The sequence below is a fragment of the Battus philenor genome, unplaced genomic scaffold, assembly GCF_028537555.1.
Source record: "Battus philenor isolate CCGP_79_NKW_IND1 unplaced genomic scaffold, ilBatPhil1.0.hap1 SCAF_28, whole genome shotgun sequence".
Lineage (NCBI taxonomy): Eukaryota > Metazoa > Arthropoda > Insecta > Lepidoptera > Papilionidae > Battus > Battus philenor.
This window is the reverse complement of record NW_027181691.1, coordinates 2,455,073-2,741,688: the sequence shown is the minus strand read 5'-3', so window position 1 is coordinate 2,741,688 and position 286,616 is coordinate 2,455,073. Positions and strand designations below refer to the sequence as shown.

Genomic DNA, 286,616 nt, shown 5'->3' with positions numbered 1-286,616 from the left:
TTTTCAAATAATCATGTCTATTCGTCTATTTATATTAATATTTAATGTGAAAGTTTATTGCGTTCCTATTTCTTGTAGCCGATGTCATCTTATATTATTATGATGATGAACTTATACGCCATATACACTTAATTTTAAATTCAAATGATTTTATGCATAAACGATAAATGTTTTATTGATAAATTATTAAATATGATATATATTAAATTTTTCAAAATATATATTTAGTCTTTTAAATTTATTCAATAACTTGTAAAGATAGATTATGTAAAGAAAACTTTTCGAAACAAAAACATTTATTATCTGTGACTGTTATTTTTTATTCATCGCAATTGTACTACCTAATATTACTTATTATTGTATACACAGCAATTGGTTATATATTAAAAGTTTTAAAAGGATTGAATATATAATTCGATTTATTGTTTTGTTTTACATCTTTAAATAATCGCCTCTTTAAATAAGACGAAGAACGCTAAAGATATGTTTCATTCATTTAATTTTCAATCTTGAATTATTTTATATATAAACTTATAACGTTTGATTTAATAATTAATAAATAGGATATTTTAAGCATTTCAGCATACTGTAATGGTGTCTGTTCAAAGTTTTTTTTTAATATTAATTTGAAAATGAAGGTTAATTAAATAAGTTAAATTTGAAAGAAAAGCATATATTATCTGTTATTCTTATATATTTTATTGATCTCAATCATAACAGATAAGGTTTGTCGTTAAATCTATTTAAAATAAAATACTAACAACATTATTCATCATCGAAAACATTTTTAATATTTGTATTAGCTAGCATAAGAGTTTTAAAAAAAAAACTTCCTCGCCTTATATCTTATATAAATAGCCCTTACTTACAGTCGCCTTACGTCATATCGTATCATTAGTGGAATGGAAGAGGAAATTACCTTTTACACTGCAATTAATTATTGTCGATGTATACATTAAAAAAACCTTGGTTATAAATTGGATACGGGTCATTGTTTTTCACATAAATCGTATGGTCGTGCAGAATGCATCTTTCATTGATAACAAACGATAATAAGGCTTCTGAATTACTTTTGCAGGCTCCATTTTGCCTGGGTATGTCTAATTTTACAGATGCAAAGATTCCTAATCTTTGTATCTGTAGGATGAGTATGATCTAATGAAACTAATGTAAATAAATGTTAAGACCGTTATATCAATCATATACGTCAGTGATTCCCAAAGTGATCTATGTCGACCACTAGGGGTCTATGGCAACCTGCGAGTAGTCTACGTCTGCGAAAAAAAAATTGGGGGTCCATGATATGAAAATGGGGGTTCAACAATAGTGAATCTCAACACATACACTGATAGTACCTATTTACTTACATCATACTATCTTATAATATCAAAACATTTACATTATTTATAAAAGTACCTATGAAGTATATATTTTACGTTATTTTATTTATAGTTTATTTTATGTTTATTTAATGTTATGTAAATTTTACATAACAGATACAAAATTTCATTTTCGGTAGTTTTAATTTAAATTCAATTAATAAATGTATAAATTAACATGTGTTTTTATTTTAAGTTTTTAACACTAAACTTCACTACAGATAGAAATCAATATCAGGTAAGTAAGGGGTCTACTCAACACAGAAAAACATGGCAAGGGGTCTACGACACAAAAAAGTTTGTGGAACTCTGATATACGTGCTACAGAAATAACCATGTATTTTTTTACACTATGATAAGCTGTTTGCAGATAATAATGATGATAAATATATATTTTGTTACATTATAATTTACAATCAGATGTAGAACTAATAATATGTGTTATGTGGACGTGAGTTTATTAGTGCAGTAGAGTGGTTCATTGTCTAGTCGAATCACGTGGTTTCTCTTTAATCTTTTCAATCACATTGGTGCCGTCGTGTTCCAGAAGCGGGCGACTTGGGATGATCAATGACATGTTTCTTACGCAGTAAATGACTATATCTACTTTAAAAAAAGAATATATTCATTTAAAATTAGAATTAAGAATATACAGAGTATAACTTATGATTTAGAGCTACTGATTTAAAACTAACTTATTACTAATATTTAACAATTTTTTATATCCTATTTTGGTGTCGTTTATGACATGGGTACTGTAAAAAGAAATTTTCTTCTTTTCAGCTGATAGGCGCCCAAGACAGGCATTTCCTAAAGATCGCTACAGCGACCATCTAGCGGTAATTTCCCACGGCGCGTTTACCGGCTTGTGATCGCCTCTCCAGAACCTTTCGGCTCCAACGGCCATTACACGAGCGATGTGCCCAGCATACTGCCACTTTAGACAAAAGATTCTAGAACTTTACTGCCGTGGTTCTCCAGCGGATCTTCTCGGATACCTTCAGCTCTCTCTATTAAACAAAGCATTAGATATTTGAGTATATATGCATCTTGTTATATATGATTCTTGAATATATGACTTTCAGATAATTTATATAAAGTTGTATACGTTATTGTTGATAGCGTTCGAAGTTTGAATTCTGTTGTTGTTTTCAAGTTTTATATTTTGTTGTTACTCACAAATCCAACAGCGTATGTAATAGTCCTGATTATATTATTTAAATTTCTTCTGCTGGCGACATCTCATACCAGGATGTCGAAGTTCATTCAAGTTAAGGGTGGTATTTTATAAAAGCCTATTGTATACAGATAGAAATGAATTTCTACTAATCAGATAATAATAATAATTTAAAAATAAATTATAATTTTTAATTTATAACCTATAAATGTAAGTAAATTTACTGTCTTGATTTACTTTAGATGTGCAAAATCAATTATATTATATTTACTGTATCAACTATTCATCTAATATTGAAATGCTGTTTATATCTATAAATTAGTAGTATCTATATAAGAAAATGTCAAAAACTATGTTTATTTTTGTATAAATGAATTTCACGAATAATAATAAATGTTACGTTATTAAATATAATAAGTAGTTTAATAATATTGTTAATAAATTTAATGATTGTTATTATTTCATTATACACTAATACCTCGCTTTGCGTCGTTTCGTTTTGCGTTTTTTTTCGAAGTAGCGTAGCTGCTTAATTAGTACTAATTGAAATTTCGTTTTTTTTTTTCTAAAATTCTAATTGCGCCATGCCATCAAAACTCGGGGATTCCTTTTCTAACTAAAATCAACTCAATTTGAACACAGTTTTATTTTCACTTTGTTTTGGTAATTTTAGAGTTCAGTTTCAATTACGTTGTGTGTTGTGCTCTTTTTAAAAGAGAAGAATAAATTTACATTTTTACGTGTTGTTTCTGGTTACAAAAAGGGTAATTATTATTTCAATTTATTTATTGGCAGTATTTATATTAGTAGTATTTTTGTCTTTTAAATGTTTACTTTGTTCAATTTTCTTTTTAAAAAGTAGTATTTTCGTAACCCTGGAACCTATCTTCGATCTTTACATGGCTTGCTATAGAAAATCTTAATTTTTTGGTTATGTTCCAAAAAAACACGACGCAAAGTGAGGTATTGGTGTAATACGTAATTTTAAACATTCGCTGCGATAACATATTAGAAATGAAGGGATCCGCATAATTACCAATTAAGAAAAGGACCAAAATTTAGCCACTTCCGCACATGCAGTGGTAGTCGTGCAACAAAGTGCACCGCCCGCCAGCCCGTTGATAAATGCGTATGCGGCAAACAATGCGAATTACACAACCGCCAGCGCCAAATTACTCAACACGTGTTTCATCCCTCCACGGGGCATCTTCAGGAGTTATGTTACACCGATTAGTGCCAAACACAGAATGAGATGACTCTTTAATATTGGTCCTTTTCTTACTTAGGATGGACTTCCGCAAGGTAACGCCTGATTCCGTTAAATACATGATAATTTAAACTTTTTCCTCTCTGGCCGGTTCTTCTCAACATATCAGCGTTCAGCCGGTGGTAGCTTGTTACTCAACACGTGTTTCACCCCTCCACGGGGCATCTTCAGGAGTTATGTTACACCGATTAGTACCAAACACAGAGAAGACTCTGTGTTTGGTACTATTTATAGCGAGGTATCATCTGAGGTAGTAGTGGGCGGAACGCAAGATCCTCGACCGGCGGCTACGAGTCGGTAGATATGACGCGGGTAGCCGTCCCACTTGGTAGACCGATGACGTCATCAAGGTAGCGAGTCGCTGGATGCCGGCAGCGCAGGATCGGTCATCGTGGCAATCTTTAAAGTAGACCTATGCCTTCCAGTCGTCTACCAGCTATGTGTTGTTTTAAGTAATATAATATTACATAGTTTAATAAACATTAAAATAGCTCGAAAACGCACATGCTATTCCCAAGGTGTGGTATCTTCTATGAAATCATTTACAGCCGAATTCTCCAAACTTTTTTGTGTAGACCCCTTGCCATGTTTTTCCGTGTAGGGGTCTATCCACCCCCTACTTACCTGATATTGATTTCCTGTAAATTTCTAACTGTAGTGAAGTTTAGCGTTAAAAACTTAAAGTAAAAACACGTGTTAATTTATTTATACATTTACTAATTGAATTAAAATTAAAACTACTCAAAATAAAATTTTGTATCTACTATACCAACTAAACCAATCTATTATACCAACATCCTACAACTTACACAATTTTATAAACATATATAATAATTTTTTTACTTCATAGGTACTTTTATAAATAATATAAATGTTTTGATATTATAAGATAGTATGATGTAAGTAAATAGGTACTTTCAGTGTATGTATTGAGATCCACTATCGTGGACCCCCATTTTCATTTCATGGACCCCCAAATTTTTTTCCACTGACGTAGACCCCTTGCAGGTTGTCATAGACGCCTAGGAGTCGATATAGACCACTTTGGGAATCACTGATTTACAGTGTATTAACCTTCAAGACAATAGTTTTTGAACCATTTTTTAGATCTCTACAGAGCCATAGCGAATTGGCAAATTGAAACGACAGTGAGCGGCCCATACAGCACGCGGACAAGATGGCCGCTGGAGACATAAGGTTCTGGAATGGAACCATAGACCGACAGATGCAGCGTAAGTAGCAGCACAAGATGGACAGACAATCCTGTCCAAAGGATCCATCACATCCAAAGGACACTGGTCGCTGCCTCCAACAGGTGCTACTGGAAAACTATAGAGAAAACCTATGTCCAGTTGTGGGCGTCTTACGGCTGAATTAATGATAATGGATATATATTAATGATAGTAACCACTACTGATGGTCATAATAAAATAAATAAATATATCTCGTCGCGACTAAATGTAACGAGTGAACCCTTTTAATTTTAAATCTGTAAACTGCAATCACAGTTGAAGTTAAACGCCGTGAAAATTATACAAATAACTATGTAGAGAGAGGAGGTCGCCCGTAAATAAAGCGATCCCCTTGCCGGCTTCCTACAAGGGCAATTACGGGGCAAATTAGTCATTAGGGCGCTCCCAGGCGCGGAAGGGCCCGCGGCTACCACACTAATTTCAGACGCGCCATTGTAACAGCCTCACTCCATCCGATCGTCTGGACTATGTGAGTTTTAAAAGCTTTTTTTAGATTTAATTATTCGTATTTTCAAGCGCTACGTAGCTATCCAAGCAGTATAGTTTGAAATCTTTCAATAAACTTTGTTATTCACTTCTTTAGATCTTAAAAGTTGTTTTGATTAGAAAAAAACACAACAATAAATATAAAGCATTATTAGCGTTAAAACAAACAGATGAGACGTTAACAATTACTTAAATAATTATGTTTCTTGTTTTTTTCTTTACTTATTTCCATCAAATATGTAAGAGTTGTATAAATAAAAAAATAATCCATATTTACCATTATCGCTTTAACTGAACCACAACTTTTCATTTTTCTTTATACATAATAAACATCTGTGTATATAACTAGATGTAAAAGGACAATTTTTAATTTTAATACTACTCCTTAATAAAACGAAACAATATTAAAAAAATTTCACTGAAAAACTATTCCATCTTCTCAATTATATTTCTTATTTATCTTATGAACGTTTACTTTTCCTGGTTACGACATAAGTTAAGTTAAAGGGAACAACATCTACCGTCGGGGAAAGCCTTTTTCTGTAAGACCGTCATGGCCTAGTAGGCGGCTGAGCGAGATCGGCAGAGGACACATCCAGCTCGAGGACAACACCGTCAGCGCAGGGACAGGCACAATGGACTATGAACTAATGGAGATAACGCGGTCCCTAGCAAAGAGCAGAGGGCGATAAACGGTGGGATTTTAATAGCAAGACATCCCACATAACCATGTCCTCCCCCCAGAGGAACCTATCTTGAACATTATGAAGATCATTCCTCTGCCCCTCGATATAAAAAAGACAATGTTTACCCGGTCTGCTAATTAATGATGTTACAAAAATATTTATGACAATTCAATTATATTACTCTTAGCTATGTATACATTCAAACCGCATAAGATTTGCCCCGTAAACAAAGAGAACATTTTAACTTTTAAAAAAAATTAACTGAAAAAAATATCTAATCAAGCCAAAAAAGCAAATCATTTTGTTTTTATAAATTCTTGATAAAGCAAAATGTGAATCGTCTTCTAAATAAATAATATGAAACAGCAGGATTAATATCCAAATGTTAAAACTTTAAATTTGACAATGTTAATCATGTTTAGTTTTTAATGCACAGACATTTAAGATTGTTGTTAAAGTTTCGAATTTTAAATTTGTTTCGAATTAAAGACTGCCATTAAATGATTACGTAAAACATCTCAAAAAATATTTAAATGATTAATAATGGTGTCGTTTATAAACCTTAATTAACAATCTCAACGTTATCCGACAAGACTAACTTAACCAGAATCGCGAATGCGTATCTCGTTTTGACGTCATAGAAATAAACGATTTTTATTTTTAAGTATTTTGGGAAAACTCTGGTTTGGGCACGTATAAATACACATTACATACGTTATACGACATATTATATTGTATAAATGTACATTCATTATTACAGCATATTCATATTCATTATTAGCTATTATTACATTTTTTTTAATTCTTTGGCTCTTATTATGTCTATTTTCTTATTATTTTCATTATTGTTTTTAAAGTTAAAATTAATTATAATGTATTTTTTACGATGACTTATTCGATCCATCTCAATTTCCAAAAATCGACAAAACCAAAGCTTCCTTAATTTAACATTGGAACATGGATGACATCTGCAATTTGACCAAATAATGCAACTTTGTTAACACCGCCATCTAGTGAGCATTTCAAAGAGTTTAGAAACTGTGTATTGAACTATGTACTAACCTACATGATAGTTAAGGTATTTTACAATAGATGGCATTAAATTAAAACTACATAAATTCATCAAATGCTTATACAACTATTATCTATTTTGATTTTGAGAGCAATAATATCAATTTAAAAAGCAGTAAATACCAACTTTAATTACAAAAAGGAGTGTCAATTTTTTCAACTAATTTTATAAAATAGGTACTTTTGAAGTATTAATTACTTTTGAAGATATCATGTTTGGAGATAAATAAATACCACAACCAACTATTTAATTTTGCCAAACATTAATGATTTTTTAATTATATTAATTATATAGTAATGCTTTTTAAGGAATATGGAACTTAAGAAATACAGAGGTCCTCTATTGAGTCTCTCTGATTGTGATTATGTAAAATCTTGGGACCAACAAGATCACACGTTGATTCAGCTATAAACTCTTTTATGGAATGTCCAGCTGTGGACTTTCTTCATTTGAAATAAAGATAATAGTTTGAGTTGTAAAAAGATTTTGTTAATACTTTTTGTCCCATTATTATTTCTGTCTTGTAATGGTAACGTAGAATTTTTAGGTGCTGTATGGTAGTCAAAGCTAGTCATCACTTTTTCTTCGAGGCTGTAAGTCAGCCTAGTCTTAAAGGTGATATGAAGAGTGATAAATCTATCCATAGAACGCATAACAGACTTATTTCTTGTCATAATAAAAAATGTCAGGTATACAAACAATAAAACAACTAAATCTGTTCAAAATACTTTATTTCTCAACAACATTACGTATAAAATGTTTTCCAATCGAACGGTAAGAAAAATTGGACTTCTTAAAGTGTACATATACCCCGTATCGATCACACTGATTCATTCCAAGTTACAAGTTTACACAAGAGCATAAGGTAGAAATTCCAATAACTAGCCAAGTTCATATTTACAACAAAATAACACTAATACCAAATCACATATTCTGTCATTCAATTCCAAATTCGAATTATTCATTAGTAACAAATGTAACATGCGAATTTGAACCTTACGCTATGGCGTTAAGACATCACGAGAGCTCTGCAATATAGTAAATGTCATCCATCAACAAAATGAGGTAAAGTGTAATATAAACTTTAGTACAATAGCATTAAGTATATATTCACAAAATAGCATCCCACTAGTACAAAGGAAAGCCGTTAAACTTTCAGTATTCCTACAAAAGAATAATTCGCTAACTAAAACAAATTACTACATTCGCCTGACAGAGATAACATAGCGTTCTTTCAACCACATCTTCGTGAGTGAAAGGGACAGAAATTAAAATGTGTTTACACTTGGCAACCTATTATAGGTCAGCAAATCTACTCATCACTGACAATTTATCGATTTAATACGACAATATTAATATTTTCAATTAGTTCGTATGAAAAACATGACGTCTATTCACGCCAAATGTCTACTGACATTTTGCTCAAGTGTAAACTCATCTTTACCTGGTTATTACTATACAAGTTGTGTGATTAACTTTGTCAGGCGAATACAGTATAAAGATACTATAGCCATCCTTTAGACTTGAGTATTATAACTGAATAGAAATTCACAAACTATTTCTATTCCAAGCTGCAAAAGAGATTACATTAAATCTGGAATATTCCACTGAAGGTAGCCTTTTATCTGGTCATCGAGCATTAAATCTGTCCATAAATACTGTTACAATTTTAGAAACAAAAACATTTGAATTTGGAATTTCTTTACCTTAAATGTGGGAAGGCATACCTCCTACTTCTGAAATAATATTGATAATGATTAAATGATTATTTGCGATTTTTCTCATATTCGCGGCTACCTTTTTTAAATATTTTAATGATACAACAAGTGTATATTAAAAGTTACAGTAAAACCTCTATTTGCGTCAGCAAAGACCAAAAGTGGTGGATTTTTAGTAAGTACTGTATTACACCCAATATTGATCATTTGAAAAGACAAGCATATATTTAATGTCTAATAATATTATTATATATAACTACCAACAATACGGTAATAAATGTTTTATGTTAGACAAAAATTCCTTGTAACAATATTTATGGCTAGACTAAGTATAGATCTACTCTACGCCTTAAGCGCTCAACCGCCTCGGTGACTCAATGCCTCTTAAAGGCAAATAGTGATTCTTTAGAATGATTAGATTGATTCTTCACAAAAGAAAATAATTTGGAAGACATCTATTGAAAGTGTTGACAGTATAAGGAACATACATACATACCAAATTCGTTAAAATAATTTCATTATGGTGTTTTAGATTCGATTTGTCTAAATAATATATGACGTTAATATTGTAAAAGCCTAGAAATATTATCTGTAATATTAAAGATCAGATGACTTTAATATCAAGGTGGCTAACCTTCAGTCGAATTAAAAAGGACTAACCGTTCTCAGCTTATTCCAACTAAAAAAATAAAACCTAGTTTAATTAAAATAAATATCATCACAACGAAAATGAAACAATATCATCCAGTAACATTGACTAGTTATTTAGCATTCAACTAAGTAAATAAAGAGTTCATCCAAGAATACATAAAGATACGGTTCATTAGACTGGCAACATTTCGGATGTATGTTAAACAGATCGGATATTCGGCTGTATTATTATGTAAAGCACTTTAAATCTATCAGTAACTGTGCGAAGCCTTCTCCATAGTTTTGTAGCCCTACATAGGATAAACATACATTCGAATTTCCGATCTCTGATGCTAAGTTACCTTTCAAAATAAGAACAATACGGGAGTTCTAAGCACACAAGTGTCAATTATACAATTCCTACCAAATTTGGTAGTTTTTTAAATTCAAATGCTGGCGATTAGTCATTCGATTATTAAAATTTTATTAGTTAAGCATTCTACCCGCCTATTTAGGAATACCTCCTAAAATCACTACGTTTTTAAGTGGACGTCGAACATTTAATATAAGTATTTAGGTACAATTGTAAATAAATTTCTAATGCGCGTTATTTATTTTAGATTAAATAAAAATATTTACATCTTAACATCCCTGTATCGAGATTAAGGGTTTCTAAACCCATACTGTAGACAAAGGCCCCGAAAGTACAACACAGAGCGTTATAATTAAAAATAGCTTTTAAGACGTGGGCCATAAAGTTGAAATTTGTATACATTACATTATATTAGGTGGTTATAAGACCCTTTAGGCATCACTAGTGCAAACGTCGAGGTGATTAAAAGAAAATTGTTCATTTTCAATAAGGCTTTGTTATATTGTCATAAATATTACAAATCGACTATGACATATTAATATTTTCAATAATATAACAGTCTTTATTTCATTAATCCTAATGATAGTCGAAATTAATAGCAACTTCAATAATACAGTAGGTTTTGTAGAATAAAAACTTGATATTTTATATTTATGAACAGAATACTGTATGACACAGATAAAATATATAATTGCATCTTTATTTTCAATTCACGAACCAACCTGTGTGCTTACATTCCCATACAATACATACGTTTTACACTTATTTTACAGCAAGTCTAAATTCTAGGAACATGCTTCCTTTAATTTTCAACACTTAGTTAAACATGTATAAATTTACTCATTACACTTATAGCCAAGACTTTATTTATGTATCAAGCTTGTGAATAATTTTAGATTTCTCGTATAAACAGAATGCCCTATAAATCAACGTCATGCAAAATCCAGTGATGGATTAATAGTGGAATCGTCATTGCATCCATAGAAAGTCCACTTTGATGTACGCTACTTAAAATTATTTATTTATTTTATTTTTCAACAAATATACAGAAATGTGCTATCACTCGACTTCTGACTGTCATCGTTTTATTGGACACTCTGTTTATATTGGTATGAAGAATTGTTATGTTAACATGATAAATGCTGAATCAAAACAACCATTGCGCAATATAAAAAATAAATCTCATAATATTTGGCACATAACATGGAAGTTATTTTAAGCAAAACTCATTATATGGTTCATTCTACATTCATGTGTTCATCTGATTAATATATCTTATATATCCACACGCAAAGGAAATAGAACTAACATAACAAAAATAGTTTTATTATTAATAGGTAACATTGAATCCTGTGGTATCCTTAAAGTATATACATTTTACAACAATGAACTCATGACCAGAGATCAGAATTTACGATACAAATTTACCTAAACATGTGTTGTATTATTAAAGAAAGTGCTTTTGCATTAAAGAATCCCAGAATGGTAGAGCGAGACGGATAAATAGACTGGTTTGTGCACTGGCAGATAAGTAATCCATTGAAGCCAGTTCCATTATTTCTAATAAGATTGGATAAAAGCCTTAAAATATTCGATCTCTGCCCACGAAGGTTTCAAAACGCAAATATATTACATCAAAAATGACTCATGTAAAAGGTGTTTGATTCCTACACTTTGTTCGTTAAAACTGAAACCTGAACTGTCATCTATTCAATAAAACCATTTTAAAATTTCTATTAAAACAGCATTTAAATGTAACTTAGAGGTAGATATAAAAAATCGTACACATGCACGATGTTTGAGTAATGACATAATAAAATATATACACAAGTGTACAAATTAATATTTACAAAAGATTAAAACTATGGACAAATAATGTACTAAAAAAACAATTTAACTAAGGAAATAGGTACATTGTGAGCAAAATTATCTCCGGGATATTTATGAAGTCTTTATCATCACAACTACAAACGACAGCTTGACATATGTCACTGACATTGCACTCGCCCTAGACGCCCGCGCGCTATCGAACTGTCAATTTGACAAACGACACCGCAGACGACATCACTTTTCTTAATTGGGCAAAGGTAAAGTAAATGTCAAGCCACTGGGTCGTCGTGACGTTTTTTGACGTCTTTCCGTTGAATAAGTTTCTTTTTTACATCCAACAGCATTTGCTCGAAGGACATGTCGTCGTTTCGGCGTACCGGCAGCGCGGCTTGGCCGTGAAATGCGCTTTCTGTGTATTTAGCCTCCAAGCCATCTGTAGAAATTTTAATCATTTACAATTTTGTATTTATAAATATACAAATACATCTCATCAGCTTCATCATAGTTTATCTAAAATCATCATGGAATATTTTAGACTAGTATATACTGGAATAAAAATAACACTAAATAAAATGTTTGCCTTTTAAAATTTTACTCTAAACTTCAGGGCTACCCTTATAGCCAACTAAAAAAATTTTTGTTTTTAACATAACAATGGAAACAATACAGATATTTTTTATCAATACATATGTTTATGAATAATGAATAAATATTAACATTCAATGATGATTTCCTTTTTAACATGTGTATATCTCTCTCTATTAATATGAAAATATGTTCTTTTCACTGAAATCTCTTTAAGTGCGAAGAGTTTAATGTAAACACTGTAGTTACCATACAGCGACTTCCTGACTTTAACTAATCTATTTATATTATATCTATAAGACAAACATAGGATGATGGAAGCTGGTACCTAATTTATAACTAGTATACTGCTGATCATAAACTAAAATTAATAACCCTGTAATTTGAAATAAATAATAGAAATAATGTTTTGGGTGAGACCAAATTTAATAATAATTTATGTTACAACATGTTGGATGAGTCTGCAAGACAAGATATTTTTAGCTATTTTCCTGCAATTTAGGTTTTTTTTTTTTTAATAAAGATTAATTTTTTTATTTTACATTACATATGGGTTTATTATGATGAGCATGAATTTTTTTTAAAAATAACCCAGTAAACTGACCCAAATCTGCATAGCTCTGTCTACAGAATGCCCGGCGTCCACCAAAGCCTACGTCGTACTGTGGAAAGGAACTAGCTGCTTCCACCGCCGTCCACGCATCTCTGGACTTTCGGTATGTGACGAAACCATATCTAGACCTGTTAAAATTGTTGTATAATAATTAAATCACTTGAATAGATTTTATTTATACACGTTAAAATACACTTTGGATCCATTATAGTGACCACTTACATATGCCTAAAGAAAAATCCCAAAAAAGCTTAACTAAACACTAATAACAGTTGAGGTCTCCTATAAAACAAGGTCTTAAAAACTTAGGCAGACATTCTATGATCTCTGCGGTGTCTACACTTGAACTGTTACTCGAAGCACATTTAGCCTTTTAATAGGAGAATGCCTGAAGTCTAATGTAACACAAGGTTCATCAAGAAATATTGCCCAGAGTCCAAGTGACCTTATATCATGTTTATCTTATAATTCTAGATTCTATTATTCTAAGATTTAAGATATAATCATGGAGGTCCTTGTAGCTAATTTTCTAACATCAAGTCCCCGTATAATGCAATCATTCTCATAAAATAAAATAACTTGAGATAGTAGCAAAAAGTTTAAACATACCCGTCGTCCTTGGTGTGCAAACGCACTTCAGTGACTGGACCAAACTTCGAGAACATCCCCCTTAGGGTCAACTTGTTGATGTCCTTTTCCAGCTTGCCCACAAACACTATCCGTCTTTCTTCTACGGGAGTGTTGCTCTCTCTGAAAGTCATTTTAAGTTTGAGTTTAAAATTTTATAATATAAATTAGCATTATAATTATATAGAACAGGATACTTCTACTTGCATTGCTTCATTAAAGACAATGTAAAGGAATATCTTAGTACTGCTCCATTACATCAATTAAAAGCTGTGTATAATTGTCACAATTTACAGAAACAATATGAAAAGATTACTCTCTAATTATGAATAAATTGATCAATAAACTATTATATAAACAAACAGTACAAACACAAAACATAAACGTTAAAAACTACCCATGTGTAGTAAAATATATATTTTTGATATTAGCCAGAAATCTTTGAATCTGTTATTAAAAAACAAGGATGGATCCTGGGCCTCTAGGCAAAAGATCATGTAAAATCAAAAATGGGATCAACTAGTCTATCAGTTCTTTTATTATTATACTGTGATGTGGCACAGAATTTTATATTCTGAAAACTGGCAATACCATATTGGAATAGATACGAAGAAACGCCTTGCCCTCTTTACTCAAGAAACTGACTAAAATAAATAAAAAAAATTATGAAGGAAAATGAACAAAATTAAATTTGAAATAATCAATTGAAAGTTTACTTATATATAGAAATATAAATGGAAAATAATAATGATTGAAATACAGATCTAACTAGATCTGTAAACAAAAAAGTAATTAGTAATATTTTCGGAAAATGCTGGATGCAGTGGGTCTTATTGGAAATATTTAGAGGAAACCTGTGTCCAGCAGTGGGAGTCATACAGCTGAAATGATGACGAAATAAAGCTAAACTATAATAGAAGAATACAAAACATGTAATACTAACCGGTCTTCCGAGCTATAAGAACTTCTGAAATTGTTCTTTTTGAAGCTTTCTTCTTTCCGGTATGAACTGCTGGAGCGCCTGGACTTCACAGACTCCTCTGATGAACTACTCGATGACGATGACGACGATGAACTACTGCTTGAATAAATTTTTTCCATTAAAATTCACAGCAGTTACAATTGAAACTGGTAGTATGGTATGATTAAAAACGTTAGTTTTGAAATTTGTAAATTATTTATAAGTATGTCTGCGATAGACTGGTCATATCACAACCGAAGGCCGTTGGGGTCAAAGGGTTCTCGAGTGCTGACCACGGTAATGTAGAAGTGGCGTGGGTAGACCCCACTATATCGACAATGTAAGTTAGATCGCGGAAAGTCGCTGGATACGGGCAGTGCAACACTGGCGTTGTTCAGGGAAGGCCCATACCTTGCAATGGGACCGACAAGATAATGATTTACATAAGAAGATGTTTCATTAGTCATTAGTTCCACAAAAAAATTACAAATAACATATATCTTGTCAATTACATTCAGTCCTCTATGTATACATACCTAGTGGATGAATCCGAGCTTTCTGAAACAGTGGGCTTTCGAACTAAAGGCGGCGTCATTGACAACGTAATTTTCTTATCAATAACGTTACTATCATACTGTGGGCTGGGTTTAGTTTTTTTAATCGGTGGAGTTTTAGACTTCGTTGGCTCCGTGTGTTTGGATCGCGAACGGGACCTGTTACGATATTCTCGACGTAGCGGAGACGGTGACCGACGTTTGCGATACGGTGAGCGCGTGTGCGACCGTCTTTTCCTCCGATACGGTGAGTCAGAACGCCTGTATCGTCTGTACCTGCTTCTAGATCTAGATCTGTTCCGACTGGGTGATCGTTTCCTCCTATGTCCTCTTGAAGGTGATCTTGACCGCCTGTATTTACATTCGTAACGATCCCGCGAGTTTGACCTTTTATCTTTAATTTGACTTGCGCTTACATCCCGTTTATCCACTTTAGGTTTGATTATAGATTTCTCCTGAATTTTGAAAGGTTTGAGATCTTTGTCTGCACGTTCTGGACTACTGTCGCTGGACATTGACATATCGCTTTCATTTCTCTTTCTGTTTGAGGATGGTTCATCTTTGATAGTGGGTATCTTTTCCGGTGTTGAATTTACCGGTTTCTTTACGAATTTTAAAATTGTTTCGGTCTGAATGGCTACACTAGTCATATGGGGTTTACTCCTATTTTTTTCTAGATGTAAAATAATTTTGTCTTCCCCATGTTCGGCCTGCGTGTCGTATTCACGAACTATTATCGTCTTAGGACATTTGAGAGGTTTTAGTTTGTAATCTCCATTAGTAAATCTGTGACTGGAGGCTTCTGGGGCTTTCTTCATGACCACATCTTGTATACTGGCAAATAAAGAGTTACTTGAAATTTTTGTCTCCACTTGTTTTTCTACACTCTTCAATGTAGCTGTTATGTCTTTAAATCTTGCCTTGTCTATTTTAGTGTCTGGTGGCTTCTTTTCTTCAATTGAGCTCTTTTCTTTATGCATATCAAACACATTATGTTTAAGAACATGGTCAGACTTTTTAATTTTAAAATTGATCGTAGACTTGTTGTCAGCGGGAGGCGTTTGTAATTTCCTCTTAACTTGTTCACTATTTTGTATTTTTTGGAACACCTCCTCATCAATATTTGTTCCTATACTAACTACAACTAATTCATCATAGTCACTGAGTGGTGGTGGTTTTTCAGCAACTACTGGCTTAAGTATCTCTGAACTCATGCCGACAATTTTCATCATTTCAGCTTCACTGATCAGTGGTTGCAATTGCAAATTTTGGACCTTCGGTATTTTACTCATTACAATGTCTTCATCTCTTTTCCTCATAGCCTCCGCTTTTTGCTTTTTAGTATTCATAAGAATCTTCCTTGAAGCCTCTCTGATTGGATCAAAAATTTTCTTTGGAACCTCTAAATCAGTTTTATGTGTCTGGCTTAGTCCATTTGGAGGAGTTAGTTTTACTGTTGCCTTCGGCATTTTTGTAATGCCATCTGGAATTAGTGTGTCAGGAAATATCGACTCTGGGCTTACAGCTGCAGAACTGTTATTAGAACTAACTCCTTTCCTTAACTTATATTCCTGTAGATTTAGTTTCTTTTTCTTTTGTGGTTGTTCTATGTCGATCTTCGCAAATATATCGCTGGATGAGTTAGATTGTTCTTCCGGAGATCGCTTCTTTGATTTAACTTTGATTGCATTAGACACTTTAACATCTTGTTTGTTGGTAAATAATGCCGTATAAAAATGTTCCGGTTTTGAATTAGCTTTTTGCTTTGCACTTACACTAGTATTATGTACGTCATTAGTATTTACAATTTTATTTTTACTTTGATTACTATCTAACAATCCTATGCTTTTAACAGAGTTTGTTTTAACATTACTGGTTGATTTGTCACTTACACTACTTGATCTACTTTTATCCAATTTCTTTTCTTTTTTATAGTCTTCAATAACATCACAGTTTTTAATGATTACTTCAGATTTATTTTTAATAGTTAACTTAATGCTACCATTAGAACTTTGACTACTAGGTTTATCACTTGCTTTACAAGCACTATTGACCATCACAGAATTGTTGCCTTTATCAAAGCACACATCGTTCGTAGCACTATGCACTGGCGACGTTTTTTTACGGCAAGTTGATGGTACTGTAGCCTTCACAGGTTGTTTTAAAACGGATTTTTTTGCTTTGACATCATTGTCTTCATCAGAGCGTTGACTTGCCCCTTTTTTAACTTTCGAATTGTTACATTTATCACTTTCATCATCACTACTGAGGTGATAAACTACTTTTTTGTTTTTGCAAGACCTATGTCTAGAGTTAAGAATCCTATTGTTACTGGATAAGACTTCTGGTTTTAACAAGCTTTGCCCGTGTTTCAGGTTAGAAAGGCTGTGTCGTTTTTTCGATGAACAGTAGTCGTGATCAGAATGAACAGGACTTGTTGATCGCCTGATTGCAGTGTTAACTGTAGACGGCATCTGTAATAATGTTAACGTAGAATAACAATTTCTAAACTAGCCTGAACTTGTAAGTAATTACAGTAGCCACAATACTCACCATGATTTGTCGCATTTTGTTCTTATTTAACTGTACTCCGGCGTCTTGTAGTCGCATGCCATTTGTCAATGTATTGAATGTTTTCCCTTTATGTTCATTCAACTTTATCACAGGCCTTTTAGGTTTTTTATTGAATGTTTCAGTTGCTTCAAACTGCTCCAAGAGTGAATTTAAATTGTTTGCTTCCAAAACTGGAATAACAGTCTCGTTACAGGATTCAACATCTACGAAATCATCCAATTCTACTTTGCCATCCTTTTCTTTTTTTGAAGCTGATTTTTCTATGCAGAATTCTAGGACAGTTGGCTTAGGATTAGGAATAGGAGTAGATAAACAAGTATTGTTGACTTTCATTGGCGATATATTATCAATATTGTGTATTGCTGTTTCATCTAATTCCATGTCTTGTGGATTTAAGTCATCATCTATTTTGGTATTTGTTGGTTGTGTTTTATTGGTTATTAAAAAACTATTAACATCTTCGTCTGTTAATGTACGTGGAATGTCATCACTTTTAGAGCTGTTGGCCGATTTTTCTTTATCATTGTCAAAGTTAAGATCTGATAGATCGAGGTTCAGATCTTCAAAACTTAAACATGTTTTAGCATCAAGATCCATGCAAATGCTATGCATGGGAGAATGTGGTACAGAGCAAGATTTTTGCACGTGTTTCAATTTCATATAAGGAATATCTTCCAATAGATATTTTTTAATTTCTTCGATATTCGGAAGTACATCGAGGTCGGATTCGTTGATAGATACATCAGCGGGTGGATCTTGTTCTGCTGTCGTAGGAGGCAACTCCCCTGTAATGGTATTTGGGACATCGTAAATATCCGTCACATTTGGAACATGAGGTATGTGAAATCCTGTAGCTGCTTGCTGGGGCACTTCATTTTTAATGAAAAACTCGTCTACGTTGTGAATATTAGAAATATTTTGTTCATTTTCATTTACTTCTGGTACAGTGTCTTTAGGTTTGACTTCTTTAATAAAATATTCATCTACGTCATTGACGACTGGCCTATCTTTAACCTCCAATATGTGTTTTTCATTGTGGTCTTTAATGAAGTATTCATCGACATTTGAAACTACTGGAGTGTCTAGATTGATACCTAAGCCGTCTGGACTCGCCTCAGATTCGTTTGTGTTATATACATGATTCGTATGAACATTGTCAATTAAGTTATCTTGTTCTGATACCACAGCATCATCTCTTATACAATAATCAGTTTGTTCATCTTCATCAGATGATACCTCCAGATCAAAGTCTGGATGAACAGCATAAACTTGAATAACATCATAATCTTGACCTTCTAGCAGTGAGTCGTTACTCATATTCTCAATATCTAATTGCTCCATATGATTAACACAGAAGGCATTCTCATGATTTACTTCTTGAATTTGTATATCATTTTCTTCTTCCTCAGAGCTTGAGTCTTGACTTGATTGCTCCATTACATGCTGTAAGAAAACATTTAATATTAATTACGTTGCAACTCCATCTTTAGTTAAAAAAAATTATAATATAACTTACATTTTCATTTTGCCTTTGATTCCAAATTTGACCCTGATTTACCGTTGACTCCCAATCACCTTCTGTGCTTTCTTCTTCATATTGATTTGATTGCTGGTCTTGATTATATTCTGGGCTGTTCTGTTGACAACTGCCTTCCGAGGAGACTGACTCACTTGTAGAGCGCAGTATTTTATGACCAATGGGTCGAAAACGTTGCTGATGGTACATATTCAAAACATGAGACTCCATATCTGGAAAAAAAAGACTCTTTGAGAAACATTTTTTTAATTTTATATAAAATTCCTCAATAATACAAAAACAAAACAATGAACTGGTTGAAAACAATTTTTTTTTAAAAAATATGTATACATTTCAATACCATCTGACATCACTTGACACAAAGGTGTTTAGTGTCAAAACACGAAATGTTATAATGAATGAAAATCAAAAAAAATTGCAAATATAGAAACACAAAAAAATAAGGTATGTATGTGTAGGCTTTTTTGTGAAATACCATAACAGTTTCTTGATGTTGAGTTAGTCAAAATTTAATTATTTATCACCAAAACATTCCACTGAGCCACTGCCTAGTCACCACCAATGTTTTTCATTATAACTAGAGTTTTCAATACATGATCAATAAAATCTACTGTTTCATTATGTGCTGTTCAAGTATAATTTAATGTTTATAATGCACTGCCCAAACTAAAATATGTTAAATAAATGAGAGGTGTAAATATATATAGCTTTGAAATATTAACACAGTATTTTTGGATGCTTATATAAGTTGTGTAAATTTTAGTAGTATGTGCAGCATTGTGAATTTAAGATATGTGAGTGGGGTGATACAGGGTGCAATTGTCAAAACGCACAAAAGATATTAAAATACAGACAGAATGATAACAGTACTTCTAGTCAATTATTGATCCATATTAAACTACCAGATGCATTAATTATAAATTAATATCATTTGTGAAATTCCACTGTAATTGTAGCAAAACAAAATACCAGGTGAGGTAAATGTCTTTCTCTCAAATTATCTATTTTCAAAAGGGGTTATTAACATTTATCACATAACAAATATATACAAAATGCATCCAGAGTTTAATTTATTATATTCCTTGATTTTTTGTTGACAATAGGCCTCAAAAAATTAGACAAATGTTAGCTGTAGTTAAATTTTTTGCAGTTACATTAACAAAAAAAATTGCTTCAGACACCTTGACACTAATATTTGTTTTTAAAGTAATTTGATTTAATTTTTTTTGCATAGCATGAATGAAAGTAATTTTGCTAAAATACTTGACAAAACAGTCAAAACACTTAGTTTTTTTACTGATTACATGTGTCATTAAAATATTTACTTGTTACTACTAATAGTAACTTTACTTTTAAATGAATTGTAAGTCTTTGTCTATCACTATTTAAGTCCTATTTAAGTATGCAACACAAAAAGTTTGTCTTAATTATTAATAATACAAAAATAAATATTCAGTTCTTTTGTTATGAAATGTTAGGAAATTTGCTTATTGCAATTGATTAAGTTAATTCTCCTTGCAATTACTCAGGTCAAGGATCTTTCACAAACCTTGGCTCAGACTCTTGAATTATTTCATCCAATAGGATTAAGTTAATTATTGATGCATTAATACACATTCAGCTGAGATATCTGAAGTGTTATGATCTTTGAAATATACATATGAGGTCTATAGTTGTAGTGTTGACAACTTTAGTGTAGATGATGTCATCACTTATGAGGAAGTAAGAAAAAAAAACATTAAGATCAAATCAACATATCTTAATTATAAATAGGTTTTAGTTAATTATGTTTGTACACTTTATTAAAAAAGTATATGAAGCTAGGCCAACAGCATTCAATATAAAAACAGAATGATTGATTAATATAAACTGTCTGATAAGTGAAATTCAGAGCTACTACAAATTTCTTAGGTAAGAAGCAACCAAATATAGATAAGCAACCCATTTCTCAACAAACATTAAATATTTTGTGCGATCAGAAGAGATATTATGGGTTATGCTCATTATTTTTTGGGTTTAAAATACTATCAAGACCATTTGAATGAGTTATTAACAAATTATAACATAAATAATTATATGATACATATAAAATACACAACATAAAAATTAAATTAAAATCTCAAGATCACAATAGCCAAACTAGGACATTATTAAAAAAGAGGATGGATTAAGTTCCTCATATATATAGTCTTTTTGCTAAACTAAACAAATTTTAAGGATCCCACTACTGCTGCTTTAGGTTCATTCCAGAAATTATACAGGTAATTACAATGCTCAAACATTATATTTAACAATTCTGAAATCTATAGATTTTTTGTTTATGAAAAAGCTTTTTGCAACATTTGATAAATGTGCACCCAAATATCTGATTTGTGATTAAATTATGCAGAACTCAAAACTTATATGATAAGTGTGCAATTTATTAAAAACTCATTAATGTTGAATTTATTTTGAATATGATTCAATAGTCATAAATCTTTTTGGCACAAAATCTCAGTTGGTGTTATTGACACCTATGTGTATGTGTAGCTATAGAAATGGTGTGTGGAGTTAATGGGGACTCGACCAGGATCTATTTTGGCATGCCAAAAAATGGAGATTCACTATTTATGAGTGGGGCTCCACAAAAGTATTTCCCTACAACTACTTCTATACAGACAGATTACATTTTAAGAAAAAGAAATCTTTTTTAATTAGCCAATTTTACTTCCTCAACAACCCCTTACAACATTCAAAGATAATACAAGCAGTCAAATACAAAATTTAAATGGAAATAGATAATATATATTAGTCTGATGAAAGCAGTTTGAGTCACTGTAAATTAATAGAGCAAGTAGAAAGTAAGAAAACTAGTAATAATATTAATTGCATTGTAAACGTAAGAAAAATATAGATAGGAATTAGTATAAATATAATAATAAGCAATATCACATAAGCATAAACTAAGCAAAATACAATGTAAATAGCATAGGAGATAACTAGTGTAGTACAAATAAGAATAACACTAACAATAATACATATACATAAAATAACCATTGATATATTAGAAAGTAAGAAAATGTACAACTATAAAAAAATTTATTGTAACAGAGCCGACCGGGGAGTTTTAGTCAGTAAGAGTCTGACATTGCCTAGGCCCTCCATTCCCAGGCGTCCTATGTAGGATTAATCCCCTCTGTCTAGAAATTGTAATATAGAAATATAGGCTCTGACTATGTTAGAGGAAAATTTTGTAAAATTAATTTATGAAAAAAAAACTCGAACATGAAATTGAAATCGAATGAATGAAAGATCATAGGAGGAACAATAGAAGAGTGTGAAAAAATATTAAATAAAAACAAAGTCCCTGTCCCACAATAGATAGGGAAGCACGTGAGGTACCCATAGAAGAGGCCTTTATTAAAAGAAAAAAGACCCTTACAACACAATTAATTAATTAACCAGTCAATACTCACATTTATCTAAAAAATTATTGCATTGCTTTTTGTGAATTCAGCCACAATACAAACTTCTATAGTAAATCTAACCTACACAATTTTGTTGAGTATTTTAAATTTAAAAATAATGTAGAAATGTAGGTGCATGGGCATTTACAAAAAAAAAATTAAGTGGTTTATGAAAAAATAAGTCTATGAACCTCTGTACCAGAGCAATGATTGCACAGGTTTTAGGCATTGAAACTTCTAGTAACATCATGATGTAATTAACAAGCAGAGTGATCAGCACTTACCATCAGGTGAACTTCGTGTTTGCCTCATCACTTTACGGCATTAAAATATTCTTTACACTCATGACTTGTTTCTAGAAAAAAAAAGAGAAAACAAAACTGAATATCTTAACATAACTCTTTGGTCATGTAAAATGCAATGTTTGCAGCACATGACCAAAGTGTTTTAAAGAAAATGTAAATAACCCATATACTATTACTTATTATTTGGAAATATTTTACATACTAAAACCTTTATGGTGTTAAATATAGCTGAGCGAATAATACCGGAATATAACTTTTGGTTTATGACTAAATTTATCCAAAATAACTTTTAAGTTCTTGCTATAATTATTTTCTATTTCATTAACCATATACATAACTTAGGAGCATACATGATTTAAAGGCTTATAGCAGCCTTCCATCATAATGGTTTACTGTGTAGCATTGGAATCCCCTCTATTATAATGTTAAAGTCTGATCAGAACCACTGAATTCCCATAAGGTATTTTTCTGCATTTCAGGTATAGCTAACATACACAACAGGAATAATTTTATTATCCTAAATTAGTTTTTAATGCAAAGGTAACATAAAAAGAATGCATGTAATAATATAATCAGAAACAAATTTCTGGGTGCATTTTCAACTAAAATTATAAAAGCAGATTATTATGGAAAAACATTAATTGAATGAGTGAGTGAGATGAATAACCAAATCTGCGTTTGTACAGGTAGTAACAACAAAAAAATGTAAAAAATTCAGAAGCAAAAACTTTTTTTATCTCTATCTATTATTCTATTTTTAAATTTTATACTAATATCATTATTCAACATTTCATATATTTAATATAAATATACATCTATGTAAACTTCCTGACAATTTTACACTTTTAGATATTAACATTCATACATATTAACTATTGATGCTATTTACATTAACACTAGGAGCATGTAAAAAAGCAATTTCAGGTACATTGCACTATATATTTAGATGGTGTGAAATAATTAATGGCATTATATGTATTTTTATTAAAAGTTTTTTACTTTTTTTAAATTAAGAACTTAAATGAAAATTGGTAAGGAAATGAAATGTGAATAATGAAATAGTATAAAAATATCTTTAAATGTAAGTGTACAAAAAATATCTTATCAGTTTTAAGAGCCTAGGTTTGAAAACAAATGTTGACATTATTCTTTCTGACCTATACCAACATGTTATCAGTTCACAAAATAAAATGTTGCTTATGTGTGACAAATGTTGCAGAATTATTAATCTACTGACAGTCCCAAATATCATGTTTTTAGGTTAAATTTAAGATAAATCATGATTTTATTTAAATTATTCATATTTAAATGTTATAATACAAATCTACCACTGGTTAAATGATCGAAAATAAAAATACATAGATCAATATTCAAACTATGCAATACCATATGCTATAATTCTGAACTAAAGTTCTAAACACATGCAGATATAAATATTATTGTTTTTATAATTAATATTCAGTTGTTTTCATAACTATTTCACATAAAATTTATCTGCTGACACCACATTTTACGATCATTTTTATACTTATTTTTCTTAAAAGCTGTCACTACACCCCAAGGGTTCATAATATTTCGCCATCTGTCAAAATTGAATAACAACCCCCATCCGCCATATGATTACAATGAATTATTAACTTTTAAAGCTTAATGAACAGGTTTTAAAGCTTCTAGTCGAACGCGCTCTACTAAAGATAACGGTTATTTGATCCAATGTAGAGTGCACAACAAAAAAAGTGCAAATGCTTATAGGTTATGTCTGCCGACTTTGATCAATATTGTACAGAGAAAAACATGTCCAAAGACGAAAACATATTGAAATAAACGTTGTGAATAACTTAATATGGGTAATTAATTATTTACAAGTAATTACATAAAACAAAATAAACATTGGGTTAGTGACAAAACGCGCGCTCTCGAACCTAACCTTGATAACACAAAAACGCACACAAAAGTTTCTAGTTCAAGGCCCCGTGAAAAAACTGAAAAGTCACATGAAGGCGTTACACAAACAAATCTGAAATATCATTGCAACCCGCACTGAAATCTATTTTTAAACAAACAACAGACGAAAAAAGCACTAACCTTTTACAACCTCAAGTGACGGCTTTATCCATATAATTTGTATTTAATAATTTTCTCGCATATATCACAAACGCACCACTTAATGTACACACTGTAAATATTTATTAACACTTTCAGGCACAGTTCAGTCCAATTTTTCAATACTTTCTTCGTTAAAAAAATTAACACTTCATGAAACATCACATGCTACAAACTTCACGCACGACAGCAAATTCGAAGTCTCATTGTTGCCATTGCCATTTTAAACGGCATAAATATAAACTACTAAGCAATAATTCAATTCATTTAATGAAATTTAAATGACTAAAATGATTTATAAAGTAACAAATATTGTTTACTTCGCAAAAAATCCTTTGTTGTTTGACACGTGCAAATGACTTAGATATTTTAGAGCTAACAACACCATCAATATATTTTATCAGACTTTAATAGCACTTATTTTTATATTTACTTCTTTAAAACACTTAAGAAATATTTTACTTAAAATTAAATTAATTTCTTTGGTTATGGAAAAAAAGTCGAGTTCAGACTAGTAAACTTTAACTATTTCTCCACAAGACGCTGACGACTAGACCTTATAAGGACGAAGGACAACTAACACTGATATCTTTTAGTTCAGATACAAAGTAAAGAAATCTTTTCATCCCCACCAAAACGGGTCGTTGGGTTCGGACCCGTCGTTGCGGCAGGACACAAATACACCCGAACTACTTTTGTCTCTTGCATTGTCTGCATAATACTTAATCTAGCTAATAAACTTACTTTCGTGGAACTGTGATAACACTAAAGAATTAAAAATAAGTCATAAACAGAGATCGAATTCTGGCTGTAAATCTACTTTGTAACTAAAATCAATGTTTATCTAGTTAGAAAAGAAATAATGTAATGAAAAAAATATTTTAGTTTAAACATATCATTTATTACACTTTAAATAAAATATATTGTATCTTATGTGCTCAAGGCGTCCACTAGGCACGGTATTTTTACATTCTTTATAGCTAATTTAGTCACTCAAGGTGATGCAAATATAGAAACCACATATTTAAAATTTATTAGTTTTCGTATGTATTGTAATACTCGATCCCGTTCAATTTTATTAATTGTTTTTAATATTACCGGCCTATTTATAGGTTATGTAACATTAATAGTTTTAATATCCTAAGAGATAAGCGTTAGGTTCTGCCTAGAATATTAGTGAATTAAATTAATTCTAAATAATTTGATTCCGTCGTACTTAATTTGGAAAGTAATTAGTTTAATATACAGCAACTAATTAAAATTATAATAAAATTTCCTATACCAATTTAACAGTATTATTGTAAACAATTTCAATCAATTAATGAATCACATTTATTATCCCTAGAATTTTGATAATTATATAAAATTATTTAACAAATTAATAACATTAATTAACCATATTGAGTTGTTAAAAATAGGTTGTTAAAATTTTTTAAGTTAATTTATTTGGTCAAATACAGATAAATAAATAAATAATTATACAATTCAAATGTATTCAGTGTTGAAATAAATAAGTGTAATTTGTTTAAGCTTGGTTCAATAAATAAAATACCATTACATAAATATTCTGTGTATTTATAAATATCTGTGTTGACGGAAGGATTTTATTTACCTTTTGCTTTTATCTGTAATCTGTTTAAAATAAAGCCTATTATTAATACTTTGTACTTACTAACTTAGCGTTTTCCTAGAAATTGCTGCAAATGATTACATTCATATATTTATTTATTTCAAAATATAGACAAGCCAATAGCTTAACTCATGTCTAAATTTCAATAACTAAATAACAAAGAATAATGTAAAACGACTTTCTAATCAACAATCAATCTCTTGCATTTTAAATAAAGTCAAGATTTTACATTCATCGTTACAATTATATAAAAAATAAGAGAAGTAATATTAATTATTTACGAAAAGTGTTTAGGATTTTATTTCTAAAGTACCGCCAGAATTCCAAAAACCATACACCGATTTTTCCACTTTAAATTGATTGTCAATCACATATAACTTGTATTTTAATATATAAAGTGTACGGATGTATACTTTTGTATTTTCTTTGTTTTTAAAGAATTCGTTACACAGAGTAATTAGTTTTCGGTGTAAAAGTGTCGTCTATTGCTCATTTTCTGGCAATTAGTATATGGTACACCTTATCGAAAACTCAATGGTTTCATATATAATAAAAAACGTAATGATAATATACCAAAAAAGTGTTTTCAAATAACTAAATATTTAAATTAATAATAGCTCTCTGTCCCTGCAGACATACTACTGCCAGAAGTTACTGGCCGGCGGCCGCATTCCAATAGAAAAAAAACAAATTAATGTAACATATTTCAAAATAATCAATAAGATGCGCTAAATCGCTGTCAACATTTTAAAAAAATGGTAAAAGAGCACTTCCTTCGCCTTTAAAATAAAATATTGTGTAGCATTTATTAATTATTCGTATTTATGTAGTACCTTTCCTACGTAAATATTTATGTATGTGTATATGTGTTTTTGAAAGTATTCTTGTATGTACGTGTATAGTAATGCATGTATTTGTATGAACGTACATCCTAAACTTACCTCTCCTTCAAGCCATCTCCGTCCAAAGGTTGCCTGGTAGAGATCGCCTAGAGCAATAAGACCGCTTCTTGTACCATATGAATTGTTTCTTTTCTTTTTCTCTATTCAGTCCATGGTGTACAGAAAAGTATTAATAAATAAATTAGGTGTGAAAGCTTCAGTTATTTGTAAACAACTTAACTAATTACGCTTTCGCTCGTTTAAAACGTTAACATCTATAAGCAATTAGGCTATTTATCAAAGCAAAAAGAGGTATTTTAGTATGAAGACAGAATTTAGCTTTACACTAAAATTTAAAAATATAAATAGAATGTTATTACTTTTTTTTTAGACGAGATTAAAAGTTGCTACATTTTGCCGCGTAATACTTGAATACAGATAAAATTTTATTATAACCATAATATTAATTTTTAAAATAATTATACACAAAATAAACAAGAAAAAATTAAATTAAAGTAACAAAATCTTTTACTACATCTCATAGGAATTTTAATTTAATAATGCGAACAATCAAAAGTAAAAATTTTTTCATTGACAATGGGAGTACCAGGTAGTCTGCTTTGCCCAAAATCACTCTTTTTTGACCAAATGATCATTAAAGGCGTGATAAAAAATAATTCTTAGCGCATTGTTCATTTTTAGTGTTAAAATTGAAAACAAAGACGCATCTTGGAAAATAAGACACAGGTTTTATATTTGTGCTTTTATTATATTTTTGCAAAATAAGAAATATTTTTGTTTATGTGCTGTAAACTTTATATTGCCATTGTAATATTAGTAAGCGAATTTAAATTAGGCGATAACAAAAATAAGATTTAAGATTTTATAAAAACCTAGAAAAATGTAAATATGCAATGACGAGGTTAAATTATTTTTAAAAATAAAATTACTTATTTATTCCCATAGTCAAACTTAGTCATTTTATGAAGTTACTTATCTAAACTCGGCCTTCCAATCTAGTATAATATGATTATATAATGTAAGTTTGAGTAGAGATTATAAGAAAGGTCTAATCGCTAAGCCCTTCGCGCCTAACGGTAAACGCTTAATGACTTCCTGACATTAAAAAAAATGTCAGCCCTTATTTTCTCTCAGAATAGTGAGTAAGCATTACTACGTGCCAGTATATAATACAGATTATTTAATTACTGGACCATAGAAACGCGGACATACGTTTTAAGATGGCGACTGTAATGGCGGGCCTTCTTAAATTATTATTACAAAATCTTGCATTACTTTTAATATTATGTGTGAAGTATATCTTAGATTATTTTACCAAAGCTCTGTTTCGTTGTGTCTTTCAAATTTATTCAATAGTGATTGTTTTTACAAGGCAGCATTATATTATTCAGAAATTAGGTATTTAGTTAGGTAATTTTAGGTTAAATATTATTGTCTAATTTTTTTTTCTTATTGACATCATTCTTATTGACTCACTTATTATTACGTATTTGTCATCAATAATGTATTTAAGGTTTTGTTAATGACTCACCTTTGTACTTAATTGCATTACGTAATTAACAAACTTGTTTATTATTTTTAAACGTTTTGTTTGTAAAGCCTAGTACTGTATTAAATATTGATAATACACAATCTTGTATCATAGAATGTGTAGATATCTCAATTTTTTTTTCTTCGTTTTTGTTATAATACCTATATATTTTTATTTATTAATTTATGCCCATTTTATCGATTACTAATTCGCTTTAATTTTATTCAAATGAAATTATACTTATCTCTTGTATACGTCCAATGAAGACTATGAGGTTTATTTTAGTAATTAAACTAGGATTTTCTACTTTTAAAATTAATAATGATCATTTCTATACGTCAAGAGGATAATACCAAATAGTTCAATAGGATCTTTGGCGGAAGCCTCACAAGTCCTCGTTAGAACTGAAGTCACCTTCATCCGTAGTTCTTCATGTTGCCAACTTGTATTGTTAAATATGAGCTCCCATGACATTAGATGTTGATACAATTCTTAATAATGCTTACTCAATATGTTTACATCGAAGAAAGGCGCGTGATCTGTTATCTGGTCTCTGTGCTAACAACCGATCTGTTGTACTTACAACTACGTTCATTTTTTTTGCATATAACAAAGACATTACTTTTTTAAGTCAGTCAATGTTGCTTTATTAGCATTAACAGATTCCGCGGGTGTGAGGAGGCAGGGCGCAATAAGCGTGTGGACTCAAGTTTGTTTTGATAGCAAAGCTGAAGGGGTCTTTCAAAGGATCCTCGGCTTCAGTCGTTATATATATCTTTATTATCGGATTGAAAGATAACCAGCTTCTTAGATTGTTGATTGACAACACTACCACTAGGAAAAGAAGTGGCGGAAGAAACACCATCAACGCTTCTGCCAATAGTGTTGATCAAGTGTTTTTAAGTGCTTAGATAAAAGAGCCGACTTCATTTCAGATAAGAGCGGTTGGTTTTCGAATGTCTGCGACTTGTTTTTTCGTACCTGATCTTAATGTCGTCGCATCGTCTATAGATTCGAGCTTCGCAGCTTTATTATAGACTTTTGAGACCACCAAACTGTTAGATTGCTTGCGAAGTGACTTCAAGGGTCTTCGATAGGGGCCTTCGGCTTTTGCAGACGCATTCCGTTTCATTTAGCATAACGTCTCAAGGGCATTCAATTACTTTGTTTCGGTTGAAGTTAGCTCGGGGGCTTTTAAAGCTTCATCGGAACTTAGTTTACGGAGCGGAAGGGTCTGTGAACTTTAAAATAAAACAAAAGCTGCACAGACGCCATCCAACTGTACGAAGTCGTTCGCAAGTAGAAAACCGCTCTACCCGTGTAGAGCTGTGTAGTGCTGATGTTGTGTATATGCGGCTTGGGATGGCAGCGTGGACTACAGTCGAGCCAAGGAGAGATCTGGATCCAACCTCGGTTTGCTCACGCCATTAGCTGTTAGGGAGCGAGCGCCGGCTCCCTAAAAACGAGAGTTGTGTTGTCGTGAGTAGCTTTTTGTTCTGTTATGAATAACGGGATGCCCTGTGCGGAGTATCATAGGTGCAGTGGTGGGCATTCTGGAGGACCTTGGCATGGACGATTTTGTGGCTAACATAGAAATTTATTACAGATGTCGCGAAATCAAAGTAACGAAGTACTTGCAGTGATAAGAGAGGAACAGAATTCACCTACTGCGTCATCAGTGAAGATGGAGTCCAGGAAACCAGTTATAGACATGACGCCACCCAAGCCCAAGTGTTACTGTCTTGCTTACCCTATAGGGAAGACGGGTGCGAGGACCAAAGAAAGCGTCGAAAAGCTCCTTCAGGAGAAAGAGGAGAGCCTTATGTCACAGTTTAATGTTAAATTAGAACAAGAGGTTAAACTTCTGAAAGAGAGGTTTGACTTTATTTTGGAGTGAGTATTTTTATCTATCTATATACATGATGATAGGTTATAGATTTAAAAAGTTGAATATATAGCTAATTTGATGTTAATTATTGTATGGTACATCCGTTACAAAAATAATAAATAACTTAATGATAATATAGTAACAAAAAGGCTTTTCAATATTCCTAATATTTCATATCAAAATTAATTATTTATTTATTAAATGTCCTTGACGATATTGTACTGCGCAATTAAAAGTTCAATAGTTTCAGAAATAATAAATAACATAATGATAATATAGTAATAAAAACGTTACCAAAATTCGGACAACTATTTATTAAAATTAATTATTGTTTATCCTGTCCCTGCAGACTGTACGGATTAAAGTTGGCCTATCGCATTAAAATAGAAAAAAAAGTACGTAACGTATTTAAAAAAAAAACACATTATGCAGTGTATTCTATAAGCTTTTTATTGACAAATGAACTGTACATTCACATATTTAATGCTTTTACTCCTCTAAAAAATCATACTGTGTAATAGATTTCAACCTATGTACTGATTCATTCTAATATCTCTGGAACCATTAGTTTTTGATACTTATTTTTGATAAGAATATTCATATCGCCGAAGAGCGTGTTTCACGAAATTCCGCATGGAGGTTAAGTTACTATATAAGTTGGAATCTCTTACATATATATACAGACTTAATATAAACAGTACAATAAAGTTTTTATTCAAACGTATGTTTTGTTTAGAAATGAACAAATTCGAACCTCATACATGTTGTCCGAGGCACATAGGGAGAGAAAGGAGAAGATTAGCGCATTGCAGACACAACTGGAGTGCAAGAACCTGGCAGGACTCATGTACGTTCTATGCTCCGAAAAGAGAAAGAGTAAGCTGGAGAAGTTACATATGGCTCAAGGCAAGTTTCTTCTCATTTTATACGTCAATTTACACTAGACACATCTTAACCTATTTCGGTATTCCATTTCTTTATAAATTATTTATACTTATATTTCATAGCCATAAGCACCGCTGGACAAGTTTCCGCCGTAGATTTCTAATAGGGGCGCTTATAAAGTATATACAAAAAGAAATAAATTTATTATTAAAATAATATCGACGTAATATTGTAAAAATGTAAAAGTATTGTTGCTTCATACAATGCAATCACTAAATATATATCACTGGCACTATTTCTTTGCTCATCTATCACTCGTATGATATCTCTTTTTTTTTCTCTTACGTTCTACAATTTTTCTAGTATTTCATACCATCATACCATACTGATTTTCATTTCATGCATCGACTCACTTCCATCACCTTGTTCAACTATTAGAGATACAGGTATATATTACTTTTAATACAATTGGCCTTCATTTTTGCTTTGTTATTCAATATCTCTAATTAATTTATCTATTTTATTTACTTTCTCTTTATTTATTTCACATTAGTGCTTTACTTTTTATATTACTACTACTTCGTAAAGAGTTGTTATTGGTGGAAGAATAAACTCCAGCAATGATTTTACAGTACCTGGCGGTAAATATTGCACATCGACTTTTGGAAAGAGACAATCGGCTAATTTCGGCTTTTGTCGCACGACTGACAAAACGTCACATAGATAGTCGTACGACGGTCAAAACGTCACATAGTATTGGATAGAGATAACGGTTTACGAAGCCCAAATTAGCTGATTGTCTCTTTCCAAAGGTCGATGTGCAATATTTATCGCCGGCTACTGCATCTAGAATGTTCGGTTCCGACAAGACTGGTTTGCTAATTAATATCTATCTTTCAAAGGAATGTACCGCCAGTCAAATGGGATCGTGCTAACAATAAAATACAATATTTTAAAAAAAATTGCTCGCGGCATTTCCCAGTACCTTATAGTTAACTAAACAAAGGGTCACAACAATTGTTTTACGACATAATCTGAATTTGTAGATGTAACACAAATATGGGACCACTTTCATTGTTCGCATTGTTGTAAAAAGGCTGTACCTAAATGGGGATTAGGGTAGGTAATTTACGGGCGAATTCCGAGTTCATTTTTTATGGTTTACTTGTTAATTTAGTTATGCTTGTTAGATTATTAATCTTTATTCATTTATTAGAAGGGCACAGAGCTTCTCTATCGATTTCAAATAGGACCGGATAGAAGCCGCCTGATTTCAGCGTTTTGAGGTCATTTACCTTGTGGTTAGACGTACTAGGTCCCTGGTTTCTACTCCAGATCCTGGTCCAAAAAGCTATCAGGGGGACAGGAAAGTAATGTTGTTTCTGCGTATGTCGATATTTGATTGTTATTTGGTAGCTCATTACGTACAAGACGTTGTATACTAGAATGCAAAAGGTTATTCCTTTAGTAGTAAAGTTGCTTTCATTCTGTTTGTTAATATTCTCAAAAACACCGGTCGCGGCGAAAGCGGCCATTCCAGTCTTCGGCAATATCTTTAACAACATGCTCTAGGCAAAGTAATATTTATGTGTATTTTATTTTTTATAAGTCCATTTGAAAGCATTTGCAAAGGAGTTTGGATAGGATAGCTATTGGAATCCTTTTATTATTACGTATGTACTCATTAGATCCGCGAATGAAGAAATTGGGTCGCATTTTTTAATCCACGAATAGTGAAACCGCGAATAAAAGAATTGGGTCGCATTTTTTTATTCCGTGGATAGTGAAACTGCGAATGAAAGAATTGGGTCGAATTTTTTTAATCCGCGAATGAAGGAATTGGGTCGCATTTTTTAATCCGCGAATAGTAAAACCGCGAATGAAGGAATTGGGTCGCATTTTTTAATCCGCGAATAGTGAAATCGCGAATGAAGGAATTAAGTAACATTTTTTGAATCCGCGAGTAGTAAAACCGCGAATGAAGGAAATGGGTCGCACTTTTTAATCCGCGAATAGTGAAACCGTGAATGAAAGAATTGGATCGCATTTTTTAATTCGCGAATAGTGAAACCGCGAATGAAAGAAGCACGAGAGCTTTTGTTCGTCTAATTTCTGATTCTATTTCGTTGAGAAATCCCGAGCATAGCTGTGGTCATAGTTCGTTGAGCGAACAGTCGCAGGTTTACGGGAGCTTGCTAATGAGTCTCTAAGAGAGACACTGGTAAAATTACATTAATCGTAGTTTCGTCTTAACCACATCGGCACGAGCGTTGACTGTATTCGACGGTTACAGGTGAATGCGCACTGCTCTTACCAGCCCCGGACTGAGCCCGTCTTGCTCTTTAAGACATTTTTAATGAGTGTTTTATATTACAAACGGATATTACTTGTAATGTAATTTAGACAGCGTTAGTTTTATTTCTGTGTTTAAATGTGTTAAGTTTTAATTTTATAAATGAAAGACGGACGAATGGAAAAAGATGGACGGTGTCAGTATCTTTTCACGCATCTGGCGTAGACGAGGTACGGTGGCAATAAAACCTTTCGGTTTCTTGGCCGGTAGCGCTTTCTAGAAATTACTTACAGTTTTACCTGTCCGACACATCTCATTGTATCCACAGCTGCAAGTAATTGGGTATGTTTTGGTTAATTATTAAAACTGACGAACAATGACCGTGGAGCTTTCCTCGAAATTTGATTAACAAAGGTTTTTTTTTCCTTTAGATAAAAAGAGTGCTGTCTACGTCGAAAGAATAGCACTAATTCTGAATAAATATATACAGAATATTAACATGATATAACTGATTATGTTCACCTAATGTAAATAAATAATATATTTAAAAATGTATACCTTAGATAGATCAAAAATGTGATATAAAATAAAAACAAACAAATTGTAATATGTAGTTAAGGTATGAGATGAAGAAAGAATAGTATCAAGTAAAAGAAAAAAATGGATAAGAGAAAGAAAGAAGAATTGTTGAAAGAAAGAAAATAAAGGAACGTGACATCATAGGAGGAACGATAGAAGAGCGCGAAAATAATTTTTTTAAATAAAAACAGTCTCTGTCCCACCATAGATAGGGGTACGAAAGGTCCCCATAGCGAGGGCCATTAAATAAATGTAATTCTAATAAACTGTAATTGCACAGATAGATATAAATTTCTTGGTTGATGACTACGTACAGCCGTACGTGTTCATATTACGGCTGTCGACGCTCGTCTAGGGATAAGGTTTTGTAGCCAACTAGCACTAAGATGGTTTACTGTGACCGCCATCGTACGGAATGCCGGGGGAATCCAATTTGATATAAATTATAGTCATATCGAACTCCCTTATAATAGCATAGAGATTCAGCCCTCCAGTTGAGGTTCCTTGAGTTGAAATGCTAAAACGGACCTTTGCACCAGGTCACTTCATAGAACTCCCGCTTAAACAATATAAAAGGCCGGCGGTTTCTCAAATTCGGTGATAAAGTAGTGTGTAATGCCTCATGCCGATATGGGGAACACTTGTGTTGGAATACTAAACAGGTGTTACCGATGAGTACTGCATAGATCGTTCGCTACAGCGGCAATTTTTAGCGCCCCAAGCCTAGGCTCCTCCGGGAGTCTTCTTAGCTACCTTAAAAGAGACATTAGACTAGGCACTCTCTGCTCCTTGCCTCACGAGACTTCGGTCAAAAGAAATATGAAGGTAGTAACAACATTTATTACTTACAGAATATACAAAATACATAGAGGTTCTACAGGAGACGCTCGCTGATGCACAGAGTTTGATTCTACGTCTAGTCAAAGGATACAAAACAAGCACGAACCTTGATGAGATTTGGCAAAACAAAATGAGGGCGGTGGTCAAAGAGGTTAGTTGGTATAATTTTTGAATATAAAGAAGTCAATGACGTATTTTCTTTTATTTTTATAGAATTAAATAATTAATAATGATATCTCACTACGAACCTCATTGGTAAGTTCATAGTAAATCAACTAGATATGTAAAGATCTTTGCTCGGAATATCTCAACGAGATCGAATCAAGAGCGAGAAGATCCGTAAATGAACGAAAGCCTTCGATATAGTCCAGAACGTTGTCAAGTTACACTGCCAGTGGACAGTCCACGTAGAGTTCTGAGTAGATCGCCACTGGTGGCTTTAAGGTCCTGGAGCGGAGACTATAGACCAGCTAACACATCGTCCGACACCCTTGTACAATGTGGACAGGTAGACTTGTTCAGGTCGTCGGAAGATACTGGATGCCGCCACTTTCAACGGGTCTTATTCAAAAAGATAGATATCGTGAAGAACAGAAGAAAATTGTAAGGAGATTATGAAGAATCAAAGAAGAAAGTGGAGAAAAATTAAAATGAAAGGAAATATTTACCCGAATTGTAGCGTCCTTGCTATACGGTAAGGGAGAACGGGATAAACGGTCTTATTGGAAAAATGTGAAGGATTAGCTTTTTTTTAAAAAAAGGCCGCCTTCACTACACTGCTGCCTGAATGGCATTGGCACATTCCGAGGCTTTGAGGTTTAAAGACGCAGAAAGCGCCTAGCCTAATATCCTTTTTAAGGTAGCGAAACACGAGAGCGCCCGGGAGAGCCTCGATTCGGGACACTACGTATCACTATTTTACCGAATTGGACCCCATAACACTTGAAATATGAAGTTGAATAAGCATATTCTTTCGTCTAATAGAGGTCAACTAAGATTTTACGAATTTCCATCTGCAAAGGGGGCTGGTAGGTAACTGCTGGTAAGTAATATATGAAACCTGCAGATGTGTGCATATTTTTGAAGATCAAAACTTTCTTACATTCATTAATACACAGGCATTTAAAAACGCGTAACATTTTTTTTAAATGGACAAGAAAAGATCTACCAGAAATTGTTATCTTTTGAAAAACTTTCAATACCGTTTAACTTACACATGCACGTATGCAACAAGCTTAAAAAGAGGTATATACCTTTCATAATGGAAACATCGAATGTCTCTTTCTTCCAAGTATCTTCGAAGAACTTTGCCACAATAACAATACAAAGGGATTGGATATAGTTGTAAAAATTTTGAAAGCTCTACCCCTTACAACATTTGTCAGCAGAAAGCTTTGAAGGTTTTGCACCTATTTCCAATTACCATAAAGTGATTACTCCTATTGGTTTGCGACATGCTTGTAAATTTTAGCAACACAGTCTTCCGGGATAGATAATAAATTATAATTAATTTTAATATGTACTAATTCGAACTTTTATAATTTTTATGAGCTTTTTATGAGCCTATACGCATCCAAATAAAATAAATTTGAATAAAATACATTACACAAATATTATTTTATTAATTTCGTTCATTTCTAAAAAAAAAGTGACATTATAGTGTTTCATTTCAATTCGAATCGCACCACTGGCAAACCGTTACATAGGTAGTGTGCGATAGAGATAACGCTCTACGAAGCGGCAATTAGCCGACTGTGTCTTTCGAAAAGTCGATGTGCAATATTAATCGCCGGGTATTGCATCTGGAATGTTCGGTTCCAACAAGGCTGGTTTGATTATTAATATCTATCCTTAAAAGGTATGTACCGCCATCCAAATGGGATCGTGCTAACAATATAATACAATATTTAAAAAAAAATTCTCGCGGCATTTCCCAGTACCTCATAGTTAACTAAACAAAAGTACACAACAATTGTTTTAGGATCTGATGTGTAAACGAAATAAATCAGAAGGTTTAACCACATCATGCCACAGCATAAACACACGTCGCGTGTGGGATCTGTGGATCTGTCCATGTGAGAATTCTCCAAATTTGATGCACGCGTATTTATTGTTACACAAATCATTTATATTTTTAATAGGGTTACAAGCTATACCTTCACCCTTTAAAGTTTTTAGATCTATAACTAATGATTCAATATGCTATTCATAATCAAAACATTGCATGTCTCTTTCTCCTAAATATCTTCAAATACCTTTGACAGTGTCTATATAAAAAGTATAACACAGAACACATTTTAAACACATAGACTTAGGTACACTTGAATGATTTAATACTTTATGAAAGCTTTCGTTTATGTGTGGGTGTAACGTGTTGTGGCCAGTGTCATATGCAGAAAGATTACATTAGTGTGGGTGCGAAATAAGGGTATCTTCACACTATGTAGTTTTCACGTTTGCTATATAAATGACTTTGGCTACAGTGCTATAGAAGATTTTAATTAATTTCTTTATTCTTATATTATACTCATATACGCGTTACTCGAACTTCTTTCTTATTAAAATACCGAAAAAAATATTCTGGCCATGTTTCATAGTTCTAAGTGATATGGTTTGAAAATAGGCCTTTACTTAATTAATACTTAAACCTCCCTTCAGTGAAAAATTTCGCTATATCTCTGGTACTCCATGTAAAATATAATTAAAAAAACTCTCCGTGTGTTATCACCCTAAGGCGTTTCATATTTTTTTGTTACCGTGCTTTTGTTTTTAGATTTTGAGCGGCTGACCATTTTTTTGCACACAAGCGTTCATTGTTACATCTGCGGGTTGTAAATATTCTGTAGCTAACCTCGACGCTTCAGCCTTTTGAAGGTTTTGTCAATCGGTTTTGTAAATGCAATACATCGGACCCGAGATTTCGATAAACAATTACATAGTTTGATATGCTTTATGAAGGAAATAAAGTTTTTATTTATTGCTATCAATTATTTTCAGAAAATTTACAGATAAAATATAATAATAAACGTCAAACAATAAATATATTAAAATACTGGGATCTATGTATTGCGAACGTATTCTAGTATAAAACTGAACACACCTCTTAATATATACAATGTACAATCCACGGTAACATAAAAAACATAAAAATATATATTATAAAAACGATCCTTGTATTTTAAATGATAATACTTGAATAGAGTTCAAAAGTAAGCTATTTTTGTTTTTGTTGTAACGAAAGCTTTTGTTATGTAAAATATATTAAACAATTTTCTTTACAACATACCATGCAATTGCGTAGCCATTTTTCGATTCAACCTTACCAGGATGTAGTCCACTTACTAGATGGATGGATACCATACTTAAGGTCGCCGGAAGTAGACGCATGTGGGCAACACAAGACCTGTCATCATGGTGAAGTTTGGGTGAGGTCCATGCTTTCTATCGTCTGATATGAAGGTGGTGATGATGACCTGATCTCGCTCTGTCCTCGTGGTTAATTTTATTTGTTTTAAACTAACTGTGCTCCGCGACTTCGACTTTACGAATTTAACAAAAAAATAAATTAATTTTTTTTTCAATTTTTATTTTGTGTGACCCGGACTTAAAATTTACAAATTAAATAAATTCTTATGTCACCCACAACTCAAAACGTCATAATTTGTTTGCTGTTTTTGGTACCGTGATCTAGAAATGTAGATGAAGAAAGTAAGGAGAATCTAGAAAGATCTGCAAGCGAAGAATGACAGACATATAAAGCGTTAAAAGATTGAATAAAGGGTAATGTCAAGGAAATATGAATAAAAATTGAAACACTCATTATACACGAATTTGTAACGCCCCTGCACAAGATCAAAGCTCCAAAACACAGGAGTTATTAAACAAAAAAGAGAACTTTAATTTAAAATGTACTCTTATATAATGCCTCTAAATAATCATGTAATAAAAGTTGTAAACATATCATATTGCAATGTAATGAATTTTTAAGTCATTACAAAACTTAAGAATAAATTGCTCAACTATTATAGTATGTACATTGTGAAAGTAATCACAAAAAAACTAAATTTGTGATAGGTTTTTTTAGATCAAAGTCATTTCTTTTATAACCATTTCTTTTCATTCAGAGATCATTTTTTTTAATGTTTGGCTTCGTTTGTGGGGCTTATCGTACCTTTATATTATTCTATGATAGGTATTTTTCTTCAAAAATATTTTTTCATAACTTTTTTTATATATTAAATCTCTATCACCTTCACCTTATCTATCATTCTTATGACTTGTATTTATATAACATTAACGTGTCGCCTGCCATCCTTCGTCATATTTAAACGAAATTTACAATTTTTTTTTTCTATTTTCATTCAAAATATTTCTCCATTATTTAAAATTTTAATAGATACTGGCTTTGATTTACAACTAAAATCTTATGTTATTGTTGCAGTCTATTTATTATCTGTATTTTCTTCTTACACGAACTAAGTTGATTACATTTTTTTAACTTTCATAAGGGAAGCGATGCTGCCGCGATTATAGTGATTTTTTTTCCGAACTCTACCTCACAAACCTCTTCCTCTCTCTCCTCCGTATACAGAACTAAATGACATCTCAATCAAGTTTCTATCATATTAACCTACTCAGGAATTCTTTTCATGAGGTACAAATGGTCACTGTAAATTATTTAATATAGATTCGAATATGGACAAATAAATAGGGACGCCTCTATCTTAATAACAAAGTAAACCTGGTTAGTTTGATGTTTTTATTTATTACTAGCTGATCCCGCAAACGTTGTTTTGCAAAAAAAATTGAAGTTTTTAATTAATTAAGAATTTTATATATTAGATTATGTTTATAAAATGTGTTTTAGCTACATATATATACTATACACATATGTATGTGTTTATATATGTATATTTTGTAAACGTTAAATACCCGTTATTTATACTTCTACTGTTTCCATGCTATGATTGTCAGGAAGAAATTGCCTCGTCTGATAAGACCGCCCTTTGTACTTTTTTCTTAATTATTACGAATCTTTGTACATATTTTTAAGCGTTTACAATAAATATTATTAAATTAATCATATTCGAACACAATTATAACATATTGTTTCCATTCTTCTCGAAAGTTCCAAACCTTTGTGAGCAATTTCGTCGGTGAGACGCCAGAGACAAATCAGTATTTCTTCAATCTGTTCAAACTGACCGAATCTGAGCTGCCCGAAGTTGAATCTTCAGTCGAGTCGAGTCATACACTTTCTACTGAAGAGATGAGCGACGACGAAGGTGTGTTTTATCTGTCAATTAATAAGTAAGATAATATTAAAGTTTAAATAGAGAATAGCCAATCAGCAACATCAGTGGTAACCAGTATCTTCAGGGTGATTGGTTATAGATATACAAATCAATGGTTGAATATATCTTATTGTATATTAATTTATGGTACATCCTATCAATATAGAAATGATAAATAACGTAATGACTATTTCGACAGAAAAAGCGTTTGAAAAATTCGGATTACTACATATTAAATTTAATTATTGCTGGCTATCTGTGCCTGCAGAGTTTGTACGTATTTGATTAAAAAAAATTAATGTAACATATTGCTGAGTGATTACTTTATACATGATGATTGGAAATAGGTGTAAAATCTTTGTAGTTTTATGCTGACTAATGAGCTATATATTCAACCATTTAAAGTTTTTGTACCTATAACCAATCACCCTGTATGTGATTTTCGTTGATCATTCCATTTCTGTCCGCTCTGTATTGATTCTTGTTAATTACTTCAATTAATAGATGATTCTTACTTAGCCAAGCAGTGCTTTCTCAGCGCCATCTATCAGCGCTATCTTCCGTATTAAATATTTTTGTTAAGATCTAGAAGATATAGAAGCTCAGGCCTGGTGGGACAGGCTGGAAGGTGACAATGTGCCGTTCGTGGTGTTTGGAGATATGGCTGACTTCAAACCGAATGTACGTCGCAATGTCCTGAAAGCTTTGAAGAAGCCCAGATCCGAAGACAAAGAAAATGAGTACTACGGTAAGTGGTAATGTGTAATATGTGTATAACTTTTAGCTGTATTTACCCATAAGAGAAAATTGCATTAAAAAATTGTAAATATTGATAAAACGCTGTCGTGCCTCGCAGATGGGAGAAGAAAGATCCGTATCAAATAGCGGCAATCCTATCCCAGTTGTCTGCGTTTAGTAAAAGCGAAAAAAATATTGTAAAAAAAACTCTTTTTAATGCTATAGTACAGTTATAAAAATTCCAAATGATGATACTTTGTTCAAATAGTCATTTACGTGCACTTTTGAATCGTCGATTATTTTAACATTATAAGAAGTCAGCTACCACCGGCTGAACGCTGATCTGTTGATTAGAACCGGACAGAAACTCAACAGTTGCTCTTTTAAATGAAATTCAACAACTTTTCATGAGTACATATATAGCAAATCATATTAAAGAGCCAACAAACCAAGTTTTACACGTTTTAATCAACTAGAAACTTTATAGATTTATTTAGTAATATACTTGGAATTTTAGTTATGTAGAAGAAAATGGAGGTCTAAGGTAAATAGTGGAACATTATTATATATGCGTACACTTAGATTCTTGAGGGAATTCTTAACTTTTTATGGACAAAACTTACAGTTTTGTTACGAGTTACGAGTACATATTAATTTCAATAAGGCAACAGTGTAGAAATAATACACAGTTTATATATATATATAGTATATATATGCCAATCGTGTGAAATTTTAATATGTAGCGGCATAAGCCCAGACTGGGCGAGCGGCGATAGACCAGTACCGAGATTTGTGATCGCAGTTCGCGAGTTCGATTCTGGAGATACTTATGTAATTATATAGGACTGCTACCGCTCACAAGTTTCCTGAGGATGGGCAGCAGCGTCCTCTGTGTAACATAATTCCTGCCACGCGATTCCTTGATCCTCCCCCATTTCCTTGAGGGAGGCCTATACCTTGCATGGGCTGAGACAACAAACCGAGGCTCCGCAGGAGCGAAACGCCCCCGGCGTCTTGTTCCCTCGCAACGCAATTGGGCAGCAATGTAAACCAGTTAAAACAAACTTAAAAAACTTTAAAATAGACAAAGGTTATTCTATCATTGCATCTATTGTTGTTTAATTATAGCCATTTAAATACTACTTTTTAACAAGTTTAAAGGAAAAGTAAAATCAGTACCGTTACAACCCGCATAAATTTACGATATTAACGACCATTTGTTCAAGAATGTTCCTTTTTATTATCCAAAGGTTTTAATCTTACCCATTGTTTAATACACCTTACAATATACTTACGTATCGAACAATAGAAAAAAAAGTTGTGTTCGAATTTCAAAAAGATTGTTTTTATTTGCGAAAGACAATGTTACCGGTGTAGATTAGACAAAAAAAATAGAGTAGTCCAATTTAAAACTATTAAAAGGTTGATCATTCTGTAAAGTTATAAATTTATATAGGCGAATGAAAATAGATGTAAAAGCTTCAAAGGGGTAAAAATAGCCCATTTTCTGTCAATTAATACACGGGATATTTTATGCAAAAATAATTATTTCAGAAATAAAGATTATAGTAATGATGACGTAGTAAGAAAAAGCGTTTTCAAAATTCGAATTACTAAATATTAAAATTTATTATTGTTAACTATCTGTTTTTACTATAATTTAAATTTAAAGTTTACTTTTTCAACATTGGAAATTCATCTTTTCATTAATTTCTTTGAAAATAATATAATTTCACTTATATCTTTCCGATTATAATTGTCAAATCGTCTCTGTATAATTCTTGCTCCAAATAATTAATAAAATTTGAAGATGTCGTCCAACTCCATTCATTGATATTATGATGAAAATAAATATGTAATTGCAGCAATGAACGATAAATTTATAAAGTCCGACTGCCCTAATGCGAACATCATCAAAGAAGATTATTTGAAGCTTCTACCAAAGCCAGGAAAATGGGAGTGTGCCACTATACAGACGGAGAGAGAGGTAAGCATTACAGCACTTCATTGATATGCACATAGGGCTTACAATACCGAACTAAAATCTTATTACCGATATTTGATATTTGAAATACCGGAATACCGGTATTCTCTTCTTCTTCCTTCCCTTTTCCCTTTATTTGCGGTCGGGTCTCCTTATCAATTTGCGCCAGGCCACTCTATCCTGGGTTGTCTCTGCATCAAGTTGAAGGGTTTCCAGTTCCTTTCTGATATTAGACCACCACGTAGCTTTTGGACGCCCTCTTCCTCTAGGGAATTCTGGGAGGCTTAAGGCAGTTTTTACCACGTGGTCGTCTGGTTTTCGTTGAATGTGGCCATACCATCGCAATCTATTTTCCTGTAATTTGCTGGGGATCGGAGCTACCCTAAACGAACCTTTGATATATTCGTTCCGTATTTTTTCCATTCTAGTGATGCCATTCGACCATCTAAGCATCTTCATCTCATTGACATGAAGTGTTTGTGACCGGAATACCGGTATTATTAATAAAAAATTTACTAGTTATATATTTTACTTACCTCAGTTGCCATATTGACTTGTTAACAAATAATAAATAAAATCCAATATTAAATTCTATGTTACATTTTACATGTAATATGCTCGTATGACATTATACAATTATAGAAGCAAAAAATATTATTAAATTGAAATTATTTATGAAATAATATTAATAACTTGCGTTTTGTTTATAATGTATGGTCTTGAAAAACATAAAGAATCAATCGTTCAACTTTTACTTGTAAACACTACAGCTGATTTGCAAAATGAAACAATGTAATCTAAACTATTTAATAATTTTCGTGTTACATACTTTATGTATTTGTATAAATGTGTTCGTTGGGCAGTAGACGTAAAATATAAACAATCGCTTTATATTGCCGACACCGCCGCTTCTCAATAATGCCATACTCGACTCCGTTTGTGTAATAAATGTGCCTGATATAGAATGAATACAATGAAATTGTTTGTATATCTTAAAAAATTCTTATAGTTAATTAATATTATTTTTAATTGGAGATCTATTGTGCATAAATTCAATTTTCATCAACTAATGTAATACCGAAATACCGGTATTTTTACATAAATATCGGTTTTTAATAACGGACTAAAATCGTCCGGGATTCCGGTATTCGAGATCCCGGTTGTAAGAGAGATGACGGTGATATATATATATATATATATATATATATATATATATATAATATATTTTTTTACATCCTTCTATTTAAGTACGTTAAGATTATTAAGTATAACAAGTATAGTAATCATATATGTTCGTATATAACATTTGGGAGCGTTAAGTCAACCATATGATACAACTAAATCATTAAGGAAACAGTAATTTTGGTACAATTAGATTCTAACAGATGTATGTGTGTTATTTATAACTCTAATGTTTTGAAATTCACAGAACAGTTCCACACATCGATTAACGCAGGCCAGTGTCGATATACGAGGGAACATGGGTTCTATATTGAAGATAATGTAAGTTATATAAAAAGCTAACATGCTGTTCAGATTTTAAAAAAAGAAGATTATTTTTTTTTATTATAGAGCGTCCTGTGGTTACAACCAGCATCCACCCAAGGCTACGATACTCGGCGCTAGAGACTCCATGGAGATTGCATCTACCACAAAAATGGTACGTCTTTATGTATTAAACAAAATACAAATGAAAGTGATTTGTGGTAAATATATAGGGTGGGCCATAAATTTTTGCACTTTTTAAATATGTGTGGAAATAAAAGTACAAATGCTATTTTGTTTATGATTTATTTACCGTATTTATCATTTATTAAAATTTATTTTTTAAAAATTACACCCTTACTCTGCCTTAATTGCGCCCCTTACTCTGACGGTTTTGGAGAAATCAAGTGTTGCTATTTGCAAAAATTTTTGGCCCAACCTATAGATGTGAAAGCTTTAAAGAATTGAATGTATAGGTCATTTATTAGCTTATACACCTATTTCCATTCATTGGTTGTAAAATAATGACTTTAAATTATATTACATTCCTTTTTTATTTGAATGCCCAATGGCACCAGCATCTGGCAGTACGAACTGCAGGGACAGATAGTAAACAATAATTTATTTTAGCATGTATTAGCAAATAATGCTTATTTTGAATGTTTTTTTTAATTAATTATATCTGAAACCGTTGATTTTATATGTATAGCTAAACATTTACCACTTTAAATGTTGTATGTAATGGCGTATTCATAGTATGACTCAATTAATGCACACAGACCGCTTGAAGCTGTTCCTAACCTCTAAATTTTTTTTTATATTTTCGTTCACGTATCTAAAATCTTTGACGGAATTTTGTTTAAAATAATTTTTATCACATTTTTAATTTGCGTTCTCTTCTGACAAGCTTGACAAATTCTTCTACTATATCTTCTTTCATTCAACCTTTCATCTGAATATACTTTTTTTTTTGACAGCGCGAAAGAATCAGAAATTCTGCAAGCAACAAAGTTATTCTCAACATTGGCAGCAAACGGGTAATATTAAAATATAAATAATATTAAAAGTAAAATTTAAATTTATGTGTTATGTTCTATATTTTTGTATTTTTTTCTTTAATTTGTTGATTCGTAAGTGTACCTGGCACAATCGGACAAACATGCAAGACTGACTTATCATATTGACTTTTTAGTGACCCTCGCGTTTAATATAAACATGATTTAGTGCGCTTTGCTACTACCGCAGAAAATGCCGTATAGTGAACAGTGATTTTCCGTAACATAACCCTCGGAGCGCTTTCTCTGTATTGCGGAGCACTCGTTTCTTCTTGCCGCCCTTAAAGCGGAGTTTAAATAATATCCGCTCCCCCATCCCAATGTCAAGATATACACCTCACATCGAACCCCTGCGGTCTCAATGCACAACTCATGCACCAGTTACTTACACATGACACGGCGGTTGCGTCCGCCTAACCCGCATTCAAAGGAGGGCAGTCCGGAGAGACTCGTGTCTCTCCCTACCGCTGAGTAGTCCTCGCTTCGTGTTGCATACTCTACACCCCACTCACCACACTATACACCTACACGGGTATAGTTCTCCGCGTGTGTACGTCTGGGGTACGATCGCCAGCGTTAATTTTTTTAGTCCGTGGATCTCTGTTTCCACGAGCTCAATTTCGATGACGCTGCACAAAACCTGGATCGGCTAGCAGCATAACTTCACATTAAATCTGAAATAATAACAAACTTCTAAAAAGAGGTTTCTAAGTAGGTAAGAATTGGTAGACGTTTTATATAAAAAGTGTGTTGTTTTTCAGGGTTCTTTTTTATTCTTATAACCCCCTTTTGTTTTTGAGGATTCTCTTAATAATTTAATCTATGACAGGAACTTGGCTTACGAATTTTTTTTTTTTGAGTATTTTCTTCTTCCTTCACAATATCTTTCACTCGATTACTTTTATTTACATTCTGTTCACACATTGTCTTGTACCCGTCCCTACATTTGTCACAATATTACATTAGTTTCAATTTGTTTACTTATTCGATATCACAGCTATTTATCACTATTACTCGATCTTAGGTTTTATTCCTAGTTATAACTCTATAACCAACCACCGCATATTGTGAGAATCTGTAGCGGCATCCTTCAACCCTTATCAGGGAGGCGATGGTGCCACTTTCTATCTTCCTTCCTAGCTTGATTTGTATATGTTTCTCAGGGTTCCAAGTTCGATGCGTACAAGGACCTGCAAGGAAATGCGTCTGAAGAAGTGGCGACGGTGCCAAGGTATTGCTTTGATTATAGGGATTGGTTTACATTGAACACAGTGCTTCGCTAATTGTCGTAGACTTCATATTTACCTTCAACAGTTAAATAAGCACCGTCCAACATCTAGCTTATTATGTCAAATTGTAATACTTTTCTAAATATATAGATTGCTTGATAACATTATAAATTGTCAGGGATTAAATATCTGGTATTAAGATTAGAAAAAAGGTTTAGATTTTATTAAAAAAAATTATTTCTTTTTAAGGTTTTTGACTAAACTCAGCTTTCTAGCTTACACAGTTAAGTAATTAGAAACAAAATACTACTGTGATTAAAAAGTAAGGTGAAATTGTTGTTGAAAATCGACGAAGGCTACGTCTAAATAATCGAAGATTTGGTGTTTAAAAATCGAACGAAAAGAGACCTCGCTAAATGTTGGAATATCATTTGGTTAAGCCCAAATTATTTTGAAGGATGTTTTGTAAACTCAAACACATCAGGGTCCGATTGGTTGATATCATACTGCATTGGTTCCTCGCGACTTTTTTTGCCAAAAACTCGACTAATATCTTTCCACAACCATTGTATTCGCTTGATTTGGCTCCGTGCGATTTCTGGCCATTTAGCAAGCTTGAAATGCCAATACAAGGGCTCTGTTTTAATCCGATTGACGAGAAAAAAACCGAATCGAAGATAATCTTGAAGGTTATAACCGGAAAAAATTATTCCGAAAGTTACGAGGATTAAAAAAAAGCGATGGGCTAATTGTTTTTTATCATGCGTAAATTACTTTGAAGGAAATGAAATTGATTTGGAAAAATAAATAAAGGACTTTACTTTTTGATCACGGTACATGTATGTATGAGTGTTATACATTTTATTTAATGGCCCTCGCTATTGGAGGCCTCTCGTACCCCTTATTAGTTGGGATCAGGGTTTTAGTTTACAAATAAGTTTTTCAGATTTTTCATCTTTATTCTTCACTCACTGTCATACTTCTCAATTTCTTTTATTCTTACCTTATTTCCATCACAATAACTTTCATTTTGTTCTTTCATTCCTTCTTGCTTTCATCGCCTTCCTTCCATCATCTTATTACTCTTAGGTGGCTAGGTACATTTTTTTATTCTTTATTTTATTATTTACATATTCTTTTTTTTAACACAGTTTTCTTCGGGTTGTGCTTTCTTAATACATTACTACACTTTTCTTATTCTATTTTTCCTATTAGTTATACATTTATAGAAATATATAGCTGAACTTACATGTTTAATCTATGTAATACACATGTAGGCTTGGCCTTATCGTCACGCTTGGTAGGCGGGTTGGCGATCGCAGTGTGATAAAGTATACAGAGGACGTTGCTTTTCATCCTCTGAAAATTTATTTGTGAGCAGTTGCAATCCTATATATAAATACACAAAATGTGAATTATGTAACTTTGTATCGCGGGAATCGAATTCGTGACCATCTATTGTAGGTCTCAATCCTTACCGCTGCGCCACCAGGGCTACAAGTACGAAGTAATTGAACAAATTAATATATAAATTAACATATGTAAATGTAAAGTAACTATTAATAATGAATTTGTGTTTAGGATACAAAAAACGTTATCCTGACTAATATATTATTTGAATTTATAAATACAGAAGGAGTGGATATAACGATGAAAATGATGATATAGTAGACGAGTCATTTTCTGCTTTGGGGTAAGTTTTTCTGGAAATTATAGCTTAGAGATAAAATCAGAAAGTGGATTTATAAAATTCAGAGAAGAGTGGAAAGAGAAAAGTATATTTCTCTCTGTGAAGTGTTGTTCTATGGGAGACTAATTAAACGAAGGAGGTATGAATTACACCGTGCTGAATAGGGTGTTAATATATAACGCACTCTCTCTCAACAGACCAGTAGTAATCTATATATAAGTACTATAAACTAAAGTACACGTCCTTCGTGTTTTCTTAATAGACCAGCGCGGATATCGGAAGTCTAATATATTATTAATGCACGTATTTACCTATCTCATGTATTTATATACTATTTATAAATACCGGGTGAATGTTTATAACTATATAAGCAGTAAAGGAGTGGATGTATATCTCATTTATCACCTAAAAGCTTTAAAGCCTTCACACCAATTTCCAATCATTTGTACAAAGTGATCATTCTCTATATATATATTATGCATTATACTAGTTATTAATAAAGATCTCAAAGTTGGTATTTAAGTTCTATTTTTGTTCTATTCAACTGTTAACCCTTAATTGCATGACTTTTATTTATATTTTCAAATATTTATATCTCGCAGATAAGTACCATTACACAGGAAAATATAAAAAAAATCATTAATTTTTTTTAAACTTATTTATTAAAAATTTATTTTGCATAAATTATGTTGCAGACGTACTATTACTTATGCATTTACTGTACACTATTGTATTCAAAGTGGTGTGTTGCAATTTTTCATCATTATGCATTTAAGGGTTAAATATTAAACAGAGTACAATAAATATTTATAAATAAATTTAAATGAAATTTAAATTCGTTTATTGTACTAGGAGCATTCACAACGACAGCCTCCAAGTGATTCCGAGCCACGTGCCCGACCGCGACGCAAAAATCAATTACGAAAAGGTTAATTATTTTTAACTTTTATTACATAAAATTATTGCATCGTCATCATATAAGCAGATAGACATCAACTGCACAGCATAACGCTCCCAAAAAGTACGACAGTACGACTTCACTGTCACTCTGTGTTTGGCACTAATCGGTGTAACATAACTCCTGAAGATGCCCCGTGAAGGGGTGAAACACGTGTTGAGTAATTTGGTGGTGACGGTTGTGTAATTCGCATTGTTTGCCGCATACGCATTTATCATGCATCAGTGCATCAGTGCATGTGCGGAAATGGCTAAATATTGGTCCTTTTCTTACTTAGGATGGACTTCCGCAAGGTAACGCCTGATTCCATTAAATATCCAGTTTGTGGTCACCACTGGAGAACCTTTCATTCCCATCGGCAATTATTGTGCAATTTTAACCAATTTATTCGAATTGTACCCTTACAAGTACTGGCCACTACAGCAACAAAACTTTTTAGAGTTAAATTATTTTTGCGTGTTCGATTTCAAATCCAAACGCCGAATTCGAACGCCATCGGTGAGATAATCGCTGTCATTGTGTTTAGGTGAAAATTGTAAATAGAACACGATTGCAAATAGTATCTATATATTTGTAATAATCAATCACACCTGGCTTTAATTATTCTCGTCATCGAAGTAGGAACAAATACGGAATGTTTTCTCATCACCACCTGCACTAACGCGTATAGAATAAATTAATAGATCACCATCAACCAATAAGTACTCAGCTCACGTACTGAATTACGGCATACCTTTTATACTAAAGCTTAATCAGGTTTTTTTTAAATGTAAGGGACTTGGTTTACAGAGGAATAAAAATTTTTCAGGTTAGAATTTTTTATTATTTTTCTTCTTCTATGCTTCATAATTTTTTCTTCTATTCTGCATATTTCTGTCTTCACAAATTCTGATTATTTACATATTTTACATCTCCATTCATTCACCATCACTATCCTTTCTGAGCTTAATCAGGCCTGAGGTGGCAGCGTATAAAAGAACCTTAGCTTGGACTTTTTACAGTAAATAAGCTCGAAGGCTCCTTGGGGAACCTCAAGTTAATTTCACAAGATTGAAAATCCGTCAAACTCTTAGATCATTTAAACGGATGCCCCATGATGTATGATTCCAGGGCACCTGAGAGAAAACCTCGGCTTAAGATATTACTTGGATCTAGTCTTAGGAGTATACAAGATGATTTATTACAGATGTAAATACTTCAAAGCAGTGAATGTATAGCGTATAGTTAATAACAATCGCCCTGTAAAATGTCCACTCTGCAATATGTTACATAACATTATCTTCTCTATAGGAATTCGACAGATCAATAAATTCTGTCAGTACAAAGTCTGCAAGGACAGAGAGTAAACAAGAATTAATTATAACATGTACTAATCTAATTATTAACACGTTCACTGCGGGCCCAATTTTGAAGAACTTTCAGCTGGTGCGGCTGAGGTCGAATCAGCCTCAAGCTGAACTTCCTAGTAGTGCGGTTGAGGCCTTTTCTGCCTCATGTTCATCAATATTTTTTTACAATATTGAGTCAATGCTTCGCAGACATAAAGAAAGCTATATTTGTCTTTGTCATACCTCATACGGTTGAGTGTAAACAGCCCCCGCACTAGAGAGAAAACACGAGTTTTACGCGCCGCACCAGTGCAAAGTTTACCATGATGCTGAATCGACCTCAAGCCGCAGTGAACGTGTTAAAACGCTTTTTCTTACTTTTACTATCATTAAATTATTTCTTATTTCTCAAACCATTGATTTTACGACAGGGTGTACATTAATTTACATTAATGTACTACACATTTAAACATTTAAAGCTGTTATAACTATACCTAATCATCCTGTAGTTTAAGTTAATTTTCGTTAGATTTTGTCTTAAATAACTTTTACCCTAGCGAAATATGTTATATAATATTAATAAAAATATGTTAATTAAACTTGTTTTCACTTATGCGGTTTTCACCAAGTCTAATTGCAATAAAATCTTGAAATACGATTTAGGTTTGTCCAATGGATGAGTGTCAGAAGATGCAAGTGGACTCATTTATAAGGAGTCTTCCACCTTACATGCAAGCCAGCCCTTACATGCACTTCGAGAATACCTTCGAAGAGTATGAGCCATGCACTACAGGTCAGTTATTTTTATTTTACCATTCGTTTCCATACTTATTACCGACATTAATTATATAAGAAATCCACAGCTGATAAACAAGATTCGAAATGGAACTCGATTATGGTCTATCCCCCCATAAATATATTTGGGGGAGGCCTTATAGTGGGCGTCTATGGTCTGAAACAAGTATGTTATTTATTATCTCTGAAACCATTGATTTTTGAAAAAAGTGTACCCTACATTATTACAATAAGGAGTATGTATGCTTACTGAATAACAACACTAATGTGTGAAGTAAACTGGATAACTGTTCCATATGGAATGCTTGTGTTGTTATGTAACTATTTATAAACGCTCGTGAATAATAGCAAGCGTTTTGTTGTGGGATGTGTGACAATGCGGTGTCCAGTTGCGGCGTAGTTCTTGAAGTCGACTCGTATGTCACAGTTGTTCAAAGTAATGGGACACCACGAGAAGTTTGATATATTACTATCAGTCATAGTCCATAAGAGCTCTACCTGATGCCATATCAACGTCTAGATACATTTTTCTACAAAATTAGCGTCAAACAAATGTCGCTTTAAAACGTAATCGCCTTCGCTCAAAGCGTGAGGTCGATCGAGTCCCACATTTTATCAGTTGTATAACTTCTAGTATAGGAACACACATTTTTTAATTAACACATAACTAGAATTTTTTAATTAATTTTTAATTACATAATAAAATTATTCCTGCAAAAATAAAATAGCAATATTTTGATTCAACGTAAAATTCATTAATTGCTATTTGTTAATAAGTTGACAACTATAATTTAGAATTTAGAAAAAAACTATAATTTAGATTTTTTTTTTGTTTTTTTTTTTTTAATTTTCTGGCTAAAAATGGCGGAGATATGCAGTTATCTTTATATTCTCTAAATGAACAAGGTAAAGTACAGATCGGAATAAAAAGGTTATAGGCAAAGCTCTCTTTCAAATATAATAAATATTAGCTTTGAAAATATACCAGATTATAATTTTAAATTTTTTATCAATTTTTATCATTCAATTTATCAAAGTTTATCAATTTTTAAAATTTAAACCTATATTAAGGTAAGGACACTAGTAGTTGACAATGTACTAGTAGTTGACCATTTTGTATGAAATTTTAAATAATAAGCGTTGTGTTTATCGTATCTAATTAAAAAATTAATTTGTAAGTAGCTGCTCTCATCTATTTACAACTGCGGAAAGCACAGAACTAAAGCGCATTGTGTGTAGCAGGAGCCGATAGTTGTTTTTGACAGGGTTCAACTGTGAGGCACGTTTCTTGATTTTATTATCTGATTTAACTAGCGAACGAGTGTTTTTGTGGAGCTATAGAAATCTCATAAATATTTTTTTTTGATAAGATTTACATTTAAAATAATTCTTAAAGTATTTTCTTTTATGTTCAAGAGTTTCTAACAATATAACTTAACGTTTCGTGTTATTGTTTGGGGTGGTCATCTACTGAATGGTTTATTCAGAAAGTATCAATTTTTGACCGTGGTGGTTAACTGTTGATTCAATTGACTTAACTTCGATTTCAAAAAGAGTTTCTCAAAACTTAACTGTCTCACGGGCAGCAACGTTGCAGGCCCTTCACAAGAGGAAATACCAAGTCCATTTAAGGGGCATTTCTTTTATCTTGCTTTTCAAGAAAACAAGAAAAAAAGAATAATGAGGGAAAGCATGCCAACGATTGTTTCCCGAGAATTGTGCCAAAAAAATTTTGAAACCAAAAAGAAGAAGAAAGAGGATCTTGAGCAATTGAAGATAGAAAGAGCCACTGAAAGACAACGAAAGAAGGAAGAGAATGAAAGACTAAAGAAAAATAGGGTTAAAGTGGGAAAAAATAAACACATCAAAAGTGTATCAAAGATTTTTTCAGATAGCTCTGACTCGAGTGTCGATGTTTCTTTTTGAGATAGCGTGGTTTCAGGATGCTCAGATGATGAAAACTTAAGGAACTTTAAACCTTCTGGGAAACCGTTATTAAAACAAATGAATGAATATGTTAATTTCACATATGATAATAAGTATTATCCTGGCAAAATAATTAATGTTACTAAACACACTGCAACAATTTCATTAATCAATACAGTGTGGTCGCTTATGAAAAAGGCCCTAGAGACCTGATGTCCTTGAATACCAATGGAAAAATGTGACAACCCACATAAATGAACCCAAAAAGACCAGTAAAACACGTAATGTTTACTCTGTTCCTGAGTTAGATTTCATGTGGAATTAAGTTTCCTGAAGATATGTGTGCCATTTCATTTCTTGATTTCGTGACTGAATATTATATTTTTTCTATGTGAAAATTAAAATTTTAAGTTTTGACATATGTGTGGTCTTATTAACCATAAAAGTAGGTTTTTATTCATATGGTCAACTATTGATGCTAAATACGGTCAATTACTAATTTTTTTCAGATTTTGATTGGTCAACTACTGAATCAAAAACTTAATATGAATCAAAAAAAAATTTAAGTGTTTACGATTTGATAAATTGAAAGACTTCTTAGCAAAACTTAATCTAAAGGGTATAAGAATTTCCTTTAAGCATCCACTGATATTATAAAATTTGAATGTATGCAGTCAATAAAAAAAACATTTTAGCAGCGCTCTTAAGTGGTCAACTACTGGTGCCGTTACCTTAAATTTTTCGTCTCTCATAAAATGTTGCATTTTTCGATTTATCATTTTATTCGATCGGAGCAGACATAATTGACAATAATAAATAAAAAGAAAAATCCCTTATTATCTTAAAAAAATTAACTATATTCGGGTGATTGAGTCTTACAATTATAACAAGATAATAGAGTAGAAATTTCCAATTGGGATATGACGTCGTCAGTAACGTTAATGATTTCAAAAAGTAATTTTAGGAAAAGACAATAACTATTTTTAAAAAAACCAGTCCTTAAATCAATTTGCGTTGATAAAGACTTAATTTGATGAAATTAATGACTTCTTGCTGACCGGTTTGAAACTGCCAGCATCTAGCGTCATTATAGATCTGTGGTCTCTGCTTCAGAACCTTAAAAGCCCAAGGGCTGTCTTTTCTGTGCGTTTTATGACCTTCGCACGACCATTTCAACTACCCAATCCGCTGGGCTATGCCGATTAGTTTCATATTGGAAATTTCCACGTACCTGATTCAATCTCGAAGAGAAACTTAGCTTGTTTTCTAATTTTCAAATGTAAATATAATTGCAGAACAATTAGAAATCCTCAAAGAACGCATAGATAGTAGAAAGAGAAAGTCGAAATTCGACCTGGAGAAAACTGAAGAACTTCTCGATGAATGGGACGAGGAATCTAACACCATTGCTGTGCAGACTTCAGAGCAGACCCTCGATATTCCTCCATGCACCTGCCCGCCGAAGCAGACAGCAGATGATACCCTATATAATAGTAAGTCTTTCATTCATTGTCCTGCCATAACTAGAAGAGAAAGTAAACATTTTACAATATTATGCATTTATTTCAGCCTGCAGATGTATTTTGTATTGTAAGCCGAGTTTTCCAAAGGTTTAGGCAATGCTTCTTCCGCTGTCTGCACCCTTAAACCCGCTGAAACTGTTTTTGCCAATAAAGCTCCAGGAAACAGCCTAGACCGAAAAAACCTACTTTTTATACCTTTAATTTTATTACTGTGAAGTATAACAAAAAGTACGTTATTTATTTCATGTTATTAATATTGTCACGTCAACGTTTTCAGATAAGTTTGTACGTTTCATTGGTAATAGCCTATTAATCCATTGCTCTTCTTGTAGATATTACAACTAGTTCGCTTTTAAATCTAACTGCCTATGTAATGTTTTATCAGTTGAAGATCTTGCGCCGGTGAAGTTGGCGATAGATGAGATCAACAAGAAGTTCTTCTTCGACGACAGGATCCAGTTCAACAGGTTCGAAGTGGTTGGACTAACGGGCGACAATTGCGGGTAAACGAAACAATATTTTAATTCATCTTAGTAGTGTTTGTGTCATCCCGATCCTATGTTAGCTTCTAATACTTACGTATATCTATTAATTTCCTTGTATTTACCTCCTATTTAAGTGTTGGTTTAGTTAGTAGAAAACACATATTAATTTGCCTAAAATTTTAGGCAAGAAAGCCAGCCTCTATAAGAAAGATCATTGAAATAATTATCAAAGAACGCTATAGACTTTACAATATTGTAAATGAACACCTTAAGAAAGATGTATCCGCCTTCAAGGATACTTCAATGTTCAATTATTTTGTATTAATGCATATAGAACATAAAAGAATATTTTGGATCGAAATAAAACTTATAATAAACTAAGGCTTCTTTACACTACACGAACGTCTTTTCCGTCGTGAAAATCGTCAGTTTATTCGTTGCCGTGGAAATAAAAATAACAGCGAAACTTCCTGACGTTGGCATCGCATACGCTGTGCCTTCTTTTTGAGCTTTTTTTTTATATACATAACATGCAAGGATAATTTTTCTTATAAGGATTCATATTGAGCAGGTTTCTAGATTAGTGCAGAAAGATCTCAACCGAACGGCTCTGGTGGTCGTCTCCATACCATATATAAGTTTTCATCTTTTCATATACCTACACCTAATACGTCATAATTAAGAAAACGTACTGTGGACATGAGGCCTTATTGTATAACCATCACCTTCCGCATTTCTCTAACAAAACACTTTGTATGTAATCAAATATGTATGTGCATTTTGAAATACTTCATTTTAAAGCTAGTCTAAAATGATTTTAACAGGAGCTTTGTACCACCGAAAAGGAAAGACCAGAGAATGAACAACTTAAACGAAATCCTTCGCAACCGCCCGAGCTTATGCGACCTGTTCCAAGGAAATGCCCGTTGAGTGACCCATTGAAAGTGAATAAAGAAAAACGTCGTCACGAATTCAAATATCTTTATTTTTAATGTTATAAACAATATTAAAAACTACTACAAACACTGAAAACGTCTTATTGTTAATCTATAAATTCGGATGGAACCATTCAATTTTTTTGCCCTTGCTTAGTTTTTACCTTCATTATGGACGTTCACAAACATGATTTCAATCTTGTATCTTACAAATTCATATTTTGGTTATTAACAAAAAGAACTGATAAGTCAAACATTTAATTTACATCAATAAATTCAATTATCTCCTCTTCCGTATTACGATCTTTATTTAGATTAATTGAAATATCCGAGCACGTAATTATGTCACCTAAACTATCCTTGAATTCTTCTATTTCCTGAACTTCTCCCCGATCCCTTCCCGTCATTTCAATTATTTCTATTTCTTTACAATCGTCCAATTTTATTTTATCAATTCTTAAATTTGGTTCCATTGATGTTTCTTCTGTATCTATATTAATTATTTGTCGTGATATAGGTTTCACTAAATCAAGCTTGGGCACTGGTATTTTGGAGTCTTCAAGTCTTGGTATCTTGGAGATGTCAACGACTTTGGTGGGTGGGAATTGGGCTTTGACTGGGCATATAATCACTTCATCATTCACGTTAGGGGACATTGGTATTGGAACGTCGTACGATAAACTTGTATGTAGTGCCTCTACTTCCTTACGTCTGGACTGTTTTCTTTCCAGTTGCTTTTGCAGTTCATCTATTCTTTCGTCTTTTAGCTTCAGTAAATTATCCAGGTGATCGACCTTTTTCAAATAATATTATAATGTTATTAAGAATAAGTTTTAAATAAAATTAGAACAGTCGTCGACTAATACATATATATACGCTTAAAAATATGTAAATGTGCAATACATATTCAAGAAAAGAAAATGAACTCGTGTTTAACTTACCGAGTTAAGGATAAAAGATTAAGATAAAATTCATTTGTAACTTTTTTATTTTTGACTACTCTGCTCGTAAGGTTTTATAGTTGTGGAGAAGAAGCAGGAAAAAACTTCACAACAACATATCTTTTAAACGAAGGCTAACAATACAGATTTACATATATTTTCTGTCAGATAAAGATTAAATAAAAACAAAATAATCAAGCGACATCAAACATTATCAAGGATCTTAGACATTTAAATACTAGTTTATTTAATAATATGCATATTCTATAATTTATTTTAAATAAGCGTTTTGAATTTAATTAATGGCAGTTTAACAATATTTTGCAGAAAAGTTCAGTAAAAATTAGACTTGAACGAAAAAAATTAACAATTAAAACTATAATTAAAATTTTAGTGCATAGCATAAAACAGGATGGTAGATGGTGCATATTTTATAAGTTTTAAATAAAATGTCAGACAATAATATTTTTTAAACATTTTCAATCTGTCAATAACACAAGATAAAAGATATTTTGTGAGCTAATGTTACTAAAAGCGTAGGTCGTGTGTTCGTTTCCCGGGATAAAATCTTATATAAATCCCACTTTAAGGTAAAAATTATAGGATGACCACTGCACACAAACTAGTTTAATACACCACGGGGATTATGGTATAATCTCCCGTAGATATCTTTAAGGTAGACCTTTGCCTTGCAGTGGACATTTATGGTCTTAAACGACGACGAATCTTTCTAAAATAATTAACAAAGAAAAGGGAATATCATTAACATCGGACTAGACTAACTATTTACTGTAGACTATTTCTACTGTGATTTAAGATTATATAATTTTATACTAATAACGAAATCAAAAAGTATGGTGAAAGTGTAAATTCTTAGTTTATTCTTCAATTTCATCCCTCCAAAGTAAACCCTATCCGATAAAACACACTTTTGTTTACGCTTTTTCTAGTGCTCGAAACAGTCGGAACATTCTTTTTCCAGTATAATTTTTAAGACCCTCAATCCGGTATTTACCTCCACAATCATGTCAAAACGGCGTCCCTGCATTAGCTTTTTGAGATTGCTGAACAGCCAGAAGTCGTACGGAGCTAAATCAAGAGAATACGGTTGTTGCGGAACAATATGAGTGTAGTTTTTGGCAAAAAAAGTCTCGAAGAAACTTCAGTATGACATCAACCAATCGAGACTTGACGCTTTTGAGACAAAAAAAATATTCTTCAAAATGGTTTGGGCTAAGCCAAACGATATTCCATTTTAGACAATGAGATGCTTGGCAAATGTTATAGATAATCCTAACAATCTAGGTAAAAAATTACCCGCCTTCCTAAAGCGCAAGAATTTTAAATAACAATTTCACTTTACTTTTTGATCACAGTAGTGTGTGCGCATCCTAAGAGATCGACCCATAAGATGTACAGACGACCTTATTAAGCCGCTTTCAATTGGTTATACTGAAAATCTGTAGAAGGGAAGCCTACGTTCACCTGTGGATCTTCTACAGCTAAAATTATGATTATAATGAATGTTATATTGAAGCCATCACCTTTTGCTTGAGAACTTCAATAACCTCTTTGGCATCTTTGAGCTCCTCTTTCAGCGTGAGGTAGGTCTCGTGGCTGACTACTTTCTGTTGTATGGTTTCCAGAATACCGTTCACCCTCATTTTCAGCGGCACGACCAATACGTTTTCTGTATAATCAAATCTTGAGTCATTAAACTAAAGTCTCCCAAAGGAACCTCTGCTCAGACTCCTACATTACTAATTACGTGGGAAAAAAAATGAAAGTTTTTAGATGCAACTAGGCATGAATGTCACGCGAAGAATAAAAAAAAAACAATTTCAACCCACTGACCAAACTAATGTTCTTTTTTCAAATTTATTTCAAACTGCTTTCCAAGAAGGACTCTAGTAGAAGCAGTAACGACGTTATAGTATATATAGCTCATTGTTTGATCGCTAATTATGGTTCGTAATTACTGTGTTTAGATAAAATAAATCTGTTGCCAGTAAGGCGACACTGATTATTCTAGGCGACAACAAATATAGCCTTGTCTTCCTAGAGTTTTGTATAAAGGTGGTACAGTGGACGTTAAACAAAAATAAGACGGCGATTAAACTACATACTGCATGCAAACAGAAACAGATACAACAATTTGCATTATTACAGATATTAAATCTACAAGTAATAAGAAACGTAAAGGAAATACTTTGTTAAGTTTCACTTTTGAATATATATATTATGCGTAAAAGTAATGTATTTAATACATATGCTGTGTTTGTATTTATGTGTATGTGAATATATTTTGAAATAATGCCTTGTGATGACTTGTCATGCTATATGATGTAGTCGGCTAAAATGAAGATGATGAAATGAACAGTACCGTCATCACCGCACGCCTCGTAGTAACTACCACCGCTCGACAAGTTCGGTTCCGAATCACGCAAACTCCTGTTTACTTCTTCATCACGACGAATCTTCTCCCGCACTGAATAGAAATAAAGTTAACACCACAATAACTAATACAAGAAAGTATCTAATGGATTCAGGCGTTATTTTGCGGAAGTCCACCCTAAGTAAGAAAAAGACCAATATATAGCTACTTCCGCCAATGCAGTAGTAGTCGTGCAATAAATTGCACCGCCCGCCAGACCGCTGATAAATGCGTCTCAACACGTGTTTCACCCCTCCATAGGGCATCTTCAGGAGTAATGTTACATCGATTAGTGCCAAACACAGAGTTTCTGTGCGTGTCGAGTGATTTAACGGTGGTAGTTGTGTAATTCGCATTGTTTGCCGCATGCGCATTTATCAGCGGGCTGGCGGGCGGTGCACTTTATTGCACGACTACTACTGCATTGGCGGAAGTAACTATATATTAGTCCTTTTCTTACTCAATACAAAAAAAACTTAAAGAATGGCACATAAAAGTACGTTCTTGCTTCTTTAAAATCAACGTTGATAATTATAATCATGTTTCTTCTACCTCCCCAGACAAATTCTTTGGTACTTACCGCCCCTTTACCGGTTTAATAAATTATTTGTTTAACTCTAAGCTTCATTTGAAATAAAATTATATTTTTCTACTGGACTGCGATAGATGAATAACTAGTTGCCTTTGTCGGGACATATAGCATATTAATTTATAGTGCTACTAAAACCGCTGCAACGCCATTAGGGTTAAATATTCAATACATAATACTCTGCCATCAGACTGGGAAGCACGGGGATCGTGGGATTTCGAGTCGCTAAAATCCTAAAATTCTAAAGGATCTTATCCTCAGGAGTTCCTCACTCTGAAAGGATAAAATCCTAGAGTTCCTCCTTTAGCAAAGACTGAATATTCGTATAGATAAGGGTAAATTTTTTACTTAACCCATATATATATAATTTGTGTAGACAATTTTTTCCTCTTTTAACCATTAATTCTACTTCTTTACTCCTCTTTTATTATTTTATATTCTTTGCATATTTAATATAACAGTAAATGGCTGAGTCTTTACCAAATGAATAATTAAAAAGTAAAATATTTTATTTTTGGGCTAATAAATATGTATACCGCTTTAATAAGTTACTAAAGTGTTACTGAAATCGCTATTTATATATATGTATGTATAATATGCGAACAGGAAGCGGATATTGGTCGCTTCATCGCTTCAATCTAACTATTTTTTCTCGACCCCCGCCTTGCCAAGCTTTTTAACCACGTGGTGCAGCTGTTTTACTAGACCTATAATGAATAAGTGCTATGCAAGGTCGACCACATGGTTAAAGATCGAAGATTATTTTTAATGCACTATTCAACAAAGCTATTATTTATATTATTTAAACAAAAGATTCTCTAATGACGACCACGAGTAAAGGAAAGGTCGCCGGAAGTAGCTGGATGCGTGTAGCGCAAGTTATGCATTGTGGTGAGGAAGTCTAAAATTTTGCAGTGGAGGTCTGTATACAGATTTGATGATGAAGGTCCATTACCCATTAGAAGCACCTTTTCGATAACACCAGTCATGTTGTTAGCTAGCTGTTCCATGGTGCTGGTGCACAGGTTAAGTTTCAGCCTCTTCAGAACCTTACGGTTTAACGTCATCCAGTTGTTCAGTTTCAGCGCGTGGCTGTTCCGAGGTGGGTAGTTGTGCATTTCCACCAGCTTCGGGTAATGAACGCTTAGTATTTCAGCGAGGAGTACTGCAAACAAATGTACAGCTATAAAATACACAATGTTTTTTGTTTGGACAGTATCAAGATTGCTAACATTTTCATATGCGTATCGAGAAGCAATTTTGCATTTGCAGATTTATTAAAAAAAGGTGGAAGGAATTCCGAGTGCACCTAGCCACCTCAAAGTTTAGTAACTAGTGCACACATTCCATTGTTTTATAACAATTAATTATTTACTAAGTCGATTGACCCACATCAATAATGTATTACTTTTCTTTACAAAACTATTGACATTGTTTTTGGTTGGAATATACAGCTGCCTAACTTGCCTGTCCCAATTTCTGGTTGCATTATAATTTCTGAACGCACATACTAGCCGTCTCCCCCCCTTTTGTTTTGGATCTAGCTGCCGCCCAAACGTCATCCTCTTTTAAAGTAGCAAAGCTGGAAGGCTTCTCTGCACGAGCAGCCACATGCTACTATATTACCAGGTCGGAAGACCACCGAACTCTTGGATCGCTTTGGTAACGCTCTATGGAGTGACTAAACTCAAGGATCCCCACTGAGAGGTCTCGGCATGGGCGGTCTCTCGTCGATAACACACAAAGGCGCCCGAGAGAGTCACACCTTGGCTTGGCTGGTTGCTATTGCCTAACTAATGTCACTCCGGGAAGCGTTAGCGCTGAAACTCCAGAGAAGCAAACAAAACAGCAGAGTAGGTCGCCAGTTCGATTCCATATTTATTCAATAATTTATTTAAACACTTCTTATACAATGTACGTGTAACCATTACTACAGTTAATACAATCTATTATATAAATTCACACTGTTCATTAATCATACAGGATTGCCATTGCTCATAAATAAGTTTTCTTATCGTATATCCCCCCTCCCCCCTACAGAGATCTTTGGGGGAGGTCAGTGCATTACAGTGGACGTCTATGGGCTGAAAGGATTCAATAGAAAGATGCAACGGTGATTATTTTTATGATCCTGGGTTATACCGGTTTTCTTGTGATGTTTTCATAATGTGTTTTTGGCGAAAATCAAACCTGTTATCTACACTCTTCAAGTCTCAATCGGATTGATTATAGTAAAAGATTTAAATGTGTGAATTAATCATATGTCAGAAAAATGCTTTAAAATTATTACACCCATTTTGTAGCACTGAGACCACTTCATACAGGATAAAGTGATGATTCTTAATATATATTTCTTTGTTTTGTATTTTTTTTAGAATGCGACTAATACTTTTCTAATAACGCAGTACAAAGTCTGCAGAAACAGATAGAAATCAATAATTAATTTTAATATGTAGTAATTTAAATTTTGAAAACATTTTTCCTTATATATTATCATTACGCCATTATTATTTTAGTAAACTTTTATACGTATAACTAATCATCCTGTTTAAATTAATATACATAAAATATTTACCCGCATCAGAGAAATCTCTGCTGATCTTTTTCGTAGGCCTGGACAGCTTGTATGTGTCAACCCACGCCAACACCGACTCGATCTCCGACAGTGGGACGGGCGATGTGAAACTTCCCATGGCCGTATTGTAAATAACAGTGTTTATAGCAAAAGTTATATTAAATAAAAATATTTATTGTATTTATGTTTATAAACGTATGACAAAATTAATTTACCCTGTACTTGACGTTACGTCATCCGAAATATTTTTTTTTATTAATGCGCATCTGACATTATTATGGCCAGGACTTTTTAGTTTATAATTCGTTAACGTTTTTTTTTCATAACACAGCCATTAAACGTTATTCTGTCTTAGCTGTGAACAAGCGAATCTAACCTTGCCTAAATCATTTCAAAAACATATTTATTATTGTACTGTCTCTTGGTATGTAGCATTATTATTTGTATCAATTATATGGCTTGTGAAAAATAATTTTGATGCTTTTTGAATTGGCTATGTGAATAAAATGGATTTTCAAGATCGAATTCACAAATACTCAACTAATATCCTTAACATCTATTTATAGATCTTGCAAATGTTAGACAATAATATTTTTATTTCCATAAGAACCGTCTTAAAAGTATTAAAAAAGCTATAGATAAAAGTTGAATAGTATCCTTTAAGTTGTTATGAAATTAGGGTTCGTTCAGACGTAAGAGTTGTTTTGTTATTTCCACAACTTTTTTTGTGCGTGGGATACCCCTCCACAGCGGGAACAACGATAATGACACCATCTTCCTTGTTACTATTTGTTGAATCTATGGAAACGCCTTCGCATATTACCGTAGTTTCAACGGCCTAGTGCCTTAACTATGTAGAATAGAGCTGCAACGCCTTACCCATTATTATAAACACACGAGAGCTCGTGCATCACCGCAGGGTCAAACATACATACGGCAGATCACCCTTAATCCGTCGCCAAGGGTTCGTTGTGAATCCAGGTCTAAAGCAGTGGTAGAGGAACTCAAATGTACTGTCCCCCTTTTTCTTCGCAACCTCCTTCTGCAACATTTTTTTTGCAGAAGAATATACCAGCGCTCACTTACCGAAACCTTTTTAACAGAAAGCTAATTTTTCACAGTAAACCAAAATAAACAATCAATAGTCAAGTATAATGTAAGATGGTTTACTAGAGATGAATGCGCTAGCTAATCAAGACATAAACTTTATTTCTCAGACTTCGGTTGAGAGAGGAGCTTCCTCTGGAAGTCTGGAAGATTGTGTAAACATTCGACGTTCCCTTTAAGAACAATAAGTTAACAACTCGAAAGACACCGGATGATGAATGCTTTAGTTCTAACTCATCAGGGTTTTAGCTTTAACACAAGTGGAGATAGAGTCCCAAAATCAACTCTTAATAAGTTTAACATACATTTTAAAATATCAATTATGAAACTTGACTAGCTTATAAATTTTATTTCGTAATCAACATGTCTGTGATTTTTTTAACTAGAATACGATAGTGTACTTTACTATACAATCGCATGTTATGTACAAAATCATTACACAAAGGTTGTAGAAAGCTTCTTTCGATCAACCTCCTAATGGGATGTAACACTTAGTAATAATACATACATTTCTCCGATGGACATTGTATGCTTTGATGCGACGTGCAATGGACACAGAGCAGCTAATCTTTCCAGTGGTCTCATTAATTATTTTCCTTACAGTGCGATAGACGCTCACTGAGGACATGGATCGCCTTCTAAAATCACCAAGAATATATTTATGATAATATCTTGTACATTCAAAATAATAAATTCAAAAAATAGAGGTTTACAGTGTATTTACAAGGCAACGTGAAAATTTAGTTGTACCAAAGTTTCGACTGCAAAGTCTCTTATTCATATGTAATAAACGGAATCGGATCATTTAAATAAAATAATACAAAACATAATTGCACCTAACAAAATTCAAAAAGCATATTAAAGATAAGTTAAAAGAAAAGACCACTACAAAGGACACTCGCGCCACGTCTGCAAACTTGTGGCCGCCATACCAGAACCGAAGTAGGTATTTTTTATTTCGGATCCACGAGGTATATTAAAAAAAAACCTGAAATCGAAAAAGCTGTAAAAGCTAGAAAGCCCAGCACCAATCGAATATAGTTTCTCGAGAACATTTCCAACGTTGCGCGGCGCTCCCTAATAAAGAATGAATAAAAGAGATCAATATTCCACGAACTTTACAGAAAAATTAGAGAAAAAGCAAGCGGTAGAAATAAAAGTTAAAAATAAGAATAAGTGTAAACAGGAAAATAGCAAATAAAGCAAAATAAAAATGAAATGTATATAGAACAAAATGTATAAAATGAAATAGAGAAATGTGAAGGAATGAGGCGAGGAATGAATGATATCGAATAAAAGAGAAAGGCAGAAGATATGGGGAAAGAAAGATAAAGTACGAAAGATTATAAGAAGAATGCAAGAAGAGCGCGCAAATAAAAGTACTGTTAAATAATTATTAAATAAAATAAAACGACCATGTCTTTTCCAAAGATAGGGATACGAGGGTCCCCTAGTAGCGGAGACCATATAATATAAAAAACGTCGCGCGGCGTATGAATGGTTCGTTGTTTTTGCCAAGATGGGCGTCCCGTTGCATTCTAGACCAGGGGTGGTCAAACACCTTCATTGTCCAATCCATTTTTAAAAATTTGACTGTTTGACGCGTGCTGCAAATGAATACATATTTAAAAGTTTTTCTTTTACCAAAATACAAAACATTTATTGAAATTGAATGGCAATTATATACAGTAATTGAAAATTAAACAAAACACATAAGGAACGATGTCATTTTTTAAAATATACATAACACAAAAATCAAAAGTGAACTCTGTTATATTTATCGCGGGCCACTGATATTCTTCTAAAGAGCATATGGCTGTCGCGGGGGACAACTCCCACCACTCTAATATTTACATTTATAGTGTATCGTTGAGACTCGTCTGTTACGTATTGGGCGATTGAGCTACATACATAATGAAAATTTAAAATATTAAAATAAAAATTTTAAAATATATCTGTACTGGTAGTTTATACACTGTGGCATCGGCACACGTTATAGGCACTGTCATGTAAGGGCAAGTCAACAACGCTATAACATTTGTTTATTCACTTCTTGAAAAGACACTTTCTATATAAATATGCTACGAAAAATCGAAATGTAATTTATTAAAGAATTACCTTTCTGTGGTGTATGTACATTTACTGGTAAACAGTTACAAATGTAAAACCCTTAAATGAGTGAATTTAAAGTACATTTTTTATAAACGCTACGCCCTGTTCAAAATTCAATGGTTTAAGAAATTATAATTAACGTAATGATAATACAGTAGGTAAAAACGTTTCTAACATACGATAACAAACATATTTCATAGTTGTCACTTTATGCAGTATGATTGGAATTACGTAGGTAGCTATCACAATATATTATCTAGATTTCAGTATAAAATTAAATACATTGCTAGATTCATTTTATGTTACGTATTTAATTATGTTTTTTAAACTTGGCGCAGATATATCGGTGTCTTTTATTCAAATTGAATGCCATCGAATATGCAACGATGAATGCTCATTTTTTATTACTAATTTAAATTCGTATGCAAATTAAATTACATGAATGTTATTTTATTTATTTAGTTTAGTATATTTAAGCAGTTAATTAAGAGCATAAAAGCCGAGTTATAAAGCATTTATTATAATGAAAATCTTTATTTACATTATTAGTCCTTTAGTATACGAAATAGAAAGTTTAACTATTTTTTTTTATTAAGACTTTAAACCAATAAAATAAAATGCTTACTCTGAAAATAGTATTTTATTTGTAAACAATTGATCGTTTAAAAAGCAATGGTAGCTCAGCGATAGAAGTCTGAGACTTGCAATATAGTCCGCAGGTTTGATTCTCGGAAAGCAATCTTATATAAGTCACACTTCGTGCGTTAATTATGTAAGATTGCCACTGCTCACAAACCAGTTTCCTAATGAGCGTGGCGATTATGGTATATCGCCACTAGATATCTTTGGGAAAGGCCTATGTCTAGTAATGGGCGTTTATCGGCAAAAAAGAAAAATACCTGATCGTTAAAATATAATAATAAATAAATAAATAACAACGCATCGACGGCACAAAGCGAGATTTGTCACTTGAACCGCCAGACATTTCGAAACCCTTAAAACATTGTTACTCTGATAGTCGAATATATCAACGAGGATATAAGTAAGTCATCTGTCTCCCCCTAGATTCAAGTCTGTGGCAATATTTAGTTAAGTTAGGAACCGGGGTGTGACAACCGTAAAGAAGAATAAATGACAGATGTCATACAAGAATGTCGAACATATAAAACTCTAAAACAAAAAGAAGAAATAAATAACAATTGTACACAGTAAAAAGCTTATATCATTTCACTAAGAGTGACGCTGATAAGTTTAATTTGAAGTGGCCTGCATGAAGTGTTTTCCGACTTTAGCTATCTGTCCAAGTTGTGGTTTAATGTACTACCTTGTCCGTCTGTGGTCTCCACTCCAGGACCTAAAATCTACCTTAGGCCTGACCTCTGCCACTTTGAATTATTAATCTACTAGGTTATGTCAGTTAATTGTGTAAGAAAAGGACCGCCACCGCCAATGCAGTAGTAGTCGTGTAGTAGGTAAGTACTTTTGAATTTTTTCACGTGGTCATTAACACCTTTATACGTCTATGATGTCCACAGCATTCTTCTATATTTCGAAGGCTTCAACTTCCATCGATTCTGTAAGGGTCCGCATTTCAACGCTGTGAAGTGGAACAGTATTCATAGCTCGATGAAATAAAAATAGCAAATAAAAGGTAGCTTACTACATGTAATTTTAAAATAATCAACGACTCAAAAGCCCTCAAAAACTTGAGAAAATTGAAATTTGAAATTTCAGATATATATATCTATATCTCAATTTTAGTGACTAATATGTTATTTTATATAATATGAAAATACAGTAAGTAATATTTATTCCTTAACTTATTATCTATTTATCTGACATCTAACATTTTAAAATCTAGTTGGTGAAATTATTCTAGCATATTATTATTTAGAAAAAAGTAACTTTCAATGCCATTTGTACTATAATATAATATTAAAATTTTAGTCGTCTTCGTTCATTATACAGAGGTAATTATACATATGGTTTCTTAAGTTTCCATTAATTTACTAACTTAAAATCTATGTACAGTGCAAATATTTTTAATCATTATTCGTCTTGTGCAATTGCTGCAGTGGTTGGGCCAAGGACCATCCTACTTCCGTTCCTCCCCAGTGCATTTTTTGCTACCACTTCGCAGGAGACAAGAATCTTCTGTAGTCTATTTTACCGCGGAGGTCTATCTTTGTCCGCTTTATTGGAGAGATGTCTTTATAAACTCTGGAAGTTTTGGTAAGTTCCCAATCTAGTGAAATATATAGTATGTAGCGACCCGAGGCGATACTCCTTTGGCAACCCTCGATCATCGCTAACTTAAAAGAGGTTTTAGCCTAGGCGCCTTCTTGGTCCTGTCGTCTCGAACCTGCGGAATTTGCGAATGCCATTTAGTCAGCACTGAAAGTCGAAACAAAAAAAAACGTTTTAGGATGATCAAGATTTATCAATAAAAAATTTTGTTTTGCTTCATATAATTTAATAAGCTACTGTTTCATTTTTATTATTTTTATATATCATAATCTCCATTTTTTTAAATTATATATTTATGTTATTATTTGTATTTTTGTGACGCTGCACAAATATAAAAAAAAACATAAAATAAACAAACAGATCAAATGACGATCAACGACCTTAATGGTCGTCATGGTGTTCTAATGCAAAAAGTCCATTTGCTTAATGCAAGCGTGATATAATAATGTAAAAGACGTGCCGAACGCGCAGAAGTCTGCTATATCACACCAGCGTCAGTCGCCGGACATACACTGTGTGGACAACACGTGCGCCAAATAAAGCCAGGTGAGGTCAAAAGTGAAAATAGCCGAGCGGATATTCGTCACATAACTTAAGGTGAGGCCGCATATGTGTGTCGTCTTTGCCTATTTTTTTTTTATTAAGCAATGTCATTTTACAAATGGCGGGTAATTTTTATTCAAATAACGCTAAAATAGTCGCAGTGATATATTCGTTGCACTTAGAAAAATAAGTATTATTTATTTTACCTACTTATTTATTCTTTTTTGTTTCATATACATATGCATCGAAATTATTTCGAAATTTATTTTTGTTTTAATCATTTGTGTAGACGTAATATCGGCGTAATATCGTAATAAACATTTTAGCAATGTGCCTAAATGTCATAATTTTTAAAAGAAAGTTGAGTTGAGATAAGTAATTTTGTTGCCTTTTTTTGGGTCCCGTTTTTGGGGCCTCGTTCAACATTTGTTATGGGTGGGCAGGGTCATTATTTACTTTTTAACTTTTCAAATTACTTTGATTCCATTCTATACTCATCTTTCGTTCTTTTCAATGTCTTTCATTCTTTCCTTTTATTTCTTTTACAATATCTTTCATTCCTTTTTATACTTTCCTTTCGTACATCGCCTCACTTCCTTCACCTACCGTTAAGAGTTCTACAATTTCTACGCTTAATATGTTTACCATTTCTTTAACAATTTATTTATTCTTCATTTCTGTTTATTTTCGTACTACCTGAGATCAGTAACATTACAACATTATTTTTTTATTACGATGATGTAAGGTAATACGTTTTACAATTTCATTAATATCGTATCGATTATAAAGAGAAAGTTTTAATTTAATACAATTTAAACTTTCTTACTTCAATGTTGTGTAAGCTATCCATAAAACATTACGCTTGTTTTCGAATGTAAATAAGTATTAACTTAATTATATTTTTACTGTTTACACATAGGTAGCGAAATTTTATTTTTTTCCTGTTTTTTACAATAACGACAGTGGTACGAGAGTGATATGATTCAAGCAAAACTTTGCTTAAAATTTTCTATAGCCCAAAATTACGCAGAATTATTTAGACTGGCCAAATGGAAACAAGTGATGACATAAGGTTATTTATTTTTCTACTTACTATGTAACGCCCTAAATCTTCGTCTTTTCAGCCAATAGATTCCCACTATAAGCATAGGCTTCCACCAAAGATATCTATGGGGCGATATATCATAATCAGTATACTTGGTAGGCGCGATTTATACGTATACTACTGTGATCTAATTGTAAGGGGACTTTGTCATTTAAAACTCTCGAACATAAGTCAGGTATTTTTTTTCTAAGTTGGTAGGACTGTTTATAACATTTGTCAAGGTTCAGCCCAAACAATTTTGAAATAAATTTTCTTGTCTTACACGCGTCAAGACTTAATAGTATCAAAATCGATTATTTTTTTCGAAATATTTGACTCATATCGTTTTGCAATAACCGTATTCGCTTAATTTGGCTCCACGCGACCAGTGGTTATTTAATAGAATCATAAAGCCAAGGAAGGACGCGATTGACATAATTTAGGACATAAAAACCGAAATGAAGGTATGGAAGGCTTTACCGGAAAAAGACTTTTCTGATTGTTTTGTGAACTGTGCTGGATTGGAACGGGGATTACTTTGTTACATCTCGAATCCGTATATCAGTGTATTAGGAGGGCCAGACTATGTCATCACAACTAACACATTGGACGTTAATGTGAAATAAATATTGATCTGAAATATCTGAGGGATTCCCTCTAAAGAGGTCTTGGATAAGCGCCTGTAGACCTGCATCCTCCAACCTAGTAAATTTAAAAGCCAAACGACATTTTACTGCGGCAAAATGACAAAAATGAATATAGAGCTAGAAAATGAATTAGTTTGCTATATTAAAAATATTTTAAAAGTATTTAAAAGTTTGTTGTAGACACTTCCTAAATCAAGGTGCGTTTGAAATCCTCGTATTTATTAAGTACGGTGCCTTATAAGGACTTTAATCTGATTCTAGTTTCTATCGAATAAGGCTCTTATGTCATTCTTCTCAAGTACAAAAGATCTCAACGCATACAGACCATACATCGGACCCAACATTATTATACAAGACACCGGCCCGCGCCCGCGTTCAAACAGTCCTTGCTTCGCAACACTTAGTAACACTACATTCACCTATAAACCTACACGGATATAGTCACTCTTCATGCAAACATCTTCGTTGTAACTTGAATACGATCGACGGAATCCTCTTAAATTGACGCTGCAAAGTCTAAGCAGACTAGCAGCATAATCTCTATCACATGACTTGCTTGCAAAAGTCCAGATTAAAAGTGGTCACTTTAAGTGTTCCTATATACATAATAATATAAATAAATCACTTTATAAATCTAGTGAAAATTCACCGGTTTACTTAGAATGATATTCCAGGAAACAAATTAAAATAGTTAACTACCATGTTATGTGTATGTCGGTCATAACATATCCAAGCAATAATGATAGGCATTACGTTATAACTTAAAGATAGTCACCATGTTCGCGCGACAACTTTCTCCATGTTACATTTCTCGCCAATTACAAATTCTAAGGTATATTCCGCCATTTTAAATAATTACCCGATTCAACATGGTAACATACACGTGTCCCATAAATCAACGCCAATGCTAAGTAACAGGTTACTTAGTAACATTTTTGGAGTTTAACTCATACAATTTGTCGCCCGTCTCTTTCGTTTATTCATATTTATGGATTTATTTAGACTCAAAAGCTTATGTAATAAGAAACTAATGCACTGTCGCCGTCACTACAAGGTGTAGTACCACAAATATATCTGAAGGAGACTATATCATAATCGCCACGCTAGGCAGGCGGGTTGACGGTAGTATTGTAGTATTATTATACACAGAGGACACTACTTTCAATCCACTGAAAAGTTATTTGTGAGTAGTGGCAATCATATACAATTAGTGCTCAAAATGTGAAATATAAGATTACTTTTCGGAAATCAAACTCAAGACTTTGTTTATTGTATATCATTCCTCTACCGCTGGGCTCCAACTGATTCACCTAACCAACGAATCTACTGTTGGTAAATAAACATCCGAGAATCCGATCTTTGACTTTTATGTACATCTCTATATACAAGATGATTGGTCACAGATAAAAAAGGTCGAAAGTGATGAATGTATAATTTTGTCAGCAAAAATCTTTATACCTTTTACAGCTATTCCCAATCATCCTGTATAAAGTGCAATAGGTCAATAACCTCTCGCAGCACTAAGACTGCAGGGAAAGACGATGAAAAATAATTAATTTTAACATGTAATAAGAATTTTGAAAATGCTTTTTATTACTTTTTTGACCTTATTAAGATGGTTGGAAAGCGCTTGACTAAGCTCGCTTCCGACGATGATGTTAGAAAGCTACGGGTGAGACTTCTGTGCAGCTGTGTACGTTCTAAAGTTGATACGATGATATATTAATAAGATAAACTTAAAACAATAATATAATATCCTAATATTGTAACCATTACATAAGAGATTACAAATTGTTTGACATTGACAAATGTCACTATTCTTCCGTTACGAGGTTACGTATCGGTTTACACATTAACAGCTAATTGACAATGGAACGCGCGAAGTCTCCCCAAATATCTCTCAATGCATAATGCAATAACTTTCCTTTTATACGTTTTACATTAATAAGCTTCTCAAACTTTACAATTCTGTGGTATTAATACGCCTCCAATAAAGATCGCCAAAATGACCGGCCTTGCGCTGCCTACACCCAGCGACCTCTCGCGACGTTTGTGAATGAAGAGTTAGAAATAAAAAAGATGACCGGAGTTCGGCTGCGAGATCAAATCTGAAATGAGGAGATTTGTCTGAAATGACAGTAGGTGAGGCACATCATTCGTGAAACTGATGGCCGTTAAAAGATTCTCGAGTGGCGACCACGAGCCAGTAGACACGGCGTGTCCCCCACTAGTGGGACCTAAGATGGAGGAAGTCACTGAATGCGGGTAGCGCAGACCGCGCATCATGGCTATCTTTGGGATGAGGCATATGCCTTGCAGTGGGTGTCCATCAGCTGAAAAGAAGGAGTAATAAAATTGAATAAAAATGTTTCTTACTTCGCCATCAAAAAAGACAATAAAAGCGTTTTAAAATTTCTTTACAAATTGCCATCAAAAATCAAATCAAAATTGCAGTGGAGAGTTGTTTATTTTAACTCATTCCGGCGGATACAATCCAAAACTGCTTTACAGAAATCGACTTGAAATTTTCGAACCATCTATACCTTTCTTTATTAAAAAAAAGAAATGTATTCATGTTCTTAATGTGTGTGTATTAAATATTTTCGTGCCAGTTTGACAAGCGCTGACTTGCCATGTCAGTGGTAACGTCATTTACAGCTGACCAGGATGTTATTGCATAAACGTGACAAGAATTAAAACTTTTACCATTACAATACTAAATCTATATAAATCATTCGTTGCGCTATCAATATTTGCGTAATCACACTCATTTTTATGTGCTGCTATATGTACGCCTTACTTATGTTACTTACATATATCTTTTTGTAACATATGACAATCAAGAAAGGTTTAGGATAGAGAACTTACAATTATTCATATAGTCTTCCACTTCTAAATGAATGTATAAACATAATAATTATCCTCATAAATTAAACAATAATCATATATTAAATATAGTTTAGTTAACATCACCGGGGAATACCAAAACACCGGCATATTTACCTATCCAGAATATAAAGATGCGATGTATTGCGTGATACTTGATTACCGACAAAGCATTAGTAATCTTAACATATGCGAACTCGGAGAACAATAGGAAGCGATTGTTATACATTGTTAAATGTCATAAATTATTTTATGCCTTGTACACACTTATTAACACGCTATAAATAGCTTTGAATACAACAGTTAACAATAATATAGCAGTTTGTTAGTAAATAGCGATATTAACTAGTTATGTTATAAATAAATCGATTCCACATCATCATTATTTTAGCTTCATGACTTCAACTGCTGGCAATAGACCTCCGCAATAGATTTTAAATAGGTTGCAAGAGGCGTGGATATCCTACATCTGTCAGTTTGTTGGCACTGAGAGATATTTTTTTATAGCTGTAATGGAATAGGCGTTTGTCTTCCATCTCACCTGATGTAAAATGTAAATGAAGACGAAGGTGGTACACGCCGATCAAAAATAAACCTGTTCACTCTACTCTTAAAGGCTTCGTCACATTATCGTTCATTCTCTCTACTGCCACCCATCACAATATCTTCCACTCTTTATCATTTATTACATTCCTTTCTTTCATCTTCTCTCATTCTTCACCTCAGTTCTTAATATTACAGCTATGCTAAGTTGCATTTGGCGTTCATTCGTTGTGAAGAAAAAATCTTGAATGTTTTGCCCAACTCGAGTCACTAATTTCATGAATCGTGCCTATCTATTGATAAATCTGATTATATACTCATCATTTACATAGTAAATAGTGTATCTGTGGTGGTTTTCCACCTTATCATTTCTTGTAAGATATTCTAAATCTTATTTACATAACCTTACGGTTCAAGTTCGATAAAATATAACAAACCTCCCGTAAAGATGGTGTATTACATTAGTGTTATGTTATTGGTATTAATTTAATTTGTTTGTTCATTTATTCACGTCCTTATCCACTTGGGATCATTTATAGTGATCACCTAAGTACGTCATGAGAAGAATGGCTGATGAACCGGATTTGATATAAACTAGAATTAGATTGAGCTCCTGTCAAATGACGTCTTTCAACTTAAAGCAAAGAAAGTTACAAAGCCCCCTATCCAAAATATCAATTAACACATCTTTACACTGTTATAGCAGTTTCTACAAAAACAGTGTAAAAGTTTTGTTAAATAAACATTTCATTTTTCTCCGAAGAAAGATTAGACAAGAAATAATTACAAGTTTACATTGAAAATACAGTAGAAAACAACGAGTATCAAAAAATTAAGGGGACACAGGCTCACGCTCTCTGCAAGGTATAGCCCCCCCCCCCTCCTCCAAATATTTTTGAGGGATATACTATAATTGCAACGCTTGGCAGACAGGCTGGCGATCGCAGTACTGTCTCGTGGCACGCAGCGGACTCTATCTTCAAGAAACTAGTTTTTTATAATTATAACACACAGTAGGAATTATAAAATTTAATTTCGGGAATCGAACCCTGAATCTACGACCTCAAGTCTCAATCCTTACCGCTGCGCTACCACTACTCAATTTTTAAATATATTACATGACAATTCAGAGATATTTAATGGAATTAGGCGTTACCTTGCGGAAGTCCATCCTAAGTAAGAAAAGGACCAATATTTAGCCACACAAGCATGTGCGGGAGTGGCTAAATATTGGTCCTTTTCTTAATTCAGAGTTATTACACCGGTTTACATTTTCTTATTGTTATTTAGATTCGTACACAGTTGTCTACAAAATAGTGACTAGTTTTATAAAATCTAGAGAAAGATATAACAAACTTTTTCCAAATTTATGTACATTGCTATTTTTCTTATATAACAATGCCAGCCTATACGAACTTCGTACAAAACAACAGTAAAGGAAACATAGATAAATAACTTATTCTCTTCAAAGGCCGCACTAAAAAAAGTTAATTTGACCGCACACGGATCGACGTGGAAACAAAAACTAATATCTTTTGTATGAGACAGTAATTGGACAAATCTATGAAAACGGATTTGATGAATTGAACTTGGAAATACCAATATATTGTTGATTAAAGAAGATATCCTGTTGTACCACGGATGTCTTTTTATAACGTTTTAATTGAAGCATAATAAAGCATATGCCATAATAAAGTTAAGAAATCAGTGTGAAATAAATATTTATAATTATTTTACATATATTTTCATTTTTTTTCTTAAAGTTAGAAAAGTAATTTATTTGTGAGTAATTTGTTTAAATAGATGATTTTTGGCAACGTTCATGACACACAAGGTTTTTAAAAACACGCCTGCAACTAAAACTTACGGAATTCTTTGTAGGGCCAGTAAAGTCTTGGACTTAGGTAATACCAACACAGAGTCCGAAGTAGAAGTGTGTACATTCAACAATGTTACGTTAGATGTAATTACTGTTACCCCGGGAGCTTTTACAGCATCATTAATTCTCAGTTCACGGAACGGAAGGGTCCGTGGATATTTCATGTATATTCATCAAGCTTATCCCATATTTATATCGATTTAAAACTATAAAAACAATGTTTGATCATAAAAATTGACAGCTAAGTGGGTTACTGTAGTGCTCTCTCGCCCGATGTAAATAAAGAATTACAATTCTGTGGGATTCCCCTTTTTCGATGCGTCGCTGACGATGACGTAATGTACTTCTACAATCTGTTAGAACCGCCGCCATTTTTTCTTAAATATTTTGCTTTAATTCAGCAAGTGTTTTAGAAGAGCAACATAGAGTCTGTAGCTTTTGAGATGTCTCCATAAAAAATCACAAAGCATTAGTCTTTGTGGTGGTCAATACCATACCACTATGATATAACTTTTTTTTTAAACATTCCTCGTACAACGTCCAAGCTAGCATCATATATGTGACCAGTGACCTCGTCCTTCTGGAACCGAGACATGAGACTGGACATGGACTCATTGAGCTTTTGTAACTTTGGCTGCATGAAGTTATTTAAGAAACAAAAGTTTTATTATGGCAGCTTTATTATGGCTCACATATTACACCTCATATGTTTAAGTACTTAACTAAATCTGAACAATATTCAAATGCCAAAATTATAGTTTTAACAACGTAAAATGCCACATGCCATAAACCTTTTAATCAACGGAAAATGTTATGTGACAAAATCGACCCTATAACGGTCTACAAATTGATGTCTATTAATACAATGGAGAGGATTGTGTTTAGAGCTCCGCAACGGGATGCGGCAGTAACGGCCGTACGGGCCATAAGATTCTCGCGTGGCGATCACAAGTAAACGTGGCGTGTGTTCCACCCAAGGTTGGCCGACAGGGGCGGCTTAACCTGTATTGCAGGGTGTGCTATGCACACAGGCGCCCCCTAAGATAGCTAAGAGCATCGTCTTAGGCCATCATGGTACAACAATAATATGACAGAAGCGGCCAGCCAGCGCGGGGGCGGCAGTTATCAAACGAGCGCCCTTTGGGCGGCTTTTTTTTCGAACGTTTTGTTTCAACTCGAAATAAACCTTATATCACATATCGCTTTCAGTTCGCCGCTTAGTTTAGCAACAGTGATGTGCTACAGGCATAAAAACAATGAGTGTTATTCTGCCGTCATAGGAAGAAAGGCCGTAAATAATACCATACTGTAAGCTATACCTACTTATAAAATAAGCTATTTGGTTGGAATATTAAAAAACTTTCTTGTTACGACGGCAAAGTTAATAGTTATAGCCGCGACGGGCGGGGGGTCAGGCCTAGGCGCCAGGGTTTCATTGCACACGGGTGCTACACGAACAACAGCCGCCCCTGTTGGCCGACGACATAATTAAGATCTCAGGAAGTCTTTGGATGCGAGCAGCGCAAGATCACCCATCGTGACGATATTTAGGAGCCGCCCATGACTTGCAATGTAAATGTAATTTACATCTGTTCACCCCATTTAGGATAAATAGTACGCGATCAATTCAAAACGATGTCATGGCTATCATTATTATACTAATAAGTGATTGGTCGACAAGATACATTAGCACAATGAACCTTACGAAACACCAAATTGAGTTTACACACCCAATTGTTTTAAAACAATTAATTATTTATACAAGACGGTTGACTCACATGTAAACAATGTATTTTTTTTTCTTTAAAAACTATTGACATTGTTTTTAATTGGAATATACCGCTGTCTAGCTGGCCAGTCCCAATTTCTAGTTTCATTTTAATTTCTATACGTTACTGTACTAACTAAACTTAATAAACGTAATTTTAATCGGCGTTGCGAGTGGAATTTCAAAAAATCTTTTCTACTTACCTAATCTTTACTCGGCGGAAGGGATATTTCTACTAATTTCAAATTTATAAGTGTTATGGTTACAGGTATGTCGTGATAAGTACAAACATCCGTATCATATCTGAACATATATATGTATATATTATCTGAATTCGTGACTCAAGACTGTTGATGTAAATAATTGTAAATCGGCTGGCTAACTAGTTTTGGTCTCATTTAAAAACGGGTGTCCCACAGGGTTCTATTCTTGACCTCTTTTTGTTTCTACTTTGGTAATATAAAATAAAACAAAGGCTAATGTAAAAAATTACATCATATTCTTACGTATTATATATATCTTTATCATACTACGCATGATTTTATTACATATATAATAATTAATGTTTTTACAAAAGTGGAAAAGCACGGATTAAAGTTGTGAAAATATTTTTAGCAATACTTATTTATATATTTACAATAGCGTGCTAGATTTTATCATGCTATAAGAAGATTGCTATAATTCGCTGTATTCAGAAAAGAATGTGGCGCGTTATAAATTGTTTCCATTTAATGTGAAAATTCATGACAGATCTGTCTGCCACTGAAAAGATAGAAAACAAATAAGAAAAAGAAAAAAAATATGTTATTCTATTCAAGAATACTACATCTAATGTGTGGAATTTAATTTTGTTGATCCTCTCTTAGGAATCTAAATATTGTCATCGACTCATTGTAAAACTACATTTGTAAAGAGCAATTGTTGAGTTTCTTGCCGGCTCTTTTCAGCAGAATTGCCTTCCGGGCTGGTGGTAGCTTCCTGGAAGACTGACAATACTAACAGTTTATGTTCATCGACAAATCGAAGTGCTTGTAACTGCCTATTTAAGTGATGTTTCGATTTTGATGTTGTCGAGTAATGCGACCTGGATACACGTCTGGTGTTTTTTTTTTTATTATATTATAACATTATATATAATTTGTCAAAGAAATAAATATGTAACATCAATCGAAAAAAGCTATTTTTAATAGCTATTATTTTCTGTTTCAGCCATGGCTGTCGTAGAATATTGGAAAGCTGACTACGTTTATTGGATTATTCCTTTAATCGCTGCTTTTGGGCTGCTACTCGCTCTAGCGTTCATCGCTGTAATATTCGTCATACGACTGTATGCCCAGTATACTTGTGGCATATATAAAGGAAAAGCAAAGATGGACGGGAAGACCGTCATTGTAACTGGATGCACAAGCGGTATAGGCAAGGAGACGGCTAAAGAACTGGCGAAGAGGGGAGCAAAAGTCATTATGGCGTGCAGGAATGTCGACGCTGCGGAGAAGATTAAAGGTATGTCATCATCAGGCAGCCGCAAGAAGTCTACTGTACGCAGGCGTCTCTCATGTATTCCCAACAGATTATAAAATATTTAATTGCTAAAGAAAAACCTCCTTTGTGACAAAAAACTGACATTCACTAACTTAAACTAACCTAAAAATTTCTTGCCTTTTTTGAAAGTTACTTTTTGTTTTGAATCATTATAAAATGTTAATAATTTATCTATCTATAATCAATAATAAAAATTAAATAAGTTGCGTTACATGGTTTAAAGCCAGAGAATAAAAAAAATTATTATACTTGTATATGTATTTATATACGTATATATGGCTAGAGATCGAATAATCCATGTTTCCCAAAAAAATTGAGTAGTCAGGCATCAACGAGTTACTAATAGATAAAATAACAAAACTAAGTATTTTCAGTCGCTATATGCGCACAAGCAAGTGTACTTAATCATTTAAATAGCAAGCACTGTCCGCCACACTCGCTCATTCCCAAAATTGTATTTAATATGACTTCTAAAATAAGTAACTTCAAGTTTATAAAAATATATAATACATTTAGCGAAGGAATTTAAGTTTATGGCCTGCTAATATTCCTTAACGATTTTCAATAACGGCAGCGATTTAAGAAATACGTTCATTGTGTTGGTAAAGGCTTTTAATGATATGAGATAAGATATTACAACCCCGTGACAACAATAAAAACATATAACGGCGCATTAATCGCTGCTTTAGCTTCCCTTAGGGGTGGAATATATATATATATATATTGCAGTATTGAAATGTTCAGCTTGATAACATATATTTTAAACTTAAAATTATTCTATCCCTTTAGTGCCTCTTTTTTATTTTATTTTTTAATTGTGTCTATACAGGGTGATGGGTTATATAAGCTATAAAGGAGTTCAGTTTATGGCTCATTTGTCACCCAAAAGATTTAAACCTTTAGCAGATAGTAAAAATGTGATAGACTAATAACTTATGGCTGTACAAAGTCAAAAGGGTAAAAAAGTTACTCTAATTTTTAAAACAATGATTTTTGGAAACAATGTACTATATATTGATAGTAAATGAGCCATGCGTTCCCCTCTTTAAAGCTTGTACACCAATAACCGCTCACCCTGTATATAAAGAACAGATTTAAAGGAAGTTTCTTGTGTCCAGGCGAGATCATCGAGTCAACAAAGAATACAAAAGTAGAAGTCAAGAAATTAGACCTGAGCTCCTTTGCATCGATTCGCGAGTTCGCCGAAGAAATTAAAAAAACTGAATCCCACCTGGAGGTTCTTGTCCACAACGCGGGCTATGCGAATATTTTTAAAAAACGAAAATCAGATGATGGCATCGAACTCACTATGGCGACTAATCACTACGGTCCGTTTCTACTCACGCATCTGCTGATAGACTTGTTGAAGAAATCCTCACCGTCTCGTATCGTAGTCGTCGCGTCCTCGTTGTATCGTATTGGTTCATTTGATGAGAAGAACTCAAACCCAATTGACACGTTCCCCGCATACTTATATTACGCATCAAAGGAAGCTAACATACTCTTCACTAGAGAATTAGCAAGACGTTTAGAAGGCACTGGAGTTACGGCTAATTGCCTGCATCCTGGTCTGATTGACACGGGCATATGGCGTTCAGTTCCATGGCCATTGAACTGGGCCTGGAATTTAGTGATAAAAGGATTCTTTAAAACACCTGAGCAAGGATGTCAGACGACAGTGATGCTAGCAGTTGACGAGAATCTTCTAGAAACAACCGGAAAATACTTCTCCGATTGCCAAGAGAGCTATGTTTCGAGTGCTGCTAGCGATATAAAGAGAGCGAGAAAGCTGTGGGAGATATCCGAAAAAATGGTCAAATTGGACGAAAACGATCCCAGGATCTGAGCGTTTCATCTTAATATAATAAAATAATTATTGTTCTAATGTAAATTTTCTTTAAGATATTTTTATGATTAATAAACATTTTATAACTTTATATTTAAAAAATTGTGCATTTCTTTACCTATTTTTAGTGCGGGATCCAGGAAAATTAGAAAAAAAAGTATTAAACACAAACTGTATTGCATCTCATGTCGTAGTCGTCACCGCCTGTCCAGATGTAATGCCATTATATCTAAAAATATTTATTAAATGCTGCTCTCTGCTACCCAAATGGCATTTGCAAATTCCGCAGGTATGAGGTGGCAGGGTGCACCTATGTCTTTTAAAGTAGTGAAGCTGAAAGGTTCCCGAAGGAGACTCGTTTTGTGCCGCTACATTTTACCATTTTACCGGATTGGGGGGCATTTTACGCCCTGCCTGTACAAACACGCGAAATCTACAAATGCCATTATTATTAATTATTCATTAAGCATAGAGAACCTTTCTAATCCCTAGGTTTTTTTACTCCTAAACATACAAGCACACAAAGCCTTACGCAAAGATGAGTTGAGTTATCAATACTGGTGTTACTAAAATGGCATTGGTATATTCCGGAATCATATTATTTACATTTAATTTTAACACAAATTTACACAGATTAGTATAACAATGTTATTATCAAATCAAATAAAAATAACCGATATAACTCAGCGGATTTAAGTAGGAAGTGTTGGTTGGCAAGCCATATATCTCGTAGATGGTGGCCGTTAGAACATCCGGCAACTATTTAGACAGACAACCATGTTAGTGTAGACTTAGGAGAGGTGCACGCCGCTTTAAATCGGTACTATTGTAAATCTATGATAGGTTATGTGCAAAACTGTACCTTATATCTGTAAATATGTTTACATTCAATTATTGTGTCATTTAAGATTCATCAAATCCTTACCATTTAAATGGTAAAGATATTATTGGTTTAAAATATGATATCTGTGCCGTATTTCTTCTGCTTTATAATTTGTGAAAATATCTGTGATGCAACAAACGCGCGGGTAGTCAAAGAAAACACTTGTCTTAAACAATGTGTTTAAAAAGATTTAATAAATCCAATTTAAACTAATCATTGACATTATATTAAATTATAGCAATAACAAGTTGCAAACTAAGGTGTTCTAATCACCATGTATTCATGATGATTGGTTATAGATGTAAAAACTTCAAAAGTCGAGCAATTAGCTCATTTACTGTCAATTGATGTATGGTAGTTACCAAAAAATCAATGGTTACAGAAATAATAGATAACATGAAAAAATTAGGATTACTACATATTTAAAAATTAATTATTGTTTACTATATGTCCCTGCAGACTGTACTACCAGAAGCAGTGGCCTGTCGCATTGTAATAAAAAATATTAATGTAACATATTTTAGAGAAAGAACTTTTTACAGGCGATTGGAAATAGGTATTTTTCTTCAAGATGAATCTATTCATTTTTAATTTAGTCTTAACACCTTCAAATATAAATAAAAAATAATTAGGAAACATATAATTTAATTTTATTTAAGACATCCTAATAGTTTATAATCATAATGGTGAAATTATAAATATATTACTTTTAAACATTTTCACAGGTGATGTTCATTTACAAAATTTTTCCTAAATTATTAATTTATGGATCACCCCCTTAATGTCTAGGTCATAGCATCTCTTCATAAGGACTATATGTAGTATGTAACTAAAATAAATAATAATTAGTCACTTAATTCAAACTGATCTAAGAATGTGGCATCAACTCCTAAAACAGTACCTAGACTCTCTCTCGGCTTTCTAGGCCTGTTATCCTCTACATCTGAATCAAAGTCTTCAAAAGATTTAACATTTGTATTGAAACTTGGATGTATCACATCAGGCAACGACGATCTATTTGCATTGGACACATCAATATTTTCTTCATGTCTCTTCTCATCAGCATTTGTGTTTGTTTCAGGTGATTTAAGTGTTTGTGAATGTTCCATATTAGCACGGAGTCTCTTAAAACGATTAATGATTTTTTCTAATGAATTTGCCTCCACTGTAGGTTGATGTTCTGTTTTAGGAGTCCCAGTCTTTTTAAGTTGTTTATAAATTTCCTGTCTGTTGTCACAAAGACTTCTCTGATCTACACTACTAGTTAATACTTTTTCCTTCATCAAATTGAATGGACTGTATAAAATATCATTTGTAGCATCTTTATTTATACATGTGATTAGGTCATGTGATGTTTCAGCTTTGACATCATCCACCTGATAAATCGGTGGTGTACTAGGATTACTACTTTTTCCTAACAATGCAATTCCGGATACGTCTAAAATTGAATCTGGGGAATCTTCTTTCATAATGGACAATTTCCTTGCACGTAACTTAGCTAAAGGTCGCCTCTCTCTATGTTCAAATAAATTTGGAGATGAATGACTACGGAACAGGCCACTGCTTTCATTAGAAAAGATAGACTCATTGAACAATGAGTGTCCCTGTAATTTTTTAAGAGACCTCTCCGTCTTATGCTTGAATTTTTTGGAACTACTAGATTTCTTAGTTGAAAATAACCTTGCTATGTGCTCTTTAGTAAATCCTGTGCGGCGTTCAGCAATTGTTTCATCTGCTTTATGAGAATAATGCGTCTGAAGTGAGTAATTTTGAAAATTTTGTGTTGAGTTTCCCATCTCGTATCTTGTCCCTACACTGCATGAAGCAGTAATTGATTTTAAAAAATCATCCCTTTCAAGAGGTAAGTGTATGTTCTGTAGAAAATTAGAAGGTGGTTTCATAAAATTTTTCATAATCTTTTCCCTCTTCATCAAATCAAATTGATGTTTTGATGGACAAAGTGGCGTGAAGGTTTCTGATAAACATTGCCTACCCTTGTATGATTTAAGGCTGGATAAATCAGGTAAGGGTGGTATTTCATCAAATTCTTTCGAAAATGATAGAGAATTTTCTGAGGCGACTGGATTGACCTGAAATTAAAAAGACTTTTTAAGTATTTTACATTATGAAACTAAACTTATTAATAATTAAATATAACTTCATCATCATCATCATAATGTCAGCCAATAGATGCCCATTGCAAGGCATAGGCCTTCCCCGAAATACTTGCTGCCCGCATCATTAAATATGTTGTTATTCCACCAAATTCCATCTGTAGTAATACATGACTTATGTTATTACTTATAAATAACTTATATAAAAGGTAAAAGGGCTGGAAGATGGTCATCTACTCGTAAGACTGAAACAATTTCAAAAGTATGCAACACCACTGTGGACAGCCTGGAAATAGAATGGTAAGAAAAACTGGCTTGTTTAGCCACAATCCTCAGTCACGAGTAACCAATGAAGAAGATAACTTACCACAACCATTAAATTTTATTTTTGACTACCATTACAGTTTATTTGTGTGGACATTTAGTTATTAATTTGTATTATGTAATAATTATAACAATATTTGTTTTTACACAGATTAATGTCTAACATACCCACATTTATGTGTGTTATCCAAGAACCAACTATAATTTATTTAATGCAATAAAAAATAAAAAATATACAAAAGCAAGCAATGGTTAAAAACTTAATGTTCACTGTCTCATCTATGCAGGCTGGTTTCCACAACTAAGCAGCATGGCTGTCATTAAGCTTAAGATAATGTTTATTGACAATGCAAGATGCTATTGTGTTTATTTTTAAGAATAATGTAATGCCGTCCTAAACTAGACAAAGTATTTTTCCATTTCATAAAAAATACTCTTTAAAATTTTTCCTGGGTAATTTATAGTGTTGCCTAGTGTTATCATGGTATTTTAATCAGCAGATATAAAGTATACCAAGTCTACAGAGTATTTACTTTTATGTGTTTTAGGTGTAAGCTTTATATGGGTAACAAACAATGGTACAACCTTTTAAAAAAATCAATTGTATTAGAAATAAAATAGTAATGACAGCATAGCAAGAAAAAGTGTTTTAAAAACTAAGATTACTACATATTAAAATCAATTATTGCTTACTATCTATCTCTATGAACATTATTGGCCAGGCATATTCCAATAAAAAAAAATTACTGCAATATATTTCATAGTGATCACTTTATACAGGTGATTAGAATAAGATGTAAAAGCTTTTAAGCTTTTTGCTCACAAATGAGCTATACATTCAGCCATTTAAAGCTACAATTACACAAGTACAATTCTTACAACAATTTTAAGTTTTCTCACCTGAAGCATTGATTCCGCTTTATCAACTCTTGTAATCACTGTTCTCATGGCCGAAACGAGCTCTGAATATTTCTCCACACTTTTAACTAAATCCTTGTTAAATTGGTATATATCATCATCTATTGTAATATCTTTCAAGATAAAACTTATAGCAATAAGGAAGCCACGGATTAAGTTAGGTAGATATAACTTTCCATCTTTTTCTATGTTCTTCAGGATATATTTCTGTTCACTATTTACATACTGTTCCAATTCTTTCGTTGATATTGCATCTGTTTTTGGATTATATTCCATTGTGAAAAGATTCTTGTCTATTTCTCCACTATGTCGACTTAATAATTCTTTGCTATTTATATATGCAGCATTCCCTGATTTTAGTAATGGTGTGATTAAATTATCCCATTTCATTTCTAAATCAGTCATAACATCATCAACCTCTGTCAGCCATATGTCAAAGTATATACAATGCTGTTTTACATTTTTTATTTTCAAAATCTCTTTCATAGCAGTTTCATCCGGCTTGCTTTTCTCTATAAATGCATCAACTATATTATCTATGTATTTTTGAGGACCCTGTAACTTAGCCTCCATTTCTATAATTTTATCTCTTACTAATTTTGCGATCTTCTCTTGCTCTTTCCTCTCGTTAAGCATGTTAGAGATACAGGAGATCATATTTTCAATCAGATTTTGTACATAATCAGTAAATTCATCTTTTGATTTATATTTATCTATTACTTCATTTAATAATTCTTTGTCAGATACATTCAGTTTAGTTGTTAGCACGGAGTCTACAGCTAGTTGTGAAAGTTGAAACAATAGCATTATTACCTTGAGACTGCCAGGATTGACTAGGTATGATGACATTACAGAAGAAAGGTGTCCCTTACTGCTATAGATGCTTATAAAATTAGATAACTCAGTTCTATATCCTTTTTTAGTCTTAGCGTCGTACAAGGGCCAAGGCAAGGATGCAGCGATGTGAGGATCGATAATATTAACCAAATAGTATGTGAGGTGATCGAACAAGTTTTGCGTAGGTTTTTCGAGGCCATTTTCCTTGAAAATGTATCTATGTAATTCAGTAGAAATAGGGTGAACCCAACCTAAATCCTTAACATTTAAAAATATTTCTTTTTTAAGCGTGACTACTAATTCTTTTCGCATTAACGACGACGCCATTATTTATTTTCACTTATTTAAACACATTACACCCATTAAAAGATAAAAATTAAAACACTTGGCTTAAAATACATTTATAAGACTTAATTTTCTTCTGTTACTATTCAAAGCCTCAAGTTCCGTTGATCTGTTTTTTTTTTTAATTAGCAAACAAAGACACCTATGTAGTAGAAGCCTCGACGTAGACATAAGATTTAACATATTATGTTAAAATACATGGTAAATTTAAATTAATAAAAATAACAAACTTTTTAAAACAATCTCTTTCTATAAATATTAAAAAAATACAATTTTATTCATAAATTTATAATATTTTTTATTTTGTTTTACTTTAGATTTTGTGTGTAAGCTTAATAAATAAATACGAAACATTTTGATGTTATAATAATTATAATGACACTTTTTTTATTAATATAGCGTTGGTAGTTTGTTCCTAAGCAATTTAGTGATAAAACTTACTCGATTTTAAAACACGATTATTTCAAAAAGTAATAAGCAGTACGGAGTAGGGTGGTGCCTTTGCAACCACCCATCGTACCGATTTTTCAGTTAAGATGTTGCAGTGGTCCAGTAAGAATAATGCGGGTTTTTACGTATGTGTTCGCAGACAACTTTGTTAACACTTCGGTATTCAAGGGATAAGTGATAGACCAAGTGTAAATTTATTTTGTTGTTTGAATCTGAACACATCTTAGTCTGGTCCCAGTCGATTTTCGAGAACTACCGAAAAAATTAAACTGGTTAAAATCAGTTAACGTGAAAATTCACGAAATCCATTACGGAAAAAAGAAGTTTTACTGATATTTCCAACCGCAAATATTAATGAAATTTCATGAAAGGATCTGAAGTATCCATACTAGTAAATAAAATCGTTTCAAAATAAAATTGTTCAAGAACTGATCAAAAGTATATTTTATTTCACGCAAAAATTTTTGTTTAACGATGTTGGAGCATTATTGCACTATTAATACAATATTATGGCACACAGGAACGATTCAGAAAAGAGTATGCAATGCTTTTATTAAAAGTCTGTGTCAAATATTACATTTTTGTTTTATGTTTAAATCAATAATTATGCCTCCACTCTGTATTATATATTTAAGATGTTAGTGAATATGGGAAGGCAATACAAATGTTTAAAAATATTATTAACGACAGCATCTCAATAACCACCAGTGGATCTGAAGAAGACACAGCCACTGAAGGTCTTGACTTATAATTGCATCATAAGCAACTGGCAGTTGATCAAGAGCAGCAGCATCTCGACAACGCCGCTCGAAACACCTACGAATTAAATTTATTAGACTAATTCTGTCTATACATTATAAGCCAACTATTTGAACAATGTGAAGATTTGAAACTTTTGTTCACAGCATTACACAAACAAGCGAGAGGACATCTAAATATTGTCGGTATCTTTGTAACTTCTCCAAAGCTGTCTCACCAGTCATTGCCTCCTGATATCATCTAATAAGCAAATACATTGAAAAACTTATATTTTTGGGGAGCACTACAAAAACTGTTTTTTTTTCACAAATTCTTTTTTAAACTTTTATATTTATATCACTAAAGAGTGATAATATTTGTTACGATTTTTATATGTATCGTAAATTTTACCAAAAATCTGACCGTTAGAAGTAGAGTATTGATACTTTAAGACCGATACCGAAGAAGTTACGGTAGTTTAAGAGCTACATTGCATCGAATAAAAAACGTTTCGATATTTTGGTTGTATCACATCCCTAGACCGAAAATGAAGAACATAACCTTAAACCACAGTTTCATTTTAAGAACGAGTGTCAAACAGGAAGCACGTGTTTTGTCGTTACTTAAATTTTTAATTGATGACTTAATCAGTTAAAATGGTAAATATTTTATTGTAATTAATAAATTTATGTGGAAAATAGTATATATGAAACATATTTGTACTTTCAGAGTAAGTTATATGTGCTATATGAGCACAGTGCGGGGTTCTCCCTTTTTCGTGTGGCTGAGTTTGAAGAGTTGGCGGCGTTCCTGCCGCAAGTGGAGGAATCTGTGACAGATCTTCAAAGATTCAATTCCGTAGTCACATTAATAGCATTCCAACCGTTCAAATCAGCGGTGGTAGCGTTAGAAAACATTAATGCTATTTCTGAAGGTACGTAAACATTGGCACGTGGTATTAATGTTGGTTAGATATGAATACCAATCAATTTTATTATTATTTATTGTGCCTACCATTTTCTTACTCAATACAGTAGTTTGTTGGGCTACATCAGCAACCTAACATTATAGTGGACCATAAAGAAACAACGTATACGGTATGTCCTATAAATCAATATCCAGTTAAAATATGATATTGATCGTAGATAGCCCCAGAAAAAAAGAACAATTTTAAGTAGACACATTTTTATGTCATTTACGAAGTTCTACTCAGGTGACAAAATTGTAAAATATATATTTTTATTCATGTATAATATATTTTGCATGATTGGTGTACCATATTTGATGTTATGTTATCACAAAAACAGTTCTGATTTGTCTAAATACTGTATCCTGTAGCAAAGCCAATTACAAATTAGTATGTATTTTAAATAGAGTTATTTATTAGTTAGTATTTAAATTTAATTTTAAAACTAAGAAAAAGGAGTTCATTCAATCCCATGAAGAAAGTACAGATATGCATAAATACCTGCAGTGTAATTTTGATGTTTTATAATAGATTAAATGGTTTATTGGTGCATTATTAACCCTTTGCACTTGAGACTGTTTTTAACTGGACCTACCAGCAACTTGAAGCGTATTGCGGTGCTTTTAGTGAATTTCTTACCTCTAATTTAAAATGATTATGCACATAAAGTAAAACTTAAAACTTAAATTTTAATATTTAACTTACCTTTACACCTTTATGAACATAATTTCTTACACATTAGTTTTTGTAATTTGGCTTCGTATAGTATTTCATAAAATCTGACCTTTGAATTTGATGGTGGACTCATCCACACAAATTTCTTGTCCCGGTGTAAAATACTTCAAAAGTTTCACATTAATATAATCAAGAAAGCAGCTTACTCACAGCAAAAGTGTTTTTGGACTTGCATTGCTGCAAAATCTATCTCTTGTAAATTTATTTGAATAAAAGAGAATGTAATTAACATCATTATGTGCCCAGTATTCTTGTAAATTCCCCAGCGGCATTCTCCCCATATTAATTACAACTCTAATAAATGTCCGCATTTCTTCAATAGTCATACTGCCAAGTTTGCAATATCGAATTCGGCGATAGCATATTGTTTTGTAGCTTTGTTCTAGCGTAGTTATTTGTTTCCTTAACTATTTCATTTATGAGTTCAAAAACAGTTTGAAAAAATCCAACGGCTCTTTCGACTGTGTGGATACAAGCGGTCCTCTAGGAGCGTCTCTGGCTATGTTTGGTATTCTGGAGGGTATCTCAGTCAGTACACATAGTCAGATTCTGTACACATAATCCACTCAGAATTGTCAGAGTGTGGGTCTTCTGCAGTATCACTATCACTGTCGCTTTCACTGTCAATTATTCTGATCTTTCGTGCTCTTACACATCTTTCTTTGTCACTATCATCAGTGCTCACTAGCTATACTTGGAATATCCTTGTTTATTAACTTTAAATCAAACTCGTCTTCACTCGAACTTATTTCATCACTACATTCCATGGTAATGGGGATGAGAAATTTCAATTTTTCTATTTGTTCTGCCAAAGCCGTCAAGTTCGGACTGATGCCGAAAATGCAGTCCGTAAGTAAATCTTAAGTAGTTTGAGGGGACATTACCGCAACTTTGTATGATTATATATGCAGCGCTTAGGACCCAGCTTCAAAGAACAATATCACATAGGTAAACAAAATATCAATCTTCAATCGCATTAGTGCAAAGGGTTAAGAATATGAAATTAAATAAAAATTTTAAGTATTGAAATAATAAATTGTCACCATTTGTCATCATGGCACCCTTTATATCATACCTTTTAATATTGAATAGTTGTAGGAGCTTACTACTTCTTGATAAACATATTTCTTAAGATAATGACCATATGCTCTATACTGTGCACCCTAAGTGGTCCACCTGGACCACTTTTGGGTACTATGGGCTGAGAGTAATGTTTTATGTTCAAGTTTTTGTGCACAGGTATAGTATCAGAAGATTTAAACTTGTTTCTCGAGGGAGCTTTACCTAAACGTAAGAAACGATCAAAATGCACATTAGGTGTGTCTGATCCTAAGCTTGGTGCGGCTATCAGCGAAGCACTGGAAATACCATGCTCACACACTGGTGCAGTGCCGGAGATTGTCAGAGGTGAGTTTTCAAATAGTTATACTATTGTGACAAGTAATTTTAAACCAATATTTTTACTTTTACTGATTATGACAAATCCCTGTAAAGAAATAATGTTAATTTTTTTCAACACACAAAGTCTATGAAAAAAATTTAAGTCTTCAAGATTGATGCCAAAAACACTCAACAATTACATTAACATATGTTTTTATATATATAACATATAGAAGTCAGAAGTCTTGGATTGTTATTTAGAGAAATGTATATTATGTATGTTGATGTAAAATATAAACATAGTTTTATATTGTAATTAATGTATTGGCAGCACTTATTAGCATTTAAATCAGTGCACAAATTTTTTGCCAATGTTTTTTTTTTTATTGAAACTACTAAATAGTACTATTGGTAGTTCACAGTCCCTTAAACCATGAATATGATTGTTCAGTATAGCCCAGCGGATTGGCTAATGGCAGTGAGCAGGCTACATAGCACTCTGAACTAAAGTTTTTAGGGTTCAGAGATCATGGACTGGGAAATGGAGTTTTTGATGGCTGCCCATGAGGTGGATAGATTAGATTAGAGACCTTGTTAGCACATTGTTGACGGATACCAAGTTAACTCATGTTTTCAAGGCTTATAAATGCTGACTGGCCATGAGTAAACTAGTGATGGTTTTTTTTGCATCAGTGTTTTTATCTCTATTGGCAACCATACAGCATAATTATCAGTCAGTATAATACAAGCGGTTTCTCTTACTTAAAAGAGCCGCCAAATCTTTTGTTGTAAAAAAGTTTTAATAATAATAATAAAAATGTAAGATGGATAGTAATAAAGAATCTTTCTATGAACTCAATGAAGATGCTTTATCTGTTTCTCTAAGTGATTATAAATCAAATTGTGATAATTGTGAAAATGATACGGTATCAGAAGAGAGAGACTCTGATATTAGACCACCAAAATAATATTACAGCATCAGATAGTGATGACATTTTGGAAGCTGAGGAGAATGAAGACGATATTACACCAAACTGACAGAATTATTTAAATATTCCTGGTGCAACTATTGAACTCTATGTGACACTCCAACTATCAGTAGGGTAATGGTTTAATTTTTGACAGTGGTGTTTTTGATTTAGTTTAGAATAGTCTAGAGTAGTAATTTAAAAGTAAACTTATTATGTCTTCACAGGTATCCGTCACCATTTTCATTCACTAGTCAAAGGGCTGACCCTGAAGGCTTGCAGCGTAGCCCAACTCGGCTTGGGTCACTCATACTCCCGTGCCAGGGTCAAGTTCAATGTGCATAGGGTGGATAACATGATCATACAGTCCATAGCATTGCTGGATCAACTGGACAAGGATATAAACACTTTTTCTATGAGAATCAGGTAACTATTATATTTTAAACATATCTCAAAATCTACTCTAGACTGATTATTTGTTTATTTAGATGTAAACTAATATTTATCTGGCTGGTTAAGCATGTGACATATATAAATAAATAATAAAACATTTTGCACTACAAAAAACTTTACAATAATTGGGTAATGAGTATTGACAACATTATTAGACTGCAATTTTAAAAGATGATCCTGTAAGTGGCGACCATGAGCCGGTAGATGTGGCATAGGTAAACATCCTGCTTGTTGGACTGACAATATAGTCAAGGATAAGGTCACACAAGATGCTGATTCCTTACCGTGACTTCTATTGGTTGTTGTGATAATATATATATTTTTTTAATTAAAAATGAAAACTTAACCTATTGCCATGTTTTAGTCGTCTAAAGTAATGTGGGTATGAACAAATTAAACTTTAAATTGAAAATGGCAACTACATCACAATTAAATAAGTTTAATTGAAAAGTTTTGAGTTTTGTCTCACTGATTACAATTTATTTAAGAAATAAATGAAAATAGAATTAAAACCCTAAGGAGTTAATAATAAAGAACTGGAATTCATAAAGGGTATAATTAAGGAACATAGGTTTTTCTGTGTTACAAACAATATTAGTATTATAAACAATAGTTAAATATATTTCCTCACCGTGAGGTGTAATCTCTTTGTTGAAAATTAGTATTGTTTTGTAGACATCAATAACTTACAAAGATATCTTTACATATTATAATATATATGCTTTTGATATTACTTTCCACTGTCTAAAATTATTTTTTTTTCCAGAGAATGGTACTCATATCATTTCCCAGAGCTTGTGAGCATTGTTCCCGAAAACCATTTATACACAAAATGCGCCGAACACATCAAAGACAGAAAATCGCTTACAGAAGAGTCTGTGGAGCCACTCACTGAAATCCTCGGTGACTCAGAAAAGGCACAAGCAATCATTGACGCGTCAAAAATGTCTATGGGCATGGATATATCTCCCATTGATTTGATAAACATACAAATGTTTGCCGGGAGAGTTGTAGCTCTGAGTAATTACAGGTAAAATATAACTTTTGTTTTATTACTGTGTTCCACTTGGTCAGTTTCCCAGTTGCTTTTTCTCATAGAACACTTTCAAAATTTACCAGGTTGTTGCAGACCCCTTGCAACTTCATTTACAAATCTCTATTTAATGTTACTGAACACATTTTACTAAACATGGAAAGTATATTTAAAGTTTATTTAAATTTATATAATGAACAGTCTTTAAGCTACATAGCTTATTGGACTAGCTAATGGAATTGGATGTGGGCAGGTCACATAGTGTGCAAAATAGATGATCATTGAGGTCTGGGATCATAAGGTTGACAGATGCCCTTGTCAAGTATGTCTGAAGAGGCTGGATGTAGGCTGCTTTCAACCAGTAGTGTTAAAAATCTATAAGAAGCCTTTGTCCAATAGTGGACCTCCTACATCTGAAGATATGAAGATAGTTACGTTAATATAGCCTTAAAACTGCATTATGTTTATTGTATTTTGTAAAAACATTTATGTTTTTTATTTATTACTATATTTCCTGCCAGTATTTCTTTGTCAGTGACATTTCAAGAAAACAACTATTGTAACATTATTCACAGATAATTAATTTATTAATAAAATCTGCAATAAATAGTTCATTTATACAAAATGGGTAGTTGTTTGCTGTTAAACGACAATATAAATTTACGTCACGAACGCGCGAAATTCAAAGTGAACTGTCAAATGCGACAAATTTTATTAGTCTATATTTTTTATCTTGAAGAAAGTTACAAAAAAAGATAAATAAAACGGGTAGTCTTGTCAAATTATGCTGTGAGTGATCAAGATGAATATGGATTTGTTTCTATTTAAAATAAAATTTATAAATAAAATAGCATCATCCAATCATTTCAACTTGTCTTCCAACAAAGATTTTCTCTAAAAGTTTATGTTACGTTCTCTTTTGATACGCGCATCCTTGTTAAATAGCTTGTCAATATATATATAGGTTTATTAACTTCCATGTATTAAAAAATTACTTTCTCATTTATAACCAGGAAACAAATAGCTGAATATCTCCACACAAAGATGAATTCCGTTGCTCCGAATTTAACAACACTTATCGGTGACCAAGTCGGTGCGAGGCTTATATCTAAGGCTGGTTCCCTCACCAGTCTCGCCAAGTACCCTGCTTCAACATTGCAGATTCTTGGTAAGTTTTTAGAATTTTAATACCACAAATTAAGTATATACCACATGGGACAATAGCTATGTATGATTTAAACTAAATTTTTCATGCAATTTATTTAACACAATGCATCTAGCATCTACCACTAAATTGTGATAGCTTTGAAAATACTCATATGATTTTTGTTGTATTACAAATATTTTGGTTGTAGTTCTGCAGACCAAGTGCTCTGGTATATTCTACTGCCAGTCTATGAAAAACATATTTATATGTCATCCGCTACCTAGAATCCGACCTGACTACAATGCGTTAAAAATATTAATTGATATATATAGATGTCCCATGAAACAATATCAGATTGAAATCAGTAGTGATCTATCACTTTAGAATAGAAAATCATTTTTAATTTTTTATTTAAAATCAAATACATTCCAATTCTTCCTAGGGTTGTCTGTAAAGAATTGCAGATTTTGAAAATATCTTCAACTGTTTTTGTCGTGGTTCTGCACACGAAAATAAGAATAAAATAAATTTGGAAGTACAAATGTAATGTCATAGTAAATAGTAAGGAATAAATAAAAATAATAATAAAAAATGAACCTTGAATGTATAATTATCTAACTTAAATTAAAATGATAATAAATAAAAGACAGGTGAATTTGAAGTAATAAATGGATTGATAGGTATTATTATAAATCTTTTGTAAAGTAAGAAAATTAAAAAAAAACTATTTTATGACATCTGAAAAACTTATTTTCTTATAAAAGAACTTTGCCATTAGGCAGCAGAGGAATTAAGACGACTAAGAATAAAATAACTAGTTCTTTTAGTTCTGTAATATTTATGCATTTAGTTTACATGTACAATGTATTAATTAATATTTAATTTCAGGTGCAGAGAAAGCTCTCTTCCGGGCTCTCAAGACCCGTTCCAACACACCCAAGTATGGGTTGTTATACCACTCAACATTCATCGGACGCGCTGGTCTGAAGAACAAGGGCCGCATCAGCAGGTACCTCGCAAACAAATGCTCCATCGCCTCCAGGATTGATTGCTTCTCTGGTAAGTCTATATTCTTCTTTCAGCTGATAGATGCCCACTGCAAGGTGTTGGCATATCCCAAAGTTTGTTACGACAATCAGTGATGTCTTCGTTCCACCTATAGGGGCTTACACATGCCGCATCTACCGGTTCGTTGTCGTTGTAAAAGCCGGTCTATATTCATTACAAATACTTTTATTTTTTAAATTAATACGATATATTACACTATATTTAGTATTACTATATATTATACATTTGCTGGACATAGTTAATAGATCACTTTTATGATAACTTACAAAAAGCGATTGAAAACAAAGATTGATTGCAGTAGTTGTCAACTGTTGTAAAGAAATCTAAAGATGCGTTTACATGGGTATTTTTTAATATGTGCAAGTTTCAAAAATTATTTAAGATGTGGATGGATTACATCAATTATTGACGTCAAGTTAAGGCTTCAACTTGTTTGGATAAAATGCCTCAGCAGGGCTCTTCTATGAAGTCATTTCCAGTCGTTTTTTTAAATCTAGAAATAGAAACTTTCTCAATTTTTTTATATTATATAACAAGATATATGATCACATGTCCGAAGAATATGACAGATAATACATTTCATTTGAGGAAAATGCCATTTCAATCTTTTTCTTGCCAGGTTTATCTTTGTACTTGCCATTGGCATCCGAGAAACTTTAAAAGGTTAATAAAATTAACTTTTAAAGGGTAGTAAAACTGTCATTATCATAATTTTTGTAGCACATCCAAGGTGGAGCATAGACCTCTATAGACTTCCAATAGGTTTGGTTAGAAGCGACCTGCATGCAGTGTTTTCCAACGAGCTTGATATGATTGTCCACCTTGTGGGTGGACACCTCACTGCCTTATGGTACCTTAAGGCTGCAATGGAAGAGGAAGTTGCCTGTCTGTGTGAATAATTTAGGAGTAAACAGTGACAATTAACATAATGGCTAGACAACGTGTAAACTCATCCTTGCCTAGTTCTAACTAACCAGAGAAATAATTTTCTATTTTCTAGTAATAACTCTGTGTGATGAATATTGAATTCAAGACATTGCACATCTTGATCTATTGCAAAAGCTATCTTTTGTGGTAATAAAAATGTGCTATATTAAATGCAGCAGATTTAAATATACACACAGTTGATGTTTGTGTGTATTGTATCTTAGCAACAAGTTATGAGCCTTTATATTGTAATGTCTTTAACAAAGTAAAATAGTACATCCTTACACTAAAAATATTGTAGACATTTAATATTGATAAAACTAAACAAAAATTTTATTTTTGGATCAATTGAATAAAAACTATACTGTCTCTCAAAAAAATATGGTAAAAACAAATTCGGGTTTCATTTTTTTATTTATTTCATAGGACCATAGCATCTGGTTTTGTTTAATTTCATTTTCGTTTCTTCATATTATATTTCTGTTTGGATCATTTGAAATATTCGCATGAGTATGCTACAGCCTTGTTCAGAAGAAACAAAAATTTCACACTAATCAAATTTCCAGAGACCCAGACAACAGTGTTCGGAGAGAAACTCCGTCAACAAGTGGAAGACAGGTTGAAGTTCTATGAAACGGGTGATATCCCAATGAAGAACATCGACGTAATGAAGCAGGCGATGGAAGAAGTATTGCTGCAACAAGAGCAGGAAGTTGATACCAGCATAAAGAAGAAGAAAAAGAAGAAGAAGTCAAAGAAGGAAGAGGAGCCGATGGACGAAGACTGATATTCCAAAACATTCAGTGCTCTATCATGCAAAATCTAATATTAAATTAAATATATTTTAGGGTAAAAGTTTTTAATAGAATATATCTCTACTGTTTAAGATTAAATTCATTTCTTAACAATAGACTTAAGGGTTTAAAAATTAAAATAGTTTTATCTCAACAAGAGTTTTATTGTAGCATATACAGTGTACAAATTTTTAGTACATCATTCATCATTATCATTTCATCAGCAACATCATTCCAGTAGCAGGCATTCACATTAGTCTCTACCATAGATTTCCATTTAGGACCAGTTTGCAATGATTTGCAGCCTATGTCTTCTGAGGAACCTATCATGCTCATCTTTCTAACTTATATGCCAGTCCATGGTAGCCACTTCAGAACCTTAAAGCCCCATTCACTTAAACATGCCAACCAGCGAAATCGCTGTGCCATGTCAATGTTTTGGGGTTTAAATCTGTTTTCCAGGATCATTTTTTTTTGTCAACAAAGTATAAGAATCAACTGCTAATAATTCACAGATCTCATTTATACATAGCATATTTTATACATGCCCTGTTACTTTTTTTTAAAAAAGAAACCAATTTTTTATTACAATTTACTGAATATTGTGAATGTTTTGTTAAATATTGATGATATTCTTAAAACAAGTATTCACTTAAACATTCGTAGTTTTGTACAAAATCAGTGTAAATTTTGTATCAATATGATATAATTATACATTGTAAGTGATTTGACTGAAGTCTGTGGTATTAGATCATTTGGAAAATGAGCCTCTTGTTCAGAATAATTTCGAAATTCCATTTGTAGACAATTATGACTTATTTATATGTAGATACGAGGGTCATAGAAACTACAGAACATGACTAGCATGACAAAGGTTAGGATACTCTGCTATAGAAAGACATGTAGTAATTTGTCGGCTATGTTTTAGTGTTTCTGTAAATGTTTCAAATCGTAGTAAGTATTATATTTTGTATTATATCTTAATTATATATGCTATATATATATGTATATTTTGTGCACGTTAACTATTATTTATACTTTAACTGTTTCCATACTATGGTTGTTTGGACGAGATTGCCTCGTGTTAAAGACCGCCTGTTGTACTTTTTGTTTATATATCAAACTATTTTTTTTTTTTGGAAGTTTAATAAATAATATTAAATAAATGAGATAATGAAGATCTAATTCAAGTCCCAATATAGTTTTTCATAAAGACAAATATCAACCGTGTTTTTGTTTAAATCTGATGAATTTAATAAAAAAAAAATTATCACCATAAAAAAAAGTTTAAATTTCGAATAAATAGTAATAAAGTATCGAGCGTCAAAAAGCCGGTAGACGCTAGGTAGACTGACAAGGTCGTTAAGATCACGTGAAGTCTGTGGATACGAGCAGCGCGATACCGGTCAACGTGGCGATCTTTTGTAGAGGTCTATGACGTTATTGACGAAAAGGAAGAGTAATATATTTATTCAGTAATATTTACAACAGAAACCATCGATCCTAGCGTCAGAAGGAGAATGCAGGCTGTTTCAAACCCGTCCTATTAGTAATCTGTTGGGAGGCCTATGCCCAGCAGTGGACGTTTGATTGCATAAATGTAAAAAGAACCAAGACACGAACAAAATGGTGATAGGCCAGGACTTATCACATTCTGTGATTTCTTACAGAGAACATTTAGAATGTAATTGTCATTTAATAAGAGGTAAAGTATTACTTGATATATAAAGGATAATAATGTAACCAATTATTGTATTGTCGTATTGTATTGAATTTGAACTTAATAACGTAATATGCATACACTGAGCAGTGGCATACAAGCCGTAGAGGACAGTTGTACCGTAGCTCGCTGGTTCAATTCCCGTGATACAATCTTACATAATTCACTCTTTGTGCTTTAATTAAATAGAATTGCCACTGTTCACAAACAAGTTTCTTGAGGATGAACAGCACCACCCTCTGGGTACTGTAATACCACTCTGCAATTGCCAGCCTCCCTTACACAATCGTGGCAATTATAGTTAATTCCCCATAGATATCTTTGGGGAAGACCTATGCCTTGCCGTGGGCATCTATGAGCTCAAGCGATGCATACATTAAACATTACACAAAAAACAAAATCCAAAAGTACAGAGACAAATGATGGAGTATTACGAGTTGTCTTAAAAGCTTGCAAATTTTATTACAGAGTTATAATATCCGCGCAATTGACGTAAAAACTAGTAGTCCAATACACACAAAACAACTTTATCATTTAAGATCATGAAGCGGTCTTATATATATATATTTATATATACACATATGTATGTATATATGTAAATATTGATATATATATATATATATATATATATATATATATATATATATATATAATATTTACATGGAAAAGGTATTACATGAATAACAAATGCTACTCAATATCTTATTTAAGAGGCTAAGGGCGTGCACTTTTACCATAACATGATGGTGACAACAGCGAAAAATTTCTTTATTAACAAAGCAGAAACAGGCATAGTAACAAGGCATAAACAGTATTTAACTTTTCCGATGATATAAGCAATTTACCATGTCAGTCACCTTAGAGAATTTAGATTTAAGTTATTAGCTCTCTAGCTAGAAAGGATGCGGGCGTTTCGGTGAAGTTTTTTTTACATGTAATTTGAAATATGATTTTCAAGAATTTATTTACGTCTACCTACATATATGTGCCATTTTGTTCGACGACTTTTTCTTATCTGATAGGTGGTATCAAGATCAAGATGCGGATGCTGTACAAATTTTGAAACTTCTGATCAAAATGTCTTTACCCTACCGTACTTTACGGTCGATGCGTGATTACTTCGCAGCCGTCATCGTGAAAAAAGGCCCGTTCTATTGTATAATTCCGACAGTTTTTTCTCAACATCTTGCTTTAACTTCATCAGATGTCTGCAGTAGGTATTAAAATCGATAGTCCTGCCATAAACAATATCCTTCCAATACCACAATACACATAGCATTACCAAGTACCTACATGAGTATATATAAAACTTCTTCGTGTTATCTACAGCTACTTACGACTGCGGGACATTTCAATCTTCGAAACCGATTACAAAAGATGGCGGCGCTCCCCGAGACAGCCAAGAGTATCGTCTTGGACCATCATGCTCGTTTAGTTTCGCAGCAGAGATGTGGTACATGCGTAAAAACAATGAGTGATATTCTGCCGTCATAAGAAGAAAGGCCGTAACTAATGCCATACTTTAAGCTATACCTACTTATAAAATAGCTATTTTGTTGTAATTTGAAAAAACTTTCTTGTTACCATGGCAAAGTGATAGTTATAGCAGCGGGGGAGGGGGAGGGTTATGCCGAGGGGGCGCCAGGGTTTCATTGCACACGGGCTCTACACGAGCCAGAGCCGCTCCTGAAAAAATATCATTTGCACCATATCTGTGTTCGCACGCTTCTCTTCGGGTGTATTGTTGATACCCTACATAAGTGGATAAAATTTCTTCGTGTTATCTACAGCTACCAACGACCGCGGGACATTTCTATCTTCGTAACCGATTACAAAAGATGTAGACAGATGATGTCTTGTCTCTCAAGAAACTTTAATCATGGTCGCCCTGAAAAGGACGTTTAGTTATTGTCGATCGCAGTGTCCAGTGCCGAAGGTGTTCGTACTCACATGAAGCGCTAGCTGACGCGCGATGCAGACGACGGTCGCCGGACGAAAGGGCCGCGGCCACGATCTGCTGCGATATTTATAGGATGCGAAGAACTACCCCCCATGTCGCATCTGTTTCATTTACTTTTCTGAATATTACACGTCTTTCGTCGTCGTGAGACGGGAAGCACCGGGGCATTCGGCTAGTACATAGTTGAATGACTGTTGTAGCTCGATGCCTCGTGCGGTAGTTGCGTTAGATTATTTGATTCATACAACTACAGCTAGTTCGAAGATGCTATTCGCAGCTATTTCCGCAGAGTTCTATGACATCGTTTCCAGAGATCAACGAGGTCTATACGTGATATATTGACTTCGCTGATCTCTGGTAACCTATTTAGTCTATATGTGACAGATTTATATTTTTTTTTATTTAGGACAGCCGCTTCTGACTTCAGTATTACAGCAGAACTCCGCACCGGCACACAAGCTTCAGACTGACAAGGCTCGGTTTGAACCTCAAAATATTGTTTTCGTCATACAAGAAGAGAGGCCCTCTTCTATACCAAACCTTAGTTCTTTGAATAACAAAAAAACGGCAGATTTTGAAGGCTTTTGTGTGTGGTATTATAAAATTATCGAGAGCCTGAGGTAATTGTTTATAAAAGCAGTGGCCTTAATAGACATGATCATGTGCGCAGCGATCGATACGTGACTGCACAGACTAAGTGTGTCAAAAAAGAGGCTGACATTTTATATATAAAACAATAGGCACTTAATAAAACGATTTAATATTATTTCATTATAATTTTTTATAGAAATGTTTACTTTTTTATAACGAAATTTAGAGGTTACGAGTTTATTTTTATTTATCATGTGTCTGTTAATATTAAAAAAAAAAACATTACCTCAGTGGACTGATTTGACGGCAACCAAAACCAAGAGAGGGTATAATTAAACAAAAAAAATATTATATCACAATCATCTTGGTTTCAGACGCAGGAAGTCCGTTGATGGAAATAGGTATCCTATAAAAACGGTAGGAAGCGGCGTGCACCCTTCCGGTAATCTTTACAAAATCCACTTTGTTTGTGGGTGGACGGTTTGAAGAACGCCCTGCGCACTGTTATTTCAACTTGCCAATATCGTTGCGAAACGGGAAAGACACCTTATTCTGATAATTTTAAGTTTAATAAATATAAAAAAATAAGAGATTTCCATCGTGTATTCACAAGACACAGTCAAAAACTTACTGTATTAAAGTTTTGACCTCAAAAAGTCTCTAATTCATTTGTAATAAACGGAATACCATTAATAAAATTAAAAACACATATTAAAAATATATTAAATGACAAAAGCTTATTATTCAATAAACGAATATCTAAATGACGAGAATCCTTGGCAGTGATGTCGTCTGATTGTTTTGATTTCATTTAGACTATATCTGATAAAGTGTATATGTGTAAATCTTTATTAAACTTTATTAAAAGAAGTGTTGTTGCGGTTTCTTCCTGCTTCTACTCCATAACACCCAGCGAACAAGAGTCAAAAATAAAATAGATAATAAGTTTACGATCAATAAGAGTTCTATTAAAAGTTCTTGTGTTGAATAAACGTATTTTAACTTTTTATCATTATAATTTTAGCTGTAAGATATCCACAGCTGGACATAAGCATGCCCCAGAAGCAATAGGACCGTTTAGGCCTGGATCCAGTGTCTTCTGGCAACCATAAATTTTTTAGCAATAAAGAAAGAGGTCAAATGAAATCCAATTGAGCTGAACGTTTCTCTGATGCTGAATATCGTATATTTAATAAACGAATTTTATCTTTAATCAACTCGCCGTGCAGCTGAAAAATCCTCATAAAATTGCTGAAGAAAAAATAAATTTTGTACATTGGAAACACCAATTAAATACAGTGATATTGACAAAGGGAAATTTATTTCCACGTTGCGGAACCTTCCAATATATGTGAACAGTCTGTAGAATATATGTATGTTATTAAAAACATCTGGAAGTGTACGGAATAAAAAAACATATGCGTAATTGTTATTTAGGAATAAGACATTAAAAATAAAAACTTGCTTAGTTTTAAATAAAATTAGAAAGTAATTTTAAATAAAAGTTTTAAATAAAATAATAAACAACTAAGTGATAAGCCTGACTGCCCTATTCTGCGACACTGGCTTGGTGTTCATGTTCACGTAGCCGGCATGAGTACGGGCAAATATTTAAATTAACTGATTATATTTTATTTTATTGTAAAACCAATATGGACAAACGTCCAAAATAAATGATTTATAATATATTAAATACGTATATTAGTTAATTTTTATTTATTCATACAATTCTTATATAAAGTATAATGGTGAACTTAATCGTGGGTGATATTAATATATATATGTATGTATATATATTAGGGGGACCGGAAAATAATGTCGCTTTCTTAAGTTAAATTCACACGCCTACATTTTTAACAAGTTTTTGTACCTAATTAACAATATATTCACCTTCATTATCAGCAACCTTTGTTTACCGTCTAGTATACAAATTTTCAATGCCGGAGCGGTATCAATCGATCAGATTTTCTGTAAAATGACTCAACAGAAACCACATTACTTTCCGGTCCCCCTTATATATGTATATATGTATATTGTATGGGGTTGTGACAGGCCATACAGTTTTTATAGTACGCAACCTATAGCAGCAACTAGTATAAATAAATAAAACAAATAAATAATAATCATTTAGCAACTTTTAATCGCATAACTGCCGTTACAGTTGATCCTGACGTTAATATTAACAGCTGCCAGTTGTGTGACAAAGAATTTGAAGATGTACGGAATGGAGATAGCGACCAAATTCCCTTGTCCGCAAAGCCGACAGCTCTCCTTATTGCCGTCCCCTTTGCTGGCCATCGGACCCAGGAGTGTACCGCATTTCGTACAGATGATAGCCTGAAATAATGTATTTCCATATTGGTATATTTGAAACGTTATACAAAGTGTCCCATAAATCAACGTCAAACGGTGAAAATACAATTGAAAAATTTATTTAATACTCTTAATTTTACTCGTCTGAATTCGCAATAGTCAATACAAATATCAGTCCATTAGATTGCTGACAAAGCTGTAGAAAGACCCTTATATTAGCAATGTCAGTCACATCGCATGTTTTGTGCAAATTCAGTATAAATAAAAAAATAATATAGCAACATTTAGGAGGCCAGTGATCGGAGATAAAGCTGTGAAGAGTGGCTTTTAGACGTGGGCAAAGTGACATCTCTCGTGCGACCCATGACCTAGCTCTTAAGTGGCAACCACGGGCTGGTAGACGTGGGTAGGCCCCTCGCCAGGTAGAACGACGACATAGCTAAGGACACGGGAAGTCGCTGAATGCGGAGAACGTCATCGTCGGGGAGAGTCATTGTGAAGATCCTAGGGGGAGGCCCGTGTCATGGGGTGGTAAAGGAGAAATATTTCACATGTAACAACAGAAAGAATAACATAAGAGTTATAATAATAAGCAATTAAATTTCATACTTAAATCTAACCTTCACAATTTTCTACATTTTCGTAAATATGGTACAAATAGAGAGAGTCCTTAATACCAGCTAAATTTTGAAAGTCTGGTAACCTTTACGTTTTTGGATCTAGACTGTATTTTAGACAAGAATCTTACCAGAAATAATTCTAAAAGCTTTAAAAACAGTTTAGTGTAGAATTAACTCACCTCGCTCTTATCGGAGCAGTGGAACAGTCTGTCCTGGAGCAGGAACGCCGCCCCGTGTGAGATGAGGGCATCTCTTTCCATCTCACCTAATCTCACACCACCACCTCTCCTTCTCCCTTTCACCGGTTGCCGTGTCATGGCATCTACTGCTCCAGTGGTTCGCACCTGGGGAATAATACATTTCTTAACTTATTTGATTTAAGCAGAGCTAACGTGAATCCTGGTCAAAGTGATCTCACTCTGGGACCTATTGGCGTGCTCATAGTCCCTCAAAGATGAAATCGAAACAGGAATGCGAATGAGACGTCTGGCATGTGACTGCCACTTAACCTGCAGAAGGTTGCTGGGGTCTCAATGTTCTGAGGTGGAAACCAAAGACTGGTCTGCATATGAAGACCACATAGTGGGGACGGAGGCACCTAAGCCGTATATATCGTCGCCTCCACGGAATAAACCCGTATTATGCTATTGTGGGCTTATACCGTTTCTTTCAATTTCAATTCGGCATCTACAGATACTATTCCTCCTTGTGATATTTTTTGGGATTTTCCTTATGTAGAATGAAGGAGATTTTTTACTCAAGTTTTTTTTACCACTAATGTTAACCACGAAATAAGCAGTAACAGTCTTTTACGAAAATAGTTTAATGATTATATTAACGAAATGTTACGTACTGTGGGTTCTGACTCGAAATGAAACACCACTAGTTCACAAGGAGTCCTTTATTCACAAATCAGATGGTCATACTACTTTAACACAAAGTATACTTTCGCTTTCAAATCAATCAAGAAATATATTCGCTTCCAAATCACTGTCCAAATAACTTGCAAAATAGTCACTTCTATCACTAATCGTAGATCTTAATCTTGTAACTCGAAAAACAACACTGTATTGTCGTCATGGGGAGTACACTTATTTATACTACGGATAAGGTTCTAGTAAGTTCGAGATAGTACTCGGATAGAATTTTCGAGAACCGTACACTAATGTTAATACATAATTTCAAGGTGCGTGTTCTTGATCGTAGGGTTCAGTGTTTATTGTTTAGAGGGTTCTGTAGCTCGTGCTTTGTAACAGATAAAATTCGGGTACAAATTTCTCGCAAATATAAAAATGCAAATAGTATATTATTCGAGGGAAAAATGTTCGATAAGTTCCCAGTTATTGGTTACTTGCAACTTTTGTACTTTATGAATATATTTACGGTAATGTCTTATTACCATATTCTATTAAGAATCGATCACAAACTAAGCCAATGTGGCTCGACCTATTGCCGTGAAAGAGTTGTCAGAAATGTACACATGATGATGCTAAAACTTCGCACGAATAACATCACAAAAGACATTACTATCAAAAACGTTTAAATTTTAATTCCAGTAAAATCTATTTCCCGTAACTCAGATAATTTCCAGAATATATATATACAGAAATTAAATAAATTGATGCAGAAAAAAATTTCTTTGATTTAGTATATAAATAAGCCTTGTATTAAAGAAATTAGGTTTTTTGTTTCTCCAATAAAATTTGAATTTATGCGATTTCGAATTTATTCAGTGGAAGCGACCATGTGATCATGTGTTGATTGAGGTGTTAATATTTTTCAGGTGTGTGGTTTTGATGATCTTGAAACGCACGTGCAACTCAAATAATTTTCAGAATATATATATACAGAAATTAAATAAATGGATGCAGAAAAAAATATCTTTGATTTGGTATATAAATAAGCCCTGTATTGAAGGAATTAGGCTTATTGTTTCTTCTGTAAAATTTTAATTTTTGCGATTTCGAATTTATTCGGTGGAAGCGACCATGTTATCATTTGTGGATTGGGGTGTTAATTTTATTCAGGTGTGTGGTTTTTAGGACCTTGAAACGCACCTGCAACTCAGATAATTTTCAGAATATACATATACAGAAATTAAATAAATGGATGCAGAAAAAAATAGCTTTGATTTGGTATATAAATAAGCCCTGTATTGAAGGAATTAGGCTTATTGTTTCTTCTGTAAAATTTTAATTTTTGCGATTTCAAAATTATTTCGCAGAAGCGACCATGTGATCATGTGTGGATTGGGGTGTTAATTTTCTTCAGGTGTGTGGTTTTTAAGATCTTGAAACGCACGTGCAACTCAAATAATTTTCAGAATATACATATACAGAAATTAAATAAATGGATGCAGAAAAAAATAGCTTTGATTTGATATATAAATAAGCCTTGTATTAAAGAAATTAGGTTTATTGTTTCTCCTGTAAATTATTTATGCGATTTCTAATTTATTCCGTGAAAGCGACCATGTGATCATGTGTGGATTGGGGTGTTAATTTTATTCAGGTGTGTGGTTTGAAGGATCTTGAAACGTACCTGCCACTTGTCAGAGACCATATGCCTTAGCCGTTGGTAGTGGATGACGCCGAAGAAGATGTCCGCTTGCATCTCCCGACCGTCCACCCCGCTGTACAACCTCTCTGTACCGTAGTAATTGTACCCGCCCGCCTCCAGCATACGACCGAAGTAATTGATAGCCGTGTCGCGTTCGTTGAAACGGAATGGCGTTGCGTCATGTACCTACGTACATACACAATGATTGATCAGTTCTAAAATTTTTCATATGGTCACACAACAAAAAAATTATTAATGTTATCACTTCATCAAATTCAATGTTGCAATCTTAGGTTAACTGGTTAATATTCCTTAATGGGACATCCTGTTTATAATCTTTATTTGTGAGAGATTAAGTGTATGCATGTGTTAGTGTGTGTGTGTTTGTGAAAAAAGAAAGCTAGTATAAATTAAACAAGAACATGCTGTATTAAATAGACAGAACTATCTAGATTTAGTTTCTTTTAGTTTGCCTGGTTAATATTGATTTATGGGACAGTCTGGTTATTCTATTAATATATATTTGTGTGTGTGTGTGTGTGTGTGTGCCTGCGTTGTGAACATATAGGGTGTAAAAAAATGTAAAATAAAAATATTAATCAAAAAATGTAAAAAGAAAAAGGGAAGAATGATAGACGAACAGAGCAAAAGGGTAAGAAAGAAGAAATGTGGTATAAAAGAATGGAACGAAAGATCATGTGAAGAATGGAAGCAGAGAACGGAAATAAAAAAAAAACTAAGTGAAAAAAATAAATTGCCCAAAAAAGACACTGTCCCACCACAAGATAGGGGTACGAGAGGCCCCCAATAGCGGGGGTCATAAAAAAACATATAGAGTGTTCGCGGAGTTATAGTTCAATGTTTGCGCAGTTACAGTATTATACATGAATAGTAACTTTTAATTACAATTGTCCCAAGCCCGAGATAGAAGGTGTGACTCACGTGTCCATGCAAGCTGGCCGCCTTGCCGGCCATACATTCGATCATCATAGCGATGGTCATACGCGAGGGGAAGCCGTGAGGGTTGAACATGATGTCGGGCACCAACCCAGACTCCGTGAACGGCAGATCTTCGGCAGGCCATTTCTGTGAGCAGATACCCTTCTGTCCTGCACGCGACGCGAACTTGTCGCCCACAGTTGGGTTGCGCTGTCGGATATATTGCAATTTATATTTTATAATCTGTTGCATATCATCATATACAAACCTGGTTATTGTGAATAAAAGTAGAGGAATGCGTGACTGAGATTGTGACCAAAAAAAGGTAATTAAAAAGGAATTAAAAAAAGTGAAAGAATTGTTTTATTGTTACAAACCCTGTCCCTTGTAAGATAGGGGTGAACGAGTATATATAAAAAAGTACACCAACAGCTGAGCAGTTGTAGCCCAGTGGAGACTTGCGATCGTAAGTCGAGGATTCGATTCCCGGGATATAATATATAATATATAATCTCATATAATTCACACTCTGTGCGTTAATATAGGATTGTCACTGCTCACAAACAAGTTTCCAAAGAATGGACAGCAGCGCCCTCTGCGTACCATAATACCATACTGCGATCACCAACCCGCCTGATAAGTGTGGCGATTATGGTAATTCCCCCATATATTTGGTGGAGGCCTAAGCCTTATAGTGGGCATCTATGCACTGAAATGACAACAACATTAACAGCTCGTGCTGTGTTGGAGTGGTTAAAACCGATTGCGTCTATAGAGTAATTTTTCTGAGATGGCAAAAGAAAAAAAAGTTTTAATACTTTGTAAATCTGAACTCAAATCCGATATTTATAATTGAAACTAAATTTGACTCTATTGCATTATTCTAACTTATACACCTCACTATAAATGATCTAAACTAAATAATTATATCACATCAATGAAAATATTAATGGTGGGTAGTAAAGTATGACGTCCTCACTTATTTATTTATTAACACTTTTTTGTACACCATAGACAATAAATAGAGAAAAAAAGAAACAATTCATAGAGTACAAGAGGCGGTCTTATAACACGAGGCGATCTCTACTAGACAAGCTTTAGGATGAAGATGAGAGTAGAAGTCCATTAAGGAGAGGGCACTTTCCAGAAGATGTGCAGTAAAGTCACTGCGTACCACTGCGACCACTAACCCGTCTGCCAAACATGGCGATTATGGTATATCGCCTTTAGATATCTTTGGGAAAGGCCTATTCCTTGCAGTGGGCGTCTATGGGCTGAAACAACGAATTTACCCCGTCTCTTTCAGAACTGAATTTGTTGTAACAATGTAAAAATCGACGGTAATTCAAAATTGGTAAAGCAAGCTTTGAAACCTATAACCAATCATCCTGTATATAAATGCAGATCAGAATACACATTTTATAAAATATAATCTACACCGTTATTACAGTGGTAATCTAGCGGCAGAGGACTGAGACTTACGATAATAGGTCACGGGTTCGATTTCCGGGATACAATCTTACATAACTCAGATTATGTATTAATTACGCAGGATTGTCACTGCTCATAAATAAGTTTTCAGAGGATGCACAGCAATGTCCTCTGCGTACTATAATTTCACACTGCGATCGCCAACAAAATATGGTGAATATGGTATATCCCCTCTTAGATATCTTTTGGGGGAGGCCTGTGCCTTTCTGTGGTCGGCATTTTGGGCTGACCTGTATACGCAGCATGATGCAAGCCTTTCTCGGCGCTCGAGCTGAGAAGTCCCCGCAAAGACGCACGCTGTCCACGAACACCTCCTCCTTTCCGTGGTATTTGCTCACAGAAAACTGGCATTTCTCGCCATCATAGTAACTGTAATGGTTAATAAGTCGAAATTAGCCGATTGTCTTTTTCCAAAGGTCGATGTGCAATATTTATAGCCATTACTTTATGTGTATACACTATTAGTTAGATATAGCCTAAATATAAACAAAATAATCAAACGACATCATAGCCAAGGATACTTGTCATCTAAATATTCTTTTATATACGCCTTTTTGTTAAATTACTTTTAATAATTCTTGTATATTTGTTGTATTTTATATAAAAATTGTAACTTATCATGTTTTTTGTAGAAACGTCTAAAAATTATCTGCCTGCAGTATTAAAGACAGGCATCGAAGAAGAAGAAGTTTTTACTCTGACGTGTCTTCAGTGATACGAATACTGAGGAAGTTCGCGGAGTTAGTCTTGTATTCGCTGTGTTACAGTTTTGTGTTCGCGGAGTTATAGTTTTGTGTTCGCGGAGTTATAGGTTTGTGTTCGCGGAGTTACCAAGCTGTGTCTGAATATTCAGTATACGTCCAGGACCATTGCTTCGGACTGTGAAGGAACATATCCTTTGAATAAAAGAGGTTTAATTAGAGCTTCAACCTAATACGCAACAATAACAAGTTTATAAGGTTTTTATTTATCCCAAAAACACGTTTTAGTTGTGTTGCGAAAAATATTTTTAATAGCTACTTTTGTGTTGTTCTTTTAAATTTGTTTTAGACGTTTTCTTTTATACGATTCTGTCAACACACATAAACAGATTTGAGTACAAATGTACTCTACTCAAATGAGTGTACAAATAAAAACTGTGTTTATTAAATGTTATGAGTAATACTCACCAGTAGAATGGATCATCAGGCTGTATGCGTGCGCCAACGGGTGGTAAGCCGTCGTCATCGATGTGGGCAGCTAGCTCGGGTTTTGCTGGGTCACGGCAGAAGTATGAAGTGGCGTGTTTCAGTTCTATGAAGTCCGACTTGTATACCGAACCAGCGCAAAAGCCTCGCTCGTACGTCGCCTTGTTGATTATCATCGCGTCTTCCATGTCATATCCCTGTTCGTATCAACAGACTACTTTTATTTTTGGGTTCCAAGATAGAGGTGGAGTAGGGAGGTGAGTTGGTTTATATTATCTGCAGTAAGTACCGCTGGACCAAGGAATTGAGACGAAGAAGCTGAGTTGCGTATTGAGGATTAGATGCTTCAGTCGTATTCCTGCCCAAATAGCGGTGGTTATTCAGACTACTTATATTTTTGGGTAAACATATGTATGAAAGATACACCTTCCTTTTATTGGTAATACGACAAGATTATCTCCGGGATCAGGAATTTCCGGGGTGATGCAGTAAGTACCGGGTAATAATTGAAAGAAATTCAGTGCCTCTCGGACATATACACTTTTGGGAGGTGATATAGATACCTTCCGTTTAGTTACAAAACCACTATTGACTAATTATTGTCAGCATAACATTGCCCTGTTAATAATATATAAAATAAAGAATGTAATCGAACGTGGTCCTAACAGAGAAAAGGTGAAGTGTCAATGTGTGTGTCAATGATGTATGAACGAGAAATGTCCGAATGTCTGTGTGTGGGTGATGTGTATTGTAGCGGCGATTATGACGCCACACACTGTAGATTAGTGGGTGACTTTGTCCTAACCGTGGGAAAGCTATAAGGCTGTTGTTTTCGAGTTTCTATTTATACGGTGTCTTGTTAGAGAGATCTCAGGGACGAAATCTCTCTAAATAAACGCCTCATAAATCGCTTTAACTAGATGAGAGGGAAGATGATGGGATACATCTATCTGGTGATGCAGTTAAGGTTGTGCGTATGTTACCGGTTATATGCTACCATCTCCACCCTATTACATAGGTAATAAAGCTGGCATGCCCGTCCTTTTTGACGTATCCTCAGTATGCCAGATATACATTTAATGAGTGGAGGTCACTGTCTTAACGGGTAGATTAGGTTTCTACCATTACTTATTTTCGTACTTATATAGACGGGGTACTCTACCAGGGTCACAGATAACAAAACTACCTGGGGTACTACCGGCTCTCAGTTTGGATCACATCTGGTCATGGTCTTCCTAATAAACATTTATTTACTTTAGGTCCTATGTAGGACATGCTTGAAAGAAATCGCTGCTCGCTTACTACTCAAGTTTTCATGGCTAGCATTATACAGGGTGATCCAAAAGGTTCACCAACGTATCTCCCAGAGTCTCGTAATTTCTCGAAGAGTAAGGCTGCCTAGATTAAACGACAATCACTCTGCTATTAGGGGCTTCTCTTTCACCTATCTTCTTTATGGGACAGGGGGGTTTTTAATTTTTTATTTATTTTTTCAGTTTATTTACTTTTTTTTCGACACTCTTTAGTCATTCATTCATTCACATGATCTATCTACTTTCAATTTCTATCTTTTTTTTCCTTACTAACTACCGTTCATTCATCGCATCACTTCCTTCGCCACGTTCCTTATTATCACATTATTTTATTTTATCTTATATTCCATTTTACGTTTTATGATTTATTTTATCATTTATCAGTCTACATAGTCATTGCGTTATTTCTTTACAATTTTTTCTCCTTATTTTAGCTATTATATGTGTTACTTTTTATTCATTACATATTTTAGTATTTTTTTTACAATAATCAAGAAACACTGTCTTGTCAGATTTTTCTTTCATTAGTGTGGCGATGGTGTCTTCACTTATATTTTTATTTAACCTGCTTTCGGAATCGTACCGAAGTTCTCCGAATGCGGGTCAATTGGCCACCAGATACACTGCGGTCTGGTCCACGCCCGGTTCACGGAAACACGAGAGGCTCTCCCTGAGCAATGTCAGTTGGTTACAGGAACCTGCCCGTTGAACTAATACGAAACAACTACCTAAGGTATACATATCTGTCGGGGGGGGGGGGGGGGACATAGTGGTATAGCTGAGAAGGAGGACTTAAGTAAAATTAGGCCCACTCCATTTTTTCCCTAGAAAAACTTACGGTGTAAGAAATAACAGCAACGATGGCGTTGGTCCCGCAAGGGTAGTCGTCTAAGCCGACGTTGTCATAGTGCGTTGGCCGGAACAGGGGCGTGGCTGGTGTCTGCAGCCGGTATAACTTGGTCTCCGCATTAGTCGCCCACGTATGGATCGGCGTGCCCATCGTCTGTTTGCCCATCTGGCACTGGTACATGTTTCTATAAATAAGAAAAATAGTTTATTTGATAAAATTTTAATATTAAGTGATATCAGTGAAATAGCGGTTACTTGCATTAAGCATCTATATCTAGTTGACATTAATTAACACATTAAAGATGGGAATCTAGTCGAAAGTATGTTAGGTAACGCAGCGACCGCACCGCCTCGTTTTTCGTCCTAGGGCGGGCGACATTTTTTATAATCACAAAAAAGTTTATTTAAACTTAAAACTATAAGTAAAGATATATTAAAAATGAACTAAACACTAATTACAAAAAATCTAATATTGTTATCACTCGCCACGGTGAAGTAAATTTTTTATGTGTTGCCAAACTACGCAGTGCCTTAGATATATAGCTTTTTGCTTATTATCTTTCCGAATTGAGTTGTGCCTTTTGATTTCTAGCGAGACGTGGAGGCGGATCAGTTTTAAATCGTGCAGTATTTGGTGCAGAGTTCGATGAACCGATTTATGAGATAAATCATATTACTACGACTCCCGCCTTTAATATGCTAATATAGATTGAGCATAAATTTCTCTATCATATCCAAAAAAATTGTTAGTTATAAAAAAATCGACTGATTTTCTTTTTTCTCTTTTTATACAAGGAAGCTTTTAAAATCCGCGGAGCATTATATTTATGGATTCTGTTATAAGAACGTTTAATTTAATTTTAGTTTTTTCTTTGTTTTTTTTTTTTTTTTGACTCCTCCGGTAATTTTCACATGATATATACAAATGCTCACTGTAAACGATCTTATATGAATGAAAAAGTCTGGTGTTTTAATAACAATGCATAACTTTATATCAGGTGCGAGACAAGAGCTAGTTTTTATATATAATAAATAATAAAAAAAGATTACATTAAATTAATAGTGGATATTTTGATGTGGCAAAAGGTTCATGTGTCACGACACATATTTTATTTAACTTTTCGTTATCTGTATTTATGTGAGGGGTAGACTTACCGAGGCGACTGGTTGCAGTCAGGCATGGGCACCAACTGCGCCAGGTTGCTCATGAATGCGGACTTCGATAACTCCAGATGTGTCGTCCTACCTACACAATAAAGTACCTCTATATAATTTATTTTCATTTTATTTCTTAATTTTAGTCAAGCTTGCAGATTAATAACAAATAATTAATATTTTAATTGCACGCAACGGATTTTTTCTTACTACATACTATGAACTATAAAAGGTAATTGGTCAGTTAAAGTACCAAAAAAAAAAAACAAAAAGAATAAAGCTATTTACGTACTTTACTTATTAATTAAATGACGTAATTATAAACATAGATATTAAAAAAAATAAGTGTTTATATATATAAATATGTGAATACGGGTTGACTGGTTATGGGTGTATGAGGTTTTAATCGGTAAATATATAGGCTATATCAGTAAAAAAACTTTACAGCTTTTTCCTATCGTCATGTATAAAATGATTGCTCTGAAATTAAAAGAATAATATGTGACAAATATTATTCTTTTAATTGGAACGCAACAAGCTAATAACTTCTGGCAGTACAAAGTCTGCAGGGACAGATAATAACAATGGTAAATTTTGATATGTAGTAACACGAAATTTGACAATGCTCTTTTTTACCATACCATTGCTGGATTTATTGTACTTTATATTAATAGGCCACAAATATTTCAATCCCTTTTAAGGCTTTTACACCTATAACCAATCACTATGTATGTAAAAAAATAGGAAAAATAAGGAATATGTATTATATTAAACAATGTAACAATACAAAACTGTAGAAGACTTTAAAAAAAACTTTCTATTGACAAGACTGAAACAAATATATATTTTACATAGTATCCTATATCCATAGAATTTTTTATATTTTATTTATTGTGTTTTACTAATGCAATTGACAATATTAGATACATACAAATATACATATACACACAAAACAATATATAAAGATACAGAAGACTATTTGTAATTTCAATGACAAGCGATCACAATATGCGCTAGGTTATAAATTTTTTTTTAATTCTTTTTCTTTGCCAGTGACATATATATCTCACCTTTATAGATCTCTGACTGGGTGACCGCTATATCCAGGTACAACTGCTCCATAGTGCCGATGAGCTCAAGCTGTCCATTGGAGAGGTTTATCACCGGCCTCATCATCCTTGCCTCGCTTGTGAATAGAAACACGCCGGCGTATTGCGCGCAAATCTAACAGGAATTAAAAAAAAAATATCCAACACATCACTACGAGCATTGAGTTGCTTCGCCGCGAGATCCAAGGTCACTGACATAGCTTGAAGGATTGCTCATTTGAAATGGCAGTGGGCGGGGTACTTAGCCGAAAGGTTATGTAATGGTGACCACGATCCAGTAGGCGTGGCATGGGTAAGTCTTCCACTTGGTAGACCGATGACAGACAAGTTAGTGAGAAATCACTGGAAATAGAGAAGCATATGACGGGTCATCTTTACGAGTTGGAGGAGGCCAATGCCATAAGAGCGTTTATCGACTGACATAATCATGGTAATGTCATCATTATGGTCATATTAATGATCGTAAATGACTTCCTATAAATTTATTTAAATCAGGAATACCATTGATTAATTCTCTTATTAATTGATTTTTCAATAAACGCAAATAACTTCAACGTTACGCCTTTCAGAGAGAAAGAGCTGTAGTGATGGGAAATATAAAGAGAAAAAGGGATAGCAAATATCTGTCTCTCTTTCAATGACACAATGCACATATTAAGGATTGATAAGATAATGTGTTGCTATTTTCAATAAATGCTTGTTTATGTTAAAAAATTGCAATTTTATTAATAATAATTGTTTTATATATAATCACTACATTTGCAACTTTCTCCGAAATCCACCAGATGAGCAATCCTCTACTAGCTCTCCGGACTGTCTCAAATACCCCTTGTTATTGACCGCCATCTTGATGAATTACCAGTGTTGCCATATATTTTCCCGAAGTACCTACAAATGCATTCCCATATCTATCTATGAAATACATGAAGCATTACAGTCTTCTTTTCGCTTATTTTCAATTGTAATGGCTTATCTGGAATAAAAACAATAATGGCTCACCTGTTTCTTGGGTATGACGACAATCTCTGTTGTTATCGGCATCTCCTCACCCTTGATCTTCAGGGTTCGGAGGTAGGCGGTGGATTTCTCCACGGTATCCTCGGCGAAGTATCCTACCAGGCGGCCGTCAACGAACACCGGGTATTTATACACGTCGTGAGACAGTGGCGTATGGGAAACGGAGCTAATTGGTTCCATACCTGTGGAGATATAGCAAGAAATGATTATACAAGTCATTCATAGGAAATACAGACCAATTGCATCGTCTTAAAGTCGATTTATGCTTAACAATATTCACAGTCGTTTCATCTATGAACGTGTCCGTCTAAACACCTTCATCCTACCAATGAGTTATACTGGAGATGCCAGTTGAAAATTTGACTTGATCAGAAAGGTGGGTAGGTGAACATTTTTTTTTAAAAATTCCCGTATATAGGGACCTCTTGCACTTTCCCTGTCTTGAGTATACAGGGACTACTTATAATAACAATATATATTTTTTCATCATGTTATTTACGTTTTCATCTATTTTCCTTTTCCATATTATTTATTCGTTCATTTTTTCTTCACAAATTGTATTCATCACCTCACTTTCGTCGCCTTTCCACCAAAATACAAGTTTACATTTGTTCTGTTTTGCTTTATTTTTATTTACTTCTTTACTTTTTTCTTACATTAACATTCCTTTATATTAAGTTTTTATTCTTCTATTTTCACAAAAAAATTATCAGTGGGACAGTGGTCACCTACATAGTCTTTTAATAGTTTAGTTATCTGGTTGTCTGTGGGCGATGTGGCTAAAATAACTTAGTAAAAAAAGATGTGTTGAATCTGATATCAAAAGAATTCACGTAGAAGAATAATAATAATAAGTGTTAAGAATGAAAAAAGTAAAGAAAATGTGAAACATGAAAGAAGAAGTAAAACTTTTATACACTTACCACATTTCTCGAGAACAAACGGTAGCGACGACAGCAGTTTCGCTTCCGGATGTTGTGTGACCTGGAAAATTTAAAATTATTTTAAAACGTAAATAAAATTTCAAATAATAAAAATAATTATTTTTATTCCAGACTCTATAGACGAACGAAATGAACATAGTCTAGGAGATTTTTTTATTGTAAATGTGTTTTTGGGACAGGGCAATTACATTTTATTTTTCTTAATAATTTTTTTCACTTACTTTTTAATTTCTTTACTCTTCTTTTAATCGTCATATGATCTAACTTTCATCTTTTTTCATTCTATAATTCTCTAGCATTCCTCACCACACTAATTTTTCTTCATGCATCGCCTCTCTCTTAACATCATTCCTCAAGTATTTGATATCATCACAGACGCTGTTTCAAATTTATTTACATTACTTCTATTTTATTTACATTTCCCTATTTTGATTGTGATTCATATTTTATTTTTGTTTAGATTACGTCCTTTTCTGGTCTAGTGGATTAGCAAACTGACGTGTCAGTGGGCGAGCCACATGGCGCGCAAAATGGCCGATGACAATTGGGGCTTTAAGGTCATGAAGTTGAGACTTCAGACCAGCAAACTTATATTCACTCACAAGATGGACAGATGATCTTGTTATGGATTTCTGAAGACGATGGACGCAGGCAGTTCCAAACTGGGTCTATTGAAAATCTATGTCGGAGGTCTATGTCCAGTAGATTTCATACGACAGATATGATGATTATCTAATATATAAAATTCTCGTATGACGGTGTTCGAACTTGAACTCCTCTGAAACGGCTAGACTGATTTTTACCAAATTTAATATGCGTATTCAGTTGGTCTGAGAATCGGCTACTATCTATTTTCTATACCCCTAAGTGATAAAGGTTGTTCACACTAAAAAAAGTTTTTTCATTTTTTGTTTTTATTTTTTTAAGATACAGCATACAAGAATACATACAACCATAAATTTTCACCCCTCTACGATCAACCCTTATCTATTATTTGTAAATTAAAATATAATTTTTTTTTTTTGCAAAACAACGTTTGCGGGATCAGCTAGTAGATTATAAAATATTTTACACAGTAGTGTACAGTAACGACTGTATTTAATTAAATCTAATGTTGATATTGTGTTATTGGAGTCATCTGCCTTCCATAATTGTCTATCTTTACCTATGACAATTTTTCTTGCCTTAATAATGATATAATGTTACAGTACCCGGTGATAAATATTGCATATCGACGTTGGGAAAGAGAAAATCGGCTAATTTCGGCTTCGTTTCTCTGTCGCACGAAGTACAACGACTGTCAAAACGTCACAATGGTAGTGTGGTCGGGTACTGTACACGTTTTTCATCATTTTTAAATCTTAAATTATTTTAACATTGTAAGTAGTAAACTACCACCTGAAACTCAGCAGTTGTTCTATTTAAATGAAATTTAACAATATTTGATGTAAACATTATCACATCAAAAATATAAATGATCCAACAAACCCAGTACAGTATATCAGTAAATCGTTAAAAATTGAAGATAACTGGATCATTTATCTCCTTACCTGGGCGGAGACGGTAAGGTGGTTGAGGAGTCCACAGGGAGCACCGTCTGGTGTGTGTACCGGGCACACGAAGCCCCACGCGTCTGGGAGTAACTGACGCGCCTCTGTGGTTCGCATCTCCATGAAGAATGATCCTCGATGGATCGCTCTGTAAAAATTTGATGTGTTTCTTTTGTTTATTTTCTTACCGCGTGATCTATTAAAATTGTCTGGCATACCTCATAAACTAATATTCACAAAAGTGTTGATTACAGTTCATATCTGACGTGTTATATCCTATAGTTATTCTACATTTCTACTAATTATGTCTTTATTTTAATATGTCCAGTTTTAATTTAGGTTTAAGTATTAAGTTTTTTTTTTGTAATTTCTCTGTATATATAATTGTATGTCATTTGGTAAATAATAAATGTTTACTTTTAAGTGTATAAAACTCACTTGAAATGCGACATATATCGCATTCTATTGATATTCTCAGCGACGATGGTAAGACCTTTGTACTGGGCGATGTTCACATTGTTGGAGGGAGCGTTTCCCGTCGCCAAGAACGTCTCCATCCTCTGCTCTAGACTGCCGGACATGCGTAGAATGTTCTGGAGCTCTTTCTGTTCAACAATTTACCATATTATTACTCTCGCTGGAGAAGTTAAACTAGGAATCATGCAAAGAGTTATGGAGGGGGCTATGTTTGTGATTACATCATTGAGTCAAGAAGGACATGCGTAGATGAAGGTAACCGATATAGCTACTGGAACTAGCTAGTGGAGTTTCGAAGCCTTTTTAAGGTTGTCGGAAAAATACATGTAGGCCGTCCTACCAGACCTATAGAAAATTTATGGAGATGAGGAAAAATAAATGTATAATATACCTTTAATTCTAGACATCTCAGAGAATTCAAGTGGACATTGTTTATGAATATTTTACAAAGATAAATATTGTAAAACGGAATGGCGCGGGAATTTAACGAGTGTGTGCGGTTTAGTGCGCTCCGAATTTAAAAATGGAATTCTGGAATTCAAATATGTAATCGTTTTTTTTTTCAAATATGACAAATATGTATTGATGTTTTTTATTTTTAAATCTTATTTTAAAAAGCATATTATTAAATAGATCTTATTATAGCATTAAAGATTTTTAAGCTCATTTACTTTATTGATATTATAATGAATACATCAGAAATTGTTTAATTTTATTTAAAAGGACCAACTGTTGAGTTTTTGGCCAGCTTTTAACAGCTCAACTTTTCGAGCCGGTGGATTACTGCTTATAATGTTAAAATAACAGACGATTCAAAATGCATATAATACATATAAACATATAATGCATATAAACGCCTACTTGAATAAAAATATTTTGAATTTGAATAAGATTTCTTACCGTACTCATAACGAATTTCGAAGTTTTGGCCCGTTTGAGTATGTTAGACCTGATGACCTGCAGTAGAGTCTGTAATCTCTCCTTTAACACCTGGAGATAGAGATGGCCTCCTACTTGCAGTTCTTGGACCATTACTGCGTCAGCTCCTTCCACCTGTGAACATTTTTTTTATTCACTTGTTTAATTTAACAACGGTATTATATCTCATTGTATACTACGGTGTAAGAAAAGGACCAATATTTAGCCACTTCCGCACATGCAGTGGTAGTCGTGCAATAAAGTGCACCGCCCGCCAGCCCGCTGATAAATGCGTATGCTGCAAACAATGCGAATCGCACAACCGCCACCGCCAAATTACTCAACACGTGTTTCGCCCCTCCATGGGGCATCTACAAGAGTTATGTTACACCGATTAGTGCCAAACACAGAGTCTGCAGATTCTGGCTCAGACTCTATCAACGGACTGCATGTGCGGAAGAGGCTAAATATTGGTCCTTTTTTTACTTTGGATGGACTTCCGCGAGGTAACGCCTGATTCAATTAAATACTACTGTGTGGTAATGCTACTGCAATAAACGTGATTTATTTGTAATATATAAAAACGCAACTAACTAACTAACGCAACTTCATAAAGTTAGTAAATTTTTCTATGGGCAATTTGCCTTTACAATAGGATCCCAGACTAGGCTTTGTGAAGCGTTATCGAAATTCAACTAAAAATTACTCTAGCTCATTGTATTTCAGTTACATTACACGAATGGGAGACGGTACCCGTGTATATCTATAATTTTGTGACTAAATTGTGTGTTTGTGACAAGTCCAATGCTGGTCAACCCTGATCGCCCCTCTTTGATCGTGGGCGAGCGCACGAGACCACCGGTATCGTGAGTGAGTTGTGATGATTGTGTGGTTCGTCGCGACCACACGTGGGCATGGTGTGGGACGATTATCATGGAATCAAAACAAATGTAGACAGTGATTTATTTAAATTTAGAACGACTAAAAGCACCGAAAGCAATCACCAGATGCGCTTCAATGAACCGGTGGCTGTGCGGAAGATCGATTATGTTCAGAAAGCTTCCATTACTAGATTTAAAAAAACAATGTCAAAGAATGTTTGTGTTGTGGTTGCCATACTATTAATGACTTCATAAAAGATAACACACCTTGTGTTCGTCTACAGGTTATTTCAATGTTTTTTTTTATAAAGTAACGTATCAAAAAGCGCTCTCTAGCGCCATCTAGGGAGCAAGTTAAATAATAAGCTAATAATAGGCAATCAATATGTAATAGTTGTAACTTCGGCCACGAAATTGCAAGTGCAATGGTGCGCATGCATTGCTGTTAAATTGATATTTAATTATTCCTTTTCATATTGAATCACCCAACGAAATACACGATGAACTACCTAACACATTTTTTTTATTTTTGGCCACCGTGTTCGTCTCAGGGCATCCATACAGAAATTTAAAACACTTATTTAAAATTTTTCATGCACACAACCATGTATATATATGTGCGTAAACTTAAAATTATTGCTTTTAATTATATACATATGTATATTTACATATATATCTTCTGTTCTTTTTTTTACGATGTAAAGATGTTATCAATTATATGTCAAATAAATATTTTTTTAATACACACCTTACATTTATTTTGTACAACGTCATATAACTTCTGTGCCATGTACACCAGCGAATGGAATTTATCCTTGAAATCATTCAAATGGATCATAACACATCTTTTCAAAAGGAAATCAGTGGCATCTTCATTTGTAGCCCATGGTGGAAGCTCCATAAGCCTGGGACGGAACATCTTGCCAAGGTAAGCTCTGCATTCCTCTGAATTATGAAGTCCCTCCTCATGTAACTCTCGGAGCATGTTTTGAATGCAGCTGCAAAGACAAAGATATTTTTTGTAGGAATATATAAATAAAAGCTAATCTTTGTAGGAGATAAATACAAAAACCTACTGCATGACTGTTTTTAGGTATAAAGCTTAAATGGTTGAATAGATGCAAAATTTATTTTTTATATCTTTCCTTTCTGGAATTTCTGTTCTGCATTAATTTAATTTAATTTTGTAATATAAATGAATTGTTTTTGTTTTATAAATACTTCCTCAATATGGATTTCATTATTAATTTTGCACGGTTTATGGGATATATACATTTACAGTACCCGGCAATAAATATAGCACATCGATTTTTGGAAAGAGACTACTCGGCTTCGTAGGGCGTTAGCTGCCACCGCTTATAGAAAAATTGTTGTATTTTATACAAAGAATAAAAATAATTAGCAAAAGAAGCTAATGATAATTGTTGTAACAGCTCCTAATAGATATCGGACTGTTTGTACTTCGTGCGACAGAGATAACGCTCTACGAATCCAAAATTAGCCTATTGTCTCTTTCCAAAGATCGATTGTGCTATATTTATCGCCGGGTACTGTAAATATATATATTTTAAAATAATACCTTAACTTAAAATATAACATTGGTGACCTGTTTATAATGTATCTTTTTAGGCCTTTCAAAAACCTGGACCTTGGCATCAGCGGCGAATCGAAAAGCCAATACTATCGGAATCGGAATGCCATAGAAAAAGAATTCTTCGTGTTATTATTACTACCTCAATACATACCGGCTCTAGGAAGAATCCCACAGTATAAATATTAGGAGGACCGGAAAGTAATGTCGCTTACTTAAGTTAAATTCACATGATTACATTTTTAACAAGTTTTTTTTTAATCAACAATATATTTACCTTTGTTATCAACAACCTTTTGCCATCTAGTATACAAATCAATGCCGGAGCAGTATAAATCAATTTGTTTTTCTGTAAAATATGTCGCCAGAAACTACATTACTTTCCGGTCTGCCTAATAGAATCAATTGTAAATAAACTTACTTGACATAATACAAATCATTCTTTTTCCCGTGCAAAAGCAGTCTGTATATACAATGGTCCGGTAAATCCACTAAACACTTCATTATTAATACCACGGGTGCGTAATACATAACCTTTCGGTGTGAAAACATGAGTTTGCATGTACCATTTTGTAGGAAATGTAGAACATTATTCTGAAATAGAGAAATTAATTGGTCTTACATGTTACTTGTCAAAATAGATAAAATTACTAAAAAGGTTTAATGTGAAAACACATTTATAATTTCACATACAGACTAACACAGAATTCACATACAAGGTGGTTGATTGATTATAGATGTAAAAGCTCAAAGGTGTGGATGTCAAGAAAGTCAGCGAACTTGAGAAAGGCATTATCTTTTTAATATACAATCTTACTACTGAAGTCATCAAATTCCATTAGCATTCTTTAGCAATAGTATAAAGAATATTCACATATAAATAGTAGACTTAACTACTCATCAAACAAATGGAACGCTGCCAGAGCCAAAAAGAGGTGTATGACTGGTATTAAAAAAAATAAATTGAGAAGCAGTGTAATAGGAGAAAAAACAAAAGCTTCCGATATATCCCCTGTCCACCAACTCAAGTGGTGATCGTCAGGTCACATGATCCAAAATCCCCAAGAAAAATGGTGCCAAGTAGTCACCCAATGGTACCCTGGTGGTAGAAAGCACCCAAGGTCACCAAAAAACAAGATAGGAAGTCGATTGACTGACGTTTGGACTGATGGAAGGGTACCAGTAAAGAATAGTTGCACAAGACGGAACCTAGTTAAAAATAGAGGAAGCCTATTTAAGAAGCACACTAAATTAACCTGTCTACCATCTAGTTCACGGACCCTTCCGCTCCGTGAACTCAGTACTGATGAAGCTGTAAAAGCCTTGGGGCTAACAGCATTAACATCTTCAGAAACAATAGAACCTGCCTATCTATGGACTTATATATCAGAACTTCCTGGGTGCGTACGGGTCAAATCTGCACCAAATAAAGTAGGCTAAATTATATCGAATCACTTTAAAAATACAGACTAAAATAGCTTGCTGTGGATGTATTACAGGCCACAGAATCATAAACGATAGTATTTCATTTAAAAAAAAAATCGTTCCCGACATGGCTAGGCGTCATGTTGCGGCAAACGAAGGGTTAATAGACATACTATAATTAAAAGAATAAAAAAAAAACTAATCCACCTAAGCCTAAAATAGTAATTCAGAATAAAGCCTAATATAATACAAAGGATATACAAACCGTGCTGGTCTGATCCGAAGTCACACATCTCATAAGTACACCATAGTCCGAGAACAGATTGCCCCTCATCCTCCAACCAGAACGTTTGATGGCCACCGGGTAGTTACGTCTAGTTACTAGCAACATACGAGCTAACCTTTCATGACCCTGTAAATAATTATTTTAAATATTATTAAATGTTGTTTGATCATGTTGATCTAAAACATTTTTATCAACAGTTTCATCTGTTTTATTTTTAATAGGATTTTCACAATATATTTTTACCTTAAATAGTCGTAAATTATACTATCTATATTGTTAATTTCTTATAAACATTTAGAATACATGCTGTGTAAAACAGTACAAAACATATATTCTATATACAGTAACTTTCTTGCTAATATATTAATCTAAAAAAAGTAGTCACTTAACGGTGGTAGCACAGAGGCAGAGGACTGAGACTTGCGATCATAAGTCGCGGGGTTCGATTTCCGAGATACAATCTTAGATAACTGACGTTTCGTATATTAATTATATGGGATTGCCACTGTTTACGAAACAAGTTTCCAGATGATGTGCAGCAATATAAAATACCATAATATCACACTGTAATCACCTACCAGACTGCCAAGAGTGGCGATTATGGTATATTTGCCCATAGATATCTTTGGGGGAGGCCTATGCCTCCAACCTACGAAGCCTGCCTACAAAGACGGTTTAATAGCTAGGATTTTTTTTTAAAACATAAATATCTACTAACAATTATATACATTTCTGCATATACAATAACAAACAACAATAAGTTGTTTGTTATTGAATATGCTATATCAAGTATTAAAACTACCTACTAGTCTTAAAAGTAATAATTTGATAATGGTGCATTAGAAGAAATGGGTAAGGTCAAGCTGATAATTTTGCTGATGATTAAAAAAGAGATACTTGAATAAAACATTATATCTAAACTCATTAAATCACTTGTTAGCTATCTGTACAATAGAAGTGCCATTAATATTGTTTGACTTATTGCAGAAGTCAACAGTGTATTCATATAAGATCTTTAGTTTGGCTAAAATATCTTTACTGACAATGGAAATACGAATTGACGACATCCATATAGGGTTAAAATTCCTACCACCTGCACTAAGCATTTTTGTAATATTATTATAATATGAATGTCTAAGGAGTGGAAATTGCTGCAAGTGTCACTGTTTCCAGATAGTTATAACTTACTTTTGGAAAGCATGTACCATCTTAGTCCTCGTCATCACTTAGAATCAGATGAGACAGAGGTCACATGCTTCAAAAAACCAACATACAAGTTTTAATGGTTGTCAGTGGAAAACCAATGAAAAACATATTTCCTCCTAATTTGTTGGTGAGAAAAATAAAAGCCAACTATAATCAAATTGTTAACTTATATAAAGAGAGCATTGATAATAGTAACTGGCTCGTCAAAAATGGCAGCAACTGTCATTACCCAAATAATAATCAGCATTCCAATTTTAATTCAAACACGCAATAATATCTTATTCTTAAAACAATTATGGTGCAGTGTCTAGTGGGTCTATAATATGTGTTTTTATTTGGACACTACAGTATATATATACATATTTATTAAATTTCAAATACCTTTATAACAAAATATCCACCCCATTCATCAGCATGTTCATTGTGCTGCACAAGTTCCTCAGGCGACAGATCAGCCAAGTGACAAATTTTGGACTGAAAAATTATAATTACAAAATACCAATTGATTTTCACCTGTTTCACAAACTTAATGAATACCACCTCAATCCCTCTTGGGGGTGTAATTTTGTAAAATTAATTTTTAGCTGACCTCTACTTGGTGATATGAATATACCTAGCAAATTTCAAGTTTCTGAGCCCTATGGTTACAGAGCTAACATGTTTAGTCACATAGACACATACATTTACATGAAGCATTTTTTGATCTTTTCGTGAAATGTCTTTGTTCTATACTGTATTTTCCAGAATGGAAACCAAAAATACACAACTTACAACCTTGGTTAATCAAAATGAGCTAAGGATGCATAAGTTTACCTTATGACTACAGAATTTTTTTTGTCCTGTTATTTATAATGTTATTGTATTGGTTCTTATTTAATTATGTTTTTCTGCCAACATTGGCAATAATATTACAAAACAATGTTGTAATGTTGTTAGTACATCATTTCTGCCAGAGAGGAAAATAATATAAATATGTACATAAATTGTTATTAGTGCATCTTTAAAAATTATAGCCCCTTGCTTGGAAAATGTGTTTGAAAAAATTTTATTAATCTAAATGATGAAAAAAGTATCAAAGTAGAGATAAAAGGAAAGTATTACTGTTTAACTGTTTGAGTCACAGTTGGTATTGAAAAACCTCTGTTGAAGAATCTCAAGTAGTACGATCATGCTTTTCCTATAAATGTACGAAAATACCCAAGAAGTACAACAGTACTTGTTTGATTTATTGTCGAGAAGCAGCGAAGGCACTATAGCGCTTGTTGTATGTGTATCTCACTTAATTAGCGCTCAATGTAGAAAAGGAATTCATCCAGTATGGTTTGATAAACACTAATGATACAAATTATAATTGTTACTCTCTTTGTTAAGAAATATTTCAAGTTTGTATAATAAAATTTTATTCAAAGATGACAACAAAGATAAAACTTTTTATTTTGTAATGTCTTATTGTATTTTTAAAGTACAATTCTACCTTTTGTAAAATATACTATTTATTCCAAAAGGAGCTGTGGGATGTACTTGCATTAGTAAACCTGAGCACTCTAAAACAGTAATCCATAATGCACCATCAATTGTCCACAGTGCTTGAAATGTTGGAAATACTGGGCTTTTTTAATATAAAATCTGAACAGTGCTACTGCACTGTTTGCGGCTCAAACAGTTAAAACTGTGGTACAACCACCTTCTTTTGCAATGATTGCTTGCCTTTGACAATTGACAAAGGCAAGCAAAGTATATAGGAATATTTTATGTAATTAAAAAATTTAGTAATAATAGAGTAAATATAGTACCTTTAACATGACTGGCAAATATCCCAATGATCTGTCAATAGTCAAAGTTTTATTATCCACAGTAAATGAAATTCTTATTTTAAACTCTCCCTTGTAAGTGGCTGCTCTCTGCCTGCATTCTGTTGGAAGGACTCTTTGAGTCTTAACTCCGACTACATCCATAGGAACATTGGGTTTAGCGAATGCAGCATCCTCAATACATATCTTAACTTTTTCCCCAGTCGGTAGTTCAAATTCGGGAGAAATTAAATCAGCGAGAGCGTACTTTAAGCCTTCTTGTAACATATAATTAAACGAATCAACATGAGGCGCTCCAAGGCATTGTAGATACTGAAATTAAAATAAAACAAGGGTTATAATAAAACGAATTGTATTAACAATATAAGAAATAAAATCCCCATAATGTTTTTAATAATATACTTACAGGATTAGCTATTTTTGGCGGTTTCCGATAATCTGGGTGGCTTGTGTACGATAAGGAGGGTTTTTGTAAGATTTTCTTTTGATTCATGTTTATTAATTTTTAACATTAGCTGCGTTATAATAAGAATAACCTGCACTGATACAAACACACGTGTTGTGTTTATCAGGTGGTAGTGACAGAGTCAGTGTCAACTTGACAGCTTATTATATTTATTCAATCCGCTTACACAGAATAAAAAGAATGTTATGCACGATGTCATATTTAGTATTCAATATTAAATAAATTCTAAAAATAATTATTTGAGACACTTTATAACAAGCACTTAATTTAAATTACTTTAAATGTAATTTACATCGGGAATTTTGTATTTCCAGGATATTATTTTGTCGTAAACTTAACAAAGTCTTTTAAAAAATATAGAAATAACTAAAAATGTACAGTAATAACTAAAACTATAGCAATAACTAAAAACTAAATAACTAAAAAATATGATTGAGGAAGGCATTGTATTTAAACAAAAATAGCAATTGTTATGGTTTTTTATTTTGATATGATTTGACAGCAAAATAAGACATTTAATATGTACTTAATTTTGGAAATGAAATCGTTTGAAAATAAGTGATGTTTTGAATATTACAAATTCCATGAAAGGTCATAGACTTTATGACCCTAATGTGCACCAACTAATGTCCAATTTATCATTCAATAAAAATAGAATAAAAAAATGGTTATTATGGTTAATAATGACAACATTGTTCAAAATATTTATAAGAGATGGCGCTACGAACATTCATACTTTCCGATGTGAATAAGATGTCTAAATTATACATTTTCCTTACACCGTGTTATCTGGCAGAAAGCCAAATACATTTTATTGAACATTTACTATTCAGCCATTAATCATTTGTAATATTCCTCGGTTGATTTCTGTTTTTCTGAAGTAGAAAATGATCGATCGCCACTTTGTAATACACTGTTTAATTGGATTATATAATTTGATGTATATTGATATTTTTACAAATAATGATTAAGACAATCTTTTAAAAAATAGATAAATGATGCTTTACATGAGTACTTGATTTCACGGTTTAGGAGTAAAGTAACATTTTAATTCATTAAAGTAAATCCAGGGTAATGAAAAACATTTTCAGATATTTCTAATCAAGGAACAATATTCAGAAATCATTCGTTCTCTCAATAATGAGATGTCAATTTAATTATTACTACTTAATTGTTATGTAAATATTCGTCATTATTGGCTACACATAATTAATGTGAACATGAAAATTTACGATTATAAGATAGAGTATGATTAATAATTATAATTAGACGTAAATAATAACTTATATACAATTATGCCATTAATATATGTATCATATTCTAGACAGATTGACTTTATGAAATCTCTGAACCATTGTGTTACTAAATTTCACATCGTTGTTTCTAGAAACGTATAAAGTTAGCGTAATAAGTATTGCTGCGGGTACACGATTAACTATACTATGGCCCAGTCTTTTATTTCCGATATTGCTTGTGGCTACGGCTCAATGAAGCTAGCTTATTTATAATTAACTTAATTTTTATACATAGCTTATTTTCACTAATTACCATTAAAGTTGCAAGGTATTTTAATACTAATTTTATAAGAAAGTTAATTAGCAGAACTGTCTACTCATATCCCTCCTAAAGACCAAGACCAAGACCCTCCTAAGTAAGAAAAGGACTAATATATAGCTACTTTCTCTAGTCTACTTGACTCGGTGTTTGGCACTAATCGATGTAACAATACTTCCGAGGATGCCCCGTGGAGGGGTGAAACGCGTGCTGAGTGATTTAACGGTGGTAGTTGTGAAATTCGCATTGTTTGTCGCATGCGCATTTATCAGCGGGCTGGCGGGCGGTGCACTTTATTGCACGACTACTGCTGCATAGCGGAAGTAGCTATATGTTAGTCCTTTTCTTATTTTCTCTACTCATAACCTCCAAATGGAATTTAAAAATAAAAAAAAAAACACCAAGGATTTTTATTTGAAGGTTAATTTTAAAATACTTAAAATGTTTTTTATTTATCATTAAATTTTTACCACATCAAATCTGATGGTTTTTAATTCAGATCAATATCATAATTGATATCGATTCATAAAATAAAACCGTTATTGGAAAAAAAGATAATTAAATTAATTCTACGATTTGGCAGAAATATCGAATGCATGTCATTAATTTTCTCTGGCACGTTTCCTATAAATTTTATTGCGCATTTCACCTTCATTAACTTTAACAATGCCTATAATTTTAGAACGTGATAAAAATAACTGCGTACAAATAAAATTTAGTGTCAACACTCTGCCAGTTATATCTAAAGATTTAAATCTGATATGGATTATGATAAGCGGCCTACGAGTTGTTACTACTAAAATTTTTGATACTTTTCAAGTTTTCGCAGTGAGATTAGAGATTAGAATTATTTCATTTACCTTCATAGTTGAGTAATTATTTACTTTATATAGCAACACTTAATTTTTTAAATTGTAACTGATTAATGAGCAAAAGCAAATAAGCATGACGCTTATTTTTAACATTTCATACATTTTATTCATATAGTTGTAATAAAATAGGCGTTTGTTTTCCATTTCACCTGATGGAAAGTGTAGATGAAGACGAGGAAGGTACATGCCCATCCTAAGGAAACCTGTTCACTCTACTGTTAAATGCTCCAGAGTTCAACTCATTAGGAAAAATAGACCCAGACTGGTAAACCAAATCTTGGCGACTCTCATTAAAAACGAGCTGTCAAACCGTTTAGTTGGCTTTTGGGTATATCAACAACGTATGGATGAAACTTTTGCCTGCGCCTAGTAGTCCGATAAAGGAATAGAGATGGCTCAATAAGTTCGAAAAAAGCCTCACGTTGTGAGTTTTCTTAAATTAAATTGCATTTGTACAATAATAAAATCATTTATTTAATACGATCGCATACTTATAGTGAGACCCATAGTTCAACGACCGGCGTTTTTTCTTTCGTAAGTCGCCTACTTTTTTGTCGTCAAAGTCATGTCTAGAAAGCAATTTAGTCCTTCCACTGCTTTAGCCTCTTTTCAATTAATTTTTATCTTCATTTTTTTTCACTCAAATATACTTTTTCAGGATTATGGAGACTTTTTCCATGACACAAAATGTTATTATACGTGCAAAAGTTCTACCTTTTTTTCGTCAACTCTGATAGCTTAAATATAAATTTCAGTAGTTTCTTGTGTTATCTATTATCATACAATCATAATTATTCTTTATAATGTTAATTAAATAAAAAATAGTTTCAAAAGTTACGTCATTTATAATAAATCAAATGTTTTTGGTAATATTTTTTTATAATTCAGTTAAAAAAAAGTCATGAATCGACTGAAATGGAAACGAGTAGAACATACTAACAGATGCAAAAAAGGAAGTAGACCAAATATGTAATAAAATGATACATGAGAGAAGGTAGACGTAAGAGAGGAAGAACAATATACAGCTGGGAAGATGATTTAAAAGTAACAGCACGTGGAACATGGGTGAGAAAACCGCATGACCTTGAGCTGTGAAGAAATCTGGGGAGCCTGTGTTGAAAAATGGTACCTATGTCAAGGATAACATTATTTGACAATAATTTACTGTAACATTTATCTGTTAAAAAAGGTTTATTGTATTGTAAGTAAAAAAAATGTGCATCTACAATAAAAAATATGTTTAATTCTACATTTCCATGTCAATAACAATGGCGGGCTATTTCAATCACAATATCGTTTATTATCTATAATCAACGTTGGAAAAAAAAATTATTCCCACCATTATAAAACAACTCGATAACTTCGAACACTAACTGCCTGTATCGTTTGATAATTGTTTTAATTTGAAATGGCGAATTTCTCGAAAGTTCTCTAAGGCGTAAAACATTAAAGTCACGGACAGTCAGTATGTAAAGGTCTGCAGATATATTTGCTTATTAAATATCATGTTACTTGATTCAATAAATATTTGATTTTCAAATATTTAGATTTGGCTGCATTTCAATAACTTTAATAAACAATTATTAAACACATAATTTTTAATGTAAACTAAATTGTTGCGAATACATGCCAATTAGGGCAACTCTGTTTTATTATAACAATTTAAAAAAAATTGTAGCTTTCTTATTTTTTCCGCAATAATGAAACGTTATTTAATGTGTACTTTAAAACGTTAAGGTAATTTCGTCGAAACGAGCATTTCAGCACATTCGATATAATTTTTAAAAACATTAATGTTGGGAGAACTGGAGAATGTACAGTACCCGATAAATATTGCACATCGACCTTTATTTTATATGCGTACATTAAGTTCCATGAAAGATTTGTTAATTTTTTAATACGTAGTTGCGTTACGAGTTTATTTTTATTTCTTGTAATACTTATGTATCTGTTATTATTTTCTAGAGGCTTTGTTATTCAGGAAGCGTAACTTACAATTTATAATCATTGAGGAAATTTAAGTAACCGGATTCTCGACATATCTAGAATGTTCTACGACGCAGATTGCGGAAATGAATATTTTTTTTCTTTTTAAACCTAGATATGAATTTTTTTTATGTTTGGCTGATATGTGCGAAGCGAAAAATGTAAACAATTTAAAATTCGAACAGATCGAATACGGCCGTGGTTTAAATTTAGAAGGCATCCATTCCTTCGAATTCGCTATAGTCTTTGGAGTTGAATATGAAATATTCGTATTTCGAAGCTTTATTACGTCAAGCGTTCGTCGTTGGCGAATATTTATTTATATAATATTTGTTGTTATATATTATTATATTGTTAGCTGACATAGTTAATTTATTTGCGCCTAATAGTCAATGAATTCAAATTTCGGATTTTAAAATTGACACAAAATTATTAACTCACATTTTGAACGCTTTCATGTTTGTTTATATAAACATTTCGTATTTTATTAAACTAGTATACTGTTAGGTATTTATTTTATCTAATGGTACCTTTGTTCAGCATGTTTCCGACATTTAATTTGGCACATCGGAAATATTTTATACCGGAAATAATGTTCATAATTAATCATAATCTATTTTAACTATGTATAAAGCAAGCCCTCTCTTTTTATAGCCCTACACAAAATCGAGATGCAAACCCGATCTTTGCACGGAGTGTTACTATATTGCCTTATATGCCAAATTAAATGTCGGAAACTATACCCGGGATTTTAAAGGAAACCATGCACAGAAGACATTATTTCTGCTTGACTTGAGAGTACTTTCACAGGAAAACTAACCTAACCTAACTTAACCTAACCTTTCGGCCCCAATGGTCATCGGTTGCACGATTGATGCAACCAGCATAGGATACCCACAAGGTTTACAGACGACCTCATCAACATTGTTGGAAGACGCTGTATGCTGGCTGCTTCCCACTGGTGATGCTCTCCAGCATTATCCGTCCTTCTGCCGAAATAATAGCAACGCTTCTTGTTCTATTTTAACCAGAATATAGTAGACTAATTAAAATTAATTTAATGTATTACACATTATTTTAATGTTTATATAAATAAAATGTTTTTGCTATAATATAATTATACACGTAAAGAGAACCCACTTACATCCAATTGCACGTACCAAAGGTTGGGAATAGCTGCACTAAGTTAACGTCAGTATAGAATATCTGTTATATAATCTCGTGTATCATCTGTAATGTCATTGGCAAACCGCACAGTGCACAAGCACGTGCTCCACCCCCCGAACGCGACACGAACAGCACGTGCTCTAAATATAATCGTGATTAAGATGAATGCCAAACAATTAATTATTTAAGATTTTTCAGTAGACGATATACGTACTCTCACATGATTAAATCGAAAAGGGCGATTAAAAAAATGTTGACTAAAGTTAAACACAGGGGACATGGTCAGAAATGATATTTTAATTTTACATATACGATTATTAGGGAGAGTTTTTAATGTGAAGTTGTTAATTTGAATTCAAAAATTTATTATTTATACAACATAGGCTGTTTTATATCTCTTATTGACGTGATAATGCGTCTTTAACAACGATGATTTTATTTATTATTAGTATCCAAATTGTCAGAGACATTTCGTTGAACGGATCGACTATTCGAAGTGGCAGTTTTTTGACCAATTATCGCATAAGAGAAAGCCTCTAAGGCTTCAGAGTTCTGAAGTGGAAACTACGGGCTGCCAAGCTTATTGAAGGCAGCCTACCTGTACGATCAATGTCAACACTGTAACATTCCAAATACTAATGGTCGGGTAATCCATAAAAGGAATAGGAGGAAAAGTAAATCACTAATTTGAAATAAATAAAGAATAAATTAAAAAAAGAATTGTTTAATTGTGATAAAATATGAAATTAAATAAGTAATCCAATAATAATAAATACCTATATCTGTAATAGTTGAGGAACAAGATGATGGAAGTTAGTCGACACATGAAAGAAAAATTAGTGCAGCACGGAATGCTAGAAAAATTGTAGAACGTAAGACGAAGAAAGATAATACAACGAATGAAAGAAGAGAAAAGAAATAAATAAATTAATGACATTGTAATGCCCTGTCCTATATGTACGATAGCGATGACCAAAAAAGTAACACTTTAGTACTCAAGCTCACAGACGCCTTACAAATCATGAAGAAGACATGGGATTTCTCTACGAGATCAAATTTTCCTTCCGAATGAGAAGGTCCGTAGATGAGTGAAGGTAGCTGACATATCAGCGGAAGGCCACAATACGACTATCTGCTGCTAAGCTCTGGAAGAACCTGCAAGAGCAGCGTGAAGTGTCCTCCCACAAGATTAAGAGATGACATAGTTAAGGTATACGAAACACACTGCATGTATTTTGTACCGATTTCAATCGGTCTTATTATTAATCTGTAATATATAGAATTATATCCAACAGTGGACGTCATACGACTGAAATGTTGATGTTGATTGAACGTGTGTTTGGTGTGATGTGATTAAAGCTGCCAGACTTGCTACCCAAAAACGAGTTTTGGACTACCCGCTATTTGGGTCCGTCCTTTTCAAATTTGCGAGATCTATAAAGATAAAAGATAAAGATAAAATTAATTTAATCAACATCAGAATTTTTAACTAGACTTATAGATCGTCAACTATTTTTATATCTATTTTTTTATTATACTCTATTTTGCAAAGTGTTATAATTGTGGGGAAGAAGCAAGAAGAAACTACACAATAACATAACAGCCTAAATAAAAACAAAATAATCAAGTGACATAATTGTACAGATTCGTTTTATTTAAATATTTGTTTATTGAACCGACAATTTAATTTTAATATGCGTATTGAATTTTATAATTGGTTGTACAATATATTATATTTTTACGGGAGTTATTAATAAAATATGATTCTGTTTATTACAAATGAGTTAGAGATTTGTTAACTGTCGACATTTTATTACAGCAAGTTTTTCACGGTGCCTTGTAAATACATTATGGAATCCTTTTTCTTCTTTATTGTAATTATTATAAGGTAAAATATATTGTGTGAGGTCACAGCAAGAAAAATGATTTCTGTAAACCGTTTTTTTTTTCAAAAAGATCCGCGACATAAATGTCAATAGGGCGAAATATCGTTATAAAAAAAGATTTCGTAATTTATTTATATTTATTTGTTTTATGTCTTTGTTATTTTACTAATGCAATGAACTTATTTTTTCTCAATAATTATTATACACCAACAATTGTCGTGTACCAGCTTACTGTGACTTCAATGTCCTAAACATTATATCTCTATAACTCTAATAATATATCAAATTTATTAATTTATGTTTACAAATATCTGATATTGATAGGGATAATGTTTTTTACGTGTTTTTATTTTAATGTACATGCAAATCGTTGCTTTGAGTAGAACCGCTCTTAAAACTATTTTATTATTAATTTATCGATTAAATCGCATTTTCTTATCGTTTATATATAATGTACATTTTTTTAAATCCATTAAATAAATCATGAAATGATTATCTATGGCGGCATTACGTTTATTTTTTTTTAATATTCTCTAAATGTCCAGTACTCTATGGGTGTGATTTCACAGCGTCATTATTATATATGATTTATGCTACAATGTGTGCGCTGAAGAGATTAGAGTAGCAATATGTTTGTGTTCTCCACCACGCCCACTAATAATACGTCGACGTAGGTAAATCTAAATAATTTGGCCAGTGTACCGAAATCCGGCGTGTCCGTCGCTCGGTCGCACATTAGACACAGAGTCCACACGAGCGCGCCAACATCGACCTCTCCAGAGTTACATAATTAAAAAAAAAATAGATAAATCCGTTGCCGGTTTTATTATCTGTGATCAGTGGGCAGTGAGAAATTTAAATTAAAAAAAGTTAATTTTTTCCACAACGGTTCTTTTCTTGGTAAGTAAAATGCATATTTATTTTTTAAATCATGGCGTATTTATTCTTTGTAAATATTATTTTAATGAATGTGAAAAAGCACGTGTGTATGTTTAGAGATAACAACTATGTTTGATTTTAGAATACGTTGATGATAATTTTTTTAATCTAATTTATTTCGTCTAGACATAAATATTTAACCATTTTGTTACACACTTTGTTAATTTTAAGATGATAGTGTTTGACAAGCTATGATAGATACCTTTTTAATTTATTGTGGTTATATAATTTTTATTCTGTACTTATTATATTATATTTTACCCATGTGCGATCTTGTAGCATAAAACATACTAGAAATGATTTAGATTATTTACACGAATATATCAAATTTTGTCAAAATATGTAATTATAAATATTATAGTAATTTAAGTTTTAAGTAAAATGTTATTATTATAATTAAAACTTTAATTGAGTTATAATTTCGGATATATTTTTCGGATGTGTGGGTATTTTTTTCCGTGCACATTTAAATAGGGTTGTAATGTTGGTTCGGACCAAGATCCATAAGTGAGTCTTTGAGACTTTGGTTAAAGTGTTTTAACTTAAACACCATGAAACCGGTGAAATTTTACATAATACAATTACTAATAGAAAAAAAAACGTTGGAATATATTATATATATAAAAATATCAACATATTTGCCACACAACAGCGTAACATACTATGTTCTCGCTCATTTAACAGACCTGTGTTAATAAAGATCGTTAGTGGTTACATAATTTTTTATGTAAACGTCGGTACTAGCAAAAAAAACATAGCGAAGCTACTTTTGAATTTGGAAATATTCCAATACATCCGAGGCATTGTTTAGTTTTCAAGTTCTATTTATTTTATGCCAATTATTATACGAATTATTGCGATGTGATATAACTGTAATGTTTTACGTAAACTTTTTATTTTTATTTTAAATAATAATATATTTAATTCTAGTAAGTCATCTCTATCAGTAGCATCATCCTTAAATATCGAAATAATTAATGTAAATTAAATGTATTATATAAACAATATTAAGCAGTGATAGTCCAGAGGTAGATGACTGAAACTTGCGATAGTAGGTCGCGGGTTTGATTCCCGGGATATAATTTTATAAAAATCACCCTTTAGGCATTAATTATATAAGATGCCCTGCTCACCAACAATTTACTAGAGGATGAACAGCAGTGTCCTTTGCCGTACCATTTAAAAACACTGCGATCGTCAATCCGCCTGCCAAGCTTTGGTTTTACGGTATATCCCCCATAGGTCCCCCATAAGTCTTTGGGGAAGGTCTAAATCTTGGAGTGTGCGTCTATGGGCTGAAAGATGATATCATAAATAACATATTTTTTTTATCTCAAGTTAAAAATTGTGTTACCATGTACGCAACATAATAAATGAATACAAATATAGACACAAAATAAATATATCGATTTAACGAAATTCATGTGAAATGTATTACGTAATTAAAAAATACATTCGTGATCTCTGAAATTATAAAACATTATTCCGGAAAGTCAAGAACAAATAAAAAACTTGGTTTTTTAGTGAAAATAATCGTTGTGGTACGGGTTAAGTTGTACTGCAGTATGTAGTTAAGTGAAGATTCCTATTTTTGGCATTCTTATAACATGACTGGTAAATTTAAAATAAGTTATTATATTTCTTTCTTATATTGTTAACATCTATATCGGTGTTTTTTTAAATCTGTGGGACGTGTCTTAATCGGAATCACTGGCCAAAAGAATAAGTCAAAATTAAAACATTAATTACATAATATCTGTACGAATAATACCTTTGTTTCTTAAAAAAAAAACAATTGTCAAATATTTTGCTAATTTGTAAAATGTTTATAACAAAATAAATTTTTAATTTAAGTTTATTTTTTTTAAACTTACCCCACATATACAAAGTTCAGCCCTTAGTAATAAATAACAACCAAGATAAATAGTCGTGAGTAGTTTTTTAATATAAATTACTTCACAATATAATAGACATCTTTGAGGGGCCGATATATGTTTATCGTCAGAATAGCTTTAATTTTTTTTTCAATCGGATATATCAAATTAATTATTACCAAAGGTAAATCTAATATAAACCAAGAGAAAACATAATATTTGACGACGGAAGTACTTGAATAACGAAAAATAATGTTATAAGTACAAAGAACTTGTTGGTTTATTTTTTGAACGATGTGCTAATAGCAGAAAACATTGTTTAATTATAACAATTAATCTTTTCTATACTTATAGTTCATTTTTTTCACATTATTGACAGCTAAATAACGCGCCGGATATGTTGTCACTAAGCGAGATATTCTCGAAAAAAATATTAGTAGATTAAAAAATGTTGATGATATAATGTTATCAAAAATGTTGTAGGCAAAACAAACAGTTTTTGTTTAAAGATAATAAAAAAGTCAAAGATTTTTTCATCTAAATAAACTTATTTTATTTTTCAATCAAGTCCAAATTTCATTGAGATAGACCTTATCATGTTTGACATTTAGCTTCTGTCAATCCAGTTTGTTTTGTTTTTTTTTAAGCGAGAGAATTTTAATTTAGATTACGATGGCCAGTAATATATTATGTATGTTGATTTCGATAAAAGTATACGAGTAAACAATATAACGATATAGTTTTGTTATTTTAATTTTTAGTTCGAACTGGTCGTATAAAAATTGCGACTATGAAAAAATGTTAAAGGTTTATATCCTAAGTTCCCAAAGTGGTGTAGGTGAGGTCCATCTTGACCATCCACTCATCCAATTGTCACAAAGGAAAGGTCTAGATGGACCATAGGGTCGACAGGAAGGTTCACAGGATGTTAACAAGACTAATATTGGAAGTCGAAAGCGTGGGTCCACGAATATTTATATGCTTTCAATAGTGAAGAACTAGGCGAAAAAAGTGAGATGAATTATGGAAGAAAATGGAAAGGAATGAAAGGTATTATGAAGGATATTATAGAAAAAAATGAAAAACATTGAGAAGGACGAAAGACAAGTATGGAAATGAATTATAATATAATTAAAGACCCTGTCCACCCATGATAGGTGTTAAACAAGAGGCCCCAAAAACGAGGCCTTAAAAAAGGATTAGAACTAAAATGTAGGCTTGACTTTACCTATCAATATAGGCAGGTAATAGTTTGAGAAGTTCAGCGAATATGAGTTATAAACACTTATATATTTCATACGTATATGTTTATGAAAGTGTATTCCATATTTAGTTAGTTACTTACCAAACAATGCTAACTTTTTTAGCCGCAATGTTACTTCCAAAGTTAATTAATCTTCGCATTTTTTTCGAGTTTTATGAATATGCTAGAAAAGTAGCTTCAAGCATCTACCGGAACTAGATGTATTTTTAAACTGGTCTATGAGAACAAAAATCTTTTAATCTTTAGGTCAGTGAAAAACTGCAATTAAATAACACATGACATTAAAAGTCTGGGAACCTCTGGTTTATATAACTCTATTGACGATAATTAAGTACGAAATCTTTTATCAATAGCCGTATAGATAGGTTACGCTATACACTATTTAGATCGAATTCCAAATTCGTAAGCGGCGTTTTCAGCTATACTATAAAATCTATTTTAAACAAGACGGATAGTAAAACGTGAACATAAATACATAAGGAATTTCATTACGAAATCGAATGAGAAATATGGAGATCTGTAGATAAATCTAGCTAACATAATCCAGCGAACTAATAAACTTAAGTGGCAGTAAATAGGCCATATAGCACGGAGAACTGATGGTTGCTCTAGGCCTTAAGTTGTGGAGACTACAGCCTGGCAGGCACAGCCAAGGATGTCGACCAACAAAGGAATACAGAAGACTATTAAATTCGTTACAAGACGGTGTTTTTAAGCTACTTCTTTTCAGTCCAATTAGAAATAAGTTAAGGAAGCCTAAGTTCAACATAAAACGTCCTTTGGTTGAAATGATGATGATATATCTATCTATTTATGTATTAGAGATTAGAGGATTTCCATCATATATATTTATCACTAATACCAGGAATCATAAAGTTTAGAGACATTAAATTCGGTAGAAATATTCCTTTTGACGATCAGAGATCAGCTAAGAACGGATTTTAGGAAATTCCTCTCGCAATGGTTTTGTTTTCATATTTAACCCGTCAACTGCCTATGGACCATACTTGCCTGTAACAACATTGTCTACAGCTTAAGTCTGCCGGAAACGATATATTCTACATTATATCGAATCACCTTGAAAATACAGTTTAAAATCGCTTGCTCTGAATATACTAAAGATCACAGAACTGTAAACAGTAGTACTTCATTTGTAATTTAAAAAAATAGTTCTTGACAGATATGCGCCATTTTGTAACTTTCCCGGTTAAAAAAAAGGTTAAGCCTCATGTAATCGTCTGCAGTCAAATGGCAGATATTTTTTTTTGTCTGTATTTAATAATTACTTATTATTTATCTAGATTGTTTATTGCTAAATCTTAATCCATTTTTTAATTTATAGCTTTATGACATGTTCAAAATTACCGAGAATGAATTAGACACACAAAAGACAATGCTGATCATTTGAAACCGGCCGGCGAAAGCTAGTACAAAACCCGCGAAAAATATTGCACATCGACCTTTAGAAAGACACAATCAGCTTCGTAGAGAGAGAACTATCTCTGTCCCACACTACCTATGTGGCGTATTGTCAGTCGTTGTACTTCATGCGACAGAGATAACGATCTACGAAGACGATAACCGATTGTCTCTTTCCAAAGGTCGATGTGCAATATTTATCGCCGGGTAATGTTCACATCACCCTGTATATATTTAGAAGATAAATTCTTGAGTGATTTATAATTACGTAAATATCTACATATAGTCAGAGTTTATAATTTACCATAGTATCAGTGTTTAGCTATTGTTGTGAAGTTATAGGGTCAATTGAATTTACAGATCATTGATGCTTTGCGCCGGAAATTGGTTCTTGAGATGGTACAAAGTAGCAATTTAAAACAATATGAATGTATAGCTCATTTTTAACAAATAACTGCAATGATTGTATATTTATTTTCAATCACCTATACATGATCAGTATGAAGTATGTAACATAATTTTTTTTTCATTTCAACGCAACGCATCGCAACGCATATCTTTTGACATAACAAAATCTGCAAGGACAGGTGTAAACAAAAATAATATTTATATATATATATATATATATATATATATATATATATACTTACACCTTTAAAGCTTTTGAACCTGTACTCAATCAACCTATAGAGATATACATATCATGGTTAAGAGTTAAAATATATATAACGACAGATATTTCAAAATGAGACAGAAAAAGGTCAAATCGTCACCGTCATTTGAGCTGTAAATGTCTATAATACTGGACATCGACCAAGACAGTGTATTGACCCTTATTATAATGTGCGTCCAGACACAAAACACTTGCTGTGATTTTGAATGTAATACTTCACTAATTTTACTTGCTAAGATTATAATAAGTAGTATAATATACGTATCACTATTAAGAAGGTAAAAAAGTCCGTTAATAAATGATGGTGTCTGGGTGACGATGATGAACAGATGATGACTACAACGTATAACGATGCTGGGTGGAAGTGTTCGTTCGTCTATCTTTTGTGATTTTTTGTTTTTACGTATATAACAGCTTCATGGAGCATAGGTTTTATGATTCGAGATTTGAATACAATTCTATAATCAAAGGTGGTAATAAGTTCAAAGTAACCAAGCAATTATTAAGTTACTTCATGAAGTAGCTTTTTACAACAAGTAATTTAAAACAGATGATAAAAAAGGATATTATTCTATCCAAGAATACTATAACGTTAATGCTTGGTATTAATTTTTGTTGATGCTCATTCAGGAAGCTAATTATTGTAGCGCACTCTTTATAAAACTATATTTGTTAAGAGCAACTGTTGAGTTTTTGCCGGCTCTCAGCAGAACTGCTTTCCGAGCTGGCGGTGACACCCTGTAGATACAACAATGCCGACATTTCATGTTGTTTGACGATTCTAAAGTGTTTGTAACAGCGTGTTCGAAAAAAGAAATTTAAATCCATAATGTTTCCAGAATATAGAACGAAAGTACATTGATTTCATTTTTGATGACGTCATCGTATTATATTCTTATTTCAAAGTATTAAATTGAGTAGTAGATATGACGAGTCCGAGCGACCGGGTCGATATAAACTCCAGAAAGTTCTTACTACCCACGTATTTGAGACGATGGTCGTCGTTCGTGCCATTAACAGTAACGAACACTTCCGGTGCACTCACAAACTGCTTGACATTTATCTGACGGATGTTTTAAACTGCTCCTTGTTGCGCATCAGTTGCTCGTCACGAATTCTATTTTTAAAAATTTTATCATTATTACCATTCATGCTATCGACTTGATCGAATTAAGACGTGTCTGGCAGTAAGCTGTAGATAATAATACAATCCTTTTATACTTAAATTAGCATTTTATTGTAAATCAATAAACTTTGCACACTGCAAGGAATACGCCTCTTCCAAAGAACGCCACCTTGACCGTTCTTGCCTTGTCCATTTATTTATTTATTTATTTACTTTATTGGAGATAGACAATAACAAAAGGCAGTAAGAAAGTACAAACTTAGAAGCTTAGAAATATAAAATTAGTTACAGTTGGTACCTTATAACTATCTCACTAAGAACATATAATGATTTATAGTCAAACAATGAAAAAACAAATAAAAATAAACACATTACTAAACAGGGATCAAAGACTATGGTTTTTCATTCGTTGGCGTTTTGCGGATGAAATGATGATAAAAGGTAAGCTCGATAAAGCGTAAAGTTTAGCAACTTAGCTTTAGATACACATCATCTTATCGATATTACTCTTCTTCATTCCCACTCTACTTATCATCTTTGGTTTCTTACTTATCATTGATCTATGAATGAATGTATGAAAGACTGAATGATTGGATAAATGAATGATTGAATAACAGAATGAAAGAATGAATGACTAAAAGAATGATTGAATGAATATATAATTGAATGAAAAAATGAAGATGAGAATGAAAAAATAAATTGACAAATGAACTAAAGAACAACGAAACAATGAGCGAAGAAATAAATAAATTTGTAAATGAAGGAAAAAATCAATGAATGAATGAACGTAGCCATTTATTTCCAAATCCTAAAAAAATATTTAAAGCAATGTTAGTAATGTTTAGTTTCCATAATGTTAGTGGTTAGTGTTGTTAGTAATTTTCTTTTTATTTGGGTATAGGTCACCTTCAGGTTATTTCATATCTTTTCTCTTGTTCCTTTTCTGCGATTTTCGAAATATAATCTATGTATCTTTGGTATAAAAAATCAATTTTTATTTTAGCACTTGGAACTTTTTCTCGTTGTCAGCAGTGCGACGTATCCAACCCATCAGCACTTTGATCTAAGAGCTCGGGTGAGAGCGTCGTGAAGATTGATACCAAACCTTAACGTACGCATCTGATTTGTGATCGCTGATCTATGTGATCACTTTATTCTGTTTTAATCTTGTAGAAAAAAAACTATTTCGAAACAAATGGAACGTATTAAAGTTACGAATCACAATATTATTCGAGTCTCTGAATATATAAATAATATATACATATAATTGTATCGTGTACACACGATATAATTCAATTGAATAACGCATACTCTTTTGCAAGATATGCAAATGAAAATTGAATTGTAAATAAGGGATAATCATAGAATATTGCATAAAATCGTATGCGGTTACGAAAATATAAAGTGCATAGGTCAAAGGTATACTGCATAAAGGGTTACCGGTGTAGTTTGGTCTTTTGAATGCAGAATTATTAACATTCCTTTACTATATTCACTGAGTAGATATAGTATTCTTACAACTGCACTTTATAGAACAAATTAAAGGAACAGATGATTGTTGTGGGCGTTAACAATTGTATAAAAAGTTAAAGATACAACAACACATAAGCCCGTGGTCACAGCAGACTTTAATCCCTATGTTATTGGCCTTTCGCATTCTAATAAAAAAGTGCATCCAATGTGTTTTGACGATCTTAAAAAGTTCTTCTGCTAACCTTGTGATGAAAGTGCTATGCTGCAATCTACTTGCCGGTCTCGCGCCGGCGCGAGATGCCAACCAACCTACTTCTATGAGCAAGTATAACACCGGCATCGCGCGAAGTAACATGCTAATATACTGGCAGAGAAGCCGTGTCCTAGGCTGGGGCCTCTATCGACTATCTATTTTCTTTTGTTGTCAGTCTACTGCCGTTTCAACTTGTCATATACCGATTACATCGGTTATGTTTGTAAGAGTACGGATTTCATTCGATTCGATCTCTTACAGAAATCTCTCTCGCTCGTTGAACGACTAAGGTTGCTAATGAGGCATAACATGATACTATGGCCCAGTGTTAAATGCCTTGAAATATTGGACGAAGATATATTAAGTGGTTTCGAGAATACCGTTCGGCAGAAATGGATTTAAATTGATATCTTTTTTTTTAAAGTTAATAATTAGAAGGTTAAGGTTGTCGGAGGCCTAGATCCAGCAGTGGGCGTCTTACTGCTAAAATGATGATAAATGAAGTACACATATATATAAATAATGATAAACTAAAAAATGCTCAAACTCCTTTAACAAAATCATCACAAATTGTATGACATTGCTGACAAATGAAAGAGCTCGCATCGATTACAAATCGCATCCGTAATAACGTTACATCGACAATTGGTATATGAATCATCATTCTATATTAAAAATGCTTTCGTTTGATGGTTTACCCTGTGGGTCAGTTATTGTTAAGTATAAAATGCAATTCTTTTTGCTTAACACGTAATCAATTAAATCGTCTAAAAGATAGCATTTATGTATTAAATGATTATTTTATTTCAAATCCAACGATCTGGCTTGCTGTATTAAGAATTCTTTATTGAATAATGTTGCTACATTAAAAAAAATTGTCGTCAACCTGGTCATTAATATTTGAGATCAAAATTAAAATTATGTGTCATTTAACACAAGTCAAAAGTAACTGTTGGCTTGTAAAATTATAATACATTTTATATTTAATGAAATCAGGCGTTACCTTTCGGAAGTCCATCCTAAGTAAGAAAAGGACCAATATTAGCCTAGCTACTTCTGCACAAAGTGTGCGGAAGTGGCTAAATATCGGTCCTTTTCTTACTTAATACATTTTATATTCCAAAAATCTTTCGACCTCCATTTAATCAAATAATTAAAGAAAAATACGATAAATAGTCAATAAAAAAAATGGTACTCATAAATGTAATGTTACATTACGTTATATTATATTACGTTATATTATATTACATTGTATATAATATGCGACAGGAAATATCGATTATAAAATATCGAACACATTCTTAGACAGATGTTAAATGAGCGTGAATAAATCAATCATGGGTACGTTCATACGTCTTGCGAACCTTGTCAGTATACATTATCTACATTTAGCGCATTTACACTTTACAGTACGTGATAGCATGGTAGTTAACACGTTCACTGCGGCTTGAGGCCGATTCAGCCTCATGGTAGACTTTGCACTGGTGCGGCGCGTAACACTCGTGTTTTCTCTCTAGTGCGGCGGCTGTTTACATTCAACCGAAACATGAGGCAGAAAAGGCCTCAACCGCACTACTAGGAAGTTCAGCTTGAGGCTGATTCGACCTCAGCCGCACCAGCTGAAAGTTCTTCAAAATTGGGCCCGCAGTGAACGTGTTAAAACACAGTTGTAGTGATGGCTGGTTCGATTCCTAAATATCTTTATTCAAGTAGACATTTACATGCGCTTTTCTATCGTCGATTATTTTAACACTATACGTAGTAAACTACCACTGGACTGGAACGCTGATATGCTGAGAAAAGTCTGCCGGAAACTCAACAGTTGCTCTTTTAAATGAATTCTAACAATTTTTATATATAAACATTATAATATCAATGATGTAAATAAGTCAATAAACCAATTTCCACATATTTCGATTAACTAAAAACTCTTGAATGCTATATATTATTAAGCTTTATTTAATAATATACTTCCAATTTTAAATATAAGAAGTCTTTAAAATTTTTGTAGAATTTTATTATAATTACATTTGAAATATATATACTCCTTACAATTTGGTACCAAGAAGTGTTACTCACGATCGTGGGACGAGATTAAATCACTCGGCAAATTCATCATCAGACATCCACTATTGGGGCCCGTTATGGTGGGCCTGTCTTGCCCCTATCTTATTTTTGGGACAGGAATATAAATCTTACTTTTTTAACTCTCTCTCTCTCATCCTTTACAACTTTCTCTATTTCTTCCCTCTTTCATCCTTCATATTTTTCATCATTCTCATAGCATTCATTTACATTATGCACGCATCGCCTCCTATCCCACGGATATCCCCTCCTATTACACGGTTTTGTTACGTTTAGGACGCCCACTATTAAACATAGACCTTCGCGTGGATTCTCCATAAGACCAGTTGGAAGCAAGAGGCATCCAGGGCCTTCCGTTGACTTTAACTAGGTCGTCTGTCCACCACTGCTTTTTGCTTTCTGGGCGGCGGTCTCCATTCCAGAACATTTACGCCGCAGCGGAAATCTATCCTAGGCTTTTGTAGGAAAGTCATAGGACCTGTAAGATTCCACAAATAAAGGATACATTTGAAATTATTTAAATTAAAAAAAAAGAAAAGTGATTATGAACTTTGATAATTATAAAAGTGAACTAAAAATAAACAATCACATAGATTAGAAGCAATATAATATTAATGTTAAACTAAGGCAAATAAACTTAAAAAGTTAAAACAAATAAGGTAAAATAAAAGAAAGTGTAAATGTATGATCCTGCGAAGAAGGCCATGGAAGTGAGGCGATGTACGAAATGAAAAGTATGAAAAGGAACGGAAGATATTGTGAAGGGATAAAAAGAGAAATGATTAGAAGATATAGAACGAGAAGTTCCAAAAACACAACTTATACTATTGCGAAATGGAGAACAACAACACTAGGAAAGAACAAGGTTACTTAATCAGGATTAAACTTCATAAGATATGTGACGATCATCGATGTGTTTCATTACCTATATTTTTAACTTTAAATTTTTAAAGTAATTGTAATTTTAACGGTTGCTTCATACGACATTATTTATCGATTCTCTTTTGTTTAAAAAATTAAAGGTAAATCACGCTGAACAATGAAACATTGGTCTCTTGATATATTAAAACCCGTGTACACATAATCATTACAGATGCCAACTGTCATATATATGCCCCCCCCAAAGATCGTCACGATTACCAGTCTAGCTTCCTGCATCTACTTTGCACGACCTTGGATATGTCGTTGGTCCATCTAGTCGGGATCCTCCCTACGCTGCGTTCAAGGATCATTTGCCCCCTACCATCGGTTCCGCGGTTAGTATGCCACTAACTGCCACTTCAGTTCACGTAACCAATATGATTTTTTTTAAATTAGGGAGGAGTCAATAGCCTTCCTGATAGGCGGAAAGGATACTAGAAAAGAATTCCTCTCATACTGCAAGGAAATAATTAAAAAAGTGATACAAAAAAATAAAAATTAAAGAAAATAAGAAAAATTTTAAATAGATAATAATAAAAAATGTGATAAAATGTAACTCAAAATGTGATAAAAATGTAAACGAAAAGAAATAAAGATAAAATGTAACATGTAATGAGGGAGGAATGAAAGGTCACAGAGTAAAAAGGAAAAAAAGCAGAAATGTAGCATGAAAGATAGATAATAGACCGAAAGAGAAAGTAAAGTATGAAAGAAGAGAGAGAAAATAAAAAATTATGTGAAAAAAATTAAATTGCCAATAAAGTCCTTGTCCCACCATAGATAGGGGTACGAGAGGCCCCCAATAGCGGGGGCCATATAAAATAAAAAAAATCAATATGATTATATTTTTACAAATGACTGCAGATGATAACATAAAAAATGAAATAGTTTCAATCCACCCTTTTCGAATCGCGCCATCTTATCTATCGTAATCTCAATCCCGCGCTCCAAAGATATAAGACACTTATCTGTGAAGATTATTTATCTGTGCTACCGTTCACGATAAAAGTCGTAAAAATGTAATCCGTTCCAACTGCTGTAATATCGAATAATTTATTGAATATAATATAATAATATATGTGTTATAAATCATAGCGTAAGCTCTATTGTGGAACATTCGGACCGTTGGAATAAATAAGTAATGGTAATATTTATATAAAGTAAATATTTATTTTGACAAGTGGTAGCTCTGCGGTAGAGTACTGAGAATCGCTGTCTCGGGTTCGATTACCAGGATACAATCTTATATAAATTACACTTAGTGCATTAATTATATAGAATTGCCAGATAGCAACGTCCTAAGGGTACCATAATACCACGCTGCGATCGCCAACCCATCTACCAAGCGTGGCGATCATTGTATATCCCCCTAGATATGTTTGGGGATGATCTATGCCTAGTAATGGGTGTCTATGGGCTGAAACGCCAAAAAAATTGTTTTATTCACGATACGGACTTATCCGATGTATTAGACTTTACTGGTAAGTGATTCGTAAAAAATATGGCACTAAATAATCTAATTTTTTTATTAGATACAACTTAGATTAGAAGATCTTATTGAAAATATAAAAAAAAAACTAAAAATAATATTAATAGCATATCTAGGCATATCTAGGCTAAAGGCATGTAAACATATTAATATGTATTTATGAAAATGATTAACCTAATAATAAATTAACTACAAAACAAATTAACAGGATAGTTAGTAATTAAAAATTTAGCACACAGTAATGTACTCTTAGTGCAACTGTAAATTAGAGATATGCGTTCTTTTGGTCATAGCCATAATGTTATTCTTCTATGTTAACTTCATTACCGTAATAAATGTAAACCCGAGTGAATTCCTACGCTATGGCATAGAATATGATTCTCAATAAATTAAAAAGAGAAATTAATTAAAAAATCTTTCCAATTCTCAAATTAAAAAACATGAAAAAAATAATTCCCGCCAAAATATGACAGCCAGTCATTTTGTAACGCACGTCACAATTAACAATAATGCAATTGTTCTTTTGTTATTAATCTCAAGAGAAAAAATGTGCGAGAACTAACAACGTACTAGGAAGTCATAAATGGAAAGGGCGATATATGTAAATCAGTTTACACAATCGAATATTAAGTCCATATAGTGAAGTGTTCTCAAGCGGTTAATAAAACATAGATTTAAGCGGTTTATAGTGTTGGAAATAGTATTGTTATTATAGGTAATAAAATTGATAAAGCGAAGAGGGTCGTTGAGCAATTGTCATTATCAAGAACAAACACGATAAAGTGGCCACTGGAGTTAACGCCGCAAATGTAGACATTATTACATTAGTTCATTTGTTCTTTAGCTTTTGAAAATTACATGCAAGATTAAATATCAAAAACATTTTAAAAGTACTACTGGAAAAACAAAAAAATGACATTAAAACTTTTTTTTTTTTTTTCTAGTGATATCACTGACCGCTATTTTACATAACCTTCAAATTAAAAATCTGTTTTGACATTTGTCATCCGTAATTAGCACAGATTAAATATGTACATATATACTTATATAAAAAATAATATTCTTTAGTTCAGAAATGCAATAATTTATTAAAACATTATAATATCAAATTAATATAAAATGTATATTTATATGTATGTATATGTATATTTTATACAAGATTATTTCATATTTTATATGAATTATAAAAATCGTGGATTGCCATACTGATGAAAATGAACATTGCCATCATCGATTTAAATCAAAACTGATTTTGGGAGTCGATTTCGGGGTCTTTATCTAAGAGATATTTTTAATGTACACGTGGGTTATAATAAATAAATAATTTTTATATTATTTTTAATCAAATGATTATTTTTTTGTTATAATTTTTTACTCTCTTCAACGCATACCAATATACAACACGGAAATATTTAATTAAACATACTATTCTAAACATATTATATATTTTTAAATATTTCTAGGAAAAATAATCAAATGTGAACGGAGCTGGTTTACGACTAAAATAAAATTGTTATAAACATTAGTCGTCGTCGTCGTTTTAGCACATAGACACACACTGCAAGGCCTAGATTTCTCCCAAAGATATCTATGAGGGGATACATCATTATCACCACGCTTAGCTGGCGAGCTGGCGATTGCAGTGTGGTATTATGGTACGCAGAAACGCTGCTGTTCATCCTCTGTAAACTTCTTTGTGAGCTGTTGCAATCCTATATAACAAATGGACAAAGTGTGAATTGTATAACATTGTATTCCAGCAATCGAACATGATAGTAATTAATAACTAAGAAGACTATATATATTTAATTGTTGTTTTGTATTTAAATACCTTCTGCATCATAAACGTGAGAAATTATTAATTAATTAAAAATCCGCGAACAACGGTTCAGGGATTTGAGATGGACCTCGATATCTAAGATCTAATTAAATTATAATTAGCGTTAAATATAATTTGTAATGTAATTATCAGTTAAATTAAAATTAAAACATGACGTACGTTTTTGATTAAGAACATTTTATTTTATTTTAAAAAATGTTATAGACGTATTGTAACAAGTTCCTCAGCAGTTGACGAGTCCGAAAATAAGCATTAATTGATGTAATATGATATAAAATGACGTTTCCTGCCAAATACCTATTTTACATAAATACTTTTTTTTAATGGCCTCCGCTATTGAGGCCCTCTTGTAACTTTGGCAAGGACAGGGTCGTTTATTTTCTTTATTGATTTTTGACGCCTTTTTTTATTGTCTTTCTCTTCTTTCATTCAACGCATAATCCATCTCCCTACTCCTTTCATTTCACAATTTTCTTAGTCTTTCTCTTCCGTTCTGTTCGCCATACATCCATAATCAACTACTACGTTCTAGGTATTTATATATTATATTATTTACATATATTTATCACAGTTTTTATCTTTTATAACTACTTTATATATTAAAGTTTTCTTTCTTAGGTTGAGCTTAAGTATTTATAAGTTGAAGTATTGAAATAACATCGAACAGCTACTGGTGATTAGTAAAGTCAAAGAAATACATACGAGAGGTCTCTTCTTTATGTTAAAGTCGACCCTAATAGCCTTGTGGGTTGTTACAGATTCGTCGAAATGAGTTCGTGAAAATAGAGTGGTCCGCGAATTATAAAATCGGAAAAACCTTGGATGCTGGTTTAGTTCAACCGACAATTAAAATAAAACTTCATACTGTGTTGCGTTACTACGTTGTTAAAAATAGGAACCTCTGAAGACTGAGTATCTCCTTGTTTTAAAGATAAGGACCTAAGTGATGATGCAATGAGGAAAAGGTTTATTTTACAGGAAGTCACCTTTTGTAAAAGGGACGTGAGCATATGCGAAGTCTGTCTAATTGAATTTCGTCTTCAAAAAGATAACAAATTCTCCATGGGTCTGTGTGTACGCATGTATAATAAAGATCCACAAGTTATCTTGTACCTTCCAATAATAATATTATTAAATAAATCTTATTATAATAAAATGTTTAGGTGATTGTCGTTATATCTGCAGCAGACGCTCATTGCAAGGCATAGATCCCACACAAAGTTTGCCACGATGACTGCATCCAATAGATTATTTTACTTAAGTTTCCTTAACCACTGTTATTTTTTTTTAAATACTCGATATACATTTATGTAAAAGGCATAATGAGGAAAGCATGTGCACAAGGCCGCGTTAGAGTGTCACTAGCTGATATGCGATATCGGCCGACGCTGATAAGCGACAGTTTGGGCGTCGATCGGTATCGACACTTCAAACGGTTCTCGGAAAAATACACTGGTACCCGACACAGACCACATTAAAAATATAAACCGTATATTTTGAACTTCGAACTTGGAACACGTCGATAACGGACCGGTCTCGTCGGAAACGAGGTCGGATCGTAAATCACAGGGGACGTCAACCCTCGGTCATACTAGATAAAAGCGTTGCTGGAGTTTCTTCCGCCACTTACCGCTAACGCTTTCCGAAGTGGCAGTAATGATGTTAGTCAGACAATAGCAACCGGCTAAGCTGAGTTTCCGACCTCATGGGCGCCCTTGTGTCGGAATGCTAATCGGCTATTATCAGCGATTTCCTCCTCCTCCGAAATTCCACGGGCTTTGTTACTAAAAGGGCCACCTCATACCTTCGGAATCTTCAAATATTATTTGGACAGTAGTGAGAGTTCTATCAAAAAAAACTTTGTATAATAAACAATCAATATACTGTAGGGATATACTAAAAAAAGGCGATTTACTGACTCTTGATTTAGAAGATAGATTTTTTATTTAATGGAATCAGGCGTTACCTTGCGGAAGTCCATCCTAAGTATCCTTAGAAGATAGAGTCACTACCTAACCTAGAGTTTTAGTAATTATAATTGTGTTCTTTATTTAAAATCATCGCTGTAGTTTGGGATAATCTCTATTTATTTAGGTACACCGGCAGTATACATTAGTTAAAATTACAATAGAAGTACCCGTATAAACTATGGTTCAATTATGTGTTCCTTAATAAGTAACAAAATATTTAAAATTTACTATATACAACATTGTAGAAAGAAAGATGAGATCACTTGAAATCGAAGAAAAGTTGAAGAGAAAAATGATCGCACATATGAGTAAACATTTGGATTACGACTTTAGACACCAAAACAGTTCTTAATTTGAAAATTATTGTAATTATTTTTCGACGCACAATCATCTTTAAGGCTGTGTGTGTATATTAAACTATTAAATATACTTAATAATCTGTTATGGTTCTAGATGCTTTCTAAAGACTTTATAAAAAGCGCGAAAGATTTTGAACTGAATTGCAGTACGCAGTTGTCAATGGTAAATAATATTAATTCTGGCCATCAATAAATCTTCTTTCTTTTTTCTTACTTATGGCAACCTGTGAATAATTTCCACATTAAAATGTGTTAACTATTCACAAGTTGTTCAATTTAACGTAACAATAAATCATAAAGGTGTTATAACATTCAATAGAAGACGTCCGTCATAGGTACTAAATGAGTCGTACGTCGTTCAGGGAACTTATTGATTCCATTAAGATGCTGCTGAAGGTTGACCCAGCGGTTAACTGTACTGCGAGGTCGCTGCAAGGGTCACTGCATAATATGACTGTCATAATTGATCTGATGTATAGTACCGACGTTCGATTTTCAAAATCATCTCTACTTTTTATTTTATTTTTTGGTAATGATAACGAAATACCTCAATATCTTTGACATATGTGTTGCCGGTGATGACATACAGATCTGAGACGTGGTCACTTACGACGGACCTGATGAGAAGGCTCAAGATCTCCCAGAGAGCAATGGAGAGGGCTATGCTCGGTATTTCGCTGAGAAATCGAATCAAAAATGAATAGATCCGCACAAGAACCAAGATCATCGACGTAACTCGAAGAATTGCTTGTGTGAAGTTGCAGCGGCAATGGGTGTTGGGTCTGAAAGGTTATCGAGTGGTGACCACGAACCGGTTGATGCGGTGACATAGTTTAGGTCATCGAGGTAATCTATGGCCTAAGTCTTAGAGTGGGAATCCATCGACCAAAAAAAAGAGAAGAAGAAAGATTTCAAATTAAAATTAAGTAAAAACTTCATCATTGTCATATATGTTAAGCATTATACATTTGTGATGTCACATATGATAATTCGATTTAGTTTACTGAGGGTTTTAAGACCAAGATGAGTTTGGAATCCTAGTTGCTATATTTTAAGCTGAACGGTGTCATTAACATAAATTCCATCATACTTTTCTATCTTCTTTTTATGAATACAAGTGATCATTACAAATATACTAAAGTGGAAAACATTTGGTTCTTAATAGTTTCTTCTCTTTGTTCTAGAATGAACTAGAAGGAACAGCCATGGAGAAGCCTACTATGCATATGCTCTCCGTGCAGGAGAGGGCGGGAGAGACAAAGAAGACCAACCAATACATTGCAGCTGTAGCAGGTAAACACATAAATATTCTCTTAAATTACTTTTGAAAAATATTTTTCTTTTTGTTATTTTTTATTGGACGAAAAAATATCAGAAATCTGTATGATATGTTTGATATCTCCGTCGTCGTATGATACGTTTGTGATTTTTAATCATACAAACTAAATTAAAAGCAATCATCACCACTTAAAACGAAATGTAACAATGTTCAAATTAGGGGCATATTAGTCGAATAATATTGTCATAAAAATGTTGACTTATCAAATATTGTTTTTATGTAAAATAGGAATCATACAGTTTGCATAGAATGTGTATGATATACAAATATAAAAATATTTTATAAAATTACTTCATAGCCTTGCTATAGAAAGCAATATATCAAACGTCTCATTCAACGTCCTAATTTTCACGCTTCTAGAATACGACTCCAATGTTGTTAAAAGGTTGAAGAGAAACCACGTGCTATATTTTTTTATTTGGCCCCGTTTTGGGGCCTCTCTTACCCTCTATTATATTGATGTCAAGGAATAATTTCTTCAGTTTGTATTCTCTTCCGTTCTCCACAATTTCATTCATTCTCTTACCATTTACTTACATTACATTTAGTCCTCCCTTCTCTTTCTTCACCACACTCTTTTGTTACAGTACCGTTTTAATTTTGATTTTTATTTATTTCTTTTGTTATCGCATTTAGTCACATTTTGTGTTTTTACAATTTTGTTTTATTTCAGAACTCTAACATTTTTGTTGTATTATTTCTATATTTTATTCATTCTAATTAACAATTTATTATCTTGTCCTTTTTTTATCCGACCTATGTTACATTTTTACTTTGTCTCCCATTAGGGAGGCGTTGGTGTCACTCTCCACCCTTCTTCCTAACTCTAGCTCACAGACTTTTGCATTTGCAAATATAGGACAGGAAGTCACGTGTTTTGATTAGTCAATGAGGAATTGGTCTTCTCTTATATTAAAATCCATATAAACAAGGCAGGCTTCCCTCAAAGATCGCGAAAATGCTGAAAGCAAATCATTTCCAAATGGTTCTATTATTTATTGACAGATTATTAATATATATTTTATTGCCTACATATTACTATTTAGTAACAGTTAACGTCTTACGGCTAAATTTATAGATTCATTAATTTGTTTTGAAAACAATTATCATATTTTAATAAAGCAAATACGTTTTATAAAACACAGGTTGATGCAAAATCGAATCGTCATTGGAAACTCAGTTATAATGGATCTTAATTAGATTAGCGAAGTCAAGATAATTCGTAGTAAAGCGTAAAGCTGCGTTCATATTAATGTGATGTTTAATAAGCGGATATTGCTCAAGTAATATTAGATATTGCAACATTTTATCAAAATATATTTAAAAAAAATAGTTAATATAGTAAATAAAGAATGAGATGGTTTATCTAAATGAAATCTGAACAAGAAAAAATTGAACCATCTAGCTGAGCTCAAGGAACTGCATTGAGCTATGGTGAATTTCCCTATGAGATTGAATCAGGAGTATAAAGACCGAATGAAAGAAATCTACATAGCCCAAAGGATTAGCAAGTTAGTGATAGAGGAAAGACTACATAGCTTGTAGAGTATACATAGAATGAAAACCACGGATCAGCAAGCGCAGAGTTCGACGTCTACCCATGGGATTGATAAATGACTTTGTTAAAGCCGGCGTGAAACACGAGCTGCAGGTCATTTTCAACCAGTCCTATTAAAAATATATGGAGGAGGTTGATGTTCATCAGTAGACTACGAATGTTTTGACCCCACTATATCTTGTAGGACAAGGTTCTGACATTCCTTAATGATTATTTTGGCATGCTTTTCTTTTTATTTCTATACTCTTCTATCATTTATCGTATGGTCTATCTTTCTTTTCTTTTTATTCTACAATTATCTATCATTCCCTTTCATACTAATTTTCGTTCATTCGTCGCTTCACTTTCTTCGCCTCATTCCTATAATATCACAGATCCGGATTATTATCACATTTCTTCACTTTAGTTTATGTTTAATTTATGCTTTTATATTCTTTTTTAATATGCTTGTTTATTATTTATCACAGTTTTCAGTTTTTATTATTAACATAATATTTTTTTGAGTTTGTTTATTATTTATCACAGTTTGTTTTTATTCAGGGTTTTATTTTAATGACTCTACCTCCTGTTTATTTGATTACCTACTCGACCTGTACCAGTTATATTTCTTTTTATTAAATCCTCTGATCTTCCTGTAGCATTTGAGGAACGAAAGCCTGTTATTGTCGTCGTTTATTAGGGGAAATATGTTGTCCAGTAAACTACGGTTGATGATGAAAAAGCTTCAGAAGCAGATATAAATTTATATTTTTTTATTCCAGCGGCGATTGGTGCTGTCATCGCAGGCACGATCCTGGCGTGGACGTCACCAGCGCTGCCCCAGCTAGAACCTCCAAAGAACACCACCATCACAAATAGCACAATAAACAATGTCACCATCATCGATAACAACCCCGCCAATATATCGATAGGAAATGGCAGCGTGCTTATAAATTCTTTAGGACAACCCGCGGATTTCTTACTGGATACTAAAGAAAGTAAGTATAAATAAATTTTATTTTTCTATTATTCAACCAGAGTTAATTTTTCTCAAGGAACGTTAGACATCGATTTCACGATTAAAATCTGTACTTATTCAAAATAATCAGTCGTATATGACACGTAATTACTGTTCCTAAAATTAGTACTTATTTTATGGTCAAATATGTACGATATTATGATACACTCCCGTATAACGTCTCTAACATGTTATAGATTTAAAAAAATTAAACAAAGACTTGTTAAAAAACCTATCATAACGTGAAAGACTTTTTAACTTGATTAACCTAGGAATTAAGGCTATTTTAAAAGTGAACACAAAAGAAAGTCGGAGTTTGTTGTAGACTGCCTCAAGATAAGGGCGCGTTTAAGTTGAAGAATGATATTATATGACTCAATCGGATTCAAATTAGGCTTTGTTATACATTACCTACACAAGTAGTCACTGTAAATTAACTTATATGGATAACAATATGTTTAAATGAATAAGTATTATTTAAGTTACGGGTGTCGCCACTTATAGGCCTCTCAACCGGACATTTAGTAAATCTATAGAGGAGGCGTAAATCCAGCGACCTACAGATAAAAAAACGAGCAGTAATTAAATTTAATATGTGGTTATCTGAATTTTGAAAAAAATTTTTCAATATGTATTTTTATAAAAGCCATGGGTTAGCAGCCTTTTTTAATAATGGTCAAATTTAAAATTAAATTCGTTTTGGCGGTCCGCATATAAAGTAATACATATAATTTACAAGACTTCATTTTTTATAAACATTAGAATTTAAAACATTAACTAGAGACTTCACGTACAAATTTTAATGCAAAATGTAAAAACTAAAAAAAAAAAACATAAAAACGAAATTACTTGAAATTTATAATGAGAACTTTGGAGCTCTTTTTTTACAAACTGATTAAAATAAGTCTGAATTGGCGTAATTGCTACACGTATGCAGCTTTCTAATCGCATTTACACTATTTAATTGTAGGTAATTAATTTAATAACAATATATTGATATATTGAGTTCCGATTAATTACGTTTACGATTAATTTTATAACAATATATTGATATATTGAGAGACAAAAAATTGAGTTAATATAAATATAAATTCAATATTAGAAATACTTGGTTGGCCGCGTGTTCGTCATCCCTGGTATAGAATGTACAATATATTGATTTAAAAAGTTGGAAATGAGCTATACATTCACATCCTTAAATGTTTTACACCTATAAGCATTCACCCTGTATTTAGAGTATATAAAATTCTTTTTATTATTATTATAATCGTATATTATATGCAATTTTAATCCGAACACAACTGCAGCGACTATCTTACTCATGGCGTCCGAATTCAAATATCGTTCGAATTTGAATGTGGAAGAATAATTTCTCTAAAAAGAACTAGATGACTCTAAAAAGAAATAGATGGCTGTTGTGGCCAGTACGGAGCGTTCTCACGTGAACACAATACATTATGCATGTAAGAAATACAATTCAAGTATCACTACACTACTTACTTATCACTAACATATATTACATAATTAAAAGTGTTATATAACTTCTTGTATTATTTATTTGTTGAATTCTATTTCTTTTTTCATTGCTGATCTCAATTCACCCAGTCAATCACATGCCAGTGTTATCCAACAGAAGTGACATGACGCCATCATTCCTGGCGTCCGTCCAAACGCCATCTTTGTTTTTTGCTCTTTCAGTCTTCACAGAAATGAGACGATGTACGACATCGACGGCCAATCTATCTCTTTTTAGCCAGCAATGGCGGGAAATAATTTTTGGATATTTTTTATTTATTTAAAATACTTTTATGATGTATTCAAACATTGTAACAAAAAACTTAATATCTATAAGCATTATATTTTAAGAAAAATAAATAATTAATACAAACAACTACGTACACATATAAACAAATTATTTAAAAAATATATATATCCGTACATAACTTACAACTGATTAAGATTCGATTTTTGAAATTTCAATTATTAATTGTAACTGACATTTTAATTTTTTTTATTTTCTCTCATATTTATTTATTTCTTTCTCTCTTCTGTTTTTGATTCTAATCAAATTGGGGTCTTCTGGCAAACCAAACTTGAAAATTTCGTTACCGGTGAGAGTAATGAGAGAATCTTTTATAAAAAAAAAATATCTTGTAAACAATGTATTCTATTGCTGTTTTATTAAACTATTATATACAGGATGGTTAAAGGTGTAAAATGGGGTTAATGTATAGCTCATTGATCAACAAATACGCCTATTTCCAAATAATCTGTACAAATTGATCACTCTGAAATACTGGAAAATAATTTATTTTATCTGTTAAAATGCGACAGATAATAAACAATAATTAATTTGAATATTAGTTTTGAAAACGCTTTTTCTTTTTACGTCATTTATTGTTTCTGAATTAATTAATAAATTTTGGGTAGGTAGTACCAAAAATTATTTGACAGCAATCGAGCTATACATACGCTCCTTTGAAAGGTTTACTATAATGAATTACCTTTTAGATAATTACCGAGGTTTGTGTGCATATAATAAAATATATTAATGTATTTAAAAATCTATACTTGATTGATATTTACGTCGTGTATATTCCGGCAAAGTGTAAGCCTATCACGTGTAATCGTGCGGTGGGTAGAGAGACGCTATCATTCCTGGCGTGACTCCAACACCATCGCGCGATCTCCACGAACTATTTCGTTCGTGGGTGTGCCAGCGTATTAATACATCCGCAGGCGGGGAACGTTCGAAAACAAATTTCGCGAACCACTGACGTCATTGCGTATCCGAATATTTACGTGTGTGTGTAGAGTTAAAATTGTACCACAGATAACAATAGGTCCATCGGTCAGTATATGCGAAGCGATTGGGAAACAAAATCATTCCAAATTTAAACAGCTTTGAGAATATTAAAATTATTATTTTAATATAGTAAAGCACAAAAACTAAAACTAATTTTATCTATTGAGATGTCATGCCTATAACTTCTGACAGTATAAGGTTTAAACAATAAATAATTTTGAAATATAGGAATTCGAAATTTGAAAATGCTTTATACGCATTTTTAATCATTATTTCTTAAGGTAGGATTGCCATACAATGATATGAAATATGCTATCTTTTCAAGCTTTACACCAATAATCAATCAACCTGTATACATACGTCGTATCCAACATACTACGAAAAGTAGCACTTTACCACTTTAAGTACAGGGGCGATCTGTCAAAATGCTTACTGAATCTTTTCCATTAGTATAAATTCTAAATAACAGATGGCGCTACTTAGATCGAAAGCCGTGTTAAATGACGGTTTATTTTTTCAAAAGGGGAGTTGATTTTAGGGATATAAGTAATATACAAATTTAAATTTTAGCTCAAAATTCAAGTACATGTAACTTTTGAATCGTCAATTATTTTTTACATTATAAGTAGGTCAGTATAGTCAATCCGAGAGTAAGCTTCCATCAGGTCGACATATTGATCTGCAGTGAAGAACGGCCCTGAAATAGTTGCTCTTTTTTATTGAAATTTAACAATATTTGATGCATACATTATCATATCAACATTGCGAATGTTTTAACTGATCAAGTTGCACACGTTTCGAATAAAATGAAAAAGAAATGATATGATGAGATGTATTTAATAATTTTTGATTTAAAGTCGAGTTAACCTATTTAATGTTTAAGATATCTTGAGAAACTGTTTTTTCAAACTTACACTCCGACCTATTAAGGATTTTTAACTTTTTGAAGACGATGTTTAGGCATGTATTCATCGTGTTTTGTCACTATTTTTAAAAAAAGTGTTTAAGTTTCGAAGTATAAATAAATTGTCAATTAATATGTAAAACTTATATCTTTTGCCTCGCTTTCACTGTACCAACGCCCTATTGGTCTCATGACATCTCTAGGGGCTCGCCTAACTCTTGGTCATTTGGCAAATGTTTTGCTCGAATCTTGCGTAACTGCTCTATTATTGAATGCGGCGTCAATATTTTGTTTTTCGAATAACGCCTTCGATTTTTGAATCGGTTCCAAGTTTTTAAAAAATAACGACTCGCTTCCTCATTCCCTTTTTGTGGGTACTTAAAAAACCGACAATGTCTTTTTGACGATTATAGTTTTTGATACATGTATATACTCCTTAGTAAGTTAGTATATAGTTTTGGTCAAAAAAAAAAGAAAGATTTTACATAAAATTAAACTTCATATTTATAGGTATTAATAAATATCATCATGATTATTTTAACGTAAATCGTCAACTGCTAAGTACCAATCTAAAATTTAAATTGAAAAAAAAAAGGAATGAAGAGTTTTATAGTATCTTAAGTAACAGATATAGATTTAGAATTGCCAAATTGAAGTGCCATTGTACAGGAGATTTATTACGCGTAGAACTGATAATTTTTGGGACCATAAGGTCATGGAGTAGAGACCACAGTCCGTCAAACGCAGCATATGACGTCCACTCACAATGAACATAGACAACCTTGAAGAAGATCTTCTGAAGACGCTGGACTCGAACCGCTTTCAGTCGGTCTTTATAGACATGTCTGTGGTAAAAAAAAAACAATATTTAGCCACTTCCGCACATGCAGTGGTAGTCGTGCATAAAAGTGCATTGCCCACCAGCCCGCTGATTCACAGAATGAATGTGTTTGGCACTAATCGGTGGAACATAACTCCTGGAGATGCCCCGTGGAGGGGTGAAACAAGTGTTGAGTGGTTTGGCGGTGGCAGTGGTGTAATTCGCATTGTTTGCCGCATACGCATTTATCAACGGGCTGGCGGGCGGTGCACTTTGTTGCACGACTACCACTGCATGTGCGGAAGTGGCTAAATATTGGTCCTTTTCGTACTTACGATGAACTTCCGCAAGGTAACGCCTGATTCCATTCTATCTGCTGCCTATCCTATTGAAACTTGTTTGTGGCGATCCTATATAATTAATGCACAAAACGTCAATTATATAATTTATTTTTCCTATAGGAATGAGACAAGGAACAATCGCCACAGGAGAGCTCGTTGCTAAAAAAATTAATATTAAATGTTTCTTCCAGGTTCCCTAGTGTCGTCAATCCTGGCCATCGGAGCGGCTCTGAGCGCTCTGCCCGTGGGAGTATTGGTCCAGCGGATGGGCAGGAGACCCACAATTTTACTTCTGGCTGTACCATTTATGATAAACTGGCTGCTGACCATATTCGCTAACGGAGCCGGCATGTTGATAGCTGCTAGATTTTTCGCAGGTCTTGCGACAGGTTAGTATTTTATTTTATTACTTTTAACAGCAATTTTTTTATCGAAGAACTAAAAAATGACTAGAAGACTAGGAAATTAGGTTCAAAACTTTCGTCCAAGTCCTACCAGCTTCTTATTCTATTTCAATTTGTTCTATTTATTATCAATAACTTCTTACAGTACAAAGTCACCTAGTACAGCTTAAAACTGAAATATATTTTATTCAATCAGAAATTAGAATTTCTTTCTAACAATATTATCATAACGCTACTTATTTTTTCTGAAACCATTTATATTATAATTTATTTAATAGGGTTTACCATATGTAAATTTATAGCAAATGGACTATACATTCATCCTTAAAAACTTTTACTACATATATTCAGTCACCCCGTATATATTGGAAGGGTGATCAATATTTAACAACAACCATCAATGTATCCTGGAGGTTAAGACACGATCCTACAGGGTGTATAAACGGGCTTAACGTTAAATATCGTTCTATTTCAGTCTATTTTATGATTAACCAGAAAACTTCTAAATGATATCAATACAATATTGACGACAGAGTCTTGTATTAGAAATGTGTTTATTTTCCAGGTGGAATATGCGTGGCAGCCCCGATGTATATAGGAGAAATTGCTGAGACTTCTATCCGAGGGTCTTTGGGTGCTTTCTTCCAACTGTTCCTCACCGTTGGCATCCTTCTAACCTTCGTCATCGGTGGCTGGACTCATTGGAGGACCTTGTCCATCATCTCTGCTGTGCTACCACCACTGCTCGTTGCCGTGTTTTGGTAAATATCTTAGTTTTTTTTCTTCATTCTTTCTGCATATTATGCGCAGATAGCAACATTTTGCGTTAATATTTTATGTTATACTTCTTACAAAATACAAGATAGGCAGACATTATCGGCCTGACATTAAGTAAATACTGGATATGAGTAGCACGAGATAGAGATAGAGAGAGACCTGGAACAGGTCTAAGTAAAGAGGAAAGTCCTATTCTACACAGTGATGTAGTGACGGAGTATAAAGCTATCCGAATTTTTATCCTACTCTCCGCCGAAGTTTTTAGGGTTCCTTGCTCTCACAGCGGGATTGTTTGTCAAGCATCAATAAGACAATGTCACAATTACGGTTGCGGTCTGTTTGAGGTCCTTTAAGTCTAACGTTATAAGGCCTAAGCGAGAGGCACACCGAATTACGTGACATTATTTGAACATAAATTTAGTTAAAATTATATCGACATAAAATAAAGAGCATTATCATTAACTTCGTGGTCTTCATAAGAAAACTCAATTTAGTCGAAGGATGCGCTGCTTGACATAGACCTACTGCATACATATCCAATAAGACCAATTTTTACACCACACATGCTACAGTAAAATCCTAGTAAGCCTAAAACTATGTAAGAAAAGGACCAATATTTAGCCACTTCCGCACATGCAGTGGTAGTCGTGCAACAAAGTGCACACACCGATAAGTGCCAAACACAGACTCCGTGTTTGGCACTAATCGGTGTAACATAACTCCTGAAGATGCCCCATGGAGGGGTGAAACACGTGTTGAGTAAATAAACAGTGGCAGTATGTATTTCGCATTGTTTGCCGCATACGCATTTATCAGCGGGCTGGCGGGCGGTGCACTTTGTTGCACGACTACCACTGTATGTGCGGAAGTGGTCAAATATTGGTCCTTTTCTTACTTAGGATGGACTTCCGCAAGGTAACGCCTGATTCCATTAAATAGCCTTAAACTATATTAATAATCATTGGAATTATAACATATATGGTTTACAAATTATACGTTATTTTATCATCATCCTTTTACATAGCCGTCCACTGTTGGACATGGGCCTGGCGAGGCAAATATTTGAAATAGGACCTGTTCTCCACTCCTGAACCTTAACCTCTTGGTGTTAACGTGATATTATTTTCCAGGTGGATGCCAGAAACGCCACAGTATCTATTAGGCAAAAACCGTCGCCGTGACGCGGAGAAGGTCCTCCGTTGGCTGAGAGGTCCGGACGCGGACCTTACAGGTGAACTCGAGGATATGCAGAAGGAAGTAAGTTACAGACTTAAGTCTATTACTTTTTTCACTAGACATGTAGCCTTGAATGCTGACAATTGTTCCTTCATAGATATTTGTTGCAACCTAGTGAAGGGTATGTTTACAATACAATAGGGGATTGAGACTTGAGATAGTAGGTCGCAGAATCGATCCCTAAGATACTATTTCATATAATTCACATTTTGTGCGTTTTTATATAGATTTGCCACTGCACACAAAAAAAGTTTACAGAGTATGGCTAAAAGCGTTCTTTGCGTACCATAATGCTATACTGTCATTGCCATACTAAACGTGGCGATTACGGTATCTCCCCATAGATATCTTTGGGGCAGGCCTTGCAGTGGGCGACTAAAATTATTATAATAATTTAATATTTTATTTCAGTATATTGAGTTATGTGACCTATTCGTAAAATGAATAAATAATTTCGTATTTATAATAAGCGTATTGTAAACTTCGTTGCGAACTCCGTTGAAATTATTTTATAAAGAACCCTTGTAATAAGGTGTTATTTTAAATGTTTCACTATTATCTTATTGTCTCCGAGAGGGGTGTCAAACTCAAAAGAAAACTCGGGCCAATAATAATACTTAACTTTAGATAGGCCGCAAAAAAATCAATGTTCATACAAAGTAATAGTTTTTATACTAGTAGATTGTCATTAACAGATAAACTCAAAACATTGTAAACGTTCTGAAAGTTGCCATTTCTTCACTGATACTACCTGTCCTATTTCGGGAGAAATCTTATAGGCCGAGATTACTTTCAAAATTATATTTTCGTTAATAGTTTAAAAAAGTACATTATAATTGTATATTCCGATTTTGTTTCTGTAGACTAAAACGCAAAAATGTTTATATCGGGCCGCGAGTTTAACACCCCTGGTCTACAGCTTACTGACAGACACATCCAGATACTCAAATGGCCATAACACTGGCAGCTTAGGCCTCTAACGTAGACTTCCAATAAGGCCGGTTAGAAATGGTCTTATCGTATATATCTTGCATTTAACGTTTTCCCAGAATTCTAATTTAGCCTAAGTCAATTAATAAATTTTAATTTCCAGGTGGACGACGCGTCACGCCAACGCGCTGGTATGCTCAGCATGGTGACCAACAAGGCCTCCCTCATGGCCCTCGTCTGCTCCCTCGGCCTCATGTTCTTCCAGCAGTTCAGCGGTATAAACGCCGTCATCTTCTACACAAACAACATCTTCCAGTCCGCTGGCTCCAACATCCCGCCAGCAATCGCAACTATCATCGTCGGCGTTGTACAAACTATTGCAACTTACATCTCGTCCCTGTTAGTCGAAAGAGCAGGCAGACGGATCCTTTTGCTACAGAGCTGTATTATTATGGGTCTGTGTTTAGTTGTCCTTGGAGTATATTTCAAGCTTCAAACTGACGGTGTCAACGTATCTACTGTTGGATGGCTACCCCTGGTTTGCTTGGTATTGTTCATCATTTCCTTTTCCTTGGGCTTCGGTCCCATTCCATGGATGATGATGGCGGAGCTGTTTTCCGTAGAGTTCAGGGGATCTGCCTCCGGTATCGCTGTCATTACCAACTGGTGTTTAGTGTTCATCGTCACCCTTTGCTTCCCGTTGATGAAGGATGCGATCGGTATTTACAGTTGTTTCTGGTTCTTCGCAGCTTTTATGCTTATCTGTGTGTTTTTCGTTTTCTTTTTAATACCAGAGACAAAGGGGAAGACAGTGTCTCAAATTCAGGCTATTTTAGGTGGAAAGAAGGTTTAAAGTTTGATGTGGTGAATTGTTTTAAATACTCAATGGTGTAAGATTGTTGAGATGTCCGTCTGGCCGCCGGGGACTTTTGTGTTTTTAGATATAGTATATATGTGCGTATGTTTGGTTAGTATGATATGTATCATAATATATTTGACTTTAAAAGTCAAATTTCTATTAAACAAAACTAAAACTTATCAGAGATTTGTTTAAAATTAGCCTTGCTTTGGAATTTATTTGATAAAGTGTATAGTTGAATAAATATGCGATATAGATATTTTTAGTTTCATAATTTCTTCCAAGACCAAAGTATATTCGTATTAGGTTTCAACATATAAATTTGTTTGAATGCTTGGCTACAGAATTGGAAGATCGAATTTACAGTTACATGTCACACTAATGTATGTATGCAACGTATGAATGGAAAGTTTTTATTGCTTTAACGTGTATGTGATCAATTTAGAATTTAAAATGTAGATTATTTAACAGACATGGAATATTTTAATTAAGAACAAATGTATATTGTAAATATAAGTAATTAGTGATGAATATATTGTGCCAAATATTTTAATAAATAATAATGTTGAATTGTGCAATCACTTGTGAAATAATATACGATAGAAATAATTTTCGAATCAAACTTTAACCATTCAGTGACTATTTTTAGAATATTTTATAATACAAGTGCAAATTGTGAATATTATTTGGAATTTATTTTATTTTACATTATTATACTATTTATTATTTACAATTTTGATGTTATTTGTTGCTAATAAAATGTTGGGTTTTTAATAAAGTTTTTTTATTGTTATTTTAAAAGTGTGGAAAATATTTTTTTCACTAACTCTCCCCCAAGGATCAGCACGATCATCAACGGATGTATCTCGTCTACTACTACTATAGACAAGCAATTCTTCGAGGTAAGTCGGTGACCTAGGTTCTTCTCCTGGTCTTCATATTCCGAAACTGAAACTCCGAGAATAGCTCTCTCCATCGCTCTCTGGGTGACTTGAAACTTTTCATGAAGCCCACCGTAAGTTACCACTTTCCGGATCCTAAGTCATCACCGGCAACACACACTGAACAAAGACCTTTATCTTCAAGCATTGCGTTTTGGACGAGAAGATATTTCGGAGCTTTAGGAATGCTGCCTATCCGAGTTTATTCGGCGTGTGGTCTCTTTTAGTTGGACGGTTTGTCCCAGGTATATGGGCGGCTCTAGCTCGTATACCAATGAAACCCTGGCGCCCCCTTGGCCTGACCCCCCTCCCCGTCGTAACAAGAAAGTTTTATCATATTCCAACAAGCTATTTTATAAGTAAGTATAGCCTACAGTATGGTATTAGTTACGGCCGTTTTTCTGACGCCGCCTTAAGACGGCGGCGCTCGTGTGCATTGCACACTCTGCACTATAGGTAAAGCCGCCCATGACCAGGTATATATACAAATACCTGAGTAGGTACAACATGGATATTAGACATCAGATATCAAGTTAGAAATAATTAACTTTGATATAATACATTTATTAATAACTTTAGATTTACTACATCAGTACAGAAATAATTGCGAACAAAAACACGGGACGAAATTTAAAACATAGACGAACCATTTGCCGAACAATCCTTGGATATGACTTTCTTCTCAATGTTATCTATCCTACTAGATAATTCTGTTAACCTTTTCTCTATTGAATTCACGTCGCTTCTAAATCCAGTAACTGTCGCGTCGAGCTCCGTCAAGAATTGAATTTTATTACAAAGTTCATCGTACTTTTGTGATACGAAATCTCTTGCATTCTGCGAGTCCATCAATTCTTTATCTATCCTTCTTATTATCTCATTTCTAAGTTCATCGAGCTTCGTTTCCAAAACCAGACCGTATATGTTCGGTTTATTAACGTCTTCACTTTCCTCGTTTAGTTTTTCTAAAACTTTAATTTGGTATGCCATTTTGATATTTCTATTGTAATATTTAATTGCATACTCTGAATAAATTTAGTTTTACGAAACTCACGACCATTTTTATTTTGGCCGAAATATATTTTTAACGTACAGCACACTTTGGATTTAATATAATGACATTATTGACAATTAGATCAGGTGTGAATAGATTATTTTTAATATGTCAATAATAGCCAGTAAGCTAGATCTATGGTGGAGGTCTATGTCTAGTAGAATTATGATCAGTAAGAAAGGGACTAATATATAGCTACTTCCGCTATGTAGCAGTAGTCGTGCAATGAAGTGCACCGCCCGCCAGCCCGCTGATACATGCGCGTGCGGTAAACAATGCGAATTATACAACTACCACCGTTAATTCACTCAACACGTGTTTCACCCCTCCACGGGGCGTCCTCAGGAGTAATGTTACACCGAGTTAAAAATATAATTAAATATATATAAAGGTTGACACGTTTGTAGTGGTTATATATTTCTTTTATTGCCTTTAGAGTCGCGGTTGTATATGGAGCAGTGGCGTACCTAGGGGGGGGCGGTGGGTGCGGTCCGCACCGGGCGGCACTTACCTTGGGGCGGCATTTTTTAAATATACTTATAGTTGTAAAAAGCAACATATTCATTTCATATTTATTTTCTTTCTTGAATAATAAATTAAAATTCTGTTCCCAACATTGTAATTTTGTTAAGAATTTTTTTAACAATTTCAATCAGTGTCGGTAGTTGCGAAAGAAGCTTCTCAAAATTGAAGTTGATAAAAAATTATCTTCGTTCTACAATGAGTCAATTAAGACTACAAAATCTTGCAATATTGCCAATAGAACAAGAAATTACAAATAATTTTAATTTTGAGAGCATTATACACGATTTTTCTAGTATGAAAGGTAGAAAGAAGAGTAGATATTATATAAATATGTTTACGAGTGCATACACATATGTCTAAAAAAATTTACTCTGTGTATATTAATTAATATTGATTAAATAACTTAATAATTTATTTATGTGTATTAATTTATAAAAAAACCACTATTTGATTGACTTATAATAGAAGGGGCGGCAAACTGGAGACCGCCCCGGGCGGCAAAAGTTCTTGGTACACCACTGATATGGAGGGTGCTCCGACTACCTTCAGCGACTGTGGACGATGATTCAACGTCGTCTTAAATCATATCAATAGTATAGTTTGTAAGGACAAAGTTTTTAGTGAAGTGTAAATAATGTCTACCCTGCAAGGGACTACCCTCTAATAGTCCTGTGGGTTTCTTCCTAGGGCCAGAAGGTCCTGGAGATAATAACTACACGCAGTTCAAAGTAGAGGTGTGTATTCATTCGAGCTTCGACCATATTTATACGTATGTAAAGAATTAAATTTCTGTGGAATTCCCCTTTTCGGTACATTGCTAATGATGTAGCTCCCACAGTTCCCAATGGAGTTACCGCAGATCAACAATTTATGTTGTGATTTGTCTTTAAAACTTGCACTGCAAGGCCACCAAACGTTTTACAACCGGAGTCTGGACACATTTTAAATCTTCACACAATCATTATAGTTTCTGTAACAGAATTTGCACTACTGGACATAGGCGTTCCTCATATATTTTCAATAAGGCCGATAGAGAGATAACATTATAAAATTAGTGCTTTCAATGTTAGACAATATATCAGTTAAATCAAAGGGACAGTCGATGATCTATATACAACACGTATTTATAACTTATAGTACGCATTTTGCATTATAATAGTAACTATAGGTGAAAAGGATATTACATAAACTGGTTTTGTATCTGTGGGACTCTTTCTAGGGCCTGTAGGTCGTGAGGCAATAACAAGACGAAGTTCGAAATAGAAGTGTATTCGTTAATTTGGGCTTTGTCCGTATTTATCGACGAAAATAAATAAGTATATTTCTGTGGAATTCCCCTTTTTCGATACGCCGCTGACAATGACGTAATGTTGCTGCTATAATACCTTTGTAAATAAAGAATTATATTCCTGTGGGATTCCGCTTTTCTATGCGACGCTGACGATCACGTCATGTTACTGCCATAATAACGAGTAAATAAAGAATTATATTTCTATGGAATTCCTCGTTTTCAATGCGCCGCTGACAATGACGTAATGTTGCTGCCATTATACCTATGTAAATAAAAAAATATATTCCAGTGGGATTTCGCTTTTCGATACGTCGCTGACAATGACGTAATGTTGTTGCCATAATACCGATGTAAATAATGAATTATATTCCTGTGGGTTTCCTCTTTTCGATGCGTCGCTGACGATGACGTAATGTTGCTGCCATAATACCTTTGTAAATAAAGAATTATATTCCTGTGGGATTCCGCTTTACGATGCGCCGCTGACAATGACGTAATGTTGCTGCCATAAAACCGCTGTAAATAAAGAATAATATATGTGTGGAATTCCTCTTTTCGATGCGCCGCTGACAATGACGTAATGTTGTTGCCATAATACCGATGTAAATAATGAATTATATTTCTGTGGAATTCCTCTTTTCGATGCGCCGCTGACGATGAACTAATGTTGCTGCCATAATACCTATGTAAATAAAGAATTATATTTCTCTGGGATTCCCCTTTTTGATGCTCCGCTGACAATGACGTAATATTATTGCCATTATACCGATGTAAATAAAGAATTATATTTCTGTGAGATTTCCCTTTTCGACGTAATGTTGCCCCTACATATCGATATCCAGTAACAAGGTAAAATGAAAGGCCTTTTTTTATTATTTACACAATAATTAAGTATAACATGTTACGCTTGAAGTTGACAATGATGACACAGGAAATATTGGGAGTGGTTTCCGAAGTGTCCGCTTACTACTTGTGACGCTTATCTATAAGATATGCCAAGTGCGTGGCGCTTTGCTGTAACGAAGTCTTATCTATATCGTACAATCGAATAGATTTATTGGAAAATTTTAAATCGGTAACATGAGGGGATTAATACTAGGCTACTGGCTCCCGCATACCTTTATGTTTGGTCATCATAAAACTATTTTTGTTGGATAAATAACTGTGTTTATAAATGTCGACCGATGTATTATATGATAGCAAAGCTTTTTCGATTAAATACAGATTATATATGTGCTCAATAATTGGTCTTGCGTTTCTTTCACGGTTTCATTAATGAACTATAAAAAAAAATTAATTTCTAAACGTGTTTCTGTAACAGAATTGTTAGAATCATTTTAATCCTTTGCTTTCATAGATTATTTTCACATTTTCTTCTAAAAATTCATAATGACATAAATATTTTATTATCAAAAGCGTTGGATAATTTTTACACACACACACGTATACACGTCGTCGTTATGCAGAAATTGTATAAGAAGTGTTTAATAAATAAATAAGCATCTTCCTTCTTATACTTTTAATTGATTTGTCTGTATTATTTTTTGTCAGTCAGTTTTGTTATTATTTTACTCCGAGTCTAACCCTTTTTCTTATCTTAAGTTTTGTTCCTATTTATTGTGATCTTCACCATTCTTCTAAATTAATCAAGAAATGTAGAGCGCGGATTGTCTTCGCCTGTTAGGGAAGCGATGCTTCCTATTTCTATCTTTTTTTTTTTTCTAAATCTCGGAATCAGAGGGGCACTGGCATAATATTGGTATATACAACCCAAAACTGAAACAAATCAATGTATGATTTATTTTTTGTAAATCATCCGATAACCACGGACTGCCAAGCAGCGTAAGAGGTCTGTAAGAATTAAGAAAGGGACTAATATAGCTACTTCCGCTATATTATTATTACATAGCGGAAGTAGCTATATATTAGTCCCTTTCTTACTTACGATGGACTTCCGCAAAGTAACGCCTGATTCTATTAGTCTGTAAGAAGAACAGATGACCTTGGTAAAGGTCGTTGGATGATGCTTGATACAAAACGCTTCCATTCTGTCATATTGTTTGTAAATCTATGGGGAATACATATGTCAAGCAGCGGACGCCTGATGTCTGAAATGATTATATACATAACGATATACACATATAAAGTATAAATACAATAAATAATGTAATGCAACCTTTATGGAGATTCCAGCTTGTTAAAGAAAAACATTATAGCAATCGTTTTGAATGCGCGACGATTCTTGATAATAATATACAGGAGGAAAAATAGAGTAAGTGTGACAAAAACAGATAGTGTTCAAATTCAAATTCAGAATATCTTTTTCCATTTTATATTTATTTTTGAATCATCGAGCAGCAACGGCACAGAATGCTGATCTGTTGGGACGAATCGCCCAAACACTCAACAGCTGCTTCTTTAAAATGAAATTTAGTGTAAAAAATGTACCATGAAAATGAATCAATAAACCAAATTTCCCACATATAGATGAAATAAAATTGAATGTTATAATAAGATCTATATATTTTGATATATTACAATAGAGTTGTGAGTGAAGATACAAGGCAGTCTGATTATATACATATATAATCTTCGTACTATTTAGTATATGTAATGCTCTCTGTAATGTCCAGCTATACCAGTAATCACTAGTTACGTATTCAAAACCGGAAGACGCCAATGCTTGTTGTTTTTTTTAAAATTATAATTGTTCTACAATATACTACACTGAATGTAACACGCACCATTGTGGACTTTCAAGTACCATTTACTTATATTGTTATCCACTTTGGATCATTTATAATTGTAAAAATTATAAACGACATGAGAAAAATGCGAAAGGTTCCATGGCATGGCATTTTAGGTATAGGGAACCTTAGGAATAGAGAGATGTTCTCTATCTAAATTGAAAGTAAAGATTTGTGTGTAGCATGGTTGTTCCATACATAACACTTTTACACGATGCTTTATTTTCAAAATTATTTACTTATTTATGTACCTGCGAAAATATTAATGATTGATTTGTTTACATTAACTTTTATTTTCGTATTTATTTTTCATGCTTCTCAATTCTTATATATACTTTCTATGCATCGCCTTCAAGACGAGGATATACCTTCGACACATCTCATACAACAGATTAAAGATTAAAAAGGTTGCTCAAACCTGGTAAAATATTGGAAATACACCATCCAATATTTTACCAGGTTTGAGCAACCTTTTTAATCAAAGAATCAATATAAATTTTAATTTTTTTTGGCGGGCCGCACATAAACTAACTCACATAAATAATCTACAAAACTTTTTTTTATATAAACAAAAAATTTAAAAATGTAAAATTAAAAAAAGAAAAGCTGTCATGTACAAATTAAAAACAAAAAATTGCGCAGATGCCCCGCGCTCATTTCGTATATTTTAACAAGTCGATGTGCGAGTATCTCGTCATAAACAGATTGTTTTGAGTTAGTAAGTCCATACACCATTATAATAAAATATTGATGGGAGAAAATCGATATAATAAATTATATTTTTGAAACGCATAGCGCGCCGCAACTCGTTTAAAGTACCGCGTGTTGTTCATACATACATTCATGATTCATACAACTCAAGAAATTGAGGAGTGGACCTTTGAGTAGACCTTAACTACTTGGAAATAAAGGTCAAAACTCCTATCCACAATTTCTTTATGATTTAGGTACATATTTTAATCTATTGTATGTAATATTGTTTCTTTATAATTATAGTACTTTATATGTAATACACTTACCTACATAGGTATAAACTGCATAGGTAACTAACATAACACCGAGTATTGTCGATAATGATGTGTAAAAACACTGTTCTTATATTTTAGTAGGCGAGTTTTAAACCGTTTAAAAAGATTTATTTGGGGTTTTAAACCGCCACTTTTGGTTTTAAACGTTTTAAATCGGCTTTTTTACATCTATAGTCTCATATAATAAATTTTAATTTCCAGGTGGACGACGCGTCACGCCAACGCGCTGGTATGCTCAGCATGGTGACCAACAAGGCCTCCCTCATGGCTCTCGTCTGCTCCCTCGGCCTCATGTTCTTCCAGCAGTTCAGCGGCATAAACGCCGTCATCTTCTACACAAACAACATCTTCCAGTCCGCTGGCTCCAACATCCCGCCAGCAATCGCAACTATCATCGTCGGCGTTGTACAAACTATTGCAACTTACATCTCGTCCCTGTTAGTAGAAAGGGCAGGGAGACGGATCCTTTTGCTACAGAGCTGTATTATTATGGGTCTGTGCTTAGTTGTCCTTGGAGTATATTTCAAACTTCAAACTGACGGTGTCAACGTATCTACTGTTGGATGGCTACCCCTGGTTTGCTTGGTATTGTTCATCATTTCCTTTTCCTTGGGCTTCGGTCCCATTCCATGGATGATGATGGCGGAGCTGTTCTCCGTAGAGTTCAGGGGATCTGCCTCCGGTATCGCTGTCATTACCAACTGGTGTTTAGTGTTCATCGTCACCCTTTGCTTCCCGTTGATGAAGGATGCGATCGGTATTTACAGTTGTTTCTGGTTCTTCGCAGCTTTTATGCTTATCTGTGTGTTTTTCGTTTTCTTTTTAATACCAGAGACGAAGGGGAAGACGGTGTCTCAAATTCAGGCTATTTTAGGTGGAAAGAAGGTTTAAAGTTTGATGTGGTGAATTGTTTTAAATACTCAATGGTGTAAGATTGTTGAGATGTCCGTCTGGCCGCCGGGGACTTTTGTGTCTTTAGATATAGTACTCGTATATATGTGCGAATGTTTTGTTAGTGTGATACGTATCATTATATATTTGACTTTAAAAGTCAAATTTCTATCAAAACTTATCTGAGATTTGTTTAAAATTAGCCTTGCTTTGATAAGGTGTATAGTTGAATAAAATACGCGATACAGATATTTTTAGTTTCACAATTTCTTCCAAGACCAAAGTATGTTCGTATAATTTTGTTTGAATGCTTGGCTACAGAATTGGAAAATCGAATTTACAGTTACATGTCACACTAATGTATGTATGCAACGAATGAATGGAAAGTTTTTATTGCTTTAACGTGTATGTGATCAATTTAGAATTTAAAATGTAGATTATTAAACAGACATGGAATATTTTAATTAAGAACAAATGTATATTGTAAATATAAGTAATTAGTGATGAATATATTGTGCCAAATATTTTATTAAATAATAATATTGAATCGTGCAATCACTTGTGAAATAAAATACGATGGAAATAATTTTCGAATCAAACTTTAACCTTTCAGTGACTATTTTTAGAATACTTTATAATACAAGTGCAAATTGTGAATATTATTTGGAATTTATTTTATTTTACATTATTATACTATTTATTATTTACAATTTTGATGTTATTTGTTGCTAATAAAATGTTGGGTTTTTAATAAAGTTTTTTTATTGTTATTTTAAAAGTGCGGAAAATATTTTTTTCACTAACGCTTCCCCAAGGATCAGCACGATGACCGACCGATGTATCTCATCTACTACTACTTTAGACAAGCAATTCTTCGAGCTAAGTCGGTGACCTAGGTTCTTCTCCTGGTCTTCATATTTCGGGTTCGATATCGCAGCGAAACTCCGAGAATAGCTCTCTCCATTGCTCTCTGGGTGACTTGAGCCTTCTCATAAAGCCCATCGTAAGTGACCACTTACCAGGCTTTAAATCATCACCGGCAACACACACTCGACAAAGACCTTTATCTTCAAGCATTGCGTTTTGGACGAGAAGATATTTCGGAGCTTCAGGAATGCTGCCTATCCGGCTTGGATTCGGCGTGTGGTCTCTTTTAGTTAGACGGTTTGTCCCAGGTACAGGGGCAGCTCTAGCTCGTGTACCAATGAAACCCTGGCGCCCCCTTAGCCTGATCCCCCTCCCCGTCGTAACAAGAAAGTTTTATCATATTCCAACAAGCTATTTTATAAGTAAGTATAGCCTACAGTATGGTATTAGTTACGGCCGTTCTTCTGACGCCGCCCTAAGACGGAGGCGCCCATGTGCATTGCACACTCTGCACTATAGGTTAAGCCGCCCATGACCAGGTATATATACATATACCTGAGTAGGTACAAAATGGATATTACACATCAGACATCAACTTAGAAATAATTAACGTTGATATAATACATTTATTAATAACTTTAGATTTAATACATCAATACAGAAATAATTGCGAACACGGGACGAAATTTAAAACATAGACGAACCATTTGCCGAGCAATCCTTTGAAATGACTTTCTTCTCAATGTTATCTATCCTACTAGATAATTCTGTTAACCTTTTCTCTATTGAATTCACGTCGCTTCTGAATCCAGTAACTGTCGCGTCGAGCTCTGTCAAGAATTGAATTTTGTTACAAAGTTCATCGTACTTTTGTGATACGAAATCCCTTGCATTCTGCGAGTCAATCAATTCTTTGTCTATCCTTCTTATTATTTCATTTCTAAGTTCATCGAGTTTCGTTTCCAAAACCAGACCGTATATGTTCGGTTTATTAACGTCTTCACTTTCCTCGTTTAGTTTTTCTAAAACTTTAACTTGGTATGCCATTTTGATATATCTATTTTAATATTTAATTGCATACTCTGAATAAATTTTGTTTTACGAAACTCACGACCATTTTTATTTTGGCCGAAATATATTTTTTAACGTACTGCACACTTTGGATTTAATATAATGACATTATTGACAATTAGATCAGGTGTGAATAGATTATTTTTAATATGTCAATAATAGCCAGTAAGCTAGATCTATGGGGGAGGTCTATGTCTAGTAAAATTATGATTAGTAAGTAAGGGGCTAAAATATAGCTACTTCCGCTATGTAGCAGTAGTCGTGCAATGAAGTGCACCGCCCGCCAGCCCGCTGATACATGCACGTGCGGCAAACAATGCGAATTACACAACTACCACCGTTAATTCACTCAACACGTGTTTCATCCCTCCACGGGGCGTCCTCAGGAGTAATGTTACACCGAGTTAAAAATATTATTAAATATATATAAAGGTTGTCACATTGTTTTGTAGTGGTTATATATATTCCTTTTCTAGCCTTTAAAGTCGCGGTTGTTTATGGAGGATTCTCCCACTACCTTCAGCGACTGTGGACGATGATTCAACATCGTCTTAAATCATATCGATGGCCTAACAAGGTTTTTAGGGAAATATGAATTATGCCTACCCTGCAAGGGACTATTCAATAGTCCTGTGGGTTTCTTCCTAGGGCCGGTAGGTACTGGAGGTAATAATTACACGTAATTCAAAGTAGAAGTGTGTATCCACTGGAGCATATTTTTATGTATATAAAGATTTATATTTCTGTGGAATTCCCCTTTTCGATACATTGCTGTAGATGCAGCTCCCACAGTTCCCAATGGAGTTACCTTACACTACAAGGACACCAAACGTTTCACAACCGGCTTTTGGACGCATTTTAAATCTTCCCACAATCATCACAATTTCCGTTCCTCAGATATTTTCAATAAGGCCGATAGAAGGATAACATTATAAAACTAGTGCTTTTAATGTTAGACAATATGTCAGTTAAATCGACTGGACTGTCGTTGGTCTATATATAACACATATTTATAGCTTATAGAACGCATTTTATATTATAATAGTAACTGTAGGTGAAAAGGATATTACATAAACTGGTTTTGTATTTGCGGGACTCTTCCTAGGGCCTGTAGGCAACAACAACAAGAAATCCGAAGTAGAAATGTGTTCATTCATTTGGGCTTCGTCCGTATTTGTTGACGGAAATAAAGTAAGTATATTTCTCTGGGATTCCTCGTTTTCGATGCGCCGCTGACGATGACGTAATGTTGTTGCCATAATACCGATGTAAATAAAGAATTATATTTCTGTGGAATTCCTCGTTTTCGATGCGCTGCTGACGATGACGTAATGCTGTTGCCATTATACCGATGTAAATAATGAATTATATTCCTGTGGGATTCCTCTTTTCGATGCGCCGCTGACGATGACGTAATGTTGTTGCCATAATACCGATGTAAATAAAGAATTATATTTCTGTGGAATTCCTCGTTTTCGATGCGCTGCTGACGATGACGTAATGCTGTTGCCATTATACCGATGTAAATAATGAATTATATTCCTGTGGAATTCCTCGTTTTCGATGCGCCGCTGACGATGACGTAATGTTGTTGCCATAATACCGATGTAAATAATGAATTATATTCCTGTGGGATTCCTCTTTTCGATGCGTCGCTGACGATGACGTAATGCTGTTGCCATTATACCGATGTAAATAATGAATTAAATTCCTGTGGGATTCCTCTTTTCGATGCGTCGCTGACGATGACGTAATGCTGTTGCCATTATACCGATGTAAATAATGAATTATATTCCTGTGGGATTCCTCTTTTCGATGCGTCGCTGACGATGACGTAATGCTGTTGCCATTATACCGATGTAAATAATGAATTATATTCCTGTGGGATTCCTCTTTTCGATGCGTCGCTGACGATGACGTAATGCTGTTGCCATTATACCGATGTAAATAATGAATTATATTCCTGTGGGATTCCTCTTTTCGATGCGTCGCTGACAATGACGTAATGTTGCTGCCATAATAACGATGTAAATAAAGAATTATATTTCTGTGAAATTCCTCTTTTCGATACGCCGCTAACAATGACGTAATGTTGTTTCCATTACACCTATGAAAATAAAGAATTATATTCCTGTGGGATTCCTCTTTTCGATGCGTCGCTGACGATGACGTAATGTTGCTGCCATTATACCTATGAAAATAAAGAATTATATTCCTGTAGGATTCCTCTTTTCGATGCGCCGCTGACGATGACGTAATGTTATTGCCATAATATCTATGTAAATAAAGAATTATATTCCTGTGGGATTCCGCTTTTCGATGTGCCGCTGACAATGACGTTATGTTGCTGCCATAATAACAATGTAAATAAAAAAAAATATTTCTGTGGAATTCCTGTTTTCGATGCATCGCTGACGATGACGTAATATTGTTGGCATTGTACCGATGTAAATAAAGAATTATATTTCTCTGGGATTCCCCTTTTTGATGCGCCTCTAACAATGACGTAATGTTGTTGCCATTACACCTATGAAAATAAAGAATTATATTCCTGTGGGATTCCTCTTTTCGATGCGTCGCTGACAATGACGTAATGTTGCTGCCATTATACCTATGAAAATAAAGAATTATATTCCTGTAGGATTCCTCTTTTCGATGCGCCGCTGACGATGACGTAATGTTATTGCCATAATATCTATGTAAATAAAGAATTATATTCCTGTGGGATTCCGCTTTTCGATGCGCCGCTGACAATGACGTAATGTTGCTATTATAATACCTATGTAAATAAAGAATTATATTCCTGAGGGATTCCTCTTTTCGATGCGCCGCTGACAATGACGTAATGTTGCTGCCATAATATCTTAGTAAATAAAGAATTATATTTCTCTGGGATTCCCCTTTTTGATACGCCGCTAACAATGACGTAATATTGTTGCCATTATACCGATGTAAACGAAGAATTATATTCCTGTGAGATTTCCCTTTTCGACGTAATGTTGCCCCTGCATAACGATATCCAGTAACAAGGTAAAATGAAAGGCATTTTGTTATTATTTACACAATAATTAAGTATAACATGTTACGCTCGAGGTTGACAATGATGACCCAGGAAATATTGGGAGTAGTTTCCGAAGTGTCCGCTTACTACTTGTGACGCTTATCTTTAAGATATGCCAAGTGCGTGGCGCTTTGCTGTAACGTAGTCTTATCTATATCGTACAATCGAATAGATTTATTGGAAAATTTTAAATCGGTAACATGAGGGGATTAATACTAGGCTACTGGATCCCGCATTCCTTTATGTTTGGTAATCATATAACTATTTTTGTTGGATAAATAACTGTGTTTATAAATGTCGACCGATGTATATGATAGCAAAGCTTTTTTGACTAAATACAGATTATATATGTGCCAAATAATTAGTCTTGCATTTCTTTCACGGTTTCATTAAGGAACTATGAAAAAAAACTGATTTCAAAACGTGTTTCTGAAGCAGATTTGTTAGGATCATTTTAATCTTTTGCTCTCGTAGATTATTTTCACATTTTCTTCTAAAAATTTAATAATGACATAAATATTTTATTATGAAAAGCGTTGGATAATTTTTTACACACACACACACTTACACACGTCGTCGTTATGCAGAAATTTTATGAGAAGTGTTAAATAAATAAATAAGCATCTTCCTTCTTATTCTTTTACTTGTTTTATCTATATTATTTTTGTCAGTCAGTTTTGTTTATTTTGCTCCGAGTCTAACCCTTTTTCTAATCTTAAGTTTCTTATTTATTGTGATCTGCACCATTCTTCTAAATTAATCAAGAGATGTAGAGCGCGGATTGTCTTCGCCTGTTAGGGAGGCGATGCTTCCTATTTCTATCTTTTTTTTTCTAAATCTCGGAATCAGAGGGGCACTGGCATAATATTGGTATATATAATCCAAAACTGAAACAAATCAATGTATGATTTATTTTTTCTAAATCATCCAGTAACCACGGACTGCCAAGCAGCGTAAGAGGTCTGTAAGAAGTAAGAAAGGGTCTAATATAGCTACTTCCGCTACATTATTATTACACAGCAGAAGTAGCTATATATATTAGTCCCTTTATTACTTACGATGGACTTCCGCAAAGTAACGTCTGATTCTATTAGTCTGTAATAAGAACAGATGACCTTGGTAAAGGTCGTTGGATGACGCTGGATTTAAAAAGCTTCCATTCTGTCATATTGTTTGTAAATCTATGGGGAATACATATGTCAAGCAGCGGACGTCTGACGTCTGAAATGATTATATACATAACGATATACACATATAAAGTATAAATACAATAAATAATGTAATGCAACCTTTATGGAGATTCCAGCTTGTTAAAGAAAAACATTATAGCAATCGTTTTGAATGCGCGACGATACTTGATAATAATATACAGGAGGAAAAATAGAGAAAGGGTGAGAAAAATAGATTGTGTTCAAATTAAAATTCAGAATATCTTTTTCCAATTTATATTCACTTTTGAATCATCGAGCAGCAACGGCATAAAATTCTGATCTGTCGGGACGAATCGCCCAAACACTCAACAGCTGCTTCTTTTAAATGAAATGTGGTGTAAAACATGTAAAACCATGTAAATGAATCAAAAAACCAAATTCCGCACATACAGATCAAATAAAACTCTTGAATGTTATAATAAGATTCATATATTTTGATATATAATATAGAGTTGTAAGTAAGGAAGCAAGACATTCAGATTTTATGCATATATAATCTTCGTACCATTTAGAATATGTAACGCTCTCTTCATTTAATAAGGCTAGCTATACCAGTAATCACTAGTTACGTATTCAAACCGGAAGACGCCAATGCTTGTTGATTTTTTTTTAAATTATAATTGTTCTACAATATACTAATATACTACACTGAATGGAACACACGCCATTATAAACTTTAAAGTGCCATTTCCTTATATTGTTATCCACTTTGGATCATTTATATCATAATTGCGAATTATATACGATATGAAAAGCATGCAAAAAGGTTCCAAAATGAAATTGAGCCGGCATGGCATTTTACGTATAGGGAACCTTAGGAGTAAAGAGATGTTTTCTATCTAAATTGAAAGTAAAGATTTGTGTGTAGCATGGTTGTTCATGTTGCTCATGGTTGAAAATATTATTGATTGATTTTTTTACATTAACTTTTATTTTCGTATTTATTTTTCATGCTTCTCAATTCTTATATATACTCCCGATGCATCGCCTTCAAGGCGAGGATATACCTTTGGCACATAGCATACAACAGATTGGTGGATTTCCATTATTTTACCAGGGATGAGCAACCTTTTTAGTCAAAGTCAATATAAATTTTAAATTTTTTTGGGCCACATGGGCCTATAAATTTTTTTTTTTTTTTTGGCGGGCCGCACATAAACTAACTCACATAAATAATCTACAAAACTTTTTTATATAAATATTAGAATTAAAAAATGTAAATTTAAAAAAAATTGAAGTTCATCGACAAATTAAAAACAAAAAATCGCACAGATGCCTCGCGTTCATTTCGTATATTTTAACAAGTTGATGTGCGAGTATCTCGTCATAAACAGATTGTTTTGAGTTAGTAAGTCCATACACCATTATAATAAAATATTGATGGAAGAAAATCGATAAAATAAATTCAATTTTTTAAACACTTAGCGGACCGCATAAACACGTTTAAAGTACCGCGTGTTGGTCATCCCTGATTCATACAATCAAAACATTTTTATTCATGGTCAATTTTTTTTAAATCTTAATATGACATATTTTTATTATTCTTGTTTTATCGTTATAGATCTATTTTTTTGAATGGCTATGTTTTGGGTTCCTCTATTTCGAATGGGTACTTTATTAGCAGTGTAATATTTGTTTTTCGATTTTGTTTTTATTTTTTTTACCATCTTCTATACTTCCTCGTCCACGCCTCCTCCATGTTGGATAGGTACTTTGTTTACAAAGGTAAACATTTTTTTCAGTTTAGGTTTATTTTATTTTCTTTCTTTTTTAATGTAATTGTATATATGTAGCATAGTCAAGTTCGCGAGAATCGCTTCATACGGATAGCAAGACCGATCATCGAAACGATTTTTAAGAGAGGATGGTAAAGACCTCAGGGAGTGGGCGACTGAAAAGAAGATATATAGCAAAGATTTAAAAGTGTTTATAAATACAGTACGAATCCTTATTAAAGTATAGGGAAACTACGGTTTCTCAAATTCACACAAAGTTCTATTTTTATGTATATTTTATGTTTGTGTTTTGAATTGACAAATCTAATATATAAAATTTCCATGTCACAATGTTAGTTACCGTGCTCCTCCGAAACGGCTTGACCGATTTTTACTAAATTTTATATGTGTATTCAGTAGGTCTGAGAATCGGCTACTATCTATATTGTCCATACCCCTAAGTGATAAGGGTTGTTCACCCTTAAATTTTTTGATGAAAATTTTTGTTTTTATTTATTTATGATACAGCATACAAAAATACATACATCTCTAAATTTTCACCCCTCTACGAGCAACCCTTATTTTTTATTTGTAAATTAAAAACATTATTTTTTTTTTGCAAAACAACGTTTGTGGGATCGGCTAGTATACGTATAGTACTTATTATCCTATTTCGAAAAATGTTTTTTTATTACTACTTTTACGAATAATTACAAAAAATTAATTACATACATTACAACTTAACATTAAATAACATTTTATTACAAATGAATTATCATTATTATGTTTCAATCAATATTTCTTTTCACACAAACATACATTCCGACGACATAATTAAGATCGTAGGAACTCTCTGGATTAGGTCAACTCAGGACTTGCTACCGTTGTTCGAAAAGGAAGTTTTATTTTCTATAGAATTGGTGAAGTTAAATAAACAGCAGCTTGTTGCCCTAATTCTGTTACAGAAGAGATATGGTTTGACAATTCACATTGACATATTAACAAAAGTTTTGCTATTAAAAGAAAATTCCAACGATCATGACTATCTTGGCAGAAGACCCATGCCTTGAAGTAGGCGTCTATCGGCTGATATGAACGAATTATTGAAATAAGGTCAAACTAATGTTGTTTGGAAGAAATCGCTTTTACATTTGCGATTAAACTACCATAGTTTCTCGTGTCTTGAATCACACACACACAAAGAGTTAAATAACTATTTAATTTGGCTTATTTACTATAATATAATACACCATACGCACTGCAAGATATAAACCTCTCCCAAAGATTTTTATGTGGGGATATACTATAGTTGCCACTCTTAGCAGGCGAATTGTCGATCGCGGTGTGGTATTATGGTACGCAGAGGACGCTGTTACCAATGTTCTGGAAACTGGTTTCTGAGCAGTGGTTATCCTATGTGATTAATGCACAAAGTATGAATTATATATAAGATTGTATCCCGGAATCGAACCCGCAACCCACGATACCAAGTTTCTGTTCTAGGCTACCACTGCTCAATCTGCCTATTTGTACGTATAGAAACCAAAAAAAAATTCTTAAGTTCACCAGGACGTTAGATATAATATTCTTTGCTTTTACGTTAATAAACATAAAATGTAATAAAACTGACCGTCATAGATATCTATATACGACATGGATGCGATTAAGTGGAATTGTTCTTTTTAATTTATTTTTTAATTGTTTTAGGGTCGTCTCTCTAGTACACCATGTATTTAATAGACCATATACAGGATGATTGCTTACAGGCGTAAAAGCTATAAAGGCGTGAATGTATAGCTCATTTGCTGTCAGTTAATTTATAGTACGACCTATTTAATAATAAATGGTTTCAGAAATTATAAACAAGGCAATTTTAGAGAGATAGAGCGTCTTAAAACGAAGTAAATATCTTAAGTAAGAAAAGGACCAATATTTAGACACTTCATCACATGCAGTGGTAGTCGTGCAACAAAGTGCACCGCCCGACAGCCCGCTGATAAATATTGGTCCTTTTCTTATTTAGGATTGACTTCCGCAAGGTAACGCCTGATTCCATTAAAAAAAAACAAGTAACTATCTGTCAGTAAATTTTGTACTGCCAAAAGTTACAGGACCTGCCGCATTCTAAAAGAAAAAAATGTAACATTTTTCAAAGTGTTTACTTTATAGAGAGTAATTGGAAATAGATTTAAATGCTTTTACACGTATAAACAATCACCTTTTGTATGGAATGTCTTAGAATCTGTACGAAGTAAGAAAACTTATTCTAGTTTATAGTGTTCGATTCGTCAACTCTCCAAATAAGACTTGCCTATATTTGGGACTGCTTGTCCATTTCTCTGTTACCTTAGTTCAATTTAGTACAAATGTGTACTTCGCAACAAAAAGCGCTGTAGGTTATTTGACTCATAAAAGTTGAGTTAGATAAAAAGGTTTACGCTAAGTATCTATAACTGCCTCTCTAGAAGGTATACCATCATCATTTCAGCCATTCGACATCCGCTGATCCGCCATCATCACTATAAAGTAGTTGGCGTCTTATTAAAAGACGTTTGTAACACTTTATCAATTTATTTAACACACGAACAAATTTTTATTAGCGCTTGAGTGCGAGCAAAAAAGACGTGCATTCGTCGTAGGACTCTGGGGCGCAATGTGCTCTGCGACCGAGTGAAAGCGGGCAATAGAACAAAGGCGCAAAAGAAATAAAAGAAACAAAAGAAACAAAAGTAACAAAAGGTCTGCGCCCGCGTCACCGGTGCGTGCATGTGCTCGCTGCACTAATTCGGCACACTAAGTTCGCCCGTCGGCTATGCTCGCCCACAAAATCTTACACCTATTATTCATTCAGACATCACGTCAGTGTATATACGACTCCCACAACTACCTGACCAAGACGCACGGATCTAGAAAGGGATCAAAAGACGCCTTGAAAAGAACCAGGAAGTCCACTCCAAACTAGTGATCAACTAATTGACTTGTCACGCCCAAAGAAGAGGATGAAAGGAAGATTGGAATAAGATCTCTTGAAGAAGAAACGGACAGCGAGAGAGGAAACGACATCGAAGGCTACACACAGCATTTAGTTTTAAATAATTGAGGTCAAGCACAAAGTTTGTAAGTCCAGAATTAAATATCACTGTAAAAGCTTTTCAAGGCTTTAGTGCGTTTGCGTGCTTTCGTGCAACTTTTCTGAATGAAGGATAGGAGTACTATCATGATTTTTACTGACTTAACTTTTCCGTTAAGTATATCAAGTTACTTAAACTACTTAGGAGGTAACATCAGCAAGTTATCTATGACTATATCGACGTATTTGCTTATTCACCCGTTAACTTTCCGCGCTTCAATTCTTATTATTCAATTCTTAGTATTCTTGTTATCTCTATTACAAGTGTCCTATCCTGTATTTTTCATGGGACTGTACTTGTCCCGCGTCTATGCCTGTATTTTTCAATATTATTATTAGCCCTGTGTTAACCATAGGCCTATCCGAAAGATCACCACGAAGTTGGGGCGAATGGTGGGTCACCTACGCTATGTCTACCGAATTCTGAACATTCTATTAATTATTGCAGCCTATTCGTATTAGGAATAAAGTGTTATAGAACAATTAATTAGAAACCCGTAATCACATTGACTATATATAATAGACCCTAGTTTTGGATAAAGTCAGTAATTCATAATAGTCAGTTATATACAAAAAATCTCATTCACATTAAAGGAATTTTTAAAATTATTAAGGGCACCCCAAGAAAATTTCGCGCAATCTATTTTATTAAAACCAAATTCGGAAGCGGCTTAAAGAATTCGCAGTTTGGTATCTTACCTCCGTATTGATTTTTGAATGTTGGAATATTTATGTAGGCAATGTGTATAATATATGTTGACATGGCCAAACATAGAGCAAAAATTAAAGATTAAAAAAAATAAGTTCAGGTTTTAAACTGACTTTCATGGTGGAAGTAGAATAAAAAAGTAGCCCCTATTAACACTGAAAGTACTAAAAGCGTGATATATTTTTACTAGCGAGTATAAAAAAATCTCGTAGTATAGTTTATTATGTCTGGTGCCAAAAATATAGGCGTGTTCAAAGAGGTTGCTAATACCAAAGAATATTTGTCTAAGCTACTAGTGTAAGGGGTCCCGTTCTAACGAAAGCGCGATTTAAAATACAATCAACGCCATCTAGTGTAGAATAAAGTAAGTTCAAATGTGTTGTGACATTGTTACAATATTTAAATCCATTTTTTTTATTTCGAAATTTTGTATGATTAGTTTACCTTTTTTTAGTTGAACAAACAGACAAACGCACTTCTCGACTATATAGGGATGCAACTTCTTTAGAAGCTACAAGATAACAGTTGCATAGTTATCAATAACTAGTTGTAAGCGAGTGATTAGTTTTACAACCGCTTTCCTCCTGGCTCAGGCCGCGCGCGTGACCATAGCGTTCTAGTGTTTCTTCTGTCGCTAATACAAAAACTTTTTAAAGAAATTTCTTTTTTTTTCTTTGGTGCCAGTAACAAAACAATCATTGTAAGTATTTTTATATTTTTATTCCATTATCATTTCATTTTATTTTGAAATTCTTATGTGATGCGAAAAGGGAGTGATTTATAGTAAATTGTATTGAAGGTATAAATGAATAAGGATATGCCTCCTTGATTGCGGCATTTAGAAATAGATTTTCAGACGCGTTGTTCAAAGATAAATGTCAAAATTATGTCAATATATTGACGAAATTTAATTATAATTTGAAAAACGAAAGTGCCTAAATTATAACTAAAATATGACGAAATCTACTTCATAAAAGTAAGTTTGATCTACTTCTTGACTTCTAAAGTTTGATCTCAGCTTCTTCGTATGACCTTCCAGAGTTTTTTTTATTTTATTGTTCCCTCTATCTTATTGTTGGGACAGGGACGTATTCCGCAAAGATTTTTTTATTTTGAATTTCCATTAGTCTTTCTCTCTCTCTCTCTCTCTCATCTTTTACAATTTTTCCCTTTTTGTCTTCTTTTATTCCTTTCTTCTCATATGACTTCCATGCTGGCATTAGATGTGTGAAACATGACCCTATCATACTGGAACCAGGTCACATAGTTAGACTTATCGATCCCTTAAAGCATTGCGTGTAAAAAAAAATTAAAAACTAAAAGTGTACTTTGTTATATCCCTCCTTTTACTTCATGTTACAACACCAATTCATTAATGACACTGCAAGCTTGACTCGTAGATGTGCATAAAATAATAATGTTTATTATTAACATCATATGTGTTTATATAAAATTTAATAATATAGAAATCCATTCAAACTAATATATGTATATATATATAAATTCAAAAGTATGTTTGACTTACGAAATAAACCTTGAATAACCATATAAAAAAATGTTGTGGTCTGATTTTGGGCCATGTATAAAATAAAATGCAGGACACTTCGCATTAAACATATTGAAAATATATACAAGGGTACTATGCCTAAAATGATGATGTATATATATTTACTAGATATTTAAAATATTAGCAAGAATAATAGCACGCTATCGCTAGCTTGTTATTGCATACAAATTAATTGATACATCGTAAAAAATAATGCTAAGAAGTTGAATAATTGTTTCGTATTATAAAACTAATTGATGTGAATTATAGTATAATGTTTCTATAAATCGTTGCATTTTGATACCGATAACTCTGTTATAATAATTATAAAGATATGCTATATATAATCTGTATTGAATTTGTGTGAACATTTAGATTATCTACATGGTTTTTGGTGACAGGTCTAAAATCTTTATAGCTGTGCATATATAGCTCATTTATCAGCAAAAAACTTTTAATCCTTTACACCTATTTTCATTCAACCTGTATAAAGTGTTCGCTGGCTAAAAGTTTTTATAGTACAAAGTCTGCAACGACAGATAGAAAATAATTAACTCCAATATATATATTTGGGGGACCCGAAGTAATGTCGTTTCTGCGCATGTCGATGTTCGATTGTCATTTGGTAGTTCATTACATACTTGAAAGACGTGTATAAAATGGCAAAAGGTTGTTGATAACGAAGGTGAATAAATTGTTGAATAGAAATAAAAACTTGTTAAAATCTAGTCGTGTGGATTTAACTTAAGAATGCGACATTACTTTCCAGTCAGCCTAATAAAATATAATAATTACAATTTAGGAAACGATTTTTCTTACTAGCAATAAATTTTTGAATAAGATGTAATATGGTACACTCTATTGTATATATATTCATTAAATGATCACAAATAATGCTATGGATTAACCCTTTTAAAGGTTTTACACCTAGGTCTAAACAACCTGTATTTCTTCGCGGCTTATTTCTAAACAGCGTGAACAATAAAAGACGAATAAACTTTTGTAAATATAATTTATTTACAATAATATTCACTTTATTTAATTGAATCATGAAAAGATATGTTTTAATACCGCTATCTCCGAAGACGCACCACACTGTTCTAGCCACCTAAAGTACAGGACACGCTGTCTCTTAAAACACACTGAGTAAAACAAGCTTAGAAGGTTACAAGTATCTAAAGAAGGTTTTTATTACTGCCTAAAATCACACAAACAAGTTTTCCCCTCTCGGCGAGCTTTTTAGTTTCTCTTCTCGTAGAGCCTTGCGTGAATCTTCCGTCTAAGTCAGGGATGAGCAACCCGCGGCCCGCAGGCCGCATGCGGCCCTCGAGGCAAGTAAATTTTAATTTATTTATGTATTTTTTTAAAAAATGCTAGAATCAAGGCTTTAAAGATAATAAAAGTGTCTAATTAGTTGTAAATCGGTTGATAAATTACGTTTATAGAACATAAAATACGTTTATAACATGGTTTGAACCTTGAATATATGCTTTTTTTTTCATGGCCCACTGTTTTTGAAACTGCGGCCCTCCGACCAAAAAAGGTTGCTCACCCCTGGTCTAAGTGATAAGCAAGAGCTCCACTTCCTCTCCAGCGACATCTCTTGGACATGCCAAGGTTGCATGAAATCCTTGGATTCGGGCAATTGTCATTGTCGTAATTACTGGAGAAGGTCTATACCTTGTAGTGGGTGCCTATCTCCAGCAGTAAAGTTCCTGGAATGATGAGCTTATCAAGATATGAATTTCTTTCGATGGCCGTACACCATACCCACTTAGCCACCACTGCCTGATGTTCATGGTAATTTTGAAATATATCTCAAGGTATTTATTACAGGAACCAAAAAAAAATAATAACTAAAAATATGGAAAAGAAAAATTATAATTATTTACGTCTATCGACATTTTATCGTTCAATATTATTTACCTGTTTATAAAATAGTTTACCAACGTAAAAACAATGTTTGTGGTACGAATAATTATGGTGAATTAGTGTTTTGCGACTTCCGTTGAACGCAGGCTTTCAACCGGTCCTTGTAAATTTATAGGAAAGCCTATATATTGCTGTGGAATTCTTACAGTTGAAATGACATTGCAAAGCAAATATATAAACAAAAATGGACGCATATCAATGTTATAGCAAAGAAAATATATAGAAATTGATTTATCTCGTCCCATTAACAGTTAATAATGCTTTATATGAGCGATACGTTGCCCCAGTGATTACGTTATCATTCCCGCACTGTCCGCGCCTCTGCCACCTTCCTCGCACCAGCTGTAAGTTTTTTTTTAATATCAATATTGCAACAGATTATATATTTTTTAATAATTGACTGATCGAAATAAATAGTTTTTTTTTTCTAACGGGTATTAAAACCAGTATTAATTATTATTATTTTAAAATTACGGTGAATGGGAATACGATTTAAAATATTTTTAATTTGAAATGTCGTATGAGTCCCATATAAAATATAATATTAACCCAATTAATATTTAAACCTGCCGATATTTGAAAAGTATTGAGGCGAAATTAATTAATAATTATTTAATCTTATTATTTTAAATCAATCTGGTTTTAAATCTCGCGTTCAGATACAGAATTTTTTTTTAACTTAGAACAAAATTACATAATTATCATTTATGATGCAATTAAAGTAAATTTTTACTTTTTAATTCTACCATATTGACAATTGGGATAAATAGGTGTTACAATAATTTTTTTTTGAATATTTTATTTTCCAAATATTGCCTAGAAATTTTTAAAATTTTTATTTTTTCTGACTTTTATTGCTGTTAAACCACTATACCGCGCCTTAGGTATTAGCGAGGCAAAGGGGGTATCAGCCGCTCCGTTCCCTACTCAGCTGTTAACGTTTGATTTAGCTTTAGAACAAAGTTCAATTAAAATATTTATTGAGAGTTGAATCTAAAGTTTACCACTCTGGAGTTTGGCTTAAAACTACTGAGTTATATAGTAATATCGTTTGATTTATAACCTCAAATCTCCTAATTTTTGGCGGGAATTTTTTAACTAATTAAAAATGTAAATAATAAAAATATAATTATTATTTACAAATTATTTTATTATTATTTTTATTCAATTAATTTAATTTTAAAACGGATAATTTAGAATACATCAAATATAATTTTTTCTCCGCCATTTTTCTATTATTTCGTTGCGTCAAGCTTAGTCACTGTAAATAGACTGAAAGATAACCTAATAAAAATACTTTTTATCACGTAATCCTTGTCGAAATCATTTTGGAATCTATATATCATTAGAAACGATGTAATATTGTTTTATCATAATTAGAAACATTTCAACATAGAACTAAATCTCTTACCTTCACTGACGTACTAATTGGGTCGACTTACCATTTCTACAATGAATGGTTATTTCGACTATTACTGGTAGCAAAATAATAAATAAAATTATTCATTATTCGGTGTCATTAGACCCTTTGATAAATAATACAAAAACAATAATTATTTTTAAAACTAACAATAGAATAGTTAGTCTAAATATTTTTTTTATTAGATATGACCGACTGGCAACCTCTAAAAGTCCGAGCAATGCACTACTAATCCACCCCACGTTGAAACTATTAATCTATAGATTAAAAAAATTACCAACAAGCGTTCGATTATCGAAATTAACACGTCTCAAAAACAAATATTATTTATCTGTAATCTTTAAAAGATAAGTAAATATTAAGCCAGATTAGTACGTCATTAGTTAAATCAAATGTAATTTATGGCAACTTTGATAATAATATTAATCAGGCCTTACGCAACATAAAATCTAATCATGAGTCATAAACACATCATATTTGATTTATAACCTCATTTCCCATTTTTGGCGCGAAGTTTTTTTTAAACGAAAAAAATTCGTCCAATAAAAACTAACCTAAAAACTTTTTTCTGCTGTTTGTTTTCATTAAATAATAATGTTTTAACAACAATGAATCAAGTACTTATTTTTTGAATTGTCTTTATAACCTTCATGTAACGTGAAAATCAGCATGATGCCCTGTATAATCTATGACGACATACAGATAATTAATAAAACAGAATTGTAAACATTTTCTCTCCATTTTTCTATTGTTTCGTTCCTACCAAATAGTTAATAACGAAGTAATTTTAATATAGATACATTATATTATAAAATCAATTAAACTAGCGTAATAAAAAACCTTTGGAGGGACGGAAAATATTTTTTAATTTAATATTTTTTAAGTTATACCTTTTGTTTAATTCTACTCTTCACACAATTTCTTTCATACTTTCTTCATTCTTTGCCTCACTCCATACTTCACCTTACACTCCTCCCTACAATTTTCACAGTAACACAGTTACAATTTTTCATTTTTAAATTTCTCTGGTCTACTTTCTATCCCACTTTATTTTTAAAATTTTAACATTTAAAATTTTTTCTTCTTAATTTATTTTTGGTATATATTATTATATTCATTTTACTTATGATCTGACTAGATATTTAGATCTTGCCTGATCTCATTTATTTCAATATAGAACCTCCTTAATATCTAACTGCAACATCAGAGAAATGCAGGACGACGTTCGTCATCGCTCAGGCGATATTGTGTTAGAAAGGAGATGTTTCCTGATCTTTCTGTTTCGATTACGAGATCCTTTCTGAATTTGTCGAGTTCAGGACACCCAGTGACCAGAAAAACCACGATCTTATCCATCCCTGGATCACAGAAGAACGAGGTACTGTCCTTGGGCTTAAATCGATGAAAGTACTCTGAGAATTATATAAAATTGTATCTCGGGATCGAACTTGCGATTTACAATTGCAAACTTTAGTCCTCTACCGCTGAGCTATAGCTGTTCAATTAAAAACTATAACACTGAGCTTAAATGGACATAACAAATAGTCTAAAGCACGCTATATAAAAACGCTTAAAAGATTAAAATCAATTTTCTTGTTATTTACCACGCTTTGTTTTTATTTAATATTATTTATTGTACACGTTAAGATACATTTAATAAGTTTTACAATGATATACAAAAAAGTACAATGGGCGGTTTTATTACACAAGGCAATCTCTTACTGACAACCCTAGTATGGAAAAGGAAAGTACTAATAATGGGTAGTTTACGTGTACAAAAAATACATATTTACAAACAAACGAACATAAACATAAATAGACATACATACTTAAACATAAATTCATATGTATATAACATATATACTTATAATAAATAAGGCTTTGTTTGTGCGTTTTGCACATATAATTGTAATTTATTTTGCACCAACTAACCCGACAGATAATATGTCTTATGTATGAATAATTAATTCTAAATTCAATTAATACTGATAAACCCGCGTACTTTATAATGAATGTTTTATGTACTTTTTCAAAAATTGTTACGGTTCTACGCAATTTATTTAAGTACTAAAAAAATAATTAGTCGGTAAAATCGTTCTCAAATCATGACGTTACCACAGAAAAATAGAGACTATTTTATATATATATACATATAAATAAATTCAAACAATTTAAATGTCAATATTAATTTAATGAGAATGTTTAAAATTGCACAATATTTACAAATTGCAATCGCGATATCCAATTTTTTTTTTAATTTTGCAATCCCTATCCCAGCAACCAAGGTCATAAATGCTTACGTTTGTCTGTTTGCTTTAAAAAAAAAAACACTCGAAGTAAATGATGCGAGCGGTTAATAAAATAAATAAATGATTTCTAGTAACACTTGAAAACGATAAATAAACATATTAAACAAACAACGAGTTTCCCATGCCGTCATGCTAATTCAACAAAGTTGGCAAGACTGCATATTGCCGCCTGTGATATTAAAAGTATTTAACATAATGCTATTTATTATCGTTGAGAATTTTATTCGTTTTAATATTCAACAGATAATAAAAGTATCATATGGTAAGTTATTTATAAAAAATATATTTAACACGTTCAGTGCGCAATGGGGTCTGTAAAACCTCGTGTCCCGTTTGTGTTGCGCCGAGGAAAAACGTAGACTTCTCTGTCATGCGGAGGATGTAACTTCTGTTTGAATGTAAATAGGAAAGAGATAAATATACATCTGAAATGTGCTATTGATCCTGGGTTCTGTGGTAAACCTACCTAAATACGGAGTTTTTTAAGCCTTGTGCTGCACTAATTAAACAAAATGTTGATGCAGTGCGGAACGAGGTCGAAAGCACGCATACCTCGTACGCATCCTGCGCTAGCTTCAATCGGCCAGTATTGTATATAGAATTTAATTAAAATAATTAGGCTGTGATTAATAATTACAACTTAATTACAATTTTATTTAAATAAATCTTATTTAATTTAAATTCATCGCTACTTTTATAATATTTTGCATCACTTTTTTTTAAGTATGCCTTTTTTAGTGCGGTACGGGTACATTAGATCCCGTACTTTGTTTTTCCTACAGATTCTAATCTAAGTTACCGAACCACCGGCGGCGGTAGATTTAGGTGCATCAATTAATTTTTAATAATAATCCAGACGTAAGTCTTAGATTTTTTTACTTCGCCCCAAAAAAAAAAGATTTTAGTCTAGTAACGCGTTGTCACAATGTCTGGTTTAGGGTTCAAAACTCCCCATACCGCAGTTAATGGAAAATATAGCAAAACTAGTGCCGATGGAAACGTGTTAAAAATTAACCTATGTAATCAAACCGTCGTTTAAACTTAATTAGTAACTATTGCTGCCTAATGTATGCGATATTACAAGACAATACTTGTGTTGGCTTTGAATTATCGTGTAAAAAGAAGATTAATAATTTCAACGACAATATTTTTTAAATTTGAAATAAGAATAATTATCGATTTATAATTTGAACTTTATTTTAAAATCGTTCTTTATAGTCTTATGACGTCATAACGTCTTTTGAATAGTTTTCTAGAAGACGCTGTTCAGGTCGTTGAAAGACGCAGACCGTTTTCAACCGGTCCTATAGAGAATCTATGGGAAACAGTGGACGTTCTATTTTTAAAATAATTATGATGTTTTAAAAAGTAATACATTTCACTTTAATTATTTAATCTGAAATCCCGATAGAAATCTTATCCAACTTATCTAATCAAGTATAGGAATGTTCCAACCGGAAAAAAGTAATTAACTACACAATCGAAAGTGCCATATTTCTTGTAATATAAACATATTGTAGATAAGGCAATAAATACATTTAAAAAACTTTTAAGTTAAACGGTTTTTTGATACCTATATTGTGGTGGTTGTGGAAAAATATGTAGTCCGCCATATTGGAACGGCGTCCATCTTGAATTTTAATTTTTGACATAATCATCGTGTTTTACTAGTGTAGCCCTTTCATTTGATACCCATATTGAGGGGGTTAAGGAAAAATATGTAATCCGCCATTTTGTATCGGCGGCCATCTTAGATTTATAATGTTATTTTTTTTATTATATTGTATTGTCATCTAAATTAAATATGTGTACCAAATTTCACATCAATCTGACAATGGGAAGGTGCTTAAATTTCAATTTCTAATTTTGACCCAAATCAACAAATTCCGTGCGGGTCGAACTAAATAAAACCGTTTAAAAATGTATTAAATGCAACACAAACGTTATAGTTTCTTCACTTGCATTATACATTGGTGACATTTGAAGTATTTAAAACTGGCCACTTTAATTAAAAAAAAAAACTCTACTAGTCTTATCATGTACATTGCTTCATTGTGTCAAATATTTTCATATACAGGGTGATTAGCATTCACCCAAGCGATGTGAGTACTCGGAGACCCTTCAATCAGATTACAAAGTAGTATATAGTAACAGCCACCTAAACAGAGACATCTGAGAGAGATCTCAAGCTTTATTAAATAAAACGAAGTTAACCCTTAGAGCGCCATACGCCTTTCCCTCTCTTAACAACGGAATATGAAATTCAGAGAACGATAGTTACCATATGTCGCACAAAAATATATGAAAAATATAAATGTTTTAAATTTATAACAATATGATATTTAAAGATTTCTCTGCAATATTTCCTTTAAATTCATATAACTTGTTTATTTTTTTATAACTCGTAATAAGGAGTAAGATCTACATAATCCAAAACAATAGAGATATCTTAAATACAAACTGAATGGTTATAACTGTAAATATCTTTATTAAATGTATAGCGCATTTGTTAGCAAAAAACTTTAAGACTTTACTATTTCTAATCACCATGTATAAAGTAATATATGAAATACGTTACACTATTTTTTTATAACAATACGACTGGCCAGTAACTTTAATATATATGCAGAACAAAATCTACAAGGACAAATAGTAAACTATAATTATTTTTTTATGTAGCAATCTAAATTTTCATCGTTACGTTATTTATCATATATTATAGAGTTAAGAATATATAGTTATATGTTATGTGTTAATACGTAATGCGACATGCCAGTAACTTCTGTCAGTACAAAATCTGCAAGGACAGATAGTAAACAATAATTAATTTTAATATGTAGCAATTCTAATTTTAAAAACGCTTTTTAATCTGTAATATTACATTATTTATTATCACTGAAGCCATTGATTTTATATAGGGTGTACTTTACATAAATTGAACGACAAATAAACTATGCATAAAACTTTTACATCTATTATTGATCATGCTGTATAACGCATCAACTATTGTTGTTTATTATATGTCTCTTACATATTTATTTGCAACAGACACCGGTTTATTACTGTGAGATTTCTCGCAAACGCTTCAGCACTCATGTTTAACATTTTAACTTCGTAAATAATTAAAAACTTGTTATTATAAATGTAAGCGAACAGATTCAATAATAAATATTAACAACGCTTTTAAAATCATCCTGATTTTTTAACTCCTTACGTAAAATATATTATATAGGTTTATTAGTTATATATGTAACAACTTAAAAGAACGTTTGTTGTAAATTTATAGTACATACATATATAATTCAATACCGCAATGTGTCAATACGAAAATAATTGACCAGTGTGTTGTTAGTAATGACTTATGAATCCGAAATCTGTCTGCTAAAAGCGTTATAAAAATTCTAAACGCCTAGAGTAGATAGAAAGAGTTATGCAAAGCGCCTTTCTGTAAAAAGGCTGAGATTGACTTAAAAATTTTGACAGCTAGGTATATGTGTTTTACATTGTTTTGAAGTTTGCCAAAAGAAAATTTCTTGAAAAAAAGAACTAGTTAGCGATAGTAGGTACAATATTTTCCCATACCTTTTCGCATTGGTAACATTTTAGAAAAAAATGAATAAGTTTTTCATCAATATACTAACTCATCACAATATTTCTAGAACTAAAAAACATTCAGACATAAAATTTGGTACGAATATTGTTTCATTAAGTGGAAGTTAACTAAGAATTGTTATGAAATTTTAAGTGCAATGGGGTTTTTCTTTATTAATTCTAATTTCAATCTTTAGCATGTTTTGTTTACAATATATTCTTTTTTGGCGTTTACTGTACGCAGACAGTTGGGTGAGGTATTACCTCTATTTGTTACGAATCTTTCTTCTCCTAGCTGCGAGTCACGACAGCATTTCACTTACAGTTATTCTTATGGATAAATACAGCTAAATTTAATAGATTCAAAAGTCTAAATAAACGGTTTGACCGCTCGTTTTTGGTGAGAATCGCCAAGATTTAGAATGATATGGTGAACTCTGGAGCCTTTAAGAGTAGAGTGAACAGGTTTCTTTTGGATGGGCGTGTACCACCTTTGTCTTCATCTACACTTTCCATCAGGTGAGATGGAAGACAAACGCCTATTCCATTACAACTGTATAAAAAATGTAAACAATACAATTTAAGATTTTTGATAGGTTAAGAGCATCACCAAGCGAAGCGTGGGGAGAACAGCTAGTATATTATATACTGATTGACTTTATTGTTTTGATTAAATAGGCATATTCTTTTAAAAAAAAAATAAAGTCATTGTCATGTTCAATAGCCGTGATTGCGTAATAATAGAGTTTGATTATAATCAAATAAAAAACAATAAATGGAAATTTCTGCAAAAAAAACTAGTTTAAGATAGTAGATATGGAATATTACCGCATTTCCATTATATCGATGTTTTGATAAAACTTTGCGGAATTAAATAATTTCTAACATCGATAGCCTTCCTGATTTGCAGTAATGATGACATTGAAGTTATAGGTTGATAACTTTTTGATGTATTCTTTGGGAAAAATCTTTTAAAAACATTTTCGCGTAATTGCTTTTCGAATATTTTAGAGTGGAAAGGAACCTTTACTTCACTTTATTATATACACACAGAGTTATTTATATAACAAGTGTTTCCGCAAGTGAAAGAATGCGGTTGAACGGATTCCTTCCTTTATTTTCTATGTATTTTTATCTCACAGAATACGGAGTTCCATTCATTGATATATATAAATATATATATATACATATTTTCGGTAAATTAGTGTCCATAATTATACAAATTATATTTTCTTCACCATCATTATTTAAACCGTAGCACATTCACTGTTGAACAAAGGCCTTCACCAAACCTTTTCAAATATACCGGTTAGAAGCTGCATCTAGAGCAGTGTCTCCCAATATATGGGTTTAAGTCTAAAATGATTAAATTCTCATTTGCTGTAAATCAATGTATGGTACCTATTCTAAATCCGATGGTTTCAGGAATAATTTAATTTCATTTTAATTTAATATTCTTTATTGTACACGGTAAGACACATTTATATATTTTCATAATAATAAACAAAAAAGTACAATGGACGGTTTTATCACACTAGGCTATTTCTTTCATAAATGAATAATGAATAATATAGTTAACGTAATAAAAAAGGGTTTGAAAAAGTATTTATAAAATTCAAATTACAATTACATATTGTATACTACTTGTCCATTCAGACTTTGTACTTTCAGAAGTTATTAGCTTTTAAATTCAATAAAAATAAATATTTTAGAGTGATCACTTTATATGACTGAAAATATGTGTAAAAAGTTGCAAACTTTGCTGAAAAATAAGGTATATACTTACCTTTTTAAGTCATACGTAGTTTAACTTATTAAACTTCATAATAAATGTTAATATTTCGTAATAAAACGCGAAATAGGGTTACGTAAACACTCGTAAAGAGTCGCCCTTGACAAATATAAAATGAAGTCATTAATACAATCACTACTTCAATAATGAACACTTAAACAACCCTTCATTTTAAATGTTACAGATAATACGCTATCAGATAACGGTAATGCGTGGAATATGCCATTTTATAGGGAATTTTTATATTTAGAAGGCCAACATGTATATTGAAAATGTTATTGCGTGCGTAGTTTTGTTTTGGCGGGAAAATCGACAAAGATGCATCATTTTATATTAGGTTATTGATTAAAATAAACACATTTTTGTTGTTTTGTATTTTAGTAAAGACGATATATTTCAAATATAAGTAATGTATTTTTTACCATTCAAAGTAACTGTTGCCATAGACCAGAATATCTAAGTTTTTTTTTTAAATATATGACTTTCAAAATTTAGCTGTGTCTGTTGGCCTCTGTCTAGTTACTAAATATGGTCATCTTCTTAAAATAGTATCTGCTTTAATTAATAGAATGAAGCAGATAAACCTTCATGGACTTCTGATTACGAATTGTGAATTCTTATTTTTTTGTCACACCAACGAAGAGTACCGACGAATCTTCCGTAAAATCCTAGGGGTCCACCTGGATCCATTGTTTTTTTTTAATTTTGTATAAATTGAACAAAAGTAATTTTTAATATTTGACAATTTTATCAATCGTCCAAGTCGAGGTTCAGTTCGCTCTTATCTAAAATGCTAAGCGGGTGTTGTATCGACGATTATCTCATCGTGGGGCCCAATCCGAAAAAATAGTAATATTTAGTGGCCTGAGCCGAAGCTCCCCGGGAGCCTTCTAACTTCGCTACTTTAAAAGAAGTTTTAAAGCTACGCACCCTCTGCGCGCCGCCATCTTTAACCCGCGAAATCTGCAAATGTCACGTAAGCAGCAGTGACAGTTCAGTCCAAAAACATGACAATTCATGACATTTAATTTTTTAAACATTTAACCAACATACTCGTGGAAAACAGATTTAAGGATTAAATAAAATCGTGAATATTAAAACAAATAATTTTTAACTATTGTGACTGTTTGAGAAAAAGATACCTTAACACGTCAAATATATATTTGAAAACTGTTGTAGCAATTATGTGTTTTGGCGGGAAAATCAATACATTTGTTTATGGCGCATCATAATTTAGAACATCTGCGCACATTATTACGTCATATTTTTAATTATTAAAAAAGTTTTTTTTCTTTTTTTTTTTATTTTTGTTTAGTAGAGAGAATAGATTTACTAATAAAAAATCGTGATAATAAAACAAATAAATATTTATTACTATCATAATTCGATGTTATATCGCCTAAATAATTACCATGGATATATTAAAATAGAAAAGCGTTTTATTTACATTTTTCAAATTAAGTTACACATAAAGGCTGGATCATTAAGTTTAGCTGATTTTAAAAATAGAAGAAAAACTATAGCGCTAGAAAAGAAAAATAATTATTTTTTATTATTTTTTTATATTAATTTATTTTGTAATATATACAAAGGAATTTTATTTTTTAAAATTAACTGCTGCGTGTGCCATTTAAACGTATACCGTAAATAACTTTTCGAATTTAGAACGCAAATTAGTGAAAACTCGCTGACTCATCGCTCCGGGGATAACAAACCTTTTTTCGTAAATGTCGTATTTGATCGCTGTCGGCATCATGGCACTTGAGGTACACCCTGTGTCGTTAGATCTGTACTCCGAAGAGACCACGTGATTTCCCTGGCTTCTTTAGTTTTCCACTAAACACAACTAATTGCATGTTTGGAATGTCTCAACATTTTGTTGGAACCAGGTCCTGTTGTTGTAGATTTCAAAGTAAATGAAAACAAAGTAAATAAATAAAAATTGCGTAATATTGGTAAGTCGGGATTCAATTTTGAAATTAGAACACCTTTCTGTCCCTGTATTTATAGGTGCGTCTCAAAGTACGCCTACAATTTTTCTTATAGCAAATTTACGTATTGCTAAAATTTTAATAATATTATTTTACGCAAGTATTTTTGCAACACAAGACCATTCATCGTGGCGATCATTGTGGAAAGCACATGTCTTGTGATGAACGTCTATCAGCCGGTATGTTGATGAATTCGTAGGCATTTACCCCCTTATATATCTATGCAGAGATTTACTATAATCGCCACTCTTGGCAGGTGAGTTGGCGCATTGTGCTATTACGGAATACATAAGACGCTACTGTCCATCCTCTGGAAGCTTTGAGCAGTGACAAACCTATATAATTATAATTAATGCACAAGTTATAAATTGTATGCCAGTATTTCGGAAATCAAACTCGCGACCTGCGATTGCAAGTCTTTATCCTGACCTCTGTGCTACCACACCATGACAATGTTTTTACGATATTTTTATAGAATACTTATATACTAAAGTATTTTAGAAAGATATTTTCAGATAACTTTTTTTTAATCACGAAGTTATATAGCGTAATAAATAAATGATTCTAGGGTTCATTTACTATAGATAGTAAAGCGACATCTATGTCTGACGTCATAATGTGTATTCACTGTGTGATGTTCAGATTTGACTATGCCATAATTATTTTGGTTAGAAACATCCATCTCTGGATTTAAAGAAAATCAGTCAAGAAGTGTTTTATTACAAATTTGACGGACTATATAATGGAGTTCTAATTTTTACAATTTCACATCCTTATATGTTGTAAGAAAATATATAAAATATTTTTCGTAAATGAGCAAACCGTACATTTCTTTCAAGTTGTTTCATTGAGAATCCTCCAAAGTGACCTTAGAGCTCAATTGTCTGCCGATCCAGAGGAACAATTTGTAGTATTTTTATTTGTTTACCAACGAAATTATTTAAATTGGCCTCCTCAAAGATCGCTACTATGAACAGCCTTGCGTTGCCGGCACCTAGCGACTACCTGTGATCTCGACTACGTCTTCATATATTAACAATATTACATACAAATACTGAAATTATTGTAGTACAAATACCACGCTATCATAATATGTATATAGTGATTAACAAGTTTTTTTTTAAAAATAAGAATTTAACAAATGAAAGCTAAGGAGCTTTCAATACATTTTCGATCCGGATGCACACTTTTAAAATAATAAATTCCACAGCTTTATGAGTGCAGAACGCGAAAGACGTCTAGCTATCTACGATCATGTAAAGTCCTGTTCAGGCTCTCGAGGGATCCCATGAGAACATAAACTGGGGTTATTGCATCACAAGCAATATTACTACTATTACTATTATAAATGTAATAATTTTTATAATAAGTAATTACTTATAATATAAGTAAATAAAAATGCGAAAAACATTGTACGTTAGAAAAAAAAGACTACCATTAGGCGGTAGAGATTTAAAGGCGATTTATTAAAAAAAAGAAATACACTGAACTGCAAGGCGTGGATAGGCCTCCAACTAGAGGAACCGGTGACATAGTAAAGTCGCGGGAAGTCGATGGATGAGGGGAGGCTCAGGACCGTCATCATGTTGATCTTTGAGGGAGGCCTATTCCTGACAGTGGGCGTCCGTTGAATTAAAAGAAGGTTCTGGAAAAAATAGTTCATATATTAGTTTATATCTGCTGTCAAAGAGTAACAATAATTACTGAATACAGACATATCTTACGACTTCAGGTAATAGAGTAGAGTAGGGAGTATAGGTATGCTATACGCAGGGAGGCCTAGGCCTTGCAGTGGGCTGAAAATTAAAAAGGTCGCCGATCCCTTAGATCGCTTAGTACCTATTCTATAGACTGATCTGGCGTCTGCCATTCATAGGCGCTCGACGTTACCAGACTTCGCCCGCTACTATGGACTAGTAAACATTTCTACCACTTCCAAGCCGTTAACTATGATAGAAGTAGAGTAAGAAACTCCTACAACGCTTCCTACTGAGATTGCCAAAACCATTAAGCGTAAAAACTATAAATAGATTTAGTCTAGGCCTTCAGCACTATGTCAAACCCGGTGAAACAGTATATACTTCAATTCCAAAACAAAACATTACTTACTTAAACCCACTTAAATCTACAAAACAATGCTGTTACACAATGAAACAATTACGTTTCCCGCCAATTCCATTTCGATAGTACACGTTTAAGTTCTAAATTTAAATAAATGTCATTAATTAGTCTTTGTGTCCTTTCCTCGTAGGAAAATGTTCCGATAAACGTACGTTACGTGACGTTCTGGTGTGTGCGGCAGGAAGTTGATTGGTCTCTTTGTTTTAGTTCATACTTAAGCCGTACACGTTGCCCTCATCTTCCGCAATGTGATATTTTGACGTGCAATTGGTGTTGGCGATTCGTGTACATTGTTTAACAAAGGACGCGCGCTTATTTTTGAACAGTGAATCATTTTGGTTTGGTTTAAGTTCGCTATTGTATCAAATATTAATGCAGAATTTAATTTTAACGTAACAAAACCTTTTTTATCGATTCATATTTAGTTAATTACAGATTATATAAGTATATTTTTATAAGTGCTTCAACTACGTTATTCCAATTTAAAACATTGCTACAGACAATTAAATTTTTAAATATACAGGATGATTGGTTATTGCTGTAAAATATTTAAAGAGGTGAATACATAGTTCATTTACTATTAAATATTACATGGTATACCTTGCCCAAGTATTTTTTCAGAAATTAAAATAAAGTAAGTAAACGCCTTTCGAATTAAAACACGACGTATTAAAATTATTTATTTTTTACAAGTTGTACCTGCAGCCTTTAAACTGCCTAAAATTATTATTACATTGCATTCCAAATAGAAAAAATAAATTAATGTAACATATTCCGCAGTTATTACTTTATACAGAATGATCGGGAATATGTTTAAAAATTGTGAAGCTTTTTTCTGACACATAACCTAGACATTCACACCTTTGAAGAATTTACTTCTTATTTTTAATCACCCCATATACTTATATATACAACTTCTTTATAGGAATTTCACACAATTACTAGCCATAATACAGTTTTTTTTAAATAAACCAATCAAGACGTGCTTCATCAAAGCTCAAGTCTAGGGTCTCTCTAAAAGTCTCATGCGTCCTAACTAAAAAGGTAGCAATATCCCAAACTCTTTAAATAAAAAAAAAATGTTACAATCCATGTTAACTCCTAAGGAAGTCCATTATCTTGCTTATTATAAAGACGTCTATGCTAAGTTCTTTTTGCGTTCTGGCAACTCAGTCAGTTAAACTGTCAATGTCAAACGTCAATAAGCATATTTTCTTGTCATAGAAATATTATGGTGGTGAATTAACAAGATGATGAATACAGGTTTGGGAGCGCCACCAGCTCCCCTAACGCGAACAACGTGGGCGAACCGAGGTTGGATCCAGATCCATTCTAGGCTCGACGATCCACGCTGCCGTCCCAAGTGGCATACAGAACAAACACTACACAGCTCTACTCGGGTAGAGCGGTTTACTACGTGCGAAAGTCATCGTACAACTGGAATGCGTCTGTCCAGCTTCTGTTTTTTTATAATTTCACGGACTCTTCCGCTCCATGAACTCAGTTCCGATGAAGCTGTAAAAGCCCCCTGGCTAACAGCATCAACTTCAACCGAAATCAAGCAGGATGCAGGCCCCTTCAATCGGTCTTATTGTTAATCTAAGGCTCTTCTTAGTCTTTAATACAAGATATTTAAAGAAAACTTAATAAGTTTCAGCCATAGAACGTCCACCGCTGGACATATTTTCCCCATACATTTTCAGTATAATCCCACTATCACTTCAACTTGCCGTAATAATCACAACTTACTTTTTCGTTAACGGATGTTTTTTATCAATTCGTCTTAATGATAATAATTTTTTTTTTTAATATATGATAACCATTCTAATAACCCGCCATACACTAGAAAACTATACGTTAATTTTTAGATTGCTGTTACTTAAAATATATATTTTTGACCACAATATTTTATATTTATTTTCACATAAATTGAACGTAACTCTAAAGTTGTCAAACACCGCTCCATAGCAAATATACAACAATTCATATATAGAACTGTCAAATAAAAACAAATTAAGTTCACGTTGGTATTATCGTATATTTAAAAACGCAACAGATAACCTTAAATTAGATAATATGTCAAAAACAATGATAAAATTACAAGATAAAACAGTTGCGAAAATTATTTATATTTCATATTCACATTATTTTTTATTATAACCTAACTTTTCCGATAGATTTTGTATTGCCAGGAGTTACATGTCTGTAAGATAATTTATTCCTTTTTTTTATCAAATTACGCTCTTTGAAAAAATACAGGTAATATTTATATAAAAAACCCGAGTTTGTTGAGTCCTCTTCTGGCCGCTAGGTCTTTCTCGTATCCTTCTCATGTAACCAAGTGGACAATGAGAATTACTAATCAATTATAAAGTTTTAACGCTGTTATTGCATAGTTTATGTTACGGTAAAATTTTAAAATATCAATAGATACGGTAACTTTTATATTTTCAACACTTTACATGAGCCCATGCTCCACAGGAGGACGATTTGGTTGCTAAGAGTGTCATTTCGAAAATGGATTTGACACTAGTTCAACCCTTTCGCTTTAATATAGTAATATTGTGCTACATAGGGGAGACAAGAATTTTATAAAGGCGAAGGTGGGGCGTGGCACAAAAAAGTTTGGGAAACACTGTTCTATATAGTATATAGATCATCGATCTTAACCTATATATATAAAAATAGGCTATCCGCATAGCATAGCACGCATAGGCCTCCGCCAAAGATATCTATAGAGGAATATACCATATTCGCGAGTTGGCTGCCCATACTCTAGAAACTTATTTGCTAGCAGTGGTTATTCTTTATAATTATATTTACTATATATAATTATTATATTACAAAAGGTGTAAATTACATAAGATTGCATATCTTATATCGAACTTACGACCTATGATCGCAAGTCACTGTCCTCTACCGCTAAGCTACCACAGCTCGAATTTTATAAAATAACTATATGAGAAAATCGCGTGTGAAAACAATTTTAATTATTTCGTACAGTGTGAAAACTCTCTTACAATTTGCTTCGTTTATCAGTTTTTTTTTTTTGTTTCATTGTACCAATTTACGCTTGTAAGTATTAAATTAATAACAATGACATAATTGTATCACAGATAACCTTGAACCTTTTCAAATATATATTAAATAACAAAATGTTAAAGATTAAAAAAGCGGACATGTCAATAAAAGACTTGAGATGACAAAATACTTAAATTCAGTTCTTGGTAAATAGAGAAATTCCTTAAAGGGGGAGAAGCTAACTTTTAGAAGCAATTTCCGTGAATAGTAGACTTTAATTTTGCTGCGAACATCTAGCATGAACAGTTTTCATGTTCTAATTTTAAAAACGTTATAGCTTTTTTTGTTACTGGCCTATCTCAATTATAATAACTATTTTCGGCACTACTGTGTTTTTGGAAGTTGTCCGGTGGCAGAATTGGAACATAAAATTCAATTTTAAAAAATAATTTCACTAATTAATAATATTTTAGTAAAAATTTATAAGTAGAATGATGCGGATGTCACACATTATTAATTTATTTTCTTAATGCAGCACCAATAATAAAGCTAGCGCTGCTACTTCCCCACTCCAAAGTCGAACGGATACGGTAAAATTTGAATTCAAAATCCGAATTCTACCACTCGACACCATTAACGAGGGATTCTACATTTTTAATTCCATAAACTATTATTTAATACTTTTTTTGATTATTTTGATAGATATTTTTAATACAGTTGTTAGAACAACTTGTTTTCAAACTCGTTTATTATTATTTACCGCACTCACTGCATATCAAAAGCGTTATTATATATGGCATCTCTTAATATGTAAGGAAAGGAAGTTGCGATTAAATGAATAGGCTTTATTTGTTATTCCGTTTTAGCATCTTTTCCTAGGTCATACGGAAGTTAGGACCTTTTCCTATAAGACTAGGTCACGCTCGACTGTGCCTTATTCAAAGGTCCAATATTATTTATTATAGAAACCTTACAGATAATATATATACTTACACATATGTCATAATAATAGAAAATAAATTAAAAAATTTCTCAGGAAAGCAGTACACTCTACAACAGGGGTCACCAACCTTTTTACTCAACGGCCAAATTTAAAATTTAAAATTCTTTGGCGGGACGCACTTAAAGTAACACTAATTATTTAACTAAAAAACTATATTTAGATTAAAAATATGCAATATATATATATATATATATATAATTCGTCGCGTTCGTAATGTATGTTTGAAGAAATCGCTGTGTGAGTAACTCGTCACAAACTGTTCCGGTTTAGTATGTACTATCTTTTTATTTTATAATAGTATATTGATGGGATTAATTCAATAAAATAAGTTTATTTTCGAAATGCTTTCATATACATGTTAAAAGGGCAGCATGTTATTTATCCCTGCTTTAGATATGAGTCTAGGAAATCTGTGAATGAGGCAATATATCCATAAGGACATAGGCCTCCGTCACAGGACATCCGAAATAGAACCGGTAATAAGCGGCCTATGTGACACAAGATCGTGTGTGGAAGTCTTACGCTATGCTTAATCAACTATAATTTATAATATAATGTTTAAGGTAAATACATATGAATTGACGCAGTAGTAGTCCAGTGGTAGAGGATTGAGACTTGGGATCGTAGGTCACGGGTTCAATTCTCGATATACAATATTATTTAATGTTACACCGATTAGTGCCTCTGTATGTCTCACCGATTAATGGGACTCTGTGTTTGGCACTGATCGGTGTAACATAACTCCTGAAGATGCCCCGTGGAGGGGTGAAGCACGTGTTGAGTGATTTGACGGTGGCAGTTGTGTAATTCGCATTGTTTGCCGCATACGCATTTATCAGCGGACTGGCGGGCGGTGCACTTTGTTGCACGACTACCACTGCATGTGCGGAAGTGGCTAAATATTGGTCCTTTTCTTACTTAATATTATGTAATTAACACTTTGTGCATTAATTATATAGTATTGCCACTGCTATACAACAAATTTCCAGAGGATGGGCAGCAGCGTCATCTGCGTACTTTAATACTATACTGCGATATCCAACCCGCCTGCCAAGCGTGTCGATTATGATATATTCCCCTATAGATATTTTGGGGGAGACCTATACCTTGCAATGGACGTCTATAAACTTAAACGACGATATTCATTTATAATTTCGTATATTCGTACTTCTTAGTACTTATACTCATTACCTGACTCATAAGGTATGTCTAAATACAGTAATTATTGTCTATCTTTGATAGCAGATATAGGAACCTATTTTTCCCAGAACCTCTTCTCTTCCATATGGCCGTCTCCAACTTTCCAAGACCTTTACTATATCGACGGTCCACTGAGTGGGGAACTTACCCATGATACGTCTACCAGCTCGTGGTCGCCACTCGATAACCTTTCGGCCATCTGTTGAACGAGCGATGTGCCACGCCCACTGCCATTTCAGATGAGCAACTCCTCGAACAATGTCGGTGATCTCCTCATTTATTATTCAAGCATAGCCCTCTTCATTGCGCTCTTAGTGACCTTGTGCCTTCTTATAAGTTCCGTTGTAAGTGACCACATCTCGGATCATCAACCTAACCTATCCCTGGACAATATAAAAAGATGTCTATGAAATAATTAAAAGAATGCTCTAGCTCGAAACAACCATAAAAGTAAGAAAAGGACCAATATTTAGCCACTTCGCCCGCCCGCTGATGAATGCGTATGCGGCAAACAATGCGAATCACACAACCGCCACCAGAGTCTAGAGACTCTGTGTTTGGCACTAATCGGTGTAACATAGCTCCTGGAGATGCCCCGTGGAGGGGTGAAGCACGTGTTGAGTGGTTTCGCGGTGGCGGTTGTGTGATTCGCATTGTTCGCCGCATACGCACGGTGCACTTTATTGCACGACTACCACTGCATGTGCGGAAGTGGCTAAATATTGGTCCTTTTCTTACTTAGGATGGACTTCCGCGAGGTAACTCCTGATTCCATTAAACAACCATAAAATGTTTGCATATTTTTAAAATATTACTTTTGCACTATCGAATGATTAACACTGAAGTTATTTTTTATAAAAATATTTCAAATTTATTTTAGACAATTAGTAATATACTGACAACATTCCCTTTCCCAATTATATCAAAACTTCTTTCGGTGAAAATTAAAAAAAAAGAAATGTAATGACGTCATTAAAAAGTTAATAACAATATATCATGAAGGTCTTATTTAATCTTATCGATAGAATTTCACACAAATATCCGCAATAATTGTACAGCTTTAGCGACCATGGAAAATATCTAAATGAATAATAACAATGTAATTATTTATTATCATTTCACAATGTGCTCACAATTACAGATAAGTTAATTTTAATCCACCACTATTAATTATTATCTATGAATTATTCTGCACAGTCATCAATGGTCGGAATAATTTGACTGATTTATGTTCTCGTACATCTGGAAACTTTTTAATAACTTAATTGCCCATCGATTTACGTTTAATTTAATTTGGTTTTTTTTTTAATGAAGAACGTTTTGAAATTATTTTGTTAAAAAAAACTAAAAAGTGCGGCCATTTTGTGTAACTTTTACAAAATGGCCACCATTAAAGTAACAAATATTGGATTATCACTTTGTTTTCATAATTTTGAATTTAAATTTATAAATTACACCAAAAAATAATGTGCAAAAAACATCGTGCCAGTATTTTAAAAATGGCATTAAATTTAAATCACTAAAATATTTAGGAGAAAACAACCTGGGGCGCAGAAAGAGGTTCCATATCGTAATTGAAATAAAAGACTTGTGTGAAATAAACCGCATGATTTTCCATACGGAATACATGTATTGTCAAAGTTACTATAAAGTTACATTTAAAAGGTTCCCATAGTCGCGCGGCGTGTCTGTGGCACTTTGTGGCGATGTTACTTAACTACTTCCTGTTGCAAATTTTATTTCTCCGTTTTCGGGGCTTCTTGTTCCGTTATCTTACTGTATGACAGGAACTTGAATTCGGAAACCTTTTTTTAATATTCGATTTATTATCGGACTCTACTTCCATCTTTCACAATTTCTTTCACTCTTCCTTCTTACGTCTATCACATTATCTGTCACTCTCACGGCATCTAATTACAATGCTGTCACGCGTCACCTCCCATCCTTCGAAAAATTTCTTACAGTTTTCATATTTTTCTTTACATTTTACGTAAGACTCTATATTTCATAACAATTTTCTATAATATAGTTAATTTATTTACAATTAAAATCTGTCACAGTTTCTTTCTTACTACCTGCTGCACTCTTTTTTATGTTCCCTTATTTATTATAAATTTGCAAGGACATTATTTACAATAATTTTTATTGTTATTTCCGTATCCTTCTTAAGATAATTCATTCATTCATTCATTCTTCTGTTGTCTTGCTTATTCTCTTCTATTCCTTACCATTCCTTGCACTTTAGACGTTAAAAGAAATACGTCATCTGTCAACAAGACGATTGATCTCTCTTAGTGTGTCATCGGTGAAAATTTGCGGGTTAACAAATGGGTGTAAAACTATGTAGGTTTACGCGTTGCAACTTCAAATGTGATACCTCTATCAAATTGCACTGGGGCCTTACTGTAATCCATAGTATTTAATGGAATCAGGCGTTACCTCGCGGAAGTCCATCTTAAGTAAGAAAAGGACCAATATTTAGCCACTTCCGCACATGCAGTGGTAGTCGTGCAATGAAATGCACCGCCCGCCAGCCCGCTTATAAATGCGTATGCGGCAAACAATGCGAATCACACAACCGCCACCACCAAACTACTCAACACGTGTTTCACCCCTCCACGGGGCATCTTCAGGAGTTATGTTACACCGATTAGTGTCTCTAGTTGACTCTGTGTTTGGCACTAATCGGTGTAAATATTGTAATCCATAGCACACGCTCTCTAACCATAGAGGTCTTAGCCATAACAGAAGAATTAATAAAATGTTACACATATGAACAAAACTTTTTAGAAAGACATTTAGAGAGTAATTGGTTATATACTATATAGCTCTATTGTCAGTAAAAAGCTTTAAAGATTTAACATTCAATCACCTTGTATAAAGTGATCACTCTTGAAAACTTATTTTTCCAATCAGTTTCCGATAGATCAATAACGTCGGGAAGTACTCCGCAGGAACAAATAGTAAACAATAATCAATTTTAATATATAGTAATCAAAATGTCTGAATAAGAAAGAATCTGAATGTTACTCGTAAGGACGGACATCGTTCAGGGAGCTCCGAAATATGTTCTCGTCTAAAAAACCTGTCAATGAATGTCTGAAGATGTAGGTCTTTGAACAATGTGTTGCCAGCGATGACATACGGATCTGAAACGTGGTCACCTAGGATTGGATTATTAAGAAGGTTATCACCCAGAGCAATAGAGAGAGCTATGTTCGAAGTTTCACTGCGTCATAATGATCGAATCATAAATGAAAAGATTTGCAATAACAAGGTCACTAACTTAGCTTGAAGGATTGCTCGTCTAAAGAACAATGGGCTGAGCACGTTGCTCGTGCATCCGAAGGCCTTTAAGGTCGAAAGGTACTCTAGTGGCGACCATAAGCTGGTAGACGTGGCGTGGGTAAGCCTCTTATTAGGTAGACCGTCGTAAGAAGTATCTGGATACGTAACGATCTTTAAGGATCCGAATATTTAAAAATCATTTTTATACTTTATAATTATTACGTTGTTTATTATGTCTGAAAGCTTTGTTTTTTGGTATTGCGTGAACCATGGGTTAACTGACAGCAAATGAGCTATATATTCACCATAGCAAATATAGCTTCTACACCTATAACCAATCTCACTGTATAGAGAATATGCGTTAGAATTATAGACCAGATTGTAGCACTCATTTAACTTACAAGGAAAATTATAAAGTACTTTTTTAATGATAATATCTTCGTGATTAATATGTGTTAGATCTCGAAAGTGACGGATAAGGTATGGAAAAAAACCTTACCGGAAAAATAATAATGAACATTGTTGTTATTACAAAATATAATTACGCTATGGTTCATCGTTGCAAGTACTATTCTTTTTTTATTTTCTTTAAATATTAAGTAACTATTCATAGTTTGAGTTTTTCTACCTATTAACTGTTCACGTAACCAAACTAAAGGAGGGTGATTATCGTATGTGGTTCAACATCATCACATCAACTATAAAACATCCACTGCCGGTCAAATGGCTTCTCCATAAATTTCTGACATTCTATTGCAAAAACCTCTGCTGGAAATGGTGTGACCAAGAGAAATAAATATTTATATATGAAAATCCCTATATATAGAGGATTTTTTGTATATAATTGGACATATATACATTATTAACTGTTTTGAAATAAAAAATCGAGTTACGTAATTGCCATTGTTTACAAAATGTAAATTTTAGGTTATGTCCCCCTTTTAATTGTCTGTCGATTTAATTTCATGATATCACTACACTAATGGTCTGTATGTAGTTCTAAAAATTAAAAAAAAATGTGTAATATCAGCTGATCGATAATGTCAAACAACTTATCGGTTATCAATTGCAGAATTTTGACGAGATCATCGCGTGCCAAGTTCCTCACCCCCATCGCAGCGCATCAGTGTGACGTCGCGTGACGTATGGCAGATAGAACGAGCTACGCTTACGACCCGGTTGGGACCGGAGCGCCAGTCAACCAGCAATCGTACAGGATGGAGGCGGGACAGTTGTGGCGGCAATATGCTATCGCCGGCGTCGGTATGTTATTGTGAATTATTGAAAAAAAAAACAGTGACTATTTTATTTAATTGTGTGTTTAATAGTGTTTTTTTAATCTGTGCATAATACTGACATTACATTAAAAAGGCGCGGTTTTTTTAATAACACTGGTATACAAAAATAATAATGCGAGCGTTTTATAAAACACTACAATAATTTCGATTAAATAAATACAGTAAATGTTATATAGGTATGCTTTTAAATATTTATAAATATTATTTATTTTTTTCTCAAACTAAAAAAAACAATCAGGCAGTTAAATGCGCGTGAGTTTTAAAACGATGCAGCCTATTTCATTTTTAATTATTTTAAAACATTAACAGAAAATTAAAAATAATTATCATTGTTATCTATGTTACCTCAATGGAAATTAAATTAAAAAATAAAGTGAATTAACTCTCTTGAAAATGCGAATGGATAAACATTTATTCCAATTGAATAAACTAAATGTAAGACACGCGAGATTACGGAGCTCACAAAATATTACTGGCACAGTTAGTTTTAAATTGTGTACGATTAAAAATAAACTTTACACTCGCTAGGAACGACAACCACGCTTCCGTGGCCGCGGTAATGTGGTATAAAAAAAGTTAATGTGTGATCAGTAAAATTATGGCGGGAAAAATTATATTTTTGTAATAGAAATTTTTTATAACCTAAAACTTATAAATTAATATTAGAAACATTTAAAATAATTATAATGATAACTATTTATATAAATTTTAGAGAGTTTATTATAAGATAGGTTATTTAATTTTTAAACATGTCTGCAACCTTTTTACATTCGAATTAATTTTGTTCCGATTTTTTACCGGATTATGAATATGATAAATGAATGCATTTTTAAAATATATTTTTAGAATCTATTTTAAATTTGCTTTTTAAATTGATTTTGATTTGTTAGCCACGTATTTGAAATTGACTTTCATAGGATAAAATTACAATTGGACATAGCAGATAAATATAAAACAAAATAATGTTTGACGTATATACGAATATAATTTTTTACGATTTCTATTAATAGATGTAGGATACGCGATAATTATATTATCGCTTTGAATTACTAGCATTGTATTATTGGAAACAAAGACGTAAATAGGTAGTAAAAGAAAATAATTACTCAATTGTATATCGAATAGATGTACTACGTACGTAATGCAGATTCAAAGCGTATCGGTCTTAATCTTGAACTCGGCATTGCATTTACGCAATAGATAGTACAGGCAGTAGTATTTCTTTAGTTTTTCTAAGAATCATAATAATTACCGCCTTTTCTGTATAATTATAGTTTTGCACAATCATTATTATTAACTATTTCATCTTATCTTATATAACAAGTTTGTTTCACTAATATTTTTAGACTACCAAATATTACTAGATATGTTTAATATTATTATTTCTAGGATTTTAAAGAAAAACGTCATTGAGATATGTGCCTAGACCTGAGCAATCGTCGATTTATTTGCGTAAACACTGCTCTTCTGATCTTGTCTCCAGGAATGCCATGGAATATCAAAGCGATATCAGTTTTCAGACTCATTCGGACTTGTAGACTCATTGAATGTTTAATATATGGCGGCCATTTTGTTGAAATTAATTTGTATTATTGTAGATTTAAAAATTAACTTTATTAATTCTTAAGAAAATTAATATTTTTTATCCTTATAATGGCATTATTTCTTTATGTCTTAGATGTTAAATCTATGTATAATACCGATGTAAATAGTAATAAAATTGTAATAATTCAATAATAATTCCAATTTCAAGGACTTTGAATACACATTCCATAAATTATAAACATATTCTTACAGTTTATAAATAAGCCGTTGCATTACAATCGTATTGCTTTTGTTTCGTTTTGAAATATTTTAAAAACCTAGCTGTCAATGCACATCAATTAAAAATATGGCCGGCCTCATTTTCCCGCCATATCGGTTTTTAAGTTTAATTGCCAGTTTCTAAATTTCAGCAAAAATCATTATTGAAAGCATATATCAGATAATGAATGTACATACAGAATGAAAATACAATCAAGGGCAAACCTACAAATGCTTCTACAAAGAAATGTCACAGACCTGAACGGAAACTTAATCAGATTGCATCTGCATTGTACTACTTATCTCAAACATTTACAGCTCATAGAAATAAACAATGAAAAACGAATGTATTTCAGTGACGACTGTTAGAATCTTTGACATTTGTTCACTCCTTGTGTCATTTTTACGCGACAGTTGATTCATTTTATACAAATCTTCAATTACATTTTGAAGATGGCGGTTTTATTACGTTAAACACGCTACGCAAGTTATGTTATAATAACGCAATTTAATAACTTGAATGAATTTTGATTGCTTTTACTATAGAGTAGATCTTTAAATATAAATCGTTGATTTTATGATTTTAGTTTTTGTCACTAAGTTACATTAATTACCTGAGTGTCAATGCGAGATCGACACAGAATTAGGGATCCGCAGAAGAACCGTTACCGACGTAGCTCGAAGAACTGCCCTCTTAGAATGGTAGTGGACAGGGCAGCTAGCTTGATGGCTGTTGGTGCCGAAAGGTTCTCTAGTGGAGGCGTGGATAGGCTTCCCACTGGTTGGAACGACAATGTAGTTAAGATATCAGGAAATCGCTAGAAGCGTTCAGCGCTAGTATCCTTTAATAGTGGCAATATTTGGAGGCCTATGTCATACAGTGGACGTCTATCGTCTGAAAAAAATAGAAAATTAATTATGAACATTTATATTTTTCACGTTTTTACTTCTGTGATAGTGAGACTACGAAAAATAGGTTTAATTTTTAATAAATTAACTAATCTATAGAATATTAAACTGGCAGTAATATCTCTCATTGTTTATCTATTAAAAAAAAATTTTAACGTCAGATATTTATGAAATTTACACTGAAATCATTAAGAATACTATACTAGCTGTCACTTCCTCCTAGCTACACAATATTTTGTAATGAAGTATCAATAATTCGTAAATATAGAACAAAAGAAAATTTGCGACAAATTCTTTTGTTTCGCGCTCTTTATGCGTACTTGTTAAATCTGACGTAATTCTTTATAATGATCTCCAGGCGTAACAACGCCCCCTGCATGTTGTTTGATAGGCCAGATGCAAAACATGGTAGATCATACACAGACATTATATATTTTGATGCGTAATTAAAAAAAAAGCTGTGCATAAATTATGAAAAGTATGGAGTCGGTTTCAAAGAATTACAAATAAATTCATTGTTGATATTTTATTGTGAAGTGACAGTGGCCTGTAGCGTGCAGAACATATAGCCCTTGAGACCCTAAGTTTCTGAAGAGGAGAGTAGGACGGAAGAGCCTGTTTTTTTAATGGCCCCTATTATTAGGAGCCTCTCTCTCTCTCTCTGTCTCTGTCTCTCTCTGTGTGTCTATCTCTCTCTCTCATCCTACACAATTTAAGACCGCAGAACCCCTATTATCGGAAGACGACGAATGTCACTTCCTACCAGTCTTGTTGGAAATGTTTGGAATAGGCCTTTGTGCAGCAGCGGCTTAAAAGATGATGATATAGCGAAGTAAAGATGCTATTACACTAAATAATATCATTAAGCAATTATAAAACTTGATAATGTATCGATCAAATTATTGTATTAAAGATAATTATTGCAATGAAAGTTAAAAAGTCGTCTATGTTTATTGCCGGCTCTTATCAGAACGTCAATTCGATGAAACTGAGGTGAATAGTGACCCAAGACAAGTCTCCAGGAAGCTTTCGAACTTCGCTAGTTAAACAAAGATTTGTTCCAAGCGCCCTCTCGGCCTTGTCCCTTGCAACTCGTGGAATTTGCAAATGCCAGGGCAGCTTGATTAACCAGGTAAAACATTGCTGCTTTCAAACCATCGTATTCGAATTTTAAATGGTGTGTTTTCACTAGAAGTGACCCTATGGGAATAATAACATAAATGTTACCAATCAAAATAACTGATTCAATAAAATTCCATTGCGTAACTTTAATCAGAATTCCTTATTTATCTTTTAATAAATTGTGTTATTGTTTTATATATTACGTATTCGATTGCCTATTGATCGGTGTTTTTCCGAAGTATTTACGTGATAATTTTTATCATCATTTCGTATAGTTTGACATCAATTTAGTAATAATCTTTGATAAAATATGGTTTATAGCTCACACGTTGTAATATTCGGTCGTTTTTGAAAATGGCCGAGTTATTATTATACGGAATATATGTCATAGACGCCCACCACAAGGCACAGGACTCTCCCAAAAATCGTCACGGTGACTGGTCTTGCACTGCCTGCATCCGGTGACTTCCTACGACCTTAACTATATCGTCTACCTAGTGTGGAGTCAACAATCATAGTCCAAATTCAAATTCCTCATTATTGTCTTGCTTCCAGCCATCTTTTATAAACTTAGTGTATATTACTATTTCACTATTACTCCTCCATCTCTCTCCACTTCTCTTTAACCTTCATGACGTCATACGTGTATTGCATTTGTAGACTTCTCCGTAGAGTTTTCTGGTATAGTCTTCATTTTAGTAAGCACTTGCATCAAATTCTGTAAAGCAAATATATAGGGCAGGAATATCTCCAACAGTGGGCAACTTATTGCACAGATAGAGTATTAAACAACAACAAAAAAATAGGCCAATACATCATAAGATTGAAATATTCTTCTAATTTCAAATTGAAAACGTTGTTTGTTAATCATGAATACTTTTTTTTTAATTTAGTAATCTGTCTGAATACCTCATCTACATAGAGCCACTAATTATACTAAGCACCTATTGTTGTATTGATATGCTATAAACTATAGTAAGGTCTATTTTTATAATAGTCTGTGGTTTGTTTTTATAGATGCTGTAATGTAACACGAGGAAATTCGACCAGCATTATTTTACATTAGATTAGATAATCCTGTAACTCATGGAATAATATATTTAATTCAATAGATGAGATGGCTAGATGTATATAACGTGATGGGGTACCATAATTAAATCGAAAATCAAAGATAACGACACAACAGAGGTACTGTGAAATCATTCTACGTGAATGGAACTGGTTATTAACAAAGGAGGTACAATATCTTGGTCCTAACCGTGAACAAGTATGTTGCAAACCAGTCGTAATATCAGGAACTTAAAAATATGCTAAAAAAAAAATATGTTTTATTTCAAAAATATAGAATTCGAAAAATATAGAAACGCAATTACACCGAATATGTACAGTTGCATTCACCAATCGGTGATGGTCGGAGGCCTTGTGTGAAAAATCAAAACCTCATCGGGGACTTTCTTTATTTTTATTATAGAGCTAACCTGAAATATTCCCGCCATTTTCATGAACTCATTCATAAACGTAAATTTAATTATTTTTACGTACAACAATTTTAGTGTATGCATTACATGATTGTAAAGATGTACAATTATGTATACTTTACATAAAATAGAAATGAGAAATAGGTAGATATATAAATATTTTAATTTAGTAACATGAACGTGTTAATGCAAAAAAAGTGTTGCCTCGTTATATAAAACCTTGCGCAATATAATGACAGATCAATTTTTTTTATGAAAAACGAAAACATTTTATTACATATTATAAATGTTTTAATGTAATCCACGTTTAATCGCCGGGTTATCCACATTAAGATAAGCGCTAAACAACCCTCAAAATGATCGCGGGAGTTACAGATAACATCGATATCTTATCAATTTGGAAGAACATCCACTAATATTATCCACAGGTATTCTATATTCAAAATTCTTAAAACATTTATTCAAATTAAAACATTTTATTACACGTGTAGATAAAAAAAATTATAATAACATAAAAAAGTACAATTTGCGGTCTTATCACTCGAAATGAATTCTTAAACATATTGTACCTGATGCTTAAAGTATAAAAAAATAATACACGCAAAAAGTTAAATATATATATTTATTCATATGCATATATATATTAGGTAACTGTTTTGTCATTAAAAACATTAAAAAAAATTAATTAAAATTTACAATAAAGAAAGAAAATATATTTTAGATCACCTTTAATTCAAAACTATGGTTTTATATTAAACAAAATGGAGGACAAAAAAATATTTTATAACCAATTCTTTTTTTAGGTCCACACAATAAACCTGTTTTAATGTCATTATTTATTTGTTTTGACAACGTAACTACACCAGTTTTTAGGTTAGGACTGAATGGAATTATCGAATGTCAATTTAAAATGATTGCCCATATTCCTTCTCTGAACCAATTACTTTCTTTTCTTTCAAAGAACTACTCTTTTAAAGTGGCAATAGGCAGGCCACATTACTCATGCAACTTATATCAGTCTGGACCGACAGGCCCAAATAACGAGCGGTAGACATGGGGTAGGGAGGCCCATCACTAGATGGATCGATGATATAATCAAAGCGGTGCAAAGTCGCTGCATGAGGGTAACGCGAAACCGGTCATTATCGCGATCTTTTGAGGAGACATATGCCTTGCAATGAGCATCTATCAACTAATGTGATGACGACCTTATTTCTTCTTTTAGAGGACTTTTGTTAGTTATTAAACCAAATGACATCTTATGTTTAATACTTTAAGGTATATACTAGAGAGTGCCCCAAAAAACAGTGTAATAATGCAATGATTTAACAGCAAATAGTAAAAACATTTCATCTATTTAAATTCCAAATAATTAGTATTACTTTTTTCCTTAAACAATTTTTTTTAATGTTACGATATTAACAATACATTAATGAATGTGTCTTCGTCCCGTTTTTCGCATTAAAAGTAAACAGTAATAACGAATAATATTTACATACGTTTATAAGCAAATAGGAAAGTTAAATAATATTGTGGATATTGTATAAATACTAACAAAGCATTTGGAACGTAAATAACCGATATCGGTGCAATACAACGACCTAATATTTTAATTTGATACCGATTGATACGTCGTGCCAAAAAGAACCGGTTGAAAAATAAACGGTTGATTTTCTAACACTAAATGTCAAATGAATTTTTTTTTCAATTTATTTGTTTCTGTATCTTGTTTTAATACTATAAACTCTGTATATTGTAACTAACCAGACATTTAACTCGAACTATATATAAAAATAAATAGTTCAAGTTACATGTATATTATAACATATGTTATATTGTAACGTATATATTATTAAATAATTTATGTTCATTTTGATCCGAAATATTAGAAAATCACTCTTGAAAAATTTCATGCACCTTTGAATCGTCCATTATTTTAACATTATACGTAGCAAGCTACAACCAGCTAGGAATGCTGATCTGAAAAGAGCCTGCCTGAAACTCAATAGTTGCCCTTTCAAATCAAATTTAACAATTTTTCATGTATACATTGTAATATCAATCATATAAATCAACAAACCACCCATTAAAACCTCTTGAATGCTATAATAAGATTAATTTAAAATTATACTTTTAATATTAGATTTAAAACTAAGAAACGGGTAGTAAAGATATATTAGAGAACGTTTTTTTTTATATAGTTGTAATGGAATAGACATTTGTCTTCCATCTCACCTGATGGAAAGTATATTTATTATATATACGTACACCCAGATCCTCGAAAGATTTGTTGATAACCTTTTGAACTCGAAATTTAAACGTTGCTAGTTTATTTTTAATTACTTATTTATTATCATTCAAATTCAGTGACGATTTAAAAAGCATATAAATACTTTTTACTTATTTTTTTTTTTTGCATTAATTGCTCAGTGGTCGAGCTCACTCACGTTTATCTTAAGGTATTAATTTTATCACTGCTATCGACCTCCTGGCATCGATATCGATATAATCAATTATTTACATTCTCAGACAATCCCCCCATAACTAGTTGTCACCTCACATATATATTAACCGTGAGCAAATACCTAATAGATACGGCTTATCAAAGCGGAGTAATCTTTGACTCGAACTCATAAACTTTATCAAGGGATGATAGTTGATATGAAATGCGGTAAAAGTGACTACGACAAGAAATACATTAATTAAAACAGACTATATAAATTCTAACGCCATCTGTATTTGAGCTGTCATTTAAAAATGGCGCGAAAACTTTAAGTTTATAAATGTCATTAATAATTTAATTTATTTAAATGTTTAAAGAAAATTATAATATGATGTATAGGAATAATCAATAATGATCACAATAATAAATGCTTTGTTGAGATGAATGTATAGCTTATTAGTCAGCAATAAACTTCAAAACTTTTACATGTATTTCTAATCATCCTATATAATATGATTAAATGACAATATTTTTTTATTGGAATTCGACAGACCAATAACTTCTAGAAGTATAAAGCAGGGACAAAGAGTAAACATTAATTACTTTTAATATGTAGTAATCCGAATTTCGAAAATGCTGTCTATATCTTATTAACTCTGTATAAAGGGATAACTGCGAAATGAGTTACATTAATTTAAATTTTAGATTTTAATCATCATCAACATATCAGCTAAAAAAGCCTGCTGCAAGGCATAGGCCTGCCCCAAAGTTCATTACAGTAACTGGCTATCTACCGCTTAAGTCTTGATTTAATGAAATTGGATACGCCAATAGTTTCAAGGAATAATCCGAATTTCGAAATAGTTTTTTGTTACTTTATTACCATTACATTATTTATTATTTTTGTAACATTAATTTTAGCATAGAGTTTACGATACATTAATTGACAGTATATAAGCACATTCCTATTTTAATTTATTTAAAGCATTTACATCAATAGCAAATCCTCCTGTATATGGTCGCATTTTTCTTTAAAATTATTTTAATAATTGAAACGAAATAATAATTTTCGACACAGAAAAATTCGCATGTGGACGTATCTTATCAGTGTTGTTTGCCCTCGCCACTGACCGAAAAAGTTATCTATTTTTTTTTTCGCGAGCATATCGTTCATTCCACAATATAATTGACATTAACTGGATGTTTATATATTTCATAACATGTACTTCGTGATATTTATAAATGACGATTTAAAACGCCGTTGGAATACAACAAAAAATTATATTATTATATGTAACAACGCATTTCCGTTAAAGAACAATTTGAATTGTTCATACTCATACATATGATGTAGTTTTATTGCACCATTATTGTCACCAAACTAAAAGACAATTGCGCCATCTATTGATCTAAATTAGGAACAGCTTTAATGAAATTGCTTTTAATAAATGCATACTTTAGATTTAAAAATTGAGATTCGCTTTAGACGTATCAACAGTTTTATATAACTTAGAACTTTACGTAACATGATCAAACAAAGAATGCGGAGATCCGTAGACGAAGGAAGGTAAACAAAGTCGCCAAAGGATTTAAAATGAAATTGGCAATTTTTTTTTAAGTAACTTTATTGGAGATTTTGGAGATTGATTAGATGGAGAAAAAGTAACAAAAGGCAGTAATAAAGTACAAATTTAGAAGCTTAGAAATATAAAACTAGTTACATTTGTTACCATATAACTATCTCACTAAGAACACATAATGATTTATAGTCAAAAAATGACAAAACAAATAAATACATTACTAAACAGGGATCAAAGATTATGGTTTATATATTTATATTATGTTTGTTTATATATTTATATTATATATTATGGTTTAAATTGTATTATATGTGCTCAATAATTTCGAACGAAATTGTCTTTTAAAAGATACGAGAGAGCACGAGAATATATCAATATCACTTATATTTGAAGTAATAGTTGGCAGCCTACACAGTGCCCAGAACAGTCGCAGGGGCTTTATGGGTCTCATATGGAGATCATGGGTGTTGAGTCGTTTTGTGTTTATAAAGAAAATTAAAAATGTTGGAATTTAATATAACAAACACTGTTTACCACGATGTTATATCAAAAAGTAGAACCCATCAACATCTCTGTCCAAAAATCATTTTTGTCCGAAATTAATATATATACAATCATCATAAACACGTTAGACGATAAATGTGGACTTCCAGACGTAGGCCTCCCGCGAAGATAATCAGGATGAACGGTCTTAAATTGCCCGCATCGACTTCCAGCCACAGTGACTATATCAACCTGGTAGGGGATATGGCAATTCTCCGACCTAAGACTCACAATAAAATAGATATAGAATTGGCACATGCTCCCGGAGGTGTGTCGTCATACTATCTGAAACAATGTTTATTTATGGCCAAAGGTGGAATGACTCCAGAGGCATTTCAATATAAACATTTCTTGACGCAAATCTGTCTGGGTGTGACTATAAAACTCTTGGCTTCGATAGTAAACATTAAAAATCACGTGTAGAATATCGTAACATTCTATTTATACCTAATTACACATTTGAAATTGACTATTGACAAAGATTAAGTGAGGAAAGTATTTTAGACAGACAAATTAATACATATTTTTATCTACAACTGTTTTTTTGCACTGCAGATATTAAAATTATAGTGATAAACAGAAAAAAGAATATTTAATAGTATTAAACCTCATCGGTAGGTTTTAAAAAATTCTATAATTATTATTTTACATAATAATAATACCAAGAAGTTTTGTTTAATAACTAACAAAACCATTAATTATGTAAGAAAAATTTTCCGTAAGAATTTTTTAAGGTTATTTTTTATCACAAAGCTTGTTTTAAAAATAACGTTTGACAGTTATGAGTACGATCATTATTTTGACTTTTATTCAAGTATAACGTATTCAGTTTCTCGCCTTTTTTATCATGAGAGTAAATAATATATCATGACAGAACTGTCATTAATATATGTAAAATTGACATAATTTTTTAATTTTAAGATAATCTTATTTAGCTATTATTTAAAAAAATATTCACACATTTTTAAAGTATATAATGGATTCAGATGTTATTTTGCGGAAGTCCATCCTAAGTAAGAAAAGGACCAATATTTAGCTACTTCCGCTATGCAGCAGTAATCGTGCAATAAGGTGCACTTTATTACCCGCCAGCCCGCTGATAAATGCACATGCGACAAACAATGCGAATTATACAACTACCACCGTTAAATCACTCAACACGTGTTTCACCGATTAGTGCCAAACACAAAGTGAGTTTGGCACTAATCGGTGTAACGTTACTCCTGACGATGCCCCGTGGAGGGGTGGGGTTTATTGCACGACTACTGCTGCATGGCGGAAGTAGCTATATATTCGTCCTTTTCTTACATTTTTAAATACCATTATATTAAAAAAAGATATTATAAAATAAAAAACGCATTTAAGTTTTATTTTATAATAAGATTTTTATATATATGTTACCGATAGAAATTGACTGCATTTATAAAAGTGTAAAGCGTATTCTTCCAGTCATGTCTGCCGCAGCTCACTGCAAGGTATAGGCTTCCCCCAAAGATCACATGGATGACCAGCATTGGACAACGTTCCGACCTTGATTATCTCGTCTCTCAACCTAGCACATGTATTCTTTGACTGACGCAAATTGATTTGGAGCGTGCGCACACCTTTCATACATTTTGGCTTACTATCAATATTGCCATCAATTATAAACAAACAGAATCACATGTCAAATACTTCGTATATTTTTATTGCTTATGATTTTTCATTAAAGTATCACAAGAATCTTTATTGTTACTTTTAATAGTTACAAAGGAGGTAACAAATTTTACAGAGACTGGAGAATAGTGTAACAAGTTTGTTTTTATACCATTCTGAAGCCACTATAATATTTTTAATTCCTTTTTTAACATTTATAACAAGCTATTTAGCATTAATAACAAGCTAGTTTTTATAGCACTATCCTTCTGTATATTACTATTTTTTTATTTATCTTACAATACATAACAAGCTATTTAGCATTTATAACAAGCTAGTTTTTATAGCACTAACCTTCTGTACATTACTATTTCTTTTATTTATCATACAATATATAATAAGCTATTTAGCATAATACAAAACAACAAGCTATTTAGTATTTATAAGAAACTTGTTTTTATAGCACCAACCTTCTGTTCCTAACTATTTCTTTTATTAATCATACAAGAAAATCAACCGCTAACGTCGTCATTTAGGTTGTAGCACGTCCACGACTGCACATAAGCCTTCTCCGTATATTTAACGTAACCAATCCATTCAACCACACATCTAGCGTCTTTAAACGACCTTATTAAAGCGATTTGTCCACCTTATAGTTTGACGTTTTATTCTGCACCTGCCGGGCCCTGGTTTCAACTATAGAACCATAACCCGATCCATTCATTCCTGACTCGGTCTAGAGAAATTCCAAAAACAATATAAAATTAATAAATATCATGTCAGCCGAAAAATGCCCACTACAAAGCGTAGGTGTCAAATATCACCTCGATGTCCAGTCTTGTGGTCTTTGGTCTTATTGTTGCTAAGTAACCGTCGTAATGTAACGTTACTGCTTCAACAAGTCATACTAGAATTTAGTCTGTAATATCAGAAAGCTGGTAGAACTTGAATGGAAGCATTAAAACTTCACGAAAGGTTCTGCATGAATCTTTATACAAGATACCATGAAAGATAAATTGTTAAAGGTGTAAATTTTTAAAAAGATTAATGTATATCTCTTTTGCTGTCAATTAATGTATAGTACACCTTATCCAAAAATAGATGTTGTTTCTGAAATAATAAATAACGTAATACGTAAAAATCATTCTTATATTTCTGTCTACTTGATATAAAACTTGATTATTGTTTACTATCTATCCCTGCATAGTTTGTACTGCCAGAAGTTATTTGCCAGTTGCATTCCAAAAGAAAAAATAAATTAATGTGAATTATTTTAGAGAGATTGAAAATAGGTGTAAAAGCTTTAAAGCTTTTTGGTGATAAATGAGCTATATATAGCTTTTATAGCTATAACGAATCAGTGGGCGATCCGAGGTAGGATCAGTATCCTTCCTTAGATTGCCGAGCGGTCCACGCTGCCCTCCACACTTAACTCCTCATTCAGTACACTATCAGTAACACTGACTAGACAGACGTACTTGCTTAGGCGCGCTAGCCGCGAGTTCTGCCGGCCGACTGGGTCGCGCTGGGTTTGTGTCCTCAAGGGCTGGCTGGGTGAGCCCCGCTGCTACTATCTCGCGGCCTTTGTGACTTCCTCGTCTCCCCGACGAGTACTGATGCGGGTTCTGAAACTCGAATCCTGTAATTTTATATAGTTCACGGACCCCTCCGTTCCGTAAACTCGTTTCCTATGAAGCTGTAAAAGCCGCAAGGTTAACAGCAAAAACTTCACATGAGACAATAGGCAATAGACGAATCAGCCCATATAAAATAGGACAATTGTATGAAACCCCAATGTGCCCGCCCCAACGCCAGAGCCCCACAAGTTCAAGGCCAACTGATTACTGGAAGTGGACGTTTATTTTCTCATTTTCTCGTTCAGCCAGCCGCTGGAACGAATAGGCGTTTAATAAACATTTCCGCTCGTTAAAAACATTGCGAAGAAAACATTATTGTGAAGTTAATTGGAACATTCAGTTATTAGGAATTGTCAGAGGAGATTGACGGAAAAGACTTGTCAACCGGGAATTCCCCTGATATTTTCAAGATTTTCAATTGCTCATTCAATCTTTATCATGTTGATTTCTTTCTGTTTAATTATACAGGATGTTTCTTATATGTATGATGGATGTTTCTTTCTTTCTAAACTTTTAAAAGGTGAATATATAGCTCATTTACTATCAATCAACATATGGTACACACTATTCAAAAATCAATAGTATCAAAAATCATAAACAACGTAATGATAATGTAATAAGAAAAAGCTTTATAAAAATTAGTATTACTACATATAATTAATTATTGCACTATCTGTCCATACAGACTTTATAATGCCAGTTATTGGCGTGATGCATTATATACAAGAAATATTTGCAAATCATGGCATTAACCCAAACACAATGGCGGTGACTATTTCACTCACTGTTGTCGTTCTAATTCGAATAGGTGTTCGAATTTTAATTCAAACTTTTAAAAAGTATTGTGATCATAGTAGCCAGTAATAAGGATTCATTCTCATGAACGCAACATAAGTAACAGTAATGCAATGCTCTTTTATTTATAATTTTTACATTTAGATCGATTCCTTTAAATCATGTTTCTCAGTATGAAGTCCACGTCCCACAGGGGGGCATTCTGATTGTTAAGGGGGGAAATTCTAAGATAGGCTCAACACGAGTTCAACCCATTCGCTTTAATGTAAAAATTATGTATGTTACATAAGGGCGTGTAAGAATTTTAGAAACACTAAAGTGAGGCATGGCACAAAAAAAGTTAGAAAATACTACTTTAAATCGTCGTTTCAGACTATACACGTCCTCTTTAAGATGTAGGTCTGTACCAAAGATATCTATATATATATATATATAATATCCACACTTGGCAGGCGGATGGGTGATCGCAGTATGGTATTCTGGTACGCAGAGAAAGCTGCTGCCATCCTCCGGAAACTTTTTTGTGAGCAGTGGCAATCCTGTATAATTAATGAAGTGTGAATTATGTACAAGACCGTATATCTAGAATCAAACCTGTGACCTAAGATCGCAAGTCCGTTTCCTTCCAAATAGTGTAGACTACTATACTTTAATAACCCTAATATGTTAACGGAAATATATACATATATAATATATAAAAGTTAACGACCGCAATGATAACCATCTTCCTTTATGATGCCGACTAAAAATAGATTCTTTTAGTCGTTCACTCGTCGTGTTCGCGTATCCTGTCTATGATAATGGCAACATTGTACTCTCGATTCAACCCGTATATTTTTATATACTGAGTGTCCCATAAATCAAGTTCTAGCCGAAATCGAATTGTTGGGCAGTTAACTAAAGTCAAAGTTATAAAGATATATCTTTTTAACATTGATAAAATACATAATACATAATTTTTATATAAAAACTAAATGTATTTTGAACTCTGTGTTTTTTTTTCATTATAATGAATACACTATTTTAGTTTTCTTTTTTTTTTTCAAGTTTTATTACCGATTTTTGTAAACGTCAAACATAAACTCCATGGTCTGATTTTTAAAATAAAATAGTGTTTTTTTTTTCTTAAATCATGAACAAAACATTCATACTTATATTGAATGTTAAATTTACAGGACATAACTTTTTAATTTAATATAATATAGAAAGCCATTATTATCTGGACTTGATAGATTTCTGCTTGACGTTGATTTTTAGGACATCCTGTTTTTAATAAAAATTATATAAATATTTTTACAACATTATGCAATTAATTTATGCTTCGCTTTATATAGTTAATATTTCTATTTGTACATCTCTTCTTATCATAGCTACTATTACATTTGAGTACATCTATTTTTAAACATACACAAACTTTGATAGCCCTTCGGCAGCTCCCATAGTTTGTGTCATGGAAAAATCTATGTAAAATTTTATATCACAGAGAAAGAAATATACAGTTCCATTCGATTGTACAATATATAGATATATCACTATGTTTTCTTTTACTGCACTTATTATATATATCTAACGACATTTAATGTTTAAAAATATGCAGTTATATTAAAACAGCCTTTTTAAATGTTAAATTAGCATTGAAAGAATGACTACCAAGTTACTTACCTTTTATATTATAATTAATATATATAACCTGACAGAAGTATATATTTTAATGTCGTTCCTCTTTTTTTCATCCCGTTCTGCAAGAAATAGGCCTCTTCAAAGATATCAATGTGGGGATATACCATAATCGCCACCCTTAGTAGATGTGTTGGCGATTGCAGTGTGGTACTATGGTACGCAGAGGACGCTGCTACCCACCATCTAGAAACTTATTTGTGAGCAGTGGTAATCCTATATAATTAATTCCAAAAGTGTGAATTATATATGACTTTATCCCGGGAATCGAACGCAATACGAACGCAACCACATAGCTACAAATGCATATATTTAAATATAATTTGCATTAATTTCTTAACGTATCGAAAGTGCTTAGACTTTTTGATAAAATAGTTATCCGTTTTATTGTTCATATTCATATTTTTTTTAAATTACGCGTTTTTATCATCAATATTAAAAAAAAACTTGGCTGTCACACGTATTGCATCTGTGGCATTAAATCCGAAATAAAGTAGCCTAATTATATTGTTATATAGGTATAGTAAAGATAATAAAGACATTATGTAAAATTTTATTTTATGTAATAAATAGATTAATATTGAACTCGCAGTTAAAGTAATCATTCTAACGTCATAGGTCAAGTTTGACGTTTACGTGAATGTTTATAAACAAAATGGAAACTTGTTCAATGGAAAAACAAGTTAGGTAAATAAATTTCTCTACTTTTGTTATAAAATGTAAAGGAAACAGCTAAACATAAAGTTTAAACAGGTAATTTTATTTTATTTTTAATAGTTATAAAATTTAAATAATAAAGACAAATATACATTAGTAATTTTATATATTTTTTATAGTTTTTAACAAAACTGTAATAAAATAGGTAATGTTTTTAGTCAAATTAAAAAAAAAACAAATGTGTATCTTTTACTTTTACCTTTGATAAATAATAGAAATTCGATTCTTGATTGAAACCAAGCCCCAGGTAACAAAGATAAACATCGTAAAACGGAATCGCGCGGGAAATTTACGAGCGTTTGTATGTGTGTGTACATAGGGTTTCGTACGCCCTGAATTTCAAAATGGAATACTGGATGTCGGATATTCGTTTTTTTTTTTAAATATTGCAACTATGTTACGCATTATTATTTTCATAGCTTTAAATCTTACATTAAATTTAGATTATTAAATAAATTTTATGACAACATTCCAGAGTTTTTGATTCAAATACATGTAACTTTGTTTGTTGGCTCGTTTACGTGGTTGCTTTTACATTGTTTATATCAAACAGTTAAATTTTATTTAAAAATGACAGCTGTCAAGTTTCTGGCCCGTTTTTTTCAGTAGCATTCCGAACTGGTATCAACCACTTATAATGTTAGTGAATTTAAAAGTACTTGTGAATACGTACTTGAACATAACATAAATTTAATTTAAAAATGATTTCATAAATTCTTCTACTGATTTTTTTATTTAATTCTATAAATATAATAATTTTTAAACATTTGTCCTATTTTAAGAAAATTGCCGACATAAATACTGAAAATTTATTTATAACCCTTTTGTATATCTTATCTGATACAAATATCTATAGTAGGATTACAAATGCGTGTTGTTTGTGCGAAGATTTATTCACTTATGCATTGTTCTAGCCTGTTTATTCGTTTCACGATATATTTATTCTGACAAACATAATATTTTATGATTTATTGAGTTTTACAACTGTCAAACTGTTTATGATTAGGTTATAAAATACATAGGATCTTAAAAACAATGACTACTTTTTTAAATAAAAGGTCCAGATAACCGACATATACAGTCAATAAATGATAAAGAATATATCATATTATGCTATTTTAAAAATCTGGAGCAATGTAACATTTATCCGCGAAATAATCAACACGCCTGAATTTAAATAGAAGACTTGTAAAATAAAAAATTGCTAAATTGAAGTTAAAAGAATAAATGTCGAGGCTATAAGAAAATGGAGACACTATGTACAAATACGTACTTAAATGTACATTATATCAATGTCTTTTTTTTTTCGAAGATGCTTAGCACATTCAAAAGAATAAAAAAAGTTTAATACCTCCTGAGTGGTCAATAAAAGTAAACAGTTTTTGTACATTTTCGTAATTTACAATTTACTCTTCTAGATTACTAGCAACATTTTTGTGTAAAAATACTAATTTTACTCTAAATATGAGATTTACCGCAATCGTTAAAGAAACATGCGAGAATGTTTGCATTTGCATTTGCAGAAATATACAGGATATAAAAGCTTTGAAGGGCTGAATATGTAACACAACAACAGCTCTAAACCCTTTACACCTATTTCCTATCACCCTTTACAAAGTGATCAATCTTAGTTTTTTTATTAAGATGCAACAAGCCAGTAACTTGGCACAACGGTGAATGAGTAGCTAATTAGCCAGCCAAATAACTTCAAAGCTTTTACACCTATTTCTAATTAGCTATATAAACGTATAATTCTAAAATAAGTGACATCATTTTTTACTATAATGCGAATTGCTAATGTTATGGCAGTACAAAATCCCCAGGGACAGAGAGTTAAGAGTAATTAAACAATAATATACATATCAACAATAATTAATTTAAATATGTGGTAATCCGACTTTGGAAAATGTTTTTTGTAAATCAAATGGGCTATACACTACCAATTTAAAGCGTTTACCTTGTATATATATTACGTGTCTCTAGAGTGGCTCTATTGTTTATTTGTGTCTCCAGCCTTTTTTTTTTTAAATACATTCTCTTCTTTGAAACTGTAGTTTTTCGCCACAGATACATACATCCCCATAAGAAGTAAAAAGACAAAGTCTGAAAGCAGTCAGTAACTTAAATCTTGTCTTCCAGCAAACATTGCGATTGCTTCTGCCGGTTACTCTATGGGATGGACTTCACCGATCAACATAAAGCTGCAAGACCAGAACCTCACGGACTCTCCTCTGCCGGAGCCTCTGGGCACCGAGGAATCAGCATGGGTCGGTTCTCTTCTACCCGTCGGCGCTATATTCGGTAAACACATATTTTCACATATTCTTAACAAAATCTTTTCAAATGTTCGTGGAACCAACGTATTACTCCTGGAACTCGGAGTGTTTCAATTTTATTTCCACTATATGCACATAGATTTACTAGTTTTTCGATCATATAGCCAGGAAAAGCGGTAACAACTTTAAAAAAAATTATGATCACTAGAAAAGTGCACTGGTTCGATAAAGTTCTAACAAGGCCTTGTATCACAATAAGTAATACGTGAAGCCACAGATCGGCATAGATCGCGTAATAAACTGTCCAAAAACTGTGACGATCAAATAGTGAGAGATACGAAGCAAAAAGTTGCTGCTCTTAATTATAGTTGATTGCATAGGCATTTACTTACACTTTTCACACTTCATACTTTATAGACATTCTCTACCGATCAACCTAAGTTGGTGCGGAAATAACAGGTAAACAGGTGTTTAAATGTCGTCATAGAAAAATAATATAATATATGTAAAATACTTTTATCTTCAAGTTCATATTTCCTCCCATAAGTTGGACAGACGATCTTGTTAAATTTGTTGAAAGACATTGTATATAATCTACTTCCAACTGGTCCCTTTAGTAATCTGTAGGAGGGGTATATGTGCAGCAGTAGACTTGATGCGGCTAATATAATGATGATGAAGGTGCTAAATGTAAATCTATGTCCAAGGACCCTTCATTGGCGGTCTGGCGGCGTCGAAGATCGGCCGCAAATGGGGTTTACTCAGCTCTGCAGTCCCGATGCTCATCGGCTTCATCCTAGTGGCGGTTGCGACGAACGTGGGCTTCCTGTACGGAGGAAGAATATTCTGGGGCATCTCCGTTGGGATGCTGTTCACTATATCACCGATGTACTGCGCTGAAATTGCAACAGTAAGTATACTAAACACAAACAAATAATTTTCAGGACACCTGATTAAGGTTCTATTGGAAATCTATGGTGGAGTATGTCCAGTGGTAGACTTCCTGGGGTTAAAATGGTGACAAAAGGCTATTTTGGAACGAGTAAATTGCATAGATGTATTCTTTCTCCGTATGAGTTTTAAGAGAATGTGCATCAATGTGTACCATTCTTCTGTGTACCACAAAACTACACCGCGATCGCCAATCCACCTGCCAAGCGTGGCGATCATGGAATATCCCCCCATAGTTATTATTTAGGGAGGCCTATGCCTTACAGTGGGCATCTTTGGGCACTGAAACGATGAAAAAAAAGAAAGAAATTTTTTGTACCAATAATCGTATTTAAAAAAATTCCACTTTGTATAAATATGTTTAACATATCGAACTTCGTTGTCAATTGTTCACAGCCAGAATTCAAATAGAATTGTCATTGTAGCAAAAATAGGTCAATGACCGCCACACGACAGCCGGGTTATCTTCAAATAACCTAAATAAAACTATGTTAATGGAACGCTTGAGAAAGCTAATTTATAATTGTTTATTTAGAAAAAATATTTCAATTTTCGTATAGTAAATTTGCAATATATTTGTTAATATAAAAGCTGCAATTAAATTTTAAAGATCTTATTGAAACTCTTTTAAAAATAAGTACAGAGACATAAAGTCTACATTTAAAATTAGAATGCGGATTGTACGAGCTGTCACACTAAATAAACATATAACATATATATAGAGTAATTAGTAATACGTGTCAAAGTTTTATCCAAAAAGGTTTTATACTTATTCTCAATTACCACGTAAATTATTACAGCTTTCATACAACACGGCATCTTATAAAACGGTTTCGATGCAATGTGATGAGAAAACTGCAAATCTTTATACATACAACACTTTTCTTAAATACAGACCCTTCAAAAGGAAGAAGTACAAAATTCATAAGGGAACTGCAAAACTATTTAGATCCATTCTGCGAAATTTACAATGACCTAGTAAAAATTAGTAAGCTATGTTCGATAGATTTTTTAAAGAGCGGAAACCATACTTTAAATACAGAACAAAAGTTCTGAAAGTGATGGCAACATCGTTCAAAATAAATTAATTAAATTAGGGTTCCGTTAATTTAAAATATTTTTTTAACTTTGTGTTCTACATACATTAATATTTTTAATAAAAATTTGATTCTTTACATCGAATTAAAAAAATGTTTGTCTTTAATAAACTTTTGGAACGTAACACACCTTTTTGTACTAGATCTTGGTCTCACACAACACGATTTCACTGCATTTTCTAGGAACCTAACTACCGTGTTATGGGAGGTTTACTGGTAGTCTGAAATATATGACATTATTTTTTTTCTGTTATAATGCGACAGGCTATTAGCATCTGGCAGTATAAAGTCAACAGAGACAGATAATAAACAATAATTAATTTTAATAACCAGTAATAGGAATTTTTTTCTTACTAGATTAATATTACGCTATTTATTATTTTTGAAACCATTGATATTTGTATAGGGTGTGGACAAAAGAAGAATCTAGAAGTAGTTTTTAATACAACTCTTTATTCTCCCACCAGGATGACGTGAGAGGAGCTCTAGGTTCCTTCTTGCAGGCGTTTATTACGCTCGGGTTCCTGCTGGTATACGGCATAGGACCCTTCACCACATACAACGCGGTCGCCTACGTCGGGGTCGCTGTTGTTGCATTCTTCGCCGTATGCTTCTACTTCATGCCGGAATCACCAATGTACCACCTGATAAAGAGTGAGTAAGATTAAACATAAACATAAAAACATTTATTTTTAACTTCAAATATATCTGTCTCTAAATACTTACTCGTATATTACAAAATTCAATATTTCTTTGATACATTCTTCTTCATAATTTCAGCCGTCATATCCACAGCCGGATATAGAACCCCCCCCCCCCCCACAGATTATAAATAGCTTATACTTGACTGTATTTCCTATAACATGGTGGATCTTCCATCCGTACAGTGAAGCCATAGAATGCAGAGAGGTCTCTTTTGTTTCATTAATATTTATTAAGTAATATCTTAAATCTCAAATTTACGATCGCAGATCGCGGAATCGATTATCGAGATACAATCTCAAATAATTCACTTTGTACATTCATTAAATAAGATTGCCACTGCTAATAAACAAGTTTCTAGAGGATGATCAGCAGCTTCTTCTGTATACGATAATACCACACTGCGATCACCAACACGCCTACTAAGCTAGTGATAATGGTATATCTCCCATAGATATCTTTAGCGAAGATATATACCTTGCAGTGGGCATCTATGAGCTGAAAGAACGAATACCACAGAAATGAGTAAGATCGTCAGTAGACAAACGAAAGAAATGAAATAGCCAATCGAATTGGCAAGTTTAATTGGCAACGTATAAGCCACATAGAGCACAGAACAAATTGCCATTGAGATCTGAAAGTTCTAGAGTGAAGACCACAGATCGACAAGCGCAGCTAAGGTAGTCTGGCTACAAGGTAGCCCTTGTTAGGATCGTCAGGAAACGCTGGATGGAAGTCGCTTCCAACCGGTCATATTGTATGTCTATGAGGAGTCAGACATCCCATAGCTTATATGATATCCTCAATTTTACAACGAAGATAATGTTTTAAATGTGACAAAAAATTTATACAACTTTAAACTATATATAATAGATGACCGGGAATCTGCTGCCGAATGCTTAATGACACTCCGAGGAAGATCACGTGCTGGTGTCGAATCTGAACTCAATCTGATGGCAACCAACATCGCTGCTTCCATGGAGAAGAAAGCCACGGTAAGTACTCAATATTCGAATAGTAAAAATCAGAAAAGTGTTATAAATTTAATTCTTAATATGAACTCGATTACCTTAGGTAATACGGTAGAATTCATCTCTAAGATAAGATCGTAGGTGCACTAAAATTATTGATCAAACAGCCATGATCATCAATGATGAGAGAATTCGGTTCTTTTGTAACAACCATTAACCATCTATTCTCTATCTCAATGATAGTGATAAGAGAAGAGCGGTATTTCATATAAACTATGAGAGCTTCACGTAAACGCTATGCCTTCCTTCAGTTTACGACTTCGAAATTTAGTAAAGGTTTAGTTTAGGGTGCTATGATTTTGATGAAGTACAGCCTATAATAAACAAAGCCGAGTTTTTTGTTTGTGATCACATACATAATATGCTTAAAAATTTGTATAACGAAAATCTCTTAAGCGATGATGAAGTTGATGCTGTTAGTCCCGAGGGCTTTTACAGCTTCATCGGAACTGAGTTCACGGAGCGGAAGGGTCTGGGAACTTTAAAATAGAAGCTGGACAAACGCATTCCAGGTGTACGATGACGTTCGCACGTAGTAAACCGCTCTACCCGAGTAGAGCTTTGATGTTGTGTTTATGCTTGGAACGGCAGCGTGGACCACAGGCGAGCCAAGGATGGATCCAGATCCAACCTTGGTTCGCCCACGCTGTTCGCGGTTAGGGAGCAAGCCGCCCTTAAAAACGGGTGTAGTGGTGTTGTAAGTAGTGTTTTGTTCTTTTGTAAATGACGCGACGTCCTGCGCGGAGTGTCGCTGATGAAGTGGTCGCTGGTACTTTGTGATTAGCGCTTGCAGTGTTGTGAGTATCTGCAGCGAGCCTTAGCTGAGGTACGTGGGGAGTGGAGCGAGCAGTGAGAGGGTTTGGGTGAGAATAGGCCGACTCAAAATAAGTCTCTGGGCAATCCTTAAAGAATTCTTGAACCGTTGGGAGTTTGAGTTCGCTAAGGAGATATACAAATACATACTAGATGTTATTAGTTACTATTCTACTGTATCCAAGTCCTGGAAGATATCATGAACAGATAGCAAGGTCGGCACCTGTTTAATATCGAATAATTAAATGTTATTCTGATACGTTTACTTAGTACGTATTATTACAAATAATATATTGCCAAGTTTGAGTTTGGATTTTGCGTTTGTTATTTATATTAAGATGTATCTTAGTCACAAAGATAAACAAATGTTTAAGATATAAATTGTACTTTGTTAATGTATATATAGCTACGTATAAACAGAAGCAAATGTGACTTGTACAAGTGATATTTGTTTTGATTGTTTAGTGAATGAATTGATTTAGTTATCTCATATCTATTTAAACATATTGTTTATTTGTATGCAAATTAATCCTTTGTATATTTCGGTTTGCGAACACATCGATGTCGCGTCGGGGTTACAACTTTAGTGGAGCAGTTCTATATCCTAAAAGAAATAGAACCTTTTTTTGAAGTATACCGCGTGGCTATTTCATACGAAACGTTTATATGATCAAAATTACATCGCTTTTTATATTAAGGAAGGAAAGGGAATAATATGATACCGTATTCCCACAGTCGCAATTTAGGCGGTACTTAAAATATATCGCTTATTTATTTTATTTACTTTATTGGAAATAAACAGTAACAAAAAGCAGTAAGAAAATACAAACTTAGAAGTTTATAATTATAAAATTAGTTACAATTGTTACCTTATAACTATCTTACTAGAAACATTCAATGATTTATAGTCAAACAATGACAAAACAAATAAAACATTACTAAACAAGTATCAAAGATTATGGTTTATATATTTGTATTATGGTTTAAATTGTATTATGTTTACTCAATAATTTCGAACGAAATTATCTTTTAAATTCTTTTTACGAGAGAGCACGAGAATATATCAATATCACTAACATATGAATTGTGGAGGTCACACATCCTGTATAAGGGTGCACGTATACCGATATTTGTCTTAGCCGTTGATAAAGAAACAGAGATCTGGAATGCGTTCTTCCTGCAGAAATTCGAAAGTTTACCTCGGACAACAGTTCCGAACACTTAACATTGCCACCACAAATATTTTTAAGTGTAGTGGCGTCCATTAGAGAACGTCGATCCTTCAATGATAACATTCGGTATCTGTTTAAAAACATTTTATAAGAATCGTCGATCAAAACGACCATTGTTATCTCGTGGCATCTGTCGGGATTCGCGGTTTAGCAAATCGGCAATTGTTTGTAGTTTCAATTGTGGCGCTTCAACTACTTTAGATGTTACTCAAACTACGTCTTCTGTTAAACCGTCTATTGCTCTATCTTTGCTTAGATTGTGGCATATGACTAGCGGTTTTTCTACTGGGCGATTGTATATAGCTTCAACTGTGGCAGCTACAACCATTTTGGTTTCGATGTACGATGTCTGTGAACAAGAGCATTGTTATTTCTTTAATTAATAAACATTGCATTATATAACTTCAAGTGTGGCAGCTTTAATATTATTTCACATTAATACATATTTATCGTAAGCAGCGGATTCTACGGATTCTTTTATCAAATGCCAATTACCAGTTGTCATTTAACACGTTCACTGCGGGCCTAATTTTGAAGAACTTTTAGCTGGTGCGGCTGAGGTTGAATCAGCCTCAAGCTGAACTTCCTAGTAGTGCGGTTGAGGCCTTTTCTGCCTCATGTTCATCAATATTTTTTTACAATATTGAAAAGTAAGAAAGCTATATTTGTCTTTGTCATACCTCATACGGTTGAGTGTAAACAGCCGCCGCACTAGAGAGAAAACACGAGTTTTACGCGCCGCACCAGTGCAAAGTCTACCATGAGGCTGAATCGACCTCAAGCCGCAGTGAACGTGTTAAGGCTTCTTCGGGATCAGAGTAACAGCTCAGAAAGCGCTTAGCTTAAACCATTACAGTAACTAATATTTAGAGTATCCACGAGAACCTTTCCCCGAGCTAAAACATTATTACATTGATCACCGCGTGTTTTTTTAGACGTAACACATGTGTATAGCTGACATTTTGTCAGCACTCTTATTAAATGATGTATTAATATAGTAAGATAGATTCCGCAGTGAAGAGCGCGATCGGTAAGCGCAGTGTAGTATGTCCACACATGTGATGAACAGCTGGACTTGTTAAAACCGTTGGAAGATCGATCCTATTACAATATTGAAGCTCTATGATTATGTGCCCTTTTATCGAACTCAAAGTGTGATTTCGGAAAGTACAACATTAATTTCTCCACAGTTGGCCGACGTCTTCCGCGGCAGCAACTTCAAGGCGTTCTACATCTCCTGCGCCCTGGTCTTCTTCCAACAGTTCTGCGGTATCAACGCCGTCCTCTTCTACATGAACACGATCTTCAAGGCCGCTGGCTCCGACTTGGATCCACCTATCGCTACCATCATCATTGGTGTTGTACAGGTAAGCTATCACTATTTATACCACCAATTATGACCAGTGTTGTGGGTTCGAGTGTTTCAAAGAAAATCAGTTTACCCTAATGATCATTAGGAACAAATTGCGATACATTAGAAAAAATGTGACAGAAGTGTGATAATATAATAGTGCTAAGAAAATAAGAAGTAAGAAGTAAATAAACACAATTTAAAATGTATTAATTCTATAACAAAGCAAAAGAAATAAAAATGAAACAAATAAACAAAATGTACTGCATGTATTTATTCATCGAAGGAAGGCCACATAAGTGAAGCGTGGTATGAATCCTTTCACGTATTCCTATACAAAAAATGAAATGGAATGAAATTGTGACGAATAAAATGAAATGAAATGAAAGACTTTTATTCTTGAATTAAAATTGAAGGAAGAGGTGTATGAAAATAAGAAAATTTATTAAAAAAAATATTGTAACTGTTATCCCTGTGTACCTAGAATAGGGGAAATACAAAAGTCCCCTAATAGTTGGGCCATATAACAAAAAGCCTTTTGATCTAAGTTACCAACCAGTGATATTTAAGACAAAAATTATAAATTACATTTTCAGAATTAAAACGAATTTTAGAATTTAAAACGAATTGAAGTACTAATTATCTAAATAATCTTGACTAACTATGTACAATTATAATGATTAAACCAATCAAAGCTAAGTAAAAGTATAAAAAACACAATATTTAAAAAAAGAACGAATTGAACATTTCTTATCTGTCTCGTACGGAATAGCGTCCACAAGGTGTGTGTGCATATATGAGTGTGTGTGTGTGTGTGTTTTACAAGCGGACGAGTACAGAGCGCTGCTCAACAGGTCCAATTGAGTGAGAAAAACACATGCATTTTTATCTTTGAATAATAAATAAAAAAATAGAATAATACATCTCTTCAATCAAGTTGAATCAACATAGTACTTGTAAACACTTGACTGACCACCAAGTGCCTGATGGAAAGCAACTAAGACGTCAGCAACAGTCTGACACTGAGAATGACGGGTAAAAATCCTGGAGAAGTAAGGAAGCCGGCAGGTTCTCGAGTAACCACGAGTCGGTAGACGCGGCGCGGACAGTCCCCCATTAGGTAGACCGACAACATAGTTAAGGTCGCGGAAGGTTTTACGATGTTTTACCTTCACCTAACATTGGGCGTCCTCTGACTGAAAAGAAGAAGAAAGCCGGCAAATCATTTTATACTTGGACTGTTCAGATCAGAAACGTTGAATTAAATCGCTAGGTATATCGCTATGAAACTCCACTGTGTTAGTGTAGTAGTGGACCAATGTAGTAGTGGACCAAAACCAGGTGGGACAAGGTAGCGAAGTTTTGCAGTGCATTCCCCAATTCGATCCTGTAAAAAAGTTAGCCATAATAAATTTGAATTTACAATATATGCTATCTATTCCCCCAGGTTATCGCTTCCATGATCACTCCTCTCGTCGTGGACAGGCTCGGTAGAAGAATTCTCTTACTTGTCTCCACTTGTGGCACTGCCATTGGATTGGTGAGTTTCTGTTATTTCTTAACAAGTTCTACCTTCAGTTATAATTACACAATAAATAAAATGACAATGGTATTATTTTACAATAAAACTTCAGTTTAATTTGAAGGCTTGGAAATTCATTTCAATGGTTGAAAATAAATCGGTATTTAATATTAATCAGTATACATCATCACCGTCGTTTTAGTAGGATGTTCATTGTTGGACAAAGGCCATAGATTTCCAATAAGACTTCTAACGATCTTAACCAGGTCATTTGTCCTCCTTATTGCTAACCTTGTCAGTTCGTGGTGACCTGTATATAGTTGATATTATTTATTTAAGATAGCTTCTAAAAGATTTTCTATGCAATTGATTTATTTTTGAAAAAAAGACTGTAATATATATATACATAAATTGATTTATCTCTGAAGCGTGTGGTAATGTGTCAAAATACCACACAATATTTCCCACAACCATGATTAATCCGTCAAGAACAGATATCTAAAAAAAAAATTCATTGTCATAAAATCTAATAACTAATCTTCTATCTAACTGAACCAATATGGGCATAGAGAATTGCTTTTTTATTTTTTTCTATCCACCGTTAGAATATATGTAGTATATAAAAATCTAAGATTAATACCAAATATATATTTCTTAATGTAAAATCTCCTTGTAACTTTGAACACAGATAAAAAATATTGTTGATTATTTTTATTAACTGCTCATGATATTTCAGGCATTATTAGGCATGTACTTCCTGCTCAGCGAACAGAAGAGTGAAGTGGTCGCGAGCATTGGATTCCTACCCATTCTCTCCTTGGTTCTCTTCATCGTCACCTACTGCTGGGGTTTAGGTCCTCTACCATGGGCGGTCATGAGTGAACTGTTCCCTATGGAGGTGAAGGCTGTCGCTTCACCGATTGCTACCGCCTTCTGCTGGATCCTTTCCTTCTTGGTGACCAGGTAAGTTCTTTTATAAAATCTTACGAAATCTGTCATATATATTCGTGATAGACTTTAAATATGTCAAATATATTCTTCCATCATTTAGAGTACACTTTATTTTAATTTAAGATGGCGCTCTTTAAATTTATGTTAAACTCATGTATTTTCATTTCTTTCTTCTATTCTTATAATAAGCTAATGTACCATGATTTATAAAGCCTGTTGAATCTTTTTCTAGGCTCGACTTTAATTTTCAAGAAATGCGAATGCGTTTTCAAACAGCGAATTTTCTGAAGTTTATTCATATTACTTAATGGTTATCATCTGGCAAACCATAAATATACTGCAATATGAACTATAAATAACCATGTACTTGAGTTAAACTGGTTATTTACTAAATAATAAATATAGTAATATAATGAAAACCATAATGATATATGTACACATATTATATTATTAATTCTTTAATGTTTAAACCATAACTTCTAGTGTAAATTAGAAATATAAGTTACTAGAAATCCTTACCGACGTTGTACAACCAGAAATAATTGACCATTTCGGAATGTTTACTTTATTATTTGATTTAAATGTGAATTAAATAAAATAGGGCTAGCAGTGAAAGCTTAGCGGTAGGGGACAGAGACTTGTGAACGAAAATGGCGGGTTCGAGTCTTATATATATCACACTATACGTATTAATTATAATTGCCACTGCTCACAAAGAAGTTTCCAAATGATGGGGAGCAGCGTCCTCTGCATACCATAATACCACACGGCGATCGCCAACCCGGCTGCTAAGCATGGCGATTATTGTATATCCCCCATAGATATCTTTGGAGAAGGCCTATGCCTTGCAGTGGACATCTATGGACTTAAAAGAAGTCAGATGAAGTCTTGTTCGTGTCATCAGTTTTAACATATTTTGCTTTATAAGAATTTAGTAGAAACAATTACATAAATATAAATATATACAAAAGGAGAGTTCCTTATGTGCTGGCTCATCACGATATATCTGGAACCATGAAGCTCAAAGACTTGAAATTTGGCACAAATATTCCTTTTGTCAAGTAAAGGTTAACTAAGAAAGGATATTATAGCAAAGGGAGGTGTTTTTGTTTATTATTAATTCTAATTTGTATCGCTAGTGTTTTTTTTTACAATATTTAGCTTAACTAATATATATAGCTTTAACTATATAGCTTTAACTAAACGCAGACAGTTGGGAGAGGGTTGCCGCTATTTGATACGGATCTTTCTTCTCCCAGCTGCGAGGCACGACAGCGTTTTATAAATTTTTTTTACAATTTTTTTTTACACAATTTTCACTTTCGGGTAAATACAGCTAAAATTAATACATATTAACAATACAATTTGGAATACTCAATTATATATTAGTTGCTACATTATTTTATTTAAGTCCGCTGCCCAAGCGCTACAGACCGTACAAAGGGAGATTTAGGGGGGGTATTAAGTCTGCAAAGGGAACAGCTAGTGTACACATGTGTACGAACACTTCAATGATGTACGTTTTTCGCCCAGGTATTTCGAGCCGATTGCCAACGCAGTTGGTATGTACGTGGCGTTCTGGTTGTTCGGCGTTTGCTGCGTGTGCGGATTCTTCTTCACGCTGTTCCTGGTGCCCGAAACCAAGGGCAAGAGCCTGCAGGAGATCCAGGACATGCTGGCTGGCAGGTGAGATAAAAACATAAAATTACCAATCAAACGTTGCGTTTCACTGTGAAAGTGACTTTCGAAATAGAAAGAATTTTATTGGTTATGGGATGTAGGTTCTATTTGGTTATTGAATGGGCAATGATAATTGACTACATTCTCATATTTGAAGTGACTGTGCAGTACTACGAAGAAATTTGGAGACAATGATGATTGCAAAAAATAAAAAATAATGTCTTGTCTGTCACTCTCTTGAATTATAACTCTCCGATTCATAATTTACAGATATACATAATCAACGAGTTGAACTTTTTACTTTTTTAAGGTACAATCATATAAAAAATAAGTCAAATAATCCATTGGACATAATTCTTCGCTGCTATATAGGTTATATGTGAAGTATTATCCTCTATAACGCGATACAGGCGAAGAAATGCACGGAATCGCGTTGTAAAAGTACCATACTATCTTGAGGATTACTGTATACGTATACATTATCTTATCTATCTAGTATTAAATAAGAATGTAGGAGAAAGGAAACTGTATGCCTCTGTTTTACACATTTTGTAATTTTATTGTTTTGGTAAATATATTTATCGTTTTATAACTATAAAAATGATAATTTTTGTTTCAGGAAATCAAAACCTGAAAAGGCTTAAGCCCCCTCTGAATAACACTGCGAATCCTAGAAAATATAGTTTTTAAGTAAATCAATCGCTAGAACACTTGTATTACGTTATCAATGCGATGCTGAAAATTTTTACAAATAATAATTGTTGAAAGTACTTCGTCGAAATGACATATCATTAAATATATCAAAAATTAGTATAATTAAATATTTTTTGAATATTTTATACATTTTTGCTATGTAAAGTTTAATGTGAGCGTGTTTTTATTGTCTTTTTTTTTAGTTTTAACAACGAAATAATAGTTCGCTCGATACGTCAATGTCACTTTAAAAAAAATTTAATTTTTTTAATATAAAATTTTTTTTAGGCCTATGACGATTAAAAAAAACAATGTCTACTTTTTATGTTTTTAAAAATATTTATTAAAAAATAAACCTGGCTGGCCGGTAAAATATTTTGTATCTATATCACATTTATATTTTTAATCTACTTTTAAATATTTACAAATATTTTTTTATTAGCACCAGTGAATTAAATTTTTGAACATTTTTTACCTCAAGTACTTTATGTATATTGATAAATATATTAATATATTTAGCCATAGTGATATTTATTACAATATTTCGACATATCGAGCGGCCATATTTATTTTATATAGGACCAGTACCAAAGTACAAATTTAGTTGCTAGGTACCATTTATACTGTAACCTGTTGTGATATATAAATGAATTTATATTGTGTTGTTGTACATAATAAGTATAGAATAATAATATTATTGTTTTTTAATAAATGTTTTAATTTATCAAAGTGTTATATTATTTTAAATCCTTCTAGACCGAGACAATCATCATGTGTGATCAGTGTTCGGAAAAATCTCTATCTGTATCTCTTTGGCTCCTTAAGTGCGACTCTGGCACAAATATTCATGAAAGGTGCAATATAATATTTTAAAAAAAAACTTGATAAGAAAAAAATGGACTTATGCCTTAAGTTTAAAATCTGGCTCTAAAAGTTTCCAAGGAGATAGAAGCACATTACTCACATTAATAAATGTTTATTAAGTATTAAATTTAGTTTAATTTAGTGTAATAAAAATTTACTAAATAATCAGATTTGGCCACCAAGGTGTATTTTTAATTTTTTGTAATATTCATATTTGGCTCTTTGGCATATACCTTTGCCGACCGTGTAAGCAATAATAAGCAGAAAAAACAAGACACACACACATATGTATGCGTACGAGTACATTCATACACACTCTTATGACTAATTATTTTTACTCTGTAATCAAGTTCTATTTTTAATATTACAATTGTATCTGCGACTGATAAACAATTTAATGCGGATAACGAAGAATTCCGACGATCATGGGTCGTCATGCACTCAACCCCTATTATAAAAATCTGTAATTATAAATGCCAATAGACGGGTTTTCATTTATTTAAATAAGAAAGCCGTATTCACGCCTTTAGTCAATTAAAAAGAAACCTTAAAGCATATGTAAAAATTTAAAAAAAAATGCTGTGTCGAAAATTAGAGCGACAAGTCTCGTTTTTATTATAATGCATACATCTGTCAGTTTTTTTTCTAATTTAAAGCATTATGTGCCAAGGTGATATGTGCAAGTATGAAATACGCAGGATATACGGGGTGATTGTCTATAGGTGTAAAATTATTAAAGGAGTAAATATGTAGCACGTTTGGTATCAATTAAAATAAGGTACAGCCTATATAAAAATTAATAGTTTCAGAAATAATTAATGTTTTAAAATTAACTACAATCATTGCAAACTTTATACTGCCAGAAAAGTTTTTGGTTTGTCGCATACTAATAAAAAACATAAATTATTATAACATATTTCAGAGTGAATATTTTATACAGTATAAAAGATTTAAAACTTATAACCAATAGTCCTGTATTAAAAACGATACAGTATTATTACCAACAATTGGAGGAAAGTAAAAGAAAACGCTTTATAAATTGTAGTCATTTATTTTTACAATATCATAACAGTGGTAAAATGGATTAACTAAAAAAAATCAAGTTATATCACTTTGTCAGTCAATTGTTAAACCTATAATGTATTCATTAATACAATAAGAGAGAATTTATTTAAGACAAATTCCCGCGCAAAACGACACCATTTTTCAAAATGGTCGACAACTGTCAAACTTATGTTTCAATATTCACGTCATTGTTTTAATAAACATGTTCACAGATTAATGATATTAATAGATGAACGCAGTTTCTCTTATATTTATGTAGTGGCACTTTATTCGAACTCTTTCGAGATTTCGTCCATAGAGACTAGAACGTCGCATATGCTGGAAGCGTATATCCTCACATCTTCGTCTTTTTTAATCTTTAAACTTGCGCAGTACAGTTTCTTGTACATATCAGATATTTTATCATAGTCCTTATTTGCTTTCGTCCTGCAATACTGTATGATACTCTTCAATATGAAGTGAAGCCTATTTTCATACAAGGTCAACAGACTGTGCTCCGTTTTGATTGTCCTTTCATCACCATCCTCCGGCTTTGGAGTTTCCTTCTGTTCATCCGGATCCTTATCCTTGAGGAGTTTCATAATAGAGTGGCACTGACGTAGCAACTGGACAGCTGTCTGTAGTGACTTGAGTTTTAAATTCGGCGACACTGTAAAAATAGTTGGGTTAGGTTAGGTTAGGTCAATACAGATTTTATTATATTCAAATTCACAATTCTTTATTCGATATAAGATGGATTACGTATCTAATTAAAAAACAAAATAAATTTTTATTCTTTCGAATAGACTATACTAAACACTTTCGAAACGACATAGCATTGATTTAAAGTAAATTTATATATACATATTTATACATAGTATTATTGGTGTCATATATTATTGACAGGTTAGGAATGTTAATTTAGTCGAGAAAAACCCGACGAGAAACAAGATATTAGAGAGATAGTTATTTACGTCTAGAAGAGTGTATCATATGTTCAGATGATAAATGCCTCAAACCTGAGAAGAACCAGGCGAAGAAACCTAGCACGACAATATATTTTTTAAAGAATGCAAAATTACATATTTAGTTAACATTTGTAAGATGTAAGTTACGCATGGTTGTGACGCAATTATACCTGAAGGAGAAGATGAGATATTTTCTCCCACGAGAAAGCACCCCACGGGTGATCGACGAATTCCAGAAGTCCTATCAATCCCCTAGCGGACATTTTCGTAAGATTTACCTCTACGCGACGAAAGAAATATATCTAAAAAATTTCAAATCTCTAAACCTTCTGGTTCCAAAGATATGTGATATGTATGTATGGTTTTGTATATACATAGATATCTCTCAAAAGGTATTAAAATTATAAAATCTTTTTACAAACGTTAAAGTGTTTAATTTATATTAATATAGTGCCATAAAACACTGTGTTTACTAGTCGACATTTAATTTGTACAAAGGATTTATTTTTATTTCACTAAAGGCTTAACAATCGCTTGCGACTTATTTACAGACGTAGTAAGTATGTTTGCTTTGTGTCAAAACAAGTCAAGTCAGATGTCAATAAGAGTTTATGATCCGAAGTCGTCAGACTCGGATTTTTGGCGTAGCGTTGTCTTTTCATTACTGAAGTTTAACTATACAATTATAAAGATATATACAATGCGATTAAAATAAGAATAGGACGGGCTCTCGGCTAACTTCACTCATATAAGTACGGTCAGCATTAAATATATAAAATAAAAAAAATAATAATAATTGTTATTGTTGATTGTTTAATTTGTTCTACAATGAGCAAAAGAGGTAGTGTTTTACATCGGCGAGCTCGAGAGATTATCAGCAATGTTGATAAGTACTTCGAGGAAGAGAAAAAACGTGCCATTATGTTGTTGGACCAGTTAAAACAAGCAAGAATTGTACCAGGGCCAGATGGCAATATTCATATATCGCGTGATGTATTTGGAAGTTTCATTAAGCATTTGGAAACTGCTTCGAAGGTAACCGAGCGAGTGACTTTAGCCACTGGTATTATTTTTTAACATTGCTTTTTTTGCACACTATACCAAGTTCCCGTTGTGACGTCACAACATGGCGCTAGGCCGGTCCTATTCTTATTTTAATCGCATTGAACCTCTAGTTCAAAGTCACTTCAGCTTTTAAATAAAGCCTTATTTAGGTGGTTGTATATAGGTGTAAAAGATTTTATAAACTTTATTTCGCAGTCAATTAAAATATATAAATTTAAAGTATACATTTGTCGGTATTTTCTTAATAAGAAGCACTATGTATTAAGGTGATATGTGCAAGTATGAACTGCGCAGAACATACAGGGTGATTGGCTATAGATGTAAAAGCTTTAAAGGAGTTAATGTCAATTAAAGTTTGGAACTCTCAATCAAAATTCAAAAATGATAATATATATAGTGGCGGACCCTAAATATATAAGATAACTAAAAACCAATAGTTCAACAACGAAGATAGAATGTTCAAGCGCAGTGCAGACACGTTAGCGTGTTACTTGGCACGATGCGTATTTAAACAGTTTCATTTAGTTCGACCCGTACGGAATTTATTTGGATCAAAATTAGAAATTGAAATTTAAGCACCTTCCCGTTGTCAGATTGATCTCAAATTTGGTACACACATTTAATTTAGATGACAATACAATATAATAAAATCAATAACATTATAAATCTAAGATGGCCGCCGATACAAAATGGCAGATTACGTATTTATCCTTAACCCCCTCAATATGGGTATCAAATAAAAGGGCTACACTAGTAAAACACGATGATTATGTCAAAATTTAAAATTCAAGATGGACGCCGTTCCAATATGGCGGACTAGGTACATATTTTTCCACAACCACCACAATATGGGTATCAAAAAACCGTTTAACTTAAAAGTTTTTTAAATGTATTTATTTCAGGTATAGAAAGCAAGTCTTGCAACTGTTTCTCAGATATTAATTAATATTGTTTAAAATATTAATCTCAATTGTAGATCAAATAGATTTGATTTATTTATTTGTTTGGTAACGATTTATTAAGGAGACCGGAAAGTAATATTGATTTCTTAAGTTAAATTCACACGACCCTTTCTAACAAGTTTATAATTGTGATCAACAATATATTCACCTTCGTTATCAACAACCTTTTGGCGTCTAGTATACAAATTTTCAATACCGATAGAAGATATGTGAACAGAAACGATATTACTTTATCCTCCTAATATTTCTCTCTTACATTCACTTGTATACGGAATTTGAGACCGCCACGTCGAAACCGATGAGTTGGCAATGCGACATTTAATCTCAGCATGTTTAGATAGAGATTGCATTTATTATTTATTTATTCATTAAAATAGCGACCGTTTTATTACAATGTTAAACATTTTAAACCGTCGCATCAAGCTTTGTTACAATTTCGTGATTTATTATTTGTACAAGAATTGTAAAAGAATTTTAATTAGAATGTTTTACGTGCCAAAACCAAAACATGTACTATGTATTTTTAATTATACAAATTTTCGTATATACTTAATTTTTAAAAAAAAAATAAATGTAATGTATGAACTCTTTTAAAATTTTTATAATTACATTTTGTTTTAATTATCTATTAAAAGGGTAATTTAGTAAAAAAAATTCATTTGTTTATGTTCAGCAATGAACGTTTTAGTGTAAGAATATTGGTACCCCAACGGTAAAGAACTAGGCGATCATAGTTCGCGGGATCGATTCCCGAGATACAACCTTATACAATTCACACTTTGTGCATTAATTGTATAGAATTGCCACCGCTCATAAACATGTTTACAGAGGAATGGCAGCACCATCATCTACGTACCATTATATAGATCATAGTACACCAATACCTCACTTTGCGTCGTGGTTACGTTCCAGAAAAAACACGACGTAAATTGAAACGCCGCAAAGTGAATTAAGATTTTCTATAGCAAACCATATAAAAATCGAATATAGGTTCCAGGGTTACGAAAATACAACTTTTTAAAATGAAAATTGAACAAAGTAAATATTTGAGAAACAAAAATAATATAACTCTGCCAATAAATAAATTGGAATGATATTTAACTTTTTTTATCCAGAAACAACACGTAATAATTAATATAAATTTATAATTCTCTTTTAAAAAAAGCGCAACACACTACGTAATTGAAGCTGAACTCTAAAATTAGCAAAACAAAGTGAAAATAAAACTGTATTAAGATTGTGTTGATATTAGTTAGAGAGGGAGTCCCTGAGTTTTATTGGCATGGCGCAATTAGAAACAAAAGTGTTGCCATCTTTTTAGAAAAAAAGAAAATTTCAAAAAAAAATTAAAGACTCGAACCCAAAACAACGCAACCTCGAAAATCTTACGACGCACAGTGAAAATTAGTGCTAATTAAGCAGTGACGCAACTTCGAGAAAACGCAAAACGTAACAACGCAAAGCGAGGTATTGGTGTATAACATCATATAACATGTATATAGATATCTTTGGAACAGACCTGAGCTTTGCAGTGGGCGTTTATGGCTCAAATAAGGATGATCAAACATGGTGATCTATCATTTATTGAGCATTCACCCATTTAAAGCTACTGCCTATTTCCAATTCCAAGCCTGTGTATTATATGTATTCTTTAAAAAAAAATTAACAATAATTTGAGACACAAATAAGGTTCCGTTTGGTGAAACCTGAAAAATCACTTTTGCAAGAGTACTTGAGACTTGTATCTCAATAAAAGGAACATCACAAGGTAAGCCACTATTAAAGTTCAACAACCGATCTGGACTAAGACCGCATAGTAGTCTCATGCCGTTCAAGTAGACCACTGATCGGGACCGAAATAGAGCGGATCCTACTAGCAGTGACGTCACGGAAATGACGTCATAACATAACAAATAACTTAGTTTCTTGGTAATAAGGATGTATTGTGAATCAAGGAGGAATCTGTTTATCGTAGAAGGCGTCTAAACCAAAGAAAAAATCCCAAATATTGACGGTGATAAACCTTTCCTCTGAAGATTGAAGATTTCATTTGGTAGGAATCCCAAATAGCGATATTTTTCTCAAGAATTAACTTAACCGAGAAGAACGGAATTATGTGAGATTCCTACCAATTTCAATTGGTAGGATTCTTACATAGCTGTTTTATTTGATAATAATCCTACGTAACCCTATTTTGGTGAAAGTTTTAAAATGTTTCAATTGGTAGTTTTCACCTACGGAATCTTGTGTGACTCCCCCTACCTATAAAAACAAATAATAAAGGCATGCATTACGATTCTTTACGTATCTCTAAGAGGCTTGCATCCCAGCAGTATGTTACTCACCAGCAGCCTGTGTCTCCAGCGCAGCGACGTGTTCCAGTCGCACCGTGAGGAACATCCCCGCGTCCTCCAGGGCAGCAAATAGGTTGGCAGCTTGTTCGTAGTTGGTCCGCGTGGCGTTCAAAAGCGTCCGCCTCTTAGCGCCCTCCTCTTGCGTGATCCTATAAACACGATCACTCACATGAACCTCACAATCATTTTGAAGGTTTTTTTTTTACATTAACGCCATACACCTCTAACGACCTCATACTATCAAAGCTAATGAAAAGATAGATTTTTATTCAGTTTTTTTTTTCTCTTAACTTCTTATACAGGTAACTATATTACATCGGGCAACATTGTCTCGTGCATAGCAGGACGATAGTGGCAGATGCAATATACAGGAACACAAGCTAAAATTAAGAATTTTGTTCAAGAGAAGCAAACAAAAACAAGGAGGTAATAAATAAAAAATATATGGAGAAACAGTTAATATTATAATAATAATAAATAATCGAAATAATCCACATGTAGTAAGAGAATATAAATCATGTTAAAATATAAAAAGACCTAAAATAAGTTGGTAATAGAATAAAATTGAGAAGTGAGGTGAAGAAATAATGTCAACGAAAGGGCAAATTGGTATGAAATAGAACGGTAGAGGAGTTGTAGAATGTAAGAAGAAAAGAAAGATCTCAAGAAGTATGGTAGAAGAGCGCAAAAATAAAAATAATGTGGGAAATTTAATAAACGAGAACTATGGACCCTGTGCCAAAAATCAGATAGGAATACCAGCAGAAATTTGAATGAAGTGATCAGATAATGGTCACCACACCCACTTACCTGAACTGGGAGTGGTAGAAAGAACCCAGCCGGTGGTATATCATCGCCGCGCGGAACTGGTAGAGATATTGTCTCGGACCAGGACTTAATAGGCAGTACTTTAGAGCGTGTTTGAACGCCTCAGCAACTTCCGTTACCTGGTGATGAGAAATCATATAAATTTGTTGTAAAATCGTGGCTAAAGCAACTATTACCGCGGTGTGCAATATTGGCATTATTATCTATTGCATAATATATTTTACGCATTATTTTGTGAAATATTATTACGTTTTATTTGAAACCAGTATCTATCCATGTTTCAATAAATAAATGATTTATTTTTATTATTGTTACTGTTGCTTCTACTGTTACTATTACTTCTACAGTTACTGTTACTTCTGCTATTACTTTTACTTCTTGTGTTAATGTTACTTCTACTGTTACTTTTACTTCTTGTGTTAATGTTATTGTTACTTCTACTATTATAGTTACTTAAACCGTTACTGTTACTCTTGTTGTTACTTTTACTTCTCCTGTTAAGGTTACTTCTACTATTACTCTCACTTCTGCTTTTACTTTTACTTCTTCTGTAAATGTTACTTCTACTGTTTATGTTACTTCTATTGTTACTGGTACTTCTACTGTACCTGTTACTCCTACTGTTATTGTTATTAATACTAGATCTTTTATGAAGAATCCAGTCTGAAAAATACTAGAATTAACAACTTCAATTAAATTGTTACTCATGCTGTATCATGCTTATTATCAACAACTTAAATTAACAACTCAAAAAACAACATAAATATATAATATAGACACCCTATGACAAAAACCCCTTTAAACTAAAAAAAAATCCGGGTAACGCTAGGGTACTCACGTTCGAGTACATTCCTGGACAGTCCTGCATGAGTACAGCTCGGGTGTACAGGTGACAGGACAGCTCCCAGGACACCAGCTCCCAGATGGAGGTGGCGCCGCATGTCTCCCGCGGTCCCAGCAACTTTAGCGCCGACAAATATAACTCTTCTGCCTGGTTGTATAAGCTTCGCTTCTCCGCGCTATAGGCAAAAAATATTAATTAACATTCCTTAAAGAGTGAGTGAAACGGCAATATCGTTATTTCAGCTGTCTGCTGAACAAAGGTCTTCCACATAGATTTTCAATTGGATCGGGAGAGGCTGTCAGCATCCAGCGTCTTCCAAAGTACAAGATTATCTACCTTGGTGTGTCCTAATAAGTAGATGTCCTAGGTTTTCCAGTCTGTGGTCTTCACTCCTGACCCTTAAGGCCCCAATATCTTTTATATTAAATATCACCATCTTTAAAATTCATCATCATAATCATTTTAACAATATGGCGTCCATTTCGGATCATATTCTTCCCTCCATTGACTTTCAATAAGGCTGGTAGGAAGCGGCCTACGTCCGTCGCCTTCCAAAGACCATGAGAAAGTTCTCTGACCACCTCCCGGTCGGAGGTTCTCCGTTTGCCAGTCCGTGGTCTCCGCTCTAGAACCTTAAGGCTCTAGCGGCATCATCTGCGCGCTGTAGCCTGCCTAATGCCACTTACCAATACATTAGGCTATGTCAATTATTTACATACTTTGACAATTTCTTTAAGACAAAAACTTACTATTTAAAAAAAAATTATAATCATAATGTGTAATAAATATATAATAGATTCAGAGTAGGTAAACTCCTCACTAAGTAGACTAGCAATTTTTTGGAGACACCTATACCTTGCAGTGACATGATGATATAAGTGCTATTGATAAGACAAATCCCTAAAAATAAATAAAATATATCACTTACTAGATACACAACACTGCATTGATGCCTTTGCCTTGTCTTTCCTAAAGCCTAAAAAATTTAAAAAAAAATGTGTACTCACTTAAAACCTCCTTGATCGCAGTGGGCCTTAAACCTCATGTATCTCCCCTTGTTGCAGTAAAGCAGCGCGAGGTTGGGAATATCGTTGACCTGCTCGAAGATGCTGGTGGCCTCGTCCAAGCACTCGGCAGAACGCCTCGACAGAGTCTGGAACTGCTTCATCATCAGCTTGGCCTTCGGGTCCTTCTGATCTGGTTCCTCCACATACTTCAAGTAAAGTTCTAGATACAAGAAGAGATAAAGAAATTATGATTGAAAAAGAACTTAAATTAAGAGAACTAAAGTAGCTGTTTTGGTAATTAAATGTAATGGATGGGTATTTATTTACTCGCTGACCCAGCGAACTTTGTAAGGCCAAAGTCAATGAATAGGTTTCGTATATTTAAATTTATACAATATATTATGTGCAATTTGTTACACTATGTTTTAATTGACAATTTTTTCATTAATTAAAATCATATTTTAATACTTATTACTCTAGTACGAATGACAAATCCAAAAATATAAGTCATCATAAATTTTAAGCCAGACCTATAGTCTTACAAACACGATTTTATATATAGAGAGATAGAAAGAAAGAGAGAGAGAGAAAATGTGTATTGTATTATTGCACATTTTATAAGTATAGCACAGAGCACTATAATATAAATAGTGAAGTTCAATTAGCGGTCTTATTTCATTCCGCAATTTCTTACAGAAAAGATTTGTATTTTAAAAAGGAAATGTGACATAAAAATTAAGTATTATGTAACAAAGTAATACATATATAAAGATGTAGTTATTAATGTAACCCATGATATAAATATTACACCAACATAGTAACCCATATACCTACGGATAAGCAATTTTCCATGTACATATATGCACAAGTATATGTAAATTTTCGTCCATATACACGAAAGTTTACACTTACATATATATTCAAATGTATATGTTGACATGTACATATAATAAGTTTACACACACATATATTGATATAAGTTAATATGCATGCACATATACGCAAATGTACGCATACATATACATCAAAGTTTAGTACATACGTTGTGCATCATTCATGAAGCGTACGGCGAGCTCGTTGCAGACTGACGCAAGCCGACGCATCAGTTCCGGGCGCTTCGCCCCTGCGACGCCTCCAGCCCGCCTGTAGTACTCACACGATCGCAACATCGCGTCTGTGTCGCTGCACGGCAGGGATATATCTGCAGAAAAAAGACATTTAATCATTCATCAAGTCAGCCGATATACGCCTACTCCAGGGCAAAGACCTCCCCAAAGACCACGATAACCGGTCTTATACTGACCGCATCCAGCGACTTCTTCTATTAAGGGGGACCGGAAAGTAATGTCGCCTTCTTAAACTAAATTCCTACGATTATTCTTAACAAGTGTTTATTTCTAATCAACAATATATTCACCTTTGTTATCAACAACCTTTTGCAATTCAGTATACAAATCAATGCCGGAGCGGTACAAATCAATCGCTTTTACCGTAATATATGTCGACAGAAACGACATTACTTTCCGGTTCCCCTAATTCTTAGACCGTAGGACCTACTCACGTAGCTTTAACAAAAACATGGTCGCCAATAGAGAACTTTTTGGCCCCAACGGGTGTCAGTTAGACCAGCGATGAACTCCACCCACTGCTACTTCGAGCAATCCTTCGAGCTACATCGGTGACTTAAGCTCTTATTCAAGATCTACTCATTTCTCTTACCACATTCTTTCATCTAACTTACCGAGATCAAATTCATCCGTGTAATTCCCCTCGATCTCTTCGCTCATGTCATTCTCAATCTCCGTTCTAATATTGGTGTCGATCTCGTGGTCTGTTTCGAATTGCTTGCGGAACTGCTCCAGACTTTTCCAGTGTTTGCTCAACTGAAAGAAATTGTCTCCTACACGCCCAATGAGGCAACTGGCGTCAACCACTCTACTCTTTATAATCATGTTACTCAGCAGCGTTTGACATTTACTCGCCATGCCAATATATTTCAGTGAGAAACCATATTGTTCATGTGAATAACTATATTCCGCCAATGTCGCGTAGGCTAGACAAATTTTTTCATAGAGCAATGTCTTCAAATGAAGTTTCCATGCGAAGTTGTCGTCGCGGTTCGGTTCATGCCACGACGCCATCTTGTTTTCCTTGCGTATCAAGATGGCGTTCTTGTCAATGTTCGAGTTTGTCTCGATTAAATAATTTCCGGACTTTTCCGTGGTTTTCTTCTCGCGTTTTCGGCGACGGCTTCTAGAAACATGCTCTTTGGGGTCTTGTTTCTTTTTGCTAAGAGGTTCGTAATTCATTTTTATTGGTTCGTACGGATTCGCCATTTTTGGATGTTGCTCTTCTATAATTATCTGTTGTTTGAGACGCTCGCGTTCTTCCTCCTGTTGAAATAAATTTAAAATCAATTTATAATAACTATAAAATTTAATAAATTTAAATATGATTAATTAAATGCATTTCGTTATGCTACACTAAAACTATTTTGTAGTCGAAATAACAAACGTTTTTATGGATTTTAAAACACCTTGGTGTACGAGATGTACGTAACGTCATTAGACAATGATTTTTTATAGTTAGTTCTTTACAACAGGCTTCGCTAAACACATTCAAAAAGTAACTTAAACGTAATGTATATTTAAATATGTATTTTTTTACATGTTATTCTAGCATTTATTCCACCGAGAAGAAACTGGCAAGAAACTTTTTTTTTCTTAGTTTTAAAAAGCGTGTAATAAAACAAGTTTTTTTATATAAATGTGTGGAACTTAAATTTGTTGACTAATTTATATGCTTGATACATAGTTCAGCATTCTGAACTAATGGTAGCTTACTATATATGTTAAAATAATTGACAATTAAAAATGCGTGTAAATGTCTACTTAAAAGATATTTTAGTTTTAAATTTGAATTGATATTACAATCTGACCTTATTCCTGCCGATGGTGACATGATGAAGGGCGCTTAGTCCTTGTAACGCATGCTTCAGGGCACGACCACACCGATCCGGAACTTGTACACCCAATCCACTCGAATTCTGGCACTTCGTCTTTTCGTCCTGAAAAAAATACAATCAATAAGCATTCAATCATTTCTTTTTTCAGCCGATAGACGCAAGGTATAGGTCTCTCCTTCTCTTCCTGAGACCTTGACCATGTTATCAGGCGTATAGTGGAGGGCTTACCAGAAACGTGAATTTCTAATAGCATTAAAAGCAAAAATGTCGCTCTAGGACGTACGCCATTGGATATAGACACACACAAATATGTCACACCCACACATAAAACCACACCCATTTTACGTACATTTTTATTTATCTATTAAGTTACTTTTTATAATCTTTACATTAAAAAGTTTTTATATTATTATATCCAAACTAACACAAATGTTAATTGAAAGCATATACGAGTTTTTTTTATCCTGATATCCACCTGATATCTCCTTCAATTCGAAAGAGACCGTCTTAACCCTTAGTAGCCTGATTTACGAAAGTGACTTTTTATAATATTACTGTGTTTGCTTGAGGGTTTAGATGAAGGGAAAATATTTTTTTTTATTTCGTTGGAAAGAATATTATACAACAGTAAAATACGTACAGCCAACCTATAAAAAAACAATAGTAATGTGAACATTCGGTTTAAAAGATTGGTATCAAAATTGAAACTCTAGGTTATTAAGGGTTAAATAAAATATAACTTTAACTTTTAATACAACCTGCTTCTTCTCCTTTTCAGCTAGATGGACACCCACTACAAGGCCTCCCCCAAAAATCTACATGATGACCAGTGTTGCTGCACGCATCCAACGACTCCACGCAAATCCACATAATGGGGGATATAGCCACCCACCCTGCTTATACCTGCCCTTGGTCGTCACTCAAGAACCATTCGGTGCCAACTGTGTGCCCAGCTCACTGTCATTTCAGACAAGAAATTCCTCCAGCTATGTCCACGATTGATTCTTCTACGGTACTCCTCATTACAATATTACAATGAAATATATTTATTTGGTCCTACTTAACATTTATACAAGTTTTGATCTTATTACTATATAGAATAATGATCTTTTTTCTTTGACGATATAACGGCACGGCAAAAGAGATACACCAATACCTCACTTTGCGTCGTGGTTACGTACCAAAAAAAAATACGACGCAAATTGAAACGCCGCAAAGTGAATTAAGATTTTCTATAGCAAACCATGTAAAGATCGTAGATAGGTTCCAGGGTTACGAAAATAAAACTTTTAAAAATGAAAATTGAACAAAGAAAACATTTAAAAAACAAAAATAATATAACTCTACCAATAAATAAATTGGAAAAATATATACCTTTTTTGTAACCAGAAACAACACGTAAAAATTTATATAATTTTATTATTCCCTTTTAAAAAAAAAAGCACAACACACTACGTAATTGAAACTGAACTCCAAAATTAGCAAAACAAAGTGAAAATAAAACTGTATTAAAATTGCGTTGATTTATAGTCGGAAAGAGAATCCCCGAATTTTAAAGGCATGGCGCAATTAGAAACAAAAGTGTTGCCGTCTTTTGGAAAAAAAAGAAAATTTCAAAAAAATTAAAGACTTCAACCCAAAAGAACGCAAACCCGAAAATCTATCGACGCACAGTGAAAATTAGTGCTAATTAAGCAGCGACGCAACTTGCGATAAAAGCGCAAAACGAAACGACGCAAAGCGAGGTATTGGTGTACTGCATATTTTTGCCAGTTTACATCTCGGAAATAAAGGTAAAGGTCATCATAGCACATGAAATGATAATAACAAGGAGTCAAAAATCGCAGGACTTCTTCTGGAGCGTTGACTAACACCTGTATACACTATTATTTGAAATACAACTCACAGGCGCAGTATTCTTGACGCGGTCGCCAATATGCCTGAGCGCAAGCTGTCTGCCCTCGCCTTTTCCACTCTCCACTTTCTCTTCCTTCTCACACGACTCTTCCTCCTGGAAAAGAAAATGTATCAGACCTATAAGGGATCTAAATATTTTTTAACCAAACGATAAACATAGTAATTAACTCAATCAATTAATGTATAGGCTAACCAAAAACGGTTTCTGAAATAATAAAGAAGGTTATAACACTGTATTGCTAGAACTTATTGGCCTATCACATTCTAATAAAAAAAATATACAAGAGGATTAAAAATAGGTGTAAACTATTGCCCCCCTTGACACTTTTTCACCTATAACCAATCATTCTGTATAATTTAAACATTTACTAAAACTTATTTAAGTATATACAGAAGAATTTTCTAGAAAAAAATTATATATTAAAGTTACCTTATCCGAATGTTCGCTAGTGATTTCAACGTTATGAGTGTTATTGTCGCATCCGCTAGCGTTGTCTCCCTCGCACATGTTACCGTCGTCCCCTTCGCACGTACGCCCATCACCATTACCTTTCTCGCTTGCAAACTCTGCGTAGTTACCGAAGTCGCTTTCGTCCTCCGAATCTGAACTTTCGTCTGTATAAAAAACATTTATTGAAATTTTTATCTTTTTTCAATAGTTTAAGGTTTATTTTTTTTTTACTTAATTAAAAATATTGACTTATTAAATTTGTTTGTCTGTGTGGTGTATTATAGTTAATTCCTTCTCATTAAAAAGTATGCCTTAAACTGGTCACTGTGAAATTATCTTACTAATTAGGAAAGATTTGATTAGTCATGGGACAGTGCGAGGCCATCGAACAATCTTTAACTAGTTTTTTTTATCCCTAACGGATTGTATTTAATATCACCCTGGATTGGTTGCCACCAATAGGCTTTCATATATTTAGGTTCCAATGAAATTTTAAAATTATCAGCAATGATACATTTGAAATTTAACAAATAGAACATATCATGATAAAGACATTTCTTATTACTTATTCTTGTATGCTAAAAGCACTGCATAAAGCTTCTAAGAAGTCCTAATAGCGGTAGAATTATGATAAATAAAATACGCACCTTTAAAATCCGGACATGCCGGGTTAGTTGTAGCAGGTACATACAAGTCCGACAGCATATAATGAGATGATGCGACAATCTGCGGATATCTCTCAACTTTTAACAGCTTCACCACATGTTCCAACAGCTGCTTGATATGCCTGGACCTGTTGGTCAACCTCATATTCCTCGCCACACGGTACAGCAACATCGCTACTGGTGTAGTGAACGGATTGTCCAGGCTATCAGGACAAACGGATGTCAGATCATATAACTTCACCACGTCATCATGAGGTCCTTTAAACAACCAGTAAGTGTGTCCCGCTTTTGTGACATTTGATTTTAGAAATGACAATATATTCTGTGCAACATTCCTTATGACTTTCGGAGAGAATCTAGAATTTTCCATATTAGGTAACTCCTCGGTCTTCATAGGTTCGTACTTCTGGACTATTCCGTCGAGATGATAGCACATAAGGACTTCGGGGACGTTGCACATTAGGTTGTCCAGCCAGTAGTCAATGCCGGTTAGGACGTTAATAGGTTCCCGAGCGTCTCTTAAGCGAAGGCTGACACAGGGCCTATCTTTATCACCGAATATTGGTAAGTCGCTACCGACGAGCATGTGGATATCCTCGAAGGTCCAGAGTACGTTTCTGTTGTACAGATGCTCATTTGGTGGACCTTCCACTTTTGTCTCTGGTTCTGGTAAGAACGGACCTAAAGGAAAAACGAAGAAATTATAAATTTACATAGATTTTTTATATATTAATTAAAATGAACTGGCAAATGTAACAATAAACACAAAATATCAAAAGAGCTTCAAAAAATTCGGAATTATTTCATATTTTCAATGAGACACTCAAGAAAAAAATCATACACCAACCACACAGTATTTTCTAACACATCCCAAGCTTAGGTCAGTTACTAAAAATTAAGGTATAGACATAATTACAGATAATGTGCATTTTTGACATTTAGTTTATTATGTAAGTATCTAATGGATTCAGGCTAACTTTGCGGAATTCCATACTAAGTAAATGCGGTGTTTGGCACTAATCAGCGTAACAATACTCCTGAGGATGCCCCGTTGAAGAGTGAAACACGTGTTGAGTGAATTAACGGTAGTAGTTGTATAATTCGCTTTGTTTGCCGCATGCACCTCTATCAGCGGGCTGGCAGGCGGTGCATTTTATTGCACGACTACTGCTACATAGCGGAATTAGCTATATATTAGTCCTTTTCTTACTTATCATGTAAGTATTTTTAAAGATGGAACAGTGGTAGCCGAGTCATAGAGGACTGAGACTTATAATCGTAGATTGCAAGTTCGATTCCCAGGAAACAATTTTGTATAATTCACACTTTGTGCTGTAATTATATAGAATTGCCACTGCTCATTAACATTCCAGGGGCTGGGCAGCAGTGTTCTCTGTGTACCATAATATCAGACTAAGATCGCCAACCCGTCTGCCAAGCATTTCGATAATGGTATAAATCAAGCCTTGCAGTGGAACTATAAACCCAACCAACCCAACTCTAGATTCTAAACATTTGACATTGAAAAAAAATATACAATTTAATTATTACACATTGACATTAGTCTTGCAGACTTCAAATTTTAAAACTTAATTTTATAAACATTTGTATGTTATTTATTGAGACAATAAATTTTTAAATTTAGTGACCATGATTTTTTGATTGAACTGTGGCTATAACAAATCGTTCCGTATAAAAATTTTATTCTTACATTATTCAAAGATATTTAACACATTCCGTGCCACTGCAATTTTTGAAGATTTTCCATTCAGGCCGCGTGGGACATATACGACATGCACTTTGAAAATTAACACTAAAAAAAATCGTTTTCGTTAACAATGCTGCAAAGCTATAATTAGCAGGGAAAAGTTATAAGTTTTAATATGCATTACGTACGCGCGTACGTGATATGAAGTTATCTATATTCGACCTTACAATTCATTTGTTTTAAGATTCCTTTTTTTTTTCAATGAGAACTGCAATTGGACTGAACGGAGTGCAGCGGGGGTCGTGTACGCCCCACAAGGCATGGAATGTGTTAAACAAAAATGTTACTTACCAGCTAGACACACAGGAGTGTTTTCAGTACGCGCAGGTGGCTTTAACGGTGGAGGCCGTTCAACTACACTATGCGACAGGAACCGTTGAGTCAACTGCAACGCTTGTCGAGCACCCGGACCAGGAGTCAAGGACATTCTCTCCTGTAAGCCAAGAAAAATAGTATAACTTTTATTTTGTTCAAACTAGCTTTCCTGGAGAGGCATACAGTCTTAGACAAAGGACCAATTTAAACCATAAGAAATTTTAAGAAAACATTCTACAACCATTGTTTATTTATATAAGATTTACATGAAAAACTTGATGTATAATAAACAATATAATATGCCAGGTATCACAAACCTTTTGAATAAAATATAAAGAGAATTTTATGTGACAAAACTATTGACATCTATTTTTATATATCGCTGACTAATCATCCACCATGTCTGATTAAGAATTGTTGCATATGCGTACATTTTTGTTTTTAATAATTTCGTTCCGTTTTTGTTATTATTATTACAATCCAAGATTTCTTTATTATTCTTTTTCGAATGTTGTTAAGACAGACAATTTTGATTGATCCTGAGCTGGGTACATAGCATGCCAATTTGAAATATTTTCTATCACCAAAGATATACAAGAACCTTTTTTACTACAGAAACATGGGCCCATTAGAAATTACCCTAATAGCTAGCTATATTGTAATTTAATAATAAAATAAAACGTTAAATACCCCTTGTTGTCCACATTTAGACAAGTCCTTAAAACTATTCAGAAAATGTAAAAAAATATATTTAGTTCAAGATATTTTTGTAAATACATGAATTACATGTTAAGATAGTAAAAACCTTTAGATATTTATCTTACCTGTTCCGACATGGTCTTCACAATGTTCTGATAGAAGAAATCTTTTAGCCAGGACCATTCAGATTTCATCAGATAATCATAAACATCGAAATCATCCAGGAGTAATGTATTCTCCACCCTGTGCACCATCATGCTGACCTAGAACAGAGGTACATTATTAAAAAATATTAACTATTATTAATTTATTCAATTGTCCTCCGATGTGGGTAGGCATATAAAAGTTCCCAAGTGGCTACCCCCCATTATGTGGACCGACGACATGGTCACAGTCACGGAAAAGTTACTGAATACCGGCAACGAAAAACCAGTCACCGTGGCATTCTTCGTGGGAGACCATTCCCTTGCAGAGAATGTTTAAGACATGATGATGATAGTCTACCATACATCTGATGGATACTCTTAATTTTTACTTTGTATATTAATAATTGCATTTGTTTGATTTTGTATTTTATGTTTAGTGTTCAATTAATCAATCATTAATGTTCTTGTTTCTTGTTTTGTCGCTACCAGCTGGTTTCATTTAAGTGGTATTGAGTTTTGTTTTACTTCAGAGTTAGCATTACTCAAGCCAACTCCTTTTGATTATTTATTGTGTTATTTTTATATGTATATTTGTAATTATAGTAACATATGACAGTTATGTTTTTTTTATTTTCATTCCAGCAACCTAATGTTGGCATCTGACTGGGTCACTTAAAACCTCTTTACATTTTTTTTGGTTTTTTATTTTTTTTATATTGACAGTTTGTGTTACTGTACAGTCTTGTATGTTCGTTTCTTCTGTCAGTACTACTCAAGGCCTGTATACAGGCTTGTGGACGCTATTCAAGAAGCTTACAGCCCCAACGGCTATTCAGATGCACGAGCGGCATGTTCCGCCTACTGCCTATTTAAGACTGGCAATTCTTTGCTATATCGGTGACCTTGTTACAATGTACTGTGTTAATACAAGTTTAATTGTAAGTTTTTTATTCTAATCCACTATGCATAGGCATTAAATAATAGACTTACCGTTCCATTTGGTTGGTAGGGCAACTTCAGTAACTTCTTTATGCACTCTGCATCAGATATGACATCAACCTCCCCCACACAATCAGGAAACATGTGCGCCATTCTGAAGCTGTGAAACACAATTTTATGAATACATATTTTGCTTTTTTTCTCTAATATACTTTTACATTACACAGGATGATTCATTCTAGGTGTAACAGCTTAAACAAGTGAATACGTAGCACATTTATCTACAAAAAAACTTCAAGTCTTTGACACCTCTAGCCAATCATCCTGTATTAACTGATTACTCTGAAAATAGATTACATGAATTTATTATTGGAATGCAATGTAGTTTGCAAGTAATCTAAATTTCGAAAAAGCTTTTTCGCAATAAATTATTTGTAATATTTGTACCAGAGTGTACCATATACACTGATAGCATATGCATATGCATTTGAACTACACATTGACACCTTAATGACTATTACACCGATCAAGGAGGAATCTAGTCAAAATAAAAAATGAAATTTTAATCAATATACTTTTTCGTTAATTGTCTAATGAGTTGTACAAATAAAATATTAGGATAATTATTAATAAGAATATTATTAATAAATATCATTATTTGTCTTCTTTATTATTTTGAGACATGTGATTATTGAAGAGATTCAGTCTAAACAGCTGGAGTGTCTTTTGTCCTACGTCTCTCCTTTAAAAAGGTCACCAATAATGATACTGTACTACTAATCTGGCTTCACTGTGCCTTGGGTGTCCTAGGTGCCTCCATGAGTTGATGATAAGATGTGAATCAGTGTCAGCCTTGATCTGAACAATGTGCCCATTCATGTGTCTGACACTGTGCAAAATGGTTCAAGTACACGAATCCAAGTCCAGTCAAATTTAAAGAAAATAGTGCCTTTAGCTTTTAGGACTGAAGTAGCAGAATCAACTCAAACATGGTTTGCAGCTTCATGAAGAGGTGCACCCGACTACCTTACCTACTGAATTTTGTACCCACGCAGTTGAGTGCCACTTGCATGGAAAAAGAAATTCTGGAGGGCTGAACCAAGGAGTATGAGTAAGATTTTCCATCTTTGGACTGGATTTTTCAGTTCTAGGGACCTGTCAGTGGGCCATTGCAAATAATGGACGGAGCTCACTCAGTGTTTGGCACTGGTCGGAGTAACATATCCTGAGGATGCCCCATGGATGGGTGAAACATGTGTAGTGGTAGTGGTAAACAGCTGGTGGGTGGTGCACTTTATTGCATGACGACTGCTACATAGCGGAAGTAGCTATTTTCATATATTAGATTATTACTAACTGACTATTTTCTTTTTTTTTATTTATTAGTCTCATTCTTAGTTAGGGTAGACTTATGCAAAAAAACGCCTGAATCTATTAAATATTAAAGTACGAACAAGCTAATAAATAGCTACACTGAAAAAGTGAGTAAAAGCAGACCACCAGAAGGATGGGGCTACTATACTATCATCGCCTAGCGAGTACCATATGTTCCATAACTAACTGTCTTCTGTGTACCTATATCAACTTGTTAAACCTAACAACTGAAAATGTTGTGCCTTCCAGAGATCCTGCACAATTCACAAATCTGCTGAGGTTTCTTAAGTTGGGATGGCTTGAAAAAAGCTAACCCTGATGAGTGCAGTGCCGCTTACTTGCATAAACCAGTGTGCAGACACAAAACAAGAAAAGAAGAAGGCCTCTATCAGTAGTGATGTCTTGAGTTATAGTAATTCCATGGTTTTATATGTAATAATAGAAATTTACCTTGACAAACCTGATCCTCTAGTTAAAATCTGTTTTAACCCATAAGAGTCTATCGCTGCCCCCCAGTTAGAGGGGGGCAGGTTCAGATCTGTGTTACATTGCAACCGTGCGTATCCGACTGGACTCTGAAATGCTGTGTATTTCACCACAGCTGTGGATTTTATTCCCGGTGAAGGACTGCGGTCCTGTAATCAAAGATGTATAAATTAAAGTAGAGTAATATATTTACATAGTTATCATAAAAAAATATAGTTAAAAGTTTAAAACAGGCTCTTAAAGACAAATTACGATGACACAAAGTAAATTCTGTACAACTTTTAATTATTAAATACACACACACATCTATATATTAGCCACATATATGGTAGCACAATTTATAACCAGTATTAAATTTATGTAGAAGTTTATGTAGTAAATTTGAATGTATGATTTAATTGTTTCGCTATTTAAGCAGAAGGATGCTGAAAGTAATAACACATTTTAAAGTTATTAACAACATGATGCAATAATTAAAAACTGTGTAATTTCAAATAAAAAATATATAATTGACTTTGGACTGCTTATGCTGATCACACATTTATGTCACGAAAAGAAGGCCAGAAGAGTACAATGTGATAGAAACCAGAAAGAGACTGGGCTTCACCATCCAAAGCATCCTGATCTGAGTAAAGCCCACAACAAAGTCGGGTTTTTATTTGTGATGTCTTTATTTTGGGACTTAAGCAATTCATTCCCATTTCTATCATTTAAAATATGATGTTCATTGTAATAAAATTTAATAAACAGTTTAAATAATATGATAATTTGGACTCTAAATCATTACATGGTAGTGTATTACAAACTAGAAGCAAAAGTTGACCACAAAAAAGTTATTAATTTTATGGAGTCAAAGAATGGTACAAGATATATATGACACTATTTTTTTAATAATAGCAAGAGCAATTCATTCTAAAATGTCATTTCAACTTAATTATTACTAAAAAAATAGTTCTCACAAAACTACTCATATATGATCTACTTCAACAGAAATCTTGTCATAACATAACAACAGATAAGAATTACTGCTACAACTGCAAAATGTACCACGTGAATTTTATTATTTTGAAATAAGTCATCTCATTTAATACATCATGACTTCATCACAAAACCCTGAAGATAATTTGGATGCTAAAGGTTTATTACAGAAAGCAAGATTTGAGAAAAAACGCGTGCTAATTATAACATCGGCAGTTAATTATAAAATCAAACAATTTCACTACCTTCTTATAAACGTATTATACCTACGTAAATAAAATTATGGGTATACGCATTTAACAATCAAAAAAGTAAAGTAATCATTTAAAAATTATCACAATAAATATTTCTAAACTCTAAAATTAGTAATAATACACATTTTTTAATAATACTAACGTTTATTATGAATATTAAAGGTTAAAATAATAATCAAAAACTATCGTCGGTATACCTTGTTTCTCTTAGTGTGTTCATTATCATTTTCACCATCCTCCATTATTTAAATCTTGTGATAATAAAACAATTCGATAAGTTGTAGAATCAATTAAGTCACTTAGAATTATGTGGTCCTGTTTGTGGTGAATTTAAAACATGTTACCAAAATACCAAACACAGGTGACAAGCCGCCGACGACGTTTGTCATTACTGTAATGCGAAAATTACAGATTAAAAATAAATCACACACATGAAAGAAAATATTCTACTTAAAATTTAATAATCTCTACAAATTTAATTTATAGGAATTGATGATTGTTATTGGAGATAATATATAATAAAGTCCTACATAATAATAGTTATTATTAACATACTTTATAACTTTAAAACCATCGAACCTTTCCATGATATAAATCCCTGATATAAATCCTAACCTATCCTGAAAATCGCCATGATTACATTTAAATAAAACAATATTAAGACCAAAAAATGGGGAGGATTGTACATTTCTTATACTAAAATATTGATTTTTTCAATTCTTTAAATAGTCTGGTCTTTATTATTTGTTACTCTGTGGAGAAAACTACCCTGAACGCTGAATTAGCAAATTGCGGCCGGCCATTTTGACACAATTGTCAACTGCGCTTCTACGTTGCTTTTGTTCGTGCATCGAAGTTTTTCTGGTGATATTCTTTAAATACCACATAAGTCTTAATTGCATCTCTTCTCTCAACATATCCGATTCTTAGGTAAGATATTTATATAAATATACTAGTTTACAACTTTTTCCCATTTCCCAACTTTATTCAAAGAAAAATCGATGGTGATACGACGCAAATGGACGGCTACAATATTTAAATTTAAAAACTAGTATAAATTATTTACTTGACTGTTTCACAGTACAATTTATATTATGATGCATTTAATTTTATCGCCTTTTTATAAAAAATTTAAGGCGATAACTGTAAATTGAGTTAATACGCCGCCATGTTGAATCACCTTAATAACAATGAAAAGTACACGAAATGTTAAAACTTTTTTTGTTACGTCTAGACGACTACAATGTCGACAAGAAGATCACAGAATGGGGTTCGTCGGATGGATTATGTGCGGAATGATAGGCCGAAGAATTTTGGACGTAGTGGTGTGTCGCCGTGGCAGGGCGCCGGTCCCGGCGGAGGCATTCCTAATCTACTGCCGTTGGGGGGTGGATCCACTGAAGCGACTCTAGCCCTGGCCAGCAACATTATCAACTTGCTGCAACCTCGTCAGAACCCAGTTCCATCCCTTCTCGATATGCCCATCAGACGTGACTTCGGTCCGAACATGGGACGGTATGACCGCGGTTATGGACCCAACAGGGTATGTATGAATTTTATTTTTCGTAAATTTAACAAGCATATTGTGTACAGTAAAGTAGATACAACTAAATTGTTGCAAAAATATTCTTATACACAAGTGAGCTCCTTAAACTTTGTAATAAAAATGGTTCATTTTTTGAATTATTTGTACCTTTCGTGTATAAACGAAGACGGCCATATATTTTTAAAAAGAATTGCAGTAAAAATAAACATTTACTTTAGAATTGAAATAACATTGTGCATTTTTATATTAAAAAGTTTTCCATAGTTTAAAACCTAAGTCCTTTCTTCGCAGTTGTATCCTAATGACTTGGGTATTGGACAATTTTGTCAGTTTCTGCTACCATTTTTCTTTGATTTTTTAGGAACTTTTTATGGATCTAAAGATGGTAGCATTGTATACTTTTGTTATTGTTACAGTTCAGTACATATGTGACTCTCCTCTTGACTACTTTTCCTTTTACCTTCTATATTGTCAAAAATTAAAATTAATCTTAAATATGTAACTTGTTAAATTGTAGATTATCCATTACGAAATAATCTGATTTACATAATTTGCATGGAAATCTTTGCATTGCTTTGATTTTCTTAAATGTCTCTGAAGGTGCTACAAAATGTTTTTTTTTTTTTTATCACATAGTATGCATATATCAGGTTTTGTTGTTTTTTTGTGCATCTTCATTAATGCAGAAAAATAAAAACAAATTTTATGAAAGTTGTGCCATTATCATTAGAGGCTCTTTTAGTGCATCACATTTCATCATCATTGCAAAACATAAAATGTCATATAAAATTGCAGTTTTGTGAACATCTGTATCTATTCTGATGCCAGTGATATCTCAAATAATTTTTAATACTGACTTTTATTGGAATAAAAATTGGGTTTTATTAAACAAATGGAATAAAAGATCTAATCTTAGGTTATAATAATGACATAGTATGTTAAGAATATCTCAATATTTATTTAATTTAGTGTCAGTATCTTGATTTATAACAATTGACTGATTCTAAATAGTAGACGATTAAAATTGTTAAATATTTAATCCTCAATATAGGATATAGGCAATTATAAAAAAGCGTAAACTTCCTAAAGATGATTTTAACTAATAAATATACATAAATTTACATATAATCATGTAATTGTGTGTATATCATTATGTACTTTCTATTAGAGACAACTGAGGTGCAGTGAAACTTTGATAATGTTTTTGGTATGCAAGGTCAACAGACTTGCATTGTTATGCACATAGCGACACCCACATCTGTCCCTTAAATTGAGTCTCATATTTGTTAAATTTTGAAACACTATGTATTATACAAAAGTAACATATATAGTTACATTGTTGACCATAATCAAATTGTGAGTGGTGACAATTGTTATACCATTTATATGAGGTAACTAGCTGCATCTGCCAACTTCATCAGCTTGGAATTTTATAAAAAAGTTATTCAGCATATTAAGTCTTTTTATTTCAATTATTACTTATTTGCTTATTATAAGAATTTTTCAAAAATAAAGGTAGCCTCAGTTACTCTTTATTATATCAACTATATGTCAATAAAGTCCAGCTGATTCAGAGATCAGTTGAAACAAATAGACAGACAAATATTTTTTTTAAAAATTTGGTGTACTTACTGTATATATACATTTATATGGGTGTAGTAAGTAAAAGTAATGTGAATAAATAAATAAACCTTATATTAACTCTACCATAAAACTGAGTATTTTTGTAAATTTATTCACAACATATATAAAGTCTTCAGCATTCACAAATTAGGTGAAAATGCTATAAATATTTAAATGCTTTTGATTACATATAATAAGCAAATTGGTTTTAAAATTCATATGTACTGTAACATGTAAAGTGACAAGCTTATAAGTTATGGAAATGGCTTCAATGAGTTGTAGATCTGGTTGCATGACACCGCTGTGCATTTGTGCTTGTAATATACTTCATGGGTAGGTACAAAATAGTTTTTGTGACACAATTATTAAGTGTTTTTGTGTGGTTAAAAATAACTGTTAACTATACTTGGTTTAAAAATGACCATTATGCTTTATAACTGGTTTAAAATAGCTTTTATCACTTGAAGATCTGTGCAGAGTGCATTTAGAGTTGACCATGTTTCAATTATTGTGTAGTCGGCAGTATCAGTTTAGTTTGTGCAACTACAGTTTAAGCAAACGATTGTATATATCATGGTAGAAAGTATAAAAGATACATAATATTTTTTATTGATAACATGTTCCAACATAATTGAATTTTTTAATTGGACAATTAGAAATAGTGATGCAAGTGTAATTATTCAAACCGCACATGTTCTCATCCCTTTAAGTATACAGTCACTATTAGTAAGATAACTATTCCCTCTACTTACTTGCCAAACAAATATGAGACTTATTCCGTGTAAAGCAAATGCCAATTTTCATCCAAATATGATTTCATTTCTCAATTAACTTCTAATAAACATATATCCAGGTTTTTTTTAAGGAATCTTGCAGTGCCCCCAAGTAGTGATATTAGGAAAAAATTGAAAAATTATCCTAAAATAAAATGGGTAAATTTATGTGTATAAATAGAGCCTTTACAAAATTAAACAGTGTTAAAAAGAAGTACCAAAAAAAAAAGGCTGGAAACATCAAATTATTATTAAAAAAAATTCAATTTTCAGCATTTGTAATGATAATATTATAATTTGCCTGTAACCAAAGAACATATATATTCTTGTGACTGTGTTACTGTAAATTTACTACTAAGACTATTTTTTATGTCATTGAAACACAGTCACTATGCAAGTTTAATGCATACATAGTATGGTCATCCAGAAATGTTAAACAAACTTATTCCTGGATTCTACCTTGCACACAACCATTGACAAGACAAAGACAATGTTTTAGGAGGTGCTAAGTAGGTTGCTTCAGTGTGCTCTTATTATTTAGGCTTACATTTAGTTTTAATACAGGTTCATATGGTCAAGTGATAATAGATCTAGCAGAGGTGTTAATTAGTTTTGTTACTATGTTATTTACTAAGCTATATATGCAATCTCACATAGACATTCTATATTGTTTGTTTGGTATCTAAATTGCTTAACAATAAAATAATAGCAATTCAAATGCTTTTCCCATAGTACACAGTGAAAGAAAATGTGGTTTTTTGCATGTCTGTAAATATTATATAAATTGTGGAAAAGTATGTAGAGATGCTTTTTATGTACAATCATCAAGATTTTGTTGCTTTTTATGCTGATAAATTGTTCAGTTTTGAAAAAAATACTCTTTGTAATTTTACAAATTTACACACAACAGTTTAAGAGTGTGTTTGACTATAAAGTTTTTGTCACAGCATTTATTTGGTGTATTGCACTATCTATGATTCTCGGTTGATACACAAAACAGTTTATTAATTGTCGATTCAAAATGTTTTTCATAAGAGTATGGTTTTTTAATCCTTTATTACCTTAGTTTCATATTTATATTGTAATTTAACTGTACCTAATTATTTTTACCCTCAAGTCCAATTCCAATATTTCCAAGATTTATTTTTCATTGCAATAATCATATTTCTTCCAGGAGCAAATTGTCCTTTATGTTTTTAATTAAACGGGCTAAAAGACTCTTCGTCGGTTGTAGCACCTCTGTGACCTGTGTAATTTCTTCTTGTTCAAATTTCAGCACAGCTTCGTAAGGCTCCCAGGCCTCTTTGTTTCCATACTAACAATGTTCAATTCCCTTTAGATGGGCAATCAAGGTAATTTCCGGCGTACGGGAAATTACAATCGCGCTGGTGAGCGTATCAACACGAATCGTAAGCCGTTCAGGCCCAATGAAGGGCAAAGGCATCAAAACAAGAACTCCCCGAAAAAGGATGCCGATTCAAAGGCTAAGCCTGTAAAGGAGAGGTAAGGACAAGTTTCCTTCCGGTGGTCTCACCGCATCTCTGAAATCACTTTGGCGGCTACCCTTTCACACTAGATCTCTTACGAATCACGGTTGCTCTAGCGCGAACGTTCACCGGCCGTAGACTCTGGCCAGATTGGCAATTTTTCTGCCTCCTCTGTGGAGGTATGAATCGAAAATCCTTACACAATCTACAATGTATAAATGGCCTTCATCATTGGCAGAATAGCTGTCCGTGTCATACACTATCCAAATAGTTCAATGTAAGTTATGTTAAAAAAAAAATTACCGCTTAACTAACTTGAATTCTTTTCAAAGAATTTATTAAAACCGGAGATCTCATTCCACCAAGATTATAGCAAGTAACCTCCAATCCAGCAAAACATCATTTGAAACTTAATTATTTCTTAAAATGTACACTTGTTATATTTGAACGTAAAGTTCAGTTCTATCTGCAAGATTTATAATATAGGTTATCAAGAAAATTTTTAATACAATTTTTAAGTCTGCAACAGTCGCCTTTGGTTCAAGCTTATATTAACTCTCCAAGTTTTACTATAGCGAACAAGATTCAGAGGAGAGAGAAGATGGAGGAGAAAAGGGGGAAGGGGCAGACGAGCAGAAAAATGATTACCCCAAGACTCGCTATGATGATTTGAACACTCAACTGCTGAAATGCCACATTTGCAATAAGAGCATGTGGGATGGCAGGTCCTTTGAGAACCATCTGAGTGGCAGGGCTCATGCTATTATGATGCAGAAGACAGCGGAGAGCTATGCCCTTACTGCGGACACCATGAGACAAGAATTTAAGGTGAGTTGACTTATATCGGCTTTCATTTTACCTCAAAATTTGCAAACTAAAAAATCTTGAATCAATTTTGGACTGTAAACTTGTGATTATCTACTTTTGTAATAAAAGTTCAATGTGTTAGATACATTTTTGTTTCATAGTTTTTAAGTTTAATTAATAGCTAAAGTTGTTTATCGCTTCTAATTTTTTTTTTTAAAAAATGTCTTAAATGGAGGTGAGTACAAATAATCAAACTTAAAAAGATTTTCATCAAGTTTTACTTAAAAACTCATAACTTCCTTGACCTATTATAAAAATAATACAGTGAAAAATATGTTGTTTGCATAAAGTCATAAATTCCAAAGTGGATCTTTTGATATAAATTTTTTGGATATTCTATGAGAGAAAAAGTATGGGAACCGCTGGCTCAAACCACGCAATGAAGATATGCTTTCAATTACTCTTTACCTTGTATTATCGTACTTACCATACCTATGTTTAAAATTTTTAGATTCGCGAAATGAAACGCACCAGGAAAGCAGGACAGCAGCCTCCACGAGATTTTTACTGCGCCATGTGCGATATGTATGCGGCTGATGGCGCCATCCATAGAACAACCGTGGGCCACCGCAAGCTCAAGAAGTATCTGCATCCCACCTGCACCTCCTGCCACAAGGAGATGCCTACCAGGATCGAACTGGATGAGCATAGGCTCACTGCTGAGCACCTCAGGAATATGCAAGACAAGCAGGAGGTGGTTTCTAAGCCAAAACCTGAAGGTAATTAACTCTTCATTATTTCAGCCGTATGATGTGTATAGACATAGGCATACCCCATAGCCCGTTGTTAATAGATTGTATATTTAGGCACTTTTTTATTACCTAGTTACTTTGTCTAAATAATTATGAAGATCTCAACTCCTTACTAAGCGATTAATTTAATTAACTAAAGACATTATTATCGCGCCGCGGAAATTTTTCGAAGCAAAAGTGCTTATATTGTTAACTTTAATGTGTATTGCAAATTTTGAAAATATTTAAGCTGAACTAAATCTCTCAAATGACTCCTGTAGCAGACATTATAACATCAATATGTAAAAAAATATCAAATTTGTGATAAATCCATAAGTAGGTTTCTTAGAATTTGGTAGTTTATAAATAATTGTAAATATTTTATTCAGTGATGGTGATTTCCACTCTGACAATGGAGCAGTCGTACTTGCGCGACGATCGCGAGCGTTGGCGTCGCCCTGAGCGTCAGGACAGGGAGAAAGAAGCAGAAGACACTGTCAAAGAGGAGAAGAAGGATGACCAGGTATGATTTTCATTTCTTACAAGTATCATCATCAGCCCCCACCTCATATAAAGCAAATAAGTAAATTAACCAGCACACATACAACTACTTATATGTCTTACCATAAACCAGCTTTTAAATTGAAATATAAATTTGAATTTCCAACCACGAACTTCTTGGCAAATTATTGTATAATAATATTGCTACTGCTTGTATTCTATCAGAAATGTAATATATTGGACAAATAAAAATGTTTCATTCAATGCTTAAAAATTATAGCAGGTGTAGCCAAATTGTGGCCTGCGAGTCACAAGTGGCTCTTTGAAGTTTTATTTCTGATTCTTGTTTTTGTGAATTTGGAGCATCTTTTATGCATCCTTTAAAATTGTTATTAATTGCATACTTTAAAATTTTTGGAAAATGCTTTTGATTATGATGGCTTTTCAGACCCCTGAGTATATATACATTTAGTAGTGTAATATGTGGTGTTTAGTATATATACATTTAGTACAGGTTGTGGTATTATACTTGTAAATGATTTTACCTGCTTGAAGGAAGTTTACTAGAAAATTACAATAATTTTTTTAGTTTTTAGAAATGTAAGCATACATATATAGTAATATTATTTTATACTCATTTTAGGAAGATACAGAAATGAAGGAAAAGACTGAGGAAGAAACCGAAGGGAAGACGGAGGAGACTGAAGCAAAGAAGGAAGATGAAATCAATATAGATAATGAGAACACTATTTTAGATTACAAAGAGGGTGATGATTTGTCCAATGTCACTCCTGATAAATTGCCAGTGTACAGGTTAGTATATTTAATTGCTTAATTATCCATGAAAATTTATAAACTACAGAATTGATACTTGTAATCAGTATTGGTTGGGCGAATTAATAAGTAAAGTACAGGTGATTGGTTATATATTATATAGGTTATATACTATTGGATAATGTAGTAAAAAAAATGTTTTAATAATTAAATTTCTACATTTAAAAATTAATTACTCTTTATTATTTAGCTTAGTAGACTTTATATTCACTAAATTTATTGGCCTGCCGCATTTTAATTATTAGTGTAACATATTTTAGAGTGCACAATTCTTATAGGTTGATTGAACAAAAAGTCTATATAATAATATAGGAACATATTTCCGCATATAGGAATGATCGCCCTAAAAGATCTCATTTCTCTAAACATTTATTAGAGTTGGGACATAGTTTACCGCACGGTCATTCCTATGACGTGCTGCATACCTGTAGCAAAGGATTAGAGATATATAGAAGACTAAAATAATAAGACATGCGGGTATTAGAACTATATTTAACGAGCAGGTCAATGTTTCCTCCTCTCCATTATAACAAATTTACCAAGAAACTTGCTCAAAGCACTTATCTATTACGTAAAAAAGTCTATGCTGGCAAATAGTTACACATTTACCACCTCATTAAAGCTTTTATACCTATAACAAATCACCCTGTACATAAGTTTCATTTGTCTTTAATATTTTATTGTGTTTTGAAAGAGAAAAATACATGAATACCCCAATTTTTATTATAATGGCATGAATTAATTTAATGTTTTCAATTTTAGCACTGAACGTGGTGTCGGCCGTTCTTTCCTGACAGAATTCCGCTGCGTCCAGTGCCGGTTGTGCCGCAAGCTCCTGGACAGCGAGGAAACTGCCGAGGTGCACCTCAAGACCTGGAGGCACCATCAGCTGTTCCTCCGCCTAATTTCTAAGAACAATCAGCAGGTGAAAATTAATTTAGTCAAAAATATATTAGTAGCTTATGATCACATATTTGCAACTGGCTACAAATTTCTATACCTAAATAAAATGGCTTGATTGTATGATTTAAATATCAACATCTATACGCTCATAGGTGCATAGGGTAGTCAAGCATTGACTTTAGTAGTCAACCCAAAAATTTTAACCATCTCTGCGGTTCATTATAATAACATTTGGTAAATGTATTGTTTCATATCAGGATGATGTGATATTGTATGTATATTTATTCAGCAGTAGTGCTATTCTCTCAGCACGGACGGCACTCCCTTGCATCTAAATTAAAAAGAACCTTTGTTGATCAAATTTTGAGGAATGCTCCATAGTCAGCAATTTTTATAAATACATTACCTAAACATGCTTAATTACTTGCAGCTGTGTATTCACTCAGGTGTACCAGACAGCTATAATTAAAAAGGTTTCATTCCAGCCAGAAGTATGAAAAGATACTGGCCTGATACCTTCTACACAATCTTTCATTTATGAAATAAAACTCAACATATTACTACCAAAATAAAAAACAAATGCTGTCTTAATTACACTTAACTACAACTTGTCATAAACGTGACAAAAACTAAAAGTGATAAGTTTTGTTGCGCGAAGGAGCCATGGCTGGTGGAAGCCAGTTGTGCGCATTCAGCTGTGGATGTCGACTATATTTGACGCTCGTACCGAAGATGTCACATATATACATATTTGTGTACATTGCATTTAGTTATCCACTATTGATGGAATAGCTTACACACAGACATAAATAGTATTTATCAATGTAAAGTTATACCAGAACCAATTTCAAGTTTTTAGGTAAATACAAATTGGTGAAATTAAGCTACAAGATCCTAAAATCCAAATAAACTTATGATAATTTTGGTAAACGTTTAAGAATTACATTTAATATTTCTATCTTAATTCTCACGTTTTTGGACCTTACATTGTTTACTAAGTTACTCTAGTCTCTTAAACTATTTTTAACTATATTGAAGTGACCTAAATATTAATATTTTTTAATTCATTGCTGTTTTGTTTATTTTTCACAATGCACTTAGTGTTCAGTTTTTAATATTAAAGTTAAATATTTATTTATTACTTAATTTACTTTAGGTAAAATTAAAAATATGCAGTCATTTTTTCATGGCAAAAGATTTTATGTCCCAATTGAAATAAGACTTGTGCAAAGTAAACCAAATAGCTATTTAAAATTTTGATTATTAGGCTATAACTATATGTCACTAAATTCCAAACATCACAGTTTCACCACAAAAATAATGTTCATAATTAATGAAAGTTTGCATCAGTCATAAAATGAATTTAAATTGTAGACACAAGAGGGCGGCAAGCGGCCTATCAATGCAGAGGAATCTGGCAACTGGAAGCGTCGCAAGACCTCGCGCGACGATAATGGCACGGAGGAGGACCGCGACCACGAGATGGAGCAGGAGGTGGAACAGCAGCAGAATGGAGATGACCGTGAAGCTGTAGTCAAACGTATTGCAACTTTTATTAAAAAAAAATACATGTTTTAAGACATTGATATAAATATACTACTGCGAGCTAATGTTGATTTTGAGAAATGCATGTTTAAAAAACTTAATAGTTTTTATATATAAATTTTAGTTTTTACATTTATCTTATATATTATCCTTAATACAGTGTTTTCCAACCTTTTTTATACCATGCTCTACCTCAATATTCTTATGCCTCGTTATGTAGTATATATAATTTTTATATAAAAGCTAAAGGATTAAATTTGTATCAAGTGAATTTTTAAATTGGCCCCCTCAACAATTAGGCTCCATGATGGGAAACACTTATATAATTATATTACTTACTGATCTATCTTACCGTAATGTAGGCTTTGAATGTTTTCATGGATTCATTTAAAATTGCTTCAGATACTTATACAAGCGTCTTGTCCCAAAAAGTAATGAATCAATTTTATGTGAGTGATAACTTGGTGTTATTGTCATTATTATTGAGTAGTTTTGGTTGCCAGACATGAGCATATTAACAAACAAACACCTCCCTAAACTAGGAACTTATCAATGGTAAGCGGAAAGAAGCAGGCAGGCACATATATTAAAAAGTAGAAATCTGTAATTTGATAGCGCTGGTCATATATTGAGAGATGCAAATGATGAGTGGACACAGTCCACCACTGGATTCCTAGAGGCAGCAAAAAAAAGAGGCAAACCCTACAGATCATTTTCACTGTTTTGTGAGACTACAGGGCACTTTTGCTGTTATTGTCTGACATAGTGGTATAGTAAATGGCTAAATTAAAGTAAATATGAAAGCAAAAATCATTTGGATTGTTTCATAGTGTGATCTTTATCTAACAGTGCTCTGATAGCTTGGTATGTTTGTAAATCTTGTTGAGGTGGATGTCTTAAGTCTGAAATGTAGTTACACAATTTATTATAGTTTCTCTGACTATCAATTTTTTTACTTTTAGAAGAAAAAGTGGAAGAAGAGGCTGAAACAAAGCCTGCAGCTGATGTGGAGGTGAATGCAGGGGATGAAGACCTTGAGGACTGGGAGCAGTCTATTGATGAGATATTGAATGATGAAAAGGCATCTGCGGGTAGGTTGCCGTTGTTATATTAGCATAGCTCCTTTGCTCTCAATAAATAGTGTATCATACTCTGTCGGAAACTCAATGTTTTAAGGGTATTTTAATGATAAACCCCATTGTAGAAGATTAAAAATATATTAACTTAAAATGAGTTTAAAAGGTATAAAATAACAAAGAGTGGTTTTATCCATTTGTATATTTGATTAAAATATAATAAGTATAAAAATCTCGTAAAGTGTTTTAAAGGGATTATAATTTACGTCTACCACAAAGTCACTCTTTTTATATGGTGAACCACATACTCGAGGAAAGAGACCTTCCTAATAGCAAGCTTAATCTAAGGGTTATCACAAATGTTACTAACTAAATTGTGTTCTATATGTATGATGTGTCTTATTGTGCTATGCTATGCTGATTTTTTCTTGATAATATTTTAAAGAAGCCACAGTTCTCTTGTAGAATTTTTAATTAATTTAATGATTAACCATGGACATTTATTTTACCTTTTACGTTACCATTCTGTATTATCACATATTTATTATTTTTAGAATCTGAAGAAAAATCTCAAGCAGAAGGAGATAATCAAACAGAAGGTGAGAAAAAGGAAGAAGAGAAAGAAACACAGTCGTCTCTGGACAAAGCGAATGAACCTAAAACCTATCGCGGACGTGGACGTGGTCGCCGTCGTTATTAAGTAAACTGAACTTAACTAAACGCCGTTAAATTAAGTTTTAAATACTAATGACATGAGATTTAAAGATTATTATTCTCTTGTCAGCATACCCAATATATAGTTTCCATAAATCAACGTCAATTTTGAATCTGCCTAGAATATACAGATGCTAACTCTAGAAAAATCTATAATCCTCAAATTTATCACAAGTCACATGTATTTCTTACATGATTTGTTTTAAAGTTGCAGACCATATCTCCTCGTAAATCACACAGGATTTGTCATAAAATTTGTTTCAAAGTTTTTGATACGCTTTTCTAAAGAGTGTATCTACTGTCTGAAAACAGTTTGTGTATTTTTGTTTTCAAAAACGGTTTATGCCCTAAAAAAGGTTTATGGTTAAAAAAATTGAAACGAAAACAGTAAAGAATTGTAGTGACAGGAACATCATGGGATTTACTTTTAAGAATGGCAATTATTTAAAAATAATAAGTGACTAATACGCTAACCAGAACCGACTCTGAATGCTGATCTGCTGAAAAAAGCTGGTCAGAAAATGAATAGTTGCTCTTTTTTAATTAAATTTTTGTTTCACCTTTCATATAGTTTGGTTTTTTATTAATGTTGATTTATGGGAATTAGTTTTAATTTTGCATAGACATTAACTGGAAGGTTGCTAATATTAAATATTGAAATTTATTTAAACAATTTGTACAAGAATATAATGACTTAAATTTATATCTAAATATTTTTATTTGATAAATAATGATTTATTTGTTAAAAGTATGCATGTCTCACATAAGACTATGTATATAATTCAATTTTTAACCATTCGACAGCAATCCATCAAAATTATGTACATTCCAAAAGTGCTACAGATATATAGAATTTGGATATCATCATATACATACAGGAATGTTTTTTTTTGAAATTTTATTTTATAACTGCAGTAAATAGAAAAATTAAAAAATAGATCGAAATTGAAAGACCATAGATAATGCTTTTATAAATAATTAAAAATGCTATATATGCCATAAAATATACTTTATACATAAAACATTTGCCCATGTTCAGAGATATGGACTCTTGTTGAAATAACAGCATCGGCATTATTGCATAGCTGTCAAATGGTTAAAATATTTACAACAGAGGCATGTCAATAGTCACACAGTCCAGTTACTCCAATAACTTTTGAAATATATAGTGACCTAGATATAGATCTATTTGTTTTCTCACTTGATTTCAGATAGGATATTTATAATTTGAAACAATTTAAGATTGAATAGAAAGACTAGAAGACGTAAGTACAGTGTAGATACTGAAGTAGTGTAGTATTATCGGGTAGTTTATATTTCACAAATTATTCATCGGTTTTAAGTTTTATTTTAACAGGTTGTCAAAGAATAAGTTGGCAATTAGAAGCTATTGATAATTTTTTAATATTTTATCAAGTGATTCTTGTAGAAAAATGCAGTGTAGATCAATATGGGTAATATAAATAATATCTTCCCAAAAATACCTGAAGTTATGAACACTGAACATTATCTTAAATTTTAAAAATATTACATATTTGTTTTACAACAAAATTAATTAAATTGATATATGTATATAAATGAGTACATTTTGTACCTTGTTTTTGCATGTTTTTTTTCCAATGATACAATATGTAAAATTTAAATAATATAGTTTTTAAAAATACATAAGGTTTGCTTGAAAATTCAAATTTTTATTTTAGGATGTAACTTACAATTGGAAGATAGTTTCAAAAATATTTACATTTAACTCTTAAAGAATATTTTTCCGGTGTGGAATCTTATTTTACTAAGAAACCTATGAAGTAGTCAAATAAATACAAAAAAACAGTTGTTTTTGTTAAGGAATTTTATTATCACATTATGTTTACCATAATATAACTATTTGACAAGTAATATATACATATATATAATTTATCAAGTTAAATTCTTCGCCATTTACATAGATATTGTCAATTAGTCATTTATAATGTATTATATTCATAACAATTAAATATTACAAAAAAATGTGAATGAATGTATGAATGTTGATAATTTAATTCAATAGGTTTTTTCTTCAGCATGGAGTTGGTGTGAGAAAATTTGATGTAAAACTTCTAAAATTGAAAGTTAGCATAGTAAATACCTTTTTAAATATATATCTTTGAGATTCTCTAGTGGTAAATTGAATAGATTTTGTTTGTAAGATTGTTACAGTCAATATTTAAGCTTCCATTAACCTATGTTTAACATCACTGAAACATGGTTATCATGAAAAACTTAGGTTAGAATATACATTGATAAAGGTAGTCAAGTGTGGAATGCACTTATGTTTCTTAATGGATAATTTATCAAATTTTATACAAGTGTTCCATAGATCAAAGTAAAACCAATATATAGTGATATAGCAGATAGTGGCTAACCTAAGATATTAACAAAAACAGCGTACCGAAAAATAGTGCATGGGTTTACTGGTAGAAGATGCCCTATGTTCATCATTGCACAAGTTTTAAAATATATACAATAGTAATGATGATAATTTTGAATACCTAAGTTTTATCAAAAATGCAATTATCTTGTTAAATCTGGCCATCTCTGTGTGAGTTTTTTGTTTCCTAAGGGTTACAATAAAAAAAAAACATTTGTTATTTATTTACTTTTAAGTTAATTAATGTGGTAAATTTTTTCAATTTATTTTCTGTGGTTAGTCACTATTTGTTCTGACACCGTTGGTTGAACAATGATATAAGGGACCCATATGAATTCAAAACAATCCAATATTGTTTTTATGTCTGCTGTTTAGCATGTCCGCAATTAAGTAACTTTGGTGTTGTATTTAGACTTTATGTCAATCATTTGGTACAAAATGTTTTGTACCGTTTTTAATTAAGCCAAGGATGAAATTTGTAGTCCTGTAGGAAGTAACCACCCAGCATTTGATGTAATAACCCAGCCAAGAAAGGTGTACATTTTCAATGTAAGTCTGGATGTTTTTAATATATGAGATACTAGTAGTAGCTGATATTATGATAGTAACTTGGTATATTTTTAATTGTAAAATAGTGGTGAGCAGTAAATATCTGCTGATTGAACAAAGATGATGGTTTAGTTGACAACTTGCATGATGAAGATTCATTCAGGGCATTATTTGCAGTAGCTTCCTGAATTATATACTTAGAGATAAATTTCTGTATTTGAATAAAAGTGTAATACAACCACCTATTAATGTTTTATTTTATGTGTTAACGCAAAAACTGATAACCCAAGGTTTAGATTCAATACCTGTCACTGAGGATGAATTGGATTAAAATTATAGCTTACTCATAAATTGAAAGTAACCTCTGTCCAATGCCTCCTGATGACCTTGATCTGACCACCATGAGGTTGAATGTTCTGCTATGGGTATTTACTAACACTTCGAAACTTTGTAGCTAGAGATAAGACATTGAATATGCTCATTTTTCGTATACCTATGGTAGAAGTGTTAATTAAATATATGAAGCACTGAAAAATCCTGGAATATAAGGAAAGACTGAGGTATTACTTCTTAACCTTAGTTTATAAGTAACTTGGTAGCCTCCACAATTTCTTAACTAAAATTTAAACATGCCTTCTGACCTCTAATACATTGAAAGTATTCTATAGTTGAATTAATATTAGTGTCTGACTTGAAGTAAAATACCTTTCGGAAAAACAGCTGGGCAAATTGAGTTTAGGGCCTTTGTGTGCCTTAATCGGAATGCTAATAAAGTATTATTGACAAGTACAAGTCAGAGGTTCCTTAGAGCCTGGTTGCTCCATGTCCAACTAAGTAATCTAAAAGCTTAGAGGCCTCCTGATCCAGTGAAACTGCAATATGTGGCAGCTCAAATCAAGGCTCTGCTGGGAGCCCATAAGCTTTGTTATTTTGAAGAGGTTTTTAATACAATGTCCTGTTACTTATTGTATCCATATAAATACCACATAGAAATTATGATAATAGGTATAAAAAACCAAGTTTTTAGGAACCATTTATAAGCAACTTTGCCTAGATTACAACAATAATGTGCAGTAAACTAATTGATTTTTCTAGCAGATGGTAAGATTTTCTAATATTAGTAGGATCGGAAAGTAATGTTGTTTCTGTTGACATATTTTAGAGAAAAACCAATTGATTTTACCGCTCCGGCATTGATTTGTATGCTAGACGGCAAAAGGTTGTTGATAATGGTGATGATATTGTTGTTTAGAAAAACTTAAAAAAGCGATATTACTTTTTAGTCCCCCTAATGCATAATTGCTTCTAATAATCTAGCAAATTGCAGACTTATAACGTCTTTAGTTTATAGCATTAAAGACATTCATATCTGGTTTTCCGATGCCTTTTGAATTAGATGAATTAAAAGTTTCAACAGCTTTAATTTTGTGGATCTAAAAATCGCGAGCCCTTAGATAAGCTTTAAAGGTGATTATAACAAAAAAATAAGGCACTTTTTACAAATTTTATTCTTATAACTTAAATATCACTTCTTTTTCATTAACTTAAGTAACAACTTCGTGTCTTTGATCTGCGTTTGTTGTCGTTTCTTATGTTTTTCCACGGCTTTAAGCTTTGGCTTCTTAGGTTTCTCCTGAATCTTTACTTTTTTCTCCGGCTTTTTTAATAACTCGTCCAGAATGAGATCGGTTTTTTTAATATTCTTAACTAGAGCTTCACTTTTCACAGTTTCCTTCAACAAAACCTCTTTCTGGAACGAAACCTTTTTTTCCACGTTTTGCTTTTTCTTAATTACCTTGTTCGTGATATTGTTTGGCGCTACATTTTTGTGTTTTGTTAGTTTTTTTAAAGCTTTAAATTTGTGTTTTCCCAATTTAACCATTTTTAACACATTCTATCCCAGTTTACAACAAAACACGTGAAGTTTTTCACTTGACAATTGCTGTCAAAAATGTTTGTCAAGAAAAAGTAAACAATTATGCTTTAGTGATCAAAGTCATACAGACAAATTTGTTTTTTTTTTATATTTTCTCGATCGAGTTTAAAAAAATAATCGAAAATATGATATTTTACTGTTAGAAATATTAATATCGATGTTAACTACATTCGTCACATTTAGCAAAAACAAAAAAAAACAAAAATCGATGGATTTATTTATATTTAAGTAAATTATTGGAGATATTCATCTCAACTTCATAGACTTGAAATTCGGTGGGAATATTCCTTTCATGGAGTACTCATGATCTAAGAACGAGTTTTACGAAATATCGTAAAACTCGTTCTTAGAACAATTTAACGTTTAAGTTCTTAGATCAACTTAATCAAAAAAGAATTTATTACCACTCGATTATGGACCCTGGTGTGACAGAACAAGGGCATTTGGTAAATCAACCTGGGGATTTCCAAAGGATAAATATTAGCTCAATCGGTTTTTATTATCGGACTATGAACTTTCTGCTAACAGATTTGATTTACTTTTTGACTTATAAGGGATATGAAGCTATAATTGAAATTTTTTTCCTGGACATTTCTATTTTTTTTTCTCTCTAGACAAACATTCGTCAGTCAGTCGTTCTCGAGGTTTGCTTAGTAATATACTAGGTAAATAATTTTTATTTATATGTATATAATCTAAATGGAACTAGCAGTGGACTAAATATTTAACAGGTAGGGGTGGAAATTGAAACACAGAATATATTTCAGTTTTAATAAGTTATTATTGTCATATTGTGTCTGCGACACACCGCTGAATGTTCAACAGAAACAACGACATTACATTATCACTACGCGTCAAAACTTATATTCATTACAATTGCAAGAATTACATAAATAAATTCCAACACTAACTTGGGCACAGTTTAAAAATGAGCAAATACATGCGTTCAACTCATATTATATAATTGTACTTAAATCTATCTTGTTACAAAGTCCAGCCATTAATGTTACTCACTATTACATTGGAATGTTTTTGTATGATTCTTTTTTTATATTTACAAATGATCAAAGGAAAATATAAAAATAAAGATAGCCTAAAGTAAACGCTTAAAAAAAGGTATAAAAGAAACAGAAGCTCTTTGGGTTTCCTGAAATAAAAAAATATCAAAAAACACAGCCATTATAAATATTACAAAAAATACTACACTATTTTAGTTATGCGAATTTGTAGTTTTTAGTAAGAATTTATTTTTCAAGCTATTTCAACTAAATTTTTATCGAACATCATGTCAAATGTTTATGTAAATATGAAAATTCGGAAATTCAAAATGAAATTCCGAAAACTTGAAATTATTAATGTTAGTTATTAATTACTACTGACAGCCATTATTATTATTGTCTGCGAATAGATATAGATTTACAATGGATGTAAATCATTGAAAAATTTAAAGATGTCAACGACTATTGTAATTAGCTGAAAATATGCATGTTGCCAGTACCAAAAATAGCTTCAACTATTCCTAACGCAGATGAATAAACACAATATTATAATAGCAATAGTACACAAAAGTGTTGCTGTAAACAAAAAATTGCTATAAGCGGAGGTATTTCAATTTTTATATGTTTTCTTCTATCACTTTAATATTGAGATTCAGTCACATATCGATCACATTTGAAAGCTTACTTTAAATTCTAGATGTACAAAAGCTACAAATTTACTAGAGAATGCTATGTATTGTCTTTGAGATTGACTTGTGAATGAGAGGGAAAAATTTCTAACCTAAAATAAATCGCTATAACTTTGTATATAGAGGTTAATTAACTAAAGTGTGGCGTAAAATTGCAAGATACAATTATGTATGTAATTACATTAGGAACTCAACACGAAATTATTAATTATTTTGTATGTATTTCAAGTATATAGAGATCGAATTCGGTTGCATATTTTCTTAAAGTTGAAGCGTTGGCTTATGAAGAAAGCATTTTTGTATCGAAAAAATAAAAATAGGCGAATGAGACGAATACCTGTGTTGCTGCCACGGTAAAAACTACATAACTTCATGTCTCAATTGGATGGATCTCAATTCTGATACAATCTCGTAGAGAAGTCACAGCCCTCTCGTTTAGGGAAACATGCATTCGAATATGCGATCTCTAGTTATTCAAATATTACAATCAATAATAATGCTAAAATTAACGCATACCTATAAGTATACATTATAATTAAATATCTAACAAAAGTCATTTAAAATAGCTGCCTTTATAACATCGACTTCACTGAAGCGAAATATTCCCAATGCATTATAAAAAAATATCAGTATGTTTAAAAAGAAAAAAATACATATTATTTAGTGATGTTAAAATGGGTAAAT

The 286,616-nt window shown here is 32.9% G+C and overlaps 12 protein-coding genes across 17 annotated transcripts; 7 read left to right on the top strand and 5 right to left on the bottom strand.

Moving 5' to 3' along the window:
- Nucleotides 1–8,034: 8,034 nt before the first annotated feature.
- Nucleotides 8,035–25,550, bottom strand: srl (spargel). 3 transcript variants are annotated; one of them, XM_068769338.1, is made up of 9 exons: nucleotides 25,159–25,550; nucleotides 23,053–23,123; nucleotides 19,302–19,534; nucleotides 17,765–19,228; nucleotides 15,194–17,685; nucleotides 14,640–14,777; nucleotides 13,679–13,819; nucleotides 13,061–13,197; nucleotides 8,035–12,304 (listed from the first exon to the last, which is right to left on the bottom strand). In XM_068769338.1, the coding sequence occupies exons 2-9, from the start codon at nucleotides 23,078–23,080 to the stop codon at nucleotides 12,141–12,143; spliced, it is 4,797 nt and encodes a 1,598-aa protein (XP_068625439.1). In that variant the 5' UTR covers nucleotides 23,081–23,123; nucleotides 25,159–25,550; the 3' UTR covers nucleotides 8,035–12,140. The 3 variants fall into 3 exon arrangements, with proteins under 3 accessions (XP_068625439.1, XP_068625440.1, XP_068625441.1); XM_068769339.1 differs by having other exon boundaries at nucleotides 14,640–14,774; XM_068769340.1 differs by lacking the exon at nucleotides 23,053–23,123.
- Nucleotides 25,551–30,923: 5,373 nt separating this feature from the next.
- LOC137925808 (uncharacterized) lies at nucleotides 30,924–57,144 on the top strand. Its single transcript, XM_068769267.1, has 17 exons — nucleotides 30,924–31,132; nucleotides 31,864–32,033; nucleotides 35,736–35,875; nucleotides 40,853–41,009; nucleotides 41,602–41,766; nucleotides 43,622–43,743; nucleotides 45,170–45,243; nucleotides 45,313–45,400; nucleotides 46,203–46,262; nucleotides 47,444–47,535; nucleotides 48,974–49,009; nucleotides 49,143–49,202; nucleotides 50,052–50,127; nucleotides 52,149–52,278; nucleotides 55,502–55,699; nucleotides 56,115–56,232; nucleotides 57,039–57,144. Exons 1-17 carry the CDS (start codon nucleotides 30,924–30,926, stop codon nucleotides 57,142–57,144), a joined length of 2,001 nt encoding a protein of 666 aa, XP_068625368.1.
- A 262-nt stretch (nucleotides 57,145–57,406) lies between these two features.
- On the bottom strand, nucleotides 57,407–63,806 carry LOC137925807 (sperm flagellar protein 1-like). The gene is made up of 5 exons (XM_068769265.1): nucleotides 63,689–63,806; nucleotides 62,069–62,278; nucleotides 60,474–60,578; nucleotides 59,635–59,780; nucleotides 57,407–57,943 (listed from the first exon to the last, which is right to left on the bottom strand). Exons 1-5 carry the CDS (start codon nucleotides 63,804–63,806, stop codon nucleotides 57,407–57,409), a joined length of 1,116 nt encoding a protein of 371 aa, XP_068625366.1.
- A 5,831-nt stretch (nucleotides 63,807–69,637) lies between these two features.
- Nucleotides 69,638–81,983, top strand: LOC137925996 (retinol dehydrogenase 11). Of its 2 annotated transcripts, none has more exons than XM_068769509.1 (3): nucleotides 69,638–69,700; nucleotides 79,714–80,007; nucleotides 81,165–81,983. In XM_068769509.1, the coding sequence occupies exons 2-3, from the start codon at nucleotides 79,716–79,718 to the stop codon at nucleotides 81,890–81,892; spliced, it is 1,020 nt and encodes a 339-aa protein (XP_068625610.1). In that variant the 5' UTR covers nucleotides 69,638–69,700; nucleotides 79,714–79,715; the 3' UTR covers nucleotides 81,893–81,983. The 2 variants fall into 2 exon arrangements, with proteins under 2 accessions (XP_068625610.1, XP_068625609.1); XM_068769508.1 differs by having other exon boundaries at nucleotides 69,647–69,751.
- Nucleotides 81,984–83,342: 1,359 nt separating this feature from the next.
- LOC137925971 (uncharacterized) lies at nucleotides 83,343–87,406 on the bottom strand. Its single transcript, XM_068769477.1, has 2 exons — nucleotides 86,114–87,406; nucleotides 83,343–84,865 (listed from the first exon to the last, which is right to left on the bottom strand). The coding sequence occupies exons 1-2, from the start codon at nucleotides 87,293–87,295 to the stop codon at nucleotides 83,621–83,623; spliced, it is 2,427 nt and encodes an 808-aa protein (XP_068625578.1). The 5' UTR covers nucleotides 87,296–87,406; the 3' UTR covers nucleotides 83,343–83,620.
- Nucleotides 87,407–89,055: 1,649 nt separating this feature from the next.
- Nop56 (Nop56 ribonucleoprotein) lies at nucleotides 89,056–98,134 on the top strand. The gene is made up of 8 exons (XM_068769371.1): nucleotides 89,056–89,160; nucleotides 89,231–89,435; nucleotides 91,443–91,610; nucleotides 92,779–92,977; nucleotides 93,771–94,034; nucleotides 95,051–95,205; nucleotides 96,073–96,243; nucleotides 97,746–98,134. The coding sequence occupies exons 1-8, from the start codon at nucleotides 89,158–89,160 to the stop codon at nucleotides 97,964–97,966; spliced, it is 1,386 nt and encodes a 461-aa protein (XP_068625472.1). The 5' UTR covers nucleotides 89,056–89,157; the 3' UTR covers nucleotides 97,967–98,134.
- A 6,214-nt stretch (nucleotides 98,135–104,348) lies between these two features.
- Nucleotides 104,349–128,458, bottom strand: Polr1B (RNA polymerase I subunit Rpl135). Its single transcript, XM_068769354.1, has 20 exons — nucleotides 128,292–128,458; nucleotides 127,868–128,197; nucleotides 126,456–126,548; nucleotides 124,848–124,994; nucleotides 123,579–123,751; nucleotides 122,315–122,564; nucleotides 120,668–120,820; nucleotides 119,729–119,895; nucleotides 119,291–119,438; nucleotides 117,720–117,780; nucleotides 116,779–116,978; nucleotides 115,741–115,894; nucleotides 114,671–114,761; nucleotides 113,505–113,700; nucleotides 111,336–111,550; nucleotides 110,397–110,535; nucleotides 108,679–108,885; nucleotides 107,719–107,922; nucleotides 105,357–105,521; nucleotides 104,349–104,581 (listed from the first exon to the last, which is right to left on the bottom strand). The coding sequence occupies exons 1-20, from the start codon at nucleotides 128,376–128,378 to the stop codon at nucleotides 104,372–104,374; spliced, it is 3,390 nt and encodes a 1,129-aa protein (XP_068625455.1). The 5' UTR covers nucleotides 128,379–128,458; the 3' UTR covers nucleotides 104,349–104,371.
- An 8,030-nt stretch (nucleotides 128,459–136,488) lies between these two features.
- Nucleotides 136,489–166,728, top strand: LOC137925917 (facilitated trehalose transporter Tret1-like). Of its 2 annotated transcripts, XM_068769403.1 has the most exons (8): nucleotides 136,489–136,716; nucleotides 153,596–153,664; nucleotides 154,686–154,794; nucleotides 157,160–157,375; nucleotides 162,458–162,655; nucleotides 163,236–163,431; nucleotides 164,578–164,704; nucleotides 165,777–166,728. In XM_068769403.1, exons 2-8 carry the CDS (start codon nucleotides 153,596–153,598, stop codon nucleotides 166,464–166,466), a joined length of 1,605 nt encoding a protein of 534 aa, XP_068625504.1. In that variant the 5' UTR covers nucleotides 136,489–136,716; the 3' UTR covers nucleotides 166,467–166,728. The 2 variants fall into 2 exon arrangements, with proteins under 2 accessions (XP_068625504.1, XP_068625505.1); XM_068769404.1 differs by lacking the exon at nucleotides 153,596–153,664 and having other exon boundaries at nucleotides 136,491–136,716.
- Nucleotides 166,729–174,265: 7,537 nt separating this feature from the next.
- Nucleotides 174,266–175,031, top strand: LOC137925918 (facilitated trehalose transporter Tret1-2 homolog). The gene has a single exon (XM_068769405.1). The coding sequence runs from the start codon at nucleotides 174,290–174,292 to the stop codon at nucleotides 174,947–174,949; it is 660 nt and encodes a 219-aa protein (XP_068625506.1). The 5' UTR covers nucleotides 174,266–174,289; the 3' UTR covers nucleotides 174,950–175,031.
- A 12,249-nt stretch (nucleotides 175,032–187,280) lies between these two features.
- LOC137926081 (facilitated trehalose transporter Tret1-2 homolog) lies at nucleotides 187,281–244,557 on the top strand. Of its 2 annotated transcripts, none has more exons than XM_068769623.1 (11): nucleotides 187,281–187,413; nucleotides 213,000–213,190; nucleotides 231,704–231,865; nucleotides 232,548–232,750; nucleotides 234,356–234,542; nucleotides 235,464–235,585; nucleotides 238,857–239,033; nucleotides 240,465–240,557; nucleotides 241,276–241,502; nucleotides 243,024–243,176; nucleotides 243,790–244,557. In XM_068769623.1, exons 2-11 carry the CDS (start codon nucleotides 213,073–213,075, stop codon nucleotides 243,812–243,814), a joined length of 1,467 nt encoding a protein of 488 aa, XP_068625724.1. In that variant the 5' UTR covers nucleotides 187,281–187,413; nucleotides 213,000–213,072; the 3' UTR covers nucleotides 243,815–244,557. The 2 variants fall into 2 exon arrangements, with proteins under 2 accessions (XP_068625724.1, XP_068625725.1); XM_068769624.1 differs by lacking the exon at nucleotides 187,281–187,413 and adding an exon at nucleotides 190,464–190,535.
- Nucleotides 244,558–245,775: 1,218 nt separating this feature from the next.
- LOC137926080 (erythroid differentiation-related factor 1) lies at nucleotides 245,776–267,131 on the bottom strand. The gene is made up of 16 exons (XM_068769622.1): nucleotides 266,954–267,131; nucleotides 265,489–265,673; nucleotides 263,716–263,824; nucleotides 262,705–262,842; nucleotides 261,857–261,998; nucleotides 259,780–260,478; nucleotides 259,112–259,296; nucleotides 258,671–258,775; nucleotides 256,738–256,866; nucleotides 255,541–256,192; nucleotides 254,842–255,000; nucleotides 253,800–254,019; nucleotides 252,787–252,967; nucleotides 251,931–252,067; nucleotides 251,112–251,269; nucleotides 245,776–246,441 (listed from the first exon to the last, which is right to left on the bottom strand). The coding sequence occupies exons 1-16, from the start codon at nucleotides 266,996–266,998 to the stop codon at nucleotides 246,059–246,061; spliced, it is 3,627 nt and encodes a 1,208-aa protein (XP_068625723.1). The 5' UTR covers nucleotides 266,999–267,131; the 3' UTR covers nucleotides 245,776–246,058.
- A 444-nt stretch (nucleotides 267,132–267,575) lies between these two features.
- Nucleotides 267,576–279,771, top strand: Pep (Protein on ecdysone puffs). The gene is made up of 11 exons (XM_068769374.1): nucleotides 267,576–267,686; nucleotides 267,991–268,299; nucleotides 272,038–272,201; nucleotides 272,761–273,013; nucleotides 273,504–273,771; nucleotides 274,173–274,306; nucleotides 274,928–275,097; nucleotides 275,881–276,043; nucleotides 277,396–277,561; nucleotides 278,529–278,657; nucleotides 279,197–279,771. Exons 2-11 carry the CDS (start codon nucleotides 268,000–268,002, stop codon nucleotides 279,340–279,342), a joined length of 1,893 nt encoding a protein of 630 aa, XP_068625475.1. The 5' UTR covers nucleotides 267,576–267,686; nucleotides 267,991–267,999; the 3' UTR covers nucleotides 279,343–279,771.
- Nucleotides 279,772–286,616: the final 6,845 nt, after the last annotated feature.

What these genes read in the sequence shown, in the direction of transcription:
- srl (XM_068769338.1), bottom strand. Translation starts at nt 23,080, where the DNA reads ATGAGGCAAACACGAAGTTCACCTGATG. An exon ending in ATCAAAGGCAAAATGAAAAT is followed by an intron (nt 19,229 to 19,301) that starts GTAAGTTATATT and finishes GTTTTCTTACAG; the next exon opens with CATGTAATGGAGCAATCAAG. An exon ending in TTGCACACCAAGGACGACGG is followed by an intron (nt 13,198 to 13,678) that starts GTATGTTTAAAC and finishes CAATTTTAACAG; the next exon opens with GTCTAGATATGGTTTCGTCA.
- LOC137925808 (XM_068769267.1), top strand. Translation starts at nt 30,924, where the DNA reads ATGGAGTCCAGGAAACCAGTTATAGACATGACGCCACCCAAGCCCAAG. An exon ending in CTGCGCCACCAGGGCTACAA is followed by an intron (nt 49,010 to 49,142) that starts GTACGAAGTAAT and finishes TTATAAATACAG; the next exon opens with AAGGAGTGGATATAACGATG. An exon ending in CTAACGGGCGACAATTGCGG is followed by an intron (nt 56,233 to 57,038) that starts GTAAACGAAACA and finishes TGATTTTAACAG; the next exon opens with GAGCTTTGTACCACCGAAAA.
- LOC137925807 (XM_068769265.1), bottom strand. Translation starts at nt 63,806, where the DNA reads ATGGGAAGTTTCACATCGCCCGTCCCACTGTCGGAGATCGAGTCGGTG. An exon ending in CAGAGATTTCTCTGATGCGG is followed by an intron (nt 62,279 to 63,688) that starts GTAAATATTTTA and finishes ATTTGTTTGCAG; the next exon opens with TACTCCTCGCTGAAATACTA. An exon ending in CGAGGCGTGCGGTGATGACG is followed by an intron (nt 59,781 to 60,473) that starts GTACTGTTCATT and finishes TTGATTATACAG; the next exon opens with AAAACGTATTGGTCGTGCCG.
- LOC137925996 (XM_068769509.1), top strand. Translation starts at nt 79,716, where the DNA reads ATGGCTGTCGTAGAATATTGGAAAGCTGACTACGTTTATTGGATTATT. An exon ending in CGCTGCGGAGAAGATTAAAG is followed by an intron (nt 80,008 to 81,164) that starts GTATGTCATCAT and finishes TCTTGTGTCCAG; the next exon opens with GCGAGATCATCGAGTCAACA.
- LOC137925971 (XM_068769477.1), bottom strand. Translation starts at nt 87,295, where the DNA reads ATGGCGTCGTCGTTAATGCGAAAAGAATTAGTAGTCACGCTTAAAAAA. An exon ending in AAGCGGAATCAATGCTTCAG is followed by an intron (nt 84,866 to 86,113) that starts GTGAGAAAACTT and finishes TTTTAATTTCAG; the next exon opens with GTCAATCCAGTCGCCTCAGA.
- Nop56 (XM_068769371.1), top strand. An exon ending in ACTTTTTCTATGAGAATCAG is followed by an intron (nt 92,978 to 93,770) that starts GTAACTATTATA and finishes TTTTTTTTCCAG; the next exon opens with AGAATGGTACTCATATCATT. An exon ending in TTCAACATTGCAGATTCTTG is followed by an intron (nt 95,206 to 96,072) that starts GTAAGTTTTTAG and finishes ATTTAATTTCAG; the next exon opens with GTGCAGAGAAAGCTCTCTTC.
- Polr1B (XM_068769354.1), bottom strand. Translation starts at nt 128,378, where the DNA reads ATGAATCAAAAGAAAATCTTACAAAAACCCTCCTTATCGTACACAAGC. An exon ending in TTGTACAAAATAAATGTAAG is followed by an intron (nt 120,821 to 122,314) that starts GTGTGTATTAAA and finishes AAATGTTCACAG; the next exon opens with GTGGAAGGAGCTGACGCAGT. An exon ending in CCTGATGATCCATTCTACTG is followed by an intron (nt 110,536 to 111,335) that starts GTGAGTATTACT and finishes TAACCATTACAG; the next exon opens with TTACTATGATGGCGAGAAAT.
- LOC137925917 (XM_068769403.1), top strand. Translation starts at nt 153,596, where the DNA reads ATGCTTTCTAAAGACTTTATAAAAAGCGCGAAAGATTTTGAACTGAAT. An exon ending in CTGCTCGTTGCCGTGTTTTG is followed by an intron (nt 163,432 to 164,577) that starts GTAAATATCTTA and finishes ATTATTTTCCAG; the next exon opens with GTGGATGCCAGAAACGCCAC. An exon ending in TCGAGGATATGCAGAAGGAA is followed by an intron (nt 164,705 to 165,776) that starts GTAAGTTACAGA and finishes TTTAATTTCCAG; the next exon opens with GTGGACGACGCGTCACGCCA.
- LOC137925918 (XM_068769405.1), top strand. Translation starts at nt 174,290, where the DNA reads ATGCTCAGCATGGTGACCAACAAGGCCTCCCTCATGGCTCTCGTCTGC.
- LOC137926081 (XM_068769623.1), top strand. Translation starts at nt 213,073, where the DNA reads ATGGCAGATAGAACGAGCTACGCTTACGACCCGGTTGGGACCGGAGCG. An exon ending in AATGTACCACCTGATAAAGA is followed by an intron (nt 234,543 to 235,463) that starts GTGAGTAAGATT and finishes TATATATAATAG; the next exon opens with ATGACCGGGAATCTGCTGCC. An exon ending in GTGGCACTGCCATTGGATTG is followed by an intron (nt 240,558 to 241,275) that starts GTGAGTTTCTGT and finishes ATGATATTTCAG; the next exon opens with GCATTATTAGGCATGTACTT.
- LOC137926080 (XM_068769622.1), bottom strand. Translation starts at nt 266,998, where the DNA reads ATGGAGGATGGTGAAAATGATAATGAACACACTAAGAGAAACAAG. An exon ending in AACACACTAAGAGAAACAAG is followed by an intron (nt 265,674 to 266,953) that starts GTATACCGACGA and finishes CTTTGATTACAG; the next exon opens with GACCGCAGTCCTTCACCGGG. An exon ending in GCGTCAAGAATACTGCGCCT is followed by an intron (nt 256,867 to 258,670) that starts GTGAGTTGTATT and finishes TATTTTTTTCAG; the next exon opens with GACGAAAAGACGAAGTGCCA.
- Pep (XM_068769374.1), top strand. Translation starts at nt 268,000, where the DNA reads ATGTCGACAAGAAGATCACAGAATGGGGTTCGTCGGATGGATTATGTG. An exon ending in GCGGTTATGGACCCAACAGG is followed by an intron (nt 268,300 to 272,037) that starts GTATGTATGAAT and finishes AATTCCCTTTAG; the next exon opens with ATGGGCAATCAAGGTAATTT. An exon ending in GCTAAGCCTGTAAAGGAGAG is followed by an intron (nt 272,202 to 272,760) that starts GTAAGGACAAGT and finishes GTTTTACTATAG; the next exon opens with CGAACAAGATTCAGAGGAGA.